General features: G+C 43.0%; 5 protein-coding genes and 1 long non-coding RNA gene across 17 annotated transcripts; 3 read left to right on the top strand and 3 right to left on the bottom strand.

The window, feature by feature from the left end:
* Positions 1 to 59796: 59796 nt before the first annotated feature.
* On the bottom strand, positions 59797 to 86707 carry LOC123364008 (oocyte zinc finger protein XlCOF6-like). The gene is made up of 7 exons (XM_045005683.1): positions 86605 to 86707; positions 83074 to 84239; positions 79337 to 79433; positions 73671 to 73916; positions 67554 to 67687; positions 64420 to 64543; positions 59797 to 60600 (listed from the first exon to the last, which is right to left on the bottom strand). The coding sequence occupies exons 2-7, from the start codon at positions 84212 to 84214 to the stop codon at positions 60402 to 60404; spliced, it is 1941 nt and encodes a 646-aa protein (XP_044861618.1). The 5' UTR covers positions 84215 to 84239; positions 86605 to 86707; the 3' UTR covers positions 59797 to 60401.
* An 821-nt stretch (positions 86708 to 87528) lies between these two features.
* Positions 87529 to 144119, top strand: PRPF4B (pre-mRNA processing factor 4B). Of its 4 annotated transcripts, XM_045005680.1 has the most exons (20): positions 87529 to 87664; positions 100311 to 101507; positions 102474 to 102644; positions 102997 to 103152; positions 110091 to 110172; positions 112090 to 112300; positions 116857 to 116930; positions 120010 to 120100; positions 120819 to 120966; positions 122021 to 122158; positions 124650 to 124803; positions 135185 to 135299; positions 137694 to 137845; positions 138451 to 138537; positions 140062 to 140340; positions 140678 to 140812; positions 141324 to 141369; positions 141883 to 141968; positions 142781 to 142826; positions 143929 to 144119. In XM_045005680.1, the coding sequence occupies exons 1-15, from the start codon at positions 87627 to 87629 to the stop codon at positions 140263 to 140265; spliced, it is 3018 nt and encodes a 1005-aa protein (XP_044861615.1). In that variant the 5' UTR covers positions 87529 to 87626; the 3' UTR covers positions 140266 to 140340; positions 140678 to 140812; positions 141324 to 141369; positions 141883 to 141968; positions 142781 to 142826; positions 143929 to 144119. The 4 variants fall into 4 exon arrangements, with proteins under 4 accessions (XP_044861615.1, XP_044861614.1, XP_044861617.1 ...); XM_045005679.1 differs by having other exon boundaries at positions 140062 to 140812; XM_045005682.1 differs by having other exon boundaries at positions 140062 to 140812; positions 142235 to 142826.
* Positions 144120 to 158622: 14503 nt separating this feature from the next.
* Positions 158623 to 190567, bottom strand: FAM217A (family with sequence similarity 217 member A). 5 transcript variants are annotated; one of them, XM_045005687.1, is made up of 7 exons: positions 189887 to 189947; positions 189381 to 189489; positions 188147 to 188231; positions 188031 to 188056; positions 181786 to 181854; positions 181589 to 181668; positions 158623 to 165332 (listed from the first exon to the last, which is right to left on the bottom strand). In XM_045005687.1, exons 1-7 carry the CDS (start codon positions 189892 to 189894, stop codon positions 164111 to 164113), a joined length of 1599 nt encoding a protein of 532 aa, XP_044861622.1. In that variant the 5' UTR covers positions 189895 to 189947; the 3' UTR covers positions 158623 to 164110. The 5 variants fall into 5 exon arrangements, with proteins under 5 accessions (XP_044861622.1, XP_044861619.1, XP_044861621.1 ...); XM_045005684.1 differs by lacking the exon at positions 189887 to 189947 and adding an exon at positions 189577 to 189697; XM_045005686.1 differs by lacking the exons at positions 188031 to 188056; positions 189887 to 189947 and adding an exon at positions 190455 to 190567.
* LOC123364011 lies at positions 189327 to 200506 on the top strand. The gene is made up of 3 exons (XR_006576970.1): positions 189327 to 189405; positions 197229 to 197482; positions 200453 to 200506. It is a non-coding gene; the product is annotated as an uncharacterized LOC123364011 (long non-coding RNA).
* A 2517-nt stretch (positions 200507 to 203023) lies between these two features.
* Positions 203024 to 211977, top strand: C2H6orf201 (chromosome 2 C6orf201 homolog). Its single transcript, XM_045004080.1, has 4 exons — positions 203024 to 203061; positions 203185 to 203543; positions 207046 to 207229; positions 211709 to 211977. The coding sequence occupies exons 1-4, from the start codon at positions 203024 to 203026 to the stop codon at positions 211968 to 211970; spliced, it is 843 nt and encodes a 280-aa protein (XP_044860015.1). The 3' UTR covers positions 211971 to 211977.
* On the bottom strand, positions 211954 to 278091 carry ECI2 (enoyl-CoA delta isomerase 2). Of its 5 annotated transcripts, none has more exons than XM_045005694.1 (10): positions 277962 to 278091; positions 238514 to 238679; positions 236304 to 236402; positions 228257 to 228442; positions 227455 to 227524; positions 224092 to 224194; positions 222274 to 222394; positions 214672 to 214761; positions 213289 to 213432; positions 211954 to 212297 (listed from the first exon to the last, which is right to left on the bottom strand). In XM_045005694.1, exons 2-10 carry the CDS (start codon positions 238619 to 238621, stop codon positions 212142 to 212144), a joined length of 1077 nt encoding a protein of 358 aa, XP_044861629.1. In that variant the 5' UTR covers positions 238622 to 238679; positions 277962 to 278091; the 3' UTR covers positions 211954 to 212141. The 5 variants fall into 5 exon arrangements, with proteins under 5 accessions (XP_044861629.1, XP_044861625.1, XP_044861626.1 ...); XM_045005690.1 differs by having other exon boundaries at positions 277865 to 277981; XM_045005691.1 differs by lacking the exon at positions 277962 to 278091 and adding an exon at positions 277865 to 277944 and having other exon boundaries at positions 238514 to 238676.
* Between the last annotated feature and the right edge of the window lie 10267 nt (positions 278092 to 288358).

Raw genomic sequence — 288358 nt, 5'->3', positions numbered from 1 at the left:
TAATATTTTTAATCCTTTTGACCCAAGCGGTTAGCCAATATTCAGTCTTGTTGGTTGTTTCCATTAGGAAAAGAAATTGAAGATGGAGTCAGGTATTTCTCTGCTACAATTCTATTTAATTTACAGAGAATGTACATGAAGTCCTGTTTCCATGAACACAAGAGGAATCACAGGAGGCAGTTTCTTTGCTCACAGCTCCAAGTGTCTTTCTAGGCAGCACTCTGCCCAAAGAGTCCCCTCTTTGTGCTTTCTCTCAGGCCATATTTTCAGTGCTTTTCTTGCTGTCTGCTTGGTTTTTGGGCTGCTTCTGCTCCCAGACACATACAGCCCCAACAAACAATACCCAGTGAAACCCCTCTGCCCACAGGAGTTTCTGACTGGCCTTGAATGTGGCCTGTGCTTTGGGCGGTGGTTCCTTTTGTTTCAGTAATATTATTCCTGCTTTACATTTATCCTGAATGAAGGGCAGCTGTCACATCCACCAGCTTTAACAAGGTTTAACCAACCTCCATCATAACAATATAGTAAATTAGCATCCACTGATCTTTAATTTAAAAAATAAATAAATAAAAAGAGGGGGTGGGAGACAATGGGTTCACCTATTTTTGTTGTCCAGTGTTACATGCACAGTAACCAAGCAAGTGTCTATCTTTCACTCCTGGAGTTGATTTCAAGACATATTTCAAAGTTTCCTGGGAGGGATAGCTCAGTGGTTTGCACATTGACCTACTAAACCCAGAATTATGAGTTCAATCCTTGAAGGGGCCCATTTAGGGATCTAGGGCAAAAATCTGTCTGGGGATTGGTCCTGCTCTGAACAGGGGGTTGGACTAGATGACCTCCTGAGGTCCCTCCCAGCCCTGATATTCTATGATTCAAATGGAATTACACCAGAGAGGAGTTTGACCTGCTAATATAAAAATGCACATTGCCACGTGGCTTGCAGGGTTAGGGCTAGAACAATAGAGGCTTAGGTCTGAACAAGTCATCTTTTGTGGACTGGGGTTTTATTGCATAGGCCCTTGTTTAATCCAAATTGACACCAATTTAGCAAAAGTCTGTAGTTGCATTTCTGCATATATTTACAAACAATAAGCATGAAGACAAGTGCAAGCCAAAGAGTAGCTCCTGTATTTCCTCAAAGCATCACAAATTTTAGTCAGCACAATCCCTTCATGTGCATCTCTTTGGAGAAAAGAACACACTGCTTAAAGATGTTGGTTCATCTGCACCAAATTATCTCTGAGATAGGGGCAGCTCATGGAGGCATTCCCGACTGTGAATTAACCCCTCAAGCCCCAGGCCATTGTCCGGCTTGGCAAGACCTTTTTAGAGACCCACTGGGGCAGGATGTGACAAGGCCTTAGGGTCCCTTCCAGAGGACACTAAAACATCTGTGCATCCCCTCAAAGTCATATTTATGAAGTTCAAGTTGAGAAATATCTTAAGATACCCAGAGGAGGAAAAAAAACTGGAAATGGGTAAATGCTCACTGAACTGAGTAGAAATTAGCTGAATTTTGGAAGAATGTAAAAATATCAGCATTTTCCACAGAGAAAGTATCTTTAGTCAGAAGAAATAGCGTTGGAGTGAAGGATTATGCCATGTACAGCCATTTGAAAAGAGTGGGAAGAATCTCAATCTATTTTTTTTCCCAGGGGAAAAAAAAAACTAATTACATTGAAGTATTGGCAAAAGTGCATGACAGAAGCCTGACATCACAAAGTGGATTCAAGTGCCCCATGCAGCAGGAGCAGGAAACAGGACTAGTATGTCAGTCTCTACAATAATCTCCTTTCTAACTGCATTCAAAATGAAGATGCTCCCCTTTCCCCCCGCCAAGTGTAGTCATTGTATGCAATTGCCTTTAACCAGCATTTGAATAAAAGAGGGGTATGCATCATGCCATAGATCCAAGGATTTATGCCAGCAGATTAAATGTCAAGGGTTCAATTCTCAGTCATATGTATAGCATCTTTCAAGCAGATTTAACAAACAAAAAAACCACACCCACCCACCATCATCTTTCTGACTACTACTTTCAAACAACAAGAAATAAAAAAGGAAACAAGTGTTCTCCTATATCCCATCCACGTAAACAGCTAAGAGGGCAATGGAGAATAGAGATGGGCTCAAAGCTAGATTTTTTTCTGGTGTGTCCTCTGCAATAAGGTGGCACACCACACCTGCTTTCTCAAGCTCAGGAACACAAATAGGGAGGAATTTTTAGTGTGCATGTAGATGCAACATGCATTTACTCAGAAACATCCTTAGAAGTTCAACACAAAATAATGCCCTCATCAGACAAAGGCTTTTCCACATTTTTCACCACCTGTTCCAGAACATGTTTATTTTGCCAGCTAGACTCTAGTTTCATAAATTACAGAAGGCCTCTTTCTTGAGGAAAGCAGACCTGTGCTTACAGCAGTGACCTGCCATGGGAAAAACATGTCAGTACACAGGAAGAGGCCAGGAAGTGGTGTTTATAATATGCAACAATTGGGCTGCTCTTTGCCAGAAAAAGTGAGGTCAGAGGGTCACGGCTGTTAGCTTGCTATCTATTTCTAGAGAATACCAAAAACCCTCAAAGGACACAGGTTCTGTGCAATTATTTCAAGGAGCTGTTTCTGGTCATAATTTGCACTTGTTTTTCCAGGTTTGATTAAATCAGTGGTCAATTAACTAGAGTTTGGGGGAAATCTGTAGCTTTGTTTCAGGCTTTCATGTGAAACCTTTCTTCACCTTCAGTTTGAATTGGTTCACAAGAGAAACAGGTCAAATGCTGAGTCTTCCCTAATGTGGGAGAAAAGCTCCATTAAACTCAGGAAGTTCAAATGATTTCTTCCCACATCATGAATCACTCAGGTTCACTTGAAGTGTGCTTAAAGATTTGCCCCACTGTGAGGCAGATTCTGCTATGCCTATTATGTTAAGCAGCACCTTATTCCATAAGTGGCTTCACTGATTTCAGTGGGACTGCTCAAAAAATAAGGTACTCTTATCCTGAGTAAGAGAATCAGAATCTAGTCTGTTGTGCCAATAAGGCTTACTCCAAACTCTGGCTAAGTTTACTGGAAATTTTGGAAACCTGGACAAGTCTTTAACACTGAAACCAGAACATGTACAGGAGATGCTCTTCTTTTTTCTTTCCCTTTCACAATTAGCCCAATTACATTAATTGAAAGACTCCCATTGATTTCATTGTGTTTTGGATCAGGGACTTGGTGCATGTATTTTTAAAACTTTTTTGATTGTTCAATAGAATTCAAAATATGGGGGAAGTGACAGAGAGAGAGTGCGCACGTGCAAACAGTTACACACTACACAACTAGGAAGGGTAGGTGGATATTAAAATACTTAGTTGATCAACAAGCTAAGCAAGAAAATTTCAAATATAGAACCAAAAGTTGCATACATAGTATGTAATTAAATTGGCACATGGCTGGATTTTTGAAAGGGAGGGATAATGTTATGGCCATTAAAAACATTTGTAACGATGCATGTTGATATAATGATACGAGTAAAATTTCAGGCTTCAGAGCATGAGCATTGCTTAACTGGTTCACTGCCCTTCGTATGGTGGCAAGTAAGCCAAGTAGTTATTGCTGCCGGATGTCATATTAGATGGACCACTGAGCTGATCCAGTATGACAATAATATTGTAATAATATAGTTTATAGTTATGTAATGTTTTTCATCAGAAGATAAAGTACTTTACAAAGATGGAGAAATGTTATTCTCACCCATTTTGCAAACAGAGCATCTGAAGCACAGATGTTAAGTAGCTTGCCCAAGGTTACCAAGCAGCCAGTGGCAGAATTAGAAACCATCTTTTCTGACTCCCACTCCAGTACTCTAATCATAGACAACACTGCTTTCCTATGAAGGAATGTGACAACTCCTGCTGTATGTTTATAGAAAGCATCCTAAAGGCTTTCCCAATTACCAGAATTATTAGATGAGCATATTTTCTAGTCAGACATGGGGAAGTTTGGGGACAAATCACTCTCTCTTCCCCATCCATCTTTATTCAAGAGAATTGAAAAATGAATTCACACTACCAAGAACAGAAAACAGCCACAAAAGAGGGAACAAACTTTTAGAAAATGTTTACATGCTCTAACTCTCACCAAATAGACTGTATGCAGCACATCCTGCTTTTTCAATGCCATATGAAAGCAATTAACTCTTGCATGGGATTAGCATATAAACATAGGGCAAAGTTTTCAAACTTGGCTGCATAAGATGTTATCAGTACTAGTGAAATTTATAAGAAAAAAAATCCCATTGGCAATAACATTGATTCAGCTGACCACGTAGAGCTCCCATTAAAGTCACCGAGACCCATTAAACCACTCAGCACCTTTGAAATTCACTAACATTTATTTAGGTGCCTAACCTTAAACTGTGCCTACAGTGGGGAAATTTATATTAAAAAAATCCCACAGGTTCCAACACTGAACCTCTTTTAGCACTGAGAAGAGCAATAGTGTCAAATTGGTGGCATAATGTCTACACATAATCACTCTACAGGGAGTGATTTCTAGAGTGCATTAATGTGTTGCACATTAATTGTTCAATATGAACCCTTCTGTTGTACTTTAACATAGTGCTGTTTGAAAGAGTGCTACGCTGAAGCGCACAAGGAACCATCAGTGAGCATCAGCAGCTCTTCTGCTGTTACTATATGGACTGTAGCAGGCAAAGACTCACCAGCACCGCATCTCCTGCTGGTCATCCTGGGAATTAGCTCAACTCCAGCTACAGAGTGCCCTCTGAAGGCCGGTGTCTCGCCTGCCACTGGCCTCATGTCCCTCCCAGACCCCAATGCCCTTTACCTCAGGGTTCTGCCCCAGCAGTACCCCCATGCTCTGAGTCTTCCCTCCCAGGGAAACCCCCAACCCTCTAAACCCACCTTGCCTCAGTGGCTACTGCCAGTCACCATCTAGCCCCCACTCACTGGGGCAGACTTCGTCTGTGATGGCCACTCATCATTGGCAAGGGGTTAGGACCTGCTGCCTTTGCCTATTCCCAGGCTGTATCTCTGCAAACCCAGAACCTTCATAGGCCTTCACCAAGGCCTGCAGCCTGGGTATTTACCAGGCTGGAGCTCCCTTTCCCTTTCCCTATTCCCCAGCACTGCTCCACCACAGGTACCTTACTTTCCCTGGCAGCCAGGTCCGCCTCACATCCCTTTTATAGGGCCAGCTGTGGCCTGATTGGACTGGCCACACCTGTGGTCAGCTACTCCCTAATCAGCCTAGTTTGGCTGCTTTCACTCCTTTTCCCATCCACAGCCCTCTCCAGGGCTGCTTTTAACCCCTGCCTAATGGAGTGGGGCAGTCACCCCACTACATGGACCAATTAATGTGCCACAGTTTAGTACACTTTAGAAATCACCCCCATAGAATGTCTTTCCCCACCATTTAGACAAGCCCTCAGTCTTGTCATAGTGTTGTGTTTTAGACTGTGAACTTGTTGGGGCAACGACTGTCATTTATTAGGTGTTTGTACGGAGCCTAGCATAATAGACCCAACCTGGTGGTGGCATTAAGGGGCTACATATAAATATTAAATCATAATTGATAATATTAAATAATAAATATAGACAGGAAAATGCTCAGATACCACAGTTAACCCAAGATTGTCTTTTTAAAAATTGGCTATAGATGGATTTGTAATTAGTAGGAATCACTATCCTCCTTGTTTGCCAAGATTTTCAAAAATGGATGCCTAAAGGTGAGCTCATAAATCTACAATTAGGTGCCTAAGCAAGAGAAGTTCTAGGTGCTCAGAACTTTTGAAAATTATTAGTCCCTTATTTAGATCTCTAAATATAGATTTAGGCTCTTAACTTTAGGCATCCAGGTTTTTAGAAGTTAGCTATTTGAAACTTTGTAGGACCTGGCCTGAAGAAAATAAGAATATAATAAAATAATAATGAACAATAATAATTAAAAAAAAATTTACTCAGGAGATTCCTCCTACTTGGCTTGGGCCCCACCTTGTTCCTTTTGTAGATCCTCTTTTTGTTAACCATGTTACTGAGACTGCAGTACCAGGAGTTGATGGGAATTAATGCAGCATTACACTACACAATGCCAGGATGAATGTCAATCAAAAGCAAAGCTCTAAGAGTTTACTTTCTCTCAAAGAGAAGATTCACCCCCTTGTTACTGAATATGGTCTAAAATGCAGCAAGTGTCATAAGTTTTAGAGCTTCAACTCAAAAAGACGCTGGCGGAGGTATCTGAATGAATAAAGAAATGCTGTACCATTAGAGTCAGAGATTTTTCTCCACCACATTTGTCATCCAGAATGTTTAACTCTGGAACTGCTGTTATTTAAATCCTTGTCTCACAAGACTATTTTTATTTATTTATTTTAAGGGAAGTGCCTCAGAGATAACTCTAGGCAGGGATGAGGGTAACCCAGATTTTTGGCCGATGAGGGCTGGTTGCATCTCTCTATTCTATTCATAGGTTCTCATATTGTACCTATTTTCAATTTTTTAATATCTCAAAACAAAAAAAACAAACCAACAGCCACCTTAACCTCTGGGCTGAAACAAAACATGAAGCATTTCAGCCTCAAAAGGCTCCTGTTTCACAGATTATTAGGAGTAGATGAAAACAAGTGATAGAACATTAATCTACAGCAATGGTTCTCAGACTGTGGTTTGTGGACTACCAGAGGTGTACAGAGCCTTGCCTGGAGAGGTCTCAAAGTGGTCCTCAGAATGAAAGAGTTGTAGAAATATTATCTGAAAGCCATAAGTGCCCCTGCCTGTCTCCTTGTGAAATTATAAAATGCTTGTGTGAATGGTGGGAATTATCACCAAGTGTCTAAACTTCAGATGACTGAGGCCAGTAACAGCACATGGAAGTATTCCACAATTCCAGAAAGACACAGACAGAAAAGCCCTTATAAGTGTACATTGTAATCGGCCTCAGTTTAGATTGTTCTGTTTGAATGTTAGATTGGAGGGAGAGAGAAGAAACATTGCTTGCTTTAATATGGTTATTATTTCAGGACTTTGTAATAAATACATGTGCAATCTGGTCCCCCCCCACACACACACTTCCTCCCTGATCCCTGGCTACCTGTATTCATACTAAAAAGTCTCATTATACCATTGTTATCATAACTGCTCAGCTTTCTTTGGCACAGTCACACCTTAGATGGTACTGAAAAACACTATGTCAGCACTGCAATTATAAGATGCTATAGATTTGCTAAGTATTTTTAATAATAACCCCCTAGAACACAATTAACACACTTTAGAAATGTGCATATTTACCCTGGTTCTTTTACACTTTTTTTATGTTGACTCCTGAAAAATAAAAGCAGTATGCTCATCCAAAAGAGTGATTTATGAAATTAGTGAAGTCTGGTGTGATGTTTTCTGGTGTTTCTCCTGACTGCGCTAACCCAACTTCTGTTATCAGCTATTATGGCTATCATCTTGTGGGACCAAAAATAGTGCTCTGATCAGAACACTTCCAGACAGCACAGGAGAATTTTGCTTTCTCTTTTTTGATGGTACAAGAATATAATTTGTCTGAAGCCAGCCTATAGCCATTTCTAGCTGATTTGTCTGCCTTGGTTTTCAACAAGATATGTTCAGGAAGCAACACTAATTTTTTCCTCTTGAAATTAAAACCTGGGACTCATAGTCTGTTCTCACTTATACCTCCATGCCGCACTATTGCCTTCAAAATGTAAATTAGTTCAGAATTTGGCCAGGTCATCACACTTCTGTAAGTGACCTTTTATCCTTATTGCTAAATATCTGAAATGATATAATGACCTTCATTTTCTTCCAAGTGATTCCTTAGCAGATTCAGATGGTTGCTAAAATGCACAATGTAGAGATGGACGTGAAACACAAAGTTCAGACCTGGCTGGAGTCTAGAGTTCAGGGTTGTTTAGATGTGAGCTTTTGATTCAGACCATTATAAAGTGATTTGGAGCCTTCTCACATTGGGAAAGAAAGCTTCTACAGCCTCCCCAGAGATAGTGCTTGGGGTGTGCTATAGACCGCCGGGATCTGATTTGGATATGGATAGAGACCTCTTTAATGTTTTTAATGAAGTAAACACTAATGGGAATTGTGTGATCATGGGAGACTAACTTCCCAGATATAGACTGAAGGACAAGTGCTAGTAACAATAATAGGGTTCAGATTTTTCTGGATGTGATAGCTGATGGATTTCTTCACCAAGTAGTTGAAGAACCAACAAGAGGGGATGCCATTTTAGATTTGGTTTTGGTGAGTAGTGAGGACCTCATAGAAGAAATGGTTGTAGGGGAGAACCTTGGTTCGAGTGATCATGAGCTAATTCAGTTCAAACTAGATGGAAGGATAAACAAAAATAGATCTGGGACTAGGGATTTTGATTTCAAAAGAGCTAACTTTAAACAATTAAGGAAATTAGTTAGGGAAGAGGATTGGACTGAAGAACTTGTGGATCTAAAGGCGGAGGAGGCCTGGAATTACTTCAAGTCAAAGCTGCAGAAACTATCAGAAGCCTGCATCCCAAGAAAGGGGAAAAAAATCATAGGCAGGAGTTGTAGACCAAGCTGAATGAGCAAGCATCTCAGACAGGTGATTAAGAAAAAGCAGAAAGCCTACAAGGAGTGGAAGATGGGCGGGATTAGCAAGGAAAGCTACCTTATTGAGGTCAGAACATGTAGGGATGAAGTGAGAAAGGCTAAAAGCCATGTAGAGTTGGACCTTGCAAAGGGAATTAAAACCAATAGTAAAAGGTTCTATAGCCATATAAATAAGAAGAAAACAAAGAAAGAAGAAGTGGGACCACTAAAGACTGAGGATGGAATGGAGGTTAAGGATAATCTAGTCCTGGCCCAATATCTAAATAAATACTTTGCTTCAGTCTTTAATAAGGCTAATGAAGAGCTTAGGGATAATGGTAGGATGACAAATGGGAATGAGGATATGGAGGTAGATATTACCACATCCGAGGTAGAAGCCAAACTCGAACAGCTTAATGGGACAAAATCAGAGGACCCAGATAATCTTCATCCAAGAATATTAAAGGAACTGGCACATGAAATTGCAAGCCCATTAGCAAGAATTTTTAATGAATCAGTAAACTCAGGGGTTGTACCGTACGACTGGAGAATTGCTAACATAATTCCTATTTTTAAGAAAGGGAAAAAAAGTGATCCGAGTAACTATAGGCCTGTTAGTTTGACATCTGTAGTATGTAAGGTCTTGGAAAAAATTTTGAAGGAGAAAGTAGTTAAGGGCATTGAGGTCAATGGTAATTGGGACAAAATACAACATGGTTTTACAAAAGGTAGATCGTGCCAAACCAACCTGATCTCCTTCTTTGAGAAGGTAACAGATTTTTTAGACAAAGGAAATGCAGTGGATCTAATTTACCTTGATTTCAGTAGGGCATTTGACACGGTCCCACATGGGGAATTATTAGTTAAATTGGAAAAGATGGGGATCAATATGAAAATTGAAAGATGGATAAGGAACTGGTTAAAGGGGAGACTACAACGGGTCATACTGAAAGGTGAACTGTCAGGCTGGAAGGAGGTTACCAGTGGAGTTCCTCAGGGATCAGTTTTGGGACCAATCTTATTTAACCTTTTTATTACTGACCTTGGCACAAAAAGCGGGAATGTGCTAATAAAGTTTGTGGATGACACAAAGCTGGGAGGTATTGCTAACGCAGAGAAGGACCTGGATATCATACAGAAAGATCTGGATGACCTTGTAAACTGGAGTAATAGTAATAGGATGAAATTTAATAGAGAAAAGTGCAAGGTCATGCATTTAGGGATTAAAAAGAATTTTAGTTATAAATTGGGGACACATCAGTTGGAAGTAACAGAGGAGGAGAAGGACCTCGGAGTATTGGTTGATCACAGGATGACTATGAGCCGCCAATGTGATATGGCCGTTAAAAAAGCTAATGCAGTTTTAGGATGCATCAGACGAGGTATTTCCAGCAAAGATAAGGAGGTGTTAGTACCATTATACAAGGCACTGGTGAGACCTCATCTGGAATACTGTGTGCAGTTCTGGTCTCCCATGTTTAAGAAGGATGAATTCAAACTGGAACAGGTTCAGAGACGGGCTACTAGGATGATCCGAGGAATGGAAAACCTGTCTTATGAAAGGAGACTCAAAGAGCTTGGCTTGTTTAGCCTAACCAAAAGAAGGTTGAGGGGGGATATGATTCCTCTTTATAAATATATCAGAGAGATTAATATTAGGGACGGAGAGGAATTATTTAAACTTAGTACTAATGTGGACACAAGAACAAATGGATATAAACTGGACGCTAGGAAGTTTAGACTTGAAATTAGACGAAGGTTTCTAACTATTAGAGGAGTGAAGTTCTGAAACAGCCTTCCAAAGGGAGTAGTGGGGGCAAAAGACATATCTGGCTTTAAGACTAAGCTTGATAAGTTTATGGAGGGGATAGCCTAATTTTGGCAATTAATTTGGTAATTGATCTTTGATTATCAGCAGGTAAGTATGCCCAGTAGTCTGTGATGGGATGTTAGATGGGATGGATCTGAGTTACTACCAAGAATTCTTTCCTGGGTGCTGGCTGGTGAGTCTTGCACACATGCTCAGGGTTTAACTGATCGCCATATTTGGGGTGGGGAAGGAATTTTCCTCCAGGGCAGATTGGCAGAGGCCCTGGAGGTTTTTCGCCTTCCTCTGCAGCATGGGGCATGGGTCACTTGCTGGAGGATTCTCTGCAGCTTGAGGTCTTCAAACCACAATTTGAGGACTTCAATAACTCAGACATAGGTTAGGGGTTTGTTATTGAAGTGGATGAGTGAGATTCTGTGGCCTGCATTGTGCAGGAGGTCAGACTAGATGATCATAATGGTCCCTTCTGACCGTAAAGTCTATGAGTCTATGAGTCCAGTCTAATGTGATCACACAAAATGAGGGTCAGAAGACACAGTTACCATACCCATATCAAAGAGACTGAAAATCAGGAATTTTTCACAATTGATATGTTGAGGTGCAGGCGTTAGCCTTTTCCTCAGCCCTGCACTGCTATACTAATCAGGCATTTGCTGTCTTCTCACAGCAACTCACATTCCAGCTGGTTGGCATGTTTCATGTCAGCTGTTGTTGTGGCAGATTGTGAAATTCACCCACACAGAGCTAGCATTGGGACATATTTGTGCCAGTGTCTGGGATACTTTTACATTAACTTTTCCAATTTAAAAGAACTTTGCTTCAATGGCGGTGAAACTGCAAAGGAGACAGCAGGCTACGTGAGCGAAATTTTCAGTCACTGGTGTATGTCCCCCTCCCTCCCATCCAGCACCCCCAATAGCTTCATCCTCAGAAACAACAACAAAACACAGGGCCAAAGTTGTTCTCAGTTACATGAGTGCAACTCCATTGATGTTGAGCTCACAAGTTCCTTGGAGTAAGGATCATGTTCTTTTTCTGGTACATTTGACCAGCTGTAAAGCCCTGTGCACATTTAATGAAGCTGTATAAATTATTAATAATAATGATAATAAATAAATAATTATGATAATGCTCAGAAGCAATTATTTTCTGCACAGCTCTATCGCCAGATTAATTAAATTGAACAGAGAAACAAGAAATGTTACAAACCAAATATAATACCTTGCAATGCACTCCTAGGAAGGCAGCAGCTGGAAGGTATCCCAGCTTAGGCCAGGTGCATACATGCTAAAAAAACAAACCATTTATGTGAAGAAACAATTATACTGTATAAAGCACATATCCCACAGAATGATTTGAATCCTAGAGATACTTCAACCACGTCAGAGCTGAATTACATTAATGAGACAATAATGATACCTAGCCTTTACAGAGCACTTTTCACCAGTAGATCTCAATGTACTTTACAAAGGAAGAAGGAATCATTATCCCCATTTTATAGATGCAGAGACTGAGGCACAGGAAGGAAAAGTTATTTGCCTAAAATCACCCAGCAAACCAGTGGCAGAGCCAGGAATTGAACCCAGGTCTCCTGAGTGTCAGGGTAGTGCCCTAGGAAGTAGGCACACTGCTTCAATGAGATTGAGAATGTTGGCACAGAATGGGGAATGCTTTGTGGTACCTACTATGTGAGTGTAGCAGAGTAAGGAATGAAATCTATTTCTTTCAATCCATGACTTTTCACAAACATTACATTCATGAGAGAAAAATAAGCTGTGTGGATTTATAATTCATATCTGATCCTGATGGCCATCAACATAAACTACTGCATTTCTCCAGCTAAATATGGAATAAATTGACTACATATGAACAAAATCAGAGCCACTCACAACTAACTCTTTTCATTAGCAGAAGCCAAAAAGAGAGCTAACTAGAAAAAGAAATGTAAGTAATACACTATGTACTGACGACAAGAAGTTCTTGTCAGTACCCTGAGGAACTGTATTTAGGACAAATGTGCATATTTCTGTAATGCCTCTGTCCTTATGTTGTATCTATTTATTTTAGGAATTTTGTACTGCTGCTCACCAATATATTATCTGAGAACTGCTCATGTGAAATCAACAGCAATAACCAAGTTCCCTGAGAGACTTCATGGAGTCTCTGCCACTGCTTCCATTTTGGAGTACTCTGCTTGGGGAAGGGTTTGTGTTTTGGGGTTTAATTGTTAATTTACTTTTATTTTGGTAGGGTTTGGGTTTTTCCCCTTTGGTTTTTCCTCCTCCAGTTGACTATTTTCTGTGGTTGAGGTGTTTTGGATAGAATGAGGTACTGTATTAATATCGTGTGTGTCATTTTTATGATGGAAAGGCCTTTTTCAAGGTTGCACGTATCAAATACTGAATTTTGCCAGTATAGTTTGCTTCAGATTGATACTTCTAATCATGCAAAGTACTTTGTTCCCATATATGGTACAAAGAAACAGTAAGGCCACTGAAAATAGAAGACTTCCCAGAAATACAAAGAAATAGTGGTGACTGGATTGTGCTATAAAACATAGTTCAAACATTCGGGCCAAATTGACGGTAATTAAGCCTTCCTTTGCCCCTCCCCATCTATTCCCATGCTAGAGTGGGTTAAACATTTTGGCAGGAGCAGTTATCCAGCACTAGACAATCCGATTGTTTCACATTTCTTTCCTCCTGCAGATTTGTTGGAGAGGAAGAGCCTTTTACAGCTCTAGAGAAAATTTCATCTGGATGCTTTTCTACAGCACACTGTAGCCAAATCTGTATTACGGACTAGGGACAGATGTAGAACAAACTGTACTTGGGCCAACTGTTGAACCTTTTGAAGCATAAAACTGAGAACTTTTCCTGACTCCCATTAGGAGAGAAATGTATTGTTGATCACTGCAACTTCTCCCAGTGATCATGTTCAGTGATTCACTGACAGTGAGGCCTGGTCAACCCCTAAAACTTAGATGAACCTAGCTACATTGCTCAGGGCTGTGAAAAGTGTCACACTCTGTGCAACCTAGGGTACGTCCATCTAGACGCGATAGATCGATCCCCGAACGCGCTCCCGTCGACTCCGGAACTCCACCGGAGCGAGCGGTGGTAGCGGAGTCAACACGGGGAGCCGTGGACGTCAATCCCACGCCATGAGGACCCGAGGTAAATCGATCTAAGATAGTTTGACTTCAGCTATGCTATTCACGTAGCTGAAGTTGCGTATCTTAGATCGATACCCCCCCTAGTGTAGACCAGCCCCCAGTTAGGTTGATCTAATCCCCACCGTAAATGCAGCTATGTCAACAGAGGAATTCTTCCCTCATCTACCTACCACCTCTCAGAGAGGAGAATTAACTAAGTTGTCAGAAAATCCCTTTCTGTTAATGTAGGAAGCGTCTACAGTACGGACCTACAGTGGCCCAGTTGTAGCATCATAGCTATGCCATTTTAGTGTAGACATACGCTGAGTCTTTCACAAATTTCAGTTGTAAGCATATGTCATATTTTCCTGTAAGCAACTCAGTTATAAAATGTGTACATTGCAGCTGTAACCTCTTTAATAAAGGGATTATATCCCTCTGAAAATCTTTGAGCAGACTGACATTTATTTCTACACATCATTAGTTGATCTGGATTTGAACAATAATCTCAAATTCTGAACACACACACACACACACACACACACACTCAAGCTCTCAGAGATTAACTTTCCCTCCACCATTTTGAGTGTGGATTGCGTCTAGAAAGGGTCCATTTTCCAGATCCATTTTAGATGCAGCCAAAAATGGCGAAATTCATACTAGAAGAGCTGATCTCATGAGCTTTCCATCATTTTGGGTCAAAAACCTCCCAGTCATTAAGAACCTTCAAATATAAATCTGACTCCTTAGTTCTGGTTGGTCTTGAACTCTAGCTTTGAATTCTAGCCTAAATCTAATCCTGTTTCAAATTTTCATTGTGTCTACTTGGCCTATCTCCAATCAATAGTACTGTGTATATCCAGTTAAAAAGAAACAGGACTCCATTTTCCCCTACAATCATCTGCAAGAAAATATTCTCTCTTCCAGGAATCCCAAAAAGTTTGTAGCATCCTTCATAGGAGTCCTAGATGGTAGGTGATAAGGAACACAAAAAAACCCTAGACATATTTAATCTAATCTATCAGGAGGACTTTTGAGACAAGATTCCAGTTTAAATAACATATTCTATTAATTTTTTCTATTATTGCAACTACACCCCTGAAATCCTGCTTGTTTCTAGATGCCTACACCTCCATCCAAGTGGCCATGCTCTCGGTATCACTAAAAGCATTGTTACAAACATCTAAACAGGTGCATAATTCTCTCTATCATATGGGTGAGGGAAGTGATTTGAGGGGGAATAAAAGGGATTGTGCATTCCTTATGGATTACCTGACTGCAACCAGGGCCAAACCTGTGTTGGTGCCCTGTAATGGAGGATCCCACTCGCCATTAGTGCATCTCCTCATGTCTAGATGTGGGAAAGTAGCTCATGCAGCATTGGGTGCTCCTTTCTGATCTCTGCTCACTCTGCAATAGTGTCTCTTCTGGTAATTTAGCCCTCCAGCCAAACTCTTCATTTAGTTCACCCCTTGTGGGACTAAAAAGTCCAATAGGACCTCTGTCCAAATGCCGTTTCCAGATGGAGTTCAGCCCCAGCTTGGGGCTCTGTGCCACTATACCAGTGGCTGACAGGGAAACCCAGGTGCACCCACTACACCAAATTTCATCCCAGAGACTCAATAACCAGCAGTCCAGGTCTGCTCAATCACTATCCCCTGTTGCTCTTTCCCTGCACTCCTTCCTACCCAGCCTCTCTGTCTTCCCTGGCCTGTTTCTGGGTTTACCACAGAATCGTACTCTACTCCCTCTGGCTACTTCACCCCGTCCTAGCCTCTTGCTAGACTCTTTACACCATGGCAGGATCTCAGGGATTACTTACCCCCTGGATTTTCTCCTTGCCCCTGTCAGCCTCCCATCCCAGGAAATGACTGATGCCTCTTTCCCCTGCAGCCCCCTTCTGCTCTCAGACTCCTGGCTTTATAGTGCCCCAGCCATTACCCACTGAGCTTCACTCTTACTTAACCCTGCCCCTCCATCTGGGAGGTGATGCCAAGTAACTTAATTGGCCACTCAAGCCCCTATTAACTCTATCAGGATTGGTGTGGGTTGCACACCTCATCACATGCCCACAGAAAATTTTGTTTTCTTTCAGCACTTTCACCCTGCTCTGGCTAGGTCTTCACTGCAAAAAAGGTGTGGTTTTACATTAAGAAAGCTATCTCCATGTAAAATCCTAGTGGAGATAGGGCACTAGAAGTTTAACCTCAATGGGGCTAGCTGAAGTCAACCCCAAGTGGGGGATACAGAGAGTTGACTTTGACTTGCTACACTGAGGTAAAATCTGTGATGCCCCATCTCCACTAGGATTTTACATGGAGTTGGCTATATACATGTAAGCAGAGTCAGGATGAGCCCTACCCTGACATCTGGTGGTACATTATGAGGAGTGGGCAAAGGAATTTTAGGAATGTGCATTTGCATTGGTAAACCCACTCCACTTAGCATAACACACAGCAGCATGGGAAGGTTATTTTCACACTGTGGAATCCCCAATTTCTTTGTTATTGGGGCAGGAAGGAAAAAAGAAGGGTTACATACATTTCCCACTGGGGTTGGGGACAGGGAAGACAAAACCTTACTATCTTTCCTTCCTCCCTACCTCCCACTCTTCTCCTAGGAACTAGTCTTCTGGCTGACTGGCCTCTTCTCACCAGCTGTATTCAAAGAACAAGGTCCCAGAGCACAGAGATCCTATCTATACTAAGAAGAAAACAAAGCACAAACAAAAAAAAAACCCACAAACATTTCTTTGGACTCCTTGAGCTTGCAACACTTGCACAATGTTTTGCATGTATACCATAGCCATCCCAGGCATTTTGCAATAGCCAGTTGTAGTGGGCAGTTGCAACAACCTTGGAGCAAGTCTTTAGCTTAGTTCCAGTTAAACTGGTGCAGTTTACATGAGTTTCTCCCGGCTCTGGACAAAACCCAAATATACAGCCACTGTACCAACTTTCCTAACTCCATTCCATAATACAGTGCCGTGCATCTGGAAATGACTCAAAAGTCCCTGCTCCCAGCAACTATGCTAGGTACTATGGGAATCCCAGAATGCACTGGTACAACAGTTAAGAAGGATTCCAGTGTGTGGAATTTTTTCATAGCCCTTCAGATTGTCTTTTTAGCCAGGATTGTAGATGCATCTTCCATTCTGAAACTTATGCTACTTGCAAATTGCCACCACCAAAGGTTAAGCTTTTTATTCACATCTCACAAACAATCCTCTATCCAGCTGTGTCAACAGTGTCTGGGAATTCTGTTTGATTTCACTTAAATCTGCCCAAATGTTGTACAGTATGTTCTATATTTTCATACATTAGAGATTTCTATAGAATCTATCATTAGCTGTAACAGTTTCCAGATGAGAATTGCTGGCTCAGCTTTTACAGCATGTAACTTCATCTTTAGTTTAGCATTTGTCAGAAAAAAAACCCAAATTACCTACTCTTAATTTGAGCATATAGAATCATAGACTTTAAGGTCAGAAGGGACCATTATGATCAATGACAAACTAGATTAAGAAAGAGCACTATCTATTTTTGTTCAAAGCCCCAAACTCATGTATAAGCACTGTAAATTACTATATGATGGCAACCCTGTGAAGAAGTGGTGCCAATTGCTCCTTTTTTTTTTTAAGTTCTTGTTTCTTGAGGCTAAACACCACACAGCTGAGGCATTCTGTGTGACTTTCACAACATACTGTACTGGAAATACAGCTGCACCACAGGAAAACTAACAGAAGCCCATTCAGCTTGTCAGAAGAGAAAGGGCTATCTAGCATGGCAACAATTTCTCACTTGATCAACCCTACAAGTGGGCACAGAGGATGGACCTGAAATTCCACTGACTTCAATGGAGTTACACCAAAATTGGATTTGACTTCAGTACACTGACTGGACTTTGAGTACAGTTAACTGAGATGATAGTGCATGCTCAGTTTATGTGAAGAAATCACAGAGGGACTTCATTCACAAAGTAATATGGGAGCATCCTGAAGAGACTGGCTGCAACTTGCTTTGATCCCAGACTCCTGGCTCTCAACTCAGGCTGAGCTCCTAACCCTGATCCTGATTTACTGTCTGCAGCTTAAGACCATTGCTGATGCCAGTGAAAGACCATAGCCTGGCCCTGCCCCAATTCTTGCCTCATGCTTTCAATTTGGTAATGGACTCTGACTTTCGGTTGTTAGCTGCTCTGGCCCTGAATTGATCTCTGGCTTTCAGCCCTGACATGGAGTCTCTTGCGCCAGGCCCACAAGCTGCCCATGAGCCAGTCCTGATGCAACCACCCTAGCAGATAAGGAGGGATAGCAACTGTTGATTAGGACACACAAGTGAATGGGGACAGAAAGATGGGTTTAAGCAGCAGGCTGCAATATTATTAATTTAACACATGGAAGGGATCCCACCTGCCCCATTTCCCACATATTAGGTATTTAAATAGGTCCCATGCAGGTGTTAAAGGCTCCCACTATATAAACCATAACTCCTCAGGCTATCCCTAGGATTTGGCTCACTCTTCTGAATCCTCTCACCCTCCCACTGCGAAGAGGACAGAAGGTTCCGAAGAGGGACCTCTGTCTGAAAACTTCAGGTCTCTTTTTTCCCATAGGCACAAGGTCTACCAGCAAAATCCCAGGGCTCTTCTGGGCACTGGCCCTTTTGTCTTTTTATCTGCATTGGTCACAGGCCGCAAGTTGCAATGAACTAAACGTTCTTACAGATTAACATTAGCAATTTCTCAACCCTATTCCTACTTAGCCTGCATGATGCATTGAGGAAGGTGAAAAAATACCACCAGGTTTCAGCCAATGTGGCCCCAATGGAAAAAATTCCTTCCTGACCGCCAAAACAGATAATCAGTCATTCCCCCAGCATCCTAAAAACACAACTCCTATACTACAACTGCGGGCGGGGCCCTAAAATGGAGCAAGACGTTCCAAAAGACGCAGGCAAGGATTTAAATTAATGAAGGACTGAGGGAAGAGAAGGAATGAGGGCCAGTCAGCTCCAATCTCCCTCCGATTGGCCGGTGGGAGAGCTCCTGGAGAAAGAGGGGCCCACCCTTGCATTCAATGTGTGCTTCCTCCACCCCTTCCTTCCTTCTGCAGTTGTCCACCACTCTGCAGGTCCTACCATCTGTTGCGTCAGGTAGGTGCCATTATTTTATTCTACACATTGGAGAAGCAGCCATTTTGCCTTTGCCCCCACAATTCTTGGACAGAGCCCCACACGAAGCCTGATTATCTTAGCTTTGTGCTGGAAAGGAGAATTTCACCCCAAAGAGAGAGAGTCCATTGTTTATCGGATTTACTATGCTTAGGAAAATAAAATTATAACTAATCCTTTTGCATAGAGGAGGTTGCAACCTAGGAAAGTTTAAATAAAAGTTAACAGTTTTACACAAGGCTAGTAAGCCCCTAAATTAGGATTCTGGGAGGGAAGGGAACACACTGTCAGTAATCCACATGCATAGATTAGGGATAGGAATAATGTAAGCAGGTTTCAGAGTGGTAGCCGTGTTAGTCTGTATCAGCAAAAAGAACGAGGAGTACTTGTGGCACCTTAGAGACTAAACACATTTATTTGGGCATAAGCTTTCGTGGGCTAAAACCCACTTTATCGGACGCATGCAGTGGAAAATACAGTAGGAAGATATATATACGCAGAGAACATGAAAAAATGGGTGTTACCATACCAACTATAACAAGAGTAATCAATTAAGGTGGGCTATTATCAGCAGGAGGAAAAAAACTTTTGTAGTGATAATCAGAACGGCCCATTTCCAACAGTTGACAAGAAGGTGTGAGTAACAGTAGGGGGAAAATTAGCATGGAGAATTAGTTCTTACTTTGGGTAATGACCCATCCACTCCCAGTCTTTATTCAAGCCTAATTTAATGGTGTCCATTTTGCAAATTAATTCCAATTCTGCAGTTTCTCATTGGAATCTGTTTTTGAAGTTTTTTTCTTGGAGTATTGCAACTTTGAGGTCTGTAATTGAGTGACCAGGGAGGTTGAAGTGTTCTCCGACTGGTTTTTTAATGTTATAATTCTTGATGTCTCATTTGTGTCCATTTATTCTTTTGCATAGAGATTGTCCAGTTTGGCCAATGTACATGGCAGAGGGGCATTGCTGGCACACGATGGCATATATCTCATTGGTAGATGTGCAGGTGAACGAGCCTCTGAGAGTGTGGCTGATGTGATTAGGTCCTTTGATGGTGTCCCCTGAATAGATATGTGGACAGAGTTGGCAACAGGCTTTGTTACAAGGATAGGTTCCTGGGTTAGTAAGGTGCCATAAGTACTCCTCGTTCTTTTTACAAATGTAAGCAGTTCCTGCTCATACCAATAGACTAACTTAAAATCAACTTTATGACAAAGTCTGTCCCCCTAAAGTATCATTTGCTGCTGTGGAGCCAAGTTCTGATCCTATTTACAAAAGTGTGAGGGCCTTATTCTTCATGATACTGAGTGCCCTCAATGCCCAATGAGTTGAGGGTAGGCAGCCGGGGCGGCGAGTTATATGGGCCCGTGGGGCCCAGGCCCCACCAATAATCCAGGAGCTGGGCTCAGCCCCACTAATGTTTGGGCCCCAGGCCCTGTGCTGGCAGCACAGACCAAGAAGTGCTTAGCATCAGAACAGATCCAGCCTTATATCTGGAGCCGCTCCACTGATTAATCTGGTTTTACAACAGGATAAATGAGTTCAGAGCTTGTTTTTTGCACGCTAACTTATTGAAAGCCCTATCTCTATTATAGATTTCAAAGGTTTAAATACCATTGGAGGCTGGTATATAATCAAAAATGGATTGGTTAAACATACACATAAAGGTGTGTTTAAACCCCTTTTACAGCAATGAGTAAAGATCATAGTGGATCTGACTCAAAGTAGGCCAGGCTAGACCCCAAGGACCCTCCATTGAGGTACCGGTATATATATGTAAGCAGACTCAGGATGAGCTCTACCCTGACATCTGGTGGTGAGCCGTGGAAAAGGACTTCAGGGGCTAATCTCATTTGCACGGGCACACCAACCTTGCCTAACATGAGGTACTGCCTGCCCAAATGGTCACTTTGGCTGCTGTGGGATTCCCAGTTTCTCTGTTATTGGGGCAGGAAGAATAAAGTGTTGTTACCCTGATTATGTGAATCAAGGACAGCGGAACTCTTTTATGACAGAGGGACTCACCATCAACTACATAGCACTCGCTAGACAAGGGACATGGGTTCCAAAATCCAGTGAATTAAGAGAGAGAGATTGGGGATGAGCATTTGTGCCTGGTGGTGTGGGCCCCCTTTGAGAGCCTGAAACACCAACTGCACTGTCTCCTTTCTCCACTGTGGAATATAAGAGCTAATTTTGATTCCATTAGGAGTCTAGTTATAGGCTGCTGAGCTGAATTCACTTTGGGCCAATGGTGCAGCAGCACTGAGGATCCCCTACTACAAACTGAAATTACTAAAGAACTAAAATTACTAACAGCTGAATTCACTGAGTGCTGTGATATGGGGTGAGGGGCTGGCAGAGCAGAGCAGTTTGTAGGATGGCTGGTGGAGTGGAGCGGCTGGTGGAATGGTTTGCAATGAAGGCTGCAGCAGAACCCCACAGAGAGGTAGGGGGGCAGTTGGCCTCAGACCATGTAAGGTGCCCCTTAATACCCCCGCACGTCCTTCCCCCTCCCCCATTTCCACCCAGGCTGGGAGGTAAAACTCTGCAGATAAACTTTTGAGCTCTGGGGCTGCACTGACTAAAGACAGAGACTTCTGGGTTGTTGGACTCTTGGGACTTTGGGGGATTTTTAGGTTGCTGGACTTAAGATCCTGAGGGGAAAAGGACGCTACCAAACTTTCTGGGGGGGGGGGTCTTTTGCTCATGGTTTGTGTTATGAATCCTGTTTGTAGTGCTTCCCCAACATAATGCCACATTTTCCTTCCTTTATTAAAAAGGACTTTGCTACACTCAGACTCTGTGCTTGCGAGAGGGGAAGTACTGCCTCTTAGAGGCACCCAGGGGGTGGTATTGAAACAGAACCCGTAGATACTGAACCCTGCCCTTGTTGCTGCCAACTCAGATGGGCAGAAGGGTTACAAATACTGCATGCGATGAGCAGAGAATTCTATTAGAAGAGAACAGATTTGTGTTATGATAGGTTGAGTGAGCTCTGATTTCACTGCAAGGCTGTTAATTGCACATTCACTCTCACATTATGAAAAATCTCATTTGCAGTGAAGGGAAGAGAGCTTCAGTATTTGCACAGAATGAAAGCAACAAAGATATATGTCAGCAATAATGTATTATTCAGAGCATCAGTATACCAAACACAGAACTGTGAAATAACAGCAGAGATGTAATCAAAAGCACAAATCCTGCTGATTTATTTTTTAAGTCAGATGATAAAAATTTAAAACTTGTTAGATCTCTGACCTAAGACCAATCTATTTATATTTTTGAGTCTAGGGGTGGGGAATTGATAATGGGATATGGATGCTTTCACTTTTAGGTCATCAGTTCAATCTTTCCCAGGTTGGTAGTTGACCATTATCTGCTGGCCTTTGTATCCACAACTGGCACTGCTTGGAATTCAAGTCGGCAGTCTGTAGAGAAGAACAGGATTCAGCAGGCCTGGAGACTGAACTATGCTCTTCCTTCTAGAAGTGCTTCCTCCAGAAGACGGTCAATGCAAATTGGGGAAAGCTAATATAGTCGCCTCTCCTTGGTGTACTGAGGGCGTCAGCCTCAGGCGCCAGATGGGGAGTTCTAGTCATGAGAACAAGCAATTTTTAAAGGAAGTTTCCAAAGCAATGGATGGAAAAAACTGGATAAATTTCTAAACAGTCTAAAATCTTCCAAGAATGATTGTTATGCATTGCAACTGAGCAAGCATGTGCAAACCCAAACATCCTGATATCAAGCAGACTTCACCTCTCCCATCCCCATGCTATCAGCTCAGTCATTATGTAGTACTTAGAGACAGGCTGGGTGTATAGACACTGCTCAGAAACTGTCAAAGTCAGGAATTAACTCTTTCCCTTTGGCTAAAGGAAGAACTGCAGTTGGTTGCACAGAAGTCCTGCTCCCATAACAATTTAATTCACTAGACAGACTCCGATTGAGTTCAATAGTCATTGGATCAGGATCTGAAGGCAGAGATCTGAAAGTGTCTTGAGCAGTTCATGGACAGCCAGACCTAGTGGTCAGAGTCAAGGTCCACAGTCTCTTGACTCCTGCCCTGTATTGGCTAGGTCAGGATACCGGGAGATCAGAAGCAGGAGATAATCCGGAAATCAGAGCCACAAGTCAGACACCAGGAGTCAAGCTGCAGGAACAAGGTGGATCCCAGTTGCACAGACACAGTTCCTGTTCCTGTGCTGGGTTTATATAAAAGCTGTGGACCAATCAGGACCCCCTACATTCTGCCAATCAGCCTACAGCAGGACTGGAGTCCTCTGTCGAGGTTCAGACAGTTGCTAGGGCAGAAGCACCAGGTCACTGGGTGCCAGGAGGGAGCTTCTAAGAGGCCTGTAGACTTAGGTTCAAGACTCATGGTCACTGACAGCAGGGGTCAGGCCAGTTTTGGGGAAATCACACACATTAGAGGAGGATTGTTCTGTGGAAAATTAGGGCAGGAGTCTGAGGTAAAAAAGCAGGGAAGATAACTAGGGCATGACTTTAGTTGAGACTGAGTAGTTTAATGAGCTGATGTCACCCGTCATAACTAGAATTTAAATTGGGATTAGTTAATAAATGTCTCAAATTAAGCAGCACCAGCCTAATTCCTAATTGATATTGCTTCATAATGCAAAACCACAGACACACATTCAGTAGGGTTACCAGTCTCTTCACAAGAGACCCAGGACCAGAATAATAGGAGGAGTTATTTTAGACCATGGCTGAAGTGCATTCATTTCAGGGAAAGCTGCAACCTTTTTATCCATCACTTCCTTCCCTTAAATTCCTCCATGATGCATTTTGTCCACTGCTCATTTTGTTTGCTGTTTAGTATGTGAATTACAGTTGTGACTAGCACTGTGGCTGTGTGCATGTAAGCATGCATGGCTTGCTTACATGCACCAAATTTCTCTCTCCCTTCACCTCCTCCCCCATTCATAAATTCCATATACAAATCTACATTCAGAACATTAAGAGCCCTGACTCATTAGCATGAGTCCTTTATACAATGTTTAATTACATGGTCACATACTGTTTATTCCCCAAGACCCCTGCCTCACTCAGTGCACAAAAAGGATGGTTCTCTATCAATGCGGTCACTCTTTTACAGTTAACTTCATCTGCATTGTTCCATGTGTGGCTGTCTAATGCACCACGCACCTTGCAATCTCTCCCATATTAACATTATTCACTGTACCACCCTGCTTCGCTCTGTCCAATCTACACAATGAATGAGGCACCAATTCTGTAGAAAGAATTCAAGTGGTCACATAATTAAAGACTGAATTATAAATGTATACACTCAAAGGGCTCAAAGTTAAATTTGCCCAGGCAACATGAATTTTGGTGTTCCCAGACTTTTGATAATTTCACTTTGCAACCTTACCATTCTTTCAGGGCAGTTTCTTGAATGGAATTTCTCTCTCTCTTTTTTATTTTTTTTTTTAAAACAAAGAAATTCTATCACATGAAATGTGTCCATTCGGTTTGCTAAGCAGAAGCAGAATGGTCTCTTCTGCACCACATATGCTCACAATAAAACAAGGTCTCTTGCAAGATGAGCCAGGGCTCTCTGGAAGCCCTATCTTCATCCACACACATTCTCAAAGACTATATTACAAGGGTGTTGACATATTAAAACTTAACATTCTTATGCATGCCTGTGCAAACACAATGGAATTATGAGAGATTGTCTATTCAAAGAAAATTGCCAGTCTATTTATATATGCATGCATGAGCAGTGCTAATGAAACAGAGAACTTACTTTTATCATATAATAAAAACAGTATATACACATGAAATGTGCTTTTTTAAACCCTTATAAAATTCATCCCCAATCAGAACCTATTTTCATTTTATCACCAAAGGGTTTATCTGTGATCTTTAGGACTTTGGCCCTGATTCAGGAAAACACTTAAGATATAACTACACTGGAGCTTGAGGTGTAATTTCAGCTTGGGTAGACATATCTGTGCTAGTCAATCTGTGGAACTCATTGCCAGGGGATGTTGTGAAGGCCCAAAGTATAACTGGGTTCAAAAATGAACTAGATAAGTTCACGGAGGATAGGTCCAGCACTGACTACTAGCCAAGATGGTCAGGTAGGCACAACCTCATGATCTGGGTCTCCCTAAATCTCTGACAGGCAGAAGCTTGGACTGGATGACAGTCAATAATTGCCCTGTTCTGTTCATTCCCTCTGAAGCATCAGGCACTGGCCACAGCTGGAGGACAGGATATTGAGCTAGATGGATCCTTGGTCTGACCCAGTATGGCCATTCCTATGTTCTAGTTTTGATTAAAGCTAACATGATAAAAATAGCAGTGTAGCCATGGTTGTACTGGCACTGGGAAGGACTAGCCACCCTGAGCACAATCTCGTCTCAAACCCTAGGTAACCTATTCAGGACAGCTAGCCCACCCCATTGTCCTTGCAGTCATGGCTACTCTGCTATTTTTAGCACATTAGCTTGATCAGAGCAAGCACAGGTTTGTTGGTCCAGAACCACTGTAGACATATCCTCAAGCACACGCTATTCAGTAAAGTACTGAAGCCCCATTAAAGTTAAGTGTTTTACTAAATAAAGATGCTTTCCTGAATTGGGGCCTTGTCAAATATCACGTTTCCATCCCCTCTTGCTGAGGGTCTGTACATGTTCAATGAAATGTTGCAAAGATTTTTTTTGCAGCAGAAAGATAAACATTTTTTCATTCATGCTTGAAAATGGCTGCACTGAATCACTCACACACTGAGAACAAGTGTGACAAACAGCAGCTGAAGGCAGACATGTTTAATACAATTCTAAGACACTAAAGCAGACCCTTTTGAATAAAAATGTTTGAATAACTTTATGCATAGGCACCGACTCAATGGGTGCTCTGGGACTGGAGCACCCATGGGGAAAAATTAGTGGGTGCTCTGCACCCACTGGCAGCCAAGCTCCCTGCCCCGCCTCACCTCTTCCACCTCCCACCTGAGCGCGCAGCATCCCCACTCCTCCACCTACCTCCCATCACTTGCTGCCACCAAACAGCTGTAGCAAGCTCCAGGAGGGAGGGGGAGGAGCCGGAACGTGGCGCGCTCAGGGGAGGAGGCAGGGAAGGGGCAAGGATTTGGGGAAGGATTTGGAATGGGGCAGGGGGTGGCCGGGGGGCTGTCGAGCTCCCACCGGCGCCAATAGAAGTTGGTGCCTATGATATGTATGGATGTTACTCCACCTATGATGGGAAAATATGAAGATCATGAAACACTGCTTAGCAACCATCTGAGGACTTGCATGCTCACAGCTGCCAAAACAAACTGGCACAGAAAAGAACAGCCATTTCCCACATTTTCTTCAAATGCCACTATCACTTTCACCATTTCTCTTCTTTCCAAAATTTAACCCTGCATTTTTTCTCCTTCATGCTATATATGTATTCATGTGGGTGTATTTTTCTTTATTTCCTGCTAAACTCAAACAAAAAGCTTATATTGAAAAAGTCTGCATTAAAAATGGGGCGATGGGACTGTATTTTAAAATAGGTCTTCTAGTATGAGATATTTGTTTAAAGCATTAGGATAACCCCAGCTGGGAAACACAGCAGGACAACGGACATAGGAAGCAGAAGACTTTGGGTTTTTTCCCCAGTCAGACACTGACTTACTGTATGGCCTGAAACAAATCACTTAAGTTATGTCTGCACTGCAACTGATGGAGTGCTTCTCAGTGCAGGTAGACGGACACACGCTAGCTCTGCTTGAACTAGTGCATTAAAAATAGCAGTGGGGGTGCTGTGGCATGGGCAGGCACATGGGCTAGTCACCCAGGTACAAGCCTGCTCAATCCTCTGGGTCTGTAGTTGGATGGGTAGCCCAAGCCATCATCCATGCCACAATGTCCACACTCCTATTTTTAGTGTGCTAGCAAGCCACATGTCTGTCTACCCGAGCAGGGGGGCCTGCTCACAGCTGCAGCATAGACATACCTTTAGCACCTTCTAAGAAGGACAGAGCAACCTCATTTCCCCACAGGATGAGTAACTTACTCTGTCTGCCTCATTTTCCCCAGCTGTAAAATGGAAATAACTGAATATTCCTGCTTGCAAACTCAGTCACTAGAATACTAATGGAAAAAACAAACACAAAAGGGGATTGATCAGAAATCAATATGAATATGTTTAAGACTCTGAACAGATACAGTAACTTCTCACTTAACGTTGTAGTTCTGTTCCTGAAAAATGCAACTTTAAGCGAAACAATGTTAAGCAAATCCAATTTCCCCATAAGAATTAATGTAAATGAGGGGGTTAGGTTCCAGGGAAATTTTTTTCACCAGACAAAAGACTATTTTTTATATATATATATATATATACCCACACACACACACACACACACACAAAGTTTTAAACAAACAATTAAATACTGGTACACAGTGATGATGATTGTGAAGCTTGGTTGAGGTGAAGGAGTCAGAGGGTGGGATATTTCCCTTACTGATAAAGGATGAACTAGCAATTGGCTAAGCCCTCAAGGGTTAAGTCTCTCACTTTACAAGGCAGCAGGAATGGAGGGAGATATGCGCATTCCCCTTTAAGTACACTGCCTTGTTAATTAGATCAGCTTGCTGAGACCCCAGTTGCTGCAAGCTCCCTCTGTCCTGAGCCCTGGTGTGTCCCCCCTGCTCTATGGAAGATGGGGTAAGTGGGGTGCGGAGCAGGGGGGAGGGGGACACCCTGACATTAGCCCCCCTCTTCCTTCCCTCTCCCCCCGCACAGCAAGGAGTCTCAGGGAGCAGCTCCAAAGCAGAGGGCAGGAGCAGAACATGGCAGTGCAGGGAGGGACACAGCTGAACTGCAGGCAGCTGCTGCACAGGGAACTTAGGGGAGTTGATATGGGGGCTGCCAGTCCATCCTGGTTCCAAGCCCTCACCAGCTAGCTGCAATGGGCTGCTCTTCCTGCAAGCAGTGGACAAAGCAGGTGGCTGCCAAATGAGGTTAGAAGGGAGCATTACACAACTTTAAATGAGCATGTTCCCTAATTCATCAGCAACGTAACAACGAAACAACGTTAACCGGGATGACTTTAAGTAAGGAGTTCCTGTACTTGTGGGAAATGTTTTGCTACTTTGCCCCATCATTTGGTAGCAACTAACTAATTTATTTGCTTTGGAATTCCTGCTTTTCCAGACATGTTGATAAGCATTTAACACAAATAATCTAAATAAGTATTGACCAGTAATGATCACATTTAGAGTATTCTAGGTATCCATGTTTTCTAGTATCTTGATACAGAAATATAGAGTCAGTTTACACCCCCGACAAAAGAGCATCTCCAAATAATTGGTAATATAAGGGGTGAGCTGAACAAGGAAAAATGATGTTGTGTGTTTTACAAGCTAATCTTTGAGATTTGTGTTTTCCCCTGCAGCAGAGCTGAGCCAACAGATTAAAGTAAAACAGAACTAAATTAGGGAAGGAAAGTATTTGGGTTAAATCTTTTGCTGCATGTTATGGCGCAAGTACACCCCATCACTCTGGGGGTGGGGAGAGGGAGATGGTAGCCTCATAGTTAAGTCAATATGGCTGCCCTGAGTCTCAGGGCTGTGTGGACCAATGGCTGGTTCAATAGGACGCCCTTGGCAGCAGGGGAGCATTGCCTAATGGCCAGAGTCAATAAGAAGGAGTTTGGGGGGCTGCCCCCCAAAGGGGGAGGCCAGGTAGGGGGATCCAGCCCCTCCCTGCTCCAACATGTCCCACCCAGGGACCTGGTAGTACCAAATGGGTTCACCACCAAGTCAGCAGGAAATCAGCCCGCAACATGCCAACTGCTGCAGGGACACTGGCTAGCCCTCCCTGGGCTACTTCCTACCATTACTCCTGCAGTTGAAGTCGGGGTGTCTTCAGACACTTTGGGCTCCTTGGGTGGTGGCTGCAATCTCCCTGAGTCATCCGCAGGTACCTTGGCACCTACCTGGACCTCGGCATCTCCTGCTCCCATGGTCCAGGATCCTAGCTGCTCTTCAGAGGGAGCCAGTGAGGTGCATCCTTCCTTCTCATCGATCCACCCAGACTGAGCTAGGCTGTTCCCTTTTATACTGCAGCAGCAGTTGGAGCATGCCCAGCAGGGTCGAGGGGACATGGCTTCTGTAACCCCTTCCGCTCCAGTGTGGGGCAAGTACACCCTGTCAAACTGCACCAGAGAAGCAATCAATGCATCTGTGAGGCAGAAAGGTGGTTTTACATCCCACTTCCCCATTCCCAAAGCTAACTGGGGGCTAGTCCAACTGTAACTTTCCCAAGGGCCCTCTGGCCATCCCTCTTACCCCAACACACACACCCTTACCCAGGGGCTAGGAAGTGGCCTAGTGTAGAGCCAGTGTAGAGCAAGCTCTATGTCACCTGAACATTTTCCTACTCCAGGAGAATCCTTGTGTAGCCATTAAGCCAGGAATAAGGCTACTTTGCACCACTGGCATAGCACAGAGCTGCTTTAACAGGGGCCAGAATCTCACCATTTACCTAGAAAATAAAAGTTTTCCCATTTTTTCCTATTAAAAAAAAAAGCCCATTTGGAACAAAAATCATCACGTGGGGGAACAACAGAATTTTGGAAGAGAATGATGGTAAACTTTCTAGGGGCATTCCAAGTAGTTGAGAGGTCCAGGCTCACTCAAGCTTTACAGTCTGTGCAAATGATTTGCTGTCTGCTCCCAAATGCTTTGGATGTGAGCGCTCCTGTTCACACCGGAAGCACTTTTATACATTATAAATACACTTTTAAAGAGAGAGAGAGAGCGAGAGAATGAATCACTTTCTCAGACTGCAATTCAGACTGGGAAGCAACCAAATCTATTTATCACTACTGATGGCAACACAGGGGGGTGGGACGGGAATGGGGGGTTAGCCTCAGAATGAGCTACACCAGTGCAAGTTACTTCTTGCACCAGTGCACCACATCTTCACTAGGGGTTTGCACTTATGCAGCTACCTTGGTGTAACTACACCAGTGGCTAAAAACCCCAGAGTAGATAAGCCCCAAGTCACCATTATCCTGCACCTTGTTTAGTCTTCATTGATACCACTGAAAAGATACCATTTTGCTTTGGTAGAACTCTATATCCAGTTTGCACTGACGTAAATGACTACACAAGGTGCAGGACAATGGTGAGCCAGGCTTGTCTACACTGGCATTTTTAGCCACTGGTGTAACTATACCAATGTATCTACTGAAGTGCAAACCCCAAGTGTAGATGTGGTGCAATGGTGTAAGAAGTGACATGCACTAGTGCAGATCATTCTGAGACTACAAACACCCAGCGTAGACAATGTCTCAGACCCTAGTCCACCAGTTTTGAGGGCAGTGGTTTAAAGTGCTTTCGACTTCTGGAAACCTGGGTTCAAATGTTAGCTGGAATGTCATCCTAAATTTTCTTGAAATCAGTGACAAAACTCCTGGTGACTTCAGTGGGGCCTTAATCTCCACTGGATATTAGCCACATTGGATACTCCTGTACCACAGCAGAGTTTGTTACATAATGAAGCAAATAGAAAGGTGTTCTAAAGAGAGACACAGTAGAGGAATATAACAAAGCTACTGCTGATCAAGACTGACCAATCAGCTGGGCCATTCATAGCACTTGCCACCTCATGCCTGCCTCTAACTTATGCTATTTGTCCTTCAGATTAATCAGCACTACAAAGTACCTAAATTCCACCAAAATAAAACAATTACGGGCTAGACAGTGACTCAAAGAAAATATGCCTTTCCAAATGCTGCAGAAGTGATTTTTTATTTTTAGCTGGACCTCCTCCTTGAAAAGTACAAACTCTTGGAAATTATAAGAAAATGTTTCTGCTTCATCGCAGACTAAGGAAGTCATGTGGATATCTTTCTTTTCTCTCTTGTATTCCTGCTTTCAATTTCCAGTTGGGTGGGCTGGGTTATTTCAACTGAAGGCTTCTCCACCCCCACAAAAAATATTGAAATTAGTTCAGGCTGTAACAGTTACTGTTTTCAAAATCTTTCCCCCCCCTCGACCCCATTTCAGTTGATCCCCTGCCCTTTCCTTTACTTAACCCAGTAAGAAATTTCTTCTCCACTTTCCTACCCATAACCCCCACACCCAACCCCGTTTTTGTGCCAAAGAGTTAGGTCACTTGTGTACTTGCATTGCATTTCCAAGCATTTCTAAATGCCCTTGTATGTAGTGGAGGGCGAGGGACGAGCTGGATGATCCTTCCAACCTGTCTTCTGGAAATCAGAGGTCAGAGATTTCTGCTTTAAACTGAGAGACCTTAATTTAAATACTGAACACCTAGCAGAAAATTCATTTGGAAATCTAAAAATCCATCTTTGGAGATTTATCGACCCAGTCCTGCTCATAAGAATGGCCATACTGGATCAGACCAAAGGTCCATCTAGCCCAGTATCCTGTCTTCTGACAGTGGCCAATGTCAGGTGCCCCAGAGGGAATCAACAGAACAGGTAATCATCAAGTGATACATCCCCTGTCTCTCATTCTGAGCTTCTGGCAAATACCATCCCTACCCATTCTGGCTAATAGCCACTGATGGACCTATCTTCCATGAACTTATCTAGTTATTTTTTCAATCCTTTTATAGTCTTAGCCTTTATAAGGTTGTCTGGCAAGGAGTTCCACAGGTTGGCTGTGTGAAGAAATACTTCCTTTTGTTTGTTTTTTTGCCACTGGACTCAATGGCAAAACTCTCACTGATTTCAATGAGAGGAAAACGAGCCCCATATGTGTAGACATTATTTTTCACCATTTATAGAGACTTCAACCAGGAAAACATTGGGAGTTAAGATTTCAGACTTACGATCCCAGTCCAGGTAAGGCAATGGAAACCAAAACTAAATTCTTCTCTTTCAGTGCCAAAAAGAGCCTTCAACATTCCACACCACATACGCTGATATTTTACTGGCACTCTAGATAAAAGTCTGGAGACTCCAGACAATCACCTCCTTCCCACAGGAAAAAACAGTGCAGCTGTGAAACATTCCAGTGAAATAGTCACCTATGATCAGAATCCGTAATAGTAAAACACAAGGAGTTTCTTCAACAATCAGAAGCTTATATGCTCGGCTCATATGACGAGACTGCAAAAATGCGTCAAGAGCATTAATCTGATCAACAATACAATATAAAGGAAACCAAGCCGTAGCTGATCCCCTTAACTGGGATCATTTGAACATTGGCGTATTATGGAAAGATATATGGCTCCAGCCAATGTGTGTGCTGTATCCGCAATCTGGGAGATCTAAGAGAAACAAAAAGAATTGAACTCTTGTCAAACCATCTCCTGTACTTGAGTTGCTAGCAAATTACACCTTCCAGTTCAGGTAGATAAACACGGTGGCAAAGATGAAATATTGGGTAAGGGGCTTTTAAGCACAGCACTGGCGTTAGTTTGATTCAGTGATAAGAGTGGCTTCTTGTTTCACTAATCTGACTGCTGAGTGTCTTCCAACACAGATAGGTTTCCCATTAGATTGTACTTGAGGATCAGTTCCTATGAAGTGTTTGGACAGGTAGGGACTGAATTGTGAAAGCCCTTCCAACAACAGTTCAATTCACTTGGCTTCATCTAGTCAATGGGAGTTGAGGGTGCTTACCAGCTTGCAGGATCAGGCCCTATGATTATTTACTTTTCATAAGGTACCTGTAAATAATGAGCCAGATTTTCAATTGCTCTGTCCCTTGTGGTGTCATTTTCACCATTGCAAAGGGGATGTAAATGCCCTATACATGGTGCAGGGCGATGGAGAATCAGGCCCACTGCATTCATCTAGTGCCACTCCTTTCTGTCCAGTCATACAATCTCGCTACTAGCAGTGCGAGCACATTCTCCTCTGCAGCTCTTGTCAACTGTATTGGCTACAGCAATTCTTCCTGTATCTCTCAGTATCAACAGTTGTCTGTCCCGTTCCAAGTCACACCTGAAAACATTTCCTTTCTCCCTGAATTGTTGGCTCTTAAACTCTCTCCTTCTGCTGTTTATTATTTTTCTGTGCAACTGTGTTATTAAAGTCTGCAACATATTTGGGGAAATGCTTTGTGTCAAAGATCCTAAAAAGTTATATTGTATTAAAAGTTAGTGAGAGTTAATGAAACTGGACATGGTGTAGAATTAGGATTTTAAAAAAATCATAAATCATTTTATTAAACGTGTGTCAGTAAAGACCTGTGTTTCAAATCTTGCTAGTGAAGGGATATAGTCAATAAATGTCCTTGTTGAATAAGGATATCTGTACTGCTTTGAAGGTAATATAATCCCAGACACAAGCAAAACAGTTTGGGGGATTGAAACCTTCTAAGTGTGTACATATTGGAGATTATTGCAAGTGCTAATTCAAACATTAGGATAAACTTGGACCCACTTTTCCATTCTGCCTTTGATAACTGCACTGATGCCTGTAATTATACTGGTTTTCAGAGTGGGAGATTTATAGCCATTATAAGCATCTGTGTATTGGAATCTGACAAAGAAAAACCTGAATATTTTGCTTAAATAATGCAAGGTCTCATGACATCTCTCCCTCCCCCTTTCAGCTGCCTCCCTAATCTACTGGTTGTGTGTTTTTATTTTTTTTCTTTGTTGTTGTTTGCTTGCTTCCTTACTTTCCCTGAAAGGGCAGCCCTTCCTAAATTGAAAACAAAAATACAGATTGAGAATGTAACTACCAGAGCTGGAAACTGAACTGTGGTTTCTGGAAATCTGATGTTTATATCTTAACAGACAAAATTCATCAGAACTTCTCCCTGTGTCTTAGGGAATGAATCCATAAATAAAAGGGGAGGGAGGAAACTGGGCCTGACTCTGGGAAATGCTGAGCACTTGCAACGCTTCTTGAGATCAGCACATGTGAACACCAGGCTCATTGACTGAATCTAAAGAAGCTGAGAACTGCATTGCAGAATGCGGGCTTTGGCTGTGTCCAGGCACAATACAGAAATCCTTTCCCTTTTGTTTTAAAACATTGTTCAAACAATTCTCACACCAAACCACCACATGAAGTGTCCTTTTAAAATATTTCCACTTGTCCCCTGCTATTATATGGCATGTGTTTTGGTAACTCCTGGCAAGCTGGCCATGAATTTCTATATAGAACTATTGGCTTCTGAAGAAAAACAAATCTATTTTTTGTCCATGTTGAGCGTCCAGGAACAGATTGTATTGCTGCTTCACAAGTGCCACGCAGCACAGACAGAGTTTTGGCAGCCTTGACCTGTCTTCTACTGTTTACTGTGAGTCTCAGAGACTCTCCTTGCCTGAAGCCAGCTAATTATTAACTGCTGGGGTAGAGGAGGCAAAGCTTAAAGCCACACACTCCCCTGCTGTAGAGCGCTGCAGGTTCAACAAGGAGACAGTTTGTGTAACACGGTATAGCGGAACTTACATGCTGTGAGAGAAGGTATAAAGCAACACACAAAACCTTCTTTTATAAGAAAAATTATACCAGATTTAACAGCAAAAGCCCAAACACTACAGCACCATTAAGGAAACGCCTGATTCACCTCACACACATCCCCCAATGTAAAATCAGCATAACTTCACTGAAGTTAATCCAAATGTACAATGGTGTAAGTGAGAGTATAATAAAACCCCATTTCTTACTTTAATGGTGTCACCATGTTTGGGGCTTGTGACCGTGGAGGGGCTACACTGAGAATGCTTATTCAGGACAAAGTGCAAGGAATAGAACAGACAATCCTCAAAACTAGTGGTTTATTCTATAATTAGATTTCACCAAACCAGTAACCAAACAGCTTCTGTAATCTTACTGGTGACCAAGAAGCCAAAATACAGTCCCCTTTAAGCAATCCAACCTTTGGCTCCTACCCAGACTGCCAAGTCTAATATAGTGAGGGTTACTAAATACCTTCTTCATCATATAGAAAGTTCGAACAATCCCAGGAGACTGGACCCATTACCCACCAGGTCAATGAATATTTCAGATCTCACCAAAATACATGCTTAGAGCCCATCCTTATTAACTAAATCTAGGATTTATTAATAAAAAGAGAGAGCATTGCTATGGTTAAAAGATCAATATACATACAGATATGAGTACAGTTCCTTAGCAGAGATGGTGAGGCTGCTGATCTGCAAAAGTTCTTCTAGAATCAGTTCAATAGGTTCTAGTCCAATATGCAGTCCATGTGCAGAGCTTGTTCAAATTTTTCCATGAGAATTCTAGGGCTAATCCAGAGCAGACCTGGAGACCTCAGTCTTGTGGGCTTATACTTTCCTGGTCAAAGTTTAAGCAGCTCTGAGATAAAAAAAAGGATTAGGCCCAAATCTTTCTTTATAGCTGAAGCAAGTCATGGTCACAGCAGGGCCTTTCTTGGATGAAGAATAGGTAATGCATATTGTTGCTTTGAAGATAATCTGTTTCCTAGGCATATACTAGTTGTATTCATTAGCATAAGACAATTAACCATCAAACAGTTCACAGGTAGTTCACTACGTAGGGTTAAAAATTTCAAAGAGAAATGAGGCCAATAACTTTATTATACCACAAGTCCCATCTAAATGATAAAAATTTAGCATCTACTAGCTAATTAGATCAAATTGTTAAACTTCTAACAAGATATAGGTAAACACAGACAAATACAATTAGTATCTACTTGTGATTCTCTAACATACAGGCCTACATATCAAGGATTCTAGTCTACAAGGAATGCCCACTATCTACAAGGAATGGCCCTATTTACCATTTCAATACTCTTCTAATATGTCTGTAAGGGTTGCTTCTAGGTCATCCAGCCTCCTGGTTGCTTAACCCTTGCTAGCTCTGTGTCACAGGGCTATTGATGTTGAAAACGGTAGTATTTTATTGATTGTTTTTTAAAAATTGACCACAGGCTGTATCTTCACTAGGACATGACGTGTGTTCTTTACTCAAGTTAGCTAACGTCGTAACTAACATGAGGTAAAATCCTACTGAAGACAAGGCAGTTTGTAGTTTTCACATGAGTTAGCGAATTGAGATAAAGACTATGGGAGAGCCTAGGTTTTATCTTTAATGCTAGTTTACATGGCCAAAGAATCTGGCCTCAAGGCCTCTGTTAATTGTGGTATATAGTGTTCATTCTGCCTAATGTGGACTTTATCTGGAATAATATTGGTGATTTTAATAATTAATGTTCTGTTTCCATGATTCCTAAAGATGTGATGGGCCTGATTTTCCTCACACTAGTTTTACACCAATTTAACTCATTTATTTTAATGGAATTACTCTTGCCTTTGCTCATATTTTCTGTTTAAAGCTATGGTGTATGTGGAAGGCATACTAGGTTTTTTTCCCCCTCAGTGCCTTCCTCACTGAGATCTTCCTTGCTAAACAGCTATGCTTTTCCTTCCTGATAAAATCCGTCTCCTACAACCTTTGCTGTCTCTTCTCCACCCTTATCTTTCTTCTTAGTCCTCTCCTCAGCCTCTACCTTCCTCCCTCGCTGCTGAGAACCTTCTTCAAAGAGAAGACTGAAATAATTTAGCATGAGTTTCCAATCCCCCACCCCGCATACACACACACACCCTGGATTTTCTCCTCCTTCACTCTGGACTACAATTCAGACATGTCTCTCCCACTTTCAACACTGACCTCCAGACCAATTTCTTTAGCTAACCCTCTTCTGATTTGGGACCTCTCTTCCTCCCCTCATTCCTTTCTCTCCCCTTCAACATCTTTCTCCCTCTGTCACTTGACTTATTTTCCTCAGCTTTCCAATATGCTATTGTTTCCCCAGTCCCCCAAACCCTTGCTTAATATTAGCTGCCTTTTCATCTACAAGGGTCACCAGGGCCACCCGGGTGGGGGGAGGGGAGGAAGTGGGGCAATTTGCCCCAGGCCCCACAGAGGCCCCCCATGAGAATGTTGGAGGCTCCCCCTGGCCCCGCTCCCACCTCCACCTTCCCCCATCCCCTGGCGGCTCAGCGCGCCGCGTCCAGGAGTGGCCCTGGACAGAGCTAAAGCAGCGTGGCTCAGGCGGGATCTCAGCTCCTCCTGCTCAGAGCCGTGTGGTAAGGGGGTGGGGCTGCGAGCTCAGGTCCCACAGGAGCCAGGCCGCTGCAATACTGTACAGGGCCGCTCCTGGACGCGACGCGCTGAGGCTCCGGTCGAGCGGGAGGTGGGGGTAAGCGGCATGGTAAGGGGCCAGGGTTGGGGGGTTGGATAAGGGGCAGGGAGTCCAGGGGACAGTCAGGGCACAAGGAGGAGGGCGGTCAGGGGATGGGGAATGGGGGTTTGGATCGTGGGCTTTCCAGGGGTCTGTCAGGACTCGACGGGGGGGGTGGATAGGGGTCGGGGCAGTCAGGGGCCAGGGAGAGTTCATGGGGGGTGGGGTCCCAGGGTGGTGGTTGGTGGGGCTTGAGGGAGTGGTCAGGGGACAAGGAGCAGGCTGGGTCAGGGATTCTGAGGGGGGCAGTCAGGGGCAGGAAGTGGGTGGGGGTCAGATAGGGGGCAGGGCCAGGCTGTTTGGGGAGGCACAGCCTTCCCTACCCTAAAGCTCATTCAGCAGTTTGAGGCTTGCAGACAGCTATTTAACACAAAGAGCCAAGCTGTTATCTTTTCCCTTAGGGCTACCATCCCTTTCACTTCTCAAATGCCAAATTATAGTCTAAATTTAATTTCATGTCAGGGGAGGGTAGCTTCATTTAAAAATTAGCCACTTTAGATTAACAGTGATAGAGGCAAGAGAGCCATGGGGGAGGGATCACATGAGAAGAGCAATATCCTACACCATCTACCTCCTTCCCAACCCTACCAAGGGAGACCCCCCTCCCCTGCATTCACCAAGGCTCCAGAGGGGTTAATTCAGTGGTTCTCAAACTTTTTTTTTACTGGTGACCCCTTTCACATAGAAAACCTCTGAGTGTGCCCCCACCCCCTTATAAATTAAAAACACTTTTTTATATATTTAACACTATTATAAATACTGGAGGCAAAGCAGGGTTTGAGGTGGAGGCTGACAGCTCGCAACCCCCAGTAATAACCTCATGACCCCCTGACGGATCGCGACCCCCAGTTTGAGACCCCCTGAGTTAATTTAATTTTAGCACCCTGTGTCCATTCACATGCATGTACTATTTTGAGCATTTCAGTTTTCACATCATAGGCTAATCCCAGATTCTGGAACAAGCTCAAATGCTCAGTTCGTGGAGTATGTACATAAGATATACTAAAGACAAACCCACAGTAACCATCTCCAGTTTGTGAGCGACCCCATGGAGCCAGTCTCTGGGACACAGATAAATTCATGGAGGTTAAGTCCATTAATGGCTATTAGCCAGGATAGGTAAGGAATGGTGTTCCTAGACCTCTGTATGTCAGAGGGTGGAGATGGATGGCAGGAGAGAGATCACTTGATCATTACCTGTTAGGTTCACCCCCTCTGGGGCACCTGACATTGGCCACTGTTGGTAGACAGGATACTGGGCTAGATGGACCTTTTGTCTGACCCCGTGTGGCCATTCTTACGTTCTAACCTAAATGAACCCAAAGTTATAGAGATAGATATGAGTCAAGGAAGCCAGCAGAGTATCAGAAACCCGGAAAAATCTCTGTCTGGATGGGCTCAGGCGTTTGGTCACAAGCTGAGGAGGTTCAAAAGTTTTGGATTTTTTTTTAAGCAGAATTTTTTTTATTGTTTCTTTAAACAATCAAACACAGCAAGCAGCAAATATTTGGCCACACACTTCTGAAACCCCAAACCCTGTTCAGGTTTTGGCAGACTAATTTCAGCTTTCAATTAAAAAAACACAACAAATTTTGAAGGAAAGCAGGCATTGTCCATGATTTTTTCTGCTTTTTAAAAACCCCTAGTTTTCCATCCAAAAAAAGTTTTGACGGAAAATTTGTCCAACCCTTTTAATGAGTTTTAGTGCCTTATAGCACTAGCTGATGCTGAGAACCAGTGATAACTTCTTTTCAAGTCACCTTTACAAGATTTCTCAAAACTGGGTTTGTGCCGAGATGCGGAAAGTTTTTAAATGTTTATTTTTCCCAGGGTGGCCCGGGGGAAGGGGCAAGTGGGGCAATTTGCCCCGGGCTCCACAGGGGCCCCCCATGAGAATAAAGTATTCTATAGTATTGCAACTTTTTTTTTAAATGGAAGGGACCCCTGAAATTGCTTTGTCCCAGACCCCCTGAATCCTCTGGGCAGCCCTGAGGGTCACTGAGAAAGTGTCTAGCCTGACCTATTTAATGATATTCTAGATCCCAACAGATTTTACTGATCAAAGTACTGGTATTTTGATGTATTTCTTTGTTAGCAGCCATTTTTTCCATCTGTGCAGAACTTGTACAAGGACCTTTTGAAGTGACTCAGTCATCAAATATTTGAAAAATAGAGAAGAATGAAATCAGAGTGGTGTTCAAGTACCTTCATAAAAAGGCTTAAAATCAAAGGAAACACATGAGGACAACCTTTGAGGATGCTGCCTCTTCATATGCACAGTAAAATAAAACCTGGGCTGCTGAATTCAAGCAAAGGAGAAGCAGCATGGAGAATGAGCCAAGAACAGCACACCCCAGAGAGGCCACTGCAAGATGGTGATGAATGAAGAAGAGCTCTATGTGGCTCAAAAGCTTATCTCGCTCACTGACAGAAGTTGGTCCAATAAAAAAAAAAAAATCACCTCACCTAGAAGCTCAACAGTCAGACACATAGTTGAGACAGTGGGCATCAGCACTGGGTCAGTGCAAGCCATCCTTAATAAAGACTTGGGCATAGGAAAGGTGTCAGCAAGATGGGTGCTCAGAATGATGAGAGCTGATCAGAAGAGTGCAACTTGACATTTTCAGTGAACTTTTTGCTCCTCCATGGCAACACATCACCCCACACATCCCAAGTTGCAGTGAGCACAATGACCAAATGTGGCTTTCGGTTGCTTTCCCAGTCAGCCTGTGAACCAGATTTGTCTCCCTCAGACTTCTACCCGTTACTCAAGTTGAAGGAAGACTTTTGTGGAAAAAGCTTCAATGAGGTGATCACAGCACTCAAGTTGTTTCTTGACATGAAGGACAAGGACTTCTACAAGATGTAAAAGCAGCAAAGAGTCCTGTGGCAGCTTATAGACTAACAGACGTATTGGAGCATGAGCTTTCGTGGCTGAATACCCACTTCATCGGATGCAGGAACCCAGGTTTTTCTACAAGATGGGCACAACCAAGCTGTGGCTACACTGGATGAAGTGCATTAATGTCAAGGGGGATTATACTGATACATAAACAAACAGCTGAACGTAAATTATGTTTTTTTCTTTATCAGGCTAGAAACTTTCTAAACTTCCCTTGTACCTGCCCCACTTCCCTTGTATCTGCCCCATCTCACTCCTTTCCTTGCCTCTCTATTTCTTGAACATGCTGTCTATTCCTATTTCATCAACTCCTTCTCCACTAACTCTCCCCCTATTCATCTATAATCTGGTGCCTACCAGCTCCACTCTGTTGAAGTGTTCCTTACAAAGGTCACCAAAGACCTCTTCCTGTTTAAATTGATACTCCTCTTTTCCAGTCTTATTCTGCTTGACTTAGCCATCACTTTTTACACAGTTAATGATTCTTTCTTCCTGGATACTCTCCTCCCTAGAATTCTGTGACCCTGTGCCTTCCTGGTTCTCACAATAGCTCTCTCATTGTTCCTTCAGTGTCTTCTTAATGACTGACTCATTCTCTCTCCCACTCTGCTTCGAAAAGGTAAAGTGCAGTATATAGAATGTGGGGCCTTCATCAAAGGCCATTAATATCTGAGCTAAGGAAGTTTCTTGATTAATGGTAGCAGCAGTAGATCTTATCTTCTGTGCAGACCTGCCACTGAGTGGGGGTCCTGAATAAACATGCTGAAGATTTTTGTATGAAGTTTTGGGGTAAAATTATGAAAAACAAACTAATTTGTAAATATTGTTGCCCCTTTTGATCTAAGTGGTTGGCCAGTATCCGGGGTCTTGGGGGTTTTCTCTGTCAGGAGGGGATATTGATGATAGAGTCAAGTATTTCTTTAATGCACTGCTCTTTATTGACACAGAATGTACACAAAATCCTGTTTTCCTGAACACAGCATGACTCAAACAACAGGAGTTTCTTTGCTCACAGTCCCAACTTCTTTCCAGTCAGCACCCAAAAGCTCTCTCAATCATCTTTTCTTGGGATCATGCTACAAATACATCTCTAGCTGTGCCTTGGCTTCCTTGTGCCTTGTCTCTCTGCTTCGGTCATTATCTCTGCTGCTTCTCCTCCACATACAGACACATAGCTGCAATCAAACCAATCCTCCACCCCTGCATTTGTTGACAGATCCTGCCACAAGTTTCCTATTTGACCTTGGCCAAGTTACTAAGAACCTCATTTTCAAAAAGGAAGGTGCCAGGAGCTAAGTTCCCTGTAAGCTGCACGGCCATGTGGCTGCGCAGAAGGCTATCAAGGGCCGCACAGGTGGGGAGAGGAGCTCCATCCCCGGCTTGGCCCAGCCCAGCCCCGCCCGAGCTGCTGTGGACGGGGAGAGGAACCTTTCACCCGGGCACAAGCTGCTAAGGCGAGAGAGGGCTGAGGGGAGTCCTCTCTCCCCACTGCAGACTGCACCCCAACCCCCTGATCCCCAGCCTCCCCCCCACACACACACCACAACTCTCTGCCCCAGCCTTGAGCCTCCTCCCACACTCCGAACTCCTCAGTCCCACCCCGACCACACATCACCTCCATATTGGTGCACATAACAAAATTCATTCTGCACATTAATGTAAAAAATTAGAGGGAACACTGGTTGCAAGCCTAATTTTTGCACATGACCAAGAATGACACAGAGGTATTTTGCATACACAATAGCCAGCAAGATGATGTAATGGCCATTTGCAAACCGCTAATTTGTGTGTGTAATTGCACACGCATTTTTCACATATGGCCATGGACACTCAGCCTTTTATTTTCTAGTTAAATATTTCTAGAACCCAGAGGCCCTGATCAAGATTCAGGGATCCATTGTGCTAGAAGTAGACATGGTCCCTGCCCCAAAGAGTTTGCAGACCCGTAACATCTCTTTACTGATAGGAAAACTTCAACAATGGGGCTTAAAATACTTACCTTCCGTGTATGTATACGTATGGGCTATTTATTTTTTATAAAGTGCTTTGAGAATCCCAGCTAGAAGTCACAGCATGGTCCCAATCCAGCAAACCACTTTAAGCATGTTACTAAACTACTCATGTGATGGGTTCCCCCTGGGATGCCACCTGGAAATGGGGTTCCACTGAGCCCTCTGACACACCAGCCTGGGCTACCTCTCAGCACTGTGCTGCTGTGACAAGCTGTAGACTGCTCCCAGTCTTGCACTTTCACCAGCATTTGCACAGGCAGGGACATACCCAGCTGTAGTTGCATGCATGCTGCAGTCAGCCATTGCATGAACCAACTATAGAGAGGCTACAGCCAAAATAATCCCCAGCCTAAGACCCCAGAGCTGTACCATCCTGCCCTGATCAAAACCCCAACCAGTATGAATATATTACCTAGTTTGCCTCTCCCTCAATATGGAGATGAATATGCAACAAACTTGTGTTAACCAAACTGAGATTTTTTCCCCAGACATTTCACTAAAAGGCACACTGGTTTAGATAAAGCAAAACAAGTTTATTAACTACAAAAGAAAGATTTTAAGTGATTATAAGTGATAGCAAACAGATCAAAGCAGATTACCTAGTAAATAAACAAAACTACAACCTAAACCTAAAATACTAGATTGATTGGATATGAATTAGCAGTTTCTCACCCTGGCTGCTGATACAAGCAGTCCACCAGGTTTCCATACACGGGCTAGAAATCCCTTTAGCCTGGGACCAGTCTTCCCCTAGTTCAGTCTTTGTTTCTGAGGTGTTTCCAGGAGTATCCTTGTGTGAGGAGTGAGGCCCCTAGATGACGTCAGACCCCAACTTATATAGCTTTACTATATGGCAGAAACCCTTTGTTACAAAAACAGTTCCTAGCTCAGATTGTGGAAAAATACAGGTACCCAAAATGGAGATCAGTGTCATGTGGCCTAGTCACATGCCCTTGCAGCCCTGCTGAGTCATAGCAGCCATTACTCATAGGCTGTCTGGAGCATTCTCAGACAGGCTCACCAGGTGGAGAATAAGTTTCTCCGAAAGCCTATTGTTTCTCCTAATGGCCCATTACCTTGAATAGGCCCTTCACAACCAGCTGTCTAGACTGGAAGCATTTTGCCTAGTGGGTGCTACCCAGGTGTAACCACATTTGAAATACAGATACATAGTTAATATTCATAACTTCAGATCCAAAACGGATACATGCATAGAAATAGGATAATCAGCAAATCATAACTTTTCCAGTGACACCTTACATGACCCATCTTATCCAAAGAGCACTATAGTTATGCCATTATCATATCACAATAATATCACTATGATGAATATGGGGTGCAGTGTCACAACTCACATGCTCAAAGTTAATCTGGGACTAATCATGTGCTTAAAATTAAGCACACACTTAAGTGATTTGCTGGGTTAGTGCCCCCTATATGTGAAGTATTGTTCATAAGGGAAAGTCTGGGATGATGCATAAAATGCTGCTTCCTTGGGCATACAATGGGGTTCTTATTACTTGTTGTTTGTTACAAGTTCTGCAGGAAATGTGCTCTCATTGAACCAGAAGTCAGTTCCTTTGTTTTCTGTCATTTTAACTGAGAATGAGTAGATGGAGCACTTCAAGTTTAGATAGAGTACTTCAAGTTTAGCTGCATATATTTTTTAAATGTATTAGTGATGTGTACTCCTTTATATTGGGAGTATTTTCCTAGCTTATGATGCCATCTTGGGGGACAACAGCTTCTTTCCTAAGTGATTAAAAAAAACAAAAACAGAGAGAAAAAGCATACATCAGCGATGAAGCTCTCCTGCCAGGAGTGCTGGAAACCTGACCTGTAGTAATTCTGCTTAGGCCTTGTCTACACTACAAGACTATTTCGAATCAACTTAGTTCGAATTTGTGGATTCGACCTTATGAAGTCGAATTTGTGTATCCATACTAAATACACTAATTCGAATTTCTGAGTCCACATTCACGGGGCCAGCGTCGACTTTGGAAGCGGTGCACTGTGGGAAGCTATTCCACAGTTCCCGCACTCCCCGCTGCCCATTGGAATGCTGGGTAGAGCCCCCAATGCCTGCTGGGGGAAAAAATGTGCCAAGGGTGGTTTTGGGTAACTGTCATTATTGAACCGTCACTCCCGCCCTCTCTCCCTGAAAGCGCCGGCGGGAAATCTGTTCGCGCCCTTCTCTTGTCAGTTACAGCGCGTACGCCACAGCACTGTGAGCATGGAGCCCACTGCGATCATCGCTGCACTTATGGCCGTTGTCAACTCCTCGCACCTTATCGTCCACCTCTTCCACAGTCAGCTGCTGAGAAATCGGGCGAGGAGGCTCCGGCAGCGCGGTGAGGACAGGAATTCACAGAGTGGCGCAGACCTCTCACAAAGCAGGGTACGCCGCGCCGTGGAGATCATGGTGGCAATGGGTCAAGTTCATGGTGTGGAACGGCGATTCTGGGCCCGGGAAACCAGCACGGACTGGTGGGACCGCATAGTGCTGCAGGTCTGGGATGAATCACAGTGGCTGCGAAACTTCAGGATGCGTAAGGGCATTTTCCTTGAACTCTGTGACTTGCTGGCCCCTGCCCTGAAGCGCCAGGACACACGGATGCGAGCAGCCCTAAGTGTGCAGAAGCGAGTGGCCATAGCCCTCTGGAAACTTGCAACGCCAGACAGCTACCGGTCAGTAGCGAACCACTTTGGCGTGGGCAAATCTACCGTGGGGGTTGCTGTGATGCAAGTAGCCCACGCAATTGTTGAGCAACTGCTCTCAAAGGTAGTGACTCTCGGAAACGTCCAGGACATCATAGATGGCTTCGCCGCGATGGGATTCCCAAACTGCGGTGGGGCTATCGATGGGACTCACATCCCTATCCTGGCACCAGCCCACCAGGCCAGTGAGTACATTAACCGAAAGGGCTACTTTTCAATGGTGCTGCAAGCACTGGTGGACCATAGGGGACGTTTTACCAACATCTTCGTCGGGTGGGCGGGCAAGGTTCATGACGCGCGTGTGTTCAGGAACTCTGGTCTGTTTAGACGCCTCCAGGCACGAACTTTCTTCCCGGACCACAAAATAACGGTTGGGGATGTGCAGATGCCTACAGTGATCCTCGGGGACCCAGCCTACCCGCTAATGCCCTGGCTCATGAAGCCCTATACAGGCGCCTTGGACAGTGAGAAGGAACTCTTCAACTACCGACTGAGCAAGTGCAGAATGGTGGTGGAGTGTGCTTTTGGACGTCTCAAGGGGAGATGGCGGAGCTTACTGACTCGCTCGGACATCAGCGAAAAGAATATCCCCGTAGTTATTGCTGCTTGCTGTGTGCTCCACAATGTCTGTGAGAGCAAGGGCGAGACCTTTTTGGCCGGATGGGAGGTTGAGGCAAAACGCCTGGCTGCTGTTTACGCTCAGCCAGACACCCGTGCCGAAAAACTATCCCAGCGGGAAGCGCTGTGTATCTGGGAGGCTTTGAAAGCAAGTTTCCTCGGAGAGCAGGGTAACCGATGATTCTACACTTGATTTTAAGAGAAGCTGATCCTGGGCCTGTGTCTCTATGTGTTGAGTGAGATCTGCGGTTACATACCCCGTTCTCCAAGTTTCCCCCACTTCCAAAACACATTTTTAAACAAATTAAATGGAACACTTATTTTTAATAAATCTTTCCTTTACTTTGCATTTCTGTTCAGGGTTTGAAACATGGACGCATACTGTGCTGGGTACGGTGTGCACTGATGTACAGACCGCTTGTACAATACAGGACGGACAGCCTCCTGCTCCTACATAGGTCTCTGGGGTGGGGGACGGTTTCAAGTGGTTGTGCATGTAGGGGTGGGTTTGCAGGAAGGGGCGAGTGGTGCCGTCTTTGCATAGGGATTTGGATGCAGGCTCTGGGCTGTGGGTTTGGGCGTAGGAAGGGGTGAGGGGTGTGGGGGAAGGGTGAGTATCTGTCCGTGGATGAGGGCTCTTGTTGGGGCTCAGGGCAGCGGAGAGGATTGCGCCTACGGTGGAAGTGCATGGTAAGGGCAGCATGCCTTAACATTAGGGGGTGGCAGGCGCTAGGACCGTGGACAAGCGTACACATCACAGAATGACCCGGGGCAGCATACACCACACAGAGGGACCCTGGTGACTACTGAATGCAGTCTGTGTGTTACCTGCAGTTGATCCTGCCCCCGATAGTCTGTACCCTGCTAATGTAGGCTATCCCGTGCAATTATAAATCCCCTGCCCCCACCCCCGCTACATACACAGTCTTCTGACACGAAAGACGTGATGGAAAGAGTGAACAACAGCAAACAGCTTTTATTAATCTACTACATAGTGGGGTGATGAAACTTGGATTTGGGACTGGGTGATCCTATAAGGGAAGCGCTTCTAAACAGTTATAGCGTCAGAGGTGTGTGGAACATTAGCGCTCAGCTGTGGTGCAGTGACAGTTCTCACGGCCCCTACCGCCCCTCCGTCTTGTAATTTTTGGTGAGGGGGGGACAGGACTTCTTGGCGTTGGAGGGTGGTTGCAGATACAGTGCAGGGGGGCTCTCTCCTCCTGCCTGCGGTCCTGCAGCACATCAACAAGGCGCCGGAGCGTGTCCGTTTGCTCCCTCATTAGCCCAAGCAGCGTTTGAGTCGCCTGATGGTCTTCCTGCCGCCACCTATCCTCCCGTTCGATGTGTGTGCGATGCTGTTGACATAGGCTCTCCCTCCACTGTCTCTGCTCTGCCGCCTCGGCTCTGGAGCAGGACATCAGTTCCGCGAACATCTCTTCCCGAGTCTCTCTTTCGCCGCCTAATCTGAGCCAGCCTCTGCGAGGGGGATGCCGGGGCAGTCCGGGAAAGAGCAGAAGCTGTGTGATGGGAAACAGTAAATGATTTCCTTGAACAGATACATGTTTGCGAACAGTGAACACAGTCTAGTCAGTTTCTCTGAACAAGACCATACAGGGCACCAAGTCTCACGAGATCTCAGGAAAAGTTCGAGATTTCGGAATACGCTCTCATTGGCGGCGCCATTGCACAGGAGAGCGGACAAGCGGGGAGATACAGCATAATCTGTCTTGCAGACAGTCCTGGTAAGCCTTAAAGTAGATCATGCTTATCAGTTAGTGGATAGCTGTGCTCTCCTGCTAAAGGCAATCTGGAAAGCAGAAAGGCTGAGCCTTTTCCAGCCCCTCCCGCCAGTGCACGGGAAAGATCAATGTCTGCTTGTTCTCTGTGGCCTCCAGCACATGGCTGTTAAGCGAGGGTCGTTGTTATGCAACCTAATTGTAAACCGTTAACAATAGTAACAATACACTAATTGCCCGACTTAGATGCAGCCTGTCCAGACCGACATCACCCTGAGGCGGGTCACTCGCAGTCAGAGAGAGCGGATGCTACTGGAAGCCCTGCACAGACCAGGACCATATGCAGCAATGCTGGTGGAGGCGATGATTCCTCTCTACATTAGGATCTCCTAGCGCGGAAGAGTGTGCTTCCATGGAGCACCGAATAAGGCACCTCTCCCCAGGAACCTCCTGCGGAGGCTTTTCGAGCTGCTCTCTGAGAGCTTTGTTGAACTGTCCCAAGAGGATTATTGTTCAATCCCTATATGTGTGGACCTACTATTTATATAGTTTGACATGTAAAATTTTGTATATAGTATTTCTATTTTTTCTATACCCGTTTTTTAAAAAATAAAAGTTTCCATGTTTATAGCACTTACCGCCTGATCCTTCCCCTGATTCTGAGTCCGGGTTAACGGGCGGGGAGGGTTGGTAGTGGATCTCTGTGAGGGTGATGAAGAGATCCTGGCTGTCAGGGCAAGCGGTATTGTGTTCGCGGTCGCCTGCGCCGTCCTCCACAAACCCTTCCTCATCTTTCCCATCGGCGAACATCGCCGAGGAACTGTCCAGGTACACTATGCCATCCTCAGAGTCCACGGTCACTGGTGGGGCAGTGGTGGCAGACCCACCGAGAATGGCATGCAGTGCCTCGTAGAAGCGGCATGTCTGGGGCTGTGCTCCGGAGCGTCCGTTTGCCGCTCTGACTTTTTGGTAACCTTGTCTCAGGTCCTTGACTTTCACGCGGCACTGCATCGCATCCCGGCTGTATCCTTTCTCTATCATTGCTTTAGAGACCTTCTCGAAGGTCTTTGCATTCCGCTTGTTGGAGCGCAGCTCCGAGAGCACAGACTCCTCGCCCCACACAGCGATCAGATCCTGGACTTCCCGGTCTGTCCATGCTGGGGACCTCTTTCTATTCTTGGATTGGCCGGACTCCTCTGCTGGAGAGCTCTGCATCGTTGCAGGTGCTGCGGAGCTCGCCCCGATGTCCAGCCAGGACGTCAGATTCAAAGTGCCCAGACAGGAAAAGGAATTCAAATTTTCCCGGGTCATTTCCTGTGTGGCTGGTCAGAGAATCCAAGCTCGGACTGCTGTCCAGAGCGTCAACAGAGTGGTGCACTGTGGGATAGCTCCCGGAGCTACTAAGTTCGATTTGCATCCACACCTAGCCTAATTCGAGCTAGCCATGTCGAATTTAGCGTTACTCCACCTGCCGGGGTGGAGTACCAAATTCAAACTAAAGAGCCCTCTAGTTCGAATTAAATGGCTTCCTGGTGTGGACGGTTGAGCGGTTAGTTCGAATTAACGCTGCTAAATTCGAATTAAAGTCCTAGTGTAGACCAGGCCTTAGTGATACAGATGTGCAATACTCCATTGTTTCATTGTAAGGAGCATCTGGTTCTTTCAGGCTTGCTGTTTTGTAAGCCACAACAGAATCTGATTTTCCACCCATGCATTTTGCTAGCGGTGTGTTGTTTTTTTTTTTTTTTAAACCAACACAACTTGTCATCCAGCTACAGGAACAGCTGCAACTGTTTTAAGAAGGTATTTATAACCCTTCTCTTCTTTGGCTGGGTGACAGCTTAATTCTTCTCTTTAGCAAACTACCAAATGTAGTAAAAAATTTATGCAACCTGCCGGCATTTAATCACCTCAAGCATAAGGTTAAAGTGTTTCTATGAAGGGAAAAGAGCATTAGTACTCTGCATAATTAATGATTAGGCATAAAAATAAATGGTTAACTTCAATCTATCGATTATCATCTCAGAGACAGGGATAAGCAGATTTTTGTTTCTCTCCTGACCAGCCAGTGGTGAATGTGCACATGGGTTCAAAAGTGAACAATAAGATGCTTTCACAAACCAGGTAGGAACATGTAAACAAAACAGCAGTGCAATTATTTACCCAAGAAAATAGGACAGGATGTGCCATCTGGATAACATAGGCACAATCTGTAACCTGTACCAGATTTAGAATTGTTGCAGACAAACTCCTCACCACTTTCCAGGGCATTGTTTAAAGGGGAAAAACTGGTCAGAGAAATGTGAGGCTCATGTGTGTTAATCCCTTGAGACCCAGTGAGCCAGGGTAATGAACATAAATGACTTCTCCCCTGCTTTCACTGTGCAGGACAAGGAGTCAAATCAATCAGTACCGTTAAGAATCTGAGAAGTTATGCTGCATAAAGAAACAGCTGGCAGGAACAAATTTCAATGGATTTTTATAAAGATAGAAATAAAAATGTGTTGTGATAGGCTGTCATCCCAATGAATGCATAGTTCGCTTGGATAAAGGCTGAGTATTTGAAGATCTCTCGATGAAATGATATGATTTGACAAATACTGGCTAATGAATGTAAGAGCTGTAAAAGAAGCAGTAGAGAAAACCACAAAAGCGCAACCTTAGAAATCAGCCCTTATTCAGCTTGAACTGTGCTAGCATTTCGATTGTGTTCAAAACCAGTTAATGCTGCCACTATTGTCCCACAGTCCATTTTCATTGGGCAAATAATAATAATAATACTGGGGTAACACTTACACAGCACTTTTCATAAGTCTATCTCAAAGTACTTTACCTCATTATCATTAGCCCCATTTTACATATGAGGAAACTGAGGCACAGGGAGCTGAAGTGACTTGCTCGAGGTCACCCAACTGGCCAATGGCAGACCAGGAATAGGACCCAGATTTCTTGAGTTTCAGTCCAGTGCTATTGGCACAGGGAGCAGGATTTCTCTCTCTCTCTTTTTAAATGACAACCATTCTAGCCAAAAATATGCTCTAGACTGACCCTTAATGTAATTTATAAATTGGTTTCTGAACACAGTTATTGTACTTCAAGAGAATGCAGAGAAGAGCCACAAAAATGATCTTACTGCTGGAGAAGATCCCTTACAATGAGATGAGACTTTAAAAGGTTTATCCAAAAAAAAAAAAAAAGGCAACAGATGACTGGATTATGGTGTATAGGTCCTTTCCTGGGGAGAAGTACTAAAAGCCTCTCTAATCTAACAGAGAAAGGCATAAAAAGAACAAATGTTTGGAAGTTAGAGCTGGACAAATTAGAATTAGAAATACACAAATTGTTAACAGTGAGGTGCTAACCATCAGAACAAGCTACTGAGGGAAGTGTTAGGACTAGTCTACACTGCCAACGCTAAAGTGCTGCCACACTCGCGCAGCGCTCTAAAAAAAATCACCTCTGCAAGGGGCATAGCTCCTAGCGCTGGGGCAGTGTTTACACTGGCGCTTTACAGAGCTGAAACTTGCTGCGCTCAGGGGGGTGTTTTTTCACACACCCTGAGCAAGAAAGTTGCAGCACGGTAAATTGCCAGTGTAGACAAGCCCTTAGATACTCCTTTTTTTGATAACTTCAGACCAAGAATTAATACATTTCTGGAAGATATCCTTTACTCAGACACAAGTTATTGGGCTCAATACAGGGGTAAACTGGATGAAATGCTACGGCTTGCCTTATACATGAGGTCAGACTGGATGATCTAATGATCCCTTTGTCCTTATGAAAGGATATATTTACTGTTTCTTTAAATCCATAGCAGGTGGTCAGGTGGCAAAGGGCTTGGAAGGTTGTAGGATAAGCTCTACAGTGCAGCAGAGAAAGAAGTTTTAGGGATAATACTGCTTACCTTATTTTAACAGAATTTCTTGTTCAGTTATTCTTTACTATTGTCATATGACAGTTATGACAGGGATCCTGATCCTAAAGAGGTACCTGCATGGAGCCTCACTAATATCAGCACTGGTGGCAGAATTTTTACAGTTTTAACTGTTTGTTTATACATTTGATGTCACAGGCACGCCAAACTGAAGTAAGATCCCTTGTGAATCCCCTTGGCAAGATCAGAGCAATGGCTTGCCATGTAAAATGTGGTCACGAACTGTGTCACTGCTGTGTCAGGCAGTAGTGTGGTCAGGGCTTGAGAAAGAACAAGAAATCATTCTGGTAAGACTCGGCAGCAGCCAACTTGTCCCCTTTTAGCATGAATGCAGAGTGGAATCAGTGTCCCAAACCTCATCGGTGAAATCCTGGCCTCATTGAAGTTAGTGGCAAAATTCTCAGCGACTTCAGTGAGGCCAGGATTTCACTTCACCTATCAACAGAAAGGAAAAAAGCGTGATATGAAGGCTTGTATGGAGTCCACTCTTAATAGGCAAATTACTACCTTAAGAGACCGCCCAGGTCCAATGGGATCCTGGTCCATGAATGGGGCTCCTAAGTGTTACAGGAATACAAATAATAAATATAATAGTTATACTGCTCCCCAGAACTATACTGCTCCACCTTTATTAGATAAGTTAAACAAGCATAGTTAAGCAAACTATTTTTTCCATCCCTTGAGTGGTGATTAAGGAAGGTTTAATTGTATGTTAAAGGGTGTATTGCACGTCTTGTTTTCAGTTAAGGAAAACAGAAATTAAACCTGGTACATTACAGCAGAACTACTGCACCTTCACTTAGTGGTTGGCATGTGAAAAAAAGACATTCCAGTCACCCTTTCATCCTCTCCAAAATTCAGACAACAATTAAACCTCATAAAACATTACACCAGTTGGTGCTGAGAAGGGTGTTTTCTTTGTATGTAAAAATGCACATATTGGGGTGTAGTTCTCTTTCTGTTCTCTGCTTGTTTATAAATATAGAGATAATGTAAGTTATTATGCAGACATCCAAACATTACATAGCATTTTTCTAACCCCAATCCTTTAGTATGCAAAACACTAATAACTACCATTCCACTCCTTAAACTAGAAGACAGCGGGAGATGCTACCTCATATTAGCAAAAGTCTGAGAACAAACCACTGAGCAATTCCACTGCGGGCAACAGTGCCTGGGACATAGAACCGTAACAGAGGGTAGGGAGCCTGCGCCAGCAGCCACAGCCTCCTGCCAATCCATACTGGCAAGAAGTAGCAAGATTCTGGCCAAACCCTTCATTATGACAGAGAAGCTATGCTGAAGAAGCAATGCAGAGGGCTAGGAATAATTTATAATGAGGGAGACTCATCTGCTATCTACCAGGGCTTAATTCAGCAAGGTCCTGAGCACTGCCTGGGAAGAGCTGAACTCCTTCATCTCACACTGACATCATTGGAGTGGTACCTGTGTAACGGAGAGTAGAATAAGTTCCAAGCTAAAGATTCAGTGCCGGATTGTATGTCCCCACATTGGGTGCACATAGCTGGGAAAGTGCATAAAAAGCCTCCTTCTCCCCTTTGCTGCAATGGCTTGTCACAGTTGTTGCTCCCTCCATCCCCTGAAATGTCTAGAAAGACAAGGCCACGCCCCTAGCCTTGTCCTCCTCCACTAATATGGGATGTTTTTCTAGGAGACATGATCTAGTTCAAATTTTAATTCAGATAAATTCTATGTTCTGTATTATACAGGAGATCGGAGTAGATTATCATAATGGTCCCTTCTGGCTTTAAAATCTATGTATCATCAGTTTAGTTTACACCTGTAAGTTTATTGACACAAGCTAAAGCAATGTAAACCAGGTTTAAATCAAAATCAGAGTATTCATGCAGGGGGTTGCACCAGTTTAAAATCAAACTTTGAATTAAACTGGTGCTATTTTACATGTAGATGAATTGTAAGGGTGGGGTTTAAAACCAATTTACACCGTGTTAGATCACAAGTGGACCACACAGGGAGGTAAATTAATATGGTATCACAGTACACAATCCCCATTTAAAAACTTTGTTTTTTATATAGCTAAGACCTCCACCGAAATGTAGGAAGACAAGGTCCTTGCATAGAAGAACTTACAATTAACTCACTGTTACAGCCACTAGCCTCTGCTGAGGCTGTGCTTTGTTGGACTGGTCCTTTATAAACGGTCTTTCCTGACAGCGGAGGGAAGGAGAGGGAATGTGAGTACAAAAGAGGGCTTGTGTGTATAACTCAATTTTGCTTGCGCTTAAACTGCTTAATGACAGTCACACAGTGAAACTGTTTTCCCTATTTTTATTGCTGGAAGGTTTAGCTACCTAAATAGTGTAAGTTACCCACACAAGAGTTGTATATACAACTTGTGCATGTATATATGTCAATTAGATACCACATTCCAGGCATTCTTTCCAGATTTCCTAGGAATTTGAGCTTGAAGCAATTGTAGGAGAGTTGAGAAAGAGCTTCTAATTCATCCAACTAGCTGCTCATTCATCTAATTGTCTTTTAAAATGTTTTAAGTTAGCAAATGTGTAACAGAAGTTGTTCCAATAAAGGATATTCCGTCACCCACCTTTTCTCTCTAATATCCTAGGACCAACATAGCTACAACACCACTGCAAAGGACATTATAGTCAATATCTAGATCTATCCTAATTCCTTTTTGGGACCAGTGAAGAGGAGAAAAGCTAGAGCAGGGGTCGGCAACCTTTACTATCAAAAGAGCCATTTTGCCCCCTCTTCCACTAAAGAAAAATAGTCTGGAGCCGCAAAACATAACACTGCTTATAAACTTTTAAAAGTTTTAATCTTTTTTTAATTTTACCTGTTACAACAACAGAATATAACAAACAGAAGTGCAGTGTGCATGTGTAGGCTTACTTTGAAATAAATTAAACACTGAACTATGCAGGCCTTTTTGAGTCCTTCCCGTATTTGTGTAAAATTAAAGTAAAACGTAGCCCACTTTAATATAAAAAAAAAATAGTTGCAGCTTAGCAGTTTTAAAAAAGTAAACATAAAATTAGGAACGTTTTTTGACAAGTCCATTTCAGTGTGCTCTCATCCTCTTCGGGTTTCTTTCTCGGCCAGCAATTAACCGAAGCACCTGAACATACAATAAAAAACTACATCAGCTCCGGGTCTGAAATAAATGTTTTTTCCTGAATAATAATAGCCTATTAAATGCTAGTGTTCTCACCTGTTTAATGTGACTTCTGTTTCTGAAGCTCGATGCTGATCTTCCCTATGTCGGGGCTGTAAGATGTGACTTTGATCTTCACACAGGACTGTAGGCTCTCATTTGTGAGGTGGGAGCGATATTTGGACTTTATGAAGTTCATGCTCGAGAAAACTTGCTCGCATAAGTATGTTGAGCCAAAGATGGACAGGACTCCAAATGCATACTTTTTCATGTTCATATACGTGTCGGGAATGGCACTCCATGTTTCAAAAACAAGTTTGTCGGGTTTGAGGAGGTTTTCAATATCATTCCATTTGTGCTCTTTAGCGAGAGTGGCTTTCTGATGGGCGACTTCTTCGAGATCCGCTGTCAGGCTTTTGAACTTGGACGCCCATAAGTCTTTATCCGCTATGTCGGCCAGTTCAATTTCAAGATCGGGCTGACTTATCCCTGTGAATGAGGATATGTTCAGCAGGGATAGGTCGATGTCCAGCGGTGTGACAGGGAAGGACAGAGTGTTTTTTTCCTTTCTGAACTCGCTGAATCTTTCTCCAAATGCAGCTTGCATTGCCATAATTGCACGGTGTAAATAATCACAATTTATGTGATTGTTCTCTTCTTTGAACTCTCTCAGGGAGGGGAAGTGAGAGAGCGTACCTCTCTGTACATCTCTGGCAAACACTGTCATCTTGCGCTCAAACGCCAGAACATCCTCCAGCAACTGCAGGGCCGTGCTTCCCTTTCCCTGGAGATTTTTATTCAGCGTGTTTAAGTGACTTGTCATATCCACCATGAAATAAAACTTTTCCAGCCAATCGAGGTCTCCCAGTTCGGGATAGCTGAGGCCTTTGCTTTCCAAGAAGGTTTTCACATGTTCCAGACAAGCAGCGAAGCGTTTCAGCATGTCTCCCCTTGACAGCCACCGAACTCTGTTGTGCAGCAGGAGATCCAAATATGCGCTCTCGACTTCATCTGACCATGAACAAAACTGTCGGTGGTTTAACCCGTTGGCAATAATTTGGTTCACTATCTTAATAACGAGGTTCATCACTTCCACACATTCAGGGGGGAATGTTTGAGCGCACAGTGCTTCTTGGTGCAAGATGCAGTGAAACGTCATCAGCTCTCGATCCAGCGACTTTTGAAGTAAATTCACAAAGCCCTTCTGTGCTCCTCTCATACTGGGTGCACCATAGGTAGACACTGACACCAGGTGAATGGTGTTTATTCCTTTGGCTTTTAGACAACTCAAAACAGCCTCACAAATGTCCTGTCCCCGCGTTTGGCAGTATGAGTTCAATCAGTTCTTCCTGCAGCCCATCAGAGTTCACATATCTGCATAACAGTGCTGTCTGCTCAGTATCGTTTACATCACTTGACTCATCACAGGCAATTGAATATGCTTGAGCTGAATTGATGTCATCAATTTGCTTACTGGTGATTGTTGCCATTTTAATGGTCCTGTCCTTGACGGTCTTTGCAGAGAGAGGCATTTCTTTAATTTTCTGAATAATTTCCTGTTTGTTTTTGAATTCGGAGAATAGATGCTCTGATATTTTTATGAACGATTCTTTCATGTATTCTCCGTCTGTGAACGGCTTCCCCCTCCTTACAATCTCATGAGCTGCCACAAAACTAGCAGCTGTAGTTGAGTTTGGAGAGTTGATCCACTTCTTGAAAGTATGTTTGCTCTGCTCAACTTTCCGTAGTAGTTCCGAAATCGCTCTCTTTCGCCCATCTTCAGTTGGGTACTTTTCAGAAAATGCTGAGTGCTTGTTTTGAAAATGTCTTTCAACGTTACATTTTTTGTTGTTTGCTAATTTCTCGCCACATATCAAGCACACAGGTAAGCCAGCGTCGTTGGCAGTGAAGGCAAAGGAATCTGTCCATGCAGAATTAAACTCTCTATTTTCTTCTGAGATTTTTTTTTTGGGGATGTATTCATGGTTAGCTTACCGCGGGGGTCACACACTCAAGAAGCCGCCTGCAGGTAAAGGCGAGGGCTATAGACGTGGATGTGACGCATATTTTAATTGACAAATTATAAAAACTTTTAAAAAATTTGATGTTAAAGTATCACCTCGAACTCCAAGATAACTGTGCAACAAAATAAACAAAAATAAAATAATATATAAATAAAAATTAAATTAATAAATAACTGTTATTCTCTTTTTTCTTTTTTTTTTTCTTTTGTCAAGGCCGAAGGGAGCCACAACAAGGAGGCTGAAGAGCCGCATGCGGCTCCGGAGCCGCGGCTTGCAGACCCCTGAGCTAGAGAAAGAGAATGAGAAGCACTTTCCATTACATTGTGCCATATTCTTATATTCATATTCTTACATTGTGCCATATTCATATTCTGCCACTTATTTGTATCTTTTTAAGCACTCACTTTTTTGGTCAACATCTGTTCTACCTAAGGCTGGTAAATAGAATGGGAATCTTACTACTTTAAGTACCTTTTATCCTCAAGACAATTCATATACTGGTACTTTGTCCTTTTTAATTAACTAACGATGAATAGTTCTCCCCAGCTATAAGAAGAATGAAGATAACAAATCCATGAAAACTTAACACTTTTTTAAAAGGCTATTTTTCTACTCAGAACCCAATTCCTAAACTTTCATCAAACTTAATAAACAGTCTGTGCTGGCAACAATGAGACATCAGCATATTAAAACTGTCTAGCCATGCTTTGCCAGCATCCATAATGCTTCAAGCTGTTCTCTTGTCTGCTTTCACAAGCTACATGTGGTTGGGCCTAGTTAGTACTTGCACAGGAAATTTTCAAGGAAGAGCCAGGATGCTGCAAGAAGTGGTGTCTGGTAACTAAGTCCTAAGGCAGTATGCCTCTCCCTTTGAGTCATTAGTGAATCAATGCCACAAGGAGGTGTTAAGGGGCATTAGACAGCTTAAAGGTGAAATAATAAAAGTATCATGCAAAACTAAAACCATGTCCATTTATGGTTATTAAAAGTCCCCCTGCACTTTTTGCAAGAATCGGGCTGTTAATCTGTGTTCTGGCCTAATTCCAATTTGTTTAATTATATCCTGCCTACCTAAACTCCCTCTGAAGTTTCCCTCAGATGTGATACTCTTCTTCAGTTCACACTTTAAACTGTTTAATGTTGTGTAATTCTCTCAAATAGCTAACATGTCTCACCCCAGAGATGGCTGCCTTAGTGTCAATGATGGGCGAAATGATTCCTATATAAATAACTTGTAAAGTGCTTTTGGAATCCTTTGGGAAGAAAGGCATTATTAAATGTAAGCTACTATTACTGTGACAGCTGGAAATTTACCATTTGGGAAGATTCCAGTATAAAGAGACAGCCAAAAGAATACTGTACTAATTATTTGGTAGTTTACTTGCTAGCATTGTAAAGAAATGAAATATTTTCCCATTAGTAATTAGTGGTGGGATCCACAAAGGGACATATGCATCGCAATGCTGAGCATCACAGCTCCTAACTTTTGGATACCTAGAAAATCACATGATGAACACTGACCCACAAAGCCAAGTTAGTCACCAGGCTCCCTATGCAATGAACGGGGAGAAAGAGGCACCTAAGAATGCCATCCACAAAAGCCAGCATCCTCAGCAGCTTCCTGCTTAAACTAGCCAATGGGAGATGTCAATGCACTGAGAACTGCCCCTTTCTCAGAGATAGGCATCCTCTGCTAGCAATCCATGAAGGAGAACCCCTCTCCTGGCTCAGGTGCCTACATAGTTTCAATGAGCTAAGCGCCTATTGAGAGGGCAGTCATGTAACTTTCAGCTCTGTGGTTAGAACTCTCACCTGAGATGTATGAGACCCAGGTTCATTTCCCTCCTCTTGGCAGAGGGGGAGAAAGGATTTGAACAAGGGTCGCCCACCTCTCAGGGGAGTGTGCTAACCAGTGGGTTATGGGATATCCGGAGGTGGGCTCCTGTGGACGTCCGGTGTCGGGGCTCGGCCCTCTCAGGCGCAGCTGGGACCCAGGGCGCCTCACTACAGACAGCAAGTAGGTCAGGGTCCAGACCCTTCAGCAGGGCATTGAGCGAAGAAACAGCCTATAAGTCCCGGGCCCTGGGTCAGGGCGGGGCAATCAGCAGTTTAAAGTTTAATCACTGTGGCGTCCGTTCTGGCTCGGCCCTCTCAGGCACAGCTGGGACCCAGGCCGCCTCACTACAGCTCCCTAACACTGCACTAAAGTTATAAGATGGGCAGTGGCACCACCTCCAGCAGGCTTCTGAATAGGACCCAATCCAGTAGGGGTGCTCAGAAGGTGCCTGCCAGAATGGGCCACTTCAGCAACTTAACCCCTATCTTCACCTAATTCATGAATTGCTTTGGGGCCTAGGTGGGAGATAGATGTCTGAGTGCCTAGAATGAGGTGGCAGCAGGCCCAGAGGCAGAACTATCAGCATCTAAGGAACTTTTACTTTGAAAAATTGAGTTGAGTGAGTTTAGGCATCTACAAGGGTCAATGGGAGTTTTGTGGGTGAGTGGGGATCCCTAAATCCTCCCTCCAACCTAAGTAGCTTTGTGGATACCACCCTAAAATCTCAAGTACAGGTGAAGAACCACTTTGGCTACCCTCAGAAAGGCAGTGCAAGACTCAAAGGATGAACTAGTCAGTGTTTAAGAGTTTCCTTAACCTGTTCACTGTGAGCCATTCACCTTTCTGAAACTAATGAAACTATTGCTAATGTATACATTTCTACAAGATAGTACTAAGTGGGCAGCCATCTCCTTCTTCTGAACAAAAATATACAGGAAAATGCTATTACTTCAACTAGAACATCTTACAATATAGATACAAGAGAAACAGAAGGAAAAACAGAGATTGATATCAGTATGGGAGCAGAGCTAACGCTGTTTATTATACGTAGGTTCTTATATTGCCGTAATCAGTGCAGTAGATGAGCACCTTCACTAATACATTAGGCAATATGACTAACATCTGTAGCATATGGTTTGTTCTCTCTCTCTTTTCTCAAAGGAGGAATTGTGTGTTTAGGATAGGTTTTTTGTTTTGTTTTGTTTTTTTTAAAAAACACTGCTATATATATTTGTGTTAGAAAGGGCAAAGTGCACCTTTCATTTGGATAGAAGGTGGCAAGGTTTGTTTGAGTGACTTTATCTGTGTATTTCTATATTTTCAAATGTTGGAGGTCTGCTGCAATTTAACCTTAACTCTCAGTTTTCTGGATTGTTTTTTTGATAATCTTAAAGGAAATGTCTAGTTGTTTGTCCCATGAATTACCAATATGTTCTCTAAACCTTAACTTCATCTTACCTTTTTTGTCAGAATGTAGATCTTAAACCCTTTCTGCCTGAAAGGAATGGGAGTCTCTACACTGCTTAGATTTTGCAGAGAATAAAATTCTTCATTTAAGCTGCTACATAAACACTTCACAAGTGGAACAGCATTTAACAACTCCTCCCTATTATCTACTATTGTATTTGTTAAGAAGAAAATAGTGTGCGCACACTTGTGTTATAATTTACTTGTTGGTCCAACAGAAAGTTATCACATTAAGTGTCTGTATGAATCTTTATGTAGCTGGCATTGTATTTCCGGTGTAACATTTATTACTAATAACAGATGCCACAAAATCATTACTGGCAAAGAAATATGGAGTAATAGCAGCAAAACAGTTTCTGTTCATGGGCTATTAAAGGTCTGATTTTCATTCTCTCCAAAAAACTTAGTAATTTTTTGTTGCAACTCTAAAGTAAGTACAGACAATATAAAACCACTGAAATTTTTAAATCAAGTTTATTGGATATGTTGTCTATATTTTTAATTTTACCATTGACTAGTTTCTGATGAGAGACACGTTGCATATAATAATCTATTATAGACTAGCCAGGGAGCAGTGATATATTTTCTAATATAACTAATTCTGAGAGCCAGTGCACCAGCAGATTTCACTTTCAATCATTTACTTAATTTAAAAATATGTATCTATATTTAAAATGAGCAAGATGATGTCCAAGAACCGATTTGCAGAATTCAATGCACCCACATTGGCATTTCAATAAATTCCCCCTTTAACTGTCAAACTCCCTAACTTCTAATGAAGGACAAGTCAGCATGAGGTAGTCAGAAAACAGGATCAAGATACTCAGTCCTCATGTAAAACAAACTTCATTACTCACAGCATGCCATGCTCCTCTCAGAAAAACCAGAGTTATAGCATATATAGTGTATATGAAGCCTCCTGCAAGGACCACTCTTTGAGCCTCAGGTTGAGTCACATTTGCCAGTCCTTTTAACGTCCTCACTGGATCAATTTCTCCTTCTCTTCCGGCTGACCTACTGCTTGATTAGCTGCTCTAGTACACATTTAAGCATGACGAACCTAATGCTCCACTGGAAATGGTTTGAGGCTAGGGGTGAGCTGGGTGCTGATTAATGAGGTTTCTGAACAGAGATGGTATTTCTTTACATGCTTCCGGAGGAGTTGCTTGTCAGGGGAAGAATAGCAGCAAAAACTACAGCCAAACGCCTCACCAGTGTGATGTCGTCGCACATGGAGGTCCAGGCTCTTCTTCTGGATGCTATAATGTAATGGAAACTTATGAGAGCTTACTGGGAAAAATTGTAACTACTACTACTAGAAGGAGTATTACAGTAGTGGCTAGAGGTCCCAACTAAGATCAGGGCCCCATTGTGCTAAGCACTGTACAAACACAACAAGAATCAGTTTCTGCTTCGAGAGTTTATATTTTAAGAGACAAGACAGAGAGCAAGAGGCTGAAAACCAGAGTATGAATTTATTGAAAAATGTGTGTTTTGACTTTGTACTTTTAATCACATTCTCATCATTTATGGATTATGACAAAAGAGCAGGCCTCCAAAATAAGAATTTAAGCCATGAGCCAAATACTGTCAGTATTCTACACTAAAACTGAGCTCTGTTGAATATTTACTATGGATCTCATCCTGTTCCCTTTGACCTTACTCACTCATCAGTATTAAGGAGCTGAATAATATTCTAGTTTATACACATTCCAAATAGCCACTTGTATGAATTTGTGCATATACAAATTCATACAAATGATTTAAAAAAATATTTTAAGAAAACCTTTAATGCTCCAATATGTTTTACTGTAGAATACAACCCCCACTACTTTAACTTATAACATCTTATACTGTCCTGTTAGATGCTTTATTTCTGAAATGTAAATTGCACCAGTATAGAATCCATTAGGCTGTTGATCTGAGTGGGCCTTACTCTTCAGATTATATAAAACGGTCCAGTTCAGAAACATTTCAGGTCTTGAATTTCCAAATATAGAAGTTGGAGAAAAAAAATTGTAATAGTAGAGACAGAAGTTTGTGAGAGACATTTTAAAAATCCACTACTCAGTGGATTCTTCCTATTAGATGGACAGGTGTCATTGCAGATTTCATCCCATCATTTCCTATTAAGTTGACTAAGGTGATACTAGGGTCTCTGCTGAATCCAAGGCACATAAACAGTCTTCACATGTGGCAGCTTAAATCATGAAACTTTTTTATGACTAGCTATAGGTAACCCAACCCAAAACTTTATTTTAGTCTCAAATTAAAATTAGAATATTGGGTATAACTCAGAGGTGTATCTAAATTGGTGTAATTTGCACATTCTTCTAGCTCCTTTGTTATTTCAATTATACCACTTAGGGTATATGTCTACACTGCAGCTGGAGCTGTGATATGAAGCTTTTGTAGATGTAATTGCATTAGATTTAATCTAGCTATCTCGCAAAAAACTGCAGGGATGGCACAACAGCACAGGCATCACAGCAGACTGTACAAACACACCTGATCCCCTGGGTATGTACTTGCATTGTTAGCATGCACTGAAGCCTGCACTGCTGTGCCCTCGTTGCTATTTTCAGTGTGCTAGCTCGATTAAAGCTAGCACGGGTGTATTTACACAAACTGTAAATCGCACCCCAGTGTTGACATATCCTTAGATTTGCTTACACATGTACCTGTTTACTTATAGGTAACTTACATCACTCTACCCTTCTTCTTTGAATATGGCCCACTGAGATCAACAGCCTAATGAATTCTATACTGATGCAATTTACATATCTGGGGAGAAAAAAAAAAGGCAACTAACAAGACAGTATAAGATGGTATAAGTTAAAGTAGCGGGGGTTGTATTCTAAAGTAAAAACATAGTGGAGCATTAAAAAACTATTTTAAGAAAATATTGAAACAGTTTTTATAAATTTGTATATTCACAAATTCATACAAATGGCCACCTGGAATATATTCAAACTATACAGAACGTTATTCAGCTCCTTACACTGATGATAAATAAGTAATTTGGTATAATGAAATTGTATAACAAATACATGTATGAAATGTTCTTTAAGTAAATAACACTTTCAGAGCATGATACAGCACACTTGCTGAATTTAGTTACTCGTGCATAAGGCCTTACTTAATTTGCAATATTGTGGAAATTGTGGATCCTACAATATTAGGCTTCCACCATAATTTTGACAGCAGGAGCCCCTACTCTCAGCCCCAGGCTACTGACAGCGGAAAATCATGGAAAAATAATAATGGACCTTATTAGAACAAACAACAAGGTCCACTATTACTTTTACGTGATTTTTCCATGGCTTGTCCACAACTCAGCCACAATTTTTGAACTATCATCCTTATTTGTGCATTATATTTAAGCTCTGTTCCTGCACACCTGTACATACATGCGCAACTTTGAAGATATGAATGTTCCATTGACTTCAATGGAACTACTCCCATGCCTAAAGTTAAGCATGTATGTAAGGCCAGTATTAGGGCCCTATTACAAACCAACCAACCTTGCAATTTGCACTAGTGCAGGGAATTAGTGAATTCTATAAATCTGATTAGAATCAAGGCCAACATGTCACAAAGCTGTACTTATTTTGTCAATGTTGTAAAATAAAGCACAATATAGACTAGAAAAATACTGCAGTGTATTTTGTAAAAAGATTTTCATAATATGAGAATTCACTACAGTGCCTTACTGTTAAATCTTACTTGACAGGTGAATCTGACTAGTTTTTGTGCACATTATGGAGTGTGTAGTTTACTGAACTGCAGATTAGCAGTGTTTTGCTCTGTAGTTCTGTGGTGTCTGTTATGTAACAAGAATATTTAATTTCTGACTCCTTCCTGCTCTCTTCTCTAACTCATACAGTAGAACAAATGTCATTATTATAACTTCCAAGAAGGCAGTCATCTGCTAATGAATGTGTCCTGTTTTTATCTCAATTTGGCAGTGAATTATCTGCTCCAACTCTTGAATTTAATTCATTTTTAATCACCAAAGCTTGACAATGTTTAGAGTTTTTAATTTCAGTATAGCTGTCATGAAGATTAGGAAGAGACGTTGTTGTTGTTATTGCTGTGTTCAGTTAATGAAAGGCTCACAATGTAGGTCAAGGGGTTGTGAGTTTACTCTAAATTCTGTGTTTTTGTTATTTTACCTCTTATTTGATGGATGTGTTTCCATATTTGAACTTTGGTACTAAAGGAAACTTAGAAGTAACACTTCGATTTGCAAGCATAATCTCATTTAATGCTAAATGATTTACTATTGATGGTTATATAATAGTCCTTCCAACCAAACAAATCAACAAATGGGTACGACAGACCAGAGGCAAATGGTATTTCACTTAACATATAGTACCATGTTCAAAGACATAAGAATGTAAAATATTTAAGTTATCCTTTTGTAACCTTACACATTACAAAATACTCTGTAACATACTTCAAAATGTATTTGAGCTTTACCAAAATTACCTATTGCGTCTATTCTTGATACGATGTACAGGACTGTGCAAGCACTGTCAAATGAACAAAAGACATGTGTACAACCTCACAATGAGAAATGCCTTAAGTAATATGACAGTTTTCCAAATTTTGGGGGGGTGAGGTGGGTGGCACTACAAGCAAACTGGCAGAAGAAATCATCATGAGGAAAAGACCTAGTGAAGCTGATGTAACAGTGGGAAGAGACTCCCCTTTACTGAATGAATGTATAGAAACATGTTCTTCTGTCATAATCCCAGTACACACAGATATCATCTCAATTTCCCCTCAGATATTTTTAGATTCATCATCTTCCAATTCCATATATCCTCCCTCGTAGCCTGTACAATATCAGTAGAAATTAAGCGGAAGCAGAGATAAAGGGGTTAGAAACATCCACTTCAAAAAACTATTCATTAGCTCTTTGTATCAAATGACCCAGTTGTCTATGGGAGTGAATTTAAATATCTGGCTTTTTTGTTGATGGACAGAGTATGTAGGAAACAACATTTTATTTAAAAACCGCACAGTTATACTGTGAAAAATCTGGCCAAGCAAGAGGGACTATTTACACTTACCAACTGTATGAGCACACTTCGCATTTGTACGGCCTCTCACTTGTGTGAGTCCTGAAATGTCTGCGCAGAGAGCTTGCATCAATTGAGGCATAAGAGCAGATTTCACACTTGAAAGGCTTCTCACCTATCACAATATGGAAAGCAGGGGACATGTTCACATAGGTGAGGAATGGGGGCTGGAGGGAGGGAGGATTCAAAAGGAAATCACCAGAACATAAAAAAAATATCCTCAGACCCATTGGCTTGTCTTTTACATATTCCCATCTGAAATAAGATCACTTGAGAGTCTATGCTAGTCAGGACATGGAAGGTTTGGCCTGCTAGTAGCAGCTTAGGTTTCCACTGCCGAAGCACGTTACTTATGGGGTATGTGACGGCAATGTAGCTGCATCAACAAGAATAAGCTTCAAACACAGTCAATGCCTATGTTGTGACAGATCTAATAGTTCAGTCCCCTGGTTTTGACCTTCCACTGCATCTGCAGGCAAAACTCAATTTCTTCAGTTGTAGAGTGATCAGATGTACTGCAAATGACTTAAAGAGAGGCCTTCGTGACTCTTTGGCCAGTTACAAGATGTGGATCACATACTTGTAGGCTGCATCCATGGCAAGAGCTGCCTTGGTTCTCACATGAACTTGCACAATACCCTTCCCTCAGGTACTGAATGGTTACGGCATTTAATCTAACACACTTGACTTGAATGTAAAAGCTGTTGCAATAAATAAAATCTGTAATTAAAAAAGTATGTTCTTGCACAACAGGACAATTCTAGTTAGGTCGCTTATTGGTAATAGACATCTTTAACCTTAAATCATCACATGAGGTGGAACTGAGGTAAATCGACTAAGTCCATTTCCAAATTGAAGATCAGTTTACTTTTCTGCTAAGACGACTTTTATCCTTGCCGCTTTTCCTGCATCAGCCCCATGAATACAGACTGCTAACTCTCAGCCTGCTTTAAGTCACTAGATTAACACCAGTTAAAAATGGTTTCTTGCAAATCAAAGAGAAGGTAGAACAGAAGTTCTCAAAAAGCACCAGGAAACAGTATTAGCAATGAAGCCAGGATATTAATTATTTTTTTTTGTAAAAGTAGCCTGGACACCTTTTAGCACGAGCGCAAAAAAATAATGCTTAAAAAGCAGAGGACATTAAGGGCTTCCTCCTTTTGCTGCACATGCTTTGATCTAAACATGTACCTGCATATTTTACAACATTTATCTAATAGAGAACATGAAAGTGAAATAGACTATGAAGAAAAACTAAACTGATAAGTCTATTTTCATGGTTCAAACCCAAATGCAAAAAGACAATTCAAGTTAATGGTGAAAACTTTAAAAATCTATTAACTTATTTCATTTTTAACAAGCTAACTTATTAACAACATCAACACTGGTAAGGTAGTATTTCCCCTCAAATATATGATTTTTAACCAGTGTCTCTCTAATTCCCCATTGGAACCATGATAAATGCAAACATGCAGGACATTCCATCTCCAGTGCTTTACATGTACTTTTGGTATTGGTTCATCATAAAGTAGATTTTGTTTGTATTGTCTTTTAATAATAATAAAAAAAAATAACGATCATCATTTTGGACTCAGTATATAGAATCTTTAATCCCCAGGGGGAAACTGAATCTCAGAGAGTTTAAGGCCAAAATGTTCAAAATCATACTTGGGCCTCATCTACACTTGAAATGCTACAGCACTTCAGCATAGACACTATCTACACTGACAGGAGGGGTTCTCCCACTGACATAGGTAATCACCTCCCCAAGAGGTGGTAATTAAGTTGATGGAAGAATACACCTGTTGACTTAGCGCTATCTACACAGAGGGTCAGGTCAATTTAATTGCTGTTGCTTGGGGGGTAGATTTTTCACATCCCTGAGTGATGTAGTTAAGCTGACTTAATTTTCTAGTGTAAACCAGGCCTTACAGTTAGACACCTAACAATGGGGTGGGGGATTCTACGCGAAGTGCAGGATTAATGTCTGCTGCAGATTCCCCCCTTCCCAGAATAACTGATTCTGACGGGGAGGCGAAGAGAAGCCGCAAGAGGGATCATGCTGCAATTATATCTTACACTCACTAGGAACTGATGTGCTGCCAGAAAAGAGGGCAGTGGTTCATGGGCTGGAGCAGCCAGCCACGGAGAGGAAGAAGGCAGAGGCTGCCTTTCTCACAGTGCTCTGCCTGCAGGGTCAGGTGAGGAGGCATGGCATATAGAGGGGAGAGAGAGCAGGGCACATGAGGCTGCTTGACTGGGTCACACAGACTGCGGGGGGACAGACTGGGACAGGAGCCAGTGGGGTGAGAACATTGAGCCAGGGGCTGAATGGGAATTGGGGGTGCAGGGCCACAGGAGGTCCGGGGTGTGCAGGGACACGCATGGCAGACTGAATGAATGAGAGAGGCTAAGGGTCAGCCAGGGTCTGCATGGGAGAGGCTCCCCAACTTTCTAACAATCCAAACTTAGATCGATTCCCCCCCCCCCCACAGTGTAGACCAGGACTTAGATATTTGATTATCATTTATTCAGTACTCAAAAGTACATTCACCTACACACACCCCACAAAATAATTTAAAAAAACCCCTCGCCATGTCCATTTTTTAAAATATTAACATGTTATAGACATGCCTGGTCTGTTAAATATATGTAATCAGAAACTTCACTCAACAAAAAGTACTAGACATGACATGTCATAAGCATAATGATGCACTCTTTGTAATATAGTTAACACCCTGTTAAATAGACAGATCTGATAACTGTATTACTGTAGAACGTCTCTAAACAGGACTCACTGTTGTAATGATTATTGTATTGTATTTCATATTTACATGGCAAGGATTTGTGAACGTATAATAATTGCTAAATAAATCAATAGATAAAATTTAAATACATGGTTAACCGGGGTGCTTTCCTGAATCAGGGACATAAACTAAGTGCTGTATACTCGCTATCATAGCCAGAGTAACTAGTGAGTGACCTTCTTTCCTTAGAACCACTGTAAATATTTGCTGAGGAACAAAGAGAGAGGTCCAAACTCTCCTACTGCAAAATAATCAACCCTTTAAAAAAAAAATTACAGTTTATTGTAAGCGAGGATGTAATGCACACACAGAGCTTACCAGTATGGATGCGCATATGCTGTATCAATGAGGCCTTTAGCCTAGTTTTGTACTCGCAGTGCTGGCAATGAAAGGGTTTGATGCCAGCATGTATTCCCATGTGTCTCTGTAGAGACAGTTTTGAAGAACACTTCCTGCCAGAGAGGAAACAAGCCTTGTCACAGCTGAAAAAAAATAATCTTTTTTTCCTGGATAAACGTTCCAGAAGGATGACATTTCTCAGTTACAGCATCCAATTGTGTTATTGTAGCCATTTAATGACTGTTATGGTTGGTATTTATAGCTGTTAGTTTTAATGAGTATAGAGTAATATAATCAGGGGAAGGAGAATGAAGAACAAAGATTTCTTTCAGTCCTCACAGAAGTTAAACATATTTAATTTAATATTGTATTACCTTTAAAATATTAATGCATAGAATGGCCCAAATATGCATAATCTATGCACAGGTAATTTACTGGCAGCCTATCCACATAATGTGACATTCAATTGACAGTGTAGGGCAGCAAAACATAGAGATCCAATCTGATCTTCTAAAAACCATTGGTGTGAGTATCAACGGTAGGTTCCACCTTCCCAGCTACCTACTCACTTTTTCACTCTTGTACATTGCAATTATTTACATTGAAGAGTACACCTCTGAATGATATATGAGTTTATACCTCTTAAAAAGAAGAAATGAGAGGGTTTTTTTTACTATTAACCATAGATGTAAATGTTTGAACAGTAATTTAGATGTCATAAATTCTATTGCTGTTCATGTGAATTCAGGGTCTGGGGCACTTCTTCTAGAGCCATCAATCCTTCATGCCCACAAACTGCCTATCTATACGTTTTCAGCACCTAAAACTCCAACTCCCAGCAACATTAGCGAGAACTGTGGTAAGCAAGAAGTGCAGGATCAAGCCTATAATGCAGTCAACTTATTTGTAATTAGTAACATACACCTCCATTTACGTTTTATTAGAAAAAATATAATTAAAAAAAGATTTGGGTCAAATCCTGGTCCCACAGAAGTCAATGGGAGTCTTCCCAATTGATTTCAGAGAGTTCAAAATTTGGCTCTCCACATTTTCCAGTTTCTTGATCAACATTATTATAGAAAAATCATTCTCATTTGGATACATTCTTGTACATTAACTGTAAAGGTAAATGCTAACCCCCCAAATCACACATTACTAGCACCCATTGCCTATTTTGCTTACACCCAACATATTGAAAATAAAGCTATAACATACATATTTCATAATGCAGATTTACTATTTTAAAAGTCTGATATTGTAGTACTTTCACTGATTTCTGAAATGTACTACATACAACAGTTTACCTTATCTCTGAGATGTCAATCATGCAAAAAAACCAAACAGAAGATTAATAAAAATATTCCAGTTTAGTTAACTCTTAATTTATAATTAACTTTTCAAAGGATGTTTGGCTGCATCAAAATTCAAAACAAAAAGATGGAAAAATGGACTGAACTCTCAGACGTGTGTAATTTAACACTTCCTTGCACTGCAGAAATAAAGCTTGCATCATTCCCATGGGGAAGTGAAAGTGTTTACAAAAGCAAATTGTCAAAAACCTTGCTGTTCACAGAAGATATGCAATCTTGAATAAAAATGATTTCAGTAAAATCAAAAGCTTGAGAAGAAATAACTGGATTTAAACAGTAGATTTCAACGTCAGCCATCTATGAAAAGCAAGCTGTGCCATTCTAAATAATATTCGTTACACTAATTTTTTTCCTTCCCCTAAATATTTGTGACCTTTCAACTGTAAAGCCTTACTGCAAATAGTAGATTTTCACAGATCTAGAATTCGAAGGACTTTGGGGAAAAAAAAAAAAAAAGAGCTACAAAATAAATACACAGCTCAAAAACACAGATGCTGTCTAATTTCCATAATGTCTTTTGGAATCCAACAGCCATGCACATACGGTAATTCAAAGTTATAAGTACTCTCATTCACTGAATAGGAAAAAATTCTGTGTCACTGCTTCTGCTCACTGCAATCACAATCAAAGCACTATCTTTATGTATTTAAGAGATACCTATTTCATAATGATTTAGTGGAGCAACCCAGTTCCATCACTCCATCATGTGACTTGAAGAGAAGTAAAACTATCAGCCACACAGATTCTTTTGGTTTGAACTGTAGTTAAAACAAATAGTTTATATGCACGGTTCTAACAGTTGTAAATGGTTTAAGCAGGGGTTCTCAAACGGGGGGTCGGGACCAGGGTTGGATCTGGCTTTTTTGCCACCCCAAGCAAAAAAAAAAAAAAAAAAATTCTGCAGGGCAGCTGGAGCAACAAACAAACAAACCAAACAAATAAAACACCCTGTAGGGCGGCCGGAGCGAGGGTGCAAACTTTCGGCTAGCAGGACTCCCCGGGCAGTGGAGTGCGCGCCCCAGCTATCAAGGAGGAGGAGGAGGGAGCGGGTGGAGAGAGAGAGAGAAGAGGGGCAGCCAGGGCTTCCTTTAGCCAGGGCACTCACCACTCGGCCCCTCCCACTGCGCCGCCTGCCGGGAAGGCTCCGCGCCGCTCCGGTCAGTGGGGAGAGAAGGACGTGGACTGCCGGGCTTGCTGCAGACCAGCAGGGCGCTCCCCTCCTCCGTGCCACCGCCCCCTACAGGGCGGCCAGAGCGGTGAACAAGAAGAAAGGGCAGCCATGCCGCCCTCGGATTGGATGGAATGCTGCACCTTAGAATCTTCCGCCCCAAGCACAAGCTTGCTTGGCTGGTGCCGGCCCTGGACAGGACCCCTCAGGGGGTCGCGAGCTGTTAGCCTCCACCTCAAACCCCGCTCTGCCTCCAGCATTTATAATGGTGTTGAATATATAAAAAAGTATTTTTAATTAATGATGGGGGGGGGGTCGCACTCAGAGGCTTGCTGTGTGAAAGGGGCCACCAGTACAAAAGTTTGAGAACCACTGGTTTAAGGGGACACATGAAGACTCCGATAACTTTGTGGTCTCATCTCAGTGTTTGTGGCGTTGAATGACCCAAAGATCCATAGATATTGATCTGTGTCTTTTTTTCAAAAAAAATATGATGCTAGAGGAGATGATTTATGAGTGTAAGTATAAGGAGAGAAAAATACTGAGATTACATGTAATTACAGCAGGGACAACTCATTTTCACCCTTAAGAGGAAAATAAGCAGTACACCATAGGGTATTTCAGACACTTTTTTTTTTTTTAATAAAAGAAGTCTTGTGCATTTAAAATAAGATTCCCATGTTTCTTTTCATAGCAGCATGGGTTGCCTTGCTCAAAAATCTCAGGATCCATAACATTTCTGCAAGATCACCATAAGACCCATGTTTTAAAAGGGGCAGTGTAAGATGAAACATAATACACACGTCATACCTAACAAAAGAACTAGGTATTGAACATTCCATCCTAGTGAGCTGGTGCCCCCATTCAATACCCTGTTGGCAGGTAACCCTGGAGCCCTCTCCTTTACATAAGAGCTAGTAGCTAAAGCTCAGCAGGGGGAATTAAGTTTTAGGACCTCTCTCAGCTCTGCAATGGCTACCTGCTAAGTGACCTCATCTGCAACTTAAAGACTGCCACCTTCCAGCTGGTCTCCAACCAACCAGCTCCTGAGGGCTCGCTGTGAAGTCTAGGACCACAGAGAAAAATAAGCAGGCAACCTGGAGGAAGGGAAATCATACTAGGAAGTAATTTTTTTTTTTTTTTTTTAAAGACAGCGTTTTCCAAATAAGCAAGGATTGCATTCTAGTGAATTAAGTTATTTTCTTCTGCTTTTTTATTCTTACCCCTCTAAGAAAAAGACAGCTTAAAATTCACCAGAATATCATGGACTGTGCGTACAATATTTACATAAGTTAGCAAGTAGGAAATGTCCTTATTTATGCTAAAAACACCACTTGTTCAGTTTTAATAATCAAAGCAATTTAAAGTCTAATTTACTGTTCATCATTTATGATGCTTACCTGTTGAATTTCTCTCAGATTGATCAATGGAATGGACTAGATAGATTAATTTGTGTTGCTGGTTAGTTTCTCATCAGGTTCACTTTTATGATATATATTTCCATGATACTGCAATAACTGGGTGGCTAACATTACAGAAGAATATTAGTTTAAAAATGTTTCCACTAGAATTAAAAAAAATAACCATTTTATTTAATCTTAGACTTTATAATGACTTTTTTTGGTGTAAAAAAAAAATAATTATATTTTGGTCAAAGCTGACCTGACATTTGGCCTGATCTTGTTCCCATTAGTTTCAACAAGAGCAGGATTGGTTCCAGGGCATCTTTAAATGCAATCGTGTGACTTGAAATCCAGCTTTTCTACCATAAGGATTTTACAGAAGTTCCAAGTATGCATATTTCTCCTTAAAAATAACTTTTTAAAAATAAAAATATAAATGAATATCAAAATTACTGGTGGTGATGTGCTAAAAATTCACAAGCTGTTCTGCAAAAGTAGGTTTATGGAGTTATTGGTAAATATGTTCCTTTTAGCAGAATCAGATCACGTCTCTTCTTTTAAGATAATCAGGAAAAATCAATTTAAAACAAAACCAATGAAATATTTAAATTCAACTAACATTATTTCAGTCACAGAAAAAGAAATCATCTGTTAGTACTCAGTTAATGCCAGATGTTTCACTGAAATCTAGCACCTGGCTTTTTTTTCCCCCCCCTCAAATTCTACATGACATGCATAGGAAAGTAATCTCTCTAGGGCACTTAAGAAACGTATCATATTAGATATCAATTAGCAACTGCCAATGTGATCATTTAACAATATTTATTCTCCAAATTAATGTTTGGTAAATTTCCATAAGCTGTTTAAAGGACTTGCCAGGGTTTGAATGAACACCACACTAGCGGATCGCACACTAAGTTGCCCTGGTTTTGTATCAGACATACTGTACTAGGGGAAGGAAAAAAAAAATCACTGTTATGAGCCCACTGAAATACAAAGGCATAAATGAAAAAAGCACAGAGGTACATCCTTAACTCTGAATTTCCATATGTTTAAACGGGACCTTTGTGATTGTTATGTGTTGTCTGTATTAAAATGTAATAACGAGTAAAGCATTAAATAAAAACAGTATTTGTAAGGGGAGAAAAAAATACTAGCCCTTTGCTGCCCCCTTCTGGAATATACAAAGGTTCTCATAGAAAATACACACAGGGGTTCTAAAATTGGGGGTTGGGACCCCTGAGGGGGTCAAAGTTATTACATGGGGTGAGGGGTCATAAACTTTCAGCCTCCACGCCAAACCCCACTTTGTTTCCAGCACTTATAATGGTGTTAAATATATTTAAAAGTGTTTTAATTTATAGGGGGGGGACGGACTCAGAGCCTTGATATGTGAAAGGGATCACCAGCACAAAAAGTTTGAGAACCATTGAAATAGAGTATTCAGGAATTCAGTAACAAAAAAATCATTGCTTAGCTTACAGCCCCAAGCCTCTTTAGCCAACACCAGATCTCAAAAACTCTCCCTAGCTTTTTCCAGGGTCATATACCATACTCACAGACTGTTGCTTGGCTGGCTTGCCTTTTGCCTGCCTCTCTCAGTTTCTGTTCTCCTTTCTCACTCCACCCACCCACGACCCAAAAAAATAGTCAGCAAAAGCCCCTCTGCCCACCCAGCTTAACACCTGTGGGCACGTTCACATAACCCTTTTGTTTTACGGGGGGTAGGGGAGAGGAATATTTATGTTATGCTAATTGAAGGGTAAGTTCATATTCATCAACCTCACAGTAAGTCTCACCCACATTCAGTTAATATTTTTAAAAGGTGTCAACTAGAAAATCTACTATATACAACAACAGTATTGATAAAATGTAAAAGAAAAACTCCATAAGAAAACCTGTCACGCATATGTGGTAACAGTCCCCTCCCAGCTTGTTCTAGTCATGTCAGTAGCCCAATTACAGACCTATTTGTATACACAGCCATGCCAAGAGAGTGCCTATTTTTACAGATTAACTGTGGGCCCCGCACTCTGAAAATATTGCCTTTGGTGACTAACAGTACTTGAATAATAATCCTAAAATGGAAGTCTATAGGACTACTTGCAAGCATAAAACAAACAGAGTTTGAACCTAATCGTAGCATAGGCCTTACCTGTTGCAGATGCTGCAGACAAATTCATTTGAGTTTTTTCTCGTTCTAATTGTTCTTTTTGTATCCGAGTGCACAAGAGTATTCTCAGTTCTCTTTCTTTTCTTCATCTCTTTCACTTTCTGTCTTTGATGGACATGTTTGTGATGCCTGCTCATTTGACGTCTATATTTAAATGCTTGGCCACATAATGAACATAGGAAGGGTCTGGGAGTTTTGTGTTTTGCCATATGCTCTTTCAGCTCAGCTCTGGGTGGACAGTAAAGAAATACAAATAAGCAAATTAAAGCCAGAATTAGACTTAAGAATTCCCTTCCTGCACCAAAAAAAGTGTAAGTCAATCAAAATAAACTGTATTATCTTCAGTGGTGTAAAACATCTTATTAGTTTGGGATAAAACATTCTCAAAGGTAGGTGAAAATGTAATTTTATTTTAGAAATACAGTTACTTTCATGGGTGAGCAAGTGACTTGTTAACATATCACAATTCCATGCTATATACATGAAGTTAAATAAATATATAAAACTTTATTAAAAAAAGACTCCCACAAGCAACTAGATAAGATGTTCAAACATTTACTACTTAGACACAAGTTATATTTAACCTGTTTCCTTGAAATTATATTAATCTAGTAACTACTTATATTTTTTAAATATTGCAAAAAATATGGATAAGCAAATGTCTTACAGTACGGTATTTATATATAATTTTTATTCACACTCTACAAGGTGAGGTTAGCATTCTTGTAAGTAGTACTTTCATAATATACTAGTATAGTGCCATTATTAAGGTGAAGACCTAAGAAGGATAAACCAGGTCCAACAATTGTTACTATCTGGGAACAGTTAGTGCTGCAGACGACGATTAGGAGCCCACAGTGAGTACCGGTACTTGTGGAGTATTAGGGCTAGTCCACACTGGCAATGCTAAAGCACTGCCGCAACAGCGCTTTAACATGGCTTGTGTGGTTGCGGTGCAGCGCTCTTAAAAAACCAAAACAAACCACCTCCAAGAGGGGCGTAGCTACCAGCACTGGTGCACTGTCTACACTGGGGCTTTACAGCACTGAAACTTGCTGCGCTCAGATGGGTGTTTTTTCACACCCCTGAGCGAGAGAGTTGCAGCGCTGTAAATTGCCAGTGTAGACAAGCCCTTACAAATAGAACAGCATGTTTTAGGAACCAGGACATTGCTATCTGATTCTGCTTTTCTGGTACTTATTTTTTATAATTATTTAAAAGTCAACTTTTGTTTTAAAATCTAACCCAATTTTCTTTTTCTGCTATGCAATTACCAATAATACACAGTTAGATGACTACTTCTGACTTGCCATTATTGAGCTAGGGGACTTCAATATCTCTCATGTGGTGATCTCTTCTTTAAAAATGTTTGTGGATTTTTTTTTGTTTTTGTTTTTAAAATACTGTGATAATCAGTCAGAAAAACATTACCACTTTAAATTGGAGGAGGCTATAAAAAGATACAAAGTATACCCCTTCTTTCAGAGGCAGTGTCTTCTTGAATTCAACTATTTGAAACAGCAGGAGAAAGAGTCAACAGTTAGGATAAGAGTCTTTTATGTACATTTTGAAACTGCAGCTGCAACCTTGGAACCCAATTGATTCATGATAATTCATGACTTATTTTTTAAATAAATATTTTTATGGAAATGTGTTCAGCTTTCCTTCAATATACAGCATTAGATGCATCTTCAGTTTAACCTTTAATGATAAAATCATATATACAGATAAGCATGACAGGCAACATTTATTACTGGTGTAATTCTACTGAGGTTACTTCAATTACAATAGGAAAGAATTTAGCCCTACCATTTTATCCATACATTTTTATTATTTTATCATGTTCAAATATGGATACTTCTTGTGTATTACTGCCAAAAACCACTAAACTGTCACTATGGCATTTGAAATCTGAATCATCATGTAAAGCCTGTGGAACTAACTCTCTCATGCAAAACTGGCATCAAGATCAAACCAGGTGATAGGCACATTTTTGCATTAATAAAAGATATTGTCTTTGAAAATAAGCATAGGTACAATAGTATGTGAAGGTTGGAAGGAGTAAAATAATCTTAGAGAGTCAAAGTGGGTGAGGTAATATCTTTTATTGGACCACTTTCTGTTGGTGAGAGAGACAAGCTTTCAAGCTACACAAAAAACTCTTCTTCAGGTCTGGGAAAGGTATTTAAGCTGCATCTTCACTGCAAGGCAAAAGGGTTTGGCCCCTGGGTGCTGGCTTAACTCAAGCTCAGCCCCTCCAGCCCTGGGTTAGCACACTTTCAGTGTAGATGCAAGAGGGTTAGGCTTGAGCCCAGGCTCAAGCATGGGCTTATGTTGGCACTGTAGACATACCCTCAGATTGTCATAGCTAAATACAAGGTGGAACAGATTGCTTAGCATGTTTTTTGTCCTATAACTGAAAAGATGTTAATGGGCCACTTCACCTTGAATGGTTCCTCAGAAAGGTTGTTAACAACTTATGCTAAACAATCTGTTCCACCTTGTATTTAGCTGTGACACTATCTTTCCCAGACCTGACGAGCAGCTCAGTGAAGCTCAAAAGCTTGTCTCTTTCACCAACAGAAGTTGGTCCAATAAATGATATTACCTCACCCACCTTGTCTCTAATATCCCAGGACCAACATAGATAAGCTTATTTTGTTTGCAGTGTAGTCATATCATACGCTTAAAAAGATCTGGCAACAGCCCTTTGGGAGGAAAGGGGAAGCCGATGTTTGCATGTCAGTGTAAAAACAGAAGCAAACAAATCTGAGTAAGAATACTTTCATTTGTGGCAAGTAAAGTATAACTTCATAGAGAACTATTTTATTTGACATCTGGTATCAACTGTATTTTCGTTGTTCACAGTGTATTCATTGAGAGTTTGTGGTTTATCACACTTGAATGAGCTGATTATTTTAGCAACAACAAAAATCTTGAAAGTGTAGGAAGTGAAGAAAAACAGAAAATAAGATGTTAGCTGTTACATTAATATTAATGATTAATATAGCCAACCCAAGACAAAACAACAGTGTTAGGAGGTGACCTGTGAAATTCCATCAACTTTAGCAATATGTGCTAAATGCCCGCAACAGCTTGGTGAAGAAGAGAGGCATTCAGCACATTGTTACCACCTGGATTGCCAATTCTCTAGTGTGATGCCCGAGCAAGCATTGTACTGTCAGTATCACAAAGGCTGGATTACTCAGCCTACTACTATAGTAGACGGGGCAGAAAAATGCTAATTTTTAATTGTATTACACAGTTTTGCAAAGATTTTAAAATATTTTATCCCATTGGGATAAAATATTAAAAAACTATTCAAGATAACGTTAAAAATAAAAAGGCACTTACCTGACCCTCCACCCACAATATATGCCAGCTCCATGCTCCAGCGGGGTGCGGTGGTCAATATGACATCACCAACAAGATGTCATGATGGAGCTGAAGCCGGCGACCCAAGAGGGTCTGAATGTCCCAGGACCTAAGGAAGAAATATGTGAGCTTTTAATTAACAACGTGCTGAATGCCTCTCATAGCCTGGTTGCTAATGGCATTCAGCACATATTGCTAAAGTTGATGGATTTTTGTCAGTTTCCTTTAAAAGTTACTAATTTTGCCATTTCCCCCCAATCAATATATCACACACAAATGTTACATTCAAAGATTATTAAGGTTGCAAAGTTAAGCGCTCAAAAGAGAAAGAAGTTAAAAAAATGCCAGAATCCCTGCCAAGCTAGTCTCATCCCTCCAGAATCCCCATCCCAGTCTCCCCTCACCCAACCCACTCCCACCCTCAGGCACCTTGTCCAGCAAGCCACAGCTTCCTCCACAGCCCCAAATCTGATTTGTCTCTCCCCTCACCCTGGCCACTGGTTGCCTCCTCTGCCCAGGTGTCCCATTGCCATGGGCTCCCAGTTTCAATCTCTGTCCCCCCACTCAGTTCTTGTCCCAGTCTTTCTACTCAGCCAGTCCCAGTTCTCCCAACATGTTTTCCCCTTGTCAGATATGTCACCCCAGTTCTCTCCCCTCCATCCCCTGGCCCTTCTGGTTCCCAGCCCCAGTCTGTTCGCCCACCCAATACCAGTCTTTTTGTTCACCCCAAATCTCAATCCCAGTTTTCACCCCTTTCCCCAAGCTTCTTGTCCCAGTCTACTCCCCCCCACCCAACAAGACCACTCTTGATTGCTCTGCATTTGTATCAGGTAACTTCTTTCTCCTCAGTGGGGCTCAGCAGGAGGTCACAGAAGAGAGAAGTTCCCTGCTCTCAGTTCAGGTGCCCAGAACTGGACCCAGCACAGTCTGCAGCAGCCCATGGCTGTAATTGCGAGGAAAGTCCTGCTGAGCTTTGGGCTGGAGCGCAGGGCTTTGGAGCTCTGCTCCGGCTCTGCTCCAGCTCCAGGCAAAAACCTGCAGCTCCACTGCTCCGGAGTTGCTCCGTGCTCCAGCTCCGGGCACCGCTCCAAAGCCCTGCTGGAGCGTGCACAGTGCAGATGAAATCTTTGGGGAATTTAACTGCTAAAATCTAAAAAGTCTCTATTGAATTTATGTGAACTGTGATTTTTTTTTTTTGCTCAAATTTTCAAAGGGATAACAAAAAGCATGTGATACAATCAAATTTTAAGACCATGATATATTTGTGGGGCTTTAGGGGGCCTTCCGTCTATTAGATAAGAAGAAAATCCTGCCTCTTGCTGATGATGGAAAGAAAGCCTCCTGCAGGTACCTGTTGGTAGTAGGAAGCAGCTTGACTCCTCAAGACAAGCCGTCTGGCTGTAAATGTGTCACTACCAGGTAGGGCTAGATGACTTTTTATTATTATTAATTATTATTCAAAATGCTCTTTAGACAGAAAACTGGGTTTTGACTAAATTAAATTTTCCATGAAAAGTATCTGCTTTCCATGGAAAATTTTGACTTTGTCAAAACAAAAACACCACCCAGAAAAATCACAAACTTTTAGCTGAAAACTTACAATTTTGATTTGGAAATGCTGCCAGTTTCTCATGGGAATTGTAGTTTGGGTGTCTCATATCACCATTCTCCTCTCCTGGCCATCAACATCCCACTACCATGTGGTGCCTGTTCTTTTCTGCTCTGCCTAATGGTATCTGGAAGGGCAGGAGGGCTAAGGGACGAGTACTGAAGGTACCTGTTCTGGTCCTGACCCCCACGCTCTCCCATCGCCAATGTCCAGAGTGGCCATAGGGGACCTCTAGTGCATGACCTCTAGTGCATGACCTCTCTTTCCCATAACAGCATAAGATCCTTTGTATTCAGAACCCAGGTTACCTTTTCCCCAACTTCATGTCACTGTCATAGGGAGCCACCATAGAGCTCTCTCCCCCTCAGATACCAGCAGCAGGATGTGGTATTTTCTGAACACAGCAAATCCCACCATGTTATTTTTAAAACCCTGTTTTTTCCTTTAAACACTCCCACTCCCTCACCCTTTTATATTAAATATTCACAAGTAGGGCTCTACCATTCACTCACCATCACTATTTACAGTAACAGGATACAGCATTAAAAACCCAACAAATGATTGATTTTAATAAAAACATTTATGAAAAAGTTAGCTGTGTTTTAATAACCAACTATAAAAAGAGACAAAACTAGTAAAGCATACAGAGTAAAGAGCTACCTACATTTGGAAGAACCATCTTTCACATTCAGTGCATTGATGTGGTTTGGAACTGTAGTTGTGGGTACGAAGATGCTTGTAGACCTTGCTCCACTCTCTCTCTGTGTGTTAAAAAGCCATAGATCATTGAAATGTATCCGCATCAGAGGAAACGGAAATAGGAGTAAATACAGAAAATATCACTAATTCTTCTAAAACTATACATTTGACCATGTTCAACAATCTTCCTTGTTTTCAGCTATACAGCTGTTTGAGAGGGTCAAATTCATCACTGGTAATTCATCAAGTAATTTCAATAACTTCAGGGATACTACACTGGGTGAATATGGTTTGGTAGTATGTATGTATAGTAATTCAGGAAGAACACTAGCTGTATAAATAGAACAGACAGAGGACTATGAATTATGTAGCTATAATTGCATCATGGGGTTCTGCTGGTAACAACACGCCATAGTGGCAAAGTTGAGCGGCTTATGTATTACTCAGTACACCAAGATGGAACTGAAACATGAAAATACAAAATTTTGCCTGCTTTTTAATTTTGTATAATATAGTGAGCTAGGGACCCAAAAGCCCCAAAAATGCCAAGTAATAGGGGATAAAGAATTAGTTCTCAAAAAGATTGCAAAGCCATAATCTGAAATGAATCATCAACTCCTCCATGGGTGCATCTTTTTATTTTTACATGAATTATCGTGCACATGAAGTGCTGAACAAAAGAACACAACAAAACACAAGAGGTTTACGAGAGCACCAGTTCTGATCTGAAGGGATCATCTTTAGGGGTGAAAGAAAATAATTCCATTTCCATTCCTGCTCTGCTCTTGGCTCTTCTCCAAGACTGCTATGAAAAATGCCAATGCGGGGTGTTTTTTGTGATGTGAACACCTGTTCAGTAGGAAACATGACTGAGAGCACGAACTCCTTTTACACAAAGAATTCTTATACATAGTTACTGAACAGACAGTACATGGTGGTAACTTTTGGTCTAACTGATCAAGGCCAGATTCAGAATACTGACCCATAGGTGGGAAGCTAGTGCCATTAGCTGTTCTTTGGGCCTTTCTGTCCTCCATCACAGGTCTATACTGAGAATCACAATGATAACGCCAGTTTAAAACTACCTTTTTCTTTCTTATTTTGGGGGAGGGGGACAGAAAGGGGTGCTAAATGAAGTACAAACACTAATCAATGTAAAATGCATACCAAAAGAAGCCAAAAGTGCGACTAGTCTATAGTTTTGTTGTAGGATAAGGGTATGGGATGAAGCTAATGTAAATTTTAACATAACTGATAAAACTAGTACAGGAAAGAGAGAAAACATTTATTCTTGTACAAATATTTCCCTGTCACCATTGTAATTGTCCTTGAGGTTAAAAGTCAGAACAAGTATGCAGCACACAGAGTTATTAAGTTTTCACTTTCCTGGGCAACTCAAGTAATCAATTTAAGAGCAAAGCAAGTTCAGGGCTTACTAATAAACTTCACAGCAATTAAAATTTACTACAATTTCCAAAACCATTGCTATAGAGAAAAAGCAGGTCTTTATTATCTCAGTTATACAAACTCATTAGAACTGTAGACTTGGCATCTCTGCCAAGATTAAATATTAGCGTGAGCCCCATTATCTGCTATGGGCTATTATGACTAAGAGATAATAATCTGGAAAAAAAATAAAATAAAAAAAAACCCTTTCTATTCTTATACTGTTTCTCCACTTCAGAGTCTTCAGAATTCAGCAAAATACAATATCCTTTTAGAAGAGCTCAGTTTTGTGATCATTTTGCATTTTTGTGAGAAATGCAAAAAAAAGGGAATACCTGAAATATTTATGAAACAGGTTATAATGCTACATTACCACCCATTATGTGGTGCTGACACTGGTGACATCTTTTAACAGGTAGGTCCACTTCAAAAAAATATTTACATCCTATTTTAATTTAACATTAAGGGACACATTCTGCCCTTAAAAAACACAGACACACTTCTCATCAGAGTCAATGAATGTTACACAAGTGTATCTGAAAGCAGAATTCAGAAGTGTGAAAAAAAAAAAACAACCCACACACCCCTGAATGACAAAAGTTTTGCCGAGGAAAAGCGCCGGTGTGAACAGCACTTTGTCGGCAGGAGAGCTCTCCTGCTGACAAAGCTACTGCTGCTCATTGGGGATGGAAGTTTTTTTTGTCGGCGGGAGAGCCGCCTACAATGCGCACCTTTTAGCGGCACGGCTGTGTCACTAAAAGTTGCATAGTGTAGACATAAAAACAAACCACCTCTAGTCACTTAAGCTAAAACTAAAAACAAACAAACAAAAACACTAATTGGATAGAGAATCTGCATTAAAAACACAAAATTAGACTTTGAAATGAATGGTTCATTACACTGAATGGAGCAAGTTGTATGTTTATATATGCACTTATAGTCACTTCTATAACTGTAGAATTGGAATCCTTCAAACTATTTTAAAACAGAAATAACTATAACAATCGCCCTCTCTCTCCCCGCCTTCCTTTCCACCCTGTAAGAGAAACAGTTTGATTAGTTTATATACTTCTTGCTTGTCTATGAATAAGTGGAGGTGTTGTGTATTTGTATGAAGAAACTACCAAGAGAAAGTTGAAGTAGTGAATTTTGAAATTGATTCTGAAAGTAACAAGATTCAGCAGTCATTTTTACTTCTTGCAGGAATTCTGTAGATGAGGTCCACTCCAGGTCCATGCAATCTCAAACAAGACCAAAACAGACAAAACTAGCGCCTCAATCTCACATGGATCAACACATAATCTGAGGGCAATAAATCCTTTTCTATACAAGATCTCATTCCAAGCAAGTTTTCCAACCTAGTCATTATCACAGGAACTTGTTTTACATGTGCCACCATACTCACCTCATTCTTCAATGGATATTCTAATTCGCTACATTTACAAGCTATTACAATGACTACCGACTACAGCTACAGACACCATAGCACCTTCTCCAAATACCACCCACACAGATAGCTTCAGTTTGCACTTTCAGACAGACTGCAACAAAAAAGTGAGAAGGAAGAAACTTAAGTGGCAGAAAGCAGCCTGACATAGGCACTAAGAATTTTTGCATTATATGCCATGATTTGATATAATAATATTTGAAGTCAGAGAAGGCAATGTTGTCTATTGGACTGAGAACCATACTGGAAGCTAGGAATTCTGTCATTCTAAGCAAGTCACTTGGTCTTTGTCAGTTTCCCTATTCATAAAATATAAGTAATAGTTACGTCACAGCCAAGTAAGTATTAGTTAATTTTACAGTGGCAATGTAGTGGTTTAAAGATAAAAACAGCAGAGTGTTATTAAACTAGAGACAGAGTAAATCCAGGTAAAGTTACTTTTCTCATTGCATGTGACGTGACTTTCAAGTCCTAATAGAAGTTAAACTCCAACTTCTTTTTTTTTTTTTAAATACTTAGAATCCACAGATTATAGTTGAAAATGAGCTGCAATTCTGTAGAGCATAGTAACATTTTCATAAAAAGGTACATTTGCAAAAGCTTATTAAACACACAGATTTGTATTGCTCCTGCCTGTAACAAATTTCCCAGTAACACTAAGATTATCTGTTATAGCTCATCACAGATGGTATCATATTACATGCTGAAACTCTAGAAGTGCATCTTTGTAACTCCCAATATACATTATGCTTACAGACAGGTTTACAATGAGGGTGAAAGTATAAGAAAAATAATTTTTTTAAACTTACCAATAAAATCACAGTGCAGACATTTAAACAAGTCACCATAATGACAAGATACGTGCAGATTTCTCACTTGCTCCGTTTCATAAAGAGATGAACACTTTGTGCATTGAAAGAGATTACGTTTTCCATGATGGTTGTTCCTGTGCATTTTCCATGCACTTGGCGACATAAAAACTCTCTTGCAAATCACACACTGGTAGCTCTCTTTTATTGGCTTGTGTGTTTTTAAATGATTTTCCATTAAGTTCCATTCCATCATGCAGCAATTGCAATAAACACATTTGAAGCCCTTGTCCCCATCATGACATTTAACATGGATTTTATAGGCACCCTTTGACTTCAGTTCTTGGTCACATATGTTGCAGTGCTGTATTCTTTCAGCACTTGGTTTCAAAGGTTGAGCTAAGCCACTGTTTTCAGGTCTGACCTTCTTCTGAATTTTACTATTTTCTTGTTGGACTTCAACTTTAGTTGTTTTCACTTCTACCTCTAAGGCTTGAGTTTTAATGCTGGAAATGCGACACAGGCCAAGTGACATGAAATGTTCAGATTGGGTTTCCTCCTCATCTTTGCTTTTTTTAGATTCATTGGGGTCTGTGGAATATGAGAGGGGATTAGGCACCACAGAGCAGGATTCCTCAAGCTGAAACTGACCTGCTTCTTCTTCAAACAGTGTGTTTACCTTACTAGAATGAGAGATATTAGGATTATCACCGTGACTCCCCAGGCTCACATCACAGCATTCAGGACTCATGTTATGAAGCATCTGGTACATAGGCAACAGAAATGACATCTTTGCAAGGTTTTCTTCATTTTCTTTGTTTTCTTGGCAGATTTCATCCCCTATGCTGCAAGAGTCATTTTCATCTTGATCTGGGCCTATTTCAAGGCACTCAGAAATGTGGCAAATTCTACCTTGTTTGTGAATGTTAGTCATGTGAGTTCTGATTTTATTCTTGATACTGCTTGTGAACTGACAAAGTTTGCACCTGTACACTTCAACCAAAAACATTTCCACCAGGCTGGCAATTTGGACTTCAAAGCCCTCTGCCGCAGAGGCATACAATCGGGATGTTGTAATCTCCTCAGGTAAATGTAGGTTTGTGGAAAGAATGTATTGGTATTTATATTTAAATTCATTCATCTTCAGAAAGTGCAAGTACACAAGTCTATAAGCGAAACATAAATAAAGCAGTTGGTAGCTGTTCTATAATCTGCAAAACTCATATCAGCAATCTTCTCGAGAAGAAGATAATTTATCCTAAATCTTCAGTAATACTAAGCAAGATATACATAAAGTACCTATTTACATTTTCCCAAGTATAGATTGATGCATACTATGCTGTGGTATATTAATATTTCAATTATTATTGTTGCCTTTTTTCAGACTTACAAGAGGCCCTAGGGTCAGATTATAATCTAAATTGCATCAGTGTATATAAAATTCAAGGGTGAAATCATAGCCTCTTGGAAGAGAACAGAAGTTTTGCCAGTAGAAAATTTAAACCTAAATGCCTCATACAACGCAGCTCTTTTTACTTCAGTAAATTATTAATATTACAGATGAAACATTTATTCTATAACTTCAAACTTGAGATTTTAGAAAACTATTTATGTTTAAAAAAAAAAACAATCCCAAATCATTTGTTACTTTCTCCTCTACTGGATTTTTGTTGTGTATTCATTTTGGGACTTGCATAACATTTATGAATCCCATGGCAAAGCCTTTTTCATAGAAAAATGCATCATTAAGATACAAACATCTCAGCATACATTCATTCACAAATCTTATAGAGTAGACATATATACAGAACATCCACTACTGACAAAGGGCTGTACCTTTTTATACAAATATTTACAGTCTGTTAACCTCCCCGATTCTTTTAAAATAAACAGTAAAATAATCCAGAATGCATCACAGCAGCTGGAAGCCCTATGTCTGATCATCTATAGTACATCCCTCTGCATACCTTCTGTCTCCTCCCACCAGTGCAGTATCACTCCTTATATCTAGAGCCCTGCAAATCTGCAGATATCCACTTTATATCCAGTGACGTTTGCAGATCACGGATCAGAGGACATACAAATGTATCCACTGCAGGGCTCTACTTATATTTTGTTTTCGGGCGCTGTGAATCCCCCTTACACAGAGAATGGCGAAGAACCAGCTGACCGTACCTGCTACAGTGATTCAACAGCAAAACCAGGGAGGTAGTAGCAGCAGGGGCTAGGGCCACAGGAAGACAATCAGTGGCGGGTCCCTCTTGCGCCCCTTTGGCAGCTCGCCCCCCCTCCCTGCTCTTCCTTTTTCCTGCGGCTTCCCCCACGCTTTTGCCAAGGGCACACGGTCACCTCAAAGCGCCACCTACAGCTACAACGGCTGCGCCTCATCCTCCCCGGCCACCCCCCTGCAGAAGCCCCTGCGGCTCGGACGGACTCGCTGCTGAAAGCACGTGCCGCTCCCTCACTGCCCGGGTCAGCGGCGCGTGAATGGAAGGAAGGAAGGAAGGTTCCATTCCGCTCTGCAGGGGTCAGTGGCTCTGTTGCTGAATTAGTCTCACCCTGTTTCCGGGCCTCCACGGCTCAGACACGCCCCTCTCCGCTAGCTTTCCGGCTTCCGGCCCGGAACCAAGCGGGCAGTGTTGGAGCGCGCGCTCAGCCCTCCCGCCTCCTCCCTCCATAACACCAGGCTGCCCCACTCTAAGGGGCTGTGTGTAAAGTGACACACCCAAGAGCGCCGCGGAAGGACTCGTTTGAAACCCAAAACTCAACGCTTTAAACACCAGCGACAGCTCGAGGTCCGCAAGCGCCTCCCCGTTCCCATCCCTGTGTGAGCTTAGCTCGGTCATTTAAATGCGCTGTGCTTCAGGTTCTTCATCTTTATAATCCAACAGGTGGTAATTTATGGTTGCATATGAGCTCTTTGAAGCAGGTCTTGGAAAGTGATATTATCATCTAGATAGTGCTCTGTACAGTGCTTAGCACAGTTCTTGGTTAGTCTTTCAGAACATCATCATCCACGTGCAGGTCATTTAGTCCAGTCCCCTGCAGTGAGGCAGGACTAAGTAATAACTAGGCCATAATCATACAATCCTAGCACTGGAAGGGACCACAAGAAGCCGTCTAGTCTAGTCCATCCCCCTGCACTCAAGGCAGGACTAAGTATTATCTAGTACATAGTACCTATAATGAATGCTAGGTAATAATAGCAGCGTACTAAGTATTAGCATTATTAGCACCCAAGATTATCACAACTGAAACCATTTTTAAACTCTAGTTTAATTTTCTGTGCTTATGCTGTTTCCCTACTGCATTTCTTCCCATTTTGAAAATGGAAACAGACACCTGGGGTTCATTTTTGTTTCCAGGCTGAAAAAATTATCACTTTACCATCCAGAATAATTTATTTAAAAAAATAATGTCTGCAAAATATAATTCCCACCCCCAAATAGTATCACTAGCTGCTAGATTTTCATGACAATCTTGCAAGACTTCCTACTCAGTTTAGGGCCACATCTATACTAGAGAGCTTACAGTGGCACAGCTGTACAGATGCAGCTGCACTGCTGTAAGATCGCTTGTGTAGCCACTCTAGGCCGAAAGGAAAGAGCTCTCCCATGGCCATTGACATACTTAAACCACCTCCAACAAGCCATGGTAGCTATGTCAGCAGGAGTGCATATGTCACGCTGATATAAGCGTTGTCCACACTGGCACTTCTGTTTGTGTAACTCACGTCACTCGGTGCGTTTTTTTCACACCCCTGAGTGACATAAATTATACCGACAAAAGTGCTAGTGTTGACATAGTCTCATTGCCTTCTTCTAATACACTAGGGCAAGGCTGCGAATGCCTTGAGTATCTGGGTTGCAGACGCTCATCACTATGCCTGCTCTGACATTAAAACAAACAGTGAAATCTTGTTTATGAGTTATTAAGTTCCATAAAACATAAATCAACAATAGCCACAATGTCTGTACTTTGGGCCTACCCTCCCTGGCAGTTTCTCTTTTACTTAAATTAACTCCATATGCCCACAACTTTAGGTAGCCTAGGTAGTTTTTGGTTGTACTCCTGGTTTTCAGTGTTTAGTATCCCATTTCTTATTTGGCGTGACATCTGGGGGCCGCACATCCCAAGAAGTCCTGAGCACCTGCCTGTTCACCCCCTCCCCTTTCTTCTACAATCACCCCAAATTTCCTGTCTCCTCCGCCACCATCATCCACCCACCTCTCAAACGCTGGGTGCGCCCGCCCCACGCAGCTGCCAGTGTCAGGGCGCCGCATCCAGATCGCTTGAGCCACCGTGACTGGCTAAGACTCCCTCCCCCAACCACTTGTTCTGGGATTGCGCTGCTGGGCCTGGAGGTGGCTCTTTACAGACGCTCCCTAGCAAAAGAGCCACCGGAAGCAACTTACTCCCTCGCTGCAGGGTGCGGTTCATTTCCGGTGGGTCGCCGAGGTGGCGCGTTTCCTCGCCTCGACCCTTGGCGCCCCGTCGCGCATGCGCTGCGGCCCCGTCTCACCAGCAGCGGCGAAGGAGTTTGGAAGTTCAAAATGGCCGCCGCGGTGGAGTCTGTGCTGCGGGAGCCCGAGTAAGAGACAGGGCGGCCCCTCTGGGAAGGCGCCTCTCGGGGGGAGAGTGGGAGGGAGACGCTGTGAGGCGCCTTGTGGCGGGAGGTGGCTATAACGGTCGCTAAGGCTGATTTGCTGGGGGGAGGGGGGAGGGGGGAGTCGCGAGGGCCCTGGCTGGGCCTTTGGCGTGAGACCCATGGCGGGCCTGGGCGGTGGGGCTGCACGCGGCGTCCGTTTCCCCGGCCCCAGCGAGCACGAGCCAGGCCGCGAGGGGGAGAGGCCGTGCACGCGCTTGGAGTGCGGGGCTCCTCGTGCTCCTCCCTTCCTGCCTCGGGCGCCCGGGGGTGGTTGCTAAGGTGCGAGGGGGAGGGTCAGTCCCGATGTTCGTGGGGTTTTTTTTTTCCGTATAGGCGCCTTTTACCCCCCCCCCCCCCCAGATGTTTCACAGGCTGCTCACCCTAAGCAGGGGTGTTGCGAATCCCCTCCGGCCCTGGAGCTGCTGGGCTCCGGCCTGCTCTCTCCTACTGAAACTGGGGCCGGCTCCAGCCGCGTGTGGGCATCCCGCAGCTTGGCGGCTGTTCCATACTCGCTTGTCTTGTGTTTGGTGCTGTGGGCGTTAGAGTCAGGGTGCGGAGTGTTTTCTGAGAGAGCAAGGGTCTCTCGGACTTTGTTCTTCATTAGAGACTTTTATCTGGAGTTAAAAGTGACTGAACTCCAGGTGGCTGGGACTCAGCATACATTTGTGGAATCTTCAGAGGCCCTTTGCACAGGTGGCAACTTCCCTGAGATCACAGGCAATCAATTAACCAGACACCCCCACCCCCAGCTTCTCCAATGGGGACATAGAGCTAATTTACACTGGCAATTTACATTAGCATAGGTGATTGTCTCAATGGTGTGAAAAATCTGCACCCTTGAGAGATGTGATTATGCCAACCTAACCCCCAGTGTAGACAGCACTAGGTCAATAGAAATCTTCTGTCGACCTAGCTATTGCTTCGCAGGGAGGTAGTTTTCCTAGTGGTTTGCACTAAAATACTACAGCAGCATAGCTCAGTTATGCTGGTGTAGTGATTTAAGGTCTAGGCTACTCTAAAAAGTTAGGCGGACCCAGCTCTGTTGATTAGGGGTGTGTAAAATCCATGCCCCTGAGTGGTGTAGTTAGACCTAGTCCCCAGTGTAGACAGCATGAGGTCAATGGAAGAATTCCTGTTGACCTAGCCATTGTGTCTCAGGGAGATGGATAACCTACGCTGATGGGAGACCCCCTCCTGTTGGTATAGGTGATGAAGTGCTAGAGCAGTGTAGCTGCACTATTTTATGCGTAGACAAGCTCTAAGTATAAATATATAGCCATAAATCAGTCATGCCCTCCCAGCCTCTTAAGTCCTGCAGTGGTCACTTACTCTGGTGATTTTACTCACCGTGAGAGGGGTTCATGAGGGCTTCATGGGCCGCAATTTGGGAACTATTGGCTTAATATAAAGGCGAAGGGATTCGGTCAATGCTTTTTAGACCCTATGTTGGACCTATTTTAAATTGTAATTTGATTTCTGGCTGTAATAGTTCGAAGGGCTTTTTTTACTAGTTGCTTTTCAAAGATATAAAAAACAATACATACTGTTTCTGGGTCACATGAAATTTTATTTTAAAAACATTATAATGGTGCAGAAATGTTTTATTGTAATACCTACTTAGTAGCAAAATATGATGTTGACTTTTGTAGGCCGAAGATTTGTGAATATATTAGCTATCCTTTCTGATAGTAAATTTCCTAAAATATTCTCTATGGATGTGTATATATAAAAGGTTAGCTTACTTAAGTGTTTAAAACTTTTTGCCCAATCTGAGATATTCTAATATTATGAAATTGTTGCAACATCCCTCCCATCAGAACTACTTTGGGATTTTTTGCCAGAATCTGTAGAATTTAGTTAGCAAGAGTCTGCTGGACAGCTAGTTAGTTAGTTGTATCTTCTTTCTCTCCTTGGTCCTATTCCAACATTTTCCAGCTGGTATTGTAAGACAGAAGGCATTTTGAATTAGGTTGTTTTAGTGCAGGGGTTGGCAACCTTTCAGAAGTGGTGTGCCGAGTCTTAATTTATTCACTTTAATTTAAAGTTTCGTGTGCCAGTAATATATTTTAACATTTTTAGAAGGTCTCTCTCTATAAGTCTATATAATATATAACTAAACTATTGTTGTATATAAAGTAAACAAGGTTTTCAAAATGTTTAAGAAGCTTCATTTAAAATTAAATTAAAATGCTGATCTTACGCCACCGGCCCACTCAGCCTGCTGCCGGCCTGGGGTTCCATTCACCTAGGCTAGCAGTGGGCTGAGCAGGGCCTGTGGCCGGACGCCGGCTGGCAGCCAGAGCCGCAGTGGGCTGAGCGGGACCAGCGGCCAAGACCCCAGACTGGCAGTGGGCTCATCTGGAGCATCTGTAGGTGCTGCTTCCCGCAGCTCCCATTGGCTGGGAATGGCGAACCGCAGCCACAGGGAGCTGAGGGGCTCCATGTCTGCAGATGCTCCAGGTAAACAAACGTCCTGACCTGTCAGCGGCTTACCCTGATGGGCTGAGAGCCAAAGTTTTCCAACCCCTGAAATATAGGGTTGGCTTATGAAAGGGTCATACATTTTTTGCTACTTTTACTTATCCATCTTGGGGGGGGGGGGGTCGGTTTATAAACAAACGGGCTAATGAATGAGTATATACAGTAATTAATGAAATTACAAAAAAACCCAGAAGTCCTTGTGGTACCTTAGAGACTAACAAATTTATTGCTGCAGAACTGGAATTAATTTGCAAACTAGATAACATCAGATTTGGCTCGAAAAAAGACTGGGAGTGGTTGGGTCATTACGAAACCTAAACTTAATTTCCCCAATACTAATACTACTGTTACTCACACCTTCTTGTCAACTGTCTGTAATGGGACACTCTCTTACCACTTCAAAAGTTATTTTTCCTCCCTTGATATCTTGCTGTTAATTGATTTATCTCATTAGACTGACCTAACACTTGGTAAAGCACCCCCCATCCTTTCATGTATGTATACCTGCTACTGTATTTTTTACTTCATACATCTGATGAAGTGGGTTCTAGCCCATGAAAGCTTATGCCCAAATAAATTTGTTAGTTTCTAAGGTGCCACAAGGACTCCTCGTTTTTTTTTTTTTTTCTGATACAGACTAACACGGCTACCACTGAAACCTGTCTCAGTGAAATTACAGTGGTGCATTTGTGAAAACTTTTCTGATATAGACTGATCTCTGGTAGTCAGAAGGGCTAGAAAATTATAAACAAAAACTTAATTTTGTAGAGAGCATTTTGTGCATACCAAAAATTATAGGGGAAGATCTGCTTGCATAGAAATTTGCATGCATGGAAAGATTAAAAGAATAAACTATGTATAGTTTGAGTAATCAGTGATGGAGGAGGGAGAAAAGGACAGGTAATGTAACAACTCTGACAAATATATAAAGTACGTACACACCAAGGAGTGGGGGGAAATGTTTAAAGTAGTACAGAAAACTGCAACAAAGAGTAATAGGATGAAAATAAACAAACGAACTCTTAAGGTGAATATCAGGAAAATCTTTCTCATGGTGAAATCTGTTACTCTGGAGTAATCTTCCAAAGGGATTAGTGGAAAGTTCATTGTTCATTTAAAAAAGAACTGAAAAAGAAGTTTCTGAAATACCCACTCTCTCCATGAGAGAGACCAATACTTACATCATACTCATCTGCAGATTTTTTTAAACTTTATTTTATAAAAGTTTCTAGCCTTTATGAGTCCGAATGTGAACTATGTGAAATAAAAGATCAGTCTTCTGAATTGGGACTACTTGGCTGATTCAGTTTACATACTCTTATATACAAAGAAATGCTTCTGATAAAATTGACTGCTGCTTGTATTAAATTATGGCAGACTTATAAATCAGGAGTGCATAAAGGAAAATAGCAGTCTGATCCTTATTTACAGTAGAGTGAGGAAGAAAACTGATATACTTTCCTTTCCGACCCAATTTTTGCATTACTTTTGTATGCAAAGTAATGAAAGCTTATAACTAGGCTTGTCAAACGATTAAAAAAATTAATCACGATTAATCACAGTTTTAATTGCACTGTTAAGCAATAATAGACTACCATTTATTTAAATATTTTTGGATGTTTTCTGCATTTTCAATTATATTGAATTCTGTTACAACAGAGAATACAAAATGTACAGTGCTCACTTTATATTATTTTTATTACAAATATTTGCACTGATAAATATAAACTAAAATAGTATTTCTCAGTTCTCATACAAGTACTGTTGTGCAATCTCTTTATCGTGAAAGTGCAATTTACAAATGTAGAATTTTTTTTTACATAACTGCACTCAAATAAAACGTAAAATTTGAGCCTATAAGTCCACTCAGTCCTACTACTTAATCACTAAGAAAAACAGTGTTTACATTTATGGGAGATAATGCTGCCCACTTCTTAGTTACAATGTCACCTGAAAGTGAGAACAGGCATTCCCTTGGCACTGTTGTAACCGACTTTGCAAGGTGTTTATGTGCCAGATATGCTAAACATTCATATGCCCCTTTATGCTTTCATCGCCATTCCAGAGGACATGCGTCTGTGCTGATAATGGGTTCTGCTTGATAACGATCCAAAGCAGAGTGCACTGATGCACGTTCATTTTCATCATCTGAGTTTAGACGCCACCAACAGAAGGTTGATTTTCTTTTTTGGTGGTTTGGGTTCTGTAGTTTCTGCATGGAAGTGTTGCTCTTTTAAGACTTCTGACAGCCTTCCACACCTTATCCCGTCAGATTTTGGAAGGAACTTCAGATTCTTAAACCTTGGGTCGAGTGCTGTAGCTATCTTTAGAATCTCACATTGGTACCTTTGCATTTTGTCAAATCTGCAATTAAAGTGTTCTTAAACAACATATTCTGGGTCATCATATGAGACTGCCATAACACAAAATATATGGCAGAATGCGGTAGAACCACAGAGCAGGAGACATACAATTCTCCCCCAAGGAGTTCAGTCACAAATGTAATTAATGCATTATATTTTTAACAAGTGTCATCAGCATGGAAGTATGTCCTCTGGAATGGTGGCTGAAGCATGAAAGGGCATATGAATGTTGAGCCTCGTCGGCGATCCCTCAAGGTTGAGGATGATCTCTTTCATAGGTTTTATTTTTCATGGGTCCTTTGGTGACTGCAAAGTCCGATTCTTGAGACACAGTCTTGTTAGCAGACACTGCAGGAGGTGTTGGAAGACAGGGTTGGGCCACCATTGCTGCGTGACAGCAGTCTTTCCTTTCTTTTCTGGCGTTTTTCTGTGACCAGGGCAAGGCAATTTTCCTCAAAAGTGAATGTTCCCTTTCTGACAAGTCTTTGCCAGTTATCCCTCTCCTGGGCTGCTGTCTCCCAGTGTGTGGTGTCAATGCCACACCTCTTGATATTATCTTGAGGGTGTCTTTTAAGTGTTTCTTTGGGTTTCCCGTTTCTTTCTCCTTTGGGCATGGCTACATTTGCGAGTTAGAGCACATTAAAGCAGCCCAGTGTTCACACTGGCAAGGCACGTAGAGCGCCTGGACGCCACGGCTGGAGGGCCCCTGGTAATTCACCTCCTCGAGAAGCATAACGCTTGCTGTGCCCCAGCTGGAGCACCATGGAGCCAGTGTGGAAGCCCTGGTCTGTTAACACACTCTGATCGGCCTCCAGAAGTGTCCCACAATGCCTGTTCTAGCCACTCTGGTCATCAGTTTGAACTCTACTGCCCTGCCTTCAGGTGACCAACCGTCAGACCTGCCCTTTAAATTCTCTGGGAATTATGAAAATCCCCTTCCTGTTTGCTCATCTAGGCATGGAGTGCTCTCAGTGAATCTTTCCAGGTGACCATGCCTCCATGCGCCAGGCAATCCCCAGTATGGAGTAGTTGCGAGGTGCTGGACCTATCAGTGTTTGGGGGGAGGAAGTTGTCCAGCCCAGCTGGGCTCCAGCCGTAAGATTTACGATACCTTTGGGCAGATATCGAGACATGATGGAAAGGGGCCATGACAGGGACACACTGCAGTGCAAGGTTAAAGTGAAGGAGCTGTGGCATGCCTAGCGCAAAGCCTGCGAGGCAAACCACCACTTCGGCGCTGCCCCCGCGACCTGCTGTTTCTACAAAGAGCTGGGCGTGATACTTGGAGGCGACCCCACCTCCTCTCTGAGTACCACTATGGACACTTCAGAGCCCAGTTCAACAAGGCAGCAGGAGGAGCAAAGCAGGAGTAAGTGTGCTGAGGAGGAGGAAGACACCCCGGAATCCCTAGATGCATGCAGCCAGGAGCTGTTCTCAAGCCAGGAGGAAGGTAGCCAGTCGCAGCAGCTGGTGCTTAGCGAAGGACCAACACCAGAGGAGGTTCCCGGTAAGCACCTTTTATTTTCGGAAGGAAGTTATTTGGTGTGGACTCTTGGGGTGAGGAGGGTTAGGGCTGCATGCATGCCTAGATGCAGACTAGGGCGTTGATGTGCTCTCTCACATCACGGTAATCGGCCTCAGTGATCTTTTCAAAGGTCTCAGCCAGAACTTGGGCAATGCGCTTGCGCAGGTTTCTTGGGAGAGCCAATGTGGTCTTTGTCCCAGTCAGGCTAACGTGTCCACACCGCTGTGCCGTGGGGGGACCATTGCTGCACACAGGCAAGCTGCATATGGGCCAGAGCAGAAGCTGCATTGTAGTAGAAGACCCTCCCTTGCTTCCCAGGGCACCCTCAGCAGCGAGAGATCTTCCAGGACGAACTCCTATGGAAAATGTGTGGACAGTGTTGAGTATAGGGGACCCCTGCAGCTGTTTGCGCTCCCCAAGGCACAGAAACTCAGAAGACAGTACAGCCATGAAACAATCAGTCCCCCTTGACCCTGTGCTTACCATTTTGGGGCTCCTGTGGGTTATGTGCGCTCACTTTGGGATGGGCAAATTATGCTATTGTGTAGACTGTGATTGCCCTCCTTAAGTCCGGGGGAATCATTGCTCTGTCTTGAACAATGCTGGCTCTGTTAAGTGTTGCATTTTGTCTTTACAGATGCAACCTTGAGATCTCAGCTGTCCATGTTATCACCGGCCGAGAGACTGCAAAGAATCCAGAAGAGGCTACGTAGAAGCAGAGAAGACATGCTGCATGAAGTAATGCAGCAGTCACTTAACGAGAATCTAAAAGTGCAGGAGTGGAGGGAGAGTGAAAGGAGGATCCTCCAGCAGAATGCAGATCACTAGCAGCAAAGCATGGATCGGCTGATAAGCATCATGGAGCGCCAAACAGACTCGATCCCGGTGCTCGTAGCCATGCAGGCGGAGCATTACCACGCTGCGCCTCTCCCCTCCCTCCCAGCCCCGCAGTCCTTGTTCCAAAACTTTTTCCCTTGTGCCCCCATGTCACCTCCAACCCACTTTCCCCAACATCTGGGTTCTTATCACCACCAGCTGCCTCCAACACCTATAGCTTCACCACCCAGCCCTGAAAACCACGACTCTTACCCACTGCACTAAACCCCCATCTCCATGCATTTTAGCTAGCCTGAAGTGCCGCACTCATTGCACAGCACTCCAGACAGGAAGGCCGAGTATGATAACAGGACATACGCAAATCTGCGATTGTACCATTCCCCACCCCAACCCCTTGCCCTTTCTGTTTCCCAAGCAGTTGTTTCCTTTCAATAAATGAATTTTCTATTCAATAAATGGATTTGTTGCCTTTGAAAACATTCTTTATTATTGCATAAAGTAAAAGATGCCTTAGCCCAGGAAAGCAACAGGCACTGCAAGTCAGCTTAGCAAACACAGATTCCTATTAACATTGGTGCAGGGCACCAGACATTACTGGTGGCTTTCAGCCTCAAATTGCTCACTCAAGGCATCCCTAATCCTTGCAGCTCAACGCTGGGCCCCTCTAATAGCCCTGCTCTCTGGCTGTTCAAATTCAACCTCCAGGTGTTGAATCTCCGAGGTCCATGCCTGAGTGAAGCATTCACCCTTCCCTTCGCAAATGTTATGGAGGATATAACCGCGGTGATGCTGTCATTGGCCAGGTCCAGCTTCCCATACAGACAGCACCAGCGGCCCATTAAACGGCCAAAAGCACACTCCACAGTCATTCTGCACCAGCTCAGCCTGTGTTTGAACCACTCCTTGCTGCTGTCAAGGCTCCCTGTGTAGGGTTTCATGAGCCACAGCATTAAAGGGTAAGCGGGGTCTCCAAGGATCACAATGGGCATTTTGACTTCACCCATGGTGATCTTCTGGTCTGGAAAAAAGTGAGTTGGGATTACCGCCACTTTATAAACAGCCCTTGATTTCTTCTCTGAATGTTTAGCATATCTGGCACGTAAATACCTTATAACGCTGACTACAAAAGTGCTATGTGAATGCCTGTTCTCACTTTCAGGTGACATTGTAAATAAGAAGTGGGCTGCATTATTTCCTGTAAATGTAAACAAACTTGTTTGTCTTAGCGATTGACTGAACAAGTAGGACTGAGTGGACTTGTAGGCCCTAAAGCAGTGTGTTTCAAATGCGGCCACCAGGGGTTTTTCCTGTGTTTACGACAGCCTCTTGTGCAGAGATGAATGGGGGAGGGAGCAAAGCAGTGGCTCCTCTCTGCAGTGCCTAGGGGCTCCAGGGGCAGGCTTCAGCCACCATCCCCTGGTTCAGCTGGAGCCTCCAGCGGTAGACTTCACCCCCTCCACATGCCCACCTCTAGCCATGGGGGCAGCCCAGGGGATGCTGCGAGTGCTTGTGGAGGGGTGGCCTGGGAGGGCACACAGCCTGGGTGGGCAGGAGCTGGAGATTCCACACCTCCCTGGAAATGGACACATCCCCTTCCCTCAGCTCCTAGGCGGAGGTGTGGCCAGGCAATCCTGCGTGCTGCGTCAGTCCCAAGCGCCAGCTCAGCAGTTGTCATTGGCTGTGAACCGCGGCCAATGGTAGCTGTGGGGGCAGTGCCTGCAGGCGGAGGCAGTGTGCAAAGCTGCCTGGCCATGCCTCTGAGCTAGGAGCTGAGGGAGGGGGATGTTGCTGTTTCTGGGGAGCCCCCCAAGGTAAGCACTGCCTTGAGCCCTCACACCCTCCCGTACCCCAGCCCTAAGCCCGCTTCCACACCCAAACTCCTGCTGCTGCTGGGGGAGGTGGGCACAGTGGCCCAAGATTGCCCCAGCAGCAGCTGGCATGCCTGACCCAGAGGCTGCCTGAGATGCTCAGGCAGCACCCGGTCCAGGTGTACCGGCTGCTGTGCAAGTCACTGAGGTCATGGAATGTCATGGAATCCGTGACCTCCGTTACAAACTCACAGCCTTAAGCATACCATATAGTTCTTGCTTCCTCTCTGAATCTCTTGAACAGCAGTGTCTGATTTGGATTGCAGCAGCTTCTATTCAAATTCCAATTTGCCACTGGGAATTAAAGTTGTAAACTAGATTTTTTTGGGGGGGGGCAGGTATCTATTGAGGCAGATGCAGTGTAAAATTTGTTTCTCCTGTTATGACCTCCACTTCCTCCAACATAATTTGCTGCTGTCACAAATTATAATAAGCATGTGGAAGAAGCTGATAAGAAATAGAGAGGTGCTCATTTACATACAAATACTTTGATAATCAGTGGTAACGGGAAAGAATATATAGAGAAAATATGTGATTGAGGTGTGGCTATAGTCAGATGTTGACATATATAAGTAGCATGTTTTTAACTCCACTGATATGCTCACTTGTAGCTATATTGGCTGTTTAGTTCTCAAAGTAATAACTGTTACTGACTAAAATTGTTACTGCTTTTTATCATTTTTCTCCTGTTAGAATTAAAGAACCATTACAGCTATTGGAAAGTGATCTGGACTCTTCCATCACATGTATTAAAAGAATTGTTAACTAAGTTTTAGTTCTTGGTAACGGGAACAGTAGTGGGATTTATACCGGGGCTATCTTTGAAGGCTCCATCTTTCATATAAATCTCTGGCTAGTAGGTGTCTTCTATATTTGGACCTCTGTTCCTCTCCAGCTGTAGAAATATAAAAGGTGCTTTGTGTTTTTCCAGCATCCTCAAAAGCCTCTTGTCTGCTAAAATGTGTGGTGGTGGAGAGAGACTTCTGATATTCTACACTTCTCCCAGCCTTTACTTTTTGGGTTTTCCTCCCCAGTGAATAACTCTAGGATTTGCCTCTGATGCCGTCCCCAGGATTCTGAATACCAGATATGAATTAATTTCACTCTACCTCCACTTGGCAAAACTAATAGCAGCAGCAGAGGCACTGGAGCAGTCTCTCTTCGGACTCAGGAGGATGACACTACATTGGTTTGCACTCCGTTCCTATTTGTGTTTGTCTAAACTTTTTAAGTGTTGGCTAACACATTTTACCATCCTAGTTTACACAGGGCAAGTTGTGTACATGTTTGATTTAGGGATCACACAACAACTTGTTTAAAATAGGATTTGCTTTGTTTACACTAAAGTTTAACTGTGTTAGCTAACATTATTTTTTAGAAACACCTTTTAGCCTCATCTAGACAAGACGTTGGTGGAAAGTTATCTTTGCCAGTCATAAGGTCTGCTTTATTTTTAAATAGAAGTTTAGATTCTGCAGAATGGGATAATGTAGGTTCCTTCCCTTGCTAGGACAAGTGGGTATATGGATTTTTAAGGTCTTCTTTTATTTATTGCTTTCTAAAATATACTACAGCCTAAGTCTAATACACAGTTTAAAAACAAGTACAGAGTAGCGGTGCTAGCTTGGGTATGTTTAAATAGCCTGGCTAGAAAATAGGATATATATTGCTTCAGAATGACTTACTGTGGGCAAATACTAGTCTTATTTATTGTTAGGGCGTGTATTTATGTAAATTGCAAAATTAATAAATGTAGTACTTAAAGTGTTACATTTGCACAGTTAAAGACAAGACATGTAAATCTTAAGTTACCCAACAAATATTTTAACTTTCACAATGTGCATAATACAGCTTCCTGGTTAAATGTGTATCTTAGTGTATATGTAATAAAACATATACAGTATAATGATATATGCCGTCTGTCAGGGTTACTGTTTCTTTTTTAATCTTTCTGTTTTCTGACTTTTAAATTTTAACAATGTAACCTTAATGTTGCATTAGTGATTGTTGAGGGATAGGATTGCAGTTAATAAATAATATATAAAAATCAAGAATGAACCCATTTCAGCTTCTAAATAGAATAAAATGGGGGGAAAAAATGTCTTCCAGAGTTTTATCAGACTCAGGATGTGAAGAGTATAAAATTGTGTGAGGTTATATAAGAAGCTTGTGGGAAAGCAGTTATAAAAACTATAACTATCATAATACAATGTGTAGTAATGTTCAGAATTTGCCATATTGAGACAATTGTAAAAAAAAAAAAGAAGCAATGTTGACAGGATGGTGGCAGTTATTAAACGGTTCAAGTTTAGACGTTTCATGACATGGTCAAGCCAAACATGAGAACAAGTAGCATCACAAATGTAGCAAAAGTCAAATTGAGTCTGGCATCCCTTCTAATGACTGCTGCAACAGATATAACTATTCTGGAGAGTTGTTTGGGTATAGGTGGGAGATGTATGGAACAGGTTTCTTTTGGTGGGGGAGGGATTGTCGGGGATCCTCATCCATGCAGACCCCTAGACTCTCCCATTCAGTCAGGCACATATGACCCTGACCCCATAGCTGCCCCTGTCTCTGTGTATCCCTGCCCCCTCCCACTCAGCCAGCATAGCTGCCCCCCACTCAATCAGGCATAGTACCATCCCCTTCCCCCTCCTCAGATGGCCCTGCACCCCCACTCCCATTCAGCCCCTGGCTCAATGTTGTCATCTCACTAGCTTCTGTCCCCCTCCCCCCCAACACTTCTGAACCCCAGTCTGTGTGATTTTCTGCACCCAGCAGCCTTATGTGCCCTGCTCTGTCCATGCCCCCATATCCCATGCCTCCTTACTTGGCCCCACAGGCAGGGCCCTTTGAGGAAGGCAGCCTCTGCCCCCTCCCTCTTTGTGGCTGGCTGCTCTGGCCCATGAGCCAGCTGCCCTCTCTTTGGCACCACATCAGTCCCTGATGAGTGAAAGGTGTAATTGCAACTTCCCTTCACCCCATCAGAATCAGTTATTCTGCAGGGGAGGGAAATAATCTCTGGGGGCACATAAATTCTGCACTTGTGCAGTGGTGCCGAATTCCTTCAGTAGTAGTAAGAGCTTAATAAAGATAAGATTAAGGTGGTGCATAAAAATACTTTGCAGCACAGATGTGTAATGCTAACATATAGTGCTACTATAAACATTAAACTTGAAAACTGACACAATATGGTATTATAAACATGTATGATATATATCTGCTAATATACTTGCTGGATCTCCCATCATCAGTATCATTTGGACATCAAAATAACGTGCATGGGCGGGAGGTTTACTTGCCATTACAACTTGGTTGTATGATGCACCCAAGTATGATTCCATAGACAGAAAATAACTTCTCAGTATCCTGAAATCAGAGTGTAATCTTGATTTTTGGAAAGTTTTTACAAGTCTCATGTAAATGAAATTATGTCAAGATGATAGAAGTATAAGAACATAGTAAGTAGAAGTATTTGATATTTGCTGATGTGCATTTTAATGTACTTGCAGAATTGAAGATGCAGATATTTCTGAGAGAAGTGTCAATGAAGAAAATGGTGAAATATCAGAAGGAGAACAACCTCAGAATAAGCACAGCCGACACAAAAAAAAGAAACACAAACACCGAAGTAAACACAAGAAACACAAACATTCTTCAGAAGACGACAAGGACAAAAAACATAAACACAGGCACAAACATAAGAAACATAAACGGAAAGAGGTTGTTGATGCCTCTGACAAAGAAGATGGACCAGCAAAAAGAACTAAAATTGATTTCTTAGCTCCTCTAGAAGATTTGGAAAAACAAAGAGCATTATTAAAAGCTGAACTTGAGAATGAGTTAATGGAAGGAAAAGTTCAGTCTGGGATGGGGTTAATATTACAAGGTTATGAGTCAGGTTCTGAAGAAGAGGGAGAAATCAATGAAAAGGTGCGAAATGGCAATAGGTCTTCAACTAAATCATCAAACACTAAGGGGAAACTAGAGCTTGTGGACAATAAAACAAGTTCCAAAAAAGCAAGTAAGAATGAATCAAAAGAACGGACTAGGCACAGAGCTGATAAAAAGAAAAGCAAGATAGGAATTGACGGAGTGAAAGAGAAAACAACTAGAAGCAAATCAAAAGAGAGGAGAAAATCAAAAAGCCCATCTAAAAGAACTAAATCTCAAGATCAAACAAGGAAATCAAAGTCTCCAACCCTTAAAAGGCGCTCTCAAGAGAAAAATAGAAAGTCTAAGTCTCCTCCAGAGGATAAGAATAAAGCAGATGATAAGAATAAAGCAAGAGATCGCAGAAGGTCTCCAGTTGTAAATGAAAGCAAAAGTCGAGATCGTGGCAAAAAATCCAAATCTCCAATAGAATTAAGAAGCAAATCCAAAGACAGAAGGTCACGATCAAAAGACAGGAAATCAAGGAGATCGGAGACTGACAAAGAGAAGAAGCAAATTAAATCTCCTTCAAAAGATGCTTCTTCAGGGAAAGAAAACAGGTCTCCTAGTAGAAGACCTGGCCGCAGCCCTAAAGGAAGAAGCTTATCTCCAAAACGTGATAAATTACGAAGAAGCAGATCTCCTCTCCTTAATGATCGCAGATCAAAACAGAGTAAATCACCCTCTCGAACTCAGTCTCCTGGTAGAAGAGCAAAGAGCAGATCAGCGGAAAGGAAACGAAGAGAATCAGAAAGGAGGCGTCTTTCTTCTCCCAGGTAACTTTAAAATATTAAGAAACACCAAAGATTCTCAAGTAAGTGCAAAAATCAGAAGGCTTCAGAATTTTGTACTATCATCTTAAAGTAGGGGTTGGCAACCTCTGGCACGCGGCTTGCGAGGGTAAGCACCCTGGTGGGCCGGGCCAGTTTGTTTACCTGCTGTGTCGGTACGTTCGGCCGATCGCGGCTCCCACTGCTGCAGGCCAGTGGGGCGGCGGGAAGCGGCGCGGGCCGAGGGATGTGCTGAGATCTCATGCCTTCATTATGTTGCATCTGTCATGCAAACATTGCATAACTATTCACTTGCCATTCATGTAGAATTGTAGGTATATATTGTAAAAATACTAAAGCTTATTTGAAATAGTTACTTACAAAACGGTGGCCCTTACCAACAGTACGGAACTGGTTCAGTAATGTCCCAAGTGAAAAGATGCCTCTCACAGAATCACCAACACTCCTGCTACAATAGTAACCACATAATGTTAATTAAATCATAGCTGGCCACATCTGTTTTCTAAATTAAAATTGACTCTACAGTGATTACAGCTAAGTAGTTTAAGCCCAGATTTGAGCTATTACTTCTAATGTTGTGGAGAGGATCCATCCTCTGGATTCAGTTTTTATTTTATGTATATATTAATTTCAACACTTTTGCACATTAACTTAAAATAGGCCACTATATACAATACCTAAACAAAAACTTTCTTTTACTTCTTCTAGCTCTGTGATGATAATTAACAAATTTTATTGCAAGAGTTGTGCTGAATTAGGTCTGTGTTTGGGCAGATATTTCCAGGGATGGGAGACATGCAAAGCAGACTGGCAGCGCTGAAGTATACTTACCCCTCTGGTGGAGTCTCACTTGCAGTAAGCTTTTAAAGTGAGCTTTAAGAGGGAATTGTGATTTTTGTTTTCAGTTTGCCCCTGATACTAGTGTCTTTCTCTTCTTTTTTTTATTTCAAGAACCCGACCTAGAGATGATATTCTCTCTAGACGTGAGAGATCAAAAGAAGCCAGCCCACTCAGATGGTCACCATCCAGAAGAAGATCTAGGTCTCCCATCCGAAGGAGATCTCGTTCACCACTCCGACGCAGCCGGTCTCCAAGAAGGAGAAGCAGGTCTCCTCGGAGGAGGTAAAAACGTCTTGCAGTGGAACTTTTCAGTATTGTTTAAATACAGGTCCATTATTCAAATTGGATAGAAAAAAAATTAAATATTTTATTATCTCATTCATAACAGCTCTATCATGCGTATATCCTCCCTGCCCCAAAAAGTTATACATTTACACATTCTTTCACTCATCTTAGCCTCTTTCAGAATAATAACGTTAGTTTCATTGTTAAAGCTTACTATTGTAAAGGGTTGTTTGGTGTGCCTATTTATATATTTCAATATCAACTAAATATTGTCTGGCCATAAATCAACACTAAACTAATCATAAACTATTTTTCCCTTTCTTCCTGTTTTTTTCCTTCTGTTCAACAGGGATAGAGGTCGGAGGAGTAGATCTCGGCTTCGAAGGAGGTCTAGGTCACGGGGTGGTCGTAGACGTAGGAGTAGAAGCAAAATTAAGGAAGATAAATTTAAAGGAAGTCTTTCTGAAGGCATGAAAGCTGAGCAGGAATCCTCATCAGATGAGAAGTAAGAATGAATTTCTAATATTTCCTAACAAGTAAAGATTTGGTTCCATTAATGGGGAGAATTAATTATTGAAAGCTTTGTATTGTGTCCATTTAAGCAAAACCAGTGTAATGACCTATTCTTTCACGTTAACCAAGGTCCTGACTCTTGCATCATTTCAGTACTAATCTGTGTGGTAAACCTGTTTTGTGGTGATCAAAATCTTTTTGCATAATTATAGAGTGGGCAGGAGAGGGCTGTGTTCCCAGTCTTGAGTTGCTGTGTATCTTGGGCAAATGACTTAGGCTATGTCTACAGTAGAGACCTTACAGCAGCACAGCTTCCATGTAGCCACTCTGTGACAGGGAAGAGCTCTCCCATTGGCATAATTAAACCACCCCCAAGAAGTGGCAGTAGCTGTGTCAGAGGGAGAGCATCTCCCGTCAACATACTGTAGTCCATACTGGCGCTTTTGTTGGTGAAACTTATGTCAGTCAGGGTGTATTTTTTCACACACCTAACCGACAACATTTATTGACAAAAATGCTAGTGTAGATATGGCCTTAGGGCATGGCTACACTTGCAGATGTAGAGCGCTTTGAGTTAAACCAGCCTTCGTAGAGCGCACTAGGGAAAGTGCTGCAATCTGTCCACACTGACAGCTTCAAGTGCACTGGCGTGGCCATATCTGCGGCACTGGCAGCGGCATTGGGAGTGGTGCATTGTGGGTAGCTATTGCAGCATTCAAGTGACTGCAACGTGCTTTTAAAATGGCACGGGTGGGGTGGAGTGTGACGGAGTGTGTTGTGTGTATGTGGGGGGAGAGAGAGAGTGGGTTTTTGGGGGGCTGAGAGCATATCAGCATGCTGTCTTGTAAGTTCAGACAGCAGCAGACCTCCCCCTGCCCCCATCTCTCTCTCTCACACACACAGCATTGCACAGTAATGGCTTGCATGCTGGATGTCGGAGGCTATAGCTACACTTGCACTTCAAAGCGCTGCCGCGGCAGCGCTTTGAAGCGCTAAGTGTAGTCAAAGCGCCAGCGCTGGGGCTTTGACCACACTGGCGCTTTGCAGCGCCGCAATTTGCAGCGCTGGAGAGGGTGTGTTTTCACACCCTGCTGCAGCGCTGCAAATTTGCAAGTGTAGCCATGGCCACAGACTGGAGCTTTGAAAGGGCATTTCCACATTCCTACAGGAGTTCAAAACAATGACAAGAGTGGCCACTTGATTTAAGGGGATTAGGGCATGTTTCCAGAGGCTGATCAGTAACACCTCATTCACACTAACACCAAGGCGGGCGGGTGTTGTAGCCAAGGCACAGCAAACGTTATTCTACTCGCCGAGTGGATTACCAGCAGCGCTGTAGCTGCGGAGTCAGAGCGCTCTATGTGCCTTGCCAGTGTGGACAAGTAGTGAGCTAGTGCGTCCAGGGCTCCTTTATTGCACACTAGCTTAACTAGATTAACTCGCAAGTGTAGCCAAGCCCTTAGTCTTGCTGTACCTCAGTTTATTCATTGAGGGGGGGAGGGAGTTTAGAATAGTATAACACAGATGTAAGGCTCAATAAATCATCATAAATTGTTTTGAGACCCTCTTAAAAAGATATATTTATATTTAACATTCACATTTTCAAGGAGAAGTGGAACTGAGAAGAAAATCAACAAGTATTTGATTATTCAGCTCCTAATTTTTTTCATGGATTTACTGGTCTGTTTCAATTTGAAATATGAAACACTGGAAGTATTAACACCATTGTACAAGGTACTGGTTTGACCTCATCTGGAGTACTGTGTACAGTTCTGGTCACCCTCATTCAGGATAGTTAATTCCAAAGCAGACTGCAAAGATTTGCAAAGGGAGCGCACAGTACTGGGTGACTGGGCAACAAAATGGCAGTGAAACTGAGTATTGATAAATTCAAAGTAATGCACATTGTAAAACGTAATCCCAACTATATCTACATTTGCCGTTACCACTCAAGAAAGAGATCTTGGAGTCATTATGGATAGTTCTCTGAAAACATCTGCTCAGTGTGCAGCAGTCAAAAAAGCTAACAATGTTAGGAACCATTGGGAAAGCGATAGATAATAAGACAGAAGATATCATAATACCACTATATACATCCATGATATGCTGTATGCAGTTCTGGTTGGGAAAAGGTACAGAGAAGGGCAACAAAATGATTAAGGGTATGGAACAGCTTCTATATGAGGAAAGATTAATAAGACTGGGACTGTTCAGCTTGGAAAAGAGATGAGTATGGGGGGATAGGATAGAGGTCTATACAATCATGAATGGACAAAGTGGATAAAGAAGTATTATTTATCCCTTCACCTAAAACAAGAACTCGGGGTCACTCAATGAAATTAATAGGCAGCAGGTTTAAAGCAAAAGGAAGTACTTCTTCACACAACACACAGTTGCCAGGGGATGTTGTGAAGACCAAAACAATGACACGGTTCAAAAAAGAGGTAAGTTCATGGCGGATAGGTCCATCAGTGGCTGTTAGCCACGATGGTCAGGGATGCAAACCCATGCTCTGGGTGCCCCTACCTTCTGACTGCGAAAAGCTTGGAGAGGATGATGGGATGGATCATCAATAGCTCCCTGTTCTGTTCATTCCCTCTGAAGTACCTGGCATTGGCCACTGTCAGAAGACAGGATGCTGGGCTAGATGGATGGTTGGTCTGACCCATTATGGCTGATCTTATGTTATTAAGAAAGATGAATTCAAACTGGAACAGGTGCAGAGAAGGGCTAGTAGGGTGATAAGGGAAATGGAGAACTAATTTTACACGAGGAGACTAAAAGAGCTTGGTTTGTTTAGGCTAGAAAATGAAGACTTAGCGGGGATATGATTGCTCTATGTAAATATATTGGAGGTAAATGTCACAGAGGGAGAACAGCTATTTATGCTAAATGACAATATTGATGCAAATACAGATGGGTGTAAATTGATCATGAATGAATTTAGGCTGGAAATTAGAGGAAGGTTTCTAACCATCAGCGGAGTCATGTTCTGGACAGCCTTCCAGTAATAGTGGGGGCAAACAACCTAACTAGTTTTAAGGTGGATCTTGATAAATTTGGGATTAATGGGATTATGTGATGTGATTGCCTCTGAGAGCAGGGCATTGTACTCAGTGATGCAGGGAGTCCCTTCCAGCCCTATGTATAACATGATAGCAGATAGGTGGGCAGCAGACACCACCAATTTGGTCAACTGAATATACCCTCTCTACACACGTGCACATCATACATCATTTGAAAGCTTATTATGTCTAGTTTAAAATGAGAGATGATGTGGAATTGTCCAGGACTGTTGTTACCATAGAAATGGGGCTGGGGGGTGGGGGGGAGGAGAAGAGGAGAGATAAACAGTAGTTTGATAAATAGGTTAAAATGACCACTTTGAAATATTTATATTCATTTCTGTTAGTTTAATGACTGTGTATTATTTCAAGATGTAATGCTGGATTTTTTTTGTGAGCTAAAGTATCACAACCACAATCTAAAGGGTATATCAGATTCTGATAATACATTTGTACAGGTATCATTGAAATGTAATAGCACTACTTAAATTTCTAGTCAACATCATTAGCATCTTGTTCATCATTATGATCTCTATTGAGAGTGCATGGGTTACCACCGTCTTCATTGCCTGGCCCTCGGCATGTACACAGTTCTGTGCAGGGAAGATTGTTCTGGCTATAGACACAGTTGATAGTGCAGCAATCCCTATTGGTACAGATGCAGATAAGGACTTGTGGAGCTCTGATACCATTGGACTCTTGAAGAATACAGGAAGTAGTTCATCATCCACATTTTTCCATCCATGTTGCAGTGGTGATCCAATATCTGGTGTATCTGTGTGTGAAAACATCTAAATCTTTGTTTGCCAAGATGTTCTTTTTACATGCTCTTCCAGACTGTCCTCACATGGTGAGAGTTTGGCAAGTGACTTGCCATTTTTGGTGGCTAGATTGAGGTGCAAGAAATTCAGGTCTTTGTGGGTCTCTGTTTCTTTCTTGCTTTGGTCATATAGCACTGCTACCAGTTTCCTTGCCACAGAAATTGCAGGTTATCTGTCTCTCCCAATTTTGGAAAGATCTCTGAAGCAGTAAGCGCCTTTTGTTTTGACAATATTTAACACAGATTTTTTCCCCCAGTACCATATAGGGATGACTGTCACATCCTGTTAATGTGTCTACAGCCACAGTTATATTGCAGAAGTCAGAACAGGAATGCACACGTATGAAGCAACATTTGTCAGTTGTGCTGGCAATGGTCCCTGTTTCAATCCATATGTTAGCTGTATTCTATTTTTGGAAAGTAGTGTACAGCAAGGACTAAAACATCTGTATCAGGTGACCTAATTACTGTGGTTCCTTTGACACCAAAAATATATATACACTGCAGTGTAAGCCCAGGGTTTGAACTGAGGCGCAAACCTAACCCCATTTCCGTCTACACACAAATTGCACTAACCCATGGCCTGATCCCAGACCCCAGGGGAGTGGAGAGTCCAAGCCTGAGTCAAGCTGGGACCTAGGGTTCAAGCCGTATTTGTTTGCAGTGCAGACGTGGCCCCACTAGACTCATGCTCTGGGAGGCTGCCAAAAGAATCTCTAGGGCCAACTTTTTGTCTTCTGGACAGTCAAGTTTTCCCACACTTCACCAAGAATAAAGGGCTAGAGCGGCCACATTTTGGGAGGGTGCTAGGAAGTCTGGAATATGTGTGATTGGACTTCGGGCCACAATAATGCAGTGTAGATGTTGGAGCTCCAGGTTGGGGTGCAGGGTTCAGCAATTCCTAACCTGGGGTTACAAATGAGTGTTAGATGCTCAAGCCCTAGATTAACAAATCCAGGGTCTGCTAACTTGAGTTCTACTAACCCTGGGCTTATATTGCAATGTATACATATTCCAAGCCCCAAAGCCATATTGCCACGTACAGGATGCAGAAGCATCCTTGTGTCTGCTTCCTCGTGAGTACTGTACAAGTCTTGGGCGTTTTTCAACACCTCTACTGGTGGTGGACTTTGCTACTTCACCTTTGGAAAAGCCCCCAACAGGGAGTATTTGTGTTGGGTATGCTCCTACACTCTCATGAGCATTTTGAATGATAGTCATAGAGGAATTTTACAGGTGACTGGCTGTTGGGTCCCATATTTAGAAACTTTTTCCATGGAGGTACCAATCACCTGGTATTTCTTGGCATCCAACCTTAGATCCTGTCTGACACTGTCTTTCTGTAGTTTTCACAGAGTTATTGTCATCTCTCAAAAAGATTTGACAACACTAATTCTTTAATCAAAGTCTTTGAAAGACCTGCCTCAAGTACTCAGCATCCAATTAATCAGATGTGTGGAATTTGTCTCCAGCCATTATTTGTTTCACAGCCAGGACATCTCTGATGTACACCGTGGTTTCTTTGTTGGATGCTGTTACCTGATGGATTCTTTTAGGTTGAGCTTCCAGCTGTTACCCTAATTCAGCTTTGTCTGTTCTTATGTTTCCATCGGCATGGAAGAGGGACATAGGCCCAGGTTCTTATTGGGTGAAGAACAGTTAGTGTTGAAATATCATCTGTGCATCTTGCTAAGGAGAGGGCTCTTCAGAAAACAATTTCTGGACTGATTGCGGCTGTTGTCCCTCCCTTGCCAGATTTAAACTTCGCCTGCTTGTCCATGTCAGCAAATGTTTTGATGCCAGATTTCTTGACCAGGCTGAAAAAGCTGCATGTCCCATCAGAATCACAGATCTCTCTATTTGTTCTTCACCACCCTTTGCTATTCTCAGTAGAGACTCTTGAACATATCATATTACATGCAGTCCAGTAGATATGTTGATAAGTGCCTCTGGATGCGAGTCAGGGTCAAGTAGGTTTGTCATATTGTTGATGACATGGTTGGTAAGAGCTGTAACGTGCTCTTCGTCCCTCTTCAGTGCAGAGGCAAGGAGTTGTTTGTGGACTTTGTCTTCACTACTTCTTGTTAGGCCACTTCTTTCTCTCATAGCTTTTGCATATTCATAATATGAAACTGTATATTGTCATCTATAACACTAATCTGACCTGTGCCGAAGTGTTACTGAATTAAAAAACTAGTTTCTGGAATATTTCAAAGGCTAGTACTGCATGCATAGGCAGTACAAATTAAAGCATTCTACCAGGCACACTAGATGCTTCATCATATGTAAAAAAGCTTACAAATAGAGAAGAATTACATTAGGAATTTGCATACATTTATATCTACTCACTATGCAGTACAAATTAGGGTCATGCAATCTACCACTACAAGTGCACAGCCTTCATCATTTCTGAAAAAAATAACCAATAAAATATTTTTAATACATTGTCATTTGGTAGTTATGATTAAAAGGAACCCTGTTAAGATATTATAATTCACGTATACATTAAAAATTGTAGTCCTAGTCATGTTGTAGTGTTTCTGGAATTGAGCAAAAAATGGCTTTCGTTTTGGATACCATTGTTTCACCTCACCTACAGGTTTACAGCACCACTTGACAGCTCCACATTGTACCTCACCTAAGTGTGCATACAATAAGTTTTCAAATCATATATGATGTGGGTATATGTAAGGAGGGTACATTAAACTCCAAAAATATGTCTGTTTTTGGAGAATTGCCACACACTGAAGAGCATATGTTTTCTCATAAAGGAGGTTCAGAAAACTAATTTGGGGATTTTCTTTGCTTTGCCTCAGACAGTTGAACCTGTAGTAAGACTACAGAGGAGTGAAGTTTATAGTTGTTCCTATGCTTCAAAAGAATCTGTGTTCTTGTTTCCAAATATTTTGAGGCAAAGAGTTGTGTAATTACTCTTAATTTCAGATTGTAAACTCTCTGGAGCAGGGACTACATCTTTTCTAAGTTCTGTAAAGAACCATATATTTTTATGGTGCTATCCAAATATTAATAATTAATAATTCACAGCCTTGAAGACTTTGATGTAGAAGAAGAAGATGAAGAAGCCCTGATAGAGCAGAGAAGGCTACAGAGACAAGCAATTGTTCAGGTATGCGACTGTATTAAAACCCTCAGACTACTGATGTTGTCTATGCATGTAGAGTAAAAACCTTTTTTGTCTTACTATTTCTTTTAAAATAAGATTGGAGACAGTGACATTTTTCGAGTGGACACTTACATTAATAAAGCTAAGGCTGTCACAATCTGTCACTCATTTTTCAATGTGGTTGTAAAAATATTGTCTGCGTTGAAACTTATGTTTTTGGCACAACAACCTTTTTTTAAAAACTTAAGCAACCTACACCAAATGAGTCATTTTTGTGACAGTTGGCTTTTTTTAGATTTTGTATAACTTAAAGGACTATAAAATTATGTAATAATTGCATCAAAGGATAAATCATACATTTATTGACTTCACTGGTATATTGCTGATACCACAATGACAGTAGAGTCAGGGCCGGCTCCAGACCCCAGTGCGCCAAGCGCGCGCTTGGGGCGGCGTCCCAGCGGGAGGGCGGCAGGCGACTCCGGTGGACCTCCCGCAGGCATGCCTGCGGAAGGTCCGCTGGGGCCGCGGCTCCGGTAGACCTCCCGCAGACGTGCCTGCGGAGGGGCCACTGGTCCCGCGGCTCCGGTGGAGCATCCGCAGGCACGTCTGCGGGAGGTCCACCGCAGCTGCGGGACGGCGACCGCTAGAGCGCCTCCCGCGGCGTGCCGCCCTGCTTGGGGCGGCGGATATGCTAGAGCTGCCCCTGAGTAGAGTGGAGGTTAAGGCTCAGAAATATTGATTGTAATCTGATCAGTCAGTTTCATTTTAAATGAAAGGTTTGTCGTCTATGTAAGCATTCAGAAAGCTGAGCAGAATTGGTCTGATTTTTGCCTGTTGTGAAACTGTTAGGTATCATGTATGCGATTATCTGATATTCTTAGCATACTGTTGTTTATATTTTAAACCCTTAAAATAAGCGATGATGACAATAGGTGCTTAATAATAATTAATAATGTTACCATCCTGTGTGGTTACATGTAAAGATGCACTGGTGGTACCTGAGAAATGTTACTGGCCAAACCCCCCAAATCAGAGAAAACGGAGTAAAAATACCTTCCACCATACTCAAAGGACCACTCAACTCAGATTCTCATGGCCCACCAAGGGAAGCAAATTCCAAAGGTCAGTGCCCTTAACTGAAAGAGCCCTGCTGTTAATCCTGGAGAGTATAACCTCAGGATCTGACACCAAGATCCTCCTAAATTGTTTTTAACTTCTGGGACAGGGCATAGAATAAAAGGAAATCAGTCAAATAATTGGGCTCCATATTATTCAGGGCAGCAAAAATAATTTACAAAATTTTATCTTTGTGATACATTTTTATACAAGCACTGAATAACTTAAGATGAATACAGGTAACTAACTGAGATCCTCCAATTCAAATACTAAAATTTCAAATAACACTTGAGATTTCTACACTTTCAAACTAATATAGAATAGTAAATATTTAGGTTGCGAGACTCAAAGCTCTTGTTTTTTTCTTGAAGCATGAGTTCACTTCTTATAAGTCAGAATATTAGTAATGGACTTCTCAATGCTGCCGTTTTGCCGCACATGGTCAAGTGCTATCCTTCTTGCCTTGCTTTCTTCACCAGTAAATCAGTTGTTACAAAGGTTTTATCAATAAATCTAAATGTCTAAAAAGGTATTTTTGAAGTATTATAAATCAAACTTGAAGATTTGGCCTATAAAGTCTTGTCTCGGTATATTTTGACAAGACATGTTTCTTTCTGTATCCCACAACTAGCCTGCTGCACAATTTGATTAGTGTTTCAGATAATGTATAAAGAAAAGATACAGATTAAGCTCTAGAATGAGCTAGTTAGATTGAAGAAAAAGTATGTCCCAAAATACACAATAGAATTAGATTGGGACAAGCCAAGATGCTGAGAATAACTTTATAAAGTTTCTTTGCAGAAATACAAGTACCTGACTGAAGACAGTAATATGTCTGTGCCATCTGAACCAAGCAGTCCTCAGAGCAGCACACGTAGTCGTTCAAATTCACCAGATGACATTCTAGAACGTGTAGCTGCTGATGTTAAAGAGTATGAACGGGAAAACGTTGATACGTTTGAGGCCTCTGTAAAAGCCAAACACAACCTCATGACAGTTGAACAGAATAATGGTAAGAATCTGAAATTTCATTATGCAATTTGAAATGAAATGCCTAATCTGCTTTGCAGGCATATTTTGTTCAGATTTCTTAATATCATAATTTCAGACTTATGAAGAAAGTTAATTCGTAGTGTTGAAAATTTCCCCCCAGAAAGTTATAGAACGGAACTGTTAAAATAAAACACTTTCTCAGGGATGGTGGTGTGAATGTGAGAGTTTGTTTTCAGGGTTCCTAATGACCAGTTAAGCAGTCAGTGCTGCAAATTAGAAAGAATAGACATTAATGCCTTCCTTTATATTTAAGAAGGAACTGTCGATTTATTTTAGTTTAATATATTTTTAAATCTCCATGATATGTGACACTTTCTTGGAAGATCGCAAATTGTTTTTCTGCTGATTTCCCCCCCCCACCCCACCCCACCCTTTTCTGTTTGGCAAACCTTGACTTATTTTCATCTTAGTCATTGTCATTGAGGAATGTGCACAGATCTGTGAATGTTTTAATTGCTGCCACAAAGCCAGAAGAAACTTGTGCTTTGCTACACAAAAAATGGCTTTTATGGGTGGAAGGATTTATTTTGTTCCCGAAAAAATTCATAGCAAAGTAATGTTGGCTTTAAAATAATATAAGAACAGAAGAATGGCCCTACTGGGTAATACCAAAGGTCCATCTAGCCCAGTATCCTGTCTTGCGACAGTGGCCAGTGCCAGCCAGGTGCCCCAGGGGGAATGAACAAAACAGTAATCAAGTGATCTATCCCCTGTTGCTCATTCCCAGCTTCTGGCAAACAAAGGCTAGGAACACCATTCCTGCCCATCCTGGCTAATAGCTGTTGATGGACCTATCCTCCATGAATTTATCTAGTTCTTTTTTGAACCCTGTTATGGTCTTGGCTTTCACAACATTCTCTGGCAAAGAGTTCCACAGGTTGACTGTGCATTGTGTGAAGAAATATATTTTATAAATATTGTATATATATTTTATAAATATAGGACCAAAGCTTGCCATGGCTGCTTCAGCAAGAGAAACAAAGAACACCTGTCTGGTGCAGCCTGTGCTATTGAAAGTGTGTTACTCCTGGGGGAATTCTGCACCACTGCACACATGCAGAATTCATGTCCTCCGCAGATTTCTTTGCTTCACCACAGAAAAATTACTTCTGATAGGGAAGCAAAGGGAAACTGCAAGAGCAGTCACATGCCCCTCATCAGCAGCACGGGTGTGTCATTTCAGGCGCCTGGAGCAGCTGGTAGAGAGGTAAATCACTGCAGGGGGGCAGGGCTTGGCTGGTGACATCCTGGGTGGTGACTCCTACCCTGCACACCAGGCTCAGCTGCTAGTCCTGGCTGGGCGTGGGGGAGGATGGGACTTCCTCTTCCCTTGCACGGAGTGGCTGGGCGAGAGCCAGGTCAGACCCATCCCCAGGAAGCTCTGCACCCTGCCGATGCCCCACCCCCCTTCCCCTTGCTTCCTGCCCCCATCACTCGTCGGCCCTGGGGGGAGGGATCACTGTATGGGGAGCTGCTCCCACATCTGCCCAACCCCGTGCATTCAGAGTTCCACTGAGCTTCATCCCCTGCATCCGGAGCCCCCCTGCACCCAGACCCCCACCACCGAGCCTCACCTTCCTGCATCCAGACTCCCGCCAAGCACCTTCCCCCTGCTTCCAGACCCCACCTCTGGACACAGACTGTCCCCTGCTGAGCCTCCTGCACTTAAACCCCTACCGCAATGAGCCCTGCCATCCAGTACCTGGACCCTCCCTGCTGAGCCCCAACCATCTTCACCTGGACCCCCTGCTGAGTCCCATTCCCCCTGCACCTGGAACCTCCCCAACAAGCCCCTGTGCATTCAGATCCACCCCGCATCCAGACCCTCCATCGAGCTACCTGCACCCAGATTTCCCCACACAGAATCCTCTCATCCCACACCTGGATCCTCCCACACTAAGCCCCTCAACACTTGAATCCTTCCAGGCTTAGTCTGCCTGCTCCACAGCTGCATTGGGGGCCAGGGTTGGGCGTGCGTGCATGCAAGACTCTGTCCCTCTCAAGATTTCCCCACACAGAATCCTCTCATCCCACACCTGGATCCTCCCACACTAAGCCCCTCAACACTTGAATCCTTCCAGGCTTAGTCTGCCTGCTCCACAGCTGCATTGGGGGCCAGGGTTGGGCGTGCGTGCATGCAAGACTCTGTCCCTCTCACTTGCTACCTTGGTGCGCCTGGCACAAAGGGGCATGGCCTCAGGGTGTTTATGGGGCAGGCCCATCCCTTGCACGGTGTCAGGATCAGGTCCAGCCTCATCATTGAGTCTGTGTCCTGTGGGGGACGGATGCATGGTGATCTCCCATCTCCCTGCAGCCAGTGGCCTGTGCTCCCCACAGCCATGCTGGAGCCTCCACATTTATTTATTGTCAAATAAAATGTGTGGAATTTTGCAGAATTTAAATTTTTTTGGCAAAGAATTCCCTCAGGAGTAGCGTGTTAACTAGGGCTGTGGAGCACACTTTGTTCTTTTGAGCAAGATCAGAGTGCAGTTCAACCTGCTGTTGCATGCAGCAGTTGTACTAGCTGGTTTAGAGGCTAGGTGCACCCTCTGCCTCACAGACTGCACACCTCTTAGGGATGCACGTCATTGAGGTTGGTAGTCTAGCCTAGCACTCCATCGAATATTCTGAAAAGATCTTGTCCTATTGTTAGTGTGTTTAGGGAGCACCCCCTCGCCCCAACAAACTGGCTTCCTCCTCTTTTATATCTGTAAAAGAGGGACTAGATGGCAGAATTTAGCTCCGTCATTTCCAGCATGTAGCATTTTAAGTAGTGCTTCCTTGCTGGTTTTATAATAGTTGATTAACAAAATATTTTTTTCTAGAGCTGTGTGCAATTCTGTCAAATATTGCTGATTGTGGTAGGGTTATATAGAAAGAATAATCTTGTCTCAACTCTGAAAAATACACCAAATCATCAGTTTGCTAAATTGAAAAGCTAATATAAAAAATATATTATATATAAATAAAAATAATAGTATTTAGAAAGCATCCTGCCAAGTCACACTTTTGTGTGCTACACAAACAATTAAAATACTAAATAATTAAAATACGAAACAGACAATATAATAACTGAAGAAAATACAGTTAGAGAAAGTCAAAGTAGTAGTACTTAAAATTAAAAAGCGATAAATAATTTTGTTCTAGGATTTTAGGGGTGGATATTACAATAAATAGAAACATAAAAGGAAAGCCAATTTTAAAAGATTGCCCTGCTGCTTGTCAGAGCCAAGTTTGATCTGTGTTGTGACCTCCTGTGGAGGCAGTATGATCTGCCATCAGGGGACTAGCAACTGGCCAGTGTTCAAATGTAGGATGTGATATGTGCATGGGGCGAGTAGGGGGTGTGGGAGGGAAACTGAATGAGAAGGAGCTCAAAAAATTATATATGAAGAAAACTTAATATTTTGGATTCATCATTTTGCATAAACAGCTTTTGTATAATCTTAGTTTCATTCTCCTTTATTTCTGATGTAAATATTGTTCAAGAGTAGAAGTGTAGGGGAACACCAAATTCTGTGGAATGTAGGTAACTTTGGGACTAAAATGAAAGACATTTGAGAAGTATGGCGAAGTGCCCTCTGTCTCTTAACGGCGCTCTCTTCTTGATTAAAGGACCTACATTGGTTTCAAATGATTCCAGTCCAGTCATCTATCATAAGGCCACATGGTGGCTGTCATGTGGGCCTTGAAAGTGCAGGATTTTGGGGTGTAATGCTGGGCGAAGTGGGTTCCTCAGTACTCTGGGATGCATGTAACTTACTCCAAAATATTAAAATTATTCTACTTTAATATGTTATGAAATAATTCCAGTTCTGTCTTCATTAATATGTACCCTTAATTTACATTTCTTTTACGTTATCAACCCTATAAAATGTCTTTGGGACATTAAAGATGATTAAATGATGAGAGGGGTAATCTTGCCTGCATTTTAAAATGTTTCATTTAAATAGAACAATTAAAAGTACCATCAGCTATTTTATCTGTCCTGTCAAGAAGATTTTTTTTCTGACTGCCTGAGGAAAAACTTCCTGGAAAAGAGTTTTGGGGGTTTAAAATTTTTAATAAAGTATCTCATATTATTGGCAAAAAATTATTCTAAGTTATGCACTCAATCTACAGGTTGTGTAGAATACAGAATGTGTAGAATACAGAATTTTTTTCCTGTTACGTGAATTGTTGGAAAACCATTACAGTTAAGTCTTCAATTGAGAGATTTGCGCTTTTTTTTTTTTTAAAGCAAATGAAAGATTTTAAGCTCTGTGTTGCATTTTTAAACAGGTTAATTATATAAAAGAATATGCCATAAACCAACATAATATAGGAGAAATGGTAATAGAAGTGCCTGGTTGCAGTCTCATATAACTAGTAAATAAGTTTAATGCTATATAATGTAGATTCTTAAAAATAGAGAAGATAACTGCTAACACACCAGAATATCTCTTTTTATTGGTAATCTGTGCTTTTAGTTTATTTCTTCATTTTCAAGTTGAGTAATGTAAATTTTCTTTTAAGGCTCAGCTCAGAAGAAGCTATTAGCTCCTGACATGTTCACAGAATCGGATGATATGTTTGCTGCATACTTTGATGTAGGTAATTTTAGAAGGATAATTTATACACGTTATTTGCTCGTTGCTATGTTATTAAAGGGATACTGTCAAGTCATGTATGCCTGAATTTTGACTCATTAAAATTTTTTAAATGGGGTGGATAATATCTTCTGAAAACTTTAATAAAACTCCATTGAGCCAGATCTGGACTTTCTTATAAGTACCATCCAGGAAATCTCTCACTGAAGTCAATGGGAGTTTTCCCTGGATAAATACTGGAGGATTTTGCCTATTTTTCATGCAAGACCTGCAGTGGCTTTTGTGCATTGTCTTTGCAGAGGAAGCACAAAGTAATATAAGAAAAAACAAAAAAGCTACTCCCAGATTTTGTACAAAAATGTCATAAATAGGACTGTAAGTTTGTCATCATAATTGGGAAATGCAGTGGGCATCATGGTAAGTGTCACACCTCAAAAAAAGGGTGACAGGATTGTTAGTCACAGACCGGTTTTGTAGTTACAACATTGCCTTTGGAAAGATGCTGTAGGATATAGTTAATCTACAATTACTTGATTCTCCTTATAGGTTCAGGATGCTTTATTTTCTCATAATCTTCATGACATATTTTAGGTGGCACTTAGCATCCTACCTCCTTTCATGTATGCTGTTGTCTTGGACTACCCTGGTGGTTTAGTATTTGAAACGGGGGAGGTGTGCCTCTGTAACAGGGCAGGCTCCTCTCCTAACCTGAGATCCCCCACAATGTTTGATGCTTTCTGTTTTTTAGCACCACAAAAAGAACAGGAGTACTTGTGGCACCTTAGAGACTAACAAATATATATGAGCATAAGCTTTCGTGGGCTACAGCCCACTTCATCAGATGCATAGAATGGAACATAGAGTAAGGAAAAATATATACATATAGAACATGAAAAGGTGGAAGTAGCCATATCAACTCTAAGAGGCTAATTAATTAATATGAGCAAATATCAGCAGGAAAAAAAAAACTTTTGTAGTGATAATCAAGGTGGCCCATTCCAGACAGTTGACAAGAGGTGTGAGGATACTTAACATGGAGAAATAGATTCAATCTGTGTAATGACTCAGCCATTTTGCAACAGAAAAGCTTCAAAAACAGATTCCAACGAGAAACTGCTGAACTTGAATTAATATGCAAACTAGATACCATTAACTTAGGCTTGAATAGAGACTGGGAATGGCTGAGTCATTACACAGATTGAATCTTTTACCGATATTAAGAATCCTCACACCTCTTGTCAACTGTCTGGAATGGGCCATCTTGATTATCACTCTAAAAGTTTTTTTTCTCCTGCTGATAATTGCTAATATTAATTAATTAGCCTCTTAGAGTTGATATGGCTACTTCCACCTTTTCATGTTCTGTATGTATATATATCTCCATATTCTGTGTTCCATTCTATGCATATGAAGAAGTGGGCTGTAGCACACTAAAGCTTATGCTCAAATACATTTGTTAGTCTCTAAGGTGTCAGAAGTACTCCTGTTCTTTTTGTGGATACAGACTAACACGGCTGCTACTATGAAACCTGTTAGCACAACTGTGAGTTTTATTTATATTACCTCCACAAAACTGCCATCATGATCCTGTGTATCAAATGTGTCTACAGTTTTCTCCTGTCCTTAGCCCTTTCTCCAGGGGAAGGGAGAGAAAGATATCTGACCACACTGATCTTATGTCCTCTGGGCTCTGCTAGCCTCCTCCTCTTTCACTTATTTTTTTCCAGTGCTTTTTAACTGTCCTCTCAACTAATGGGATAGTTAGCTTCTTAGCTCATGAGCCTTCTCCACTGCCCAAGTCTGATCAAATAATTAAATATGCCACTCCTCCCTTTGGGAGGCGTGGCAGCCAATTACTGCTTAATTTACCCTCCCAGCACTCTGTCACAGCCTCCCATATAGCAAACATCAGTCTAGTCCTTAGTGTTGTCATTTCTGCACTATTTTCACTAAATAATTGAAATACATACATGCAATATAGTGGGATATTTGGGACTTGGAAAGCATCATGTTTGCATGTACATTCAATGACCTGCTTATTTACATGCAAACATCCCAAAATGTGTCAAGGATGGATTTTTCTTTTAAGGAAACAAAACCTAAAAATCATGGAATTAATGATTCATACCAAATGTAATTCTTTAATTATAAGTGATTTCACCACAAACAAAGGGATAACAAAAAGCCACTGTAGTGGCACTCCATTAACAACAAAGGAAAACCCTTTAAAATGGAAAAAAGGTTAAATTGTTGGGAAAATATTTTTGTTTTCAAGCTTTTACAACCATGATGTAAACAACAGAGATAAAGAATAAAAAATAGAAAAGTACTTGATATTGTTCCATTTAAAACAGTTTATAAATGGTTGACAGTTTGTGGAAGGGAAATGCTTATCACTTAATTGAAAGTGCTTTTTTAATTTTGTATATACTTTTTAAATTTGTCATGCTGACATTGATGGCTATATATTGCTTGTAGTTGTCTCTTGCTAATTCACAGTATTGACAGTAATATCCATTAGGAATGATTAATTTATTCTGTGAAGTAAGAAGCAATTTCACAAAAAAATTCAAGCATATCACCACCTCAGAATATCCTTTTCTAATTTTGACAATTATATTTTAGTTTTATTTATAATCAATAATTTACTAATAAATATATTGTAGTATTTTTGGTAAAAATATTGAACGCTAAATAATATGACCCCATAGTATTTTGCTTTTAAAACTTCCCAAGAAGCTGGGAGAGAGAGACCACAAATCTTGTTTGTTACTAGGAGCGTACATTAATGATTTACTAAATTTTACTTATGGTAGCAATGAAAGCTTTACGTATCTGTACAGTAGTACAGTTCTATTGATTTTTATCTCATAATTCTCATACATTGGTGCTTAAGGGATATTTTGTCAATTTATTATTTGAACTGTAGAAATAGAAGAATATTGGTTAGGAATGAGACGATAAATAACTGAATGAATGGATTTCTAGTTTTCATAAGCAAGTGTAATGAAAAATCACAGTTATATACAAAAATGTATTTCGAATATAATAGAAAAGCTAATTCTCCGTTTTATTTCAGAGTGCTCGTCTTAGGGCTGCTGGCTTTGGAAAAGACTTCAAAGAAAACCCCAATCTCAGGGATAACTGGACTGATGCAGAAGGCTATTATCGTAAGTATTTTTTGCTAACTTAATTTATATTGTTGACTAAAATAGAGTTGCTAAATGTAAAAGCACCTTATTAAAAAGATTTGCAAAATTATTTTGAAATTGCATACCACAGTGCCATCACTTAAAGTGTGGCTCACCCAAAGCAGCTGCATGTTCCTGCACTATAGTGCTCTGTCAAACTGCTCACAGGTGTGTCACAGAATCTAACAGTCAAAGTAAAATTAAAACCTATCCAAAGTTATTTACAGCCATGAGATCTCCCTCCAGAAGGAAGGGTTACGTCAGCACGCTTGCCTTGATCTGAAACCAAGAAAAACAGCATGCAAAGAACCTTGATGCCCATCGTGCTGTAGTTGTCACCCAGGACTCAGAATGGAAGCGCTTCAGTGAGCACATTTCTTCACTACTCAATGTTAAACTCAGCAGCAGTTAATAAAGACCAACAGAAACGTTTCTTGTAATGGGGTGAAACGGGCATGCAGCTTCTAATATTATTTATGAAAAGACTCCTGACCAAAGGAAGCACAGTTTCAGTTCCCCACAATTTCCGCAAACCTAGCTACAAAGCACTGTAGACTTGACACAATAATTAAGTGACTGCACTGTGTATCTTTGTTTCTTTCAGAACTATACAGAAAAGTTTCTTTTTGTGAGTTATTCTACTTGTGTGTACTTAGCTCAGAATTTATCTTATTTCCCTCTTCATTTTCTTTCCTAGGTGTTAACATAGGTGAAGTTCTAGATAAACGTTACAATGTTTATGGTTACACTGGCCAGGGAGTTTTCAGTAATGTAGTGCGAGCCAGAGATATGGCCAGAGCAAACCAAGAAGTGGCAGTCAAAATAATCAGGAACAATGAACTTATGTAAGTAATGTTTTGTTAAATAGTAAAATAATGAGATTTACCGCACTAATAATCTAGTCATAAAGGTGGGGCTAATAATAATCTTATTAATTATCTGTATTGAAATTTTTTTCTAGGAAATCTTCCAGTACTTGGTTTTATTCCCACTTGATGTTTCAATTGAAATAATCTTAGGTCTATCATAGTCAATAGCAATCAACATCTAATTGATTACTATACATAATTATACATTTTAATGAATATTTGGTAGCAGAGGAGTAAGACTCTGCCTATGTGGAAAGTAAATTATTTACAACTCTTTTGAGACCTAGAGTCCCTTGCTGAGTAGTGTAAATGTTACAGTAAACAGTATTATCCAGTCTAATTGCAATACTGTGAATTTAAAGTTCACTGCTTGTCATTTCCTTTCCTTTCTCCATGAAGAGGATTTCCAATGTAAACCTCCCCTATCTATTTTAACAAGGGGTTTTTAAATGTCTTATTTTGTTATTCCATTAATTAAAATAAGTGATTGTACTGAATCTTAAAAATTCTCTAAAATAAAATAGTGACAGTGGTACTTTGATTAGCTCACAGATTATATTTAAATGTGAATCTGGATGTGAATTTAAATAATATTAAGTGAAATCTCTATATCATGTGCAACCCATTCAGCAAAAGATTTGCTAATAAGTATAGTACAGTTTGTTAAATAGATACTGGATTGATTTATTTTATTTTATTTTTTAAACAGCAACTCTCTCAAAACCCAGTATTAAGTCAAACCTCACAACCCTGTGTGGTAGGACGAAGTCTTACCTCCATTTTACATATGGGAAAAGGCAAAGAGGGGTTTTATATGGACATATGAAACACAAAAAGGTCAAGTCATTTGCCAAAGACAATAGATGTTGATACTAAAACCTAGATCTTTTGACTATTAGGGCTGTGTTAAACATAAGACTGTTACTGCCTTCCTAACATTTTGAGAGCCAGCCAACTTAATGCTCATGTTGAATGTGATGTGTAGAATTTCAATAAGTTCTGGGCCAAAAATGTATTTCTTTGTTTTTAGGCAAAAAACTGGTCTCAAAGAACTGGAATTTTTGAAGAAGCTCAACGATGCAGATCCTGATGACAAATTTCATTGTCTGCGATTGTTCAGACATTTTTATCACAAACAGCACCTCTGTCTGGTATTTGAACCACTCAGGTAAAATGAATATGTACTGAACTGTGTGTAAAAATGAAAGTAGATTTAAGTGCATTTTAATCTTTTTTTACTCTTAACTTGAAAATTTTCTTTATATTTGGACTTCTTTTACATTCTGCTCTTACTATGTCAGTAACCTTACTTAAGGCAATCAGTTCAAAAACCACTTCACAAATATACAGAGGCGTACCATACTATTTTAAGCTACTTAAAATGACAATGTCAGGGTGACATCTGGTCCATTACAATAACATGAATTTAAAATAGTTTCAGTTAGTATTCCTGCCCTGAATCATCCTGACAATTGGCAATTCTTTTTACCACTATATTTTTCTTTCCTAATATTCATAGTTCCTTCTTCATCTGGAATAGTTTCAGAGGTTCATAATGCATTCATATCATTTGCTAAGTATGTTTGAGAACATGTTACCTGTGTGTATACAACCACATAGGATACATTCAGAGAAAATCAATAGAGTGATTCGACCTTTAATTTTTCCTCTAAAATGGTATAAATGTTCAGGTTTCTTGGGACAGACTAGATTCTGTACTTTGTATTTTATGACAGTGGACTCAAAAATGTCAAAAAAACTCTTTTGGGGTTACATTTCTACACCAAGACTATTAGAGTACTATGAATCCTAAGCTTGTGTACAGTCAAGTAATTTTCCATGTATCCTGGGGAAAGTGATTTGGAGGTTTATGAAGTAACAATTGTATGCTGTGATGGGATCCCTGAGGTATACCCTGGAACTGGGGTACTGCTGTGCCTTCCTAACTCTCCAGCTTGGGCTGTCTCTCACACTGTTTTGCTAGTGACAAGCAGCAAACCCCTCCAGGCACTGTTATCACTCAGTACAACAGCATGTGGAGCCCAACACCTAGCTAAGTTGCATGAATGCTCCCTGAGCCACTCTCAAATCACACAGAGAAAGCCACCAGAAAATCTCCCAAGCCCCCAGCCTTGCATCCCAGAACTATACCATCTTGCCCTGGTCAGAAGCCTGACCAATGTAAGTTCATTACCCGGTCTGCCACTCCCTCCATATGGAGAGGACACAAACTAGCCTTTGTAAACTCAGCTGAGATTTCCCAAGCACTTTAACCAAAACACACTGTTTTAGGTAAAATATAAAACAGATTTATCTACAGAAAGATAGAATTGAAGTGATTATAAGTGGTAGGCACAAAAGGTCAGAGATCGTTACCAAAGGAAAAAAAAGGTAAGTGCGTAGTCTAAATCTTAGACCTTGTTAGAGTAGGCACTATTTAGATCAAGCAATTTTTCTCACCCATTGGATATTGCAGGCAGGCCACAGATCTTAATACGCAGGCTTCCCCTGGGACCAATCTTCTCAGTTCAAGTCTTTGTCTTCCCAGCATTCTTGTTGCTTCCAGTGTAGGTGGGGGAGGAGAAGGGTAAAAGCTAGAGGCCACTGTCCCCTATTTTATGTCCTTAGTCTATGTGCCTGGAAAACACTAGCTGAGACATGTCCTGGTGGGCTATGCGGAGTCACCAAGTTGAGCGGTCTCCCATTGTGTGATGCTTGCACAGCCCTCTTACAGCATTGTAAATCCCTTAATTACAACTCCCCTGCTCATTAATGGTTGTGATGATCTTTCAGTGCCCGCCCAGGTGTTGGTCACCTCCTTTGTTGTCACTGGAGAAGTAGCAGTGGACAACTTCCAAACTTACAACATATTTCAATAACAAGCATGCAGCAAAATCTCATAACTTCATACACACTAATGATATACATATTCTGACAGAACAATGGGTTTCAGTGGATCGTGACCTTTCATATGATATCTTACATGGCATACTTTGTTTTAAATATCACAACCATATGTGAGTGATGAATGTGGAGGTTGCAGGATGCTACTTGGAGGTACAGCATGTCACAACTAGACTAATAAACTGAGACCAAAGGATGTTGTTTTTTACGGAGCACTCACAAGTTATCAGCATGCAGAAATGTTTTTGTTCTCAAATTCTGTGCTGTATTTGGCTGTTAAGTCCTTTTGCTCTGCTAGTTTTATAAACATTAGCCAATCTGTTTGCCTATGCCAACAACCAACATGACCACCTCAACTTCTATGTTTCTCCTGCCCAAATCCCAGTCTTGTCAATGTTTTCCTGCCCTATTTTGCCCTTTGAGAAAATTTACACAAAGACCATACAGCTGTTGAGAAACTATCATAGTTTTTACTCACGAGACCCTCAGTGAATCCTAATGAAGTTGCATAACTGTTAGATGAGCACAGTCATGTCAGTAACTGTATAGCATCTCTTCCTCTGATTGGCTGAGACTTCTATTTCGGTATAAGGCCTGATGACAAGGAATCTATTTCAAGTTGGTCTGGTTTACGTGATTTTTTTTCCTACTGCCTAAAAGAGCATTAGTTTCTGTACATTGAAATTGATGTTTAAAATATGAATATGCTATTCTTTGTTTAATATTTTTCCTATAATTTTTATATACATAAATAGTATGAATTTACGAGAGGTACTGAAAAAGTATGGAAAGGATGTCGGTCTCCACATTAAAGCTGTTCGGTCCTATAGCCAGCAGTTGTTCCTGGCATTAAAACTACTTAAAAGATGTAACATCCTACATGCTGATATTAAACCAGACAATATATTGGTAAGTAATATTTAACACTATAAGACAGCCTGTACAAAATACATGTATGTTTGAAAAGGGTGTTATCTGAATTTTAAAGTCCAAATTTTGTCATCTTTTACTCCAAAAAAAAGCTTTTCATTTTGCATTAGGACAAAATTTAATTATCATGGTACAAATAATAAATAAGAAAATAACTGTAATTCAATCAAATATTTTCTGCTTCCAGTTTAAAAAACTTTTAACACTAAACATAACCTAGTAACCTGTGATTTTTTCCGTTAAACCAACACAGCAACTGCCCAGATCCCCGTTCATGTTCCACTCATACTTCTTTAAAAAGAGGGCTTCAGTATTGCGAAGTAAGGAAGCACTCTTTCTGAGAAGAAAGATTTTGATTTCTTTTGAGATAATGGTAGCAAATGCTCCCTTTTTGTGAGGGTGCTAGCAAAGGCATGTCTGCTGCAAGAACCAAACATGCTAGCTGGCATTAAGCTAATAAGCAAATAAGCTAGCTAAATTGAGATGGTTCCTTTTGTTTGTATGAGGGGAGTAAGAAGGACTCCTTAAACTCTCTTCCCTGTACCCTTGCAGCAGAGGATAGGCAAAGCGTCATGGGAGTTGAACCAGAAGCAACCTGCGTTCTGGTGTTTACTTGATGTATTTGTGGGCCACATGACAGATTCAAATACTAGAGAATCTGAGCTTTCAGTTACTTAAAAATGTAAGTTTCTAGTCTTCCTGGTTGTGAAAATAACCTAAATATGAACCTAGTGTAAGCAATGAATTGTCTTTTGAGTGTGCATCAATTTGAAACAATATCTGAGATCCATTAACTCCCTCTGTTGTCCTTCATTAATCGTATTGGGATATTAACTCTAAAGCTGAGTTTCTCAAACTTCATTTTACCATGACCCCCTTCTGACAACAAAAATTACTACGACTCCAGGAGGGAGGACCAAAGCCTGAGCTCACCTGAGCCCCACTGCACTGGGTGCAGGGGCCAAAGCAGAAGCCCCATGACATCAACCCCAGGCAGCAGGATCTGTAACCTGAGCCCCACTACCCTGGGCTGAAGCCCTTGGACTCAGGCTTTGGGCTCGGACTTCGGCCCTGGGCCCCAGCAAGTCTATCACCAACCCTGGAAACCCCATTAAAACAGGGTCGCAACCCACTTTGGGGTCCAGACTCAGTTTGAGAATTGCTGCTCTAAAGCATAATCATGGTATTTTAAATATTAACATTAACTATTTAAGTGCTGATTACTTTAGTGGATGGAAGGGGGTAGAAGTGAAACTCACAAAGTAAGAATTTGGAATTGCTGTAGGGAAAGAAATGCAGGGGCTAGAAAGAAGGAGAATAAAAGAATGGGAAGGTAGAGAAACAAAATTAAGCAAGCCACAAAGGGCAGAAAGAAATAGTTTTAAATGTAAGCTTATTTTTTCATGGAGGGATGCTGAGTAGAACAATAAGATACTGAACAAATAATAGAGAATACCTGAAAGTTTAATAAGTAAAAACCATATTCTACCCTTGAGCTTTATGCAAATCACTGCTTGAGGGCCATATATAGTCTTAAATGTATACCCTGGCCCTTTTTTTTAAAGGGGGGGCGGAGGACAAATTTATATGTAGTGTATAACTCCTTTGAAGCCTCCAAAAACAAATTTGGCTCAGATTCTATAAAAACACACGTTAAAAGCTGTTTTTAATGGTCAAGTTAACTTAGGCTTGGTCTGCACCAATGGTTTTCAACTTCTTTTCATTTGCAGACCCTTCAAAAATTTGAAATGGAGGTGCCAGACCCCTTTGGAAACCTTAGACGTATTCTGTGAGGATCCCCTCACAGGGTCCATGGACCACAGGTTGAAAACCACTGGTCTACACTACAAACTTCTGTTGATATTACTATGTCATTCAGAGGTGTGGAAAATCCACACCTAAGTGATGTAGTCTACACTAGCCCCCAGTGTAGACAGCGCAGTGTTGATGGCAGGGCTTTTCTGGTCAACATATCTACCACCACTTAGGGAGGTGGAGTACCTATGCTGATGGGAGAAGCTCTCTCCCGTCAGCATAGGTAGCGTCTTCACTAAGCGCTAGAGCAGTGCTATAAGTGTAGACAAGCCTTAAGGCACAGCTGGTGTTAACTTGGTTCTCCCTTCCCAATTCTGAAGCTTGCATGAATGGAAAATCCAGTTTGCCTAATTATCTTGTTTAATTTGACTGTTCAAAGAGATTAATCTTTTCTAACCTGACTATATTATAGCTATGATATATCTCTCTCTGACTGAACTGTGTTAAAATAACTTAGCTTTTCTTAAATACATTTTTAAAAATCAAATATATTGAGTTAGAATCCCCTGAAGGAAATCTGAATTGTTCCCTTAATGTTATCTAAGGTGAGAAGTCTGACTAATTTGAACTGATGGATGGCTTCCCTCTGTTCTCTTGAAAGCATCAACTAAGAAATAATTTCAGTGCTTAGAAGCATGACTTATTATAGTATTATAAAGGATTATAAAGACTTGAAATAATGAAGAGGATTAAGTTAAATGGAATAGGTCCAAAAACACCTACTCTAGCTCTCCATAGAAATATCCAGAAACCAATTTAACTGCTCAGATTGACAGGTTATATTATACATTTTAAGGTTCAATCAGGACTTTCATCTATGTTCCCTACAAAGTTTGAGCTTGGCTTAACTAATTTGTGGTCTGTTCAGCCACAGAATGAGAATAGATTTTTTCCCCAAAATGATTATATCTCCTCTTATTAGTATAGTTGAAATAATCTGTAATAAATTTAACAGACAATGCAGCATAATCATTTTAACCAAATAGATGTCTAAGGGTACGTCTACACTACAAGACTATTTCGAATCTACTTAATTCGAATTTGTGGAATCGACCTTATGAAGTCGAATTTGTGTATCCACACTAAATACACTAATTCGACTGTCTGAGTCCACAGTAACGGGGCCAGCGTCGACTTTGGAAGCGGTGCACTGTGGGAAGCTATCCCACAGTTCCCGCAGTCCCCGCTGCCCATTGGAATGCTGGGTAGAGCCCCCAATGCCTGCTGGGGGAAAAATGTGTCGAGGGTGGTTTTGGGTAACTGTCATCATTGAACCGTCAATCACGCCCTCCCTCCCTGAAAGTGCCGGCGGGAAATCTGTTCGCGCCCTTCTCTGGTCGGTTACAGCGCGGACGCCACAGCACTGCGAGCATGGAGCCCGCTGCGATCATCGCTGCACTTATGGCCGTTGTCAACTCCTCGCACCTTATCGTCCACCTCTTCCACAGTCAGCTGCTGAGAAATCGGGCGAGGAGGCTCCGTCAGCGCGGTGAGGACAGGAAGTCACAGAGTGGCGCAGACCTCTCACAAAGCAGGGTACGCCGCGCAGTGGAGATCATGGTGGCAATGGGTCAAGTTCATGGTGTGGAACGGCGATTCTGGGCCCGGGAAACAAGCACGGACTGGTGGGACCGCATAGTGCTGCAGGTCTGGGATGAATCACAGTGGCTGCGAAACTTCAGGATGCGTAAGGGCACTTTCCTTGAACTCTGTGACTTGCTGTCCCCTGCCCTGAAGCGCCAGGACACCCGGATGCGAGCAGCCCTGAGTGTGCAGAAGCGAGTGGCCATAGCCCTCTGGAAACTTGCAACGCCAGACAGCTACCGGTCAGTAGCGAACCACTTTGGCGTGGGCAAATCTACCGTAGGGCTTGCTGTGATTCAAGTAGCCCACGCAATCGTTGAGCAACTGCTCTCAAAGGTAGTGACCCTGGGAAACGTCCAGGTCGTCATAGATGGCTTCGGCGCAATGGGATTCCCAAACTGCGGTGGGGCTATAGATGGGACTCACATCCCTATCCTGGGACCGGCCCACCAGGCCAGCGAGTACATTAACCGAAAGGGCTACTTTTCTATGGTGCTGCAAGCACTGGTGGACCATAGGGGACGTTTTACCAACATCTACGTCGGGTGGCCGGGCAAGGTTCATGACGCGCGTGTGTTCAGGAACTCTGGTCTGTTTAAACACCTCAAGGCAGGTAGTTTCTTCCCGGACCACAAAATAACGGTTGGGGATGTGCAGATGCCTACAGTGATTCTCGGGGACCCAGCCTACCCGCTAATGCCCTGGCTCATGAAGCCCTATACAGACGCCTTGGACAGTGAGAAGGAACTCTTCAACTACCGGCTGAGCAAGTGCAGAATGGTGGTGGAGTGTGCTTTCGGACATCTCAAGGGGAGATGGCGGAGCTTACTGACTCGCTCGGACCTCAGCGAAAAAAATATCCCCGTTGTTATTGCTGCTTGCTGTGTGCTCCACAATCTCTGTGAGAGCAAGGGGGAGACCTTTATGGCGGGATGGGAGGTTGAGGCAAATCGCCTGGCTGCTGATTACGCTCAGCCAGACAGCCGTGCCGATAGAAGATCCCAGCGGGAAGCGCTGTGCATCCGGGAGGCTTTGAAAGATAGGTTCCTCGGAGAGCAGGGTAACCTATGACTCTCCAATTGATTTACAGAGAAGCTGAACCTGAGCCTGTTTCAGTGACTGTTGACTTCGATCTGCAGTTACATACCCCGTTCTCCAGGTTTCCCCCCTTCCAACACACGTTTTAAAATAAATTTAATGGAACACTGATTATTAATAAAGTTTTCTTTAATTATGAATTCCTGTTCAAGGGTTGAAACATGGACGCAGACTGTGGTGGGTACGGTGTGCACTGATGTACAGACCGCTTCTACACTAGAGGAATGACAGGCTCCTGCTCCTACAGCGGTCTCTGGGGGGAGGACGGTTGCAGGTGGGTGTGCAGGAAGGGGTGGGTTTGCAGGAAGGGGTGAGGGGTGCCGTCTTTGGGACGGAGTTTTGATGCAGGCTCTGGGCTGGGGGTTGGGGCGTAGGAAGGGGTGAGGGGTGTGTGGGAAGGGTGAGTATGTGTCCGTGGATGAGGGCTCTTGCTGGGGCTCAGGGCATCGGAGAGGCTCGTGGCTAGGGTGGAAGGGCATGGTAAGGGCAGCCTGCCTTGCCATTTGTGGATGGCAGGCGCTAGGACCCTGGGGCAGCATGCACCTCACAGACTGACCCGTGGCAGCATTCACCTCCCAGAATGACCATGGTGCCCAGTGACTGCAGTCTGTGTGTGTCCTGCTGTTGATCCTGCCCCCAAGTCTGTACCCTGGTAATGGAGGCTGTCCTATGCAATTAAAAAACCCCTCCCCCTCCTTCACACAAAGTCTTCTGACAAGGAAAACGTGACGGAAACAGTGAATAACAACAAACTACTCTTAATACTCAACTACACAGTGGGGGGATGAAACTTGGATTTGGGACTGGGTGATCCAGGAAGGGAAGCACTTCTCAAAATTTATGGCATGAGAGCTATTTGGTACATGAGCGCTCTGCTGGGGTGGAGTGACCGTTTTCACGGCCCCTAGCGCCCCTCCTTGTGATTTTGGGGGAGGGGGGGACAGGACTTTGTGGCGGGGGAAGGCGGTTGCAGATACAGTTCAGGGGGGCTCTCTGCTCCTGCCTGCGGTCCTGCAGAATATCTACAAGGCGCCGGAGCGTGTCCGTTTGCTCCCTCATTAGCCCAAGCAGCGTTTGAGTCGTCTGCTGGTCTTCCTGCCGCCACCTGTCCTCCCGTTCGCTGTGTGAGCGCTGGTGCTGACATAGGGTCTCCCTCCACTGTCTCTGCTCGGCCGCCTCGGCTCTGGAGCAAGCCATCAGTTCCGAGAACATGTCGTCCCTAGTCTTTTTCTTTCGCCGCCTAATCTGCGCCAGCCTCTGTGAGGGGGATGCCGGGGCAGTTCGTGAAAGAGCCGCAGCTGTGTGATGGGAAAAAGGAAGTGATTTCCTTGAAAAGATACATGTTTGCGAACACTGAACACAGTCTAGTCAGTTTCTGTGAACAAGACCATACAGGGAACCTAGTCTCACGAGCTCTCAGGACAAGTTCGAGATTTCGGAATACGCTTTCATTGGCTGCGGTCTTGCACAGGAGATCGGACAAGCGGGGCGGTACAGCTGAATCCGTGTAGCAGCCAGGCCTGGTAAGCACTACACTATAGGCTGCTTAACAGTTAATGGATAGCTGTGCCCTCCCGCTGAAGGCAATCTGTAAAGCATAAAGTCTGACCCTGTTCCAGCCCCTCGCGGCTATGCCCGGGAAAGATCACTGTATGCTTTTCCTCTGCGGCCTCCAACACGTGGCTGTTAAACGAAGGTCATTGCTATGCAAAGTAAAAGTCAAGCATTCACAATAGTAACAGTACACTAATTGCCCTAATTAGATGCAGCAGTCGCCGAACGAGATTACCCTGAGGCGGGTCACTCGGAGAGAGAGAGAGAGGATGCTGCTAGAATCCCTGCACAGACCAGGACCGTATGCTGCCATGCTGGTGGAGGCAATGATTCCGCTGTACGTTAGGATGGCCTGGTGCGGAAGAGTGTGCTTCCACGGAGCACCAAATAAGGCACCTCTCCCCAGGAACCTCCTGCGGAGGCTTTTCGAGCTGCTCTACGAGAGCTTCGTGGAAGTGTCCCAGGAGGATTTCTGTTCCATCCCTATATGTGTGGACCTTCTTTTTATATAGTTTTATATGGAAAAGTTTTTATATAGTTTTTATATATTTTTTATTCCTGTTTTTTAAAAAATAAATGTTTCCATGTTTATAGCACTTACCGAATGATCCTTCCCCTGATTCTGAGTCCGGGTTAACGGCCGGGGAGGGTTGGTAGGGGATCTCTGTGAGGGTGATGAAGAGATCCTGGCTGTCGGGGAAAGCGGTATTGTAAGCGCTGTCGCCTACGTCGTCCTCCACAAACCCTTCCTCATCTTCCCCATCGGCGAACATCGCCGAGGAACTGCCCGTCGACACTATCCCATACTCAGAGTCCACGGTCACTGGTGGGGCAGTGGTGGCAGACCCACCTAGAATGGCATGCAGTGCCTCGTAGAAGCGGCATGTCTGGGGCTGGGCTCCGGAGCGTCCGTTTGCCGCTCTGACTTTTTGGTAGCCTTGTCTCAGGTCCTTGATTTTCACGCGGCACTGCGTTGTATCCCGGCTGTATCCTCTGAGTGCCATGGCTTTGGAGACCTTCTCGTAGGTCTTTGCATTCCGTTTGTTGGAGCGCAGCTCTGAAAGCACAGACTCATCGCCCCACACAGCGATCAGATCCAGGACTTCCCGGTCTGTCCATGCTGGGGACCTCTTTCTATTCTGGGATTGCATGGACTCCTCTGCTGGAGAGCTCTGCATCGTTGCAGGTGCTGCTGAGCTCGCCCTGATGTCCAAACAGGACATCAGATTCAAAGTGCCCAGACAGGAAAAGGAATTCAAATTTTCCCGGGTCGTTTCCTGTGTGGCTGGTCAGAGAATCCAAGCTTGGACTGCTGTCCAGAGCGTCAACAGAGTGGTGCACTGTGGGATAGCTCCTGGAGCTACTAAGTTCGATTTGCATCCACACATAGCCTAATTCGAGATAGCCATGTCGAATTTAGCGCTACTCCCCTCGTCGGGGTGGAGTACCGAATTCGAACTAAAGAGCCCTCTAGGTCGAATTAAACGGCTTCCTGGTGTGGACGGTTGAGCGGTTGATTCGAATTAACGCTGCTAAATTCGATTTAAAGTCCTAGTGTAGACCAGGCCTAAGTGAGCAGGCAAGAACATAAGACTTTTTCTATTTATAAAATATCCTATTTACGCAATGACTAAAAGAGCTGTCCAACTATAACATAGTTAAAATACTGAGTTTTAAAAATTGCCCACAAGAGTAAGAATACTATTGTCCAGATATTTTAAAGCTAATCTTTAGACCTCGTTGTGAAAAACAAAGGCTTTATGTAAGGAATCCTAAAATAAGCATTCTGTCTTTCAGTTCTTCTGCCCAAGAAGGCCTAAGAGCACTCTTTTAAAAAAGGAAATCAAACTGTGAAAGATCTTAAGGCCTCAATTCTCATCCAAGTATCATTTAAAAAAAAAAAAAGCAATGTCCTTTTATGAGTTGTCAGCAACCCCTAGAAATTACAGCTTTCCTACAACTACAGTGATCCAAGCCATCAATGTGATCCTCATTTTGATAAAGGAATTCTCTATGGCATCTAGCCATTTACACACATACAGGACAATATGTTCTAATAGAAAAATAAAGTTCTCACCTTTATGATGATATCTTCAGTTTATTCAGGGTCTTCTCCAGCTTTTGCAAATATTTCTGAATACAACTTGAAAAATTCTTGTATGGTCTTCCCCTTTGGTGTTTTTTGTATTAGTCATACTAGAAGTTCTGGCTCAATTTAGAATTTTGCTTTTTTCAGTGTATGAGTTAGTTTTCACTTTTCCATTCATTCTACAAACAAAAACTACATGCACATGCAACCCGACCCCTTTTTTCTTAGAAAAAAATCCAGCCATCAAAAAATTCCAGAGGCAAGTGACTGTAAAGTTAAGCTCTGGATTTCAGTGAGGTCTCACACTTAAACGTGTGTGAAAAGTACTGAAGTGCATTGCTTTAATCTTAGCAACTGCCTGTTCAACTTGTGAAAGCTGAATAATATAACAAATAATAAAATAACATGTTTCCTGACTACTTGAATATATATCCTACTAGAATATTTTTTCATATTGAAGATTCTAAATTTTATTATAGTATATACAAAATGAATATTTATATTCATAAACGACTTCAGCAAATGTTCTAACTTCATATTGGCGGCATGAATTCTATTCCAAACAGTGTAAAACTTTCTAGAATATTTTTTTTTTTGGCCAGTCCTTATAGTTGATTCATTTTATTTGCATATGAAGTATTTAAGACTTTATACCACTTATTGTGGTAATCTAATAGAGGCTGTATGTTTCCAGCTATAAGAATATTTACCTGAAAAATGACATGAACTATGTAATATTAATTAGCTAATAACTACTAATTCCGATGTGCATTGTTATTACTGACACAGTAAGTTGATGTATGAATACCAGATTTAGAGAGTGAGAATTTTAGCCAGCTCTCTGGTTTGGCAATAGAGCTGAGTGCTGCAGCTCATGCTATCCAGGTATGGAAGTGACTTTTGGTTTCTCTTTCCTTGAGATCATTGGAACTTGGCTGCATTGCAGAGGTGACTCACTTGGGCTCTGAGTGGAAAATGATGTGCCTTCATTACATGCGCACATTCTGGACTGATCTTCAGACAGGGAATGTTGTCTAGTTCTGTGCAGGTGCTTCCCTGTCTAATTCTCTGGAGCAGGGATTCTGAAACTTTTTTTTGCTGGGCCTCCCTTTGAAAATATTTCAGGCTGTGATAACCCTCCCCACCCCACTCTTGGTACTGGACATAACTTTCACTGCAGATCTCTATAGAGCTTAAAGTAACCATACTATTCCTCCCCTTCTGCACTGCTGCTGGCAGCAGCACTGTCTTTAGAGCTGGGCGGCCAGCCAGCTGCCACTGCTTTTGGCTGCCTAGCTGTGAGTCAAGGGAAAAGGTGATCTTGTGACCCCCTTCCACAGTAGCCTTGTGAACTCCTTTTGGGTCGGGACCCCCAGTTTGAGGAACTCTGCTCTAGAGAAGTAGATTGGGGAAGATTTAGGGGATCCTCAGGACCTTTTATATGGCCAACTTTTGATCAAGCTAGATATGGCAAAGAAGAGCCATTTCTTTGATGACTGGGGGAAGAGTGACAAGGACTCTGCTACTATTTGAAATGTGTATTGGTTCTGTATTTGGGGGAGGTGCACTCTGAGTTTGCCTCAGCTCAGAATTTGTGTATGTGTTTCTTTTGAAGGGGAAAGACACATTGGAATGTAAATAGTCTTCACTTATTAATCCTGCACATTGTTCGGGCTCATGAATGGCAGCCTGGGGAGCAGATTCCAGCCTTTCTTACCAGGTGTCATTCTTACTGTGTACATAGAAGAAATCTTTAAAAATAAAAAAAAAATGAACACACAGTTCTTTGACATATTTGTCCATGGTTTTAATTTTTTTTGTCAATCATGTTAACTCATTATTTTTGCTGGGCTAGTAGCGCATGCATTTGATATAAGTAGAGAGACAATATAAATTTGGAAATGTTATTTAACGGTCTCTCAGTTTATAGACAAACTAAAATTAGTCAAATTGATCAGTAAAAATGAATTTTAAATTCAGTAGTTTTTATGACATTGTGCCATTCATTGTCATTTCCAGTTTAAGAAGGTATTATAGTTTTATTAGAATACAAGGAACCAAGATAGAGTGGGAGGAATAAATATTAAAGTTAGTTAAGGGGATTATTGGATGATTTGATATTGACTTGTTACTGGTGTATGACAGTTTATGTACTATCACAGCATCTGTGACAATCTATGTACTGTCACTATGCCAGTAACGTTTTTATTTAATTTGCAGGTGAATGAATCTAAAACCATATTAAAGCTTTGTGATTTTGGATCAGCTTCACATGTTGCAGATAATGACATCACACCATATCTTGTCAGTAGATTTTATCGAGCTCCTGAAATTAGTAAGTTTATCTGAGGTATTTCTCTCTGTATTTAAATTATGTAAATACTTGACTGGTAAAAGCAACAAAGAATCCTGTGGCACCTTATAGACTAACAGACGTTTTGCAGCATGAGCTTTCGTGGGTGAATACCCACTTCTTCAGATGCAAGTGGTGGAAATTTCCAGGGGCAGGTTTATATATGCAAGCAAGAAGCAAGCTAGAGATAACGAGGTTAGATCAATCAGGGAGGATGGGGCCCTGTTCTAGCAGTTGAGGTGTGAAAACCAAGGGAGGAGAAACTGGTTCTGTAATTGGCAAGCCATTCACAGTCTTTGTTTAATCCTGAGCTGATGGTGTCAAATTTGCAGATGAACTGGAGCTCAGCAGTTTCTCTTTGAAGTCTGGTCCTGAAGTTTTTTTGCTGCAGGATGGCCACCTTAAGATCTGCTATTGTGTGGCCAGGGAGGTTGAAGTGTTCTCCTACAGGTTTTTGTATATTGCCATTCCTAATATCTGATTTGTGTCCATTTATCCTTTTCCTTAGAGACTGTCCAGTTTGGCCGATGTACATAGCAGAGGGGCACTGCTGGCATATGATGGCATATATTACATTGGTGGACGTGCAGGTGAATGAACCAGTGATGGTGTGGCTGACCTGGTTAGGTCCTGTGATGGTGTTGCTGGTGTAGATATGTGGGCAGAGTTGGCATCGAGGTTTGTTGCATGGGTTGGTTCCTGAGCTAGAGTTACTATGGTGCGGTGTGCAGTTACTGGTGAGAATATGCTTCAGGTTGGCAGGTTCTCTGTGGGCGAGGACTGGCCTGCCACCCAAGGCCTGTGAAAGTGTGGGATCATTCTCCAGGATGGGTTGTAGATCCCTGATGATGCGCTGGAGGGGTTTGAGCTGGGGACTGTATGTGATGGCCAGTGGTCATGTGAGCTTCTGCTCAGCAAAGTCTGTCTGTTCTGCCTCTGCAACATCCGAAATCCCTACCCGACTAGGACCACTGGCCATCACATACAGTCCCCAGCTCAAACCCCTCCAGCGCATCATCAGGGATCTACAACCCATCCTGGAGAATGATCCCACACTTTCACAGGCCTTGGGTGGCAGGCCAGTCCTCGCCCACAGACAACCTGCCAACCTGAAGCATATTCTCACCAGTAACTGCACACCGCACCATAGTAACTCTAGCTCAGGAACCAACCCATGCAACAAACCTCGATGCCAACTCTGCCCACATATCTACACCAGCAACACCATCACAGGACCTAACCAGGTCAGCCACACCATCACTGGTTCATTCACCTGCACGTCCACCAATGTAATATATGCCATCATATGCCAGCAGTGCCCCTCTGCTATGTACATCGGCCAAACTGGACAGTCTCTAAGGAAAAGGATAAATGGACACAAATCAGATATTAGGAATGGCAATATACAAAAACCTGTAGGAGAACACTTCAACCTCCCTGGCCACACAATAGCAGATCTTAAGGTGGCCATCCTGCAGCAAAAAAACTTCAGGACCAGACTTCAAAGAGAAACTGCTGAGCTCCAGTTCATCTGCAAATTTGACACCATCAGCTCAGGATTAAACAAAGACTGTGAATGGCTTGCCAATTACAGAACCAGTTTCTCCTCCCTTGGTTTTCACACCTCAACTGCTAGAACAGGGCCCCATCCTCCCTGATTGATCTAACCTCGTTATCTCTAGCTTGCTTCTTGCTTGCATATATAAACCTGCCCCTGGAAATTTCCACCACTTGCATCTGAAGAAGTGGGTATTCACCCACGAAAGCTCATGCTGCAAAACGTCTGTTAGTCTATAAGGTGCCACAGGATTCTTTGTTGCTTTTACAGATCCAGACTAACACGGCTACCCCTCTGATACTTGACTGGTAATTATCATACATGGCCATATGTATTTGGAATATTGATGCTTCATAGATAATCTAAAAACTAAAGTCAAAGTTAAAACAATAACCAGTCCCATGATCTGTCAGTAGCAGAACACACTAGCATTTGGTGAAAGAGAGCTTGAGATGCTCATTGTTTGGTCCTAGTCGGGTAGGGATTTCGGATGTTGCAGAGGCAGAACAGACAGACTTTGCTGAGCAGAAGCTCACATGACCTTTCCAGGGGAGGAGGGAAGGGGCAATTTTGGTTGACAGTTTTCACTATTTTTTATTTTGTGGTGGCCAGGGCAAGTTACAGTTAAAGCCCACTGTCATGGGAAAATGGAAAGACTTTCATTCTCTTTCTTTGGTACTTTACTCTTCTTAGGAATATGAGTTTTAAGGTAGCTCCTAAATCAGGGTTTACAGTATCTGTTTACTCTTGTAGTATTTTATGTTTATGCCTGCTTTTGTGGTATTAACTGATGTAATCAAAAAACTCTTCTGTTTCAGTTATAGGCAAAATCTATGATTATGGTATAGATATGTGGTCAGTAGGCTGCACGTTATATGAACTTTATACAGGAAAAATACTGTTTCCTGGCAAAACCAATAACCATATGCTGAAACTTGCCATGGACCTCAAAGGAAAGATGCCAAACAAGGTAAGAAATGTGTAAACTGTTTAAAATCTCATATGAAATTGCAGTAATAGGCATCATAGTAAACACTGAATTTGGTCTGATGTCTTAATAGCCAACAGCCTTTTGACTGTAGAATTTGTATTGATTATAAATGTTATGATGTGAAAGTACATGACTTCTTTTTCATAGACTAAGTGTTATGTGAAAGCAGAAACCTCTTTTATACACTGACCTGAAAAAATAAAACACGTAAGTAAATGGAAGATAACTGTGTGTGTTACCAACTGCTTTGAGTGACATTTTATTCAGTCTAGTCTTGCCAGAAGCTGGGAATGGGCGACAGGGGATGGATCACTTGATGATTACCTGTTCTGTTCAGACCCTCTGAAACACCTGACATTGGCCACTGTCAGAAGACAGGATACTGAGCTGGATGGACCATCGGTCTGATTCAGTATGGCTCTTCCTACGTTCTAGTCATTTCTCACTGTTCTCTGAAAGACTGTTAAAAGTATTTCATATTACTGTAAGTCAGTAGATATAATCTTCCATTATGATGAGTCTAAAATCTGAAGTTTTCAAGTCAAAGAACTTTACAAAACTCCCTGCCCCTGTTTTATTTTCAGATGATCCGAAAAGGTGTATTCAAAGATCAGCACTTTGATCAAAATCTCAACTTCATGTATATAGAAGTAGACAAAGTAACAGAAAGGGTAAGTCTTAAATGAACTAACTGAACTGTAATTTTTTAAAAAGTTGTTTAACTATAATAATGTTTCAGTTATGAAATTCAGTAATTAATGACCTATTAATTAATGTTCTAACTAGTACCAAGATACGTTGTGAAGGCTGTTGAAAATATTTTTTTTTCCTGCAGAATGCAGAAAGTTTATTGTGATAGGGAAATTCCCTGTTGCTAGAACATTATTTAACCTATGATTTTGCATTTGTTTAAAAAAAAAAAATCTGGTTATTCTCAATCAGAAACTGAGTACACTCCTTCATATAATTTAACCTTGTATAAACTTAGCTTGAAATTATGAATAAATCTGAATGCTGCTGCCTTCCTTTGTTTTGTTAAAATTAGAAAATGTGCATCTGTTATGTGACATGTTTGTTATAGAATACTCCCTTAAGTCTGGTCTACACTAAAAAGTTAGGTCGACGCAAGGCAGCTTACGTCAATCTAACTATGTAAGTGTCTATGCTAGAATTTTGCTCCCATCAACATAACTGCCCCACTATGCTGACTTAAAAACTCCATCTCCACAAGAGGCGTAGGCCTGGTCTACACTAGGGGGCGGGGTCGATGAGAGAGACGCAACTTCAGCTACGGGAATAGCGTAGCTGAAGTCGAAGTATTTTATTCCGACTTACCTCCCGTCCTCACGGCACGGGATCGACGGCCGGAGCTCCCCCTGTCGACTCCGCTACCGCTGCTCGCCCTGGTGGAGTTCCGGAGTCGACGGGCGCGCGTTCGGGGATCGATATATCACGTCTAGATGAGATGCGATATATCGATCCCCGATAAACCGATCGCTACCCGCCGATCCGGCGGGTAGTGTAGACATACCCATAGAGTCAGTATTGATGTTAGGTCGATGCAGTGTCAATATAAACACTGTGTTGTTTACATCGACTGTTACTGGCTTTCAGAAGCCATCCCACAGTGCCCCACACTGACAATACAGTCAGTACAAGCGCTTCTGGTGAGGACATGCACCACCAACACAAGGAGCATAGTGTGGACCGCAAAAACAATTAAATGACTGTGGTGGCTATATGCCGACGCAATTTAGGCCAACGTAATTTTCTAGGGTAGCTATGCCCTTAGGGATTATAATGTGTACCATTGAACGTTAGAGTGCACCGTAAGAATGCATCAAATTGGCAAATATAGAACATGCTTTCTCACTTAGAATTCTCAGTATACTAATCCACTGAGTCTCAAATGTAGAGAAGCAGGTCTTAAACGAGATGTGCAAGAAAATCAATGTATTTGGCATAAAGCACATTTATTAGTCTTCAGTTTTCAGTATTTCTTTAAATAACATTTACAGTAATAAGAGTTACAACACTAAATATGTGTTGGACAGCAGTAAATTTAGGAGGAATAACAGTGGAGAGAGAGAGAGAGTTCTTTAACTGGAATATGTGCTTCTTATTGTGCTCATAGTAGTTTTATTAACAGTGCTAATATATATAGAAATAAATGTTGGTTGCTCTTTTTATATTAGGAAAAAGTTACTGTCATGAGCACCATTAATCCAACTAAGGACCTGTTAGCAGACTTGATTGGGTGCCAACGACTCCCTGAAGACCAGCGGAAAAAAGTACATCAGCTAAAGGACTTGTTGGACCAGATCCTAATGTTAGACCCAGCCAAACGGATTAGCATCAACCAGGCTCTGCAACACGCCTTCATCCAGGAAAAAATTTAAATCAGATGAAGAAGTCCAAAGGGTTTGAGTAGTTAAGATACAAAGACTGAAGAAATTTCACAGCAGTTTATTAATGTATATAAACATAAATATTTCCCCCTGCAAAGTTGAGGAAGAATGATATATTTGAATTAACACCAAGGCTGATATTTCTTTTAGAAATGTTAGAGTAATTCTGTTTGTGTCTTATGTGAAAATTTTCACTGTAGAACTGTTTTAATTGCCAAGACTGCACACAAGTACAATGCTAATGTATATGGTTGCAGTTCATATATTATAAAAAAAAAAAAAAAAAGCTTGTTATAAAAGAACAGTAATACTGGGTGGTTGATTTGTTCTTAGCAGACTTGGCTTCATTTTTGTCTTTAAAAAATGGCCAGCATAAATGCTGTTTATATTCACGTTTTCCTAGGTGTGTGTGTGCAGGCCACAGCAGCATGCCCTTGGTGTAGTCAGTGCCGAAGGGGGTCTGTTCCTTCTTGAGCCTGCCTGCAGGGATGGTCTCCTCTTTTAAAGCAGGTTGTGTACAACTTTCAGTACACTGAAGGTAAGCTAAACCATCAACATCACCGGTGTTTAAGATGTTATTTTACTGGAACAACTGACAAATGAGAGACAATAGCTTTATGGCAGAATTCCCTGCATGTTTGATAAATGATGTTTTATTTTCTGGCATTGCAACTGTGGCATAGTTACGACTTCTGTTCTGTTCATCACATTTAAAATTTGGAGAATGCGCACTTGATGGATAGAGCGCCTTCAGTGTACTGTTCTTATTACTTTAATTTTTTTAATCAACTTGCTATAGACTTTGTATACATTTTGTTAAATATAGTTCACTATGACATAGAACCAATACTTAACAGAAAAGTTTTCATTTACTAATTACATATGTTGGGATCTGATTCTGAAAGACCTTATATCTAAAGGATAGATAGACAATATAATGAAATTTTTAACTATTTGTATGTCATTTTGAAAGTGTACTGCTTTATGCTAAAAGTGTTTCATTTGTTCATTGTTTTCATTATTTGTGATCATGTTGTCTTTCAATACAGGCATAAACCTTCCACTCTTGAACAAAGCAGCTGCTTTTTAAAAGCGGTAATTGCTTCTTTACCTTTTATTTCTTTTGTAAATGAAGCTTTTCTTTAAGAAATGTGACAGTGTTGTCTCTTGCATAAAACAGTTGACACTCACTTATTGTAAAGTGAAGATTGTTCTGCTGCATGTAAAGTGGACCATGCAGATTTCTGTATGTTTTCAGTATGCATCATTAGATAATAAAGTCTTTTGTGAACAAGGCATTTGTAGCCATTTTTAAAAGATTTTGTCTTCAGTGCTGGTAAATCAGGTAATACATAAGAAGAAACCCTTCATTTTTCTGTAAATCCTTTAATTAAAGGGATTATTAAAGTTATGATCTTTGGAAGGCGATATTAATTAGATCTCTAATTATCATCATTGTAAAAGAAAGAAAACAAACCAAAAACCTACAGATACTGTCTATCTGCTTTCATTGTTATGAAATTATTCCTGTAGGATGTATGATTGAATTCAGGCTTTAACTAATGTTTGTGCTATTTTTCTCACTTTTCCTTTTGATGGTGCTGAAAGAGAGAAAGGAAAGCGAGGCACAGGCCACTCTACGCCTACTCCATGGGTCTGATTTGATGAGACACCAACTTCACCTTCCTAACAAGGTTATTTCTGACAGCATGTGTAGATAAACATTTAGCAACAAGTTAAAAATAGTTTGAAACATTTGAGTTAGTTATGCAACATGAAGAATCCAGAATCAAACTTTCCCAATTCATACTGCTGTTTTAAATATAGTTTGAGACAATAAAAAAATGCATCTTTTTATTTCCATTTATTATTTGCATAAAAGGTATAGAAAAAACAGAGATTTAGGGTTTTTTTGTAATACCCTTTTCAGATTGTAAATAGGACTTCTTTATCCATCTAGGCACAAACATGCACACTTAGTGCAATCAAGGATGGAAAATGAGACTAAGCAGTCATTCTGCTGGTGGGGTGTTCCCCACCAAGGAGATGTAATGAACTACAAAGCAGGCAGGTGATGGGTGATGTTACATGCCTATTTTGAACCTTCAACCTGTCTTTTCTCAGTTTTTATTTTAATTTTTGGTGAAAAGTAAATCTGTTCCTACTTCAACATATTAAGTTTCTTGTTCATACAGGAAATAGAATGCAGATTTCACTCTTACTGAAATGAAGAACTAGATACTTGTTAGCTAATTTCACACAAAGAAATTTGCACTGTTATGGTGACGCCTATAACATATCCAGCACTTCTGGTGGCAATTTTACACAGATGTAGTGAAATCCTATTGTTTCTGTTGATTTTGACCATTATTTTGTATCTCTATTTAAGAATCGTGAAATGAGTTGTCAGCTCCAATAGAAACAATGCACCTTATACCTACAGAACTTTTAAAAACTATTCTAAAGAAGAATAAAGTTGCTCGTTTACTTGTTCTTTGTGTTGTAGGTGCCGCTCAAAAGAAGATGATGACCACCAGAAGACATGAACAAAGGTTTCTGTCCTATAAAAGATATGAAAATATTTTTCATGTTATCTGTCTAATCTTTCTGTTTACAGCATTCATTAGCACTATTGGTAATTCTAAGAATAGTCCTGTTGTGATGGTATTTATTTGTATGATGTGCTTGTTTCATTTCTGGTCGATGTGATTTTGTTGTGATCAAATGTAGGAAGATACACAATACTGTATCTGTAACTTTCTTCTAATAGGAGAAATATTGGGTATGATACTTTTCCTTTAGGAAGGAGTCAACCAAATTTGTCGGTAAAATATATATATTTTAGCATCACTGATGTTTTTATGATTTTACTAGCAGAGGATATAAAATTTTGTTCCCATATTTTATTGTAGCAAGTGCATTATAAATGCTAATACTATCTCTTACTTACCTTTAGCCAGCAGAGCAAACATTGTAACTAGGGGGGTGGGTTATGAGAAATTGTTGAAAAACAAGTGGATCCTGGTCCTTGGCCCTCCTCCAGCTCCCTTTGTGCTTTTCTGGCAGAACAAAGGAGTTGTAATTCTGGCTTGAACATCTAGCCAAATGGTTCCCCCAGCATGGAAGATTTCTGAGTGGTGTAGAGACATAATTACCTATTTGCCTCCCCTCTCCCTCTCAACCCTTGGTGTAAGGGAGAGTTGGATGTGTGAATGGAGTGGTGCTGAACTCTGCTGATTCCCAGCTGTGGCAAACTGGTACAAAATAGAAGAATCCCTGAAGCTGCCATTCGCAGTTGGCTTTTGGATGAGGGTGGTATACAGCTGTTTTTGCTGCCTCCACACCTTGGGTCTGGTGCCAAGTGAAACTTGGCTGAACCCAAGCATTTAACCCATGATCTGTGTCTCATGGTGACTGAAAATCAACAAAAAAACAAACTAAAAGTGCTTTTGAATCTGGGCCCCCAGATGAGAATTAAATGCACTGGAGATGTATGCTAAAAAATCCCTTTACTACTTATATTTGTTATGTATGTTGCTTAGGTGAATACATATAGGTTGACAAAATTGAAAACCATTTTAAAATAAATTTGTTAAATGAATTTTGATTTTGAATCATTACATTTTTTAATAATGTTTTTCCGTCCATATATAGGGTAAGTGGCAGTAAACCTCTGAAGAACCTTTGAATATATTGATCCATACACAGAAGGCTGATCATTCTGTGAGAATACAGGAGATATAACGTAATCTTCTACAGTGTATTAAGTCATCAACTGTAACTCATAGTTATAGCAGCAAATGTTCAAAGTGGCAATTGCTTCAAGTTAATAAAATAAGATTTTGGAAGTTATTTGCATCCTGTGTTTTTTACTTTTGCTCTGTTTATAAAGTTGATAATATAAAGCTTTTAAATACTTTTTTCAAATATTTGCATACACTAAATCAGGAGCAAACTTTTAGGCCTGAGGGCCACATCGGGTTTCCAAAATTGTATGGAGGGACGGTTAGCGGAGGCTATGCCTCCCCAAACAGCCAGGCGTGGCCCAGCCCCGCCCCCTATCTGACCCCTCCTGCTTCTCGCCCCCTGACAGTCCCCCCTGGGACTCTTGCCCCATCCAACTTCCCTGTCCCTGACAGCCCCTGGAAGCCCTGCCTCTGACTGCCCCCTCCCCCGCCACTCCATCCCACCCCCCCTCATTCCTGACTGCTCCCCCAGAACCCCTGCCCTCTGACTGCCCCGACCCCTATCCACACCCCTGTTCCCTGACCACCACCTCAAACTCCCCTGCCCTCTATCTTAACCCCCTCTGCTCCCTGCCCCCTTACTGCGCTGCCTGGAGCACCGGTGGCTGGCAGAGCGACAGCCATGCCACCGCACAGCACAGAGCACCGGGTCAGGCCAGGCTCTGCAGCTGCATTGACCCAGGAGCTCACAGTCCCGCTGCCCAGAGCATCATGGCGGCGGCAGGGTGAGTGGAGACTGTGGGGGAGGGGGAACAGCAGGAATGAGGCTGGGGGCAGGAGCTCAAGGGCCAGGCAGGAGGGGCCCGCGGGCCATAGTTTGCCCACCTCTGCACTAAATCATAACATGCCAATGTAGCGCTTCAGATTCCGTTTTCTCTGCTAGAGTTTAGGCCAGTATCAATAACAGGTACCAGAGGTATTCAGTTACCTGCTCCATCACACACTTTCTTTGTGACGTTGGGCAAGAGTCATTTTAGTCTCTTTGTGCCTCAGTTCCCCATCCGTAAAATAGGGTAATAGTGCACAGGATTTTGTGAGGATAAACACATTAACATTTATATTACACTCATGGGGGCCATGTCAGTGACTAAGATTGATGGCTGTAGCTTAATCAGGATAAGAGTGTGAAGATGGTAGGATGGGAAAAGCAGCCTGATGAAATGGTGAGGATTATGTTGCCTCTTTAATTCAGGGGTTGTGCTTGCCATTTCTTTTTAAGTGTATTGTTGATTCACTAGCTTCTTGGACAGGATGGCTGGCTGTCTTCATCTAGCCAAGAAGTTCGAACTCTCTTGCAGACTTTATTCACCATGTCACTGTGTCACTTTGAGGTTACGCTATAGCAATGTAATCTAGATGGGACAATACCTTAAATCAACTTAAAAGTAAAGCTGGTGAAGAATGTGGTGGCTTACTTGTTAATTGGAGTTTCTGACTTGAACACATGAAATTAGTGCTCTGTATTGGCTGCCTGTAATTGCCAGGTGAAATTTAAGGTCTTGGTATTGACCAGTCAGTTTTTAAATGGGTTGGAGCTGCCTACTTGAGACCATCTCTCTCTCTAGGTGATACCAATGGTGCAGTTTTGATTAGAAGTGGTTGAGCTGAAGGCCCCTCTGTTTAAAAGAGGAGGGAGCTGCTGGAAGGGCATTGTCTGTGAAGGGCCTTGAACTTCGGAATTTATTTCAGCCTTGACCTTGGGTCAAAAATCACCCAAATCTGATGATCTTCAGGGCATGTTGCAAAAAAACTTTTTGAGGCTTTTGAGGAGGAAGTGTGCGGTCTGGACTGGGATCTATATGCAAATGGATGGTGTTTGCAGCTAGGGTGGACTTTTTCCCCACTTCCTAATTTTGATGAGTCTGTATTTATTTTTGACTGTACAGTAACTCCTCACTTAGTCGTCCCGGTTAACGCTGTTTGGTTGTAACGTTGCTGATCAGTTAGGGAACATGCTCGTTTAAAGTTCTGCAATGCTCCCTTCTAATGTCGTTTGGCAGCCGCCTGCTTTGTCCACTGCTTGCAGGAAGAGCAGCCCATTGCAGCTAGCTGGTGGGGGCTTGGAACCAGGGTGGAGCGGCAGCCCCCCATCAGCTCCCCGCTCCCTTAAGTTCCCTGTGCTGCAGCCGCCCAGCAAGCTAGCAATTGCCTCCCTTCCCCCAATGCCATGTGCTGCTCCTGCCCTCTGTCTTGGAGCTGCTCCCAGAGATTCTTGCTTGCTGTGCAGGAGGGAGTTGGGGGGGCTAATGTCAGGGTGTCCCCCTCCCTGCTGCTCCTACACCCCGCTTACCCCTTCTTCTCCATATAGAGCAGGGAGGGGACACGGAGGGAGAGAGACAGAGAGCACCTGGGGCAGCAGCTGCTGTCTCAACTTCCTGATCAACTTAAAAAGACAATGCACTTAAGAGTGGGTCAGCTTACTTAAAGGGGCAGTGTGCATTTCTCTCTCCCACACACAGGGTGTGTGTCTGTCTCTGTCTGCTATGCTGTCTCCCCTCCTCTCCATTCCTGCTGTCTTGTAGAATGAGAGGCTACATTAACAACAATGTGTTAACCCTTGAGGGCTCAACCAAGTGCTAGTTCATCATTTAGCACAGGGGTTCTCAAACTTGGGGTCGTGAGGTTATTACATAGGGAGTCGTGAGCTGTTAGCCTCCACCCCAAACCCGGCTTTGCCTCCAGCATTTATAATGGGGTTAAATATATAAAAAAGTATTTTTAATTTATTTGGGGGGGTTGCACTCAGAGGCTTGCTATGTGAAAGGGGTCACCAGTACAAAAATGAGAACCACTGATTTAGCAGCAAGGCATTCCCTAGGAAATATCCCACCCTCTTCCACCCTCTAACTTCACCACCCCTCAACCAAGCTTCACAATCATCATAGCTGTAAACAGTATTAAATTGTTTGTTTAAAACGTATACTGTGTGTATATCTATATAATATATAGTTTTTTGTCTGGTGAAAAAAAATTCCCTGGAACCTAACCCCCCTCATTTACATTTATTCTTATGGGGAAATTTGATTCGCTTAACATCGTTTTGCTTAAAGTCGCATTTTTCAGGAACAGAACTACAACGTTAAGTGAGGAGTTACGGTACTAGAATGTTTATATCTCTAATATATGGTCTGGAGCCTTGAATTGACAAAATACGACATGACCTTCCCCCTCCCCTCAGCTTGCCTTCCCTCCTCTTAACATCTCCACTTGCCCCAGTAAGCTCCATCTTCCTCGCACTTACTCTCATATCCTCCCTTACCCCTTAATCTCAAACTCTACTCTGGCTCTTTCCTGTCAGAACACAAGCATGCTGTAGTCTCTCCCATCTTAAAAAAAATCCCACACTTAACCCCACTTGCCTCTCCAACTAACACCCATTCTCTCTTTCATCTCTAAGCTCATTGAATGTGCTTTTTACAATCTTTTTCTGGCATTTTTCCTCCAGTTTCATCTTTGACTCTCCAATCCAATGTCTTGCACTCCACTGAAAGCACTCACCAAAATCTCTAATGACCTTTTCCTAGCCTTCACTTCATCCTCGTCCTCCTTCACCTGTCAGCTGCCTTAGATACTGTTGACCATGCTTTTCTTAAAATCTTGTCCTTCCTTGGCTTCCATAACTCTGCCCTGTGCTAGTTCCTCTGTTTCTCTAATTCAGAGGTCCCCAAACTGGGATGTATCACCTAGGGGGTGTGGAGGAATGTTCAGAGGGGCGTGGTGGGGATGGGGAGGGAGCCCCACCCTGCCCGCAGCCCCCTAACCACACCCTGGCTGCAGCTCCACACCTGCCCCTACCCCCAGTCTCAGCCCCTGGCTGCGGCTCTGTTTCTGGCCCCAGGCCCATCTCCAGCCTTAGCCGCCTTACCCCGTCCGCATCCTCCTCCCCCAACCTGAGCCATGGCCCTGTTCCCAGACCCGGGGGGGTATGGGTGTGTGCATGCGTGCGCAAAGGTAAGTGGGGGGCATGACTTTGAAAAGTTTGGGGACTACTGCTCTAAATGCTCTTTCAATCTGTCCATTGAAGGATCCTCCTCATCTGCTGGCTCTGGCCCCACATCTTTCTGTGGGGGTTCCATATGGCTCTGTTCTTAGTCCCCTTTTCTCCCTCTAACCTTCTCTCTCTGTAATATCATCTGTAAACACAAATTCAATACCATGTCTATACCAACAACTTCAGAATTACCTCTATTCTGGACTGGTCTCTTATCCAAAATAAAATCTTGGCCTGTCCCTCTAACAGTGCCTTGTTGATGTTCAGGCATCCGCTCAAGCTCAATATGACTAAACCAGAGCTGTTAAATCTAACCCTCACCCCCAAGACCTTCTCACTACCTCTTTCTTGATCAATGGACAACACCACCATTCCACCTGTCTCTCAGGCTAATAACCTGATCGTCATCTTCTATTTGAACCTGTCTCTAGATTATCACATCCAGGCTATGTCCAACTCTTGCAGTTTCTTTCTGCATAGTATCTCCAAGATATGGCCATTCCTATCCAATCACACAGCTAAAACTGTTGCATCGCAGGCGTGCGTGGACAAAGCTCAGCAGTCAGTATGATTGGAAGCAGAGTCATTTATTTCTCTCCAGCATGCTCTTATATACAATTAAGGCCAAGCAATCAAGCAATTGCTAATTGGTTAATAAAATACACACAAGCACAGCTGTAACTTCATTGGATAATTGCCATTCTGTACCACCTTCTAATTTATTATCCTGTTTACTGCCTACCAGCAGATAAGAACTAGTCTCATCCTTGAAACTTGCATGTCAGTTTCTCACACTCTCATGCACAACAATCCCACACCTCCCCCCTTTTCTCATAATAAAAAAGGGAAGGCACAGCAAAACATTCCCAGCTCATAGCATCACATTACTACAATCTATTACACAGCAAAACTAAAAGCAAATCTAAACACCAGCTGCCTAACTAAACCATAACAGAATCTTCCGTGGTTCCCTAGCCTCCTACATTCCTCCCCTCGCTTTCTCAAGCGCTCTGGTACAACAACAGCAGCATAACCTTGAGCTAATCTAGCAATACAAGCACCAGCATTCCCATTTGTCTGCTTGCGCTTAAACAGAACAAAAAATTACACAGAGAGCAAAAAAAATTACAGTCTAAGCCAGATTTTTCCTACTTCCATTACATTATCCGTTACAGGGGGCGGGACTGAAGAATCCCAAAACAACTTCAGAGCTTCATCGCACACATGGCTTCCACCCTGAGGAATTACGAACAAGAAATCCAGTTCCGCCCACACACCTAACGCCCAAATGAACAGAGCAGAAAAAACAACAGTAACCGGTTAAACAAAACAGAGCCAAAGCTAAATAGTGCACCCAAACCAAATAGTATTTCCTTAATCTATTAGGGCTCACCTTTAATCATGCCATTCTTAACATATAACACCAGCAGTACCAAACAAAGCAAACATAAAACAACAAGGGTAAAACAAATAAATAATGTAAATTCTGCAGGGTTCCCCCATTCTCTATTGCACACCAAATTGTGACAAAATTTCTATTACCAATCCATCCCTCATGTGTCAGGTGATCAAACTGACACTGAGGGGGGGGGATTCACAGCAGAAAACACAACATAAACCACATAAACATCTCAACAACACCACAACAATTCTGGCCAGAAAACACATGTCACAAACAAACACAAGACATAAAACATAAATGTAAACTCTATAAATAAATGCATGGTACATAAAATGCTATGCAGCTAACACCAATTTTCTTTAATATCTAAAAAACAAAAACAAAACTACCCCTACTGGGCAAGCAATCATTACATACAATATACAAATACCCTTATTACTACCAGGCAAAAAAAGGAAAATTACATCATCAATTAAATCATTTACAATAATACAATTGCTTCCTAGCTTACCTCTAAAATCCAAAGCTAATCACAGCTTAAAATTTCTTACTATCAGCTTCTGCTTTTAAACACTAAAAAAAAAAAAAAAAAAAATCACCACTTATATGCCCATAAAACCTAATACAATCTCAATTACATAGCACTATATACATTCTTCAGCTAATACAACAAAATTATTCATAGCCAAACAATTACAAACTAATTTCTTTGCCTAAATTTATTTACAAAAATTTCAAAACACCAAAAACTTTTCTCTCTCAGCATTTTTACAAAATTCAGCTATTATTCCCTTTAGCAACCACAAAATTAACTTTGTACTCTCCTTAAAAATTACTAGCTTGTCTTCCAACAACAACCTTTCTCAACTTAAATCACCATTCCAAGTATCCCCCTGAATATTTGAAATTCCCAAGCTTTTGTCTGTAGCCTGGCCGCCTGGGCCCGATCCTTTTTTCCTCTTCAGATTCTCTGTCTATTGCCTACCCGCTTGGGCCCGATCCTTTTTTCCTTTCCAAGTTCTCTGCCTATTGCCTGCCTGCCTGGGCCCGATCCTTTTTTCCTTTTGCTAAACCGTTCCTTTCATGAATACCAACTTATCCCACTATCAATTTAGCTAGGAGGGTGTACTTCTTAACTAGCCCCCACCCTTCTAATCTCTACTGCGAGCAATTATCTGTATTTTCCCACCGTGGGGGCTACATTCTCATGCATATAACTTTAATTACAACATCTGCAATCAGCCTATCTATTTTAAATATAGGCTACATCTAGTATCAAGCAATCTACAACAACCAATAATCAGCACATAACACAAAATTAACAAAAATCTAATAAGGCTAACAAAAGCACTTTACATAAAGGTACTTTGGGTCACATAAATTCAAAGCCATTCTCCCGAATTACCTAAATTTATGCCTAAATAACCCACAACTCCCCCCTTTGAGAATACTCAACAAACCTTTTGGCTGAGTTTTCTCAAACTCTAAAAACAAAAAACAATTAGGCTCTAAAAAAACTGGGGTTAGTAATGGGGGGGGTAACATCATGTACAATCCAATAGGGGGGGGGGCAATACATGCTAAAATTTTTATCCAAAACACAGGGCGCAGCCTGTAAAATAAATCCCAAAATCCAATTAACATCACATTTCTCAGCAGGAGTCCCAAATTTCTTCCTGCCAGTGTACAATTCTTTGTTTCTTCACCAGGGTCAGTTCTCAATGTCTTTTTAGTCAGGAATTTCTGGACTTTGGCAATATCAACAACGTGAGTGTTTTTTCTTCTTTTCCACCACCGTCGTGGTTCAGCTTCTACGGGGGAAGTTTACCAGGACATCATCCTGTAGTAATTTTGCTTCTTTCAAAAAACAACAAAAAAAAAAGAAAATCCAATAACACAATGGGGGCTGCAGCGGACAAGGGAAAGGTTAACCAGCACGTTACCTTGTCCTTTTTTCCTGCTATTCAAAAGCACAATGAAACTAAAAAATAATTAGGCCAATCATCAGTAGAAAAATTCTGATGTGAAGGGGTCTTTTGCAATAAAATCATGGGTCCAGGCAGTCAGTCTCCTGGTTGCAAAATTGACAGGGCTGCTAGGATCTTTGGGCAGCTCTTCCATACCTGTGAAAGAAGACAGCTAACACATTCCGTTAGTGCCTGGCAGGATTTTGCAGCTTTCATTAGCTTTTTTGGGCGGTTTTTCAGCTCTCATTAGTCTAAGCTGTGAGCAATATGTCCTTGACCGGGGCCAAAAAGAAAAAAATGAGCTGTCTTCGATTAACTCATGCTGTTCTTTTACTTTCCCTGCTTGGCTTCTTTTAAACTGTAAATCCTGTGTCAGAACACCCAGCTGTTGCTGCTCATTCCCGGCACTGTCTCAGGCTCAGACCAGCCAGCGTAGGATGCCTTCTCCGGGCTTCTGCCAAAACAACTTACTTGCTTGTAGGTCCAAACGACCTCCGGGGCCACGGCACGAGCCTCTGCCTGCGCCGTGCACTCCAACGTCTTCCCGTCCAGGGCTCGCTTCCAGCGGAGCACCTCCTCGTCCTGTGCCCGAAGGCCGGTCAGGAGGAGCCTCCCCAACTCCCCCTCTCTTCTTAATAAGTGAATCAGTGCAGCAGGGGAAATCTTTTCCCCCTGTCGGTTCATAATGTGCAAATAAAGCTTCTGTGTTATCTTTTCTTCAGCTGATACAGCGGTACTCATATTAGCTGCTCTGCCCTTCTCCTCCGCGGCTTGTAGCCGCCGCTTTCCTCCGCGGCTTGTAGCCGCCGCTTTCCTCCGCGACTTATAGCCGCCCCTCTCCTCCGCGGCTTATAGCCGCTCTCCTCAGGGCTCAGGTGCGCCTCTCTTTTCGGACGCCCGGGGGCTTCTCCAGCACTCCCCGCCGCAGCTCCTCCGCTCGCCTCTGGGCTCAGGCTCCTGGCCGTTCGCCTCTGGGCTCAGGCTCCCGACACTATCATCATTCGATACGAGTCACGTCGGGGTCCGGGGGCTTCTCCAGCACTCCCCGCCGCGGCTCCCAGCCGCCCGCCTCTGGGCTCAGGCTCCTGGCCATTCGCCTCTGGGCTCAGGCTCCCGACACTATCATCATTCGATACGAGTCACGTCGGATAAGCACTCCCCGCCTCTGGGCTCAGGCTCCTGGCCGTTCGCCTCTGGGCTCAGGCTCCCGACACTATCATTCGATACGAATCACGTCGGATAAGCACTCCCCGCCTCTGGGCTCAGGCTCCTGGCCGTTCGCCTCTGGGCTCAGGGCTTCTCCGCCTGGGTCAGGCCACCGACACTTTCATTCGATACGAATCACGTCGGGGTCACCATTTGTTGCATCGCAGGCGTGCGTGGACAAAGCTCAGCAGTCAGTATGATTGGAAGCAGAGTCATTTATTTCTCTCCAGCATGCTCTTATATACAATTAAGGCCAAGCAATCAAGCAATTGCTAATTGGTTAATAAAATACACACAAGCACAGCTGTAACTTCATTGGATAATTGCCATTCTGTACCACCTTCTAATTTATTATCCTGTTTACTGCCTACCAGCAGATAAGAACTAGTCTCATCTTTGAAACTTGCATGTCAGTTTCTCACACTTTCATGCACAACAATCCCACATAAAACTCTTGTTCAGGCTCTCTCAGATCTGTTATTGCAACATCCCTCTCTTTGGTCTTGACAAATGCAGTCTTGTTCTGCTCATAACCATTCCGAATGCTGCTGCAAAGATCGCTTTCCTAGCCCATCGCTTTGATTGTATAACCCATTTGTTTGCATCCCTCCACTGGCTCTCTGTTCTCTACAATATCAAACATAAGATTTACCTCCACTGCCTATTCCCATCTTACCTATCCCATCTCATTCACCATGGAAGTGATGATTCCCACCTCTGATCAGCCTGTGATGCCAGCCTCTATTTCCAAACAAGCAGTTTGCTTTGTCTCATGCTTGGGAGAAGCTCCCCATAAACACCTGCAAACTAACTCACCCTCCTTAAAACTCCTTGGCTGTGATTCTTACAAAAATCTTCACAACAGTTAGGCTGCTGGTATGCTGAGACCACTGCCTGTAACACTGACCAATATTCTCATTGTTTCCTTGCATTACCTCTCCTGTCTGTAACCGGCTGTTGTCTCTTATCTTCTACTTAGATTGTAAGCTCGTTAGGGCAGGATCCATTTTTTTTTCTGTGTTGTATAGCACTTAACACAGTGGGGTCCTGGGTACTTGACTGGGGCTCTGAGGCACTATAGTAATACAAATAATAGGTGTTTTATGATATACTATAGACATCTAAATAGCAATCTGTTTTTCACTTTGTCTCACATTTTCATGAGAGTTAATACATGTTGTGATGTGAATACCTGTCCACTAGGAACTGAACAAACACCATCAACTAACTGATTACTACTGACCCAGGATGATTTTAATTGATAAACTAAAGATGAAGGGTTCCATATCCTACCACTTCAGTAGTTCTCAAACTATTACATTTACTCCTGATGGTATGTGAGCCACAATCAGATGTTGGTTGATTGAAAGTGTATTCAAATAAAGAAATACACTGATTAAAATTACACAGGTGATACGCCAAGTATTTTTGAGTTTTAGATGTGGTTTGCTAGGCCTTAAAATTTGAGAAACTGCTTCATTACTACTACCCTGATTTATGCAGTCACACATGTTTAAGAAATAAATATTGCATGCATGTTGAGAGGTATCTGCACATTTGGTGTACAGTAAATCATGAATCTGAAGACAGTGATTCTTGGATCTGAAAAGTGAAACAAAAAAAGGTTGTAGATGTGTATTAGATTTTTAAAGGAAAGGCTTGATAGCATTTATAGAGCACCTTTCACCAAATACCCCAGAGGTATTTGAAAAATGGAGTGTTGTTTATCTTTACACACAAGTCACTTCACCGACAATGAAATGTGCTGCAACAGCTTAACATTAAACAACAATACTATGCAGGTTTGGGCAGGAAGTGAAGAATAATTAATCCTTTTGAAACTATAAAGCAGGGTGGATTTGATTATTTAATCATGGATTTCTACATAAAAGTGCATTCTTGTTGGTTGTTATAACCTTAATACCTATTCTTCACAACTCAGAGATAGATGGTTTCATTTTTAGACGGTACACACTATGCATTTTAAGTGATTTATTTTGAAAACTTTTCAGATTAGTTTTACAGCTATATCAGAAAATGAATGATTGGTTATTTCATTTACCAAAGGTAACTGAAGCAGATATTTATGAAGTCACTGAGAGGTGAACTATCTCCAATTCAACAGGTTAATCATTAATATTTGGAGGATTTTCTTGCTATGCTGCACTAGGAGGAGATCACTGGACAGACATTTAATTTTTATTTATAAAACAACAATTACGTATTCTGGATTTTTTTCATCTACAGCAAACATAATATTTTAACAAAACAAGCATTTGAATTTAGTTAAACATTCAAGTTTTTTAAAATCAGATTTGTTTTTGTTTGCTTTTAACAAACAGTTAAATGAAATATTTAAAAAAAAATTAAATCACCTATGTCAGCCAGGTCAACATGAGAAACTTAAAACACTGGCTTCTGCAGCTAACTCAGTCGTCTTCACCTTCATTTTCCTGTTTGTTCATAATCTGGAAAAGAAAAACAAGTTTTACTGCTTCTTCAGGTCCCAAACGATTTCTCAATTTGGAATGAATTAGTCCAAAGGAAGAAAATATTCTTTCTACACCGGCAGAAGAAGCTACTGCTGTTAAAAGTGAGATGATCACTTCTGCAGTCTCTGAATCCAAGTGCTTAAGTGACTTCCACCAGTTCACTGGTGTGACTCTCTTTAAAACATGGTCAGCAAACATATATTTCTTGAATGGTTCACCCTTAGCTCTGAAGTTTATCATAGTTGGCATTATGGAGGGATGACTGTTAGATGTCCCTGTCATAGCCAACTCCTCTTCTTCAGCAGTTAAGGTTTGATCCTAGTACCGAGTACTGAGAATATTTGCAAGAAAATGAGCTGGAGATAGTACTTGTCCCATTTGTTTTTTATAATGCTTGTAATTTAACTCTGTAATTGCATATTTCTCTTTTTAAGATCTCACTCAGTTCCTTCCAAATTTCAACAGTGTCAGCAATAAAACAGCTATTTCCCTGCATTTTGTTCAAAGCTACAGAAATAGGCTTCAGGGTACTCAGCATGTGTTCAACATTTCTCTTAAGCCCAATGTTGAGAACTTTGGTTGTGACAGTGCCATCTATTTTTTCACAATTTTGTTCACAAACTGTCATCAGATTAGGCCAGTTCTTGATATAGTGTTCAAAACAGTCCACTACTAAGTTCCATTGCACGTCTTGGTTCCTCGCACTTTTTTCAGAGCAGCTGCTGCAAAGTGGTTGTCACGGAAGTATTTTGCAATTTCAACATTAGCCTTTATTTCTGGAACACTGAAGACTTTGGCTAGGAGGTGCATCAAATGAGCACTGCAACCGTATGTTGTTAGCTTGGGACTCTCTTCACTTGGATACATTTGCAGCATTGTCTGTGATCAAGCTGCATACTAGACATTTTAATTTTTTTTCAGTTATAGCTTTTACTGCTGCTTCTTGTAAGTATTCTGCTGTGTGCACATTTTCTGTAAGGACGACATTCCCTTCTTCTGTTGTCACACAAGCCCATACAACAGGAACATGGTGGAGAGTGCTCCACCCATCAAGACTCAGGTTAACAATTTCACCCTCTAGACCTTTTGTACGCTGCTCAATTTCTCTTTCATACACTTTATCCAGCAATTTGCCTGTGACATCTGCTCTGTGGGTGGACTGTATGCTGGTCTTAATGACTGAACCATGTTAATGAAGTGTGGGTTCTCGATCATACGGAAAGGAGAGTTTGTTGCATAAACAAACGGGGCAATTTTTTCATCAATTTTACCTCTTTTTGTAATCTGCTGATTCTTATCACAAACTTATCTATGGTTGGTTTTGGATGATGGAGATCTTTTTCTTTTTGCTACAGGTGATATACTGTGGCTATATGACATACATGATATGACTGAAACACTCTCATTGGCAGATAACTCTGAAACTATAGAAAATGATGGTGATCCTGAAGGTGGATAGTCTTCAGAATCCTGTATGTTGAGGATGGATTCTCCTAAACAAAATAAGTCAATGCAGTTATTTAATTATTATTACCATACTGCTCATTTAGTATTACTCACTGCATTCACTAACACTCAGTACTACTTTAAAGGTGAAATTGTAAAAGGAAGATCTGCCTAGTAAAGCTATTTATTTTTTATCACAACTGCATCTAAAATGATAGTATCATAGAGTAACAACTATATTTTTTCCTCAAACATGAGAATTCAAGAATAGTCCAGAAGGAAGACAGGCAGTCCTTAAGAAAGAACTATGAAATAAAAAAAGTTTTTCCAACCTGAAGATCCAGCATGTTCAGACATGTTCCTTTCATCATCTTCATTGCAGCTTCCTCCTGAGAAGGAACACTTCTCATGATGTTGTTTCATTAGGGCAACCAGGCCTTGCATTTCTTTGTTGCGCTGTTTGCATTTTGCACACATGCCTGTCTTACCCACAGGTAGAAGAACGTCATTAAAATATTCCCAAACTGGGTCTCTTTTACGGCCTGCTGCCATTATAGGTTTTCCCTTCTAGTGAGAGAATGGTATGATAGATCTCAAATCAAATGAAGGCTACACTCAGAAAGACCTCAAGACTTCTGGAATATGCTGCTCAGTTTCACTTTTGTTTCTACTGCCTGTCCCTCTCTTCTCACATTTATCTCCAGACTTCTTCTCCTTGTCCAGATCTAGTCCACCCCCAACAATCTTCTATTCATTGAACTTTTTGAAACTTTGCACCTTTAGAGAAAAGTAAGGGATTGACTGTGTACACAAATTTGCAGAGGGACAATAGGGTTGAGTTCTGATATTTCTCACCTCTATATATTATTTATTTTAAAACATTTTTGCTGTTAACAAGCATGTTATCTCTGGAGAAACAAATCTACAGTTTGAGAACTGCCAAACTAAGCATCTCTGATGGTACCTTCCAGACTGAGCACTGAGTCCCATTGGGTAGATAGAAAGATTAACCTAAATAATCTATACAGAAGCCCCTGGAACCCTATAAGATTGGCTCCCTAATCCATGAACTATTGGAACTCATTTACAAAACTTTTCTTAAACATTACATGACTATATTGTCTCATACTATAGAATTAGAATTTATAATCCCTATTCCATGATACATTATAGCTCAAAGATATCTATTTTAATTAAAACTATCTTTAGATAGGTTTTTTTCCTCAAAAGGCATTTTATCAAAAAAATCTGGGTTTTTTTTTGTTTTTTGTTTTAAAAATAGATTTTTATCCACCCTGCTGTAAGGTGAGTTTAGAAAGGCAGAAAAATTAGCAAAATTAGACTGTTGTCAGGACACCACAGGTTTAATAGCACTTTTCACAAGTAGTAGTAGTATGTGCTTACTCATAATTGCAAGTAGTCAGGATCTGCTCTGTCTCACCCAAACATTTCCAGAATCCCAGCTGTGCTGGGCAGTAGTTCGGTACATACTTACACAAAAGAATTCTACCGCCTGAATCACCAACACCATTTCATGAAACACGTGGAGTTTTGTTGGGACTTTCTCACTGACAGGTGATGAGGGAGATCCAAGTGCCCCAGCCCCACCTACATTGAGCAATAGCTCTATGGCCCGCAGCAGGAGCAGGTGTGATGGATAGCTAATTTATAGGTGTGTCTGGTTTGCCCACTTCACCTGTACCCAGGAAGACTTTCTGCTGTGCAGGCTGTATATCTTGCATCCCACCAATGGGTCCATTCCTCTTTAAAGAGTAATCAACTGAGATTTTAGATGCATTCTACAGAACGTTAGATGTTTGGAAATTTTAGCATTGTGATACTTCCTGCAATTTTTGTGTTTTTCTAAATAGGCATTTTATAAAATTTGCAAGTTATGGTTTGATGGGACAAGAATATATGTTGTGTAACACTGCTGCCAGAAACTGTTCCCTGGAGGCTGCTCTTCCACTTGTACTTAGCTTTCTTTTTTTATATTAAATTTAGAGTTAGCGTGCCTCCACGTCTGATCTTACCAGCCACAAGTAACCACTTTCCCTAAAAGCAGCAACAAAGACATTGTAGTTATAAATAGAATAAAGGGTTTATTTATAACAATATGTATAGATTACATAAAGGAAAAACAAGACTATAACACTACAGAAGAAACAAAGTAAATAACAAAACTATGTGTATATCTGCTAGAAGCCTATCACATAAGAATTAAGACCAACCTCTTCAGAAAACATAATTAATAAAAAAGACGGTCAAAACCCAGAGGCACTTAGCAACCATTCTGTCATGCAAATCTGCTTCTTAGCTGAACTCTTCAACTCCCAAATGTAAACTTTTCTCCTTCCACTGCTAAATTCTACAATCTTTCCCTGCAATCAAACAAGCTTTTCAATAAAAAGTGTTTCATGTGGGGTTCATAGCAATGCTAGATGCTCCTCCTAGAACTTCAGGGTTTCCTGCGTCTCTGTAGTTCTGGCCACCCAAATATTAAGAAATTGACGAGCCAGCATTGTCTTAAACTAAAAACTTTAAAAAATAGAAGGAAAAAAAAGTGACTGAAGTCCAACATACTGCACCCAAAACACACATGCTTTGACATTTATCTCAAGCATTGTCTTGAATTTTCTTTAAATGGAAACTATTGCACATCACGCACAAAGATATGACTGAAAAAAACACAGTCACTTGTTTCTACTCACAACGGTACAGAATCTTCCTCTCCACTAAATTCTTGAGTGTTTCATGTAGTTTAGACATGAATACTGATAGCTCAGATGTTCCTCGGGAGTAGGGGTGAACTAAACTTATTTCTATTGCAGCAGTAGTGCCAAAATGCATTAAGTATGTGTACATACACAGAAACACAGTTTCTGCTCAGAAGAGCTTACAATATCAGGTCCCAATTCTGGAAACTTACATACTTTGCACGAGTTGTCCTATTTTAATTCAATGGGACTACATGTGTGTAATGTTGCATACATGCTGGATCAGGACCTTAATAGCTAGACAACAGACAAATAATATTGAAGGCAATGTAAGATACACATCTTACTAGCTACTTCCTTCTCTCCTTATGACACTGTGACCTGACCATCCTTACCCTGCTTTTCTCTCCAATAAGTTAATACAGAAGTCTTAACTTCGTTTACCCACAAAATCTTTTTTTTTTTTTAAACATAGGAAACAATCAAATGGCTAGATCCTAATTAACTGTAGCCAGGGTCATGGCCAAAGCAGTTCTATGTAGCAGCATAGCCTGAATCTTAAACTTAAATCTTTCTTAAACTGCTGGGATGACTCAGTAAGGGTAATTCTTGTTCAAACTTCTGAAGGAGGAAAGATGGTATTTACAGTTGTCTCATAAAGGCATGTCCACAGCAAGCTACCAATTATTTTGCCAGTGTTAGAAATGAATCTGAAAAGGATTTACACTAAACTAAGCATCAAGATTTCCTGGGAATTTCTAGTTCAAAAGCAAGCTGATTGATGAGGAATGTAGTAGGAGTATAGTTAAAGTGACACTCCCAAGTAGTGATTTGGGGGGTTTTTTTTGTTTTTTTTTAAATTCTCCACTACTGGTACTTGACAGCATGTCTCTGTTTTCTCTTTTCTTGGTCATCCTTTTTTTGTCAAGTTTCCATTGTACTGAATGTGGGAGCTTTAAAACAAAAGGCAGCCACACTTGCTGTTTTGTTTACTTGTCTGCTTGTGCACTAGTATATCATTTATCACCACTACTGTGTGCAGCTCTGAAAAACCTAGTCAAGCACTAGTGTGCTGCTGTAGACATGCTATTTTTAGCTCTCCTCCTCTGTATATAAAGGCACAGCGTTAATTATCTCCAGTTTTGAGAAGAGAATGGGTGAGATGCTCCAATTCCATCTGGTCCGACTGGACCAGAAAGAACAAAAATAGGGCCCAAATCCATGTCTTGTTTTGTTTTTTTCTTCATGTCAATTTTTAAACGAAAGAGGCACTCACCAGATTGTAAGTTGGGTCAAATTTTTATGTAAAGTGATTATTTTTTAAGTCTCAACTGTACTATCTGGATTTTCACTATCCATGCCAGTAACTTACAGCAACTAACGTGAGATTTTCCTCTTTCTATTTCCTGTTGTATGCTGCTTTGGGCAGTGAATATAAATGCTTCTCCCACTCCCACCTCCCCAATCACACACACAATTATGCACTTGTTAGAATAATTCTGACATTAATAATATATTATGATAGACTGAACATTTTTTCATAATTAGAATCTTTTATACACTAGTTTTGAAACCCTCAATATGAAAACTTTCCAACTTCACAGATGAAGTGATTCATTGTTTTCAAGTGCAGTTGTGAGTGATATGCCATTTCATATATAGGTATTAATGAAAATGTTACCAATATAAACCAGATTGGCCCTAGCCAATAGTTTTTAAATGGAACATAAGCAGATGAGTACATCTTGTGCTGACTTAGTGCATGGGGTGAATATCAGCCGACCTGAATCGAAATGTTTTTATATTAAATGTAACCATGTAGGGTGGTGTGCTGGTTGGTAGCTTCTCACCTTTCAAAGATGCTGATTCTAATCACTCCATCTTAGTCACTGATAACCCAATCATGGTACAATGGTTAAGTGAGTTCTGAGATGACTGTTATTCACCATCAGCCAGCTGTCACAGCTGGCAGCATTTGTTCAGAGAAACATGTCAAGTTTATTTAAAATTTATGGCTGCATTTTCAAGAGCTTATAAATAAAATGCAATTATGCAATTATGCAAAACATTTATCCTGAAAAATTGTTAAATAGATTTAATTTGAAACCCTCTGGGATAAATCTTTGTTACGAAATTGTTCGATTTAGCAGGAGAAAATGTAAATGAGTTCTGGCTCACAGTTTGCATTGATCTGTAAGATACATTACTTAGCACTTGCTGCTTACAAGAGCTGAGCTAATACATTTTTAAAATGTAACAAATGCCGGTTGTGCCTAAATATGAACTCTATTTTCTCCAGGTGTAATAATAAACCAGTTCCAGAAGCAGTGAGCCGCTCACCATGAACAATATGAGCACAATTTCTTGTTTAGAGAGTGGAAGGGGTCTACTGTCAGTTTTGAGTTCAGGAGATGTTTTGTGTTTTTATCTCCATGCAGTCCAAAACTCTGATTCAATTGGGACCTACGACACTCCAAGTGATACAGAAAGCAGCTGAGCTGACAAGTGCACAGCGCTCTAGTCACTACTCTGGCTCTCTATCGATCATTGGTTCTGTTTTTGAACTTTAAAGCTCACCAGCAGGTTAGTTAAGTAGCATGGTGATAGCGATCTGAAAGCCCTCTCTATAATATAGCTTCCACTAGTGGAACTGCACTGCTGGCATATTATTGTCCCCTTTTTTGCCAGTGCAGCCACTGCCTGGGAGTTGCGGGTGCTCGGTAGTTGTCAAGATCAGGCCCCTAAATACTTTAATGCTCACTTTAAATAGGAAGTTTTCTAAAACAAGAAATCTATTTTGGGACAAGCTGTACGGCAATGAGCCAGGAGAGCATGCAGAGAGTGTTCTTACAACTGGATTTATTTGTACTTGGGATCTTTAACTGTGTATCTAGTATAAAAATGAGTATGCTGTAGGTCCTAGAGAACAGACTCATTTGATTCCACAGTGAAGTTTGAGAAAAATCTTCTCATTAAAGTGTATAATTGTAACTTCAGTGAATGCTAATCACTTTGAAAAGATCTTCTGCACAGGCCTGGCTGAGTAGGTCTTAATCAGTTTGTGGTGCAAGGCTGGATGTTAAAGTTGTTGGTGACTGAAAAGTCCTCAAGTTCTTGAATACAGGGGTCTTAATTATCCTGCCCAACCCACCAGTGGGAGTGGGTGATTTACACAGGCCCTCTCACAACCATGAGATCTAGCAATCAGTGTGGGCGGGGGAACAGCTAATTGCTTCCAAGAACTCTCATGAGAATAAGAATTGGTTAAGATCATAAGCCAGATTCACTCAATCTATGCTCCCTTGATAATGCACTCCCTTCATATTTCTACAGGGTGGGGAGAAACTAAAGCTTCTCCCCAGGGTTCCACAAGAGCCCTGCCAGCAGAGACTGCTGATGCATGACTCCAACTCAGTGCTCTGCCCCTTCCTCTTTCAGCCCCAAAGATGAAAGACTTAAAGTGATAAGCAACTAAAATCAGGGTGTTAAAGTGGCAATCAACGCCTTCCTTCCCCTCCTGTACTACTGTTTACCTTAAAGTCCAGGATGTTGAGATGTAATTGTGTGTAAGTTGCTCTGACGAGAAGCACTTATAGGAATGTATTGCATTACAGACCATGCTATATTGTATTCTATGAGTGTAATATCCAGCCCTTGTACAAATGAGCTCCAGTAGCTAAAATTTCAGGGTTTTAAAAACAAGTGTTTCTGACTTGCATCAAGAAAATTATCCTTAAATATGTGAAGACTGTAAACTGATGTCCTGCCATCTTCCTCAGTTAATGCTGAGAGGTACTGAGGATTGGTAACCCTGAAACCTAAAGCTATTTGAAATGTCAACATTTATAACTATTTCACTGCTGATCATTTTAGCAATACGGTAACAACCCTCCACCTTTTCATGTGCCAAAAATCTCCAGTTTTACCCCTCTGACAACTTCTATTGTTCAATTACTTGTCAGTACCAAAATCTGTGACACATAATGAACATGTTAGGGTAGTATAACATCAAACTTAATATTTGAATAAGTAACATTGGGAATAGTGTATTGACTTCAATTAAAACAGAATTTTAAATGGAACTGCTACAGAATTTCCAGTATGCGCCACTGAAGTATCAGATAACACAGGTGTTTTGTTCGGGAGGAGGAGTGTCTCATACACAAGGACAACTATGGTTGCAACAGGAACAATAATTCAGAATTTCTTGATTTCTAGGCATGTACAGCAAGCTTCATCAATTTCACTGTTCCATTTAATTTCCTTGTTTGAGGAAAAAAGTGAGTGATTACATATTGATAGAAATGCACTACATTCATTTTGCTTCAGTATTTTCCCATTTGTATAATCAGATAATTGGTCCTTAATCTATGTATCAGAAAAAAATGACAAATGTATAGAAATTGTATTTTTCCCTCTCTTCCCACCCTTCATATTGCACTTAGATTGTGAATTCTCTATGGCTGACACCGTATCTTCCGATGTATTAATACAGCACCTAGTGCATGGGGGAGCACTGATGCTGAGTGGGATTTTCTGGGTGCTAGTGTAATATAACTATACTTTATTGATATTACTTTTGTAAACATTTACAAAAATATAGTTGCACTCAGGAACGGGATGATCTGCTGGTATGCTTATATTGATCCAATTCTTTTAAAAGTTACATAAATGGTCTGTAAAAGATGTCAGCAGGCAGAGGGATAAAACTTGATTTTTCTACAATACAAGTGGATTCAACTGTCACAAGTGCTATTTCATATCACTTCTGTCTCATACCATTAAAAATACTTTAACTTGACAAAAATCAAGATAAAATAAGATTGCTTAGCAGGACTCACTCAGAATGAGAAGTATGAATTCAAGAAATTACTGTTTGTCAGTGTGAGTGTACTTCTGCTTTGGCATAGCAGATACAGATTTTAACTTCTGGCAATGAAAAGTCTTACTCGTTACTACGTTTTTTCTGTAGAGTTTCCTTTTGGTCCTTGGCTGTTTATATTTTAAACTGTCCTTATCAGGGAAAGGACTGGTTATAGCTGTACTTGGTGGCAGTAGCTTTGGGGAAGTCAATTTAACAGTTGATTGAGTTCTTGGTGCCGCCACACAGCATGAGGAAGACCTCCGCAAGAGCATGTTAGAGTTTAAAATGATGGGGGGTTTAGAGCTTTTAAAGGCATCACAAGATGCTCTAAGCTGCTTTCTGGATGAACTTCTAATGGAGGATGTTCCAGCACTCCATTTGCAATGACGACAGTACTCCCAAGTACATTTTGAGCTGTTCCACTCATGCGTGCAGCAGCCAGAATGGTTGGATTTATTTTTCTCTTGATAGTCTCGATTAAAAGGTGTCTGAAGACATAAAGGGTCAGACAGTCTTGACTGCTTCAACTGATGCATGGAGTTTGTAGAACTGGGTCGATTGCCAAGCATCATACTGGAAGATACTGTCAGGTCTCTTGTCTTCTCTTTTAATATAGTCAAGTACTGCATCCTTTCAATTTCCAGCAAACGAGATATTAATTTCACAACAGAGCTTTCTGGTGGTGGATTAAAGACTTCCTTCCAGTCATCCCATTTTGATAAGGCCAACTTTTGTAAGTCCAGGTTATTGAAAGGTGGTGGGAGAAAATCAGGGTATGGAAACACTTCATTTTGGTGCTTGGAGGAAGCTTTTTCAATGTTTTCTATAGTTTCTGGTTTTAAGTTCAGATCCATATATTTGAAATAACTAAGCAAAACATCATTTGCTTTTTCACTCTCAGAAACATCACCTTCCTCTGGTAAAAGACTGTTCTCGACACTGCTGTTTCGCAACTTCAAATTCCATTTGGACATACAGAGAGTGTCATCACTACTACTTTCTGTAGCAGGATAGGAGTCAGAAGCTGTGGTTTCATTTCTGGCCTTGAAAAAATCCCCATCTCCATTTGTCCAGTAGATTCCTAATGGCATCTGCTGAGGTCCCCGGTAAGACACTGTGTGATAGCTGTTCATATAGGCCCCCACCAATGTGGGATTAACAGTAAAGAAGTTTAAAGAATTACCATGTGAGCTGGAAAGTTTTTCCACTAGAGGCTTATTGGAGTCTCTGGAGGGGGGGAAAAAAAAGAAAATATAGTGTAGTTTTACTTGGGGTGTTGGAAGATAAAATGCATTTATGGGAGCCAGGATTTACCCTATATTTTAAGGGGGGCAGCTGTTCATGTTGCATATTACAAGGAGAATAATGACTGTTCAATTTATATTGAAAAGCTAAATTATAGCTTTGGCTCAATCATACAGCAACCACTTTTGAGGGAAATACTCATTCAGATGGGATTTAATGCTTTCCGCATACCAAGGGCCAACTCCTGCTTGCCTTGCTCATGTAAATCGTCCTACTGTTCTTGGCATAAAACTATTCTCCATTCATTAAAATATCAAATGTGCATCTTCATGTTGTTCTCCCTTCCTGAGTCGCAGTCCTTCTACTCTTCTTCTTCCAGATGGACTTTAAGGCCAAATATTCAACCAGTCACCTGTCGCTCTGCTGTATTGTTATGGAAATTTAATATTAATTTGACAAGATTCTTATTTTAGTGTGTACATTTAAGGGGAATGTTTGACTCAAAAGCCCTACCAGCATCATACATTCAGATCCAAGTATTGAAATTGACCTTAAAAGAACAGCTCTCTTCTAAATTGTTCAAGACCCAAGTAAACATGCATAAAAGGGAAGGATTACCAGCTTGTGTTCCTAGGATTGTGAGGGGGGAGAAACTTTGCACTACTCTTATTAGTGTAGAATTACAACTTAGTGCACAGTTTGTTTTTCAGATCAGCTGTAAAAATGTAAAATATATATACAATAACAAAAATATAGTAAGGGTCTCATCAGAACACATGCAAAAAATATGTTTATCAGTCACCATTAGTGGTCTTTAGTTCTGTTTCAACAAATGTCAGCTATACAGAAAATCTAATGTCATAGAGCACCTTTTTTATTTAATGTATCTATCTCAAAACAGTTTATAAGATGAGTTAAATATGATCTAAGATATTTAGAATGCCAATCATAACTGGGGAGTGAAAATTATACTGTAATAACTGTAGGAAAATGGAATAGCCATTAGACATATATAATAGTGTAAAACACTCAGATATCTATCCCTGGCCTTGAGGTGGCACATTTTTTCTATATTAGTTTAACTATAGTGGGGGGGGGGGGGAGATAGCTCAGTGGTTTGAGCATTGGCTTGGGTTGTGAGCTCAATCCTTGAGGGGGCCACTTAGGGATCTGGGGCAAAAAATCAGTACTTGGTCCTGCTAGTGAAGGCAGGGGGCTGGACTCGATGACCTTTCAAGGTCCCTTCCAGTTCTAGGAGATAGGGATATCTTCAATTATTTTTATTTATTAACTGCAACATTGGTTGTATGGTTATTACAAGATAACAATACCTATCAATATATACTTACCACAGCTTTTTTAAAGATATCTCAAAAATTATACAGTGCTCTTTCAAAACAAAACAAACACAGGACTGCGAAATATCGGAACAAATTGCGTCCCAACCAAACATCGATCAGGATGCGGGACAAACGCCTGAAAATCGGGACACTCCCAATTTTATCAGGACATCTGGTCACCCTATTCTGAGGGGTGAGATATGTAAGTGCTTTATAATGCAAAGAACTTGAAGTAGTGTGTTATGTTTTGTTAATTGGATCAGTCAAGACTCAATGGAGAACTCATGAGAGAGAAATAATCTGTCACACATCCCTATTTCCACATCTCACAAGTCAGAAGCCTGTCTAATTACACATGCAGTCATGGGAATGTAAGACTCACAATAAAGAAGTTATGAGTAGGATGAACCAGAGGACCTTGTTTATAGACAGAAGAATTATCTGAGCATTCAAAGTGCCCTGTTTTCATTGAAATGTAGAGGGAAAAGTACAATGTCACTTTAAGTGGAAGGGGCACATAGTTTGATACCAGCATGGAAAGCCACTCAGATTTTCTCTAGTCAAACACGCTGCACGGGGAAGGGGAAGTAGAAAGGGGAAGATGACAAACAAGAACAAAAAATGTACATCTAGACTGTACTACCATTATATAGGACCCATCATCTTGACTAACTCAGGGTAAAAGGTCTAAAAGTTAACAGTGCATTGAAGCCTTTTGCCCAAAATAGCTGATATATAGTCTGGAAGAAACACTTTGGTACATGATTACTATGCATCTTGCTAACTCGAATGAATGGGAACTATGTCTGAGAAACTGAATCTGCTACACAGCAGAGCTAAAAGTAAAGGGAGGAAAAGATGAAAAATAAGTGTATCCTTATTAGTGACACAAACGCCTCAAAACAAAGTGCTCCAAGAAAAGAAGCTTGAGACACTTGAAAAGTCAGTAACAGCAATTTACTGTGTAAGGGGTCTCAGACACTAAGGAAATAGAAGTCTGGCCTGGCTTTATGACTAATTTTAGCCCCAAGCTCCTTAAATCAAATGTTCAGGAAGAGCCTATATATTTGGAGAGGAGCTACAAAATTACTAATGAGGAAAGCTTGGCAAGAATGAAGGAACATACCAGCTAGGGTAAAGATACTGGTATTCAACTGGAAAGAATTCTAAAAGCAGCAAGAGATTTTAAGACAAAATTTAAGCTGACTTACACCCAATGAAGTGGGTTTTAGCCCACGAAAGCTTATGCCCAAATAAATGTGTTAGTCTCTAAGGTGCCACAATTACTCCTCGTTCTTTTTACACCCAATGAAGTTCAAGGGAGTTGGACAAGAGTGTAAGATGTCTCAGAATTTGGCTCCTCGCTGCAATGGAAATAAAATATTACTTCCCTTTTGTAATGCACTGTGTAAGCCAGTGTGCCTCAATTCTGTTCCGTGAACTGCAGTTTGTCTGTGAAGCAGCTGGTGATGGCTCTCCTTGTTTGCAGCTACTACATTTCATTGGACGGTTACATTCAAATTAAATACCAACCTCATATTACTTTTTATGGAAGCAATTGCAGTAGCTGTCCCTGGAATGATCTGCGAAGAGAAGTGTTAGTGAAATTTTCTCTCTATTAATACGTGATCTTTGAGAAGACAATACTCATTACTAGGTGCCATTTATTCATTGGCAGAGTACAGAGCAGCCCTGCCCAGGGGACATCATCTCTCTGTGTCCTTGATCTAATGCTTTCCATGGAGCCCAGAAGCAGGGGGGGCGGGGAGGGGAAGGGATTCTCAGGATTTATTAAATGGGAAGGAAGTGGAGGAACAAGGAGAGGGAAATAAGTGGCAACGGCATTTTCTGCAGCTAAAAGAGGCAAATGAAAAAGAGAGAAGGCACATACAGTAGCAACAGAGCTCTCAGGTTCTTCCTATACACACAGCATTCCTTCTTTCCTGCTTGTGGGTGGATTAGTGTGAATTACATTTCACACTAACTCGCTAAAGGCCATGCATGCTCTATTAGGTTTTACCAAATGAAGATAATTGCTATTAAAATATTTTCTAGGTAATTGTGAAAATACAGCAAATATTTTAATAGCAATTACAGTACTTGTTGGGGGACCTGAGTTCAGCAAAAACATTACTGGAAAATAACTAAAAGAAAATATTCTTTTAGCCCTCATTAGTACTGCAGAAGAGAAAAATAAAGAGGGGAGGGATAGCTCAGTGGTTTGAGCATTGGCCTGCTAAACCCAGGGTTGTGAGTTCAATCCTTAAGGGGGCCACTTAGGGATCTGGGGCAAAAATTGGTCCTGCTAGTGAAGGCAGGGGGCTGGACTCAATGACCTTTCAAGGTCCCTTCCAGTTCTAGGAGATTGGTATATCTCCAATTATTACCTTTATCTGCCAGTAATTCAGCAGACAGTTTATTTGCTATACACTAGACCAGGGGTCGGCAGCCTTTCAGAAGCGGTGTGCCGAGTCTTCATTTATTCACTCTAATTTAAGGTTTCGCGTGCCGGTAATACATTTTAACATTTTCAGAAGGTCTCTCTCTCCCTCTAGAAGTCTATAAACTATTGTTGTATCTAAAGTAAACAAGTTTTTTAAAATGTTTAAGAAGCTTCATTTAAAATTAAATTAAACTGCAGATCTTATCAGTTTAGTGCAGTGGTTTTTAACCTGGAGTGCACGCACCCCCTGGGGCAGGGCTGGTGCAAGGATATATTGCACCCTAGGCAAAACTTCCACCCTACGCCCCCCCCCACTCACATCAGTTCATTGAGGGGCAAATCCCAACGAGCCTTTATAGACCCCAGGGGCCAGCCATGCCCAGGGGCTGCTCCCCAGACCAGGTTGCCCCCTCCCCACCCCCTGAACTCCCCTGGAGGGTGCACAGCCCCCTCGCGAGCCCTCCCCTCCCCAGCCCAGTGGCCCCCTCCCTGAGTCCACTCACTGGCTTTGCCGGGCTTGGGCTGCTGCAGCACCTCAGCAGGGAGGAGCCGCCTTCCAGAGGCACCGGAGAGCCAGAGCATCCCGCTTGTGGCAGCAGCGATCCCCAGCCACGGAGGAGCCGGGACAGTGCAGGGGATCAGCAACCCTGCAAAGGTGGTGGTGTCACTAGCGGGGAGCAGCTGTGACCCCCCCCTGCTCTTCCTGCCCAGGCTGTGCCCCAGTGCCCCCCAGGGGGCTCCTGCAGGCTGCAGTGGATGTATGCGGGCACCAGCCCCCATGCACCCCCTCGCTCCCCCCTCGCCTAGGATTACCATATTTCAATAATCAAAATCAATCCTAGCCCCGCCCCCATCCACTCCCTCCCACTTCACACCCCAACTGCCCCCGTCAGAACCCCCAACCCCCCCACTCCTTGTCCCCTGACTGCACCTTCCTGGGACCCCTGCCTCTAACTGCCCCCCAGAAGCCCACCCCCTACCTAAGCCTTCCTGCTCCTTGTCCCCTGACTGCCCCCCTAGAACCCTACCCCCTACCTGTCCCCTGACTGCCCCAACCCTTATCCACACCCCCATCCCCAGACAGACCCCCAGGACTCCCAACCCATCCAACCCTCCCCCTGCTCCCTAACTGTGCCCCAGGACTCCCCTTACCATGCCCATGCCCGTGGAGTGCTGAGGCAGTGGGAGAGGCAGAACTGCGGGAGGGGCAGCGGTGGCGGCGGCTCACACTTCCAGTCACCGCAGAACCCGAGGACGGTGAGAGGGGAGCTGGGAGGGCATGGTTGCCTGGGCTGTGGCCCGATGCCTCCCCCCCCGGGGGCTCCTGCAGCGGATGCAGCAGCAGGCTCAGGGCCCTATGCCCCGGCGGCTCACACTCCCGGGAGCCGCAGAACCAGAGCATGGTGAGGGGGGGAGCCGGGGGATGTGCCTGCTGCCGGTCTGGGGTCCCGGCCACCAGCCCTGCTCAGCCTCCTGCCGGCTGAGTGAATAGAACCCCAGGCCAGCAAGACGCTGCACTGGGCCAGAAGCCAGGACCCCGGCCAGCAGCTGCGTGCCAGGCAAAATCGGCACACGTGCCATAGGTTGCCGACCCCTGCACTAGACTGTGATGACAGAGCAATGCTGGTTAATTATTGAACCTACTGAAAAATGTATCAGGAGCTTTGCCTCCGTCTCTTTACTCTTCCAGCTGTTCACAATGTCAGATTACTGCAGCCTCATTCCCTGCCCCAGAAATTAGGGAATAGATCAGTCTAATAATAGTACACTGAGAAGAACTGATAAGCTTTCAACATATAGTCTAGCAGGAATTTACCATGAGCATAGAGTTTAAGGTAAGACGGGACCATTAGATCAAATTCTTGTCTGACCTCCTATATATCATAGACCTTTACATTTCACCCAGATACCCATATATTGGACTCAGTATCTTGTTAGACTAAAACATTTCAATCCTTGAGACTAAACAGTTGTGTTACATAGACAGAGACCAGGTAGAACCAAGGTGCCACTGATGCTCAATGCTCCTGCAATGGCAGAGTACTGATTATATGATATGCCCAGATGACCCCAGCAGGTGAACCATGCCTCATTCTGCAGAGGAAGGTGAAAAACCCCTAAGGACCTTGCCAATGAGGCCTTGAGGATAATTTCTTCTTGACCTCAGATGTAGTGATCAGTTTGATCCTGTGCATCTGAGCTAGACACACCAGCAAAGCATCTGAGGCCTGGTCTACACTAAGGCGGGGGGTCGAACTAGGGTACGCAAGTTGAGCTACGCAAATAGCGTAGCTGAACTCGAAGTACCCTAGTTCGACTGACTTACCCGTCCAGATGCGGCGGGGTCGAACTCCGCGGCTCCAAGGTCGACTCCGCCACCGCCGTTCGCGGTGGTGGAGTTCCGGAGTCGACCGGAGCGCGCGGGGAGTTCGAACTATCGCGTCTTGATTAGACGCGATAGTTCGAACTCCGAGAAGTCGAACTCACCGCGTCGACCCGGACGGTGAGTATAGACCTACCCTGAGAGAGGATTATCTGTACCACTTTAGAGCACTGGTCCATCCTATCCACTGTTCTGGCTCCAGCTGGGGCAATCATCGATGCTTCAGAACAGGGATCGTCAACCTTTGGCACGCGGCCCACCAGGGTAAGCCCCCTAGCAGGCAGGGCCGGTTTGTTTACTTGTCACGTCCGCAGGTTTGAACGATCGTGGCTCCCACTGGCCGCGGTTAGTAAGTAATAAGTAATAATTGGAGATATACCAATCTCCTAGAACTGGAAGGGACCTTGAAAGGTCATCGAGTCCAGTCCCCTGCCTTCACTAGCAGGACCAATTTTTTGCCCCAGATCCCTAAGTGGCCTCCTCAAGGATTGAACTCACAACCCTGGGTTTAGCAGGCCAATGCTCAAACCACTGAGCTATCCCTCCCCCCAATGGGGTCATCATCCCAGGCCAATGGGGACTGTGGGAAGTGGTGGCCAGCACATCCCTCGGCCCGTGCCGCTTCCTGCAGCCCCCACTGGCCTGGGACAGCAAACCGCAGCTAGTGGGAGCCGCGATCAGCCAAACCTGCAGATGCAGCAAGTAAACAAACCGCCCCAGCCCACCAGGGTGCTTACCCTGGCGGGCCGTGTGCCAAAGGTTGCCGATCTCTGCTTCAGAAGAAGGGTGAGGGAGGGAAAGTCCCAGAATATATCTGGTCAACTATGCACCAGGGGGAAAAAAATCCTTCTGAAAAAGGTGGATTCAGAGATGTTATGTCCTGTCTGCACTATTACTGAACCTAGGTTACCAAAAAAACCAAAAACACCTGTGGTTATTACTCTCATGGTTTCAATCATACTGCGGACAGGACCTGAGTTATTTCTAGTATTTTAATATAATTTTAGACATATTTTAATGTAAAAAGATTCTATAAGAAACTGTTTTCTCTGAGTCAGTTGGTGCCTGTAGCACAATTGCTTCTGCTGCTTTTCCTTGTACAATATTAGGTCCTGATCCTGCAAAGACTTAAGAATGTGTCACTTTTATTTACCTGAGTAGTCTCAGAGAGTATGTCATAAACAGATAGTTAAGGGTTAAGGTCTGTTTTACCTGTAAAGGGTTAACATGTAGTACCTGGTGACCACCTGACCAGAGGACCAATCAGAGATAAGATTTTTTCAAATCTCTGTGGAGGGAAGCCTTTGTCTTGGTGAGAACTGTTTTTGGATTTAACAGAGGACAGTCATGTCCCCAAGTTCTCCTGGAGTAGTTTCTACTAATTAATAGTGAGTATTAATTAGAAAGGCGAATTAGTCTTATGATTTGATTTCTATATTTGCAATTGTGTGTTTGCTAAAGGAAATGCTTTATTCCTGTTTGCTGATATTGCTTTTACTGAGAAAAGGGGGAGAGGGGATTCTCTCCAGAGATTGATAAGGTTATACCCTATGAGTGTCCAGCTTGGATTCATAGAGATTCTGTACTTTCTTTTTGTTCTCTTAATAAATTCTTTTCTTTTCTTTGGACTTGGTTAATTCCTTCCCTTGGGGAAATTCAGGGGAAGGGGAGGGGGAAGTGGGCTGCTTCCCTGTGTGTGTGAGATTCAAGGAGTTGAATCAGGGGGGAGGGGGAAGGTTCCTCCTCTGTGAATTGATCTGTGTTCCCAAGGGGGGAAACAGGGGTGTCCCGGCCCACGGAATTGACCGGGTGGTGGCAGCCGAAGGGGAGACCTACCCTAGGATTTTGGGGTGGGGGGAAGACATGCGGGTCCTCACTTTGAAACCGCCCAGTTTCAAGTGAGGGTAGACTCCTGACAGAGTAAGATTACACATATGCTTAAATCTTGGAGGATCAGAGCCTATAGTACAGTATGAACAGTTTAAATAGCATGTTTCCTTTGGGTGTTCAAATATTAAATACAAAAAAAAAATCAATGTCACTCAAACTTGATTCTGTAGGCCTATCTGGGCATAAGTTACTTGACTTAAGATGGACATCATTTCATAATGATGGGACCTAAATTAGCTATTGCTGTTCAAGAAAGATCTTGAAGTCATTGTGGATAGTTGTCTGAAAACATCCGCTCAATGTGCAGCAGCAGTCAAAAAGCTAACAGACTGTTAGGAACCACGAGGAAAGGGAGAGATAATAAAAAGTAAATATCATAATGCAAATATATAAATCCATGGTATACCCACATGTTGAATACTGCGTGCAGATCTGGTCATCCCATCTCAAAAAAAAATTTAGGATTGGAAAAGGTACAGAGAAGAGCAACAACAATGATTAAGGGTATGGAACAGCTTCCATATTAGGAGAGATTAAAAAGACTGGGAGGTTTCATCTTGGAAAACAGATGACTAATAGAGGATAAGATAGAGGTCTATAAAATGATGAATGGTGTGGAGAAAGTGAATAAGGAAGTATTATTGACCCTTTCACATAATACTAAGAACCCGGGATCTCCCAATGAAATTAGTAGGCAGCAGGTTTAAAACAAACATAAGAAAGTACTTGTTCTACAGATTTACTGTATTGTGTGAAGTTGTTGTCAGGGGATATTGTGAAGGTCAAAACTATAATGGGGTTCAAAAAAGAATTAGATAAGTTCATGGAGGATAGGTCCATCAATAGCTATTAGTAAATATGGTCAGGGTGCAACTCCATGCTCTGGATGTCCATAGCCTGTGACTGCCAGAAGCTGAGCGTTGACAACAGGGGATGGATCACTCGATGATTGCTTGTTCTGTTCATTCTCTCTGAAGCACCTGGTATTGGCCACTGTCAGAAGACAGGATACTGGGCTAGATGGACCATTGGTCTGAACCAGTATAGCCATTCTTATGTTCTCAGTGGGCAGGTGAATGGAAGGTTAAGCTATAAATAGGGGCTTAGCAAGCAGTATACAGAACTCAGGATATCTGTGCTAGCTAACACAAGCAGGAACACCCTGGTACTAGAGACAGTGGATAACTTGGAATGTAAAGATCAGGTTATATATGACCAGCACATCTGCAGAGCATGCTAGATAGGGATTGGCTCCTGAAAAGTAAGCAAGCCAATCATGAAATGTATGATGCAATGTATAGTTAAGAATGCATGTGTTATTAGTGTTAGTAAAAATACATATAAGGTAAAGTTTTCTGTGTAACTTTGGATGTGTGGTACACCCTATACCTGCCCCCTGTGCTGAGTCTGATCAACTCAGCGTAGTTTTGCTGTATGCAAGATAAAGGAACCCGAGTACCAAGACCAGAGACTGAGTTCTTGGGGAATGAGGTGGAAGAGGTCTCAGGAGAACCACAACAAACTTATGCTAAGAAACAGGGAAAATAGGAAAGCAGAGTTCTTAAAGGCCAAAAGGAAAATGAGCCATATTAATTCTGGGTGTAAGAAGCCAAGATTACCTGTGAAGTCAATGCAAGTTGTACAAATTTAAAGCATTGCTGAATTTGGCCCAAGTAAATTAAAAGGTATAAAGATAGGTTACTCACCCTGTGCAGTAACTGTAGTTCTTTGAGATGGGTCACCCTATCAGAGCTCCACCTCAGGTGCTCTGGAACTGGGTATTTTAGGTAGCAGTAGTGTTCAGCCCGTGCAAGTGCTCTACTCCACCTCATGCTGTGCACTGTGGGTATATAGAACTTTGTAGGCAAACCACCCTCAGTTCCTTCTCTATAGCAAAACTTTGTAGCAGAGAAATCTGAAGAAAAGGGGAAGGAGGGCATGTAATGGAGCTCCCATAGGGGAACACAATGCAAAGAATTACAGTTACTGCACAGGGTGAGTAACCTCTCCTTCTTCTTCAAATAGGGTCCCTAGAGGTGCTCCACTTCAGGTGAGTACCGAGCTGTATCCTCTCAGGAAGGGGAGGGGCCTTCAGAATCTAATCCAAAACTGAAGACGGTACAGTAGTGCCAGATACAGCACCAGAAGCTGAGTCATGATATTCAGAAAAGGTGTGTATGGCTCTACATATTTCAGTAATACAGTCAGATATTCATGGAGAGAGTCTTTGCTTGGCAACTGGAGATCCATTAGATCTGTCCGCAATAGAGACAAAATATCTGGGAGATTTTCTAAATGGTTTATTCCTGCCCAAGTAAAGTTTAATGCCATTCTGACATCAAGGGTATGTAATACCACATCCGCCTAATTCAGGTGGGGTTTACAAAAGAAGCACCAACTGGATGTGGTAAGGAAACCACATTTGTCTTGGCACATCAGAACTACCAGAATAATCCTGGCCTTGTCTTTCCTTACCTTGATCAGCACCTTGGATATCAGAGGAGTTCGAGGAAATGCATATAACAGACCCGACGTCCAATGAAGGAGAAAGGTATTTCCCAAGGAGTGGTGGCCCACTCCGCATCTTGAGCAGAACCATGGGCACTCTTGTATCTGGCCATGACAGAGGTCTATCTGCAGGACTCCCCAACACTGAAATATGCAGTAGAATATAATGGGATCTATCTCCCACTTGTGATACTCAGAGAAACATCTGCTGAGGGTATCTGCGGTGATATTCTGAATGCCCAGAAGGTAAGCTTGCTGAGATGCTGATATGATTTTGTATCACCAACTCCAGAGTCTCATTGCTTTGGTGCAGAGGGGAGGGTGATCTCACTCCCCCTTGACAACTAATATGAAACATGGGTAACCTATCATCTGTCATGATCTTTGCATATTTGCCCCAATCAATGGCATAAAATGGAGACGTGCATTCCTGACCACCATGAGTTCCATCAAGTTCATGTGTAGAGTGTTCTTGTGAGACAATCACCTGCCTTGAGCAACGTGAGTGTTGAGATGTGTGCCTCATCCCAACAGGGATATCTGTTATTACTGTTGTTAGAGATGGTTGAGTGAAGGGGACTCCTGTGCAAATGTTCTTTCCACCAGTTGAGGCAGAGACTATCTGTACCTGACGATACCGGGGGGGCAGAGGGACACAATTTAAAGGTTGGGGGCAGGGCATGTGACTGCCCCCACATATTGCCTCTAGGAGGAACCTTCTGGTCCAGGGCAGCCAATCTCATCAGCTCCTGTGGCTGCCTGTGAGAGCCTGGCAGGGGAGGTGGTGGCGGCCCGCCTCCTCTGCTCCCTGCCCAGGCCTGGTGGCTGGGGAATGGGCCTGAGTGAGCCAGAAACATGCTGGGGGGGAGGGGCACAGCCAGAGCCCCCCTTCTACCAGGCAGCCTGGCAGGGAGCAGAGAGGGCAGGCCTCTGCCACTTCCTCAGCTGGGCTCTCGTAGGCAGCCACCACGCTGCACAGAGGCATTGATTCAGAGCCACCACCCTCACCCTGCAGGAGAAGTGGCTCCGTCCTGCCCCCTCCTCTCCCTGCCCAGGCTCAGCTACCAAGTGAGCCAGAAACATGCCGCGCAGGAGATGGAGCATGAGAAGGACTGAGTCCCCCCTCTCCCCAACAGGCAAACCAGAGCAAGCCCTGCAAGGGCAGCTCGGCACTCACAGAAATCTGGTGGGGGATGTGACTCCATGTGCCCCACCATGCATTGCCTCTTGAGTTGAGGGACTTCTTCATGACAGTAGGAACCCAGAATAGTTTGTTCAAGATGCATTTGCTTGGCAAATAACTATTTCTGAGCCACCTGTGGAGGCAGCGCACGTGCAACCTGACATGGTTTACCACAAAAGTCCCAGCTGCCAAATGCCCCAATAACTGGAGACAGTTTTTCACTTATGTCTGGGGCTGATTTGGACAGTAGTGACTAAATTTGATAGGGTTGTAAACCTGTGCATTGAGAAGTATGTTTTGGCAGCAAGTTCCTATGAACTTCCATCTTTGCATTGAGGCCAACGTGGACTTCTGAATTTTTAATTGCAGTCTCAGGCTGAAACTATGTCTACACTAGAGAGCTTACAGTGGCACAGCTGTACCGATGCAGCTGCACCATTGTAAGATCTCCTATGTAGCCACTTTATGCCAACAGGAGAGAGCTCTCCTGTTAACATAATTAAATCAACTCCAATGAGCGGTGGTAGCTATGTTGGTGGGAGAAGCTCTCCCACCAATATAGTGCTGTGCACACTACCACTTATGCCAGCATAATGTATATTGCTATGGGGTGTGTGTGTTTTTTTCACATCCCTGAGCAATATAAGTTTTGCCAACAAAAGTGGTAGTGTAGACATGGCCTGAGAAATAGATCTATGGTCTTCTGAGTGGCCACTGAGGTTTCACTGTAGGAATGTCCCTTTTGCAGCCAATTGTCAAGCTATCGGAATAGTAGGATTCCTTCTCTGCGAAGATAAGCCACTACCACTGACAGAACCTTCAAAAACACTCTGGGAGCAGAAAAGAGAGACCAAATGGAAGCACTCTGTATTGAAAGTGGTTTTTGCCTAGAATGCAACATAAGGAACTTCTGTGAAAAAGGCGAATCACTATATGGAAATATGCATCTTGTAGGTTGAGGGCCAAGAACCAGTCCTTTAGGGCCAATGATGGTAGTATTGCTGCATGTGTTATCAGTATGAACTTCTGTATCTTCACGAACCTGTGGAGGAGCCTTAGACTCAGAATGGGTCCCCACCTGCCATTCTTTTTCAGAAACAGGAAGTACTTGGAATAAAACCCCTTTCCTCTGTGTTTTACAGTAACTGCTTCTGTGTTCTGCTTCTATGTTCAGGAGGGAGTCTATTTCCTGCTTTTGAAGGTACTTATGAAATGGGTCCTTGAAGAAGGATAGGGAAAAAGGGTGGGAGGGAGTAAGGAAAGTAAAGTGGATGGAACATCCTGCTCATTCGATCTCCACAAATCACTTGTCTGAAGTGATATGCTCCCAAGCATGTCAGAAGTGAGAAAGGCATGTGAACAGTTGCAGCTGATAAGGAGAAGGGTGACTCAGAACCTCGACCACCCACCAAAATTGGTGTTTCAAAGATGAGGCTTGTGAGATCAATGCTTGTGTAGCAGTCAGTCTCTTTATCTAGAACCTCTTCATATTTTGTATGGATTCATAAGATCTTTGGGGGCTGGGGAATTGAGCAGGACAAGATCTCTGTGCTGTCTGGGACTTATTAAATTTATGGTCAGGTGTGTAAATTCCCAGAGACCACAAAGTGGCCCAGGAATCTTTTAATGTATGCAGAGACTTGTCTGTATTCTCCACAAACATGTATAAGCCATTGAAGGGAAGCTCTTCAACTGTATTCTGGACCTTCTTCAGAAATCCTGAGAGTTGAAGCCAGAAGGCTCTTCTGATGACCACCTCCATAGAAACATAGTTACTTGCTATGTCAGTGGCATCCAGCAAGGCCTGCACAGATGTTCTGGCAAGAAGCTGACCCTCTGTAATGATTGCCTGGAACTAGCTCCTCTGCTGTGGTGGTAGATGCTCAATTAACAAAGTGAACTTTGAGTAATTGGTGTGATTATATTTCACCATCCACACCTGATAGTTAGCAATTCTAAACTGCAGAGATGTAAACAAATATGATTTGCAACCAAATACATTTGAGATACTTCTGAATTTTGTCATATGGTATTGATTTAGCATAGTGATGCCTTACACATTCATGTACAGCCTTGACAACTAGAGAGTTGGAAGAGGGATGAGAAAACAGAACCTCTGAATCTTTAGATGGAACATAATATTTCCTATCAGCCCGTTTACAGGTGGGCAATATTGTTGTTAGGGTATGCCAGATTACTTTTGCAGGCTACAGAAGAGCCTCATTAATAGGTAGTGCAAGTCAGGCAGATGATGCTGTGTGCAATATATCAAGCAGTTTATATTTTAACTTCTTAGTCTCCTCAAGTGGAATTTGTAAGGCATTCGCTGTCCTTTCAATGAAGTCCTGGAACTGTTTGAAGTCATCAGCCAGGGATGGTGAGGCAGGCATAACTGCTTCATTAGGGATGAAGAAGAGAGGTTGGTTGGCAGGATGTGACTAATTTGTCCACTTTCATCTCCTATTTCTCAAAGATATCTTCTTCTGGATCAGACCTTTTTGAGAGAGAGGAGGGGAGGGACTGTCTACCCTTGTCATGGCAACAAGTGATGCTAAGGGTCCTAGAGAATTATTGGCAGTATGCTGCCCATGGATCCCAGTATGGTCAATGAAGGGGGTCCACATGATGTACGTGGAGGAACTCAAGCTCTCTTTCCTAAAGTCCTATTGAGAGGATTCTTGAATCTTCCACTTAGAAGCTCTAGAGGAGTGTTGCACCAAAGTGACAGAGACAGTCAACTTACTCAGGAGACCAATGTACGGGGAGAGAAGGCAGTCCCTGGCCTGAGTGAGAAGCTGGACGGTGGGAGCTCTCCATCATAAGGAAACAATTTAATTTCCTGTTTTTTTCCGGGTCTCGATTTTAAGACCAGGCAAAAATTTCCTTGGGGAATCAATGCACCGCTATTCCCCCCCCCCCCCAAGTGTAACGGACCATACCAGGACTGCCTGTTGCTCACTAGGATAGCCTCCTGACAGAGAAGGCAATGTTTAAAACTTGGAGAGCCAGGCATAGCCACCCAGCAATCTATAGTTGCCCTCAGGGAAAAATTGAAAGGATAATGGTCCTTACAACCATTTTTTTAACTAGAACAATAACTAAGATAAGTAAAACTATGAGAAAAACTGCAATTGAACTAAGCTCAACTTGGACTCCATCTCAGGCCAAAGCGGTTGAGAAGGAACTGAGAGTTGTTCACCGCCACAGCTCTATATCGCCACAGCGCAGAGCACAAGGCAGAGTAGAGAGCATGCATGGGCTGAACTGACACTGCTACCTAAAAATTTCTGATCAAAGGTGCATGGGATGTATGTGCACCTGAAGTGGACCACCCATAGGGACACTACTTGAAGAAGAGCTGTCTGTTTTATATGGTGTTATTGGTGTTATTTAGTGTTGCAGAACTTACTTACTTTTTATAATTAATTAAAAAGGCCCCAAGAGTTTGCATGGTTTAACAATTAAAAGTTCAATGGAACCCTACATGTAAAGGTAAATATATAGGGAGTCGTCGGATGCCACTTACAACGCTTTTCAATTGACTGCCTATTTCGCCCCTACAGCACTTGTTTCGCCCTTATGAAATTTGATTTGCATAAAGTTCGCTTGAAATCACTTCCTGGTTACATTATACTGGTAGGGAGGAGGAAGTAGTCACTTCTGATTGGCTTCAAGGCAGCAGGGGCACTTGTTGCCAGGTAGGGTTGCTGCTTGTTTTTGATTGGCTCCCTGCCCTGGGCTTAGCCAATCAGGACGTTTGAACAGTGATTGGCTAAGGCTCAGCATGTGTGCTGTTCTCCCTGCTCTTCCCTGATTGCTAAAAGAGGAGACAGAAGGGGCTTCAGTTAGACAGGAAGGGGGTGGAAGGGTGTTCTAGTATGAAAAAGGCTGAACTACCTCTCTCTATATATTTGGTGTTATTCCATTAACAGTGAAAACTGAAGACTGACAGAGTGTATGAAGGATTTATTTGGGGGCGGGGGAAGTCAATCAATTGCATACCAAGATGGCAAACAAATATCCTTTGGGTTTAACCATAGTGCAAAATATTTGTGCTCCAGAAGAGATTAAAGGCATTTACCAGAACAGAATTCATAACTCTGTTACCTCACTTTTAATTAAAATTCCTATGCATTAATTCATGAAACTCCTTTGAACTCTACTCTGTTATTGTCAGTTGAAGCAAACCTGGAAGGCCCTGGGAAGCATTCCGGTTGGGTCCCTTAATACAGCAAAAGCTATTGTCACGTTCATAGAATATCAGGGTTGGAAGGGACCTTAGCAGGTCATCTAGTCCAACCCCCTGCTCAGAGCAGGACCAATCCCCAGACAGATTTCAGCTGACAATAAACCATCAGTATATAACTTCATAGAGTGTTAAATGCATGTTTTAGGTTCAATTCTCTTGCTTGTTCAGAATGATTGGACAGCTTTTAACAAAACTCTTCAGTTTAACTGGATTTAGATGTTAAAAATATATTTTTTTTTTACCTGTTCACAGTAGAATTGCTTTGATCGTGTGTATATCTCCAGGAACGAAACATCCCTTCCTTGCTATTATTTTGACTGAGCTGCAATAAGTAGAAAGAATATCTATAAAAATACTATTGATATATTTTAGAATAAGCACCAAGAATGCAAAATGAAATAAATGGCATAATTAAAGTTATTTGACAAACAAATCCCACCTGTGTTCCAGTCCTATTTTTTGACAACCTAAGATCTGCCAGTTGTTCCACTGCTGTTGTGTAAGCATCCTGTAAAACAGAAGAGCAACTACACTATTTACTATGTCTGAAGACACTTTTCAGGCATGATCACTTATTTATCTTGGATCTTTTGGTCCAAATATTGTCCTCAGTTAAAACCATGCAACCCCATTTGCTTCAGTGAAGTTCCAAGTGTGCAATTAAGGGCTGAATTTAGCTTTCAATAAAACATTTAAATCGCTGTGTGAATTTAGTGCTCATGAAAAGTGATGGCTTGAGAGGCCTGGAATCTCACAGAAAAAGTACAGCACATGGGCAGGGCTTCTTTACATAGCAATGTTGTCCAGGTGGAATCACTTCTCTATAGGTGTCAGGGCAAATATTACTCCATATTAGTAGTCTCCATGCTCATTCAATTTTTGACCTCTCTGTTGAGACTACCAGTTCAGACAAGGTGTGAAACCTGCAGACAGAAAGAGTCATGGATTGGCTGTGTCCCTGGGCTAATGTGATTTGTCACAGACGCTCAATTCTTATTAGAATGTACTGTTAGAACACATGGAGGAGCAGCAACATATGCACCTGGAGCAGCAGAAAGATTCCTGCTGTGGTAAACATGGCCTACTGAGCTTCAACTTCTCAAGCCTGTTTTAGGCCTGGTCTACACTAGGCGTTTAAATCGGTTTTAGGAGCCTAAAACCGATTTAACGCCACAGCCGTCCACACTAGGAGGCACCTTATATCGATTTTAATGGCTCTTTAAATCGGTTTCTGTACTCCTGCCCGACGAGAGGAGTAGCGCTAATATCGGTATTAACATATCGGAATAGGGTTAGTGTGGCCGCAATCGACGGTATTGGCCTCCGGGAGCTATCCCACAGTGCACCACTGACCGCTCTGGACAGCATTCTCAACTCGGATGCACTGGCCAGGTAGACAGGAAAAGCCCCGCGAACTTTTGAAATTCATTTCCTGCTTCGACAGCGTGGAGAGCTCATCATCACAGGTGACCACGCACAGCTCATCAGCACAGTTAACAATGCAGTCTCCTGAGAATCGAAAAAGAGCCCCAGCATGGACCGCTCGGGAGGTAATGGATCTGATCGCTATATGGGGAGAGGATTCAGTGCTAACAGAACTGCGTTCCAAAAGACGAAATGAAAAAGTATTTGAAAGAATTTCTAAGGCTATGACGGATAAAGGCCACAGCAGGGACTCCGTGCAGTGCAGAGTGAAAGTTAAGGAGCTCAGACAAGCCTACCAGAAAACCAAAGAAGCAAACGGAAGGTCCGGGGCAGGTCGAAAAACATGCCGCTTCTATGATGACCTGCATGCAATTTTAGGGGGCTGCGCCACAAGTACCCCACCCCTGACCGTGGATTCCGAGGTGGGGGTTGTAATCTCTGCCATGTCAGACGGGGAAGATGAAGAGGAAGAAGAAGAGGAAGACCTCGCAGAGAGCACACAGCACTCCGTGACCCCCAGCAGCCAGGAGCTTTTTATCACCCTGACGGAATTACCCTGCTCCCAGCCCTCACAAGCAACTATTCCAGAGAATGACGCCATGGAAGGGAGCTCTGGTGAGTGTACCTTTGCAAATAGCAAACAGTGTTTTTTAAGCAAGCCTTTTTTAATGATTGATTTGCCCTGAGGACTTGGGACGCATTCGCAGACAGTATAGTTACTTAGAAAAGTTTGTTAACATGTCCGGGGATTGAGAGGAAATCCTCCAGGGACATCTTGATGAAGCGCTCCTGTAGGTACTCCAGAAGCCTTTGCAGAAGGTTTCTGGGCAAGGCATCCTTGTTCCGCCCACCATGGTAGGACACTTTACCATGCCATGCATGTAGCAAGTAATCAGGTATCATTGCGTGGCAAAGCATAGCGGCGTATGGTCCCGGTGACTGCTGGCATTCAAGAAGCATCCGCTCTTTATCTTGTTCTGTTATCCTCAGCAAAGTGATATCGTTCAGGATAACCTGGTTAGAAATCAGGAATTTAAGTAAGGGGGGTGGCCATTTTTCTACTGGGTTCGTGGAATGCAGCAGCTTAAAAAAAACACTTTCCTGCACGTAGCGAAGCGGGGGGAGGGGAGGAGTGAAATGCCGATGATCTTTTCTGTTTGGTCATCGGCGAGGCGATCTTCCCCAAGCTACCGGACAAGCAGTGGGTGGGGGGGAGGGGGAAGGTTGTTGATTAGCAGGGAGCTAGCGTGGTATTAGCCATGCGTTGGGGGGGAGGGGTAAATCACTGAGACAGTGGCTTACCATGGCCGCATGCAAGCTGAATCCTGATGCCTGGACCTGTGTCTGAGATCTGTAACCCAAGAGCTGCAAGCAGGCACTATTAAGATGAAAAATGCGACCTTGTAGGGAAATCACATGTGCTATGTAAGGTGAATAGTGCTTTTCACTGTGAAAGAGTATAACCATTGTTCTGTAAAATGTATCTTTCTAAATATTTATCTCCCTCATGCAGCTGCAAATTTTTCAAGCGTCCCTCCTCCATCCCAAAGGCTAGCACAGATAAGGCGGAGGAAAAAGAAGACGCGAGATGAGATGTTCTCGGATATTATGGAAGTTACACGCAATGAAAGAGGTCATCTGAATGAGTGGAAGGACGTGGTTTCAAATTACAGGAAAGAGGCCAGTGAACGTGAGGACAGGAGGGACAACCGAGATGAGAGGTGGCGGCAGGAAGACCGGCAGGAAAATCAGCGGTTGCGGCAGGAAGATCAGCGGTGGCGGGATGCAACTCTGGGGCTGCTGCGTGATCAAACTGACATGCTCCGGCGTCTTGTGGAGCTTCAGGAACGGCAGCAGGATCACAGAGTGCCGCTGCAGCCCCTGTATAACCACCCTCCCCCCTCACCATGTTCCTTAGCCTCCTCACCCAGACGTGTAAGAACGCGTGGGGGGAGGCTCCGTGCACCCGCCCACTCCACCCCCGTGGACAGCCCAACCAGAAGGATGTCGTTACTCTGAATTTTTTTTTTAATGGCCTTCTCCATCCCTCCTTTCCTCCTCCCAAAGCACACCCTTACTTCTCTCCCTCTTTTTATAATGAATCAATAAAGAATTCATGCTTTTTAAATGAGAGTGACTTTATTTGCATAAGTAAGCTGTACTCGAAGGGGGAGGGGGAGTTGCTTACAGGGACTGAGTCAATCAAGGGGGTTGGGTGTTCATCAACAAACACAGCAGTCACACTGTACCCTGGCCATTGATGAAGCTCGTTTTCAAAGCTTCTCTGATGCGCACCGCTTCCTGGTGTGCTCTTCTAATCTCCCTGGTGTCTGGCTGCGCGTAATCAGCGGCCAGGTGATTTGCCTCAGCCTCCCACCCCGCCATAAAGGTCTCCCCCTTACTCTCACAGAGATTGTGGAGAATACAGCAAGCAGCAATAACATAGGGGACATTGGTTTGGCTGAGGTCTGAGCGAGTCAGTAATGTGCGCCAGCGCGCCTTTAAACGGCCAAATGCACATTCCACCACCATTCTGCACTTGCTCAGCCTGTAATTGAACAGATCCTGACCACTGTCCAGGCTGCCTGTGTATGGCTTCATGAGCCATGGCATCAAGGGGTAGGCTGGGTCCCCCAGGATAACGACAGGCATTTCAACATCCCCAACTGTTATTTTCTGGTCTGGGAAGTAAGTCCCTTGCTGCAGCCGTTTAAACAGAGTAGTGCTTCTGAATACGCGAGCGTCATGAACCCTCCCTGGCCATCCCGCGTGGATGTTTGTGAAACGTCCCTTGTGATCCACCAGTGCTTGCAGCACCATTGAAAAGTACCCCTTCCGGTTTACGTACTGGGTGCCCTGGTGCTGCGGTGCCAAGATAGGGATATGGGTTCCATCTATCGCCCCCCCACAGTTAGGGAATCCCATTGCAGCAAAGCCATCCACTATGGCCTGCACGTTTCCCAGAGTCACAACCTTTCGTAGCAGCAGCTTAGTGATTGCTTTGGCTACTTGCATCACAGCAGCCCCCACAGTAGATTTTCCAACTCCAAATTGATTCCCGACTGACCGGTAGCTGTCTGGCGTTGCAAGCTTCCACAGGGCTATCGCCACTCGCTTCTCTACTGTGAGGGCTGCTCTCATCTTGGTATTATGGCGTTTCAGGGCAGGGGCAAGCAAGTCACAAAGTTCCATGAAAGTGCCCTTACGCATGCGAAAGTTTCGCAGCCACTGGGAATCGTCCCACACCTGCAACACAATGCGGTCCCACCAGTCAGTGCTTGTTTCCCGGGCCCAAAATCGGCGTTCAATGGATAGAATCTGCCCCATTACCATCAGGATCTCCAAAGCGCCGGGGCCCGCGGTTTGAGATAATTCTGTGTCCACGTCCTCATCACTGTCATCGCCGCGCTGCCGTATCCGCCTCTTACTCGCCTCGGTTCGAAGGTCCTGGTTCAGCATATACTGCACGAGAGTGCGCGAGGTGTTTAAAACATCCACGATTGCGGTATGGAGCTGAGCAGGGTCAATGCTTGCTGTGCTATGGCGTCTGCACGGTTCACCAAGCAAAAAAGGCGCGAAACGGTTGTCTGCCGCTGTCAGCGAGGGAGGGAGGGGTGAGGCTGTACCCAGAACCACCCGCGAAAATGATTTTTGCCCCATCAGGCACTGGGATCTCAACCCGGAAATGCCAAGGGGCGGGGGAGGCTGCGGGAACTATGGGATAGCTACGGGATAGCTACCCACAGTGCAACGCTTCAGAAATCGACGCTAGCCTCGGACCATGGACGCACACCACCGATTTAATGTGTTTAGTGTGGCCGCGCGCACTCGATTTTATAAAATCTGTTTTACAAAACCGGTTTATGCAAATTCGGAATAGTCCCGTAGTGTAGACGTACCCTTAGATGCGTCAGGCTACCCTCCTTAGGCAATAAATCAGCAGTGCTGCTAAACTCAATCCATGAGAATGAACGAGTTAGTCAACTTTCTATTGAGAGCCTCATTCTGTTACCAGGTTGGGCTGATGGTACAGAGATGATGTCCTAACCCAGTGTCCCATCATCTGTGAACCTGGCCCCAAGACGGAGATGAGAGCAAGAGCAGACTGGGTCCTATTGCTTTCTGCCATACTGGGACAAACGAGAAGATAGGAAAGGCTTTATTCAGACGGAAGAATTCACGCCCTGAGACCTTACTGTTGAATTCTGCAGAACTCTGAAGCTAATACTGACTTATTGCTCTAATTCAGAACAAAGTAAAATTGGCCTGCTAAACCCAGGGTTGAGAGTTCAATCCTTGAGGCAGCCATTTAGGGATCTGGGACAAAAATCTGTCTGGGGATTGGTCCTGCTCTGAGCAGGGGGTTGGACTAGATGACCTGCTAAGGTCCCTTCCAACCCTGATATTCTGTGAACGTGACAATAGCTTTTGCTGTATTAAGGGACCCAACTGGAATGCTTCCCAGGGTCTTCCAGGTTTGCTTCAACTATCCTTGCTGCCATTATAGTTGCTAATTATGGTAATGAGTTGTTTTATGTTTATGTATGTCTGTGTGCATGTGTGTTTAATTAAGAACACACACACACACACACAACATGGGAACTTGCCAAATTAATTTCACATAGGCAGCTGAACAGCCACTAAATGGATATTTCATCATTGTATCTAACAGAAAGGAAAATAATGTTCAACAATAAAAAAATGGGTCTGTTCTCACCTGCATAATGTAACTCCCCTTGAATGGAACAGAAGATACAAATATGTAACAAAGATAGCATAGATTGCTATATCTGCTCAAAAATCTATATTTTGCTGGTTTAGATTCTGCAATCAAAACAGTCTTCCTCGTTGGTGAGGTGTAAAGTGCACTAAATGAGTTTTCACTTTTTAAAACTAAGTACATCTTACAGTTTAACCTCATGCAAATCAAAGAGGGCAACTATAACTCTTAAAGAAAACTTGGAATATGAATAAGTGATTGGCCAATTACTATGAGAAAGCTGTTCACAAATGCAGTTTCCTATCCATATCTTTATTTGAAAATTATTTTAAAAGAAACCAATTTTTTCCTAGCAGAGCCATAATTTCATTTATGGCTTTTTAAGTAGTACAATAGTGGTTTAGTCCTTTTCAACATAAGTGTCTAATTAGTTTGATGGATTTTAAAAACCAGCATTTAGGTCTGAAACCTATGAAGTTAATTCCAGATAAATTTGATTTCAATTACTGTCAAAAGACTGATATTAATTCTGCTCTTACCTTGTGGAACTTGCTTGAAAGAACACCTGTAAAAGATCAACAGTTGTTTTGTGCTTACAGAAGTCCACTAGAAAAATTTTCTCCATACAGAATTTTGAATGGCTGGGATTCCTTACCTCCTGTGCCAGTCTCGTCTCCCAAGAGACAGTATTTATTTTCAGGAAGGTGGACATCATGTTCCAAATCACTGGTATGTATATTCTATAACAATATTTGAGTTTTAGTGAGTGCAAAAACACAGAAACTAAAAATATATGGTAACTATGACAATTTAGGTTTAATAACTTTATGAATTGGAGTGAGGAAATGGAGAATGGAAGAGCTGTGGGATAGAGAAATTATATGAAGTAAAGGTATATTGCCACTTGGCCTGCTGGGTGACCTTGGACAAGTCACTTCGCCTCTCTGTGCCTCAGTTTCCCCATCTATAAAATGGGATAATATTGACTGCTGAAATAAAGTACTGTGAGATCTACTGATGAAGAGTGATATGTAAGATCTAGGTATTATTATTAATTATTATTATGTGTGCCAGAATAAGAAATAAATTGAAAAGATAATATTGTGCATTCATACCATGCCTTTAATCTCAAAGTATCCCAAAGCAATTTACAAATCACAGGCCTGATCCTCTACGGCGCTTCATGTGGGCAGACCTTTTTTCCTTTGCAAAGTCATATTAATCTGACTGGGGCTCTAGATGGAAGAGTGGGTCTGTCTGTATAGGGTTCATTAGGGGATTGGGGCTTTAGGGTTGTGCATAAGTAACTGCATGCATGAGAATTACCACTGGCTTTTTTAGTAAGACTACTTGTGTGCATAACGTTATGTCCTTGTGTTTGTGGAACCCACTGTTTGGTAATGTGTGTGTCCTCCTCTGCACCTGATCCACAGAAGCGCTGAGTGTCTTACAACCCCAGCTGCAGACCCTGACCCTCGTTGTGACAGCCTGTAGCCACTCATGCTTTCCGTTTAGTAGGGGCATGTTTTAACCTTGAGTGGGGGCGGGGGTGTCAAAGCTGGTGGCTGTCACGTTTGCAGACTCGGGAGCCGGAGCAGCAGCAGCGAGGTTGCGAGGTGACGAAGGGGATCACAAGCAGTAACCGCCACTGAAAGCGAGCCTGCAAGTAGGAAACGGCGGGCACCACAGCCCGGACTCCCAGCTCTAAGGCACGTGGCGACGTCCCTGCGCCCGTGACCCATGTTTGGTGCCCAGTGGTTTAAGTTGTATTTACAAAGACAAACAACCAGCTGCTGCCCCTTCCCCCGCCCCCGCCCCGCCCAGGCCAAGCAGACGTGGGGGCGACGGCTCCGCTCTGCCCCTGCAGCAGCGAGGCGGGGATCCTGTACCTGGCGGGAGTCGGAGGAGAGGCTGGTGAGCGGGAGGCTGGTGCCATAGATGCCGCCTGTGAAGTCCCCTCTCTCCACAGCGCTGCAGCGCCGGCTCCTCCTGCCAAACCTGCGGGGAGAGAGCGCAGGGGCGTGAGGGGGGGGCAGCCGCCGGCCGGGCCTGGGGCGGGAGCGGCCCGCTCCCCCCTCGACCTACCCTCGGAAGCCCCCGGGTGTCTGTGTCGCGGCGGCTCCGGCCCCGCTCCCGGCCCGGTGCATCGGACCCTCTCGCCGCCAGCGCCGCCTCCGCTTCGGCCACCCCCGCGCTGCAGCGCCCCCGGCCCCGCCCCGCGTCACAGGGAATCACTATGGGAACGGGCCGGGGCCCAGCCGCTGCCCCGGCCCCACAGAGGCCTGTCACCCAATGGGGGGTGGGGCGCCCCATCTCCCTTCTGTCATCTCACCCCCTGGAGTATTTCCCTCCTCCACGCTCCCATCATCTTCATCCCCAGTGCGCCTTGTCTCACATGTGCATGTTTGCCTGGCCCCACCTCTCCAACACTGCCTCAGTTCCACCACAACCGGGCCTCCATCTCCTCTCCCCGGGATAGTGCAGGTCCCTTGTCTGGGGCCTCTCCACCTGCCCTTCTCCTGACTGCAGCATATAGAGAATGCAAGGCCTGGGTTTTTTTACTCATACAAAGGAGAGCAACTGTATATCTCCTTCTCAAATAACTCAACGAGGTCCTTATTTGTTTAAAGTCCAGTTTGTATATACGCTCCCAGAACTTGGTCTAGGTTTTCTTCTGATCCCTGTCCTGCTTATTAAGCACTAAGCTCTCCACTCCATTTCTTCACACAATCTCACCTCTTCTAGATGGAAAGTCATTGCTGTGGCTTTGACCAGCTAGAACAGCCTTTCCATATAACTCTGTTCTTCACCTATTTCTCTATTGCATCCCACTCCAGTACCAACTTAGTTGTTACTGCTTCCATCAGTAATGCCAGTGTGGTGCAGTTAGCTTCTGTCCAGCTACCTTTACTACATCTGGGGACTTAATAGCTATGCCAGAATCTCCCCATCTTATGTCTCACTATTATCAGCAGCTTCCTCCCTGAAGATTTCTCTACACTCATAATCTTCGGCACCAATATCCATCTCTCAACTACTCTCTTCAGCTTCCTCAGATTCTGCAGAGATCAGTACATCCTACAGAGAAGATGTATTCTGTTCTGTTATTCTGAGTCTTCCTCTTTAGCTATAGCAGAATTCCTTCTCCAGGGATTGCCTCCTCTTTTCTTGGGTCAGTTCATGAGGAAGAACCAGCGAAAGGGATGTCAAGGCAGTCTTCCTCTCATTGCAGAAGACACTGTTCTGGGAGATTACAAGTTCCATGGATTCCTCCACTTTGGCTTCATATGGCTTATCCTTATAGTAACTAGTCCTGGCCTTACTGGAACTCTCAACTTGATTAATCTGCTGCATATTCTTTGAGAGTCCCTTTGTCCAGGTATGAAAGTTACTGGCGACCCCTCACTAACTAGCAGGCAGCCATTAGGGGGAAGCAGAAGCCTCACGTACACAGTAACCTGAACTTTTGAACTGTCTTCTCTCCTCTGCCTTGAGGCAGAGGAAACTGGCTCCAAACCGGTTTTCACTGACCAGATAGCAGAAGTACGGGGTCTGGCAACCACCAATCAAGTGTTAACACGGCAAGGGTCTTTTTCTGAATGTGTATAAAGGATCTGTGAAATTTGTATGAGACAGAGTCTTTTGTACCAAGGTGCAAGGCTCTCCTTTCTTCTGCAGAATAAAGCAACCTTTCCTTATCCCTGTCTGGCTGTCATTGGCTCTCAGCTAGGCGGACCCGACATTTCGGTAACACAGGAAAAGTCATGTCCTACTGTGAAGCCTTCAAGATTAGTGCAACCATCTTGGCAGAGTGACCCTCATGATTTGGGAGAGGAAATCCAAAGTGAGAATGACGATCATATGTATCCTTCTATTCCTTTGACAATTTCTTCATCTTCGCTGGATGAAGTGGTTAATCTATCTACGATGGACCATTTAAAGACTTTTCAAGATCTCCTAAAGAGGATGGCTGACACCATAGAAATCTTTTGGAAGTTGTACAATAATAGTATGTGACAAAGTTCCTCCTCTACCTTGGTGGGTCCTGTACTTATTGGTGGATTTGCTCACCTCAGAGAGTTACCATGTGGGTCGGGGAGCAGCCCAAAGACCTTCCCCTCTGGTGGAACCCACAGTCCAGGTCAACTCCTCCTGTGTCTGATCAGGAGTTGGGAGGTTTGGAGGGAACCCAGGCCCACCCTCTACTCCAGGTTCCAGCCCAGGGCCCTGTGGACTGTAGCTGTCTAGAGTGCCTCCTGGAACAGCTGCTTTACAGCTAAAACTCCCTGGGCTACTTCCCCATGGCCTCCTCCCAACACCACCATTATCCTCACCACTGGACCTTTCTCCTGGTGTCTGATAATGCTTGTACTCCTCAGTCTTCCAGCAATATGCTTTCTCACTCTCAGCTCCTAGTACCTCTAGCTGCCAGCTCCTCGCATGCACATCACAAACTGAAGTGAGGTCCTTTTTAAACTCAGATGTCCCGATTAGCCAGCCTGTCCTAATTGATTCTAGCAGTTTCTTCTTAATTGGCTCCAGATGTCCTAATTAGCCTGCCTGCCTTAACTGGTTGCACGAAGTTCCTGCTTGTTCTGGAACTGCCCCTGTTACCTTACCCAGGGAAAAGGGATCTGCTTAATCTGGGACTAATATATATGTCTTCTAACACTCTCCTGTAGCCATCTGGCCTGACCCTGTCACAAGTAACATAAATAGTTTGATGCATTACACCGTGCAATTCAAGGTCAATTGGTAATGCCCATACACAAAGGTATTCTTGAACCAGTCAGGGATCTATGGCAGACCCAACCTCCATCTTAGCTATCTCCCAAACAAAAAGAGCATCTATACTGAGTCCTTCCAAAAGGTTTTGAGTATTTTTATACTCCTCATGTTCCAGCTCTTTCACAGTGGCTGCTGTTCATGAGGAAGCTAAGCAATACAATTAGCCAAAGTCAACACCAAGGGGTAAATATTTGAAAAAACCAGACCTATTCAGAAGGTCAATTCCTGCGCTAGCTTTCAGATTGCCAATTACCATGCTTTGCTAGTCAAATATGATTACCTCCAATGAGACAAGATCTCCTAGTTTATGGAAAAACTTTCAGAGGACTCAAGGGTAGAGCTAAATTCCATGTCCTTAGATCAGTTGATTGACAAGGTGGCTCTACTAGCAGCACTGGATGAATCTGACAAAGACACAAGAATAATGGCCATTGCTGTCACCTTGGAGAGGACATCATGGCTGCAAGTCATCAGACATTCCAAAAGGGGTCCAGTCTACAATTGAGGACCTTTTGAAGGTCATGAGTTTTTTAATTCAAAGACCAATGAGGGACTTTGCTAATTAAAAGATTCTAGAGTGACATTTTGATCCCTGGACCCGTACACTCCAGCCCAGAGGAGAAAGCATGTTAGGTCTCAGTCTTTTTCTAAAAGACAGAGATCACCTTTATCATAATTTTACCATGAGAGGTCCTCAGAACCCTCTAAGAAAAGACCTCATTATCAGAGGAAGAGCACTTTGACACATAACATCTGGTCTGAAGGCAGCAAGTTTGTGGCCACAGTCAACAGACCTGAACTAATTTAAAAGGATCTATAACCGTTCTTCCATTTGGCAAACACCTGTCTTTTGTTGTTGGCAAACATCTTTCTTTTTGGATGCATGGACTGGAATCACTATTGACTGCTGGGTCCTCAAAGTTATCCAGAAAGGCTACTCAGTTCAATTCTAGTCCTAACCCACTTCTCACCTCCCAACTTTCTCCATTCTCAGGGATACCTCTCGTGACAGTCTGCGACAGCAAGACTCTCCTCTACATCTGAGTGCAACAGAGAGGGTTTTGGGGCAGAGGATTTTATTCCCATTACTTCCTTATTCTGAAGAAGAAAGGAGAGTAGCATCCCATACTGGACCTCAGGTGACTCAAAAAGTTCATCCATAGTCTTCAGTTCAGGATGGTCACCCTAGCCTCTACAATCTCCTCCCTAGATCTACTGGATTGGTTCACGACTCTCACCTTGCAAGACGCATACTTCCCAATCTCCTTCTCTCCACCCCACAGGAAGTACACGTAATGGTGAAGGAAATTCATTACCAGTTCCGAGTGCTACCATTTGGTTTTTCTGTGGCACAAAGGATGTTCATCAACTAGTGGTTGTAGTAATGCATCTGTGAAGACAAGGTCTTCACATCTATCCTTATCTCAATGACTTCTTGATTCAAGGGAAATGGTCACAGCAGGTCACCAAGACTCTGTAGGTGGTTCTCCATCTAGTCTCCTTGGTAGGCCTCCGGATTAGTCAAGTCTGCTCCCACTCCTATTCTGTCAATAGAGTTCATAGGAACACTTCTCAGCTCAAGAGCAGCACCTTCCTCACAACAGATTCTGCACCATAGGGCATCTCATATTAGCTCTTTACACTCAAAAAACCCCATCAGTCTCAGTTTATTGGGTCATATATTCTTTTGCATTTATGCAATACCGCATGCCAGACTTCATCTTTGTCCTCTTCAGGGTTGGGTAACATAGATCCATCAGCGAAGCACACACATCATGAATGTACAAGTCCTTCCCCCTGGGGTTGTATCATTTCTGCTGTGTGGAAGAATCTGAAAAATGTCTGCCAAGGTGTGATGTTCACATCACCATCCCCTATAAAGACTCTTGTAACAGATGCCTCTAGACAAGGCTTGTGAGCACACCAGGACTATCTTCAGACAGACACAGGGATGATGGTTCCCAACATAATCTCAGCTACATATAAATGTGCTAGAACTCAGGGTCATTAATTTGGCTTGAGAAGCATTTTTACTTCTCATCAAGGGACCACCATCCAAATCCTGATAGACAATATTGCAGTGATGCAGTATGTAAACAGATAAAGAGGAATAAAATCATCACCTCTGTGTCAAGAGATTATTTATCTATGGGTGTAGTGAGTTCAGCATTGTCAGTTGATAGCCCTGTGCTTGATGGGGTTCAGGATAGTTTAGTAGGTCAAGTCAGCCGGAAGTGCTCTTCCATTCATAAACGAACACTGAAAGGGTCAGTCCCCACAGTTACGAAAAATTTATGGGACATTTCCACCACAGACCTTTTTTGCAACCAACTCAAACAAGTGTTACATTATTTTGCTCCCAATGAGGAATGCGCCCAGGCTTCCTTTGGATGCATTTCTGATTTGGTGGAACACAAATCTAATATAAATTTCCCCTCTGATTCCATTAGTTCCCAGAGTCCTCAGAAAAATAAGCCAGAGCAAGGCCAAATTAATTCTGACAGCACAATCATGGGTGCACTAGTTTTGGTACTTGGAGCCAATGCATCTAGAAGTTTGTCCATCGTCATACTCCCAGTTCTTCCAGAAAACATTTTGCAGAACCTATTCTACATCCTGACCCATCTACATCATTTCTACATCTGATAGTATGGGATAGCTGGCTAAGTTTGGTAGACATATGTTGTTGTTCTACAATGCAGGACATTCCAATTCATAGCAGGAAAGTTTTGTTGAGGTTTACATATAAAGCCAACTGGAAACATTTTTCATTATGGGCTGCTTAACATCCTCTTCAATCCTGGAAGACTTCCATTCCTATCACTGTGGATCATTCGTTATCCCTGAAACTCTCAGGTCTTTCAGTCAGCTCCACTAAAGTTCATTTTGCAGCAATGTCACCCTCCCATTCAGGGTCTCTCAGTATTTTCACAGCTGACTGGGCCTAAATTTCTAAAGGGGCTGGTTCATGTGTTTCCACCAGTTAAGGAAATTCCCCCTCCCTATGACTTAAATATAGCACTTCTATCTTTGATTGAACACCTATTTGAGCGTATGTCATCATGTATTTTATACTACCTTTTCTATTAAAACAGCATTCTTTGTGGCTTTTACATCTGCTTGGTGGGTGAACAAGATTCAGGCATTAATGGCAGGACTTCTTTTCACAAGACAGAGCTACTCTTTGACCTCACCAAAAACTTTTACTCAAAGTCATTTCAGACTTTCACTTGAACTAGTACATACATACATACACGTACCAGTATTTTCACCTAGGTCCTCACTCATCTCCTGCAGAAGCAAAACTCCATACATGGTGCATTGTATTCCTATTATCCTATTATCTCTTTCCTATTATCTCCATAGGATAAAATCTTTCTGCAAGTCACCCAGTCTGTAACTTTTGGAGATGGTCTAGAAGGCAGGCTATTTTGCCTCTGAGATTCTCAAAGTGACTGTCAGACTTTATCATGATCTCACATGAATAAATTAGCTTCTCCTTCTCAGATCAAAGCACACTCCTAGAGCTCAGGCAGCCTCCTTAGCTTATTTGAGGAGCATCTCTAGATCTGAAATCGATAGGGCAGCTATTTGGAGCTTGATAAATACCTTTACCAATCATTATTCCCTAGTGGTAGACTGTACACCTGACATTCAATTTGGCAGTGTAATCCTACAGTCCTTATTTAAATAGGACTCCTGGCACTCACCTCGTTAGGGAGGCAACCGCTAGACCAGGAGTCTCAAACTTTCAAGGTTATTTTCTGCAGCACCCTCCCCCAGCGTTTACCTAGAGCGGCTCCGTCCCGACACGCACCAGGGGCAGGGCAGGCTCCCTGCCTGCCTGCCTGCCCTGCCCCCGCACCGCTCCGGGAAGTGAACAGAACCTGGGGAAGGAAGGGCGCAGGGGTGTGTGTTGATGTTTCTTCAGACACCGCCCCCAGCAGCTCCCATTAGCCGCGGTTCCCCATTCCCGGCCAATGGGAGATGCTGGGGGCGGTGCCTGAAGCAACAGCAACACACACACCCGTGCCCCTGCTCCCCCAGGTTCCAGCCTCTTCCCGGAGTGGCGCAGGGGAAGACAGGCACGGAGCCTGCCCTGCCCCCGGTGCGCGCCGGGCCAGATCCTGCCCCCCGAACCCCTACTGCAGTCAAACCCCCTGTCCTGAGCCCCTTGCTGCACCCTGACCCCCCACACACTCCTCCTGCACCCCAACCCACTGCCCTGAGCCCCCTGCCGAACCCTGCACCCTGACCCCGTGCCGAGCCCCCTGCTGCACCCTGCACCCCAACCCCCTTCCCTGAGCCTCCTGCCACACCCTGCACCCGACCCTCTGCCCTGAACCCCCTGCTGCACCCCTCCTGCACCCCAATCCCCTGCCCTGACCCCCTGCCACACCCCTCATCCCTCCTGCGCCCCACACCTCAACTCCCTGCCCTGAGCCCCCTGCTGCACCCCAACCCCCTGCTGCACCTCTCACCCCTCCTGCACCCCACACTCCAACCCACTGCCCTGAGCCCCTTCCGTACCCCTCCTGAACTCCGATCCCCTGCCCTGACCCCCTGCCACACCCCTCATCCCTCCTGCACCCCACACCCCAACTCCCTGCCCTGAGCCCCTTGCCACACCCCATGCCCCTCCTGCAGAGAGGGGGCGGAGTTGGGGGGATTTCAGGTAAGGGGTTGGAGTGGGGGCAGGTAAGGGGTGGGAAGAGGCAGGGGAGGGGCCTCATGGAAGGGGTGGAGTGGGGGGGCGGCGGGGGGGGGGCGCATGTCAGTAATGCGGCCCTCGGGCCAATGTACTAGTCCTCATGTGGCCGTCGTGGTCATTTGAGACCCCTGTGCTAGACAATCACCTAGAGTTGGATCCATATGAACAAATACTCGAAGAAAGAACAGTTACTGTAATGTAAGTAACAGTGGTTCTTCAAGATATTTTGTCCACACAGATCCCATGAGCCATCCTTCTTCCACACTAATGACAAAGTCCTTTCGCTTTGGAATTCTCTTCTGTATTGGCATTTGGGGCTGCTGTGCTCTTTATGCCCTTGAGTGGAGGGTGCAAGGATATGTAGAGTGCATGCCTGGCCCCAACAGACACTACTGGCCAAAAAAAATCCAATCTTGGGCAGCGGGAGCATATTCATACCTAGAATGGGATCCACATGGAGAAATCATCTAGAACAACAACAGGTCCTGTAAGGTAAGTAACAGGTCTCTTAATTGACTAAAGTGTAGGTCTATCTAGGCATTTACACCAAATCTAACTTCACATTTCATTTCAAACATATTTCTTCCTTTGCCTATGTCTCTTCTCTTTGCCACAGATGCTACTTTTAATTTTAATTCTATTACTGTATTCTATAGTCTGCACAAAGTGTTTTGGGATACAATGTGTGTAGATGGCACTTGTAAAAAAAGCAAGTGGTTGGAGTTGCAAGCAGTTTCAGAGTTAAACCATTTGTAGCAGTTGTGCTTATTCTTTTACATAGTAAGGAAATTGGGATTCTCCTATACTGTAATAATATTTATTGCTGGAAACGATGATAGAGAAGGTTGGGAATATATTTCCCTTTTGCTAACTGCCAGTTTTTTTACTTCGTTATTAAAAAAAAAAGTTTGTTTTGTGATGCAACATGCTTACTCCCACCCCTCTCTTTTTTTTGATGAGTGATAAATGAAGTGGGTGTGAGTGCTTAGCTGAGACTAAACATGTTTCTGCACAAAATAAATCCACTGCCCCCCACAGCTAAATCTTCAGAACCTCTTGCAGTAGTGTACTTCTCTCATCTGAGTCCACTGTTCCTTCTATTGGTTAATTTCAATACTATGCAATTTGTTCTTGCTCCAAGAGAATTATGTAAATAGAATTAGTCCCAATGACAAGTACTGGAAGACAATACTTGTTACCTTTCTCCATGTCTACTTGTTTCCATTTACTATTTGTCTGCATTCTTCTACTCAACTAGATTTATATCTGTAGTGTTGCTCCCTACAAATTTCCTTGACTTTTCATATTAATGTCATATCTGAAATGCTATTAAAATCTCTACTAAGTTCCTTGTAAATGCATTCCCTGTTCTTCAGATACTTACTAATATCAATCTCTACTTTTTTTAGTCAATAATATTTTATGCTTTATTTTAAAGCTCACACAGTTTCAGTTAAATTGAAACTACTGCTCATTGGCACTAAAACACTGTCTAGAATCCTCTTCCTCTTAGTGAAATCTATCAACTCTATTGTCCTGGAATAAAATGTTGTCCTCCAGGCAGCGTGATCAAGTATTCTTGAGATCATCTTTTCTCTTTGCACATTGTTGAATCTCTTTGTGGCTGAGACCCAACTGCTTTATAATAAGAAGCAGGATAAATGGAAGGTTCAGTGCTGAGAGAGAATACAACAGTTGCCTTTAGTATAAAAAATAGTATCTGCCCTAATGGCATGATTAGAGGAGCGTGACTAGAAGAGCAGAGAAAATTTGACAAGGACTATGCACATGGGATCATTTAAGTTAATGATATAGCTTAAGTTTAAATACATGGAATATTGCCATCAAATCACAGAAACAAAATATGTAGAAGTTCAGAGTTTATTGCTATCTGTTGGGGAGGGGGGAATAAATGTTCCCTTAAAACACCACTTTCACATCCTAAAAATATCAATAATAAACCAAGTTAAGACCCTGAAAGTATAATAAAATTGATGAATGATAACATAAAAGCTGAGTCTGAACATTTGTTTCCTGACAGCATAGCAAATCCTAAATCATGATTACAATTGAATAATCTCACACTGTGCTGCTGTATACTTTTTATAAGAACAAGTTTATCAGAACTCTGTTCTTCAGAACTTTACTCTGTCAGTCACCAAGACATTATGACCCAATCAAAAGGTCTAAGGAGGACTTACAGCTTAGGGTTTGAATTAATATGTGCATTGCAGCAATGTTACACTAGACTGATAGTACACACTGTTCAAACTGAATTTACACTAAATAGGTAAATGAACACCTGAAGAATATATTATGGTCCACATTATTTTTAAATTGTGGACAAGCCATTTTGGCTGGGCTATATGTTTAACATGCACACATCTGAAAATTATTGTTTTCATAGGTTGTAATAGCCATATTTTGAGTTTTAAAGAGCTAGGTGTGTTCTCATGCTTACTAAACACTTTTTTTTTTATGGTCAGTGAGTGGACCCAAAATGAAAAGTGAAAAGGCTCCATTATCCCACGACTACTCCTTAAACCAATAAATGTTCCCCAGCTCTTAGCTCCACTCCACAGTTACTTTGTGAGATAAACAGCCCTAAATATAAAACAAATCAATCTTTATGTTTCACACTTGATCAGGATCTTCAGAATCGGAAGAACTGACAATGACCACATCAGAGCGGCCAGGTCTACACTACAAACTTGTATTGGTAAAAGTACATTGTTCAGGGGGTATGAAAAATCCACACCCCTGAATGACAGTTATACCGACCTAACCCCACCGGTGTAGACAGCACTATGTCAACAGGAAGGCTTCACCTATCAACATAGCTACCACCTCTCGTGGAAGTGGATTAATTATGCTGATGGGAGAAGCTCTCCTATCAGCGTAGTAACATCTTCACTGAAACTGTGCCACTGCAGGGTTTTAAGTGTAGTCCTGCCCAGAGGCTGTCATATAAAAGCTGGCATGGTAGAACTGGTCCAATACATATGCAAGAAAAAAACCCCAGTTTCTTTCTCACAAGATTTATTAGGTTGTAATAACCAGGAATTATCTTTTGAAGATCTGGGCATAAATCGTTGCATGTTTGGCCAAATTTTTTCCTTCAGTTATTAATGAAGCAGTCACTAACACTGACCAGTCTAATTAAGGTTTCATAATCATTTCCGTTATAACCTTGTTTTCATGTACTTTTAATAGCCAAAATTTCTCTCTTTGGGGGTTAATTTTTCCAAATTTCTCCTCTGCTTAAAAATTATTTCTCCTGAAAAGCTGAGGAAAAATTGTGCCAGTCATTTCTGAGTTAAGAGAATGAAAAACTAATTTGTTTCTGCTGTTAACAAGTTGCTCTTATGCTTTTCCACAAGGAGATAAAATAAAATAACTATGTTGAGAGATTTTGTATCTTCTGCAAATTTTGCCACATCACTGTTCACTCCCCTTTTCCAGATCATTCATGAAGATGTTGAACAGCACAGGTCCCAGTATGGATCACTGTGGGACCCCACTATTTACCTATCCCCATCGTGAAAAGTGAGCATTTATTCCTACCGTTTGTTTCCAATCTTTTAAGCAGTTACTGATTCATGAAGGGATGTTTCCTCTGATCCCATGACTGCTTACATTGCTTAAGAGCCATTGGTGAGGGACCTTGTCAAAGGCTTTCTGAAAGTCCAAGTATACTATATGGACTGGATCACCCTTGTCCACATGCTTATTGACCCCATCTAAGAACTCTAATAGGTTGGAGAAGCCTGATTTCCTTTTACAAAAGCTGTGTTGACTCTTCCCCAACATACCATGTTTTATTTGTGTCTGATATTTCTGTCCTTTACTATAGTTCAGTTAATTGGCTTCGTACTGAAGATAGGCTTACAGGCCTGTAATTTCCAGGATCACCTCTAGAGCCTTTTTCTTAAAATCAGTGTTACATTAGCTACCCTTCAGTCATCTGGTACAGAGGCTGGTTTAAGTGATAGGTTACATAGCACAGCTAGTAGTTCTGCAATTTCATATTTGAGTTCCTTCAGAATTCTTGGGTGAATACTATCTGATCCCAGTGACTTATTACTGTTTAATGTGTCAGTTTGTTCCATACTTCCTCTATTGGCACCTTTGTTTGGGACAGTTCCTGCGATTTGTCACCTAAAAAGAATGGCTCAGATGTAGAGATTTCTCCCACATCCTCTGCAGTGAAAACCGTTGTAAGGAATTCATTTTGCTTCTCTGCAATGGCATTGCCTTCCTAGTGTGCTCTCTTAGCACCTCAATCGTCCAGTGGCTCCAATGACTGTTTGGCAGGCTTCCTGCTTCTAATGTAAATAATTTTTTGTTGCTAGTTTGTGTGTCTTTAGCAAGTTACTCTTCAGATTCTTTTTTGGCTCACCTTCTATTTTTACACTTGATTTCCCAGAGTTAATACCTTTTTCTATTTTCTTAATTGGGATTTGACTTCCAATTTTTTAAATATGCCTTTTTGCCTCTAATTGCCTCTTTTACTCTGCCATTTAGCCATGGTGGCATTTTTTTGGTCCTCTTACTTTTTTTTTTTTTTATAATTTATTTGGAGTTTGTGTAGTTTGAGCCTCTATTATGGTGTTTTTTAATAGTCTCCATACAGAGTGTAGGCATTTCACTCTTGTGACTTTTCCTTTTAATTTCCACTTACTAGCTTCCTCATTTTTGCATAGCTTCCCTTTTTGAAGTTAAATGCTACTATGGGTGGGTACCTTTGGCATTTCCCCCCGGCAAGAACGTTAAATGTAATTACATTATGGTTACTGTTACTAAGTGGTTCAGCTATATTCACCTCTTGGACCAGAACCTGTGCTCCATTTTGGACTAAATCAAGAACTGCCTCTCCCCTTATGGGTTGCAGGATGAGCTGCTCCTAAAGGCATTCATTTCTGTCTAGAAATTTTTGAGGTGATGTATACCTAGTCTATATAAGGATAGCCAAAATCCCCCATTAATATGAGGATGTCAAAATCCCCCATTATCACTTATTTTCTGCCTTTGTAGCCTCTCTTATCCCCCAGAGCATTTCACAATCACCCTCGCCATCCTGGTCAGGTGGTATATTCCTACTACTATACTTTTTTTTTTATATATATACTCATCAGCTCCTTCCCCTCCTCCTCCCAGCACCTCCCGTCTGCCGGCAGCCCCGACGATCAGCGCCTTCCCGCCTCCCAGTGCCTCCCACCCATCATGATCAGCTGTTCCATAGTGTGCAGGAAGTGCTAGTGAGAAAAGGGGAGGAGCAGGGGCAGGAAGAGGTGGGGCAGAGCCTTGGAAGAAGGGGTGGAGTGGGGGCAGAGCCAGGGGGAGTACCCCCCGGCACATTACAAAGTCGGGCCTCTGCTAAGGGATTTCTGCACCTGAACTGTGTACCGCTGCTTACCTGTCAGCTTACCCTCAGCCCTTAGTTTAAAAAATCCTCTATGATCTTTTTAAATGTCACATGCCAGCAATCTGGTTCCATTTCGGTTTAAGTGGTGCCCATCATTCCTGCATACGCTCCTCCTTACCCAAAAGGTTTCTCAGTTCTTAATAAACCTAAACCCCTCCCCTCCCTTCACCATCATGTCATCCATGCATTGAGGTCCTGCAGTTTTGCCTGTCTTTCTGGCCCTGCGTGTGGAACTGGGAGCAGTCCAGAGAATGCTACCATGGAGGTAGGTCCTGGACTTTAATCTCTTACCAAGCAGCCTAAATTTGGCCTCTAGGGCCTCTCACCTACCTTTTCCTATGTCACTGGTACCCACATGCATCATGACCACTGGCTCCTCCCCAGCAATGCACATACATCTATCTAGAGGTCTTGTGACATCCACAACCTTTGTGCCCAGTAGGCAATTAACCATGCAGGTTTCCCAGTCATCACAAAACCAAACTGTCTATATTTCTAATAATCAAATCCTACTAATAATCCAAATTACTACTACCTATAACAATTCATCTTAAAACACAGGAAATTAAAAGATCTTGGAGCTCTTAGTCTAGCGGGAGGAGATAGTAATGTCAACTGTTACAGTCCACTTGATGTTACGGACCCAGTATTAGTCCTAGAACATGAAGCAATAGAGCAGAAAAATGTAACCACTCAGCTCCTGAGCCCACTATCTAGTGTGTTGGAGCATACATTCTCCTCCTTCCATTGTCTTTTTGTGATGTCACAGATCTATTGTGACTTCTGTGATCCAAAGCAGCAAGGCCAAGGATGTGAGAGCCCGATTCCCACCAGGTGGGCACTTTGTTCAGCCTGTCTATAAAGGAGAGAGGAGAGTTCAGCCTACCTTGCAAGAGTGTTCACTTACCTTGTCCCATGAAATAAAGGGCCATCTCTCTTCAAGAAGGATGTCTGGGGAGCGAGCTTTCCTGAAACTGCCCCCACTAGGAAAGTGTCAGAAAGTTAACTCCTATAACAAGGAGGAGGATATCTACAAACTGTTTATAAAACTATCCAGACTTCACTGCAAACTGCAGGATCCACTGAAGGAGCTGCTTTATCAGTGCGCTAGTGAGGAGGAAGGAGAATGTATGTATATACATTTGTATATAATCTATAGTTATGAGGCAGGCAGGAGCATCAAAACTTTGCCTTCTGAGGGAGAGATGTCAGTTGCCAATAGCACAGTAATAACAGCACCTAAAATATATGAAATGGAGTGGAGATTGCAGGTGCCCCCCTCTTTACCAATGAAGCACAGCCTTTGGTAATGACTAGTCCTATCATGTGATACCACTTGGATCAAGGTGGAACACCATATGCTGGGAACTGTCATCTCCACAGGCCACCCTCCATGTTAAAGATGAAGGTGACTATAGCTGCATTTGGCTTGTGAGTTACATGTTGGCTGTTTGCAATGTGCTGCTTAATGTTAGGAATCAGTCAACCAGACATGGTTACAAAAGTCAAAATGGACCAGATTTGTGACTTGGATGACTGGAAAGGGTGGTTCTTCTGCTTCAGCATCCATACATTGTGTACTAGAAGATTTTATGTTTTTAAAGATGCAGGATTAATTCATCATTAAGGGTTCACTTGGCAGCCATTTCTGCCTTTGTTTGATAGTAGATCATTGTTTGTACATAATACCATTAAGAAATGTATGAAGGGCATATCTGTGCATCCTCCTTTGAGACATACTTTCCTTCCTTGGGATCTCAATTTGGTTCTAGCCTAGGGTGACCAGATGTCCCGATTTTTGGGTCTTTTTCTTATATAGGTTCCTATTACCCCCCATCCGCTGTCCCGATTTTTCACATTTGCTGTCTGGTCACCCTATTCTAGCCAGGCTGATGAAACCACCCTTTTGCTGAGTGTTCTTTACATTGTTTATCTATTAAAATGGCTTTTATAGTTGTTATAACATCTGCCAGAACGGTGAATGAGCTAAATGGTCTTATGGCTGATCCATCATTCACTATTTTCCACAAAGATAATGTGATTCTTTGGCCTGATCCCAGGTTTTTGCCAAAGGTAGTTTCAGATTTTCATGTCAATCTGTTCATTAATTTGCTGTTTTTTCACCCAAGTCACGTTCTAATAAGGTTGAATTGACTTTACATACTTTGCTTCTTATTTAGACAGAACTAAAAGTTTTCATAAATCATCCAGATTTTTTTTTTTTTTAGAATAACAAAAACAATCAAATCACATGGGATATACATTTTTCCCCAGATCATTTCTAGATGAATTAAGCCATTTAATGTTATTAGTTGGCAGAGACTCCTATACCTGGGACAATACATCCATATTCCACTAGAGCTGTGGCAACCGTTTTTGTTTGCATTAAACAAGGCTCTGCTCTGGAGATTTGCAGAGCTGCTACCTGGAGTTCTGTTCACAACTTTCACTACGCATTATGCTTTGGACTTGGCTGCTAATGCAGATGTTGAATTTGTTAGAGCGGTGCTGCAGTCTCTGTTCATTTACAACTTTGTGCCTAGCTCCATGTTATTTTCAGCTCTGCTTATTAGTCTATCCCATAAGTGGGAATATGCAGAGCCATTCAAAGAAGAAATGAAGGTTACTCACTTGTAACTGGAGTTGAGATGGCACTGCACATTCACACTTCCCACACACCTCCCCCTCTTTGTCAGAGTCATAGTCACTTTTTGTTCTCTGCCATTGCAGTGGAAGGAATTGAGGTGATAGTGGGTGCTGCATCCCTTATATAGCCTTGCTCTCAGGACCTTCTGAGATGCTGAGGGGAAAGGCTGGGGGTGCAAAAGCATGCTAACAGACACTGCTGGGAGAAGGTGCTACCATAAGGCACCACAAAGCAGTGCAGTACTTGTAAGTGTGAATATGCTGAGCTATCTCTAAGAACTCCAGGCACCAGTAAGAATCCTTCACTTATTCCAAATGCTTACAATGTTGTAAGCTTCTTTTTGTTATGTTCATTTGCAATTGGCTAGGATCTGAATGTAAGCATTTAATATAACAATTTCCTGATATCCTTGTGACATGAATAGTGAGATGATTTATGTACCAATATGTAATCATATGAACTTGCCTATAACTGGTTACTACTATAAGAAGCCATTTGCATATTAATATGTGTAACCCTTCTGCCCCTCTGAGTTGGCAGCAACAAGGGCCGGGTTCAGTGTCCAGGGGTTCTGTTTCAATAATGCAATGCAAAACCGCAAGCACGGAGTCTGAGTGTAGCAAAATCCTTTTAATAAAGGAGGAAAACAATGCGGCATCACATTGGAGAAACACCACAAACAGGATTATAACACAAACCATAAGCAAAACAAACCCACCTCCAAGTACGTTTGGCAATGTCCTTTCCCCCATAGGGTCTTAAGTCCAATCACCCCAAAGTCCAACAACCCAACTGTCTCTGGTCAGTGCCTCCCCAGAGTTCAAAAGTTTATCTGCAGTTTTACCCCCCCAGCCTGGGTGGAAATGGGAGGGAGGAGGGCACACACAGGGTGTTAAGGGGCACCTTACGTGGGCCAGGGCCAACTGCTCCGCCTCTCCGTGGAGTTCTGCTGCAGCCTTCACCACGACCAGCTCTACTTCACCAGCTGTGCCGCTCCTCCAGCCGACCTGGGAGCCGCTCCAGCTGTCCCCGCAAACCGCTCCACTCCACTCACTGTTCCGTGGGCTGCTCCAATGTGCTGCAAACTGCTCCGCTCTGCCAGCCATTTAGCAATAGATCTTCAGGCCCCCCCACTAGTTAACACAGCACTCGGTGATCTCAGCTCAGTAAGCTTAGCTCTTTTAGTGATTTCAGCTCATAGTAGGGGAGCCCCAGTGCTGGTGCACCATTGGCCCAACGTGAATTCAGCTCAGCAGCCTCCAGATTGACTCCTAATGGAATCAAAATTAGCTCTGCTCTTCAGGAGAGAGGAGAATGTGCAATTGGTGTTCCAGGCCCTCAAAGGAGACCCATACCATCAGGTACACACACCAGTCCCCAACCTCTCTCATTTCACTGGGTTTTGGCATCTATGTCCCTTGTCTAGCAAGTGCTACTTAATTGATGTTGAGACATCTCTATCATAAAGCAGTCTCATAGTTCCTCATTCACATAATCAGGGTGACAACACCTTAGTCCTCCTGCCCCAATAACAAAGAAATTGGGGATCCCAGAGCTGTCAAAATAACCATCCCAGGCTGCCATGGGCTATGCTAGGTGGGGTGGGTGTGGCAATGCAAATACCTGAAATTCCTTTCCACACTCCCCATAATTCACCACCAGATGTCAGGGTAGAGCTCATCCTGACTCTGCTTACATAAAGAAGCAGATTCTGTGCTGCAATAGATTTTAAATATGTTTGAGGGCCAAGATTTTAAAAAATGATTAGTGATTTTTGGTGCCCAATTTGTGACACTTTAAGAGGTCCTGCTTTCCAAGGAGCTGGTGCACAGTGCTTTCTGAAAACTGGGCCCTCTTTAAGGTGTCACAAGTTAGTCCCCCAAACATTGAGGCAGCTAAAATCACTGTTGGTGACAAAAAATCTTGGCTAAGAAAACTGAAGGTTCATTCTATATTTTTAATTTCTCTCTTGCTTGAGTTCAGGTTTCCACAGCTTCAGCTTTGAAAATCTTTTAACCGGTAAGGGGCTACACCGTGAGCTTTATTTTTCACCAGAGCCAGACCACGTGCCACTCTGGAAAAGAAACATTTCCAACAGGCTTGCTGAGAAATACAGGCAATTCAGATTTAATTTAAAGGACACCCCGATGTCAGCAGTAACTGTAAGGTAAAACTCATCAGTCTTATCCTTTCAGGATATTGTAGGCAGAGATATCACTTTAACAGTGTGATTATACGTGGGGATATAGCTAGGAACGCTATTTTAGGAGGTGTTATGGGCCAAATTTTGCTTTCACTTATACTGATGTAAAACAGAAATAAGTTAGTGGAGTTACTCCAGTTTTATACTAGCTAAATTTGGCCCCATTGTGGCAGTTTTATCTTCCTTTTGCACCATACACAGAGTATCAGATGGTAATTAAGACCCCTGACTTTACAGGCAAAGGGATTAGAGAGACAGTTCTATAAAAATTAAAATACCAAGATGCATTCAAAGGTTCTGCTTCGCTACATGTTTCTGGCAATGAGGTGCCCAGGACTAGGTGCTCCGAGGTGTGGTGAGAGCATTATAAGAACTTAAATAGAATAGAACTTGCCAACATTTTAGACGGACTGTTACCTCCCTGCTTTGACGCCTCATCATATGTAACCCAAAATTCCATTAGCTCATTTTTCTTGTTTCACATTGCACACTCTTCACTAATTTGCTGTGCACTCACACACTTTCTGCAGTCTGAGCATGTTAGAGGCTTCTCCTCCCATTTATTGTCTCTTTCTCCCCCATCCCACGTCCACTGATGGTTTATCCTAATATGCTTCTAAGATGAATCTCATGGTGCTGTTATTTCTTACCAAATGTATCTTTGTCCTTTTGTAATGTTTCTGACCTATCTGGTGTTCACAGCATCTCCAAAATTATCTCTGAATGACATTAACATGCTACAAACTTCCTCTTCCAGATTATTAATGAATATCCTCTTTTTTCAGTGCATCTGTGAGAACCAGCTGATATTGCTACCCATCGCCAGCTGATGTTTCTTATATCCTATACAATATTTTATTTTTGAACTCCAAGCTTTGCTACTCTGACCAGAAAGCTTTTACTGTAGTATTTTGAGAGGCATGTTACCTTTCAAGTTGGCTGTGTTTTCCAAATGATTTTCCAATCACATTCTGATATCAGGATCCTCTTCCTAGGAAGCTTTTATTTGTTCTGAAGTCTACTCTTGGACACTCATATCCACTGTTCCAGTGCGTGAACCAGGAACTTTTGCACTTCTGCAAGTTATGAAAGAGAGGAGACAGCCATGTCTTCCTGAGCACACTCATTTCCTTGAGCAACTAATTCCTTGCTTTCTTGAGTAAGGGCAGCGTTTGCAATTAGCCTTCCAACAGGGACCGCTGGACAAGGCATTAGCATTACTAAAGTGCATGACTGTGAAATCATAACACTGCAGTTTTTCCAAGTTGCCCCTCAGAATCCTAAATCTAAAGCATCATTGCAGAGATGCAAGGTCTGCCCTGACCACAGATTTCCTTCAGTACAAATGGTGAAAATGTTCTATAGATTTAACCGCTGCCAAGAGTTTATTTCAGGTGGGGAAATAATTTCTCTCTGGAGAAAGATAAGCCACCACCCTCTCAAGTCCTTTGTTTTCTTGTGTCAACATTGACCCGAATCAGTAATCACTGCTATCAACATCCAATATGAAAAGGGTTTTGAAATATGGATAGGCCAAGACAGGAGCTGTCACAAAAACCCTTATCAGCCCTGAAAAGTACATTCTGCTGACCATTAAAATGTTTTCCCTTTCTCATCCACTCTATGTAGTGATTTTGCAATATTAGCAAATCCACAAATGATCTTTCTGTATTAGGAGAAGGGCTCTACAAAACTGCAGATGTGCGATTGTCTGGGGAATTGGCCAGTTCTGCATAATCTCAGTTTTCTTTTGTTTCTATGGAAATCTCCCACACCCCAAACTTCCTGTACACCCAAGGTAAATTACCTCTTTTTGGAACAACTTGCATTTCTTTTGGTTCAATTTCAGATTGGCAGCTTTAATCTTATCACAGATCACTTGTAAATATCAGTTCCTGTTCAAAGATTTTAGCAGCAGGATATCCCAAGCTCAGAATCCAGTAAGCTGAAAAGCTCCCCAATTCATGTGATTGATGCACCTCTTTGCCTAGCTATCAGATAACAATCAGCCCACGGTGCTACAGGTACAGGAATTTTGTAAACACGATCGGCTTGTCATTTCTATAACAATAAACATCAGGCTGAGAAGAACAATTATCTACCCTCTAAAAAGCTGCATCTGTAGTTCAGTTACAGTTTCCTGTTGCCTTTGGCTCTGATGGCTTAATAAAAACATAACCCCTTGCATTAGTTTTGACTTTACACTAGTCAGTCATGATTGCTGGCATATATGTACAGTTTTCCCCAACTGTATCATTCTGTGTCATTCTAGTATAGAGGCAACAGTGAAATTTACAAAAAGCGGGGGTGGGGAGAGCCCTAAGCATATCAGAAAACTGACCTCTTCATATTACAAAAAAGCTGGGGTGATCACATGCAGGTATCTGCAATTACATCCCTGCGCTCCAAAGCAGTTCAAGTGTTTGACCTACCAGTCTTCACAAGATCCTTTTAAATTGTATGATCCTTGAACAAGTCAATGGAATTGTGATGAGCCAGGACTCCCGCAGCCAACAGATTTTCTGGGGCATATAATGCTACAGATGGTTCCCTGTTATTCCTGTTGGAGAATCTGAAGACCCGCCAAGTGACCAGTTTTATAATAGCAGAGCGCTCCAGTGGATATAATATACAATTAGCTGTCAGTTACACTTATTTGCAAAAAGGTTAGCAGCTCTAATGCACTCTTGCTCTACCAATCAATTTTGCTTTCCCTACAGAAACTATTGCTAGGATGGTGATGAATTTGGCTCTGGCTTGCTCAGCTGGGGAGGAGGATAAGACAAAAAGAGAAAGGGCACTCTTCTTTTGCTTCAGTTCTGTTAAACTGAGTCTTTTATATCACAATAACTTATTAACATAGTACCCATTAGTCATTATGACTTCAAACATGTGGTCAAGATTTTGACATAATAGGAAAATGTGCAGTTGCTTGTCAAAGAGACTAAGTACATCAAGTTTCGTATTGTTAAGTACTGTTAATTATAGTTATGCATGAAGGCAACTTTCTTGCCTGTTGAATTCCCTTGTCTGCAATTTTTTTTTTTAAGTGAAATTTATGATAAATTAGCAGGACCTCTCTAGTTCACTCCCTTCTCCTTGTTCCTTTCCACATATTTCAGTACCACTAAAATGGACCAAATTCATCCCATTGTAACTCCATTGCCTTTAGTGGAGATACATCAGGGATGAATTTGGCTCAGTATATTTATAGTGTTATGGTTATGATAAACTAACAAGAGGCTGGAAATGAAGTGAAGGCCAGTGTGCCTGTCTCATGTGCTTTTACCAAGTATCGAGGGGGAGATGCACAAGAATTTAGAGCAGGTAGGTCAGCCTACATTTTGTTGGCATGTCACAATCATATAATTTAAGGCTCATTGGTGTTTTCTAGAACAGACACAACAAGAATTTTTTTCAATCTACCTATGTTGCTGAAACCTTTGATTATTAAAACAATTTATTTTTCACCTTTAATGCCATTTACTTTTTGCACTTTGTTCATCTTATGTGCTAAAACTACACAGCAGTTTCTTTGAATCTCATGAGACAGCTCAGTGCTGTTGAATATAGTTTCAACCCCCTCAGGAAACTGATTTGTTCAAAATACACTGGGTAAAATCCTGTTCCCACTTAAGTCAATGGCAAATCTCCAGTTAACTTAAAAGCAGTTAATGGACAAAATCCTGGCCACATTTTTTAATCCATGACAACATTTTCTGCTGTAGTTAGGATTCGAATGTGTCCTTTTAAGATACAAGTCTTGAATAGAAGGAATTAAGACATCCTCAAAAAGCCATCAGACATTTTTATAATTATAAATCTTTCCTGAACACACTCAAGTTGAATGAGCCGGCTTGGGGCTGCAGTTGAGAAAGTTATTCTCACATAGCATTACTAGCAGCTGCTGATAGGTAAATGGCTAGGGAGCTTGTCCTAGCTTGGACAGACAGAATGAGGCATGTGTGGGTTCAACAGTGGCCGTATTGGTCACAAATAGGCATGGAAACATTGCCTGTAGTCATATGCTGAGATCTGCCAGAGCAGCAGCTTGCAATGCAGGATGTGCTGCCCTGATAATATGCAGATATGCAACCACTTTTTCTAGTCTCTTTTGAAAATACCAGATTTGAGTCTTTACAGCATTTAAAAAAAATCTCCTGCAGTTTCAAGCTTCTTAGTGCTCCAGCCTTAGGCAAGAGGTTATTTCTAACATTGGAAATAAATATAAAACGAGAAGATCTCTATAATGCCTGCCAGGTGAACACCTTTTAAACAACAGTATTCACTTGGAAGGCCAAGAAATAAGGTAACATCAACAAAACCTCAGGGAATTATTTAAAGTAATAGGGCCTTTTCCCTTCATGTCACTTTACCAAAGCAATAATGAGCTGCAATTAATATTTATTTTTTACTTATACAATATTTCCTTTTCTATATTAGATGGACAAAAAGAAACATATTAGCATCATATGACTATCACTCAGTTATCCAAGAACTATCAAGATTTGGTGCTATTGAATCCGTGACTCCTTCTGGAAGACAAACAGCTGTAGTTATATTCAAAGACATCATTTCAGCATGTAAAGCAATGAATGCTTTCCCAGCCAACAACCCAGGCAGAAGGATCCAATGTGTTTGGCATCACAAATTCATGTCTGAATACAGAATGTCAGGCCACAGAAAGATAAAACTTACAAGTTAACAACATTTTTATTAAATTGTTTCTATACAATAATTAATACAGTAATAATCAACATCAATAAAAAGGCACAACTAGGATTTACCCCCCAAAAAGAGTATTAACTTATTAAAATCCTTTCAGTGAGGATAAACAGATGAGCTTCAGGAGTTTGATCTTCACCAACAATAAAAATTAGAGTTTTGATTTCTTCCCAAAGAAGCTCATAACAGCATTCATGCATTCGTCAGATAACCACCTTTCCCTGAGGAGTTCACACTCTTGACAGTTAACTGCATGCAGCTTCTCCTTTTCCACACCTCGTATTAACTGCTTTGACAGAGCCAAGGACTGGGAGAAGAAAAAAACAAAACAAAACAAAACAATTTGTGAGGCATACGTAGTACAAGTATGTTATTCTACACATTCCCTTAGTTCAGCATTCTGAAAAGTAGCATGTGAGAAGCACTCAATATGCAGTATCTAAACCGAACTGTATTCCAGTTAGATTTTTAATTTAATTTGGCATCATACACAGGGGCCTCTGCTTAATTGCTGCTAAGACTACTTAGTAGGGTGTGGTTTCAGGAGGACATCCATCCAGTCAATGCCTAGAATGTGTGTAGGCAAACGTGTGAGTTGGGAATTTGTTAGACTACCTGCAGCTCCAAATATAAATTGAGTTTTTATAAACTGCTGGTATGAGAGTGTCTATTATGATACCAGCTCATTATGTTTTTCTACACATTCCAAGCAGTCAGAAAAGAGATGGACTATGGATGTAGGTTATTTTCTTTTCGGGAGAGAAATGTGTGCGCAGAGATTCAGGCATTTTTCCCCATAGGTAGTTTGTTGGTTTGTGTAGTAATCCACTTTTGAAGGTGCTGAAGGTACCACTCCTAGGTAAGTCAGTAAAATGAATATCCCACATGACAGCAGTTGTAGCAACTTGTAACTATTAAATAAATAAAAAAAAGCTGTTGAAACCAGTATCTCTGTCAGCCCTACAGGAGTTAGCATCCAAGGCAAATGCACATAATTTTCAAGTGGATTAACAGCTAATTTCTTAAAGGTACTTGAATGAAAAGTGATGAGCCATAAATGCAAGTGCATCTTGCCAACTTGGGACAGAGGCAACTGTGACATTAATTCCTGGAGGAAAAACCATAGGAACAACCAAGCTTGAGAAGAAAACTTAGGTATTTTTTCAATTACCAATAAAGCCAAACCCCAAGACGGTAAGTTTGGACTCTATATAGCACCCTGTTACAGTGTCTGCTCATAAGAGAGCGGGAACTCTCTCTTGTTACAGGCTGTATATACACAATTTTTAAATACTAACGTTTTTGGGGAGATTTGCATAAGCTTTAATTCTTATCCAAACTTCCTTTTCAAAAGTCCTGTCAGGGAAAACCTCAGTCACAAGTCCCTGGGCATATGCTTCCCCTGCAGTCAACTTCTTGTTGAAAAGAAGCATCTTGTTTGCCTACATGAAAGAAAACAAAAGGCTGTCAATCTAATAAAACACAAGAATTAAGAAACTAAAAAGAAAAATAGGGAAACATAAACCTCCAGTTTACAGTGCTCCTTTTCATAGTAGAAAAGGAAACTTAAATGTTGCCCGTTAATTTCTGTTCTCTGAAAAGGGTTTGGCCACAGGTACGCACTGAGGGATTGCATCCTAGAGCATTGTGGGTAGCTGTAAAGCTGTCAGAGAATCTGGCACAGGAAGGGCCGTCCCCTCTAAGATCACCCCAGATTAGCTAATGTCAAACTAATTGTTACTTATTCAGCTATTCTAAATTCTCCAGAACAGGGACTGGCACTCTGTAAATTGCTGAAGAGATAATCCCTGTCTTCCTAGTGACTATAAAGCACCCATTTTCCTGTGCACTATACAAAATTGTCATAATTTATATTGAGAAATTTTGTTAACATAAAGGCAATATATACCTGATATAGCTATTTAAAACTGCCAGAACTATCACGGTAGCATACCTAAATAACAGCTATTGGGAAATATGCAACTTTAATAGGAAGATAAGATTTGCTCTATTTTGATTGAGTGCATTTAAGCCTTTTTATTGGATTTTTTTTTTATTCCTACTGCAGGCTCAGAAGAGAGAAATGCATGAGTCTGTTGATAGGAGACTAACAAATAACTCAGCCTTTAACAAGTAGTAGAGAAAGGTTCTGGAATTTGTGAAAAAGCTTCCTAACAAAACTGAGGAAAGACTGGATATCTAGTTTTCCCAAAGGTTCAGCAGGAGTACCTACAACTACTGCTCCCTGCCTGACAGAGGTGCTCAGCTGAGGGGTGCTTTTTAGTGCAATATCCTTCCTGACAACTTTACAACTGCCTCAGCATTGCTGGAGGAAAGATGCAAGCCCTCAGTGAAAGCTGAGAGATATGGTTTGGGGGAAAAACGGGAGAGAGAGAACAGTTGCATACCTCTGGCAGCGGATTTTTTTCTTTAGTTTTGATATTCAGCTCTCTCTTTATTTCAGTGACCATGGTGATACTATTTGACTATCTTCCTCATGTTTAAAAAATGAGTTTTATTAAGCAGAGTGCAAAGCACAATGGGAGAGGGCTCCATTTAAACGACTCTCCCACAGTCACCCTTCTCACTCATGTAGCTGGATGGCACTACTGAGGAAAACTGGAGTTCAGTTAACGTAGGTAGAAAGCACTAAGTTAAAGTACAGACTTGTGTTCTCTTACCTTGGAGAAGCCCATTATCTTTGGAAACGTGTAAGAAGAACATCCTTCTGGACTCTGGCCAAGTTCACTAAATGGGGTGTGAAACGTGGCCTATTAAAGAGTAAATCCAACTTTAAAGTGAGGAATCAAACATTAAATTTGTCACTTTAAATAGAAGAAAAATACTAGAGTCTAGTTTTTATGTTAAAGTCTTATGAAGGTAAGAAGATGAGAACAGAAGGGGGAGAGGAGACACGGGGAAATAGCATGTAATCAATCACTTTCTGACAGAAGGGAGGTTTGTCAGATTACAGGGTCCAGTAAGAAGCCAAAGGGGGATGTAGTCATAGGGAGAAGAGGAAGCTTAGATGGGGGGGTAAAGCCAGAGGTGCCAGAGGATAGAAGAAGGGAGTAGGACAGAGCCTAGGGAAGTAGTAACCAGGGCTGGGAGTAAGTAGATTATAGTTGCAGAGCACAGGGTCCCTGGGCTGGCACCTAGAATCACTGGTGCTGGAACTGGGGGTGCTACCGTACTCCCTGGCTTGAAGTGGTTTCCATTACATACAGGGTTTACAATTTGGTTCAATGGCTCTCAGCACCCCCACTACACAAATTGTGCCAGCACCCCAGCCTGCAGTAGAGGGCAGGCCCGGGTTCCCCATCAGCCACTGGGAAAGAGGCACAGTCTTGGACATAGAACAGGGGACTGCCTGGAACTGCAGAGACACACACACAGACCTCTGCAAGGGGAGAACTGAAGTGACACTACCTAATAAGGAATCAGTAATGGCACAACAAGCTCATTTACAGGAGACCCAAGGCAGGAACCAAGAGTTACAAAGGGCCCCAATTCTGGCAGTGAATTTTATGCACAGCGTGGTTGCAGGACTGGACCATAAATTTGACTACTGAAAGCCTTTTGGGGAGAAAAAAAAAACTAACCCTAACTAATACATATGTGCAGCACTCTTCCATATAGAATATTTACATACATTTCCCCCAGAAGTTAAATAGTGTAAATAGCATAAATACATGGAAAAATATCACTTCTGAACACAACAGTTCTCAATTTACAGCAATACTGATAAGTTGTCTGTAAAGAATCATAGCACTTTTTTTTTTTTTTTTAACATTGTAAGACTTTTTTCTCCCCACTTAAACTCTATTACACACTTGCTTCAGAGCTGAAACCTTGAACATTTTAATAAAGAAGTTATGGCAAAAGTGCACAATGTGATGTCACATGGAACCCTAAACTAGCTCCAAGTTAAAACTCATTTACAGGGTTAAAAAAAAAAATTGAACTGCTGGATTTCACTGAGTATCTTCTATTTTAAAAACAAAAATGTACATGCAAATTGAGTATGAATCTCTAGTTTCTGCCAAGTTTCCAATACCGCACTCACTGTAATAAAGGGATGGGCACCTCTACTCTATTACAAACAGTTATACAGTGAGACAATTGAATAAGGTTTCATTTAAAAAAAAAGACATACTGTATACTAATTTATGCAAGCAATATATCGAATCTTAGAATGATGAACTACTATCTAACAGATTGGCAGAAAAAAGTTTGATTGATACAAATGCTGAAGCAACAATCTGAGACTGGTACCCATTAAGAATTACTTTTTTTAGCTCAGGAGGTAATAGGTTGTCTTAAAAAAAACAACAACTAGAGTTTTTATATCTTAGGTTTGCCTCAAATATGATGTGGATTCATTTCTCTTCCAAAACTTCTTTTCTATCTGAGTATGGACCTTCTGTACCATTAGATAATGGCAATAAATATGCCAGTCATGTAAATTTGAGTAAACATCTCTCATTTTATTGGTATGGGGTATCACATTCAGTTTAAAATTGATCTTCTACTTACACCAGACCTGGACACAGCTTCTAGCACCACATATCAAATATGAGATGGTAACAATACATCATTTGTTCTATTTAATGTTTACCAGATTTTTGCTGGGGAAGTTCAGCAAAGGAATCTGGCAATTCAGGGTATGTTGGCAGTTTCCTTGGCACAGAGAACAGTAACCCAAATAAACAAGACAAAACCATAAAATTCTCCATTCCGCACTAGATGTTTATGGGTATAACACAGAAATAATCTCTCTCAATTGAGGAATGAGAAAATAGGCCTCAAGACCAGAGAGAACATTAATTATGTAGAAGCGGTAAAGAATAATTTACAACAAATGAATGACAGATGCTGCCTAATTTGTGAAGTAACAATCTATATTGTGTATGTATTCGGATTTTATTTCAAGCTTCAGCATAGCTCTTTGTATAGTAAATTTGGTAATCTCAGTCATCTCTAAGCAGACTAAAGAAAAGCTATCATAGGCCTTGTCTACACTACAAGACTATTTCGAATCAACTTAGTTCGAATTTGTGGATTCGACCTTATGAAGTCGAATTTGTGTATCCATACTAAATACACTAATTCGAATTTCTGAGTCCACATTCACGGGGCCAGCATCGACTTTGGAAGCGGTGCACTGTGGGAAGCTATCCCACAGTTCCCGCAGTCCCCGCTGCCCATTGGAATGCTGGGTAGAGCCCCCAATGCCCGCTGGGGGGAGAAATGTGTCGAGGGTGGTTTTGGGTAAGTGTCGTCATTGAACCGTCAATCACAACCTCCCTCCCTCCCTCCTTGAAAGCGCCTGCGGGCAATCTGTTCGTGCACTTTTCTGGTCAGTGACAGCGCGGACGCCACAGCACTGCAAGCATGGAGCCCGCTGCGATCGCCGTTTTCTCCTCCTCGCACTTTATCGTCCACCTCTTCCACAGTCAGCTGCTGAGAAATTGGGCTACTTTTCAATGGTGCTGCAAGCACTGGGGGACCATAGGGGACGTTTTACAAACATCAACGTCGGGTGGCCGGGCAAGGTTCATGATGCGTGTGTTTTCAGGAACTGTGGGCTGCTCAGACGCCTGCAGGAAGGTAGTTTCTTCCCGGACCACGAAATAACTGTTGTGGATGTGCAGATGCCTATAGTCATCCTCGGGGACCCAGCCTGCCCGCTAATGCACTTGCTCATGAAGCCCTATACAGGCGCCTGGGACAGCGACAAGGAACTCTTCAAATACCAGCGAGCAGCGTGACCTGTGACTGTTCAGTTTCTTTACAGAGAAGCTGAACCTGCCCCCGTTTCTTTACCCACTGACTGTTGACTCTCCTCTTCGGTTACATACCCCGTTCACCCCGTTACCCCCACTTCCAGCACACGTGTAAAAATAAAATACATATCCCATTATTACTTAACAAAGGTTTCTTTATTCATGACTTTTCGTGAAAGGGTTGAAACTGGGACGCAGACTGTGCTGGGTAGGGTGTGCGGTGATGTAAAGACCGCCTCTAAATTCAAGGAATGACAGGCTCCTGCTCCTAGATCAGTCCGCAGTGCCGGAATGCTTCTTTCAACGGAGCCTGCCATCCCTCTTTATGGAATTCTGTGTGCGGGCGGATATGTGACCTTGTGGTGGAGGACGACGGATACAGATTCCTCAGCTGCGTGACTCAGCGGTCCAGGACAAGGACCGCTGTATAAGATCTGTAACCGCCCTCCCCCGCTGCAAAGTCACATCTCCCCCGCCCACACAGATCCTGGAAACCACCTCCCATACCGACCAGGGTGCCTACTGACTGCACCGTGTGTGTGACCCCCTGCTGATCCTGCCCCCGTGTCTGTACCCTGGGAAAGGTGACTGTCCTATGCAATTAACCACCCCCTTCTCCACGCCCCCCATTCAAACACAGTCTTCTTTGAAAAAACATAACGGAAACAGTAATTAACAGCAAAGCATTTTTATTAATTAAGTAGACAGTTAGGGGATGGGACTGGGATTGGGACTACTGTGAGTCTGGAAGTGAAGGACTTCGGCAACTGTAGGGTATGAGAGCTTTTGGGTACTTGAGCACTGTGCTGTGGTGCAGTGACAGTATTCACGTCCCCGGCCGCCCCTCCTCCTGATTATTTTCGGTGAGGGGGGTATGGGACTTTGTGGCAGGGGAGTGCGGTTGCAGATACACTGCAGGGTGTCTCTGTCCTCCTGCGGTCCTGCAAAACATCCACAAGGCGCCTGAGCATGTCCGTTTGCTCCCTCACTAGTCCAAGCATTGTTTCAGTCGCCTGCTTGTCTTCCTCACGCCACCTCTCCTCCCGTTCGCTGTGTGAGCGCTGGCACAGAGAGACGGTCTCCCTCCACTGGCTCTGCTGGTCCGCCTCTGCTAGGTAGCAGCCCATACGTTCCTCGAACATCTTGTCCCTTGTCTTTTTGCCGCCTAATCTTTGCCAGCCTCTGCGAGGGGGATGCTGTGGCAGGTCTGGAGACAGTGGAAGCTGTGAGATGGGAAACAGGGAGTGAATTCCTTGCAAAGATACATTTTTGCGAACAATTTACTGAGTCTAGGCTGTCTCTGTGAATTCTGGGTTGAGACCCCTGTGCCTGCTGGGGCACAAATCATTTTCGCGGTGGATTCTGGGTAAATGTCACCAGTCATTCCTTCCTCCGGGAAAGCAACGGCAGACAATCATTTCAAGCCCGTTTTCCCAGAATTGCCCTAGCATACGCCATAGCGTGGCAACCATGGAAACTGTTTTGCCTTTTGTGTATGTCACCGTATGTGTACTAGATGCCGCTGACAGAGGCAGGCCAGCAGCGCTACACAGCAGCATGCTTTTGCTTTTGCATGACAGCAGAGATGGTTACCAGCCATATTGTACCATCTACCATACCATAAATTGGTAATAAGATGGTAATAAGATGGGCATGGTTACCTGTCCTTTTGCACTGCACCATTTGGTGCTGTCATAAGTGCCCCTGGCCGAGCAGCCAGGGGCGCAAAAGCAAAAATTGGGAATGACTCCCTGAGTCAATCCCTCCTTTTTGGTATCTAAAAATAGAATCAGTCCTGCCTAGATTATGGGCAAGTGTACTAGAGAACCACTGTATCATAGAACCAGAGAGCACAGCTGCTCTGTGTCCGATCCTGCATAAATTTGGAGCTGTATGCTATTCACAGGGGGTGCTCCTGCAACAACACCACCTGTTCATTCCGGCCTTCCCACAGCCTTCCTGGGCTACCATACCATTGTCCCACCACTTGTGTGATGAAGTAATAAAGAATGCAGGAATAAGACACAGTGACTTGTTTGTGAGAAATGAGTGGAAGGAAGCCTCCAGCTGCAATGATAGTCCAGGCAGGACATTAATTACTGTGGATGAAGGAGCCCATCATCCCTCTGCTAGTCCAGGGGCAATTCAATCTTTTCTTTACACAGGAAGGGTGGGGGCTGATGGAGCTCAGCCCCCTGTTGCAATGATGAGGACGGTTACCAGCCATACTGCACCATCTACCATGAAAAATTAGGGCCAGGCGCCCTTGATCGACCTCACAGATGCTAGTACGCATGGTTACCAGTCCTTTTGCACTGCCCCATGTGCCAATAGGCTGATGATGAGGAGGGATACCAGTCGTTTTGTACCATCAGCCATCCATAGCGTGGGGGGAGCAAGGATGTTGGTGTTGAGTGCTGCACCATCGCGTCTATCTGCAGCATTCAGTAAAGATAGGGTGACATGTAAAAGAGTCAACAGAGGATTGTTTTCACTTCTGGTGGTGGGTGGGGTGTGTGCGCAAATTGCCGAACTATGCCCTGACCCACCGCAGACATTGTGTTTGACCCTAGAAGCATTTGGAGCTCATCCAAGAATGCAAATACTTTTCGGAGACAGCAGGAACTGTGGGATACCTTGCGTCCTCATTCCCCCCTCCCTCCATGAGCGTCCATTATATTCTTTGGCTTTCCGTTACGCTCGTCACGCAGCTGCGTGCTGAGTCTGTGCTATACCGTCTGTCCGTAGATTTTTTAAAAATACTTTGGACCAGGCGTAAAATTACAGTAATTACCCTAATTAGATGCAGGAGTCTCCGAGCGAGATCACCCTGAGGACGGTCACTGAAGGAGATAGAGAGTGCATGCTGCGTGAAAGCTAGCACGAACCAGGGCCCGATGCAGCCGTGCTCGGGGAGGCAGTGCTCCCTGAGTACCTCATGAAAGCCTTGCGCGGAAAAGTGTGCTACCACGGAGCACCCAATAAGGCAGCTCTCCCCAGGAACCTCCTGCTGATGCTTTTCGATTAACGCAAGGAGAGCTTCGTGGAGATCTCCAAGGATGATTTCTGTTCTATCCCCATATATAGAGAGCCCTCCTTTTCACACACTTAAGATTCCTGTTATATTAAGAATAAAAGTTAACATGGTTAAAGCACTTACCGACTGCTCCTTCCCATGATCCGGGTTCATGGCCGGGGAGGGTTGGTAGGGGATCTCCGTGACGGTGATGAATAGATCCTGGCTGTCGGGGAAACCAGCGTTGTAAGCGCTCTCGCCTGCCTCGTCCTCCACAAACCCTTCCTCATCTTCCCCGTCCGCGAACATCGCCGAGGAACTGTCCGTCGACACTGTCCCATCATCAGAGTCCATGCTCACTGGTGGGGCAGTGGTGGCAGGCTCCGTAGCGTCCGTTTGCCACTTTGATTTTTTGGTAGCCTTGTCTGGGGTCCTTTATTTTCACGCGGCACTGCGTTGCATCCCGGCTGTATCCTCTGTCTGTATCATGGCTTTGGAGACCTTCTCGTAGGTCTTTGCATTCCGTGTTTTGGAGCGCAGCTCCGAAAGCACAGACTCCTCGCCCCACACACTGATCAGATCGAAGAGTTCCCAGTCAGTCTATGCTGGGTCCCTCTTTCTATTCACAGATAACATGAACTCCTCTGCTGGAGAGCTCTGCATCGTTGCAGGTGCTGCGGAGCTCGCCCCGATGTCCAGCCAGGACGTCAGATTCAAAGTGCCCAGACAGGAAAAGGAATTCAAATGTTCCCGGGTCATTTCCTGTGTGGCTGGTCAGAGAATCCAAGCTCGGACTGCTGTCCAGAGCGTCAACAGAGTGGTGCACTGTGGGATAGCTCCCGGAGCTACTAAGTTCGATTTGCATCCACACCTAGCCTAATTCGAGCTAGCCATGTCGAATTTAGCGTTACTCCACCTGTCGGGGTGGAGTACCGAATTCGAACTAAAGAGCCCTCTAGTTCAAATTAAATGGCTTCCTGGTGTGGACGGTTGAGCGGTTAGTTCGAATTAACGCTGCTAAATTCGAATTAAAGTCCTAGTGTAAACCAGGCCCTAGGGTTTTAAATTATACATTTGGTAAAGTTAGTTTATTGTATTCTGATTCTCTAATGGCATTGGTTATAGTGGGTTAAAAATGGCCTAATTGTTAACAAACTCATTAAAAGCATAATTTCATATCATCCACCCTCTACTGTGCCAACATGTAATGACTTTTTCCTCAACAGAGCTCATATCGAGTCTCATTGTTCTTGGTGGCTGTGTTCAAATTACAGGCCATATCTGCATGAGAGAAATATCATGGGTGTAAGAACATCAGTTTAGTTACACAAGCGCAAACCCCTACTGTAGATGGGCTGCACTGATGCAAAGCAGTGCTTACACAGGTGCAGCTTACTTTGGTAAATTTCATACCCACAAATGTCTAGTGTAGACAGGGATTTACAAACACTGGATTGAGATCAGCCATGCAATCTACTTACCCTGTCGGTAGCATAGACAATGTCAAAGAGTCCAAGAAGAGTTACAGAGATTCCAACAGCTGGACCATTCACCACTGCAATCAATGGCTTAGGGAAATCAATAAAATGCTTGACAAAGTTCCTGGAGAGGGGAAGGAGCAGAGTGTGTCAGGATGGCACGTTACCTTTTGATAGGGAAAACCAGTCTTTTGCAAAACTTGAGACTAGTTACAGAGTCTATGGTTGTGTAATGCTGTACTATGAAACGTATGGTTCTCTCTCTTTCCCAATGTCCATTAAAAAAGAACACAGAATCTACACTGCCTCTCCAGCTAGGATTCACAGGACGTGCTCAGTACTAGTTTCTTAAAAGATGAACAGCAGATCAAATTATGAAAATGCCATCCATTCCCTTCAGAAACAGGTACTAGACAAAAAAACAGGTACTAGACAAGCTAAGACAGACAGGAAGCACATCATTGTTTAGTAACTTACATCCCATTTCCATTCTTGAGATGGTCATCCCTTCTTCAGCTGTTTAGCTTCTATTCTGCCATGATGACCCAGCATGCTCCAGGCTAATGATGTCATAACTACCATAGAGCCTCACTACCACTTGTCGATACAGGGTCATGTAAGGGTGTTCTCTTGTATTCTACACAATTATTTTATATCCTGAAGGGTACAACACATATTTGTTTTGGAATATCAGCAGCATAAGGAATACAAGGGCACCACACGAGTAAGAGGGAGAAGGCCTGAGAGAACTTGAAAGAAAAAGCAAACAGGTGAAATTTTAGGTATTGTGCTGAATCCCCTACTTAGCATGATTAATGGGGGCATTTACCATGCACTGAAGTGAAAGAAGTTTACAGAATAGATCTGGGTCTTCTTGTCTTTTTTTGGGGAGGGGGGAACTGAGGATCACAAGCCACTTGCCTAAGTGAGGACACAGTCCTGCAGCCCTTCACTTGCGGTTTATCTTTAAATATTGGATAGAAAGCAGCAGGTACCTATCTACTTTAGGATTTTCTAGTGTGCATTACTGTAGTATCTGATGCTTCAGTCAGGAATCCAAAGCAAGAGTATTTCCCAAGTTTCCTTCTCAAATTTATAAGCACACAGAAGCAATGGTGAAGGTAAAAGAGCTCCTAATCCTCTTTTTGCTTTTAATATTCATCAGTTCCTGCCTGTTCTAAGATAGATTCCAGCCACAGTGTCATCCCACATACCTGCCCTATATTTGTCCTTCATCTTACTGCACTGTATTATCTCCCAATCTACCTTAAGACTGTAAACTGTAATTTTTTTTTTTTTTTACTGTTCAGCATATAGGGAGAAAGTATGGTCTTGTAGTGAAGGCACGAGATTGGGACTCAAGAAGTTTGCTGGTATAGCTACATGAGGAAACCCTCCTCATGGAGATGTAGCTTATACCAGCAAAAGAGTGCTCTTGCTGGTATAGCTTCTACTGGTTTCCTCAACAAAATAAGTTATATTGTAAAACTGCATCTACATTAGAGCTTTTGCCAGTACAGAAATGTCATTTTAAAAAAATAAAAATCCCACAGTCACCCCTAACTGACATTACTATACTGGCAAAGGTTTCTAATGTAGACCTGCCTCACTTCCTGATCTGTAAAAAGTGGTTAATACTTCCTTTCTCCCACTCTTGTCTATGTACACTATAAACTCTTTGAGACTGAGATCTCTCTTAGTATGTGTATGTACTATACAGCCCTACTCTTGGCTGGAGCCAGTAAGCCTGAGTTAAGTCAAGTAAATATATCCTACCCTTTACAATAGGGTATGCACATACAATATAAAAAAAATTCCTACTCGAGTAATAGTGCACCATCTTTTGCCATCTTCTCTATTCCACCAGATGGGATATTGGTAAAGTTATTCAGGTCATTTCCACTGCAGTAATAATCCCCATTTCCTGCAGACAATATAAAGACAAAAAATTCTGAATAGGCAAAACAAAGAAATTGAAGCTTTAGAAGAGAAAGCTTAACTTTAGACATTTAGGTTAAGTAATTAAGAAGTTGCTTCAAAGCATAAACAATTCCTTGTTAAGGATATTTTCAACCTAAAAATATTAGTTCTGATATTTTTAACCTATTATTGTTACCAGTAATGCCTAGGAGCAGTGAAAATGAAAGTTAGGGGTAAAAAAATTCAGTTTACTTTTTGCATCTGATCACAGTCAGTTTCACTGTTTCTACTGCATAGTAAGTCAGCTTCCCCTGTCTTTATGGGTCTTTTACACAGCACAAAGGAGAGAAAACACATTTAAAAACAAATAGGAAAATACAATTATAGATTTTTCCTCTCCGCTCAAAACTGATAGGGGAATCTAAATTACTTAACTAAAAAACCAAAACAAAACCCTAAATTTCATGTTGTGTCCCTTTAAAAAAAAAAAATCTACAGTGAAGACTACAAAGACTAGCATCTTACAATACAAGGCTACTGAGGACACAATTTTCAAACCGGAAGGGTGTGGTTAAAAGTTAGAACACACTGACTGGATGATTCTTTCCTGTTTCTAGAATATATTGTATTCTATCATGATGGCTGAAGGCTCCAATCCTGTAAACACTTATACACATTCATAACTCTGTACCCAAGTAGTCCTTTTAATTAATCAGTGGCATAAAGGTATGTGTGTAAGTATTGCAGGATTAGGCCCTCGCCAATTATTATGGTTCTCCGAGAATACCACCCAGATACCACAGCAATGGGTGGCCTACAAATGCCAACAGGAACTACCTTTCTTCCTGCTTTAAGGGTAGTATGAGCAAAGTTACTAATATTGGTACAAAACCCAATAAATTGAATGTGTGTTGAAAAAGCAAATTTTAAAGATGGACATGACACACACTCAGGGCTCACAGACCATATAAGAGAAGTTACGATTTTTTAATTGATCACTAGAAAACACGCAAGTGTAGTTTTTCTATTAGCTTATCAAGAACAGTTATTTCTATTTTGTTGATATATATTATACATAACCAGACTGTAACTACAGCAGAGAATTAAAAAAAAACAAAAAAAACAAACCAAAAAAACCCCCAAGAGCAACACCCCCATGCTGGAGATGAGGTATGCAAATTGTACAATATATCAAAATTGATATTTTCCAGTATCTTTCACAACTTAGCATCTCAGAAGGATATTTAGAGGCAGAAGGAAGTGCAAATCTTATAACATTATCTTGAAAGGATTCTGCTGAGACACTTTGGAAAAAAATTAATCATGAGATTAATCATGCTGTTAAACAATAATAGAATAGAATTTATTTAAAGAGTTTTGGATATTTTCTACATTTTCAAATCTATTGATTTCAATTACAACACAGAATACAAAGTATACAGCGGTCACTTTATATTTATTTTTTATTACAAATATTGTTTTTTACAGTGCAAAAAGAAATAGTATTTTTCAATGCACCAAAATACAAGTACTGTAGTGCAATCTCTTTATCATGAAAGTTGAACTTACAAATGTAGAATTATGTACAAAAAAATAACTGCATTCAAAAATTAAACAATGCAAAACTTTGGAGCCTGTAAGTACACTCAGTCCTACTTCTTGTTCAGCCAATTGCTCACACAAACAAGTTTTCAGGAGATAATGCTCCCAGCTTCTTGCTTACAATACCACCTGAAAGTAAGAATGGGCGCTCGCATGGCACTGTTGTAGCTGGCGTCACAAGATATTTATGGGCCAGATGCACTAAAGATTCATTTATCCCTTCATGCTTCAACCACCATTCTAGAGGACATGCATCCATGCTGATAATGGGTTTTGCTCAATAACCATCCAAAGCAGTATGAAATGATGCATATTTCATCATCTGAGTCAGATGCCACCAGCAGAAGGTAGATTTTCTTTTTTGGTGGTTTGGGTTCTGTAGTTTCCACATCAGACTGTTGCTCTTTTAAGACTTCTGAAAGCATGCTCTACACCTCATCCCGCTCAGATTTTGGAAGTCATTTCAGATTCTTAAACCTTGGGTCGAGTGATGTACCTATCCTTAGAAATCTCACATTGGTACCTTCTTTGCGTTCTATCAAGTCTGCAGTGAAAGTGTTCTTAAAATGAACACATACTGGGTCATCATCCGAGATCACTATAATATGAAATATATGGCAGAATGCTGGTAAAACAGCGTAGGAGACATACAATTCTTCCACAAGGAGTTCAGCCACAAATTTAATTAATGCGTTTTTTTTTAAAGAGCGTCATCAGTATGGAAGCATGTCCTCTGGAATGGTGGCCAAAGCATGAAGGGGCATACAAATGTTTAGCATATCTGACATGTAAATACCTTGCAACGCCAGCTACAAAAGTGCCATGCGATTGCCTGTTCTCACTTTCAAGGTGACATTGTAAATAGGAATGGGCAGCATTATCTCCCATAAATGTAAACAAACTAGCAACTGGCTGAACAAAAAGTAAGACTGAGTGGACTTGTAGGCTCTAAAGCTTTACACTATTTTGTTTTTGAATGCAGTTATGTAACAAAAAAACCCTAAATTTGTAAGTTGAACTTTCACCATAAAGAGATTGTATGAGGTGAATTGAAAAATACTATTTCTTTTGTTTGCCATTTTTACAGTGGAAATATTTGTAATAAAAAATAATAAAATGTGAGCACTGTCTACTTTGTATACTGTGTTGTAATTGAAATCAATGTATTTGAAAATGTAGGAAATAAATTTCAAATAGTATTCTTTTCTTTAACAGTGCGACTACAACTGAAATTAATCACGATTAATTGTTAAAATCACGATTAATTTTTTTGAGTTAATCGCATGAGTTTCCTAAACTGCGATTAATCAACAGCCCTAGGAAAAAAGAGGAAGAAAGTGTTCTTATTTTAATTTCCTTGTTTACACACAGTTCTGCCTTAGTCTGCTAATGGTTATCTAGTTCAGTGGTGCACAAATTGGGGGTTCTCAGAGGGGCGAGGGAGGTGTGAAGGAACTTCAGCTTTTTGCTCTTTTATTAATATACACAAATATCACTTTTCACAGCAGACTTACTAGCACCCCATTGTCACCCTTACTTCTGTGCTGCTGGTGGTGGCAGCGCACCAGTGATCTGTCAACATTATATTTAGGCATAAGGTAAAATTCATCTCTTCAAAAAAATAAAAATACATTTTGTTGATAAGCCGGTGAAATGCGATACCTGTTATTACAGTTATGACTGAGTCATCCTTGGCAGCTTCTTCAAGTGCTTGAATAATTTCTTTATACATCTATGTAAAAGAAGGATTAAAAAAGAACATAAGAAAAAAAATGTGATGTCACAAAAGAAAACCCATTTCACAATCTTTGAAATTAACCACAGTAGAGTCTTTCTGCAGTTTACAGTCTCAATTTAGGGTAGGATTTAGGTCAACACTAAGAGCTTTTGAAAAAAATCAAAACCTTAAAAAGCTGTTCATGCTAGCAAGGTGGTTAGTTTTTGTACATCAACTCAAAGCTAAAGAACAGATTGAAATGGAAAACAAAGAAGACACGGAATAGCAGCAGAAGAATTACATAAAGTGTTTGAAAGAGCAGGGAAATGAAGGACACTCCAGAACTCGAGGGAAAATAAAAGTCAGCGCTCTGCTTTTGAAAACACACTATTAAGGCATTATGCTGAGGAGACAAATACCAAGAAGAAGAGCAGCTGCTGCTTTAGGCTATGATTGGGCATTAGCAAAGTATATTCTTCGAAGTTACTTCACAAAAATGTAGCTGCTTAGCGTTTGTCCACATGCATCACTATAGTGAACTGTGGGCCTCATCTGCTCGGTGCTGTAGGTTTTGATTTCCATTGGCTTCAATGGGAGTAGAGGAAGTCAGTATCTCGTAGGATTGGGCCCACAATATTTGGAAGAAACTTCAAAAAGTTGTTATAAAACGTCACCACAACATGTCAGAGAAACCAGGCTTTTAACCTGATGTAAGAGAATATTTAACCCTAATGTCAATGTCTTTACCTGTGTGGTGATAGCATTTTTCTTCTCAGGGCGGTTTAGCATTATCTTAGTGATGTGGTCTGTGGTGGTAACCTGTAGGGTTTCATATCCATGTTTGCTGTCAGGAGTAGTATCTTTCACCTGGCTAGAAGACTCAGAAGAGACCAAACTTGACACAAGGTCAACATATTTCTGTCTGGCATTGTCCTGTGGTGAGGAAAACCCAAAATTATTATTGAGCAATGCTGGAGTCCAGCTCAGTCTCCTCTGCTTAGTGCAATGATGAGCTGAGAATAGGATTTTCTTCTCAGTATAACTCAAACTAGAAAAATCTGTTTAAATGGAAGTTATGTTCATCAAGTTGACCAAGAAGCAAATAAGGACACTTACTGAATGAACACTTTGTATGTTTTGTGTCTCGTGAGAGCAATGGCAAAGGTTTTGATGGTGTTAAGCATTGCCAGTTTGAGAGGGGAAATATCTGTTTTGAAAATCCTTATGGTAGAATATGCAAAAGGCAAGGATTGTCACTTGGTTTTCCAGATTTGGGACAAGAGGGCTCTCAAGGTATTCTATATTGAGACACGCATTGGGATAGAACTTCAGCAAAACAAAAATTTTATTTCAGAATGCAAGTACAGATGGAAAATAAAATGCCAGAAAAGGAGGCTAAGACACATTTTAAACGGTAAGCTACAGACATGAAAGAAAACTAAATATTTAGCTCAAACATAAGAAACAATCTGTTAACACTAAATTCTTGGGTGTCTCACAAATTATTATCCTGAATGAAATGCTGCCTTTGAACATTAGCATAACTGCTAGAGAACCTCCATTTCTCTGTATTTGAACTTCAAGAATGCATTATTCTCTAGTAATATGAGTTGTTCAGCTCATTGTACAGGGCGTAGAGAGCCCATTTTAAAAACAACCATCTACAAACACCCACACACACATTTTGTAGCTCTTATAGTTTCATCAGAGAACTGCTTTTCTATATGCATCAGTCTTTTATTTTGATAAGATTGCCCAACAGAATTTTTTTTTTTTTTTAACTTCCATGTATAAAATCTGATACCTCAAATCTTTACTTGGTAATCTGAGTTCTTTTATGGCGAGATAAGAGTCTTTATTCATTCTAGGGTGCGAGAATGACCCAGACTTGCTCTTCTCTCACTAAAAGGTGTCGTGAGAACAAACATTATAAGTGGTAAACTTCCAAACAGAAAGATTTACCAATAACAATGATCAGGGCATAAGACTGGTCAGCTAGCTCAAAAAACAAACAAACAAAAAAACCCACCCTCTCTCTCCCCTTTTCTCCTCCCACTTCCAAGTGATTTGGGAAACTTCTTCCTAATGATAGGTGGAGCTCAAAAGTTTCAATTCACAGAAGTACTAAAACTTCTGGATGCTTATCCAAAGGCTTCTTGGTCTAAAAATTGTACTGCAATCTCATGACAGACCCTCTACGTTTCTGGTAGAAACCCGTAAGTGTGGAGACACAGGAAAAAATGAGGGGAGGGAAATTTAAACCAAATGTTGAGTTCAAAAACCGTTTCAGTTCAGTTCTAATTTTGCATACACTGGTTTACCTCGTCTTTATGCCCCCATTCCCAAGGTTAAAGTTTTTTGTTTTCCCCTGTAATTGCTGATCACAGCATTAGCACCCAAAGAGCAAGGAGCTGCATTCTTTATATTGATTTAGTCATTTGATCTCATAGAGAGCTACGAAAACATCACCACTGAACGTGGATTTCTCAGGAAAGAATAATTATCCAACATGTTCTTTATAAATTCAATTATATGTAATTTGGGGTCAATTTTTAAAAGAATTTAAAAGCCCAGCCTCCCTTTTGGGCAGGATAAATTAAATTGAAAAGATTTGTATCTGCATTTTTAAGCCTAAAAATCAATTGCTGTCACAAATCTTAGTACTTTCATCTTAACTACCTCTCTTGTGGCTGCAATTAGGTAAATAAACCACAGAAGCACATTTTGCAAGCACAAATTGTGGCCAAAAAAGAAAGGCTACTCTGTTGAAAACTTGGCTCTTAAGTCTAATCAATGGCAAAAAAGTATATTAATATATATGATATTAACATAGGTTGGTGGTATGTTGTCCCCTTTCAGAACACTGAGTTGAGCAAAATTCAAAGTCTGAAAACCAGGAAATGCAGAGTTAAGGTTGCACACACCACCTTAAACTTTGCCCTCTTTCAGCAATGCCCCAGTTTGCCTCATTAACATATATACTTTTACTTTGCCAACCCCCGAGACACTTCAATGTACAAGCTTTTCTCCTCCTCTTGCAAACCATTCACTCTCACCATCAAGATTCCATCTAACACTATTAAAAGATAGACAAGGGGGGAAAAGGGTCCTCCTCCTCCATTTTCCCTAACTTCCAAGGTCTCTCCCCTCCCCTACAAACCATCCTCATTTATCCCCCTCCCACGCTGCATCCCAAACCCCTCTCCCTTTATTCCACTACTCCTCCACCCTCCTAATGTCCATCTCTTCCTAGGAAACATTCACACATTTAATTTCCCCCCCCCAAAGACTGATTACATTCCCCCAAAATAAAATTGCCACCCAGGAGTCACAAATTGTAGCCACTCAGTCAAAATCCTTTTGTCTTAAGTTAATCACACCCCCATACCTATCCTTAGTTATGTTAACTGAAGGATGTTCACAGCCATCAATCCCGACGAGGTCTGTGATTCATCTAATCATTACTATTGCTCAGGGCACATCTACACTACAAAATTAAGTCGACCTAACTTATGTCAGCATACAGTGATGCAGTAATTACATCGCTTGTGCGTGTCTACGCTTTGCTCATGTCAGCGGTGTGCATTCTCGCCAGGAGTACTTCACCGACTGAACTGTCAGTGTGGGGGATTGTGGGATGGCTTTTGAAAGCCAGCAACAGTCAATGTAAGCAACACAACACATACAGTGACACTGTGCCGACCTAACTACATTGACATTGACTCTGCATCTCTCATGGAGGTAGAGTTATTAAGTTGATTTAGTTAGTGAATTACGTTGGCAGGAGCTAAATATTAGTGTAGACACTTACGCAGTTAGGTCAACATAAGCTGCCTTGTGCCGACGAACTGTGGTATAGAGCAGGGCTCAGTTTAACAGTACCAGGCAGCAGAAGGAAACTGGGTTTTTTGTGGGGGTTGTAACTTGGGAACCTTTTAGTTAAATGACCCCGTGGTTGGACCACTAATGTCCCCCTGAGGCACATCAAATTTCAATGCAATGCAAGTAACTGTTCTGATTTTAGAACACTTAAAAGGAGTTGAGTTTTAAAGCATATAAAATGGTGGGAAAAGGAAACTCTCTTGCCATTTTTCTGTATTAGAATATACACACTGTAAAAAATTTACATTTTCTTAACTACCATTCAATTTGGGTACCGCAAAGATTTAGTGGTGCCATGCACTACGTTGGGTAAAACTTGATAGATTAAGACTATTTTGACCCATATCACATCAGTAGTTTGATCTGTAGCTCCACACAAAAAAGCCCATCTAGAATCTTTTTGAAAAATGGCTAGTTCTGGAGAGAGGGGGCTTCTCTCTCTGTAACCCCTAGCTGAAATGACCCCAAAATTGGGTCACTAACCCTATCCAGGCACTCTCCTGATAAACACCAAATTTCAAAGAAATCCAAATATGCATGTCAATTTTAAAGGCCTTAGAAAGGTTGACCTTTAATCAAAAACTGTGATGCAACCAACTATAGTAGTGCTGCTCCTGTGATATCCAGTTTTGCCATTGATAACTGGCTGGTGGCTGCTGCTATGCCTGGTTCAGTTTTGGTTGTTGCTGATTTGTGCTCTGCCTGGCCCATCTTGATTTGCACTAGGTTGTCTCTTATGGCCTGGTCTTCGTGGCTTGTCACCTTAGCATGAATCTTATCAGCATCTGTGGTGGTTTTATGTTGCTGCAAAGGAGAAGTGTGCAGACTGATAGATGCAGATTTGGGCTTGGTGCTGCATGAATGAACTCCTTCCAATGTTGCTGCTTCAACCCAGAAAACATGGCCAATGGTTCTACTGCTGGATGAGCTGGGTCAGATATAGGCCAAACAACAGCCAGTGCATGCTCACATGCTTCAATATCTTACAGACTTCCACACTGCACAGCTTGACACAAGATTAACTCTGTTGTTGAAATAACAGAAGATGTCAATTAGGAGCTCATCATGAGTAAGGCTGGTGTCTGTCATGGAGGTCATGGATTCTGTGACTTTCTGTGGCCTCCATGCAGGGCTGGCTCCAGACCCCAGTGCGCCAAGCGCACGCTTGGGGCGGCGTCCCACGGGAGGGCGGCAGGCGGCTCCGGTGGACCTCCTGCAGGCATGCCTGCGGAGGGTCCCGCGGCTCCGGTGGAGCATCCGCAGGCATGCCTGCGGGAGGTCCACCGGAGCCGCGGGACCGGCGACCGCCAGAGCGCCCCCCGCGGCGTGCCGCCCTGCTTGGGGCGGCGCAAATCCTAGAGCTGCCCCTGCCTCCATGACATTTGCAGCAGCTGGCTCCAGGGCTGCCTCAGCACTCGAGAAGCCCCTGGGCCAGCAGCAGCAGCATTTTGGGTGTGGGAGGGGGCTCAGGGCTAGGGTAGGAGATTGGAGTGCGGGGCTGCAGTTCCCAGCCAATGGGAGCTCCGGAGCAGCCCACAGCCCCCCTGGCCTTCCCTCCTCCTAGGAGCTGCAGGGACATGCCGGCTGCTTCCAGGGAGCTGTGCAGAGCCAGGTAGGGAGCCTGTCAACCCCACCATCCCTCTCCTGCCCCCCAGCACCAGCAGGGGTCCCAGACCATGCGCCACCACCCGTCCTTCCACCAGCACCAGCAGACCTCTGCTCACCTCCCCGCTGCACCAGCAGGCCTGCACTCGCCTCCCCCCCAGCACCAGCAGCCCCCAGAGCACCCCCGGCCCAAGTTTTAGTCAGGGGTATATAGTACAAGTTATGGACAGTTAACGGGCCGTGAATTTTTGTTTACTGCCCGTGACCTGTCCATGACTTTTACTAAAAATACCTGTGACTAAAATGTAGCCTTAATCATGATATTTTGCACTTCTCTCTGCTGTGATGTGGGCAGCCCACAAGAGAGAGATGTTTCTCTTGAATAAACACTGCAACACCCTTGTGCACGCCCATCATGACAGAAGCACTGTCACATCAAAAGCCAAGCAGTTTGACCAAGGGACTTTTCTGGCATCCATATTTGAACTCAGAAGATGAAAAATATTCTCTCCAGTGGCGCACTCTGTACAGGTTGAGACTGACAGCATCTGCACCATTGCTGCTGTCATGGGCTAGACTAGACAATGACCACCACATGCTTTCTGCTAGATGGTCCACACTGTCATTTGCCATCTCTTTGATAATGGCTGTCGTCTTTGTGCGAATACATACATATTTCCTGGTGATTTCCAAATCAGGAAAAGCAGTTTTCAGCAGCTTTGAGACACGATTGCTCACCACAACTGGCAAATTATGCTCAGCAATGAAGCCCGTTACTAACGATTCAGCACAGATCACATTCTCGTTGAGGTCTGCAGTAAAGAATTGCTTTATCTGCTTGCTGCTGGCTGGTGTTTTTGCTGTCTCAACATGCTTTTTCGCACAATGCAAATTTTCACATTGTTACAACAGCCATGCATGATGGATGCGTCCATGTGACATAGTTCACAGTACACACAATTTTCACTCTCTCTCAATAGCTTAATCACTTCAAATTTGGTTGTATAGTCTATTTTGAACTTCAAAAACCATTCCACTTAGGGCTTTTCTGGCATATTAGTCTCATTTTTATCACCCACATCAGCCATTTTTATCAACGATGGCTGCTGGTGAACTCTGGGGCAATTGGGGTGTAGCAAAAAAGAAGTCATGCCTGCTTGCCCCCATTGCACTCCTTTCACTAGAGGTGCAACCATATTTTCATAAGGAGAACACCTGAGAGGCCTGCACATGTGTATTGGGTTCCCCCTTTGCATAGCTATGACCTCTCCTCCTTCTCATTGAGAAACCGGGACCAGCTGGTATGCTCTAAAAAGTTATCTAGAGCACATTAATATAGTCCAGCAGGGTCTACGTGGGGCAGTTAGAGCACGACACATATCTTGTAGCATGGGTTCTGCAACCAGCGCCACAAACCTCATTCAAATTTGCTGGGGCTTCCTTTCTATCAGACCCTCCCCATGCTCCCCTGTGGTACATGCACAGATTGAAGAATGACCCCCATGGCCATGACACTATTTGCTGCATTTGTTGGACCTGAACGGTTGCAAGTGATACAAAAGTCATAGATTTGAGGCCTGAATTTATAAATATATGTAAAAATCAAAAGATTATGGAAAATAAGGGAGGTCTGGCATTTCTGGTATTGAGCTGGCCAGTTTCACAATCAGGAACTAGGTCTGCTACATACAGTAATGTGGCTAGGAAGAGGCAGTCGGGCCTATGGCAGCATAGTGCAAAGACCTAACTATAGTTTGTACAAGGCAGCTCAGCCTTCAGTGTACTGATGCGGCTACCCCACTCAGACAAATGCACAAAGAGCTATTACTTTCTCGCACTGTGAACATCACTGTGTATGATTACTATTCTGAAGTACTGAAGTCTGTAAACATTGCTTATTAACTGTAAGTCCTTTCAAAAAATAGTGCATCAGTGAAGAGTGATCAACAGTTCATGATCTGAGAATCAGAACGTGAGAAATAGCTCTTACAAGAGCTACCACAGCATAATCAATATGAAAGAAAGAAATCATTACCCCTCTGACAATGATTGGTTAAGCAATGTTAGCTATATTATTGCTAAGCTAAGTGAAGACATTTTTTTTCTGATGCAGCAGTTTGTCCATTAGAACTAGAAGTTGTTTCAGGAAAGTCCAAATTTTGCCAACTGACACGACTTAGGGAGAAGATATTTGGCTCTTAAAAGTACAGTTTTACTCTGAAAAGTGACTCTAAAATGGCATAGCAGGAAACATTTTTATTCTCTCTCAATAGATTTCATATTAAAAAGTGTGCTTAGTTTAAAAATAAAAATATATAGTTCTTCTATTAGTTTTGCAAACTCATCCTAGGGCTCTGGTAATCTACTAAGATTCCATATCAAAAAGTATTCTATTGAGACAGAATAAAAATGGGATACAGCTAGGCTGTTTTTTAGAGTCACTTTTCATAGTCTTTTAGCCTATAAGTTTCCTATTTCATGTGACAAGTTACCAGCATCCATGAAATGAGCATTCACGATGGAAGATTTCTTCCTCTTTTAAAGAAAGAGATAGAAACTAGCTTAATTCCACTTGTAAAGTCCACAAAGTAGGCACAAATTTGTTGCTGGGGTAGTTTTATCAGCTAAAACCAAATTAGACATTAGTCTAAGGATCCTTGTCTTTAACTTCCTTATGACAACACCCAATTCAGCCACATACACGTTTTACCCAGGCTTCCTGGCTAAGACTAGCATTTGGAACAAGTCATTTTCCGTCCTTGATCAGCTGATAGAATATTCTATAGAACTAAGGCTTTTTATCTCTTCCTGGAACACCAGAAGGCACGTGCTCTCTCTCTCTCTCTATATATCTATTCAACAACTAAGAGACAGAGGGAGGCAGACACACTTGTTCTCCCCCCCATACACACACACTCAGGGGATTAATCTGTATGGCAATGAAAAGTGCTATAAAGCCCATTTCATTTTTTATTTTTTAAAGAAATGCTAAAATGTGACACAATTAGAATGGCACTTTTAAAAGCAAGCAAGCAAGCAAACGTTCCTTGAATAAGTAATTACACCTAAAACTCTTGTAGATGAACATTTCCATCAACTGTTGGTAACACTTTACACCAAGTTTACAAAGCAAAAATATAAAACCAAAATATTTTAGAAGTTTGTAAGACATAATGCAGAATAGGCTGATGTCTGAAACAGACTTTCAACTAACATGCAGTATGGTTACACACTAACCCTTCACTAATCAGTATTAAATATCTGGTTTGTAAATGAAGTGATGAATTGAAAGCAGCGCTATATTCACCTTAGACAAACTGCCAAGTGAACTCCATGCATCCCATTTGGCCTTTTTGACAAAGTCAAGCATGCCAGGCTTCGGAGAACTGCAGGAACCCTCAGTAGCCTGTATAAAGGGTGGAATAAACTCATGTAAGCTTTCAAGGAAGTTCAAATTTCTCAACCAGCAAGCTGGGGGCAAAGAACACAACCACTATCAATCATTATATGATCATGGCACAGAAGCTCTGAAAACAAACAAGTATGCTCCAAAGAAAGGAGTACTGTGAAATCATTATGTCTATATTAAGTCTTAAGTATTTAAGACAAGCATGCAAGTTATCAAGAACCCAATCTCAATATTGTACAGACACTCCAACCATTTTAATTAAATTAAAAAAAAACATGTTTTTAAAAGGTGTATTTGTGTATACAGTTTACAAAAATATCATTGCATGAGATCAATCTTTCTTTAAGAAAGGCACATTACACGTACAGGGAGAGAAATATTTAGACCCCAGCTTACTAATGTCAGCTGTTACTGACAATAACAAGTAAGAGTCTATCTTTAAAAAGTGTGTGTTTTTGAATTTTATTAAAACAATAATTAGTTCCCTCAATACAACAAGATATGGCCCAGACTAAACCCCGGGCCTAGATTAATCTCTCCCCAAATACACTTCATACCAGTGGTTTTCAACCTGTTGTCTGCAGACCCTCATGGGGGTCTGCAGACTATTTTCAGTCACCTTTCATGGACCCCTTAGACAAAGTTTCAGATCCCAGAAAAGGCATTCCATTTTTCTGATCAAAAGTATGTGAATACCTCCATCTGCAGGTCAAAACCTGCAAGTCTTGTTACCACAGAAGCCCAGTTTAACACCTTTTCTCACATGGCATCAAATACCAGGCTGAGCATGTACAACATTTGTAGTTGAATTCTGTTCAGCCACTTTTCAGTCTAAGACGTCTATGGGAGGGGTCCATGGACCATAGGATCTGCACCTCTATTTGAATTTTTTTGGGGGTCCACAAATGAAAGAAAGAAAGGGGTTGAAAACCACTGCTTCATACCATTACAAAGAGATTCCCCTCCACTATAGAGAGCTTGCATAATGCCCTGTCATGTTTCCATTTGAAGCCTTAATAATAAATAATACAATGGGTTGAAACCCAAGTTCCCTCTAAGCTGCTTGACTGTGCAGCAGCCTATCAAGTACCATGCAGGCACTCAGGGCTGCGGCAGGGAGGTGCAAAGGCGCCTCTCCCGCAGCTCCAGCCCCGGATCTACCATGGCTAGGGAGAGGCGGGGAGAGACGCTCTCTCATAGCTTCAGTCCCGGAGCTGCTCCAGCTGGAGAGAGGCACTTCTCCGACCTAGCCCAGGTGCCGCTGCGATGAGAGAGGACTGGGGGGAATCTTCTCTCCTGCCACGGCCCTGGGGCAACCTGTACCCCAAACCCCCCATCCCCGGCCCCCACCCAGAGCCTGCATCCCCAGCTGGAGCCCTCCTCACCCACCCACAACCCAACCCTCTGCCCCAGCCCTGAACCCCCTCCTGTACCCTGAATCCCGCATCCCCTGCCCCACCCTTGATCCTGCACCCCCAGCTGGAGTCCTTACTCCCCACATCCCAGCCCTGAGCCTACTCCCACACTCCAAACTCCTCAGCCCCACCCCCACCGCACATCCCCTCCATATTGGTGCACATAACAAAATTCATTCTGCACATGCATGGGAAAAATTAAAGGGAACATTGGTTGAAACTATAATAATTTCACACAAACTAAGTAGTGGATTAATTTTGAGTAATTTTTTAACTCAGAAATAAATTCTGTAGGAATATAGGCCCTGTACACACTGCTAAAAGGGAGTGAATTGGATTCTATTTCTTCTTGTGCATTGACAATTCCACGCACACTCCCAGTCCAAATCAGACACATCTCACACCACATTGAAGGTAATGGAATAGTACAGGTGTCACTGCGGGCATAATATAACTCCCAAACCAGTTACCGGTGATTATGCATGAGGTGAGACGAACTCAGCTTGACTCTCAGAGCTCAGGCTGAGTTGGCAGAGCTGTCATTTATTAAAAAACAATTAAAAAGCATTTTTGAAATGCAATGAAGTTGCTCAGACACAAAATGTACAACCCTATAATGCCTTTTAAGAAGATTTCTTTTACAGTCACTTTTCAGACTATAGCCACAATTTAAACAAAAATTATCTGACCTACCTGTTTAAACAATGCGTAGAGCTTCAACTTTACTTCATTACCAGGGTCCTCCTTCAAAAGCTTCAGCTGATCTTTAGCCTTTTCAAAATCTTCCTGACTGACTCGCATGGCAGCTCCAGTCGTATGCAGATGAATTACAGGAAAACAGACAGCATGCACTGTCCTACTATAAGGAAAACAAATATCCATTTAGAGCTAGCTTTTTAGTCTGCTGTAACTATAAATGTTGTTTTTCAAGAAGTTTAATGTTTGCCTTTCTTTAAAAAAATATTCACAGGGTCACAACTAAATGTTCAAAAAACAACTCAGTAAATAAATACAAAAGAAGTTACAAAAATCACTGTAGCTAATTAACCTTGGAACAACTAGTACAGGCAAGTCGCATCTTAGGCGCATTTAACATGCGCGAATTCAGCTTTGCGTGGTCGGCAAAAAGAGGGAAGAAAAATAACAATGTAAAAACTGCATCTGTAGTGCTGGCAATTCCGCCCGCCATTCCACTCAATGAGAGTTTCACTATACTCGGTTTTCACTTTACGCACTAACCGCGGAACGAACCCCCCCGCGTAAGACGAGACTTGCCTGTACCTAATTCTTTCCTGTACGTAAACTAGAGTGCCAGAGATAGGAGTCAACGAGGACACTGCCAAAAGAGAAAGGGGACAGAGGGAGAAAGTTATGTGATCAGGTGCCAGTCAAGCTGCAAAATACCGATCAGTTGCACTGGTGGCAAATTAATGTTCGTTTTTACCTATAAATCCGTAACTCCACTGATTCCATCTGTTCTGGCTGGATTGGAGAATATAATAATAATAATAAATAATAATTGGAGATATACCAATCTCCTAGAACTGGAAGGGACCTTGAAAGGTCATCGAGTCCAGCCCCCTGCCTTCACTAGCAGGACCAATTTTTGCCCCAGATCCCTAAGTAGCCCCCTCAAGGATTGAACTCACAACCCTAGGTTTAGCAGGCCAATGCTCAAACCACTGAGCTATCCCTCCCCCATTATATTGTTAATGTGTTCAATGCTGTGTATACAGTAGAACCTCAGGCTTTGGCTACACTTGCACTTCAAAGCGCTGCCGCGGCAGCGCTTTGAAGCACTAAGTGTAGTCAAAGCGCCAGCGCTAGGAGAGAGCTCTCCCAGCGCTGTCCGTACTCCACCTCCCTATGGGGAATAACGTACAGCGCTGGGAGCCGCGCTGTACGGAGCTGCAAATTTGCAAGTGTAGCCAAGGCCACAGTTACGAACACCTGAGGAATGGAGGTTGTTTGTAACGCTGAAATGTTGGTAACCCTGAACAAAACATTATGGCCACTCTTTCAAAAGTTTACAACAAAACACTGACTTAATTCAGCTTTGAAACTTTACTTTGTTAAAAGCAGCAGTTTTCTTCTGCAATCTTATTTTAAATGAAACAAACATAGAAACAGTTTCCTTATTTTGTCAATTTTTTTTAAACTTTACCTTTTATTTTTTATTTTGGTAGGTTATGTTTGCCACTGTACTGTAGGTGCTTTTTTTTGGTTGGGGGGGGGAGGGGAAGGTCTCTGTTGCTGCTTGATTATAACGTGTACTTCCAGTTCCAAATAAGGTGTGTCGTTAGCCAGTCAGTTTGTAACTCTGAGATTTTACAGTATTTAGTTTACAAGCTATGTAAGTCTAAAAAAAACTCTTGTAGTCACTGTCATTTTTTTATAAATTTCTCAAGTCCAGATATATTTAACATCAAATACTGGAGTCTATTGTTCTGATTCTCCTGTAAACGAGTGGGAATCAAGAGTTATTCCAGTACGGGTGGTGGAGTTGCACCACTCTTCTACATTGGTTAAAGAGAACAATCAGCCCCAAAATGTTCTGTTGACATTTGGGACTAGACCTGGTCAAAATATCGGACTGAAGTTTTCCATCAGAAAATGCATTTTTTTTTGGTCACAGTTGAAAAATGTTTTGCAGGAATGTATCAATTTCAATTAAATCTTTTCTGTGGAAAAAAGTGTTGAAACTAATCTCCTTTCATTTTTGACTCCTTTCATTTTTGTTTTCACTTCTACATTCTAATAATTTTCACACTTTATACAGCTGATATTTTATCTATTATAATATTATCAAAAGTGTTTCAAAGTTTCTGAATAAAAAACTTTCTGCATTTCTGTTCTGGGGGGGGGGGGGGATGACTTTTTTCCAATTAAAGAAGGAAACAAATTTTGAAATGTCAGTATTTCCCACAGAATGGAAATTCCATTTTCTAACCAGCTCCAGTTGGGACATTAACAGGTAAATATTTTCCAGGTCTTAATTTAATATCATTCTTATTCGTGCTGTTAGTACTTACATTACAAAAACATTCTTTTGCAGATCAGATCCATAGCAAGTAACTCACCTTTTTTTCCTATACACAGACAGTTACAATCTTAAAGAAATCTAGAAATAATGCCTTTCCAGGATGTTGCACAATGCAATATCCAACTCCCTTGATTGCTATATCCATCTTATATAAAAATACTTTATGTTTTTAAGCATGACAGAAAAAAATTACAGGCAAAGCATGCAAAGAATACTATTAAAACATTGGATATAGTGCCCCATGAGATGCAGTTATAAAGCTCCAGAGTCATCTTGTACTAAAATTTATAAGGGCTGTCAGAATTTCTATTTAGCTACAGCCCTTCTGGGACACTATCATTAATGTTGGCATTGCTGAACTTTAAATTTCTGGTATTTCTTCCTTTTTTGGGTCACTGAGTTTGTGTGTAGGTGGAGCAACATACCCTTCATCAGTTACATGGGGAAAATGGTGACACTCAGCTTTGCCTGTTATTACAAATTGATGTAACTCATAATTGGCTCCAAAAGCCTGAGTTTAAAAAAAAAGCACCAGTAAGTCATGCAATTTGACATCAGAACCACGTTGTCACAGGAAGCAAAAAGAATCAAGCCTTTTATACGAGCTAATCAACACTACAGCATTTGTTAAACTGTGTGTCATGTAGTCTTTCTAAGGCTACGTGGGGGGGGGGGGGAAGAGTATTTGAGATTCTGTTGCAAGGTACCACACATGTATTCAGCATCAAATAAGCTTTTGGGTTTGTTAAGTTAGAAATGTTGATCCTTAATAAGTATGAAAAAGGCAGTTGAATGGCAAAGAAATAACTGAAGAACAGCAGGAGGATTCCTTCCAATAGGTCTAGACTCAGCGCTACAGTCACCGGCACCCAAGTGTTGCACTGAGTCCTGTCTTACCCAAACACTTCAAAGTTACCAGGTAGACAGATGACTTGTATTACTATTTATACCACTTTCTATCCTTCCTTTTGTTTTCCTTCCCTTCCCCTTGTGCCACTCCTTCATTATACTTTTTAAAATCTTTTCCTCCCCCACTTGTATGTCAATTTTCTGTAGACCATTTGTGATTTGGTCCCTACTATGTGCCTACTCTCCCCATGTCTCTCAAGGGAATTTTCCTATGAAGAAGAGGTTGTAACAGGATAGCTCGCCCATAAGGGTTGGACTGCCGGGGTAGCCAATCCTGCTCAGAATGAGACACACTTGGGAGAGATCAGGGTGATTGCCCTATAGACAGCAGCAGGAGGCTACAATGAAGAGGGGAGAAACTTGGGAAAATGGTAGAGAGTCTGTGGGAAAAGCTCCTGCAGGGAAGACCTTGAGGCCAATTGAACTATGACAGACCCTGACTGAGAGAAGGGTTTGGGCCTGGAAACCAGAACCAGAGCGCTGAGAGTCTGAGCTTCAGCCAGGTAAAGTCTGGGAGTACTGGGCCCCCAGCTCCTACTACAGACCCTGACTGGGAGATGGGTTTGGGGGCCTGGAAGCCAAAGGCTGAGTTCTATCCAGGTGAAGCCTAAGAGACTTAGAATTGCTCTAGGAAAAAGGGCTGGGGACTCCCTACCTGAACGGACAGCATGAATGAACTTCAGAAGGGACAATATGCAAGGACTCTATAAATGGGACCCCAGGAGGGGAATGTTTTAATTACTGGTAGGCGGAGTTGAAGGGGCCATGAAGAAGGGAGAAATTGGTAGCAGGACACTCCAGAGCAATGGTCCCCAACCTTTTCATCTGGCGGGCACTAGACGAAGGACCATGGCGGCATTTCGGCGGATGCTTGACCGCCAGCCAGGACGCGGATGCATTCAGATGCCCCCGCAGCACCCCGTTGGGGACCCCTGCTCCAGAGTGTTCTCTGGCCACTAGGGGTGGTCAGTAGGTGGCTGGCCCTGTTACAATGGCCACAATCAATTCTCAAGATCTGATTGCTACTGTATTTTATAGGATTTCAGTAAAATACTATATTTTTAAAAGATGCAAATGAAGACAAAAAATTAGTTATAAAAATATCTGAAGCATATAAGCAGACCTAAAAATGAACCTAATCAGAAACATCAGGCCAGATCTTATATACTTTTTCTCACCCTACTGATGTCAGCAAGATACTACTCAAGATGAATAGAGGTATCATGTGACCTGTAGAAATCAATGGCAAAATTCAATCCTGCTCACAATGGAGTAAAGGTGAGCCCTAAGGGAGAGAGGGAAAGCACTTGCCTCTGCTCTTCCTTCTTATCTTTTAACACCACTATAGCATACAGAAAACTGTGTTGTTGTTTGTTTAAAGTTTTCAGCCCCTACTGTGCTTCTCCTGCTGGTAGTCATTTCCCCCCAATTACAGTTCACTTTCTCATGCAGCAGCAATGGACTCAACCTCTCAGCACATCTGAATAAGCAGATAAGTTACCATGGAGGCTGCCCAGTCAGTAGAAACAAAGTGGGATGAGGCAGAGAAGAAGAGTAGTCTAGGATTTGAACTCACCAACCTAGACAAAGCTGTAATTTTTCACTGGAACTATTGCAAAATACAATTTGCATTTGGCCAGTTGTATTTTCTCAACATGAAAGATCACTGTCTTTGGGCATCAACGCGAGAAACTTTAATATCCATGCTGACAATCACTTCAACTATAGTGCCTTGTCTCAGACCTGAAGTCCTCATACTCACTCTCGATCTCTTATAAACTATCCATCTTCCCATCCACTTTGACCTATCTGTCAAATGCCTTTTATCTTGGAAAACATTTGAACATAAAGCCTCTAATTGGGCTCACATCAGTTCTACAGCTAATAGCATCTGTCTATTTAGCTGATGACTGACACTACTTGTCACACTAACAGCATGGCAGGCCCTTCCCTCCCCTTGTAGAAGGCTGTTTAAAATAATAGCCTCCCATTATGATGTAAAACTAGCTTAACATTGGTGTAAAGAATTTTTAGATGTTTAAAAACTAAAACATTAATAAAATATTTAAATGATAACTTTCTGGGGGGGGGGGGGTTGTTTTTTTTTAAAGCAGGCTGGCCATTTGCTCAGAAACATTAAATACGTGGTCTATGTGAAATTACTATAAGTTGGATGCATAACTGGTTGAAAGACTGTACTCAAAAAGCAGTTATCAATGGTTTACTGTCAAATTGGGAGGGTTTATCTAGTGTGGTCCCACAGGAGTCAGTCCTTATCCAGTACTAGAAAATATTTTAATTAATGACTTGGATAATGGAGTACAAAAGATGATTATAAAATATGCAGATGCCACCAAGCTGGGAGGGATAGCAAGCACTTTGAAGGATGTGTTTAAAATTCAAAATGACCTTGACAAATTGGAGAACTGGTCTGAATTTAACAAGATGAAATTCAATAAAGACAAGTGAAAAGTACTTCACATAGGAAGAAAAAAATCAAATGCACAAATACAAAATTGGGAGTAACTGTCTAAGTGGTAATACTGCTGAAAAGGATCTGGGGGTTATAATGGACCACAAACTGAATATGAGGAATTAATGTGATGCAGCTGCCAAAAAAAGAAAATGGCTAATATGATTCTGGGATATATTAACAGGAGTACTGTATACAAAGACACAAGAGGTAACTGTCCCACTCTACTTCGCGCTGGTGAGACCCCAGCTGGAGTACTGTGTCTAATTCTGGGCACCACAATTTAGGAAGGATTGGACAACTTGAAAAGAATTCAGAGGAGATTGACAATAATGATAAAAAGGTTTTAAAAACCTGGCCACTGAGGACAGGTTAAAAAAATTGGGCATGTTTAGTTTTGAGAAAAGAAAACTAAGGTGCAACCTCATAAGTCTTCCAATATGTTATAAAGAGGATGGTGATCAATTGTTCTCCATGTCCACTGAAGGTAGAACAAAAAGCAAGGGGCTTAATCTGCAGCAAAGGAGATTTAGGTCAGCTATTAGGGAAAACTTTCTAATTATAAGGGTAGTTAAGCTCTGGAATAGGCTTCCATCATAGGAAGCATTTAAAAACAAGCTGGACAAACACTTGGTCTTGTCAGAGCACAGGGGGCTGGACTTGATGACTTTCTTGAGGTCCCTTCCAGGCCTACAATTCTATGATTCTATGATTTTCCACTCAGGGTGACTCTTCATGGTGTCCTACAAGGCTACTTGCCTGGAATGGAAGTCACCCAAGTAATTTCAAACAGCTAATGATACATGCCTAGTGCCTGCAACACACAATTTCTGGATGACTCTTGCCCATCCAGTGGAGTAACCTTGCCTAGCTTAGGTAAGTCTATAGGCACAGAGAGTATTCCCAAAACAAGAAACTATGTATCCTCCCTTATTTACACCACTAAATGCTGCAATGCAAGCATGTGGGTTACATATACAGTATTATCATCATATACCATGTTAAGGATGATCAATAAGTCCTCTATCACTTACCTACTACTTCAGAATAAACTATGTAGCATGACTAGGGCCCTAACAAATTAATGGCCACGAAAACCGTGTCATGGACCGTGAAATCTGGTCTACCCCCCCGTGAAATCTGGTCTTTTGTGTGCTTTTACTCTATACCTGTGGTGATCGACTTGTCGATCCTTGGGACTCTCCTAGTTGATTGCGATCTGCAGCCACGGTGGTGAAGCGGGGGCTGCCTGCCGTGGCCCCACGCTGCTCCCAGAAGTGGCCAGCATGCCCCTGTGGTCCCAGGGAGGGGTCTCCATGTGTTGCTCTTGCTTGCAAGCATCACCCCCGCAGCTCCCATTGGCTGGGAAAGGGGAACTGTACAGCCACATGATCCCCTGCCGCTCCCAGGGGCCGCAGGGGTGTGTTGATCCCTTCCGGGAACAGCATGGGCCGCAGCAGGCAGCCAGCCTGCCTTAACCTTGCTGCGCTGCTGACCGAGCTAAGTGCTGCCCAGTGGGAGGCAGCACCCAACCCTGAGCCCCTCCTGCACCCCCATCCCCTGCCCCAGGCTCAGCCCAAAGCCCTCTCCCACACTGTGAACCTCCAGCCCCAGCCCAGATCCCACCTCCCCTCCCAAACCCCAACCCTTTGCCCCAGCCTGGTGAAAGTGAGTGAGGGTGGGGAAGAGCAAGCAATGGAAGGGGTGTGTGTGGAGTGAGCGGGGCGGGGCCTTGGGGAAGGGGTGGGGCCTTGAGGAAGATGCTGGGTTGCCCTCAAATTCAAAAACTGATCTTGGGCGTAAAAAGGTTGGAAACCACTGCCCTATACTATACAGATTTCAAGGGAGAGACCAACATTTCTCAAATTGGGAATCCTGACCCAAAAGGGGACCATGGGGGGGAAGTCACAAGGTCACAAGGGGGGGTCACAGTATTGCCACCCTTACTTCTACACTGCCTTCAGAGTTGGGTGGCTGGAGAGCAGCAGCTGTTGGCCGGTCACCCAGCTTTGAAGGCAGTGGCCTGTCAGCAGCAGTGCAGAAGTAGGTGTGGTATTGCCACCCTTACTTCTGCGCTGCTGCCCTTGGAGCTGGATGGCCAGAGAGTGGTGGCTGCTGACTGAGGACCCAGCTCTGCAGGCAGCAGCGCAGCCTTCAGAGCTGGGCTCCTGGCCATCACCAACCTCTCTCCAGCTGCCCAGCTCTGAAGGCAGCACTGCCGCCAGCAGCAGTGCAGAAGTAATTTAAAATAGCTGAAAGCATAAAATTTACAATTTTGAAAATCCTATGACCGTGAAATTGACCAAAATGGACGGTGTGTTTGGTAGGGCCCTATGTACAAATTATTAGTTATGTGCTATGCAGAGGAGGAGGAGGAGGAGATCAATGATCGAATGGGAATATTTCTCTTAGCAAATAGCTATGTGTGTTCTGACATTTTTTGTTTTAAAGTCTCTTTCTGGGACTAGGTATAAGTGGTGGCACAGTACAGCAGTGACGAGTATAAAGTCAATGTCTGTCCTAGAAGGCACACAATCTACCCTAGGTAGCCATGAGTTTCTAATCTACTATGCCCTGAATAATGTAATTATTTTTTTGGGAAGAAAAATTGCATGTTGCTTTCTGGGACATTTACAGAGACATTAATTAAGGCTTGCTTCATAGAAGAGTTATATAACCAACAAGTAGATTTCCAAGACCTAAGAAAAAAATAATTGGGACAGCCCCAATTATTTCTGGTTGGTTTTTTTGTTTGTTTGTTTGTTTGTTTTTTGAGTTCTGAGTTCTGAGTCAGTTTAGCACAGGCAGTCTGACAACTGATTCTGTACTAAGAAGCAGTCACTCAATTTTTCTGTTTTCCAGAAAATACTTAACTGCTATGCAAATTAAGTATATAAACAAACTCGATTTGGTAATTTGGATAGCAGGAGACACATTTTGGAGAAAGTGTGTATTAAGATTCTATTCCACAAGTCTCTTTCACTGGAGGGTTTTGTTTCCCAATAATACATTCTCTTTTCAATTGAATATCTCAGAGTTGCCATTAAACCAAATATAAGACCATCAAACATATACACATTATTTCTATGAGAGAATGTCTTTTCCTTACATAATCCAAAATCCTGAAGACAGATCATGTTCCATGGGCTTTTAGTTTTGGTAGCAATATAAAAATTCTATTTCAGAGATATAGCACTTACAAACTGCATCTCCATTTTGTCTTGCCAAGCTGAATGCGACAAGGTGCTACAGTCATTTGTATGTTAGTTGCTTTGAGCTTTTTCCCTGCCTCTCTTAACACATGGCATTGGTGAGTAAGTGGGGAAACTAGTCTTCATAATATGGTTAACTACTTTTTCAGTCTTTTCCTGCTGCGCTTGTACTGTGTTTGTGACAATGCATCATAAAATATGCCAATACGCCAGGTTGCCAACCAGAATTGTAATTTTCTAAAGACAACAAGGGTGTTAACTCAATCCAGAGAGCATTCAAAAGGCCTGCCACAGCATGAGCAACTACTTCACTGGAAAACTGCTGGCAAATTGAAAAAAAAGGAATAATTATCTGCATGGGAGTTCCATACTAGCAACTCTCCCTGCTGCTAGTACAGAACCTGACACGTGAACACAGAGCATCTCAGAAGCTGCTAACATGGCCCACTTCCTACCTGCTTGGCAGAGCTACCAGTGATGAGGGGATATGCTTGCTACTGCTGTAGAAGTTGAGCATTTTTTAAAAATGTCTTTGTTTCTTCCCTCCCATTCCTCTCTTTCCTCCAGGAGTTATGGTGAGGTCAGAGGAGAAGAAAAGGGAACTAGGGGAAGTATCATGCTCCCACCACCTCAGCATCAATTTGTTTGCTCAGGAGAGACAAAAAGACTAAGGCTACACTACCACTTATGTTGGTGTATGTCGCTCAGGGTGTGAATAACCCGCCTCCCCAAGTGACATAAGTTACACCAATCTAAGCGCTGGTGTCGACAGTGCTATGTTGATGGGAGAAGCTTTCCTGCTAACACAGCTACCACCACTCATTGGGGTGGATTAATTAAATTGACAGGAGAGCTCTCTCCTGTCAGATTAGAGCAGCTACACTAGAGAATCTACCGTAAACTCTCTAGTGTAGCCATAGCCTGAGTTTAGGGAATAAGGAGGAGTGCTGGGTGGCTGCCCTGATGCAGCAATCAATTCAGAAAAGGAAGGGATGTTAGAAGTTAGACTCAGGATTTAAAATAAAACTATTTCCATAGGAAAATAAAATAAATGGCTTACATGGAGAGGCAGAGTCACTCTGAGAAACTGATTTCACTTAAATTTTCTAAGGCCTCATGAGTAATCAAGTGAAGCTCTAACAAAAGGATTTTAAAAATGGCTTAAAAGGTTGATAGCCACTTGTAAAAAGGGACAAACGACTATGAACAAATCAATAACTGTGCCTTTAGTATGCAATTTTCCTGGCAGGCTGAACAGTTTTGCTAAAGCCTTTCACTATCTGCCTGCAGAATTTTGTATATTCAATACATTTACAATAGTTCTGAAGTATATTTTTGCTTAGCAATAGTCATGCTGTACACACTGTCCTCGCAACAACAAACAGCGCCATCCAGGAAAAGAACACTGTGTTACATTTTTTGTTCTCCCAGCCAGTCTCTAACATGCCCACGAGCCACTCAGCAGTAGGGGGGAGGCCTATTACAATATTTATTGGAGACCCATTATTGAGCAGACATAACAGCACCATCTAAAATGAAAGGGCCTCACCACAAGAGCTCGAGAGATTAGCCAATTAGACACTAGTTCTTCCCCTCATCCACCCTTCTCAGGCTTTGTTTTGTTTTAAAGGGAGCCACTCTATTTCTTCTAGGAGGGTAAATTCACAGCTGGATATTGTAGTGCATAATCTCATTGTAGATAATCCTATCAGAAGAATAGGAGGCCTGCTGGCCAATCCTGTCAGTATATTCTCAAATATATTCTCAAATTGAAAGGAGCACCTCTTTTCAGCCTCTGGTAAGGTTGACCTCCACACCACTCACTTGTGGCTTGTTGTAGCCCTACTCATCCTCTTTGCTTTCCCTCCAGGTCGTCAGTAGTCATACACAGCAGCCAACTCGCACGTGGTCTGATGCTGTCGCATCAAAGTTCCTCTGTTTTTGGGGTATCTAAATTACAAAACAAATATAACAAAACCAGAAAGGAGAACTGACTGTTCCAGTTCCTGGCTGGATGCAGCCCTTCTATTCAATCTGTTTTTCTAGCTAACACTCCTCTGGACTCCCTGCTTCAGACCAAGCTTCTCTCAGGGAGGCTCTGACAGCCTGCAGTCTTACTCAGCTTCCTGGCTCCAGCCAGGCTTCTCTTACCAAGTGACAGCTGAAAATCTGCTCCCCTTCCCAGTTAGCCACCAACTGACCTGGGTTCTCCCTTCTCACCTCCACCCTCTAGACCTGACACCTACTGCAGGTGTGGCAGGACATGGCTGGCTGATCCCACAGGCTCTTGTTAAAGCCCTTCTTGGCCAACGTGAGGTTTGCACTCCCCATCACAGAGCTATGCAAGTTTAAGTTACATAGCAATCAGCCAAAACATCCTACTAAAAAGATTTCAGCAGGAGAGCCATTATGTTAAAAAGTAGCAATTCTCCAGCTGATTTGTTGGTTCATAGCCATCTTGTGACTTTTTTTGTCTTGTACTAGAAAATGCAGAGTGGCTACAGAACGTGTGAGAACCTTCTGCACTGCAGCTCCTGCTGTCTGAAACTGCCTTGTTGTACCTGCCTCACCAACTCTCCCACCTCTTATGAAATCACCTCTTCTCTTCCTCTTAAAATTCTTTCTGCTTTTATGTTTATCTAAAGCATTTTAGGATGCAGTCAGTATGAAAGACTCAAGAAATTACATGCCCTTAATTAGAAGATGGCTGGAGCAGAGACATTGACTGGTACTAAGCCCTTGACAAACCCTGTTCCTTTAGACTTCACCAACCAATGTACAGTATAGCTTTCTCACAATGGTGATGCGTGGAAGGAGGGAACGTTTAACCATTGCTAAGGCCTGGTCTACACTAGGACTTTAAATCGAATTTAGCAGCGTTAATTCGAACTAACCGCTCAACCGTCCACACCAGGAAGCCATTTAATTCGAACTAGAGGGCTCTTTAGTTCAAATTTGATACTCCACCCCGACAGGTGGAGTAACGCTAAATTCGACATGGCTAGTTCGAATTAGGCTAGGTGTGGATGGAAATCGAACTTAGTAGCTCCGGGAGCTATCCCACAGTGCACCACTCTGTTGACGCTCTGGACAGCAGTCCGAGCTTCGATGCTCTGACCAGCCACACAGGAAACGACCCGGGAAAATTTGAATTCCTTTTCCTTTCTGGACAGTTAGAATCTCATTTTGTGGTTGGACATCGGGGCGAGCTCAGCAGCACCGGCAGCAATGCAGAGCTCTCCAGCAGAGGAGTTCATGTTATCTCTGAATAGAAAGAGGGACCCGGCATAGACTGACCGGGAACTCTTCGATCTGATCGGTGTGGGGGGCGAGGAGTCTGTGCTTTCGGAGCTGCGCTCCAAAACACGGAATGCGAAGACCTACGAGAAGGTCTCCAAAGCCATGACAGACAGAGGATACAGGCGGGATGCAACGCAGCGCCGCGTGAAAATCAAGGACCCCAGACAAGCCTACCAAAAAATCAAAGCGGCCAACGGATGCTACGGAGCCTGCCACCACTGCCCCACCAGTGACCATGGACTCTGATGATGGGACAGTGTCGACGGACAGTTCCTCGACGATGTTCACGGACGGGGAAGATGAGGAAGGGTTTGTGGAGGACGAGGCAGGCGAGAGCGCTTACAACGCTGGTTTCCCCGACAGCCAGGATCTCTTCATCACCGTCACGGAGATCCCCTACCAACCCTCCCCAGCCATGAACCCGGATCCTGAATCAGGGGTAGGAGCAGTCGGTAAGTGCTTTAACCATGTTAACTTTTATTCTTAATATAACAGGAATCTGAAGTGTGTGAAAAGGAGGTCTCTCTATATATGGTGATAGAACAGAAATCCTCCTGGGAGATCTCCACGAAGCTCTCCTGCCGTTAATCGATAAGCATCAGCAGGAGGTTCCTGGGGAGAGCTGCCTTATTGGGTGCTCCGTGATAGCACACTTTTCCGCGCGAGGCTTTCATGCGGTATTCAGGGAGCACTGCCTCCCAGAGCACGGCTGCATAGGTCTGTGGTTCATGCTAGATTTCACGCAGCATGCGCTCTCTATCTCCTTCAGTGCCCGTCCTCACGGTTATCTCGCTCGGAGACTCCTGCATCTAAGTAGGGGAATTACTGTAATGTTACGCCTGGTCCAAAGTATTTTTAAAAAATCTCCGGACAGACGGCATAGCACAGACTCAGCACGCAGCTGCGTGACGAGCGTAACGGGAAGCCAAAGAATCAAATGGACGCTCATGGAGGGAGGGGGGAACGAGGACGCAAGGTATCCCACAGTTCCTGCTGTCTCCGAAAAGCATTTGCATTCTTGGCTGATCTCCAAATGCTTCTAGGGTCAAACACAGTGTCCGCGGTGGGTCGGGGCATAGCTCGGCAATTTACGCACCCCCCCCCGACCCCCAGAAGTTAAAGGGAAAACAATCCTCTGTTGACTCTTTTACATGTCACCGTATCTGTACTGAATGCTGCAGATAGACGCGCTGCTGCAGCACTCAACAACATCCTTCCTCCCACCCCGCCATGGGTGGCTGATGGTACAATAGGACTGCTACCCGTCCTCATCATCAGCCTATTGGCACATGGGGCAGTGCAAAAGGACTGGTAACCATACCAACTTGCTTGGGACAGGTCGATCAAGGTCGCCTGGTCCTAATTTTTCATGGTAGATGGTACAGTATGGCTGGTAACCGTCCTCATCATTGCAACAGGGGGCTGAGCTCCATCAGCCCCCACCCTTCATTGTAAAGAAAAGATTCAATTGCCCCTGGACTAGCAGAGGGATGATTAGCTCCCTCCTCCACACCCCTTAATGTCATCTCTGGACTATCATTGCAGCTGGAGGCTTCCTTCCACTCATTTCTCACAAACGACTACCTGTGTCTTATTCATGCATTCTATATTACTTCATCACACAAGTGGGGGGACAATGGTATTGGAACCCAGGAAGGCTGGGGGAAGAACGGAATGAACAGCTGGGGTTGTTTCAGGAGCACACCCTGTGAATAGCATTCAGCTCAAAATTTATGCATGATTGGCCAGAGAGCAGCTGTGCTCTCTGGTTCTATGATACAGTGGTTCTCTAGTACAGTTGCCCATATTCTAGGCAGGACTGATTCTATTTTTAGATACCCAAAAAGGAGGGATTGACTCGGGGAGTCATTCCCAAATTTTGCTTTTGCGCCCCTGGCTGATCGGGCACGTATGACAGCACCAAATGGCGCAGTGCAAAAGGACAGGTAACCATGACCATCTTATTACCGTCTTCTTACCAGTTCATGGTATGGTAGACGGTACAGTATGCCTGGTAACCATCGCTGCTGTCATGCAAAAGCAAAAGCATGCTGCTGTGTAGCGCTGCTGGTCCGCCTCTGTCAGCGGCATCTAGTACACATACGGTGACATACACAAAAGGCAAAATAGGGTCCATTGTTGCCACGCTATGGCGTGTGCCAGGGCATTTCATGGAAAACGTGCTCGAAATGATTGTCTGCCGTTGCTTTCCCGGAGGAAGGAATGACTGGCGACATTTACCCAGAATCCACCGCGCAAATGATTTGTGCAACAGCAGGCACAGGGGTCTCAACAAAAAATTCACAGAGACAGCCTAGACTCAGTTAATTGTTCGCAAAAAAGTATCTTTGCAAGGAATTCACTAACTGTTTCCCATCTCACAGCTTCCACTGTCTCCAGACCTTCCACAGCATCCCCCTCGCAGAGGCTGGCGAAGATTAGGCGGCGAAAGAAAAAGACAAGGGACACGATTTTCAATGAATGTGTGGGCTGCTACCTAGCCGAGGCGGACCAGCAGAGGCAGTGGAGGGAGAAAGTCTCTCTGTACCAGCGCTCACACAGCGAATGGGAGGAGAGGTGGCGTGAGGAACACAAGCAGGCGACTCAAGCAATGCTTGTACTAGTGAGGGAGCAAACGGACACGCTCCGGCGACTTGTGTATGTTCTGCAGGACCGCTGCAGGACAGAGCCCCCGGCAGTATCTCTGCAACCGCCCTCCCCCGCCACAAAGTCACATTCCCCCCTCACCCTAAATAACCAGGAGGATGCCCGCCCTGGGCCATGAATACTGTCACTGCACCCCAGCAGAGTGCTCAAGTAACCAAAAGCTCTCATACCCTACGTTTGCATAAGTCCTTCCCTTCCGGACTCAAACAAGTCCCAATCCCAGTCCCATCCCATAACTGTGTACTTAAGTAATAAAAATACTTTGCTGTTAAGTACTGTTTCCGTCATGTTTTTTCACTGAAGACTGTGTTTGAATGGGGTGCGTGGGGAAGTGCGTTGCTAATTGCATAGGACAGGCACCTTTCCCAGGGTACAGACACGGGGGCCGGATCAGCAGCAGGTCACACACACAGTGCAGTCAGTAGGCACCATGGTCGGTATGGGAGGTGGTTTCCAGATTCTGTGTGGGCGGTGGGGATGTGACTTTTTAGCGGGGGAGGGCGGTTACAGATCTTATACAGCGGTCCTTGTCCTGGACCGCTGAGTCACGCAGCAGAGGAATCTGTATCTGTCCTCCTCTGCCACAAGGCCACATAGCCCCCCGCACACAGAATCCCAAAAAGGAGGGATGGCAGGCTCCGTTGAAACAAGCAGTCCGGCAATGCGGACCGCTGTAGGAGCAGGAGCCTGTCATTCCTTGAGTTTAGAGGCAGTCTTTACATCAGCGCACACCCTACCCACTACAGTCTGCGTTCCAGTTTCAACCCTTTAACAAAAAGTCATGAATAAAGAAACCTCTCCTCAGTAACAGTGTGACATGTATTTTATTTTTACACGTGTCTTGGAAGTGGGGGAAACGGGGAGAACGGGGTATTGAACTGAAGAGGAGAGTCAACAGTAACTGGGTAAAGAAACAGGGGCAGGTTCAGCTTCTCTGTAAAGAAACTGAACAGTCACAGGTCACGCTGCTCGCTGGTATTTGAAGAGTTCCTTGTCGCTGTCCCAGGCGCCTGTATAGGGCTTCATGAGCAAGTGCATTAGCGGGCAGGCTGGGTCACTGAGGATCACTATAGGCAAATGCACATCCACAACAGTTATTTCGTGGTACGGGAAGAAACTACCTTCCAGCAGGCGTCTGAGCAGCCCACAGTTCCTGAGAACACACGCATCAGGAACCTTGCCCGGCCATCCGACGTTCATGTTGGTAAAACGTCCCCTATGGTCCCCCAGTGCTTGCAGAACCATTGAAAAGTAGCCCAATTTCTCAGCAGCTGAATGTGGAAGAGGTGGACGATAAAGTGCGAGGAGGAGAAAACGGCGAGGATAGCAGCGGGCTCCATGCTTGCAGTGCTGTGGTGTCCACGCTGTCACTGACCAGAAAAGTGCACGAACAGATTGCCCGCAGGCACTTTCAGGGAGGGAGGGAGGGAGGGCGTGATTGACGGTTCAATGACGACAGTTACCCAAAACCACCCTCGACACATTTTTTCCCCCAGCAGGCATTGGGGGCTCTACCCAGCATTCCAATGGGCAGCGGGGAGTGCGGGAACTGTGGGATAGCTTCCCACAGTGCACCGCTTCCAAAGTCGACGCTGGCCCCGTGAATGTGGACTCAGAAATTCGAATTAGTGTATTTAGTATGGATACACAAATTCGACTTCATAAGGTCGAATCCACAAATTCGAACTAAGTTGATTCGAAATAGTCTTGTAGTGTAGACAAGGCCTAAGTGATTGACAAAACTTTTCAGTGACTAGCATCACTGAAGACAAAGGCCTCATCTTCACTATGTTTAAAAAAAGATGTGTTCTTAACGCTTAGTAGCTAATTTTAATGTTCTTGTGGTAAAATCCTAGAGAAGACATGGTACATTGTAGCTTTTGTATGAGTTAGCAGATAAAGACTATGGGGGATCCTAAGGTTTAATATTTCTTCTAATTGCAATTTAGGCCTCCTATACCCATGGGCCCTTAACATTTTACACTATTATACTGTCTTAGCATGTAAAATACACAATATAATGATGTGTCTCTTGGCAGATCAAAGTGCTGCTTCACCATTTTTAAGGGTGAATTGATCAGCTGCATTTGATAGTTTTCAGATCCAAAGAATAGTTAATAAACATTGAGATATAGTGTAGTATTAGAGTCAAAATGGGACTATCAGATATAATGTGCACTTGTTAATATTCTTTAATCACAGCTGTTACAAAGGAAACTGTAATTATTCCCTTCATCACTTTGTATCCCCACAAAAGCCTTCTCTTACACAATTCAAAGTGAACTGGAAAAGAATGAGAATATTAATTACTAAAACTAAAAGGAAAAGGATATTTTGTTATTTCTTTTATAAGATGCACTTTAGGCAAGTTGCAAAGTTTCTGAATGTAGATACTTTAAAAATTATTTTCATAAAAAAATTACAAACATGAAAATTGGTAGAATAATATAATGTTGTTGCCACAAAAAGATTTGGAAGAGCCAACTCTGACAAGTTGCCAGGTAATAGTGTCCTGTCATCTACTTGTAACTCAACACCCAGCTAGAGGTTTGTGCGAGTATGTATTTGAATTTGATACTCTTCAAATACTGTTTATGCTAGAAATCTGAACCATTGATGAAAATGGTTTTCATGGCATATTAGGGTTGTTGTTGGTTCCCCTTTCCCTCCCTCCCTTTTCTTCTTCTATGAAGGAATAAAATATACCAACTCTATTTAGGCAGTGCAAGGGCAGGACAAGAAATAACATAAGGAGAAAGCAAATGTGGCCTACATTTATATGTCTACACTGGGTAAATTTACATACATTAAAAAAACAAAAACAAAACCTCAGTGCATCCAGTTCTGTTCCATTAGACTTCCTTTCAACAAATTTAACTAAAATGGTGGTGAAAATGTGGCCTACAGACAACTTGAGTATCTGGAACAACAGTATCCTAATATGTATAATCATGCAAGAGGGCAGGAAAAAAAGACAGAGAGAAAGAATATGATACTTTCGACACCAATTGTCTACTTACTCAGGTAGCAGGAGGTGGCATAAGTTTGAAATCTTTTTTTGTTTTAAAGGCAATTTCTTTCTAACCCTAGGATCCTCTGGTGGACACCAGTGGTGAGGGGAGCTGTCAAGGTGAAGGAGGAGGCCTGCAGAGAAATGCTCAAAAACTGGACTTCTGATATAGCAGAGATACCGGCTGGCTAAGGGGGCTGAGGTGGGCATTGAAGCGAAAGCCTGGGCTTGGGAGGAGTTTGGAAAGATCATGGAGAATGACTATTGAATGGCCTCAAAAGGTGTTCTAGCAAACTGTTCATCACCTTAGGAGGGGTCGGCGGGACACTGCCCAGGCTGTTCTCAGCAAGGGTGATGAAACACTGACCTAGATTGAGGAGATTGTTGAGAGGTGGAAGGAGCACTGTGAGGAACTTCTTAACCCAGTAGACACACCCTCCTTTCAGGAGGCAGCACTGGAAACCTCCAGTGAGATTGGATCTATTATCGTTGTTGAGGTTGCTATGGTGGTAAAGTGCCTTCATAGTGGTAAGTCAGCAGTAGTGGACGAGATTCGTCCAGAGTGCTGAAATCACTGGACAACATTGGAGTGTTGTGGTTTACTCACCTCTTCAATCTTGCGTGGAAGGCAGGTGCAGTACCTCTGGACTGACAAACCGGGGTGGTGGTCCCAAGCATTAAGAAAGGAGACCAGAGGGTGTGTTCCAACTATTGGGGGATGACATTCCTCAGCCTCCCCGGCAAAGCCTATGCCAGGGTGCTGGAAAGGAGGTTACGCCCGTTAATTGAACCCGGATTCAGGAGGAACAATGTGGATTCCATCCCAGCCATGGAACAATGGACCAGCTCTTTGCTCACTCGCAGATACTCGAGAGGTCGTGGGAATTTGCTAATCCGGTCTCCCTTTGTTTTGTAGGCCTGGAGAAGACATATGACTGCATTCCCTGAGATGTCTTGTGGGAAATGCTGAGGGAGTATGAGGTGCCAGTGCCGCTTTTGAATGCTATCAGGTTCCTCTATTCTCGGAGTGAGAGTTGCCCCTGTTCGTATTCTTGGCACTGAGTTCATTCAAGGTGAGTGTTGGACTTCACCTAGGATGCATCTTGTCCCCACTTCCGTACGTAATTTTCATGGACAGGATCTCAAGACACAGCCGAGCTGTGGAGTGCATCTGGTACAGGGACTCGAAGGTGGCTGCCTCTGCTGTTTGCAGATGATGATGTCCTTCTTACTTCTTCAGACTGTAATCTCCGATGTGCACGCAAACATTTCGCTGCCAAGTGTGAAGAGTTGGGATGAGAATCAGCACCTCCAAATCAGACGTCATGGCCCTCTCCCGGAAGAAAGTGGACTGCTCTCTCCAGGTGAGGGGGGAGCAGCTGTCTTTAGTGGAAGAGTTCAAGTATCTAGGCATCTTGTTCACGAGTGATGGAAAGCAGGAGTGTGAGATCGATGGGCTAATTGGTGTGGCAGTGATGCAGGCACTATACCAATCCATGGTGGTGAAGCAGGAGCCGAGTTCTCATATGAAGCTCTAGGTGTACAGGTTGATCTATGTCCCTATACTCGCCTATGGTCATGAAATTTGGGTAATGACCAAAATGACGAGCTCGCGGGTACAAACGGTGGAAATGAGGTTTCTCTGCAAGGTGGCTGGGCTTATTCCCCAAGACAGGATGAAGGTCTCGGGTATTCGGGAGCGCCTCGGAGTGGAGCCGCTACTCCTCCGGATAGAGCGGAGCCAGCTGAGGTGGTTCAGACACCTAATAAGGATGCCTCCTAGGAGTCTACCTTTGGAACTTTACCAGTCACATCCCATTGGGAGGAGGCCCCAAGGCCAACCCAGGACATGCTGGAGGGATTGTATCTCCCAACAGGCCTGTGAATGCTGGGAAACCCCCTAGGACTTGGAACCCTGTTGCAGAGGAAAGGGAGGTCTGGTCCTTCCTACTCTCCATGCTGCCACTGTAACCCTCACCAGGAAAAGCTGCATAAATGAAAAAGAAAGAAGCAGCAATTTCTTTCATGCTGCCCCCTGTTTGGAACAGCCTCCTGTTCCCAATGTTCCAATACTCCCCATCCTCTTTGAAAGCCTTTTTTTCCCTTTCAGTTCCTTTGATATCTCCTTGAGGAGATAAATTGTCTAAGTGTTTTGTACATTATGTAACCTGAGATGGTCCTACCTAAAATAAAGTGGATAGTAATTTTTAATGCTATTTATGTTTAGTTTCCAATTTAGGATCTTAAACTGTTTAAAACTAATACATGTTTTGCTTCTCTCCCCACCCCCCTGTCTAGACATGGTAACAAGCAAACCTGTGGGCTATCAAGGCATGTTTTCTGACCTGGATTTGATTATTTTTTATTATTAACCAGCTACATTAAATCAACATTGTTTACCTGTAGGAAGCCTGCTTAGAGAGCTGTGTTTTTAAATGAAGGCAGAAGTCCTGCTGATCACAGAATCTGCATGTTCTCAGTTTCCCCCCTTATCTTAAGATGTTCAATCTGCATACTTCAGTTAATTTTTCACACAGCTTGGTAAGAAAAACTTACAATTTAATGGGCAAGCTACATGAATGACTATACTTTACAGGGCAAAATGCTCTCCTCCCTAACTGAGCTATATACTACAGGCTCTTGAGTTTGTACATTTTACTGATTAAGGTGCACATTTTAGTAGCTGAACTTTCATGTTCTACTGATCAAACTTCATATTTCCCTGATCATGATCAAAACAAATATTTAGAGAATTGTATAATGTACTTGAAAATACCTGTTTCACTACTCTGCTTATAAATTTCCTTATTGAGCATATTTAAGCTTACTCCCATTTAAGAGACTCCCATTTAAATTAGAAAATTGTTCTAAGTGCTGCTATTACAGGAAGAAGTGACTAAAAATGACATCTTCTAGCTCCACATTTATTCATCAAATTTTATACTGAAGTTTGCTGCTTACCAGTTTTAATAAAAACAAAATGGTAACACAGCAAATTCAACCATGCCTCTTTAAATCACGCTGTTCTTTCTTCGTCATTCATCCCCTCCTAAAATGAAGATTCATAGGTGCCAAGTTGTATAGTTCCATGTAACACTTTATGCAACTTATTCAATGAGCCAATTTATATATTTGCATCTAATTTGTACATAACTATAAACTTCAGCATAAGAAAAATCATGTGGATGTAATGTTTGTGAAAAGCAGTGGCTTGACTGCCTTGGTGAATGGAGTCCTCTGTTTATTATTTACAAGACAGCATTAGAGTAAGCTTTTCACATACACACCAGAAGAGTCACTTCTTATGGGTGGAGTACGTGTGAGGGGGTAGTGGGAGTAAGAAGGTCTACTAAGGGTATGTCTACACTGTGAAGTTGTCAACAAAACTTTTGTCTTTCGCGGAGGGGCTTTAAGTACCCATGAAAGACAAAAGTTCTGCCGACACAAGTGGCAGTGTGAACACGGCGTTGTCGGTAGGAGCATTCTCCTGCAGACAAAGCTAACGCTGCTCGTGGAGCTGGAAGTATTTTGTTGGCAAAAGTGCCAACAAAGAGCGTTTACACATGCTGACTTTTATCAACATGGCTGTGTCGATACAGCCTTGTTGCTAAAAGCTGCGTGGTGTAGACAAGCCCTAAGATTGGCAGAGATAGTTCAGTTTCCATGGCTCAGCTTTTCTGCTGAGTATTCTAATTAGCGCAAAGCAAGGTAGTGAGTTTGTGATGTGGGAGCGAGAACTGAGACCCGCCAAATTTCTCAAATAGATTCCAAATAGCCATTAGATGGAAACAATGTTTAATCCCTACTGAATCTAGCCTAGCCTAGCTCTAACTGGTGACTTACAAATGAGACGCTCTGTAGCTCCTTAGCAATGTAGTAAGGCATCCAGACCCAAGTATGGACTAATGTTACATCTTCAACAGTAAGACATGCTTTCTGGAAAGATAAGTTTACTAAATCAAGTTGCTGCTTCTGGAAGCTCCAAAAGGCTAGATCTCCCACCATATGCTGCTTTCCTGCAAACAAAGTCTACAGTCAAAGTCCTCACCCTGTTCAGCTGCCATTAATCAAAGAGCAAACATGCAACCTTTTCGGCCCCCTTGTGCGTATTATGACACAGTCTTAAATTACATATGTTCACATACTATTGTTTCCCCAGCCCTCCTGTGATGGGGCATCCATCCCACACCAGCATGTAAGGGGTGAACAGACACCTAGGGAGGCTGCACAGGAATCAGCCAACAGTAGAGAAGCTGTGAGGAACAGCCAATCCAGGCCCAGCAGGCCCATATAAGAGGAGCCACAGGGGAGAACAGGATCAGTTGCTGCTGGGAGCCTAGGCAATGAGGATTGTGTCCCTAGCAGGCTAAAAGAAAGGAGTGGGGGAGCAAGAGAGAGTTCCTGGTAGACTGCAGGGATTGAGCAGCTGAGTGCCCTGAGGCAAGGGCGAAGAAGGTGCAGGGGCCATGGGGATCACAGCAGGAGGCTGCTATCCACAAGGTCCCTGGGCTGTGACCCAGAGTAGTGGGTGGGCCAGGGCCCCTCTTCCCCCCCCATTCGCCACTGAGGAAGTGGCATGATTATTGGACTGAGACACTAACCCCTGGAAGTGGGGGGCACACAGATGATGACTCAGCCCTACAGCTGTGTCACAAAGAGGGTGCTGTGGCTCCTGAGGCTGTGAGAGGGGCTACAGACAGATGCAGTGACAGTGCGCAAGCCACAGACAGGGGGCACTGGCCTCAAGCTAATCCCCAGAGCGACCAAGAGGAGGCGCCAGTCCAGTGGTGAGTGATGTGCCCCATGACACTCCCCACCTTATTCCAAGAATGGATAGCTATTTGATATTTCTTTTTATCCTCAACACTGAATGTGTGGCTCCAGGCTTTATTTAATGGACACCATCCAAATTCTGCATTGAATACAAAATTATTAATTTGCACGAGTGTTTCTCTGATATTCTCATAGTATGAGTACTTCACAAACATTAATGCATTTATCTTCACAACACTTCTTATCTTTTGTGAGATTAAAGCCTGGTCTACACTAGGCGTTTAAACCGGTTTTAGGAGCGCAAAACCGATTTACCACCACAACCGTCCACACTAGGAGGCACCATATATCGATTTTAATGGCTCTTTAAACCGGTTTCTGTACTCCTCCCTAACGAGAGGAGTAACGCTAGTATCGGTATTAAAATATCGGATTAGGGTTAGTGTGGACGCTGATCGACGGCATTGGCCTCCGGGAGCTATCCCACAGTGCACCAGTGACCGCTCTGGACAGCATTCTGAACTCGGATGCACTGGCCAGGTAGACAGGAAAAGCCCCGCGAACTTTTGAAATTCATTTCCTGCTTCCCCAGCGTGGAGATCTCATCTCATCAGCACAGGTGACCACGCACAGCTCATCAGCACAGTTAACAATGCAGTCTCCTGAGAATCGTAAAAGAGCCCCAGCATGGACTGCACGGGAGGTACTGGATCTGATCGCTATCTGGGGAGAGGATTCAGTGCTAACAGAACTGCGTTCCAAAAGACGAAATGAAAAAGTATTTGAAAGAATTTCTAAGGCTATGACGGATAAAGGCCACAGCCGGGACTCAGTGCAGTGCAGAGTGAAAGTTAAGGAGCTCAGACAAGGCTACCAGAAAACCAAAGAAGCAAACGGAAGGTCCGGGGCAGGTCGAAAAACATGCCGCTTCTATGCTGAGCTGCATGCAATTTTAGGGGGCTGCGCCACAAGTACCCCACCCCTGATCATGGATTCTGAGGTGGGGGTTGTAATCTCTTCCATGGCTGAGGATTATGCAGACGGGGAAGATGAAGATGAAGAAGAGGAGGAAGACCTAGCAGAGAGCACACAGCACTCCGTGAGCCCCAGCAGCCAGGAGCTTTTTACCACCCTGACGGAATTACCGTCCTCCCAGCCCTCACAAGCGGAATTACCGTCCTCCCAGCCCTCACAAGCCACTATCCCAGACAATGACGCCATGGAAGGGAGCTCTGGTGAGTGTACCTTTGCAAATAGCAAACATTGTTTTTTTAACCAAGCCTTTTTTAATGATTGATTTGCCCTGAGGACTTGGGATGCATTCGCAGACAGTATAGTTACTTAGAAAAGTTTGTTAACATGTCCGGGGATTGAGAGGAAATCCTCCAGGGACATCTCGATGAAGCGCTCCTGTAGGTACTCCAGAAGCCTTTGCAGAAGGTTTCTGGGCAAGGCAGCCTTGTTCCGCCCACCGTGGTAGGACACTTTACCACGCCATGCATGTAGCAAGTAATCAGGTATCATTGCGTGGCAAAGCATAGCAGCGTATGGTCCCGGTGACTGCTGGCATTCAAGAAGCATCCGTTCTTTATCTTGTTCTGTTATCCTCAGCAAAGTGATATCATTCAGGATAACCTGTTTAAAAATCAGGAATTTAAGTAAGGGGGGTGGCCATTTTTCTACTGGGTTCGTGGAATGCATCAGCTTAAAAAAAAAACTTTCCTGCACGTAGCGAAGCGGGGGGAGGGGAGAAGTGAAATGCTGATGATCTTTTCTGTGTTTGGTCACCGGCGATCTTCCCCAAGGTACCAGACACGCAGGGGGTGGGGGGTGGGAAGGGTGTTGATTAGCAGGGAGCTAGCGTGGTATTAGCCATGCGTTGGGGGGAGGGGTAAATCACTGCAGAAGCCGAAAGACAGTGGCTTACCATGGCCGCATGCAAGCTGAATTCTGATGCCTGGACCTGTGTCTGAGAGATCTGTAACTCCAGAGCTGCAGGCACTCACTATTAAGATGAAAAATGCGACCTTGTAGGGAAATCACATGTGCTAGGTGAATACTGCTTTTCACTGTGAAAGAGTATAACCATTGTTCTGTAAAATGTATCTTTCTAAATATTTATCTCCCTCATGCAGCTGCAAATTTTTCAACCATCCCTCCTCCATCCCAAAGGCTAGCACAGATAAGGCGGAGGAAAAAGAAGACGCGAGATGAGATGTTCTCGGATATTATGGAAGTTACACGCAATGAAAGAGCTCATCTGAATGAGTGGAAGGACGTGGTTTCAAATTACAGGAAAGAGGCCAGTGAACGTGAGGACAGGAGGGATGAACGTGAGGACAGGAGGGACAACCGAGATGAGAGGTGGCGGCAGGAAGACCGGCAGGAAAATCAGCGGTGGCGGCAGGAAGATCAGCGGTGGCGGGATGCAACTCTGGGGCTGCTGCGTGATCAAACTGACATGCTCCGGCGTCTTGTGGAGCTTCAGGAACGGCAGCAGGATCACAGAGTGCCGCTGCAGCCCCTGTATAACCACCCTCATCCCTCACCATGTTCCACATCCTCCTCACCCAGACGTGTAAGAACGCGTGGGGGGAGGCTCCGTGCACCTGCCCACTCCACCCCCGTGGACAGCCCAACCAGAAGGCTGTCGTTACTGTGAATTTTTTTTAATGGCCTTCTCCATCCCTCCTATCCTCCTCCCAAACCACACCCTTACTTCTCTATCTCTTTTTATAATGAATCAATAAAGAATTCATGCTTTTTAAATGAGAGTGACTTTATTTGCATAAGTAAGCTGTACTCGAAGGGGGTGGGGGAGTTGCTTACAGGGACTGAGTCAATCAAGGGGGTTGGGTGTTCATCAACAAACACAGAGTCACACTGTACCCTGGCCATTGATGAAGCTCGTTTTCAAAGCTTCTCTGATGCGCACCGCTTCCTGGTGTGCTCTTCTAATCTCCCTGGTGTCTGGCTGCGCGTAATCAGCGGCCAGGTGATTTGCCTCAGCCTCCCACCCCGCCATAAAGGTCTCCCCCTTACTCTCACAGAGATTGTGGAGAATACAGCAAGCAGTAATAACATAGGGGACATTAGTTTGGCTGAGGTCTGAGCGAGTCAGTAATGTCCACCAGCGCGCCTTTAAACGGCCAAATGCACATTCCACCACCATTCTGCACTTGCTCAGTCTGTAATTGAACAGATCCTGACCACTGTCCAGGCTGCCTGTGTATGGCTTCATGAGCCATGGCATCAAGGGGTAGGCTGGGTCCCCCAGGATAACGACAGGCATTTCAACATCCCCAACTGTTATTTTCTGGTCTGGGAAGTAATTCCCTTGCTGCAGCCGTTTAAACAGAGTAGTGCTTCTGAAGACGCGAGCGTCATGAACCCTCCCTGGCCATCCCACGTGGATGTTTGTGAAACGTCCCTTGTGATCTACCAGTGCTTGCAGCACCATTGAAAAGTACCCCTTCCGGTTTACGTACTGGGTGCCCTGGCGCTGCGGTGCCAAGACAGGGATATGGGTTCCATCTATCGCCCCACCACAGTTAGGGAATCCCATTGCAGCAAAGCCATCCACTATGGCCTGCACGTTTCCCAGAGTCACAACCTTTCGTAGCAGCAGCTTAGTGATTGCTTTGGCTACGTGCATCACAGCAGCCCCCACAGTAGATTTTCCAACTCCAAATTGATTCCCGACTGACCGGTAGCTGTCTGGCATTGCAAGCTTCCACAGGGCTATCGCCACTCGCTTCTCTACTGTGAGGGCTGCTCTCATCTTGGTATTATGGCGTTTCAGGGCAGGGGCAAGCAAGTCACAAAGTTCCATGAAAGTGCCCTTACGCATGCGAAAGTTTCGCAGCCACTGGGAATCGTCCCACACCTGCAACACAATGCGGTCCCACCAGTCAGTGCTTGTTTCCCGGGCCCAAAATCGGCGTTCAATGGATAGAATCTGCCCCATTACCATCAGGATCTCCAAAGCGCAGGGGCCCGCGGTTTGAGAGAATTCTGTGTCTACGTCCTCATCACTGTCATCGCCACGCTGCCGTATCCGCCTCCTCCTCGCCTCGGATTGAAGGTCCTGGTTCACCATAGACTGCACGAGAGTGCGCGAGGTGTTTAAAACATTCACGATTGCGGTATGGAGCTGAGCAGGGTCCATGCTTGCTGTGCTATGGCGTCTGCACAGTTCACCAAGCAAAAAAAGGCGCGAAACGGTTGTCTGCTGCTCAGGGAGGGAGGGGTGAGGCTGTACCCAGAACCACACGCGACAATGATTTTTGCCCCATCAGGCACTGGGATCTCAACCCGGAAATGCCAAGGGGCGGGGGAGGCTGCGGGAACTATGGGATAGCTACGGGATAGCTACCCACAGTGCAACGCTCCAGAAATCGACGCTAGCCTCGGACCATGGACGCACACCACCGATTTAATGTGTTTAGTGTGGCCGCGCGCACTCGATTTTATAAAATCTGTTTTACAAAACCGGTTTATGCAAATTCGGAATAGTCCCGTAGTGTAGACGTACCCTAAGTGGTGTTATTATCCCCATTTTACAGCTGTGGAACCGATGCAAAATTAAGGTCAAAAGTATCCACTAAATTTTGGTACCCAACTTGAGACATCCAAGGACTGACTTTTCAGAGTTTTAGCATTATTACAGCGCTATACATGTTCAAAGCGTAGCTCTAATCAACTTCAGTTGAAGTTCTAAGTGCTCAGCTCATGTGCAAATCTGGTCTCGTGTCTCCCAGCAGGAACCCAGAAAATGAGGAACACACACAGGCCAACTGTGAAAACTGAGATGTGGTTAACTGACTTGCCTAGCACTTTGTGGCAGAAGCAGGGATACAATTTAGTTCTCCTGGGTGGTACTCAGCTGCATTTTCCATAAGACTATTTTTATTCTTCCAGCAATCCTCTGTCTCTGTAGGACCCCTGCCTCTTCCATCTTCTGCAACAAATGAGGCAGGGGTCCTACAGACAAAAGTTTACTTCAGTACACAACTCTGATTCACTTCCTGAGCACCATCCATTTTATGTACAAATGAGACAGGTGTCCTCTGGAAAAAATAGTATGTGATAAGTAAAGACTATATCATAATGAATATACCCAAGAGGGTAAAATTAAAGATGGACAGGCACCCTTAATTTTGGCATTTCCTAACTTCTGAATGCTTCTCTTTGCAACCTTACTTTTTCATATGTACTTTCCTAATTAAAAAAACAACAACACACACACAAAGATTTAAAAAAAACAAACAGGAATTCTATCACATGTAGCCATATTTACCCTCAAATCTGGTCATAAGCAGGTCCATTTGGACCTTTAGATCCACAGCACACAATCCTCTACCATTTGTACTAACAGAGTAAATGGCAGCAATAGGAGATCATTATCTTCTGAATACTAATCACTGGGAAAGAGGGGGAGATGCTTAATTTGCTATTGGGATTCACAGCTATTTGCTGACAGCAGAGAAATGTAGCTGAGGACTCCTGAGTTCAATTCCAGATTCTGTGAGGAAGTGCGTCCTATCCATGGTTATAGACTCTTCTGTCCTCCACTGTGTCTATCCACCATCACCACCCTGCATTTCTGAAAATAACTATTACATAGGGAGCTGCAATCTAATGCACAGAATGACTTGCAAAATGCAAAACCCCAGTGAATGCATGATCAAATGGGTTTTGTTTTTTTTAAATTCAAGATAAATGCGCACATACATACAAAAGCAGAGAGACAGCAACACACAGAGGAGGCAAAGTGAATATTCAGAAGAGACTGAAAACCTCCTGCAATTCACATCCTAATATAATACTTGGGCACAAAATATTGGTATGTGAGATAAATATACTTACTTCATACTATTCCTTGTAACTAAGGAAAACAATCCAGCCAAAAAGAAAATGGAGGAGAAGAATGAATAGCAGTCAGGGGAAAAGAAAAAGAAACTAATAAGAAAACAAAACTGACGTCAGGTTTTTTTTAATCAAATTAATTGAATTAATTTAAAAAAAGCTAAAACACCAGAAACAATTAAACTCAGTCTCCCCCAGCTCATTTGCTAATAATGCAAATGACAGCTGCATTCCTTCGATCAACTTGTGTCCTTTGTTACAGATGAGCAACCTCACAATGGTCAGAGAGATTGCATGGGCTAACAGATAGCATGACTGTTTGACTCTCAAATTCTAAACTACATCAGTCTGGGCCTCTTACTTGGAAGTATCCAAAAATAGCAGCTTACAGACCATTCACCACTCGGAAGAAAGTGAAACAGATATTTCTAAAACTTGTTTTGAAAGTATGTTTTTAAGATAGATTCTCAGAATAAAGGATACAGACTATTAGTACAGCACTTTGAGCCCGATTCCACCCTTCTCATCTACATCCTGCATTCCCACTACGGGTATGTTGACACTGGAGGTGTAATTTCCAGCTCATGTAGACATACCCCACTTGCTCTGATTCAGCTACCTCATGTAAAAAACAGAAGTGTAGCCACAGCAGCACAAGCAGCAGGAGACGCTAGCCACCTGCATATCTACCTAGGGTCCTGGATAGGATCATACTTGGGGAAGCCAGGTCATCCTGCTCATCACACTGATGTGGCTACACCTCTTTTTTTAGTGTACTAGTTCAATCAAAGCAAGTACGGGCATGTCTGCTTGAGCTGGAAATTACACGGTCCAACTCCAGTGTATTATACAAACCCTTATTATGGTTGCATATTTAGAGCAACAACTTCTTAAATAATCCACAATCTCCCACATCCCATGCCAGCTGATCAAATAATTGGTCCTATCAACGTTCATAATATAGTTTAGAGAAGTGCTTCCTCAGAGCCAGTCTGCTGTTTGTTGAGGGAAAGCCCCTGGCAGTCCGGGCCGGTCTGTTTACCTGCCGCGTCCGCAGGTTTGGCCAATCGCGGGCTCCCACTGGCTGCGGTTTGCCGTCCCAGGCCAATGTGGGCTGCGGGAATTGGTGCGGGCCAAGGGATGTGCTGGCTGCCCTTCCCGCAGCCCTTATTGGCCTGGAGCAGTGAACTGCAGCCAGTGGGAGCCGCGATCCGCCGAACCTGCGGAAGAGGCAGGTAAACAAACCGGTCCGGACCGCCAGGGGCTTTTCTTGAACAAGCAGCGGCCTGACTTTGAGAAGCACTGGTTTAGAGTAATTAAAATCATGTTCTTCAACTAAGAATAGAGTTTGAAAGTTTGTAAAATAAAAATCCAAGAACAATCTGGCCTACACAATCTCTTCTGCTTTCTCTCTGCCTGGTACATATTCTCAACACCAAATCCTCATTAAAATTATATTTGACTGTACCATATGGGACTGTTTTGTTATTGATGAACATACAATTCAAATTCTCAGATGCTCAAATTCTCAAATGCTCAGAAATTGGTATTTTGAGAGCCTGGATTATCTCAAGTATCAGAGGGGTAGCCGTGTTAGTCTGGTTCTGTAGAAGCAGCAAAGAATCCTGTGGCACCTTATAGACTAACAGACGTTTTGCAGCATGAGCTTTCGTGGGTGAATACCCACTTCTTCGGGTATCTCCCAACATATGAAATATACAAGGACATTTAAACAACTATTTATAGAGAACCAGATTATACCCATGGTTCCTCAAGGTTCTTCCCCAGAGGATCTTACATCTTAAAATAAGCAACTGAAACATAATATTAGATAAGGAGTCATGGCTACACATTTGAACCCCAATACTGCAAACACTTATGTATATGCTTAACTTCACACATGCAAGTAGTCCCACGGACTTTGACTGAAGTCACAGCAATTTTCCCCCATCCCCACTCCTGCTCCTTCTTCAAAAAAAATGAAATTGCCAAAACAGCTCTCCAACTGTCAGTACCCTGTGCATTTATGGCTCCGCACAAGTTAAACACATTAGACAAGGAGAGCTTTTTGGAAGGACAGAGAAAGATAAATGCTTTACTCATCTAATGACCATCCCTACTTTATGAAAACACGTCATATATAGAGATGTGCTGTGTAATTCTGCTTACGTATTTCATTACAATTTTAAGATGACTCAGAGTTTGTGCTCCATCCTTGGAATGGGATAAGTGGCTATGTAGCTGTTTTTACATTTAGAGTCATGTAGTGACACAATTAAACTTTGGATCAAATCTGCCCTGTTTGTTTGTTTGGGGACATACAGTGGCACTTAATTTTGGTATTTTGATATGCCTTTTGCTCTATTTAAAAAACAACAAAAACACAAGTTACTGACTTAGGCAAACTGATACAAAAACATACCATATAACAAAACAAAACTATGGAGCAAAGAAAAATAGGCACTACAATGGGAAAGATTTTTCCCAACTCTAATCCTTAGAACCACCTTGAAATCTGGAGGGGAATCTATCTGATCTGGGCTTTCAGACAATGTTTTGAATGTATGGAAACACACAGAATGAGAGTGTCTTGCTTCACTAGAGGACTTAAAGAGAAACTCTAGGACAACCATTGTGAAAAGGAGAGACTAAATACAGTTTGTTCTTCCCAAGAAGAACAATTTGCATTCCTCCCTGTTTGTTATGCTAAGAGTAATCTAGCTTAGCCATATAACAGGCTGTTAATACCTGTCAAACAGTTAGCACACATCTTGTTGGAAAAGATTACCAGTAAGTGGTTTCTGCTGACACACTGAGCCCTGGTTTACATTAGAAACTTATGTTGGTATGACTTTGCTGCTCAAGGATGTGAAAATCCACACTCCTGGGCAATGCAGTTATGCCAATCAAACTCCCAGTGTAGACAGAGCTATGTCAACCAGAGGGCTTCTCCCTTCAACACAGCTGCTGCCTCTTGGGAAGGTGGAGTGCCTACCCATGGGAGAAGCTCTCCTGTCAGCACAGGTGGCCTCTTCACTACTCATTACAGCTGCACAGGTGTAGACTGCTGCAGTAATGTAAGTGTAGACAAGCCTTGAGAAAGAGGACTTGTTACTCCATCTGAATATAAACGAGGTGCAGGTGGATTTCAGGGATAGCAGTTTTCAGAGAGGGATTTTAGGTGCAGCCAAGCTTGGAGATAAGAAATGTTATCTTGTTGTTTTCTTGTGTGGGTTATACAGCAGGTTGAAAATGATACTTGCTCACAACCTGTTAATCTTTTTTTCTCCCTTATGTTGACTATAATAGATTATGCTAAAGAACATATGATCATCAGCTAATCTTCACCACTTCTGAGAAGCTGCCAAAGTGGAGCACTCCCAAAATTATAACCACTATACACTGATGTTAAATAGAAACGGTTATGTAAAAGTTTCATCTATAAATCAGTGATTCTCAGACCTCAGTGATTCAAGAGCCAAATTAGCAATCAACATTACCCAAAAGAGCCACAATAGTATGAATTCATTGTTTCATTTACTTTTTAAAATTTATTTATATATTCTCACAGCAAAATGACTGACCAAGTATTCTCCAATTGGTTAATAACATATTAAAAGCATTCTGATTGGTTAACAACTTAGATTGGTTAATAATTAAGTCACACAGTATTTTAATATCATGTGCTGCAAAGAGCTGCATGAGACACATTAAAGAGCCAATAGTGGCTACCAAGCCTCAGTCTGAGTATCAATGCTATAAATGGCCAGAACTGGAATTTTTTTTTACCATTTGACAGAGCATTAGAGCATATAGACACCTTTAAGGATGAAGGCAATCCCCCATATGCATACCCTTAGCTATGATTAAATGAATTGTCAAACATGCACAGAAAAAAAAAATAGAAGAGATCAAAACAGGTAACCATTAACTGTCTCTTTTCTCCGACTCCGACTAATGTGTGTGTCAGTTCTACAGTAGCCTATAACAGCAAGATCCCAAAAAGAGAAATAATATATATACAAAACCAGACAGTTAAGAGGAATAAGCCTATTGAAATACTATAAAGATCTTCTTACTAAAGGCTGCATCTTCAGAATCACTGTGTGGGTTCAACACGGTAGAGTCTTTGTGCAGAAAATGCAGAAGCATAACTTTGTGCTCATTAGTTTGAAACTGTCCTAGTTGAGTGGGCTATGGGGTGCACTTCACCCTTTGTTTCTAGGACATATATTCTGATCTACCTTATTGAATTTTTAGGTTTTCTTCCCTCAGCTATTCGGTCAATAAAGAACACGTTAATGAACAAGTTTTCTTCAACACTTGTGCTCATTAGATGTGGGTGTATATGACCTGATATGTTGGGTTTATGTCAGACCTTGTTTTTCGTTAGGGTGGGGATGGGGGAAAAAAAGAGGCACAAGTTCTTGAGACCCATAAAAATGAGATTTTTTTTATCTTAATGGAAAGATGTGATATTGTGGTTCCAAACAGACAGACAGACCCCTGACTCAGACTTCCTTCTGACTGAGGTATAGGCAGTAATAGTAGACACTATAATTGTTGCAAAATATGACACCTGAACTCAGAGCTCAAATGGAGGCTTAACTAGTGCCATTCACACACACTAGTTTAAATCTCTGTACTTTGGGCAACTGTAAAAATGGGGATTATAATGCTTACTCACCCCCTTAAAATGATTTGAGACTTCTAAACAAAAAAAGGACTACACTAGGTAACTACAACTTTATCAATAGCTACAGTTGTCAGGTGAGATAACTAAGTCAAAATGTTAAGACCAACGTTTTAACCTGGTATCTAGGGGCTTGGCTACACTTGCAAGTTGCAGCGCTGGTAGAGGCTTTCCAGCGCTGCAATTAGTAACCGTCCACACCTGCAAGGCACATCCAGCGCTGCAACTCCCTGGCTGCAGCGCTGGCTGTACACCTGGTCAGGTTGGGGTGTAGCGATTGCAGCGCTGGTGATCCAGCGCTGCTCATCAAGTGTGGACACACACCAGCGCTTTTATTGGCCTCCAGGGAATAAGGAGATATCCCAGAATGCTTTTAACTAAATTACTCTCTTTGTTTTGTTATGCAGCCTCTCTTTGTTTTGTTTTGATCGGAGCTCCGTTGAACTGCTTATCTAAAAAAACAAACACTGATCACAGCAAAGAGGAGCTATCTGTACCTGGCTGTGAACGATCAAATGAGAGGCAGGGAGTGAATGTTTGCTAGACAGAGAAACAGCGTTGGATGCAGGCTGTTTGCAATTAAGACTAAGGGTTCGCAAACATTTTGTGATTTTTCAATCCAGGAAGCTAACACACAGTGTTGGCTCCAAAAATCCACTCTCTCTATCTTCCCCGCTCCCTGTCACAGTACACCACCCTCAACCCCCCTCTTTTGAAAAGCACGTTGTTGCCACTTGAATGCTGGGATAGCTGCCCATAATGCAGCACTCCCAACAGCGCTGCAAATGTGGCCACATACCAGCGCTGGTAGCTGTGAGTGTGGCCACACACCAGCGCTGTTCCTGAACAGCTGCATGACCAGCGCTGTAACTCCCAGCGCTGCAACTTTCAAGTGTAGCCAAGCCCTAAGAGGTTAGGCTCCAATATCCACATTTAGGCATTTAAATAAAAGTAGACTGATGTTTCCTAAAATGCTGAGTACCTGCAGCTCCCACTGACTAAACCTGAATTTTGTGAGCATTATCCCTAGTAAAATTTAGATTCTCAAGTTTGAAAATCTGGCCTTATGGAGTTGGCTGGGGTGCACTGTGGCCTAGTTTGTTATGCATTAATTGTGAAGCCAAGCACCCGGGTCTTTATAATTAAATAGTTTTTAATGAACATGCAGCATCAAAGTAGGTGGCTCTGTATATGCATACGTAACTAACTTCAGCTGCGTAGGGAACTATGCAGCTAGTAAGCTGTAAATTGAATGAGGCATCATTGGCTTGACCTGCATCATACACTCAATTTACTAATCTAGTGACCAGTCCCAACCCATTTATTTAAAATTGTCATTTTTTGTCTGTACAAGAAATTAAAAATATAAAAACTGGGGAATATCAGATACAAAGACTTTATTTCAAATACTAGTAAATGTTACTAAGTGATAAGTGTATGATACCTATCTCATCACTTACAAAACCCAAGCACTTAAGAGCAAGGAAATTAATAGACCTAAATCTTACAGTGCCCCGAAACTCCAATTAACATCTATCAAATACATATTTCATCACAATGCCCCTGCTGACTTCAGTGGAAGCAAGACTGAGCCCTTAGTATCTTCAATGACTGTACTATTAGAGGGTGGGTTAAACAAAACCATTTTGCAGCTGGTGGGTGTAACTGCCGCTTTCCATTAGAAACAGTTCAACTCCTTTATGAAATAATTGTGGTCTCCAATTCAAAGGACAGGCACATGTCACCACCCAAAACAAAGGCACACCTGAGGCCATTCAGGAATTTGAACTATGCAAGCAGAGTGCTCCTTAAGTATTGGGGGTGGAGGAAGCATGTGCGTGAGGGAGCGAGAGCAAGGGAACCGGCAGAGATTGTCACAGCCTGGACAAGCATGGTGTGGTGGTGGCTAAGAGTTTCTTTGCTTACAGCTTCAAGCCTTTATCACCTGTTTTTGGATCCTCTTGTGTTCAGGGAAAACAGGATTTTGTATATTCCTTGTAAATAAACAAGACTGATAACTTCATCATAAATTTCTCCTCCTAAGAAGAACAACCTGCAAGACTCCAATCTGCAACACTCTTCTTTACTGGTCCCTTCACAATAGGGATGGAAGATTGGTCTGTCATAAGAACTGTAGCTAGGTGGGACAAACTTTCTAGCCCGTATCAACTGGGGTTATTAGTGATAAGGACAGAGCAGAGGAGACCAAAGGACATGTGGATAGGAGGAGGTTGTGACAGACTAATATCCTGGACAAGCCTTACTTAATAGAGTTAAACCTTATTCAATTGAGCTTAATATCTTTGCATTTTTAATAGATGAAAATTAAAAATTAATTGTATGTGTTATTGTGGGATTGTATGTATTTCCATGAGAAGGGTAAATAGGAGAAGAGCAGGCAGGGGTGATTAGTCAAATTCACTCAGGTTGTAATATCCACAGAAAACTCTACTCCCTGGAAAGGTTCACATGTACTAGTCCAAACTGGATTCTCCAGAGACCAACAAATGATTTTTGGATAAATAGCCTGGTTTTAAACTGGCTCAGGGCCTTCTTCCTGATCCAGCAAATGAACAAAACCTCTGGTCTATGAAAGACCCTAGTCCTTAGAGAAGGGTTGGAAGGACTTGGCCTACTGAGGTCCATAAAACTGGGTACTTGTTCTGAGATGAAGCTGTGTTGAACTTGTTACCACAAAGAAAATCCCTTGGCAGGGTGCTGAAGGATTGCTCCTGCCAGAGCCCATGTTAGAGCTGGGATGATGCACGCTAATAAGCTTATATCAGAACTGTGCAGCCTGGAAATAGTTGGTCAGAAGTAAGTGAGACACAAGTCCCACCAAAGAAATGCAATGCGTGGGGAGCTGAGAGCCTGACAGTGGTGCTCTTGCTGGAGCCCCAGGGGAAACACTGGGGGAGTTGGCCTGAACTGTGACAGAGGTGACCTCTGTCCACGGGTGGCTCATCAGCTTAAGCAAGTGAGGCACAGCTTAACCAAAGAATTCAGAAGCCAATTCCCAAAAGCTACATTTTTGTGTATATAAAGATTAAGGAGTTTTATATATATTAAATAAGTAGCATAGATCCATAAGAAGCACTTGTGATTTGATTTAAATGTCACGTTACTCATACTTTCTCCATCTCCCTAATGCCAAAAAATGTAGTGCTGTGGATGAGGCTCAAATCACAGTATAGGTAGTGCCTCAAAGCTGCCTTGTAACTATGGCAACTAACCCCGCTGAGGAGCCACTTTGAGGGCAGTGTTGTGCTAGCCAAGGCTTGGTAAGACCATGGCAGGGTTGCAGAGGTTAAGGCCAGTTCTGCAAGAAAGGATGCACGGTTCCCTTCCAGCACTGATACAGTGGAAACGCAGGGGGGGCTCCCTACACCGCCAAGGGGCCTAAGACACAAGGATGCAAGTCGGAGGGGAAGCTGTAGACATCCTGGGTTGAAGGATTAGAGACTCCCAGCCAGGATTACAAAGAACCCGATGAGCCCCTGGCGTGGGGGAGGCCACCCCACTGCTGAACAATTCCTGCCCTGGAATTGACTGGGACGAGTCCCACACTCCTGGCTGGTGAGAGAGTGGGGTATGACAGCAGAGCTGCAGAGGGCTCCCTGCATGACCACAGGGCCAGTGACACTGGACATCTGCAAATGCAAGAGGGAGGCTGCTGTCTTGGAAGGGCAGAACAAAAGCATTCCTCCTTCCCCCTCCCAGGCCAGGATTGCAAGGAGGAACATGTATATTGGAATGTGAGAGTTGTGATATGTGCCTCACCTGTCAAAGTCACCAGCTGCCACTAACTCAATCCCAGCTGAAAGGAGCAACAGAGTGGATAGTCCCCAGCAAACAGTGAAGAATAAATGAGGCAGAAAAATAGGTTTGTGAGCTTGACTGTCAGGATGATGTTGATATAAGTCAACGTGAGTTGATCAAATGCCTCAAACGGGAGGATACCAGGCCCAAACCTCCTGTCAAGTCAAAGCTGATAAAGGATACAGAAAAAACAGCCACATTTTTGGCTTGCTATTAAGGTCATATGCGCGCTAAAAAAAAAAAAAAAAGCCACCAAAGCTGACCTCAGCTGTTTTATAGCAGAGCAATGAACTATTTTTTAAAAAGTACCTTTCAGAGATGATTCAAATCACCAAATTAGAATCTGGACTTCAAGCACTTCAATGTTAAGAAGTATTTGGATCTGAAGTTTTGGTTCAAGCTTATGTATTGTATAACTATTACAGTGCTTTAATATCTTTTCTAAACTTGACAGGCACATTTCAAATGAAGTATTTTTCTGTCAAAGTAATGGATTTATATCCTCTCACATGCACATGTCTGAAGATGACAAAAATATCTACCAACAAATTGTTTCTCTTGGGTGCTCCTGGCTGTAGTATAATAGTTTATCTTGTTTGGAGTGTCAGAAGCCTCAAATTTCTCCCCAGAACCCATTTTACTTGCTCACCCCATCCTTGCATACCATGCTCTCTATGTAGACACATCATGTGGGAGAACTTGAAAGAGCACTATTGGAGCTGAATTGTCAATTAGAACAAGATAAAGGTCACAAGGTCAAGCAGCTGGAGTGCTACAGATTTACACCTCAGCTTGCCCCAGAGTAAGTGCTCATGTAAACAAACACTGACAGCCTGTTTTGCCTGTTACTACGTGGAGCACTTATGTCATTGAGGATTATGTGCTATCTTTCTAAAAGATCTGCAGATTATTCAGCAGTGGAATTACTGGTTTAAAATAAACTCCTCTGTTTTGAAATAAAGGACCAGATTCTCTCTGAAAATTTACAACTTTAAAATATAGTGAATCTATGACTCTCATTCAGCACTATCTGAAAATCTTTTAGAACTTAAAGGGATCCTTTGGGGTATAAATCTGTTTTTAAAATCAGCTGATGTTACTAAGAAACCAAATTCATTCACTATTAATACTATTTGGCAATTCATTCAGCCTTGATGAAGAAAACATTTGTCAGTTTCACTTTCTGGTTCTCAGGAGCTACCACAATACTGCAGGTTTTTTGGTTACCAGCTCTTTACAAGAAAGTTTTAAATCTTAACTGAACAAGAAGGGTTCAAGTTCCAAATACTGCAACTATTTATACATATGCTAAATTTTAAGAATGAAATTAATTCCATTACCTTAATGGGCCTATTTGCCTGTTTATCTTTAAGTACATAATGTTTGAAAAAGACCTAGCGTGTTCTCATACCAATAGCAATTGTATCACTGGACAGAACATGTCAGACAGCTTGTGACCCCCCAGAGCTGTTTATATTAACTAAACACTAGGAATAAACTAGCTCGCAATGTCAACTTAACAAAAAACCCACAACTTGGTGGCAAGACTATGACTTTTGACTTAGAAAATAACGTGCCTTTTAAATGACAAAGAAGTGGTTAAAATTCATCATGACTCCTTTGTAATAAAAATGACCCCTCAAGGGGGCTGCAAAACAAATTGAGGGAATTAACCAAGCAAAAACAATTAGCAGAAAACGCCTATTAGCACGAGCGTGAAAAGTGAGATGCTAAAAACAAGAGTTACACCGTCCTGCAGGAGGAAAAAGTTTGTTACACATTAACATCAGCACTAGAATTTTTCCTCAAAGGCCAACCCTGGCCAGAGCTAGCAAAAGTGACTGTTACTGAGGCCTCACTGTAAGGATGCCTGTTGCCAACGCATACACCCCCGGGACCCTCTCCACGCCCTGCTGGGCTCCCTGGCCCCTGTTGTTCACTAGTCCTCCCTTTCCTTGCAGGTATCTGGGTGTTCTCAGAGACTGGGGTGGGTGGCGTGTCCTGAAGGGTAGGACCCTGGAGGAGGAAGCTGCAGGGGACCACACAGCCATGCCTGGGGGGGGGGGGCAGGGAGACTCCATGTTACTCCGCACAGGCCCCCGAGGGGCGCCCCTGCACGTGAAACTTTCCACCCCTAACTAGGAGCCAGCCAGGCACTGGGCTGCGGTTTCCGGCGGCAGGGCAATGGGAGGCCCAGGCTCGCTGTGTCAGTGCTCAGCCCCCGCCTCGCAGCCCGGGAGCTCCCCTCCCTGGCGCCCCGCTCCTGCAGCCGCTCACCTCGCCCCCCGGACCGGGCGCGGCCGCAGGCTCCGGGCCAAGCAGAAGGCGGCAGCAGCGGCCATGCAGAAGCCGGGTGCAGAGAGGCGGCTCCTACCTGCGCGGGACTGGACGCAGGCGCCACAGCCTCGCGAGCCCCGGCTCCTCAGCGCGGCTGCCGGACAGACCCCGGTCCCGCCCCTCGGGGGAGGCGCCGCTGCTGCCACCGCCTCCTTCCCCGGCCGGCGGGGCGGGCTGCGGGGCGCGCCTGTGGCCGGGCAGGGGGCGGGCGTAAGGGGCGGTGTGTGACGACGTGTGAGGCAGACATGGGGGGGTGAATGAGGTGCTGACAGTGTGTGTGTGTGAGAATTTGCTTCTGAGCGCGGCAGTGAAGTTGTGAGGAGAGATTGTGCCTATGGGGAGAAGTGAGAGAGATGCCAGCGTTGTCCGCGCAAGAAAGTGGTGGCAGCTTCAATAGTGACTTTAACCTTATTCAGTGGAGTTGGTCAGGTCTTTGCTGTCCAGTTTTTTTGTGGCAGAAAATGCAACATCCACCGGAGTGAAATTTGCGGTGGAAGAGGAGTTCTGCACTAGTTCTACAAACCAGACACAGACTCCAATTGGGGCATGTCTACATTAGAAAGGTAAGTCGACTTATACTAGGTCGACTTACAGCCACTGCAGTATTTAATGTGGTGGTGCATGTCCACACTACCTTCCCAGGGTCAGTAGTGCGCTTCCTTACCAGGAGCACTTCCACTGAGCTAAGAGGCCCAGTAACTCCCTGCCAGAAGCCCTGCTGCACCACAGGCTCCTGGGGGGGCGCCCATCCTCGGCTCCCTGTTACCCACAGGTGGCAAGTGGCTCCAAGGGCTTCTTGGAGTAGATGCCAGATGCCTAGGCTTCTCGCCCTGGCTCCCAGCTGAGAACAGAATCCAGCCACCCAACTGGGCTCTGGTTGCCTGGCTTTCTGGTCAAATTCAGGGCTCCTGCCATGAAATTGACAAGACAGCCAGCAGACAATGGAAGTAAGGCAGTGTCTACAGAGACATTGCGTCACCCATTGGTCCTGCTTTGAGCAGGGGGGTTGGACTACATGATCTCCTGAGGTCCCTTCCAACCCTGATATTCTATGATTCTATGACAATAAGGCCATGTCTACACTAGTGAGCTTACAGCAGCACAACAGTACTGATGGAGCTGCACCACTGTAAGATCTCTTGCGTAGCTCTCCGTTGACATAATAAAACCACCTAAATGAGAAGATCTCCTGCCAACATAGCACTGTGCACACTACCACTTATGCTGACAAAACTTATGTCGCTCGGGGGTATGTTTTTTCACACCCCCGAGCGACGTAACTTTTGCTGACATAAGTGGTAGTGTAGACATGGCCTAAGCCTTATGCCTCTCATGGAGGTAGAGTTATTATGTCAGTATAGTAGGGCACTTACATCACTGAGAGGAAGGCTGTAGTGTAGACACTGACATAATTAGGTCACCATAAGCTGCTTTAGGTCAACTTAACTGTGTAGACCAGTCTTAAGACTAAAGCCTCATCTACACCACAAATACTTTTCTAGTATAGAGGCCCTTAGTGTAGACACAGCTTATGCTAACAGAAAGAGTTTTTCTGCCAACCTAGGAACATTAGCTATGCCAGTGATGCTCTTCGGTCAACATAGGTCTGGTGTACGCCTAAATATTAGGTCGGACCTATTTACATCACTGAGGACTGTAAAAAATTGTGTGCCCAAAGCTCTGTAGTTATGTTGACCTAGAGCCCAGTTTAGATGCAGCTAGGCGGATGAAAACAGTCTTCCATTGACCTAGTTACTACCTGTTGGATGGGTGGATTAGCTACATCAATGAAAAAATCCCTTCTATCAGTGTAGGAAGCATCTGCAGTACGGCGCTACAGTGGCACAGCTGCATTGCCATAGCTGCTGTGCCACTGTACTGTAGACATGCCCATAGTTGACATAGGTGCATATACACTGGCGGTTTACACTGCGGTTTTTGTCAGCATAGCTGTCAGCTAGCAGTGGTGTTTTTTTCACACCTCGACCAACAAAACTATGCCAAATAAGGGCACAACCAAAATATTCCTAAGGAGGAGGCCCAGACCTCTCCCCCTCCTGCCCCCACACGTAGCCGCAGGCTCTCCTTCTGCTGCTCCCCCATACCTGGTCTTGAGCTCTCTCCCGCTCCCTCTGCACTCCAATCTGTGCTCCCCTCCCTGCACCCAGCTCCACACACACACACCCCTCCTCCTGTCCCACACCCAACCCTGCGCTCTTTCCTGCACATTTAGGGTGACCAGACGAAAGGAAGAAAATATCGTGACACATGGGCAGGGAGGGTGTCCGCCAGCAGGGGAAAAAAAAAAAAGGCGAGTGCTGCCAGTGGAACGAAATATCGGGACAAATTGCGTCAGGACGCGGGACAAACACCTAACTATCGGGACGGTCCCAATTTTATCGGGACATCTGGTCACCCTATGCACATTGCCCCACAGCCACAGCCAGCTCCATCTTCCCCCCGCGCTTAGCTCTGCAGTCTCCTCATCCCTCAAGCCCTTACCCAGAGAGGCAATTAGGCTGAAGACCGCCATCCCCACCAGGGGTCAGGCAGTTCTGGGAGCCCCAGATTCCATCCTGCTTCTGTATCTGTTTTCCCAGGAAGCATTAAAAGCCCAAATCCACTTGCACCAGAACTCCTGAGTACTCCTGATGCCTCCTGCTCCAGGGATTGGGGGTGCACAGTACCCATGGGCACTGACTGGAAGGACTGCAAAAGTGTGGGGGAGAGTAGGTGTATGGAGTCACAGTGCTACTCAAATTTGGCCTAGCCATCTCTCCATCATGCCAGCTCCAGTGAGAGGTTGGCGGGGGTGGAAGTTGGGCATCTTGTTCTCACCCCTCCTTGTTGTGCCCTTGATGCAAACCAAAGTTGTAGAGTTGACCTGGCCTAAGTGATAGAGAGCAAGGTGATCTGAGGACTCCAGTAACTGCCTGAGTTTCCTCACTGCCATTTTCTCAACCATCTTTCTCAAGAAGTGTAATTTAAGGTAGTCAATTAAATTGGGTATAATCAGCAAAATTGCCAATGTCAACACTTGGTTTTTTGAGCAACTCTAATAATAACTTGCTTCAGGAATGCCGGCACCCTAGCCTCCCAAAAAGGGACATTAATGGTTTTCACCAGTTAATCTAGAGTTTTTCCACTTGATTTCACTAGCCATGAGGAGATTGGTCCAAGCTGCAGGTACCGGTGTGAATATCCTCCCTATATTTCTAGAATCTTAGTGAACAAAACTGGCTAAAACTCAGCAGGAAACGGTATTTTTTCTTCTCTGTGCACGTATCTGTCATCACACAAGTAGCCAAACCTAACTGATTCAGAGTAGCTTACAGTGTAACAAATGGAAGATGTCTATTTAACTGCCTGTGAAGACTAATGTAAAATAACTGATTGCTGAAAGATTGAAAGTGAATCTCTCTAGGAAGGAACCTTGTAATAGGAATAGAAGTTCTAATATGACTTCATCAAAGAACTGCTTCAGCAAGGGTCTCATCACCCAGATGACTTAACAGGTTGTCTTCTAAATCTGGATGACCACGTAATCTGTTTCTACATATTGTACCCAGGAATTAAGTAAAACTGGATCTAGAGATGTGCACACAACATTGTCACAATGGCAATTAGGGGCCAGGGCACTGGGCTGGAAGTAGAGCTGGTCAGGGAATTTTCAGTCAACGTTTTTTCTATGAAAAATACAGTTTCCACAAACTACAATTTAGATTTTGCTGACATTTTTAATTTTCTATTTTTTTAATCTAAATGAAATTGAAACATTTGGCCCAAATTGATATATTTCAACATTAATCTGTGCTCACATGAGCTGTCATGGTGCCTCATGGGATTTGTAGTTTGGGTTTCTCATAACCCTAAAAGTGTTGATTACACCAGGAAACACCTAATTCAGGGTATACAGAATAGTTCCTTTCTTTTATTAGTTGTGTGATGCCATAAACTCCCGCAGAGGAAATTTAGAAACCTGAATTCAGGTTTTGACTGATAAAAATCTATTAAATTAATTTTAAAAACTTATCTACTTGTCATTTTGAAACTAGAATATGCATTCTGTTGGTGATTTGAGATCTCATCAGTTGGTTTAGGTTTTAAAAAAGCATTTCTAATCTCCTTTAAGGCATAAACTTATTGTCTGATGTGCTTCCACATTCTACCAATGAAGAAGTCCTTGAAGTTTCAGCATATACTAAGCACACTGACTATGAACCTAGAAGAAAAACACAAAAAATGTTACTTTCTCAAAGAGTGAAAGGAATAACATGCCATCACACCATCTGAAACCTCGTAATAGTATCATAGACGTGTAGGACTAGAAGGGACCTACAGTCCCTTGCACTCAAGGCAGGACTACGTAATAACTAGACCATTCCTGACAGGTGTTTGTCTAAACTGTTATTTAAAACCTCCAATGACAGAGATTCCACCACCTCCCTAGGCAATTTGTTCTAGTACTTAACCACCCTGACAGTTAGGAAGTTTTTCCTAATGTCCAACTTAAACCTAACTTGCTGCAATTTAAGACCATTGCTTCTTGTCCTAGCCTCAGAGATTAAGGAAAACAATTTTTCACACTCCTCCTTGATAATAGTTTTCATGTACGTAAAAGATTATTACATGTGCCCTCCTCAGTCTTCTCTTCTAGACTAAACACATCCAGTTTTTTCAGTCTTTCCTCATAGGTCATGTTTTCTAGACTTTTAATAATTTTTCTTGCTCTCCTCTGGACATTCTCCAATTTGTCCACATCTTTCCTGAAATGTGGTGCTCAGAACTGGACACAATACTCCCGCTGAGGCCTTATCAGCGTAAAGTAGAGTGGAAGAATTACTTCTCGTGTCTTGCTTACAACACTCCTGCTAATACATCCCAGAATGATGTTCGCTTTTTTTGCAACAGTTGACTCATATTTAGCTTGTGACCCACTATAAACCCCAGATCCCTTTCTGCAGTATTCCTTCCTAGGCAGTCATTTCCCATTTTGTATGTGTGCAGTTGATTGTTCCTTCCTAAGTTGAGTACTTTGCATTTGTCCATATTGAATTTCATCCTATTTACTTCAGACCATTTCTCCAGTTTGTCCAGATCATTTTGAATTCTAATCCTGTCCTCCAAACCACTTGAAATCCCTCCCATCTTGGTATCGTCTGCAAACTTTATAAGTGTACTCTCTGTGCCATTATCTAGATAATTTATAAAGATATTTAACAGAACCGGACCCATGACCAATCCTTGTGGAACTCCATTCAATATGCACGTCCAGCTTGACTGTATACCCACTGACAATTACTCTCTGGGAACGGTTTTCCAGCCATTATGCACCCACCTTATAGTAGCTCCATGCGAGACATCAAACCCTTACTAAAGTCAAGATATACATCTATCGCTTTCCACTTATTCACAAGGCTTGCTACCCTGTCAAAGAATGCTGTTAGGTTGGTTTGACATGATTTGTTCTTGACAAATCCATGTTGACTTACTTAATCACTTTATTATCCTCTAGATGTTTGCAAATTGATTGCTTATTTGCTCCATTATCTTTCTGGATACTGGATGGTTCACATCAGTGGAGTTTTCATATTTAGTTAACAGAATTACATATTATTTGTCTGCATAGGTAATTTTAGGAAACTCTCATCATTTCACTATCATAGAAACATCTTCAGAAGTGGTAGCAATGGTGGGAGAGGGAATATAGAGAAGATTGAGGCATTCTATGGCATGAAAAAAATGTAGATGAAGCCTACTAGGCAGGCCTAAAACAAAAGGAAGAACATGGCATCTCCAAACTAGGTAAAAAAGACGGTTACTCACCTGTAGTAACTGTTGTTCTTCGAGATGTGTTGCTCCTATCCATTCCAGTTAGGTGTGCGCGCCGCGCGTGCACGGCTCTTCGGAAGACTTTTACCCTAGCAACACTCGGTGGGTCGGCTGGGCGCCCCCTGGAGTGGCGCCGCTATAGCGCAGGATATATACCCCAGCCGACCCATCCGCTCCTCAGTTCCTTCTTGCCGGCTACTCCGACAGTGGGGAAGGAGGGCGGGTCTGGAATGGATAGGAGCAACACATCTCGAAGAACAACAGTTACTACAGGTGAGTAACCGTCTTTTCTTCTTCGAGTGATTGCTCCTATGCATTCCAGTTAGGTGATTCCCAAGCCTTATGTAGGCGGTGGGGTCGGAGTTAGATGCTGCAGAATGCAAACTTCTGTGCCAAAGGCTGCATCATCTCTGGACACTTGGGCCAATGAGGCAAAGGTGTGTACTAGCTGCACGACACATCCCCTGAAAGGGTATGTGGGCCAAGAAGGCAGCAGGGAAGCCTGAGCCCTGGTGGAATGTGCAGTAAGGTGGCTCCATGGAACATGGGCTAACCACAGGAGGCGCAGATGCACCAGTCATCGAAGATGAAATCCTCTAGGAGGAGACAGGTATGTCCCTCGTCCGGTATGCCAGTACGATGAAGATTCGGGAGCGTTACGCAAGGGCTTTGTCCGCTCGATATAGATTGCGGACGCCCTACGGACGTCTAGGGAGGGCAATTGTTGCTCTCCTTGCGATGAGTGTGGCTTCGGAAAGAAGACCAGAAGGAAGCTATCCTGGATGATATGAGAGGCTGACACCACCTTTAGGGAGGAAGGCCGGACATGGTCACAACTGCACTTGTCCTTGAGAGAGACAGTATACCGTGGGTCCATCGCGAGCGCCTGAAGCTCGAAGACTCGTCTGGAAAGGCTACAAAGAAGACTGCCTTCCAGAACAGGTATGCAAGCGAGCATGTCGTCAGTGTCCCGAATGGGCAATCATAAAACTGGCGAGAACCAGGTTGAAGACCCAGGTTGTGGCGGGGGCCAACCGGGGGGGTATAACGCTCCAAGTCCTTGAGGAATCTAGAAACCACAAGGCATAAGAATACGGAGCGGCCACTCCCCGCTGGGTGGAAGGGAGAGATGGCTGCCAAGAGTGCCCTTAATGAGGGCCGCGCCATGTGCTGCTGTTTGAGACCAGAGGTAGTCCAAGACGGACTGGATCGGGACCTCGGCGGGAGAAACATTGTGCGTTTCGTAGCAGCAGGAGAAACGCTTCCACTCTGCCAGATACGTTAACCGAGTGGAGGATCTCCTATCACCCAGGAGAAACCTGCAGAGCCGAGGCAGAACAATGTAATTCGGATCGGTTTAGCCACAGAGCAGCCCTGCTGTGAGGTGCAGGGATTACCAGTCTGGGTGGTGAAGCTTGCTGCGATCCCGCGAAATGGGGTCTGGGCCAAGAGGTAGGGAAATAGGGTTGGCTACCGACAGGGGTAGCGACCTGGTGTACCAGTGCTGCCTGGGATACGCTGGAGCGATCATGATCAGGTGCGCTCTGCCCCTGCGGAGCTTTAGCAGGGCCCTGCTAGCCAGCAGGAACGGTGGAAATTGGACAGCCGATGGCTCATCCATGGCATCAAAAACCTCTCCAAGACTGAGCCCGAGGAGAGGTCTTGGAATGAGGAGGACTTCTGTCTGTTTTCGCTCTCGCGGGAGCGAAGAGGGCTATGCGGGGAAAGACCCACTTCCAAAAAACGGAATGGATACCGTCCGGAGGGAACGACCACTTGTGAGACCGGAAGGATCTGCTGAGGCGATCCGCCAGCTGAAAAGCCTGGCATACAAGGCAGACTGCTCCCAGCTCTCGGACACTGATGCGTAAGGCCAGCTCTTGGGCCGACCAAAGGCCGTGAGTGCGAAGCTGACCCAGGTGAGCACGCATCCGAGAGATGGGGTGTCCGTCATGAGGGACCCCGAGGGGTGAATGGAACAGCATCCCTGGATACACCAGGGAGGGCACTGACTCTCGGTCGAGGGAGCCTAGGATGCTCAGGGGGAACGAGACGACCAGGGTGGTATCTCTGCCCGGGTGGCACACCCAGGTGAGCCACGATTGGAGTGGACAGAGGCGAAGCCTGGTATGTTTGGAAACAAACGCGCAGACAGCCATGTGACTCAGGAAACCTCGGCCTGGGCGAGCCAAAGTTGCCGGGAAGGTCCGTAGACCTTGTACAATTGTTACCACCGCATGAAACCATGGCTGAGGTAAGCAGGCTCTGGTGAGATTGGAGTCCAGGGTGGCTCCAATGAATTCTATTCCCTGTGTGGGAACCAGAGTGGATTTTACCATTGATGATCAGGCCTAGACACCGGAATAGGTCCGTGTCGATGCCCACAGGACTGGTACTTGGGCTGGGAGGTCCCTCGAACGAGCCAATGTGGAAGAGAAACGGGGACATGAAAATACGCGCCCGTCACATCGAGGGCGGCATACAGTCTCCGGGATCCAAGGGTGGGATGACGGTCCCCCTGGGAACCATGCGGAACCTATCCGCAGCATGAACTTGTTGAGGACCCGCAGGTCTAGGATATGTCTGAGACCTCCCTTCGCCTAGGGGATTAGGTTTCGTCCCTAGGCACCTCCTGTATAGCTCCGATGAAGAGGAGCGTCCGCACCTGCTGCAAGAGGAATCGCTCATGAGAGGGGTCCCTAAGAGGGACGAGGATGGTTAGAAGGACCTTAACCTTGAGGGCCTGATTGACGCCCACGACCGGATAAGTGACGCCTGCTGGCAAAGTCTTGTCTTTGTCTAGGCGCAGGGTAAGAGCGGTGAGGCTGGGGACGGAAAGGTCGGCGCTAAGTACCGGCGTGTGCATGCTAATAGAGAGCGGAAAGTGACCCTGCTGCTCTTCCGGCTTTGCAGCCTAGGGCCAGGTTTCTCAGAGAACAGGCCTTTGCCAGTGCAGGGCAAGTCCTGTATAGTGGACAGCAGCTGCGAGGGAAGGCTCGATAACCGGAGCCAGGAAATGCGCCTCGTGGCCACACGCGAGGCCAGGGTCGTGGCAGCGAAGTCAGCTGCATCCAACTAGGCCTGGAGGGAAGCTCTATCCAGCCTCTTCCCTCGATCCAGGAGGGCATCGAACTCTTGACGTGAGTTCTGAAGAACCGACTCTGTAAAGTTGCCCACCGCCACCCGTAGTAGCGGCTAAGCAGGGCTTGCTAGTTTGCTACACAAAATGGCAGGGCCCCCGCCGAGTACATCGTACGGCCCCGTAAGACCAGTCACCTAGCCCACTAGGATTTAGGAGCTGGTGCCTGCTGGCCATGGCGTTCCATCCCATTGAGGGACTGGACGACAAGGGAGTGGGGGGGGGTTAGATGTACCTAGGTACTCGTACCCCCTGGATGATGCTATGCACTTGCATTCCGATCAGAGGAGGGCCCGAGGAGTATGTTCCTGCCCCCCCTCAGCTGGGGAGGAGGAAGAAGAAAGGCCAGGGACAAGCGGGTCCTGTGTGGGCTCGCACTCCTGGACGACCTCCTGATCCGGTGGGATCTGGGAGCCCGGTGGCTGAACCGGGGCTTGCTCTGTACTGGTCGCAGGGGGAACGGCTAATTGCCGCCTCTGGCACCCAGAGCTCCGACGGGACGGAGCGAGATGGGAGCACCGGTATGCCTCTGGCGTGGCAGTACGCCCATGGTGACTAGAAGGACCTCTGATAGGTCTCCTGGAAGACTCTGGGGGGCACATCGGAAAAGAGAGTACTGCGCATATGAAGTGTCCGCACGTGGCAACACTGATGCGTGACTGGGTGGCCCTGAAGGAGCTGAAGAGCCCTTGGTAGAGTCTCCTTCTCTAACTGACGTCGCTCGACTCGGCACCGGGGATCGGTACCGGGAGACATATCGGTACCGAGAACGAGACCTGCCACCGGAGCTGTGCTGGGCGGTAGACCGAGAGCACGAGGCTCGACGTTCAGGAGTGGGTACGGGAGTCTCGGTGCCTGGGGCGGTGCCGGGGGTGGGATCGGTGCCGAATGTACCGGGCCAGCGAACGTGACGCTGGCCGGTGCCGCGAGTACTAAAGGTACCGCAATGGAGAACGGTGCCGAGACCACGAGCGGCGTCGGGACCTCGATCGGTGACAGGACCGAGAACGTCTGCGGGACCGCGATCGGGGACAGTGCTGCTCTGCGGTGCCGACGCAGGGTGGCGTGAGCAAGACAGGCTCGCCAAAAGACCATAAAACCCGCACCGGCGATGCCGGGGGTTAAGCAGCGCAGGCTCTGCCCTTGCCATCAACTCCCTCGCTGTGGAAATGTTCCCAGCGTGGAGGGAATAGTGAGCTCGACCACAGCTCGCGCCGGGGAGCATTCAGGTGTTGGACTCGACGGCTCTTGCGAGGCCGTAGTCCACGGTGCTGATACTGTCGGTGCCGAAGCAGTCACCGGTGCCGGGCAGCCCGACGTAGTAGAGCGCTCGGGCTGCGGAGCGGGCCGCTCAGACGCCGCTGAAAAGCGAGCTCGACCACGGTTCGTACCGGGGAGCTTTCCAGCACCGGACTCAACAGCTCTTGCCTGGCCGGAGTTAACGGTGTGGATACTGTCGGTGC

The sequence above is a fragment of the Mauremys mutica genome, chromosome 2 (assembly GCF_020497125.1).
Source record: "Mauremys mutica isolate MM-2020 ecotype Southern chromosome 2, ASM2049712v1, whole genome shotgun sequence".
In the NCBI taxonomy this organism is placed as follows: Eukaryota; Metazoa; Chordata; order Testudines; family Geoemydidae; genus Mauremys; species Mauremys mutica.
This window is presented reverse-complemented; position numbering and strand designations above follow the sequence as displayed.

What these genes read in the sequence shown, in the direction of transcription:
- LOC123364008 (XM_045005683.1), bottom strand. Translation starts at nt 84,214, where the DNA reads ATGAATGAATTTAAATATAAATACCAATACATTCTTTCCACAAACCTA. An exon ending in GTCTGCAGCATCTGCAACAG is followed by an intron (nt 67,688 to 73,670) that starts GTAAGGCCTATG and finishes CCTCTCTGGCAG; the next exon opens with GAAGTGTTCTTCAAAACTGT. An exon ending in GCATATGCGCATCCATACTG is followed by an intron (nt 64,544 to 67,553) that starts GTAAGCTCTGTG and finishes ATATTGTGATAG; the next exon opens with GTGAGAAGCCTTTCAAGTGT.
- PRPF4B (XM_045005680.1), top strand. Translation starts at nt 87,627, where the DNA reads ATGGCCGCCGCGGTGGAGTCTGTGCTGCGGGAGCCCGA. An exon ending in GACAGTTGAACAGAATAATG is followed by an intron (nt 112,301 to 116,856) that starts GTAAGAATCTGA and finishes TTTTCTTTTAAG; the next exon opens with GCTCAGCTCAGAAGAAGCTA. An exon ending in TAGACAAAGTAACAGAAAGG is followed by an intron (nt 138,538 to 140,061) that starts GTAAGTCTTAAA and finishes TTTTTATATTAG; the next exon opens with GAAAAAGTTACTGTCATGAG.
- FAM217A (XM_045005684.1), bottom strand. Translation starts at nt 189,638, where the DNA reads ATGCACCGGGCCGGGAGCGGGGCCGGAGCCGCCGCGACACAGACACCC. An exon ending in ACACCCGGGGGCTTCCGAGG is followed by an intron (nt 189,490 to 189,576) that starts GTAGGTCGAGGG and finishes CTCTCCCCGCAG; the next exon opens with GTTTGGCAGGAGGAGCCGGC. An exon ending in TCTCCTCCGACTCCCGCCAG is followed by an intron (nt 188,232 to 189,380) that starts GTACAGGATCCC and finishes ATATTGTTATAG; the next exon opens with AATATACATACCAGTGATTT.
- C2H6orf201 (XM_045004080.1), top strand. Translation starts at nt 203,024, where the DNA reads ATGTCAACTGTTACAGTCCACTTGATGTTACGGACCCA. An exon ending in TAGTGAGGAGGAAGGAGAAT is followed by an intron (nt 203,544 to 207,045) that starts GTATGTATATAC and finishes GCTTGAGTTCAG; the next exon opens with GTTTCCACAGCTTCAGCTTT. An exon ending in ATGTCAGCAGTAACTGTAAG is followed by an intron (nt 207,230 to 211,708) that starts GTAAAACTCATC and finishes TTTCTATATTAG; the next exon opens with ATGGACAAAAAGAAACATAT.
- ECI2 (XM_045005690.1), bottom strand. Translation starts at nt 277,929, where the DNA reads ATGGCCGCTGCTGCCGCCTTCTGCTTGGCCCGGAGCCTGCGGCCGCGC. An exon ending in CGCCCGGTCCGGGGGGCGAG is followed by an intron (nt 238,680 to 277,864) that starts GTGAGCGGCTGC and finishes TTTTCCTTATAG; the next exon opens with TAGGACAGTGCATGCTGTCT. An exon ending in CACTTGGCAGTTTGTCTAAG is followed by an intron (nt 228,443 to 236,303) that starts GTGAATATAGCG and finishes TCCTCACCACAG; the next exon opens with GACAATGCCAGACAGAAATA.